At 42.2% G+C, this 281,181-nt stretch overlaps 1 protein-coding gene and 1 long non-coding RNA gene across 4 annotated transcripts; both read left to right on the top strand.

Moving 5' to 3' along the window:
* Positions 1-49,612: 49,612 nt before the first annotated feature.
* Positions 49,613-260,329, top strand: LOC106581675 (collagen alpha-1(XVIII) chain). 3 transcript variants are annotated; one of them, XM_014163884.2, is made up of 42 exons: positions 49,613-49,842; positions 49,934-50,001; positions 169,945-170,486; positions 174,487-174,570; positions 174,824-174,886; positions 176,413-176,481; positions 184,528-184,609; positions 199,677-199,798; positions 201,601-201,627; positions 202,530-202,736; positions 203,437-203,463; positions 206,985-207,047; positions 207,592-207,675; positions 207,927-207,977; positions 208,631-208,759; positions 209,054-209,116; positions 211,258-211,302; positions 214,305-214,436; positions 225,527-225,598; positions 225,715-225,741; positions 225,917-226,015; positions 226,427-226,453; positions 226,745-226,834; positions 238,692-238,727; positions 238,939-238,998; positions 239,139-239,216; positions 239,300-239,335; positions 245,891-245,944; positions 247,517-247,588; positions 247,674-247,739; positions 249,671-249,698; positions 250,211-250,264; positions 250,380-250,414; positions 250,910-251,041; positions 251,207-251,366; positions 252,001-252,065; positions 256,515-256,643; positions 256,801-256,833; positions 256,992-257,387; positions 257,511-257,708; positions 257,939-258,054; positions 258,800-260,329. In XM_014163884.2, exons 1-42 carry the CDS (start codon positions 49,832-49,834, stop codon positions 259,011-259,013), a joined length of 4,146 nt encoding a protein of 1,381 aa, XP_014019359.1. In that variant the 5' UTR covers positions 49,613-49,831; the 3' UTR covers positions 259,014-260,329. The 3 variants fall into 3 exon arrangements, with proteins under 3 accessions (XP_014019359.1, XP_014019358.1, XP_014019357.1); XM_014163883.2 differs by lacking the exons at positions 49,613-49,842; positions 49,934-50,001 and adding an exon at positions 145,233-145,716; XM_014163882.2 differs by lacking the exons at positions 49,613-49,842; positions 49,934-50,001 and adding an exon at positions 146,460-146,787.
* LOC106581676 (uncharacterized) lies at positions 72,675-74,510 on the top strand. Its single transcript, XR_001323160.2, has 3 exons — positions 72,675-73,753; positions 73,843-73,918; positions 74,007-74,510. It is a non-coding gene; the product is annotated as an uncharacterized lncRNA (long non-coding RNA).
* Positions 260,330-281,181: the final 20,852 nt, after the last annotated feature.

Here is a 281,181-nt window from a genome sequence, read left to right as displayed (position 1 = left end):
GTTTCAAGCAGACCACCATAGTCCCTGTGCCCAAGAAAGTGACAGTAACCTGCCTAAAAGACAACCGACCCGTAGCACTCATGTTGGTAGCCATGAAGTGCTTTGAAAGGCTGGTCATGACTCACATCAACACCATCATCCCGGAAACACTATACCCACTCCAATTTGCATCCTGCCTCAACATATCCACAGATGACGCAATCTCAATCACACTCCACACTGCCCTTTCCCACCTGAACAAAAGGAACACCTATGTGAGAATGCTGTTCACTGACTACAGCTCAGCATTCAACACCATAGTGCCCACAAAGCTCATCACTAAGCTAAGGACCCTGGGACTAAACACCTCCCTCCTCAACTGGATCCTGGACTTCCTGGACAACTTGCAGACTTGTTTACGCTGCTGTGCGTTTTTGTTGCCGATCTTACTTTGATACCTGACGGTTTTTTACTTTTTCATTACCGTATATTTTTACTTTTTCCCTCACTCAACTTTTTTCATTCAACTTTTTCACCCCGGAGGTTTTATCTGGACATGGTTCGTCAGGACTTCAAACAGCCGAAGCTAAGTAACATTAACATGATGCCTTCTAATTGCAGTCGTTGTACTTATAATATACAGGAGAACGATCGCCTTACGGCAAGGATAGCTGTGCTGCAAGCCCAGCTTCAGACGCGATCGTTAGGCAAGGGTAATTTCAGTGTAGGAAAGGATGAAACAGCGTCTGTGCCACCAGTAAGTACAGATAGTAACGTTAGTATAAACCCCCTCGCACGGTCCCCGCAGCCGGACATCTTTCTCATGGCTTCTGGAGGGAAACGCTGTAGGAATGCTCAACCGGTGTCGCTTATTCAGCCGACAGAAACTTTCAACCGGTTCTCCCCATTAAGCGAGTCGGAGTCGGAGGCCGAGACTTCTCTGGTCTCTACTCCTCCCGTTGTGGGGTCTGAGACGCCGACGGCTCCCACCATTAGCTCTGACAAATTGAAAACCCTAGTCATTGGCGACTCCATTACCCGCAGTATTAGACTTAAAACTAATCATCCAGCGATCATACACTGTTTACCAGGGGGCAGGGCTACCGACGTTAAGGCTAATCTAAAGACGGTGCTGGCTAAAGCTAAAACTGGCGAGTGTAGAGAGTATAGAGATATTGTTATCCACGTCGGCACCAACGATGTTAGGATGAAACAGTCAGAGGTCACCAAGCGCAACATAGCTTCAGCGTGTAAATCAGCTAGAAAGATGTGTCGGCATCGATTAATTGTCTCTGGCCCCCTCCCAGTTAGGGGGAGTGATGAGCTCTACAGCAGAGTCTCACAACTCAATCGCTGGTTGAAAACTGTTTTCTGCCCCTCCCAAAAGATAGAATTTGTAGATAATTGGCCCTCTTTCTGGGACTCACCCACAAACAGGACCAAGCCTGGCCTGTTGAGGAGTGACGGACTCCATCCTAGCTGGAGGGGTGCTCTCATCTTATCTACGAACATAGACAGGGCTCTAACTCCTCTAGCTCCACAATGAAATAGGGTGCAGGCCAGGCAGCAGGCTGTTAGCCAGCCTGCCAGCTTAGTGGAGTCTGCCACTAGCACAGTCAGCGTAGTCAGCTCAGCTTTCCCCATTGAGACCGTGTCTGTGCCTCGATCTAGGTTGGGCAAAATTAAAAATGGCGGTGTTCGCTTTAGCAATCTCACTAGTATAAAGACCTCCTCCATTCCTGCCATTATTGAAAGAGATTGTGATACCTCACATCTCAAAATTGGGTTACTTAATGTTAGATCCCTCACTTCCAAGGCAGTTATAGTCAATGAACTAATCACTGATAATAATCTTGATGTGATTGGCCTGACTGAAACATGGCTTAAGCCTGATGAATTTACTGTGTTAAATGAGGCCTCACCCCCTGGTTACATTAGTGACCATACCCCCGTGCATCCGGCAAAGGCGGAGGTGTTGCTAACATTTACGATAGCAAATTTCAATTTACAAAAAAAAAACAACAATGACGTTTTCGTCTTTTGAGCTTCTAGTCATGAAATCTATGCAGCCTACTCACTCACTTTTTATAGCTACTGTTTATAGGCCTCCTGGGCCATATGCAGTGTTCCTCACTGAGTTCCCTGAATTCCTATCGGATCTTGTAGTCATAGCAGATAATATTCTAATTTTTGGTGACTTTAACATTCACATGGAAAAGTCCACAGACCCACTCCAAAAGGCTTTCGGAGCCATCATCGACTCAGTGGGTTTTGTCCAACATGTCTCTGGACCTACTCACTGCCACAGTCATACTCTAGACCTAGTTTTGTCCCATGGAATAAATGTTGTGGATCTAAATGTTTTTCCTCATAATCCTGGACTATCGGACCACCATTTTATTACGTTTGCAATTGTAACAAATAATCTGCTCAGACCCCAACCAAGGAGCATTAAAAGTCGTGCTATAAATTCTCAGACAACCCAAAGATTCCTTGATGCCCTTCCAGACTGCCTCTGCCTACCCAAGGACGTCAGAGGACAAAAATCAGTTAACCACCTAACCGAGGAACTCAATTTAACCTTGCGCAATACCCTAGATGCAGTTGCACCCCTAAAAACTAAAAACATCTGTCATAAGAAACTAGCTCCCTGGTATACAGAAAATACACGAGCTCTGAAGCAAGCTTCCAGAAAATTGGAACGGAAATGGCGCCACACCAAACTGGAAGTCTTCCGACTAGCTTGGAAAGACAGTACCGTGCAGTATCGAAGAGCCCTTACTGCTGCTCGATCATCCTATTTTTCCAACTTAATTGAGGAAAATAAGAACAATCCGAAATTTATTTTTGATACTGTCGCAAAGCTAACTAAAAAGCAGCCTTCGCAAATGGAGGATGGCTTTCACTTCAGCAGTAATACATTTATGAACTTCTTTGAGGAAAAGATCATGATCATTAGAAAGCAAATTACAGACTCCTCTTTAAATCTGGGTATTCCTCCAAAGCTCCATTGTCCTGAGTCTGCACAACTCTGCCAGGACCTAGGATCAAGGGAGATACTAAAGTGTTTTAGTACTATATCTCTTGACGCAATGATGAAAATAATCATGGCCTCCAAACCCTCAAGCTGCATACTGGACCCTATTCCAAATAAACTACTGAAAGAGCTGCTTCCTGTGCTTGGCCCTCCTATGTTGAACATAATAAACGGCTCTCTATCCACCGGATGTGTACCAAGCTCACTAAAAGTGGCAGTAATAAAGCCTCTCTTGAAAAAGCCGAATCTTGATCCAGAAATTATAAAAAACTATCGGCCTATATCGAATCTTCCATTCCTCTCCAAAATTTTAGAAAAAGCTGTTGCACAGCAACTGACTGCCTTCCTGAAGACAAACAATGTATACGAAACGCTTCAGTCTGGTTTTAGACCCCATCATAGCACTGAGACTGCACTTGTGAAGGTGGTAAATGACCTTTTAATGACGTCAGACCGAGGCTCTGCATCTGTCCTCGTGCTCCTAGATCTTAGTGCCGCTTTTGATACCATCGATCACCACATTCTTTTGGAGAGATTGGAAACCCAAATTGGTCTACATGGACAAGTTCTGGCCTGGTTTAGATCTTATCTGTCGGAAAGATATCAGTTTGTCTCTGTGAATGGTTTGTCCTCTGACAAATCAATTGTAAATTTCGGTGTTCCTCAAGGTTCCGTTTTAGGACCACTATTGTTTTCACTATATATTTTACCTCTTGGGGATGTCATTCGAAAACATAATGTTAAATTTCACTGCTATGCGGACGACACACAGCTGTACATTTCAATGAAACATGGTGAAGCCCCAAAATTGCCCTCGCTAGAAGCCTGTGTTTCAGACATAAAGAAGTGGATGGCTGCAAACTTTCTACTTTTAAACTCGGACAAAACAGAGATGCTTGTTCTAGGTCCCAAGAAACAAAGAGATCTTCTGTTGAATCTGACAATTAATCTGGATGGTTGTACAGTCGTCTCAAATAAAACTGTGAAGGACCTCGGCGTTACTCTGGACCCTGATCTCTCTTTTGAAGAACATATCAAGACTGTTTCAAGGACAGCTTTTTTCCATCTACGTAACATTGCAAAAATCAGAAATTTTCTGTCCAAAAATTACGCAGAAAAATTAATCCATGCTTTTGTTACTTCTAGGCTGGACTACTGCAATGCTCTACTTTCCGGCTACCCGGATAAAGCACTAAATAAACTTCAGTTAGTGCTAAATACGGCTGCTAGAATCCTGACTAGAACCAAAAAATTTGATCATATTACTCCAGTGTTAGCCTCCCTACACTGGCTTCCTGTTAAGGCAAGGGCTGATTTCAAGGTTTTACTGCTAACCTACAAAGCATTACATGGGCTTGCTCCTACCTATCTTTCCGATTTGGTCCTGCCGTACATACCTACACGTACGCTACGGTCACAAGACGCAGGCCTCCTAATTGTCCCTAGAATTTCTAAGCAAACGGCTGGAGGTAGGGCTTTCTCCTATAGAGCTCCATTTTTATGGAATGGTCTGCCTACCAATGTGAGAGACGCAGACTCAGTCTCAACCTTTAAGTCTTTACTGAAGACTTATCTCTTCAGTAGGTCCTATGATTAAGTATAGTCTGGCCCAGGAGTGTGAAGGTGAACGGAAAGGCTGGAGCAACGAACCGCCCTTGCTGTCTCTGCCTTGCCGGTTCCCCTCTTTCCACTGGGATTCTCTGCCTCTAACCCTTTTACAGAGGCTGAGTCACTGGCCTACTGGTGTTCTTCCATGCCGTCCATGGGAGGGGTGTGTCACTTGAGTGGGTTGAGTCACTGACGTGGTCTTCCTGTCTGGGTTGGCGCCCCCCCCCTCCCTTGGGTTGTGCCATGGCGGAGATCGTTGTGGGCTATACTCGGCCTTGTCTTAGGACGGTAAGTTGGTGGTTGGAGACATCCCTCTAGTGGTGTGGGGGCTGTGCTTTGGCAAAGTGGGTGGGGTTATATCCTGCCTGTTTGGCCCTGTCCGGGGTATCATCGGATGGGGCCACAGTGTCTTCTGATCCCTCCTGTCTCAGCCTCCAGTATTTATGCTGCAGTAGTTTATGTGTCGGGGGCTAGGGTCAGTCTGTTACATCTGGAGTATTTCTCTTGTCTTATCCGGTGTCCTGTGTGTATTTAAATATGCTCTCTCTAATTCTCTCTTTCTCTCTTTCTGTCTTTCTCTCGGAGGACCTGAGCCCTAGGACCATGCCTCAGGACTACCTGGTATGATGACTCCTTGCTGTCCCCAGTCCACCTGGCCGTGCTGCTGCTCCAGTTTCAACTGTTCTGCCTGCGGCTATGGAACCCTGACCTGTTCACCGGACGTGCTTGTTGCACCCTCGACAACTACTATGATTATTATTATTTGACCATGCTGGTCATTTATGAACATTTTAACATTTTAACATTTTGACCATGTTCTGTTATAATATCCACCCTGCACAGCCAGAAGAGGACTGGCCACCCCTCATAGCCTGGTTCCTCTCTAGGTTTCTTCCTAGGTTTTTGGCCTTTCTAGGGAGTTTTTCCTAGGGAGTTTTTCCTAGCCACCGTGCTTCTTTCACATGCTTTGCTTGCTGTTTGGGGTTTTAGGCTGGGTTTCTGTACAGCACTTTGAGAATATCAGCTGATGTACGAAGGGCTATATAAAAATAAATTTGATTTGATTTGATTTGATTCCCGATGGGCTGCCCCCAGGTGGTAAGGGTAGGCAACAACACATCTGCAACACTGATTCTCAACATGGGGTCCCTCAGGGGTGCGTGCTTAGTCCCCTCCTGTACTCATTGTTCACCCATGACTGCGTGGCCAAGCACAACTCCAGCACCCTCATTATGTTTGCTGACTACACATCGGTGGTATGCCTGATCACCGACAATGATGAGACTGCCTATAGGGAGGAGGTCAGATACTTGGCAGTGTGGTGCCAGGACAACAACCTCTCCCTCAACTTGAGCAAGACAAAGGAGATGGTCAGGGACTACAGGAAAAGGAGGGCCGGACAAGCCCCCTTACACATCAACAAGGCTGTCGTGGAGCGGGTCGAGAGTTTCAAGTTCCTTGGTGTCCACATCATCAACAAATTATCATGGTCCAAACACACCAAAAAAGTTGTGAATAGAGCACAGTAACACCTTTTCCCCCCTCAGAAGACTGAAAAGATTAGGTATGGGTCCTCAGATCATCAAAAAGTTCTACAGCTGCACCATCGAGAGCATCCTGACCAGTTGTATCACCGCCTGGTATGGCAACTGCTCAGCATCCGACTGTAAGGCGCTACAGAGGGTAGTGTGTACAGCCCAGTACATCACTGGGGTCAAGCTTCCTGCGAGCCAGAGTTAGGCCCAAAATATTGTCAAAGACTCCAGTCACACAAGTCATAGACGGATCTCTCTGCTACCGCATGGAAAGCGGTACAGGAGTGTCAAGTCTAGGTCCAAAAGGCTCCTTAACAGCTTCTACCCCCAAGCCATAAGACTGCTGAACAATTAATAAAATGGCCAGCCGGACTATTTGCATTGCTGCTATTCACTGTTTATTATCTATGCATAGTCACTTTAAACCCTACCTACATGTACAAATTACCTCAACTAACCTGTATTCCCGCACATTGACTCAGTACTGGTACCCCCTGTATATAGCCTAATTATTGTTATTGTATTGTGTTATTTATTTATTTTTTAATTTACATAAGTTTATTTAGTAAATATTTTCTTAACTCTATTTTCAAAAAACTACATTGTTGGTTAAGGACTTGTAAGTAAGCATTTCACGGTATTGTTGTATTCATGGCGAATGTGACAAATAACATTTGATTTGATTTTATATACATTCTACAGACCCAACAATACTTTTACTGTGGCAACCTGTCACAACGTCGACTGAACGTCTCCTCGTTCGGGCGGCACTCGGCGTTCGTCGTCGCCGGCCTACTAGCTGCCACCGATCCTCTTTTTATTTTATTTTGGTTAGGTCTAGTTTATGTTTTCACCTGTATTGGGTTAGATCGTTAGTGTGGGGGTTATTTAGTCTCTCTGTTTAGGTTTGGGGATTGTGTGGGATTGTTTTTGTCTGGTTTGGTTAGGTTGGGGTTTAGGCATTCCCTCTGCATTTTTGTAGTAAGGCATACGAGTTTTTCTGGGCTGTGCCCCTAATCTGTTTTCGAGTTCTTACTGTTATTGTATTTTCACCCTGCCTTACATGTTGTTGGCAGTTTTGGACTGTTGCCTATTAAAAGGTGTGTTCACGGACCTTGGTCTCTTGCGCCTGACTTCACCCCTCCTGCTGCTTTGAGTTCCCTGACACAACCAGAATAGTTCTTGCTCTAAACCATTATATTCCATTGACAGTGATTCACATTGTGGGCATTTATTTGACCTTGGAACATGTTTTAAAACCCAGACTTAATGCAAATGTCACTTAAATATGAACAAATAGTAATCATTGTTAATGTTTAGACAATTGTTCTTCAAACAATATACAATGAATGGTTATTGACATTTTTGTACAATTACGTGGGGGACTTTAATTTAAACATTTCTGAAATTCACAGCAATTGCTAACTACACAGAATTTAGCTAGCTAGCAGGCTCAGCTTAATACAAATTCTCCAAGATACAGCCATATCTCATAGTCACGTCATGACATTTGTAAATTAAAGAGGAATATAATAATACAAATTGAATGTAGTTTATCAATCTTCCCATTTAGTGTTACTGGCGCAGCACAGAAATGGCCTTATCTAGATGGTGTGACAAAGGCATTTACTATCAGACCTACTACCTTTCTTTGTTGTTACTTTTAAGGTTGGAACCAACATGCAGTAAGTACCTCCAACAGGAAGAGAGGCAAGAACCATTTGTCTGGCAGCTCAGGGACAAGCTACACTATTCACAGCCCTCTACAATGTTGCTGGACTTTTTGAAACTTCAGGTATTTGTCTTGTTTTACACATGTACAAATAAGCATTTCGCTACACTTGCATTAACATCTGCTAACCATGTGTATGTGACCAGTAAAATTTGATTTGATTTGATAAAAGGCAATGTATGGATTAAACATGTCTTTAATGTTTAATTGTTTTAGCTTTTAGTGATAATTCCCTAAGTCTTGATACATTTGTGATTACATCATTAAGCCTTTATGTATGTGTTATGAATGACCAAATGGGTATGACATTATGGTAAGTTCAGCGTCATATGATAGAATGCATTTATGTATGTGTCATGAATGACCAATGGTATCTGACTTTATAGTAAGTACAGCGTCATGAGATATAGAGTCTTTATGGATGTGTTATGAATGACCGAAGGTGTCTCACTTCAAACTAAGTATTACAGGAAACTACATAAAGTGTCAATAAATAGATTATTAACGTTCTGCTGATTAGTAGTCCAACCTGAGACTGTCGCACCAGGTATTCAACTTCTGTTCCCATGCTGGAGACCAGCGCTTGATTACAACCTGTTACAATGGTGCCAACATTTTGTAGCTGATCTTTCAGCAGGGGAGTGGGTGAATGTGTCAAAGACCTAACTGGGCCCAGCACCGCACGGTATGGCTCGTTCATGTTGTGTGGGTGTTTGTGTAATGAGGAACATGTAACTTGGTTCCAGAAGAAAGACACTTTCAATTTCTTTAGCTTGGGGCTTTCGTCAAGGTTAGTGTTTCTTGATGTAACGTCGTCCCCAGGCTATTGCACACACAGCATATATAAGCCTGGGATATCAACATTTCAAAGTTGGCCTTAGTGGGAGTGACCATAGAATTATATAGGAGTGACCTTACTGAGTAAAATATTTGTCATCGTCACTACTTAACACAGTCAAAAAGTCACAATTATTGCTAAACCCTACCACTTTCCACAATTTATCTTCCTAAAATGTGATTTTAAACCTAACCCTAACTAATGAAGTCCATGTTTGATGCGTTGGTCAACCAGACCTTCCGCACATTTTGGTGGATGTGTCTGGGAACAAGATTAGGTGTAATGTGACTAACATGACATCACTTTAGAGTGTATGCCATCCTTCAGCACAATGTCACCCTTCATGAAGCAAATGTTTATATCATATTCTACATAGTGGGTTATGTCGCATTTGACATTGGTGATTATGTCACAGTTATGTCACATTTATAAACCCTATTTGTTAACCTCTATGGGCTAGGCGGGACGAATTCGTCCCACCTACGTAACAGCCACTTGAAGCCTGTGGCGCGATTTTCAAAACCTTAAAAATCCTATTACTTCAATTTCTCAAACATATGACTATTTTACAGCTATTTAAAGACAAGACTCTCGTTAATCTAACCACACTGTCCGATTTCAAAAAGGCTTTACAACGAAAGCAAAACATTAGATTATGTCAGCAGAGTACCAAGCCAGAAATAATCAGACACCCATTTTTCAAGCTAGCATATAATGTCACAAAAACCCAGAAGACAGCTAAATGCAGCACTAACCTTTGATGATCTTCATCAGATGACAACCCTAGGACATTATGTTATACAATACATGCATGTTTTGTTCAATCAAGTTCATATTTATATCAAAAACCAGCTTTTTACATTAGCATGTGACGTTCAGAACTAGCATACCCCCCGCAAACTTCCGGGGAATTCGCTAACATTTTACTAAATTACTCACGATAAACGTTCACAAAAAGCATAACAATTATTTTAAGAATTATAGATACAGAACTCCTCGAGGCACTCGATATGTCCGATTTTAAAATAGCTTTTTGGTGAAAGCACATTTTGCAATATTCTAAGTACATAGCCCAGGCATCACGGGCTAGCTATTTAGACACCCGGCAAGTTTAGCACTCACCATAATCATATTTACTATTATAAAAGTTTGATTACCTTTTGTTGTCTTCGTCAGAATGCACTCCCAGGACTGCTACTTCAATAACAAATGTTGGTTTGGTTCAAAATAATCCATCGTTATATCCGAATAGCGGCGTTTTGTTCGTGCGTTCCAGACACTATCCGAAATGGTAAAGAAGGGTCGTGCGCATGGCGCAATTCGTGACAAAAAAATTCTAAATATTCCATTACCGTACTTTGAAGCATGTCAACCGCTGTTTAAAATCAATTTTTATGCCATTTTCTCGTAGAAAAGCGATAATATTCCGACCGGGAATCTCCTTTTCGGCAAACAGAGGAAAGAAATCACAAAGACGGGGGCGGTCAGGTCACGCGCCTAAGCCCAGAGTCCCTTGATCGGCCACTTGAGAAAGGCGATAATGTGTTTCAGCCTGGGGCTGGGATGACGACATTCAGGTTTTTCCCGGGCTCTGAGCGCCTATGGACGACGTAGGAAGTGTCACGTTAGAGCAGAGATCCTTAGTAAAAGATAGAGATGGCAAAGAAGTTCCAGAAATTGTCAGACAGGCCACTTCCTGTAAAGGAATCTCTCAGGTTTTGACCTGCCATTTGAGTTCTGTTATACTCACAGACACCATTCAAACAGTTTTAGAAACTTTAGGGTGTTTTCTATCCATATGTAATAAGTATATGCATATTCTAGTTACTGGGTAGGAGTGGTAACCAGATTAAATCGGGTACGTTTTTTATCCGGCGGTGTCAATACTGCCCCCTAGCCCTAACAGGCTATGAAGCCCGTAAATAAGATCTGGTGCAACCAATTACCTTTCAGAAGTCACATAATTTGTTAAATAAAGTCCACATGTGTGCAATCTAAGTATCACATGATCTATCACATAATCTCAGTATATATACATCTGTTCTGAAAGGCCACAGAGTCTGCAACACCACTAAGCAAGGGGCACCACCAAGCAAGCGGCACCATGAAAACCAAGGAGCACTCTAAACAGGTCAGGGACAAAGTTGTGGAGAAGTACAGATCAGGGTTGGGTTATAAAAAAATATCCAAAACGTTGAACATCCCACAGAGCACCATCAAATCCATTATTAAACAACAAACCTGCCAAGAGAGGGCCACCCACCAAAACTCACGGAACAGGCAAGGAGGGCATTAATCAGAGAGGCAACAAAGAGACCAAAGTTAACCCTGAAGGAGCTGCAAAGCTCCACAGCGGAGATTGGAGTATCTGTCCATAGGATCACTTTAAGACAAACACTCCACAGAGCTGGGCTTTACGGAAGAGTGGCCAGAAAAAAGCCATTGCTTAAAGAAAAAAATAAGAAAACACATTTGGTGTTCGCCAAAAGGCATGTGGGAGACTCCCCAAACATATGGAAGAAGGTACTCTGGTCAGATGAGAATAAAATTGATATTTTTGGCCATCAAGGAAAACGCTATGTCTGGCGCAAACCCAACACCTTTCATCACCCCGAGCACACCATCCCCACAGTGAACCATGGTGGTGGCAGCATCATGCTGTGGGGGTGTTTTTCATCGGCAGGGACTCGGGAAACTTGTAAAAATTGAAGGAATGATGGATGGTGCTAAATACAGGGAAATTCTTGAGGGAAACATGTTTCAGTCTTCCAGAGATTTGAGACTGGGACGGAGGTTCATCTTCCAGCAGGACAATGACCCTACTGCTAAGCAACACTCGAGTGGTTTAAGGGGAAACATCCAACTTGATGGAGCTGAAGTAGTTTTGCCTTGAAGAATGGGCAAAGATCTGTTACTCTAGTCTCAACCCTGTCACATGACAATATTTGTTAAATAAAATGGCAAAGATGAATAAATAAGAATTTTATGTTTTCTGAGCTCAGTCTGAAATGTTAAAGACAATCCCAGGAAGATTAGATGTATGTTAAAATTCTGAATTGAAACCATTTTTTTTATTTAAATGGTGAACCCGCTGACACGTGTCTATTTCAGGGTTTGATATAGTAAAATTTTGAGATTTGACATACATTTTATATTTATAATAATTTAATTGGTTTGGGGACACATGAGCATTAGGTAAATATTAATTTATAACAAGTATCTTTTCTAATCATATTCAGACAACTTTCATATTGTCTGTGACAGGGTTGAAGATAAATGGTGTCCATGTCTGTAATGAATACGATGGGAGACAGACACTGGTTTCAAGCGCAGAGAGCAGCAGGTGTTGATTAGGAAAGGACCACAGGAGGAGGCAGGTAGCTTGGTCCAGGGACAGGCAGAAGATCATAGACAGGGAGTCCAAACAGGTAACGGTACAGGCAGGGTAAAGGCTAATGACGTAGTCTGGGAGATCAGGCAAGAGGTTGATGACAGGAAATCAGATAGGCAGAAGTACAGGCAGGGAATAGGCAAAAAGGCATCATAGGTGAGGATGGCCAAAAACTATGACACACAGGAGGACTAATATGGAAAAAATGAACAGAGCTCCGAATAGAAGGTGTAACAAAACAAACAATACCTCACAATGATGGGGTGCAAAGAACTAAATTGTGTGTGTAAATGACCTACAGGTGTGTGAACAGGTGATCAGAATTCCGGTGATTGGGATCTGGAGAGTGAGCTGCGTTCAGGCGTTCTATGTCTTTGTGAGCTGGAAAGTGGGCTGGAAAGTGAGCTGGAAAGTGAGCTGCATTCAGGGGATCTATGTGTTTGAGAGTGTGAGTTGGAAGCAGACGTTACAATATCAGACAAAAATTGACAATAACAAAAGATTTGATGGTAGTGAGATTTTAATTTAAAATTCAAACTTAAAATGAGTAACACATTCATGGCCAAATTGAGGATACTGTAGCTATACATTTCTTCTTATGTAAAGTGTGCATGTTCAAGATAACATGCATACGATATCACAAGTCAGGGGAGATCTTCACAATTGTTGCAGAATCTCTTACACCATGTACTTTTAATGTCATCTCAACTGCAATCCAGGTCATTTGGTTCTGCTATCAGATGAAGCACAGTGATAACACATTAATATGTTGAATAAATAAACAAAATATCTGACATTGTATTCCCATTGGGACTTTGCTGTGCTTTGAATGGTGATAGACATTTGGGTGACATCTAAACCAAAAATAAGACATTGTTTTTTCATTGGAATTTGGTTGTACTTCTAAATGGTTGAAAGCATATTGATGACACATTGGAAATTCAACTAACTTTTGGCTGTGAGTATGTTGTAATTGATAAATGTCTCACACAAATATTTCCCCATTATTAATGTTGAAATTACGTGTTGTGTCCAGTGGGCTGTGTCTAGCAGGCTTGAGCTAAATTCAACATTGTTTGGTTAAATTTATTTCAATGAAAGAGTCATGAGTTTGACTTTAATTAGATTAAAATATTTTGCATTCACATTGACAGGGTGCAACTAAAGGGTCATGAATGGCATGGCAAACCATAACTCTAACCCTAACCTTAACCAGAAGCCAACCCCTAACCTTAACCAATGAGGTCCTTCATCGGTTAGTGCTATGGGTTGGCATGGTTTTGCTGGTCAGTTTATGTCCCTTTAGTTTTCCCCACATTAACATGAAAGTGCGACCTCAAGAGGCCCAGATGGCCTTTATAACTTGAGAAATGTGCCTGGAGGTAATGCAATGTATTCAACTTTTGACGTATGATGTAAGTAAGTTGACACCACTCACTAGTATAGGTTAGAGGTAAAACTAGCTTGTAGAAATATGGTGCCCACCATTCATGCCCACCATACTCTGATCGAAGCTTAGGATATTCTGTTGGGTGTACCAATCAGGCCATTAAATAAATCTATTGACCAGGGTTGTGGTCAATTCCCTTGAACTCAGTTAAGTCAGATAATAAAGTGCATTAGCGTGGCAAGATGTGCTGTATGACATACTACAGAGGATGCAGTCATACCTTATAAATACTCTCCTGACATCAGTAGGATTTGATAGGTCATTTGACCGGGAAGGAATTGCCTTATAAATTTTTGTCTGGGGTCAAATACATAGGAGATGCTAACTGGATTTGAGCAGTGTATACTGTAACTGCTCAAGTTACTAACACAGAGTAACCCTAATAACATAACTAGTTGTCCTGCTATTCTGCACATTTTTCCACGATGCTGAAATAAAATGTTGCTGTTTTTAAAGCAAATTTCTTGCAATTCTACACATTTTTCCATGAAGCTGAGAGTAAATTATGCAGTTTTACAGCTAATTTCCTATAATTCTAAACATTTTTGTCATTGCCTATGGTGTGTTCATATGCTATCTGGTGAGGGGGCTGCGGGGGTGTGTGGTATGCCAGTACATTTATTTATATCCTCTATTATATCTGGAAAGTACCCACATAGGTGACAGTAGCATTCATCTCTTGTTTATTTTGTGGTCGAATCGGAGATGTCACAAGGACAGGAAAACATTTAGGGTTGTTGGAATACAAGTTGACTCAAACCCTGCTAACCTTCACAGTACATCCCTCACTCTGCTGGGAGGAAACCCAAAACATCACTGTCTATCATTGAAGGAGATAATAATACTGTGGCTGATATCACTATCAATTTATCACAAAAAATAGGTGCATGATGTCACACAGTCGGTTTAGCGTAGTAATATGGGACATTTCGTAACATTCAATTGTCCAGAAGAAAAAAGCATGATCCCTTGTTGATCCCTTGTTATTTGACCATTAGTTTCCTTGATATTGCTGAATGTGCTTAACCTGTCCAAAGCCTCTAAGACACTTTTGAACAAATCGGACTGCCCACACAGAGTGACGGGCCATCACCTCAAATGAGCGACGTGCTCCCTGGCCAGTCCAGGCATGTCCCAACCATCCCTGCTTGGCTGTAGTCCTGCCCCAGAGCACATCCACATGCCTCTCAAAAGCCATGTGTTTACACAAGATAGCTACCATTATCGCCGCTATTCCAGGAGTAACAACTTTTGTCTCTATATTCTCCAGATTAGATAGGAGAATATTTTGGTCATGGAGATAGATTTCAAACTTGAATGACCCTATCTCCAAGTCAATTTATCAGATAATTTCTAATGGATCCAGACAGACAAATAACTTTGTTTTGCGTGTGTGTGTTTCTATGCTAGAATTTGAAAATGAGGCAGTAAATTGTTCTTCTCAAATAAATGAAGATATGTATCAGTTTAAAGACCATCCCTGGCATATACTTTTATGATCTTTAAAGGTTGACTTTGGCAGTGGCGATTTTAGCATGTAAATCTTGACGGGGCAAACTCCCCAACATTTTTTTTAGATGCATGCCAGATAAGCCACCACACAACACAACACAACACAATACGATTAATTGCACACACACATCAGTTGATTATTGGACTGCTGAATGTATATTTTTCTCTCTTGCTTTGTTTGCTCTTTTCAGTATTAGGTCTATCTCTGATAAGCTACCCAGGAAAGGGTTGAAGATAGCCCATATTAATACTATATGTAGCCTTAGAAATAAGGTTCATGAAATCAATAACTTGATAACATCAGATAACATTCATATATTAGCCATTTCTGAGACTCACTTACAGTGGTTCCTCCTTTAAAAGTTGTGTCATACTGCGGCACACCTTGCGTGCTGCCGCAGCATTCTGTAGCGTGTCATTTAATTGTCAGCCATTTTTTCTGTTGCTGCAAGTTAGTGCTAGTTTGACAACCAGAGGGCATCCTTGAGAAGCATTTGATAGTCTTCCATATTGGCATTACCTGAGATGGGGAGGGCACGCGGGAGACTGGGGTCAATTCCCCAACGGGGGGGAATGATTAGGCTGTCGTTGTAAATAACAATTTGTTCTTAACTGATTCCATGTGTTATTTCATAGTTGTGATGTCTTCACTATTATTCTACATGTAGAAAATAAATATTTGACTGGTACTTACTTAATTAATTTGATTAATATTATGGTGTTTCTATTCCATGAAAAATGAAAAACTCGCTGGGTTTCTGTTATGATGGAACAGAAACTATGACGCTGTACAACGTGACACTCATAAATTCAGAGCGTTGTCAGTTTGTAAATTCAGACTATTTCGCTCTCACGTTGTAGGATTGATTTGAGCGTTCTGGCCTTACAACGGCAGTCAAGCACCCAAGCTAACATTCGCTAGCTTGCTAGCTACTTCCAGACACAAATGAGTCCCCTCTGACCATTTTACTCGCCCTAGCAGAGCTGGTTAGGCAGTTTTCGTGTTAACCAGAGCGTTGGTGACTGTAACTGTGCTACTGGAAACAATTTAATTACGCTTATTTTGCCGACTTTTACTGACCCCGGCCATATTCAACGGGTGTTAAGCACTCGTGTGTAGATAGCCAGAGCATATTTACTAAAGCACCCGAATGTCCATTGAGAACACACAATGACTATACCATTTAGCTAAGCTAAGAATGACAGGAATAATCAAGTCAATAAACCTTGGGTAGTTAGATAGCCTGTAGTTAATATACTGTAAGTTTGATGTATAACTACTAACGTTAGGCAGATAGCTAACATACCGGTACATGCTCCTGAAATGGTATGCTATGTGGTTCGTAAGGACAGCATAGCTAACAAATTGTCAGCCAACATAACATGTAAGGTAACTTATTTGAAAAATCATTACTTTATTACATTGAGTAGCAAGCTACCGCGCTCAATCGACTCTGTAGCTTGAGCATGCTTTTGGTGCACAGTCGATAGCGCACTGGACTTCAGGCAAGAAGGTTGAGGGTTCAAAACCTGCTCCCTGATTGTTTCATTTGAAGTCGTGCACAATTATCAGTTTATTATTTGGTTTATATTGCCCATTCATTGTCAGTTAGAGACACAGTAGTGCGTTGGTACCCAAAAGCATAATCAGTGCTCTCTCCCCCTTGGTCATTAGGGCAAATCTGGTCTGTGATAGGACTTTTTTTTCCACACCTAGCTCGGCTATTGAGACTATTCTTTAGCAACGGTTCAATAGTCTATTGTTCAGCTATTAGCACCCCTCGCTAACTTGCAACGAATGGATGTCTTTTTGTCGAGGGCATATTTTTTTTTTTCAATCAAAAATAATTTTTCTGAAGCAACATTTTTATTTTCAATCAAAAATAATTGTTCTGAAAGCATAAACAAGGCTTCAAAGTAAAAAAAAATGTTGCAATCAAATATTTTGTAATAGAGCGCAAATCTTTATGCATTTTATTCCACAAAAATATTTTGAGAACAAAACATGTATTTGAATACAAAATTCCAATTTAATTTCGCTACCATCACCCTCGATTTTGGTCATTATTTGAGTGTCAGTTTGGCTATAACCAAGACTGTTCAGCCTTTCTTTCTGACACAAAGGAAGTTATAGTGGACACCTACAAAGAAGGACTGTGTGATGATGGCATCTCAGGTAAGCAGAACTGGGCGTTCTTCCGTCCAACTTTTACATAGCTAGTAGTTAGCTCCTAAGATTCAGTGTCAGTTCATAACATTCTACTATATTACATAAATACATACTGTAGAATGATAAATCCTGCAATTATTATTGTTATTATTCTCAAGCTAACCTAAAGCATTTAGCTAACCAAAAGCATTTAGCATTTAACTGTCTTTCATGGCAACTCATAAGCAGGCCATGTCCTCTTTGTTTCATAGTCGATACAGTATATAATCATATTTCATGACAGTGTAACGATTAGATTTTTTTTACAGAAGGATGAAAGAACACAATATGCCTGTCAGGGAATGCTATTCTGATATGTCAGATGAAGAGGTAGACCAGAAAGTCAGCACCATTAAGGCAAGGATGCCCCATGCGGGCTTTAGAATGGTCAAAGGAAGTCTCAGAGCAATGGGCCATCGTGTACAATGGAGAAGAGTTAGGGAGTCTTTGCAGCGTGTAGATGGTGCAGGTATCATTGCCAGAATGATCCAGCTTCGTTGCATTGCTCGGCAAAAATACTCTTTTCCTGCTCCCCTGTCTCTCGTCCACATTGATTCAAATCATAAATTGATAAGGTACGAAGATGTGTAATGTCTCCATCAAATATAAGAAGTTATTTTAACTTTTTAATTCTTACTTACGCGTAGACAAATGTTCTATGATGTATGAAATTGGAGTTGTTCTTCATCAACTGGTAATACATAAATAATGAAGCAGGTTAATAGGTTAAACATTTCACTTTTAATTCCAATTCTTTTTTTCAAGATACAACAGGTAAGTATATTATTTTGTATACATATTGCATATTTCCCATCACCTAATGAACAACCACAATGCCAGTCTGGTGTTAAGCTTTCTGGGCTGTATTGACGTATCCTGAAAATGACATCTGCTGCTTTAGATTGAACGGTCATATCTCAGTTATTGTATCTACAAAAAATAGGCTATTTTATTTACTTTCAGAGTGTGAGCTGATCAAGGGGTCGAAAATGTAGATATTGCCAGATGTTCACTGTCCAAGGAACAGGCCATGGAAGCTTTATTGCTGACAAAAGTGTCCATAACCAGAGGTAATTAAACTGTTCTGTGTTCTTTTTCTCTCTTCCTCTCTGCCTGTCTTGTTGTAAATGGAACCTGTCTCACATGCAGTTTGGAGGAAGAAGGATACCTTGACCTGTCGAATTCTATCAAACTCTTCTGTGTGGAATATGTGTTCCTACCTCGTCTGCGGGCAGATCTGCAGCATTTCACAGAGAGTTGGAATAATCACTCTTTAAGTACAGAGGCGAACCTGACACCTCACCAGCTGTGGCATATCAGAATGCTCCAAACAACTGTGCACATTTTTGTTTTGCCTTAGTACTACACAGCAGATTCAAATGATCAAGTCATCATCAAGCTTCAAGTGGTATTTACAGTTGAAGTCGGCAGTTTACATACACCTTAGCCAAATACATTTAAACTCAGTTTTTCACAATTCCTGACATTTATTCCAAGTAAAAATGAGGTCAGTTAGGATCACCACTTTATTTTAAGAATGTGGAATGTCAGAATAATAGTAGAGAGAACGATTTATTTCAGCTTTTATTTATTTTATCACATTCCCACTGGGTCAGAAGCTTACATACACTGAATTAGTATTTGGTAGCATTGTCGTTAAATTGTTTAACTTGGGTCAAACGTTTCGGGTAGCCTTCCACAAGCTTCCCACAATAAGTTGGGTGAATTTTGGCTCATTCCTCCTGACAGAGCTGGTGTAACTGAGTCAGGCTTGTAGGCCTCCTTGCTCGCACATGCTTTATCAGTTCTGTCCACACATTTTCTATAGGATTGAGGTCAGGACTTTGTGATGGCCACTCCAATACCTTGACTTTGTTGTCCTTAAGCCATTTTGCCACAACTTTGGAAGTATGCTTGGGGTCATTGTCCATTTGGAAGACCCATTTGCGACCAAGCTTTAACTTCCTGACTGATGTTTTGATGTTGCTTCAACATATCCACATAATTTCCCATCCTCATGATGCCGTCAAGTTTGTGAAGTGCACCAGTCCCTCCTGCAGCAAAACACCCCAATAACATGATGCTGCCACCCCCGTGCTTCACGGTTGGGATGGTGACTTTCAGCTTGCAAGCCTACCCCTTTTTCCTCCAAACATAACGATGGTCATTATGGCCAACCAGTTCTATTTTTGTTTCTTCAGACCAGAAGACATTTCTTCAAAAAGTACAATCTTTGTCCCCATGTGCAGTTGCAAACCGTAGTCTGGCTTTTTTATGGTGGTTTTGGAGGAGTGGCATCTTCCTTGATGAGCGGCCTTTCAGGTTATGTTGATATAGGACTCGTTTTACTGTGGATATAGATACTTTTGTACCTGTTTCCTCCAGCCTCTTCACAAGGTCCTTTGCTATTGTTCTGGGATTGATTTGCACTTTTCGCACCCCGGTACGTTCATCTCTAGGAGACAGAACGCGTCTCCTTCCTGAGCGGTATGACGGCTGCGGTGTTTATACTTGTGTACTATTGTTTGTACAGATGAACGTGGTACCTTCAGGCATTTGGAAATTGCTCCCAAGGACGAACCAGACTTGTGGAGGTCTACAATTCTATTTCTGAGGTCTGGCTGATTTCTTTTGATTTTCCTATGATGTCAAGCAAAGAGGCACTGAGTTTGAAGGTAGGCCTTGAAATACTTCCACAGGTACACCTCCAATTGACTGAAATGATGTCAATTAGCCTATCAGAAGCATCTAAAGCCATGACATCATTTTCTGGAATTTTCCAAGCTGTTTAAAGGCACAGTCAACTAAGTGTATGTAAACTTCTGACCCACTGGAATTGTGATACAGTGAATTATAAGTGAAATAATCTGTCTGTAAACAATTGTTGGAAAAATTACTTGTGTCATGCACAATGTAGATGTCCTAACCAATTTGCCAAAACTATAGTTTGTTAAATTCTCTAGGGTAGGGGGCAGTATTTTGATGTCCGGATGAAAGGCGTGCCCAAATTAAACTGCCTGCTACTCAGGCCCAAAAGCTAGAATATGCATATAATTAGTTGATTTGGATTGAAAACACTCTGAAGTTTCTAAAACTGTTTGAATGATGTCTGTGAGTATAACAGAACTCATATGGCTGGCAAAAACCTGAGACAAATCCAACAGGGGAGTGTGGAAATCTGAGGGTTGTAGTTTTTCAAGTGATTCCCTATCCAGTGTACAGTGACTTAGGGTTCATTTTGCACTTTCTAAGGCTTCCACTAGATGTCTTTAGAATGTTGTTTCATGCTTCTACTGTGAATATGGAGCGAACAAGAGGGCCTGGAAGTTGATGACTGAGAAAATGACATGAGCTCAGAGGCAGGGCTCACATGAGAGTTAGCTGTGTTCCTTTTCTTTTCTGAAGACATTGGAATTGTCCGGTTGGAATATTACTGAAGATTTATGTTAAAAACGTCCTAAAGATTGATGCTATACATCGTTTGACATATTTCTACGAACTTAAATATAACTTTTTTTGAGTAGTGGAATGAACGCGTGAACTAAAGGAGGTATTTGGACATAAATGATGGGCTTTATCGAACAACACAAACATTTATTGTGAACCTGGGATTCCTGGGAGGCATTCTGATGAAGATCATCAAAGGAAAGTGAATATTTATAATGTTATTTCTGAGTTTTGTTGACTCCACAAAATGGCGGGTTTGGTTTCGTCTCTGAGCGCTGTACTCAGATTATTGCAAAGTGTGCTTTCGCTGTAAAGTTTTTTTGAAATCTGACACAGCGGTTGCATTAAGGAGAAGTGTATTTATAATTCTTTGAATAACAGTTTAATATTTTATCAATGTTTATGATGAGTATTTCTGTAAATTGATGTGCTCAGATACACCAGAACATTTTTTGTTGCTGGAGCATTCTTCAAACCAAAATGCATGACTGTGAAGGAGTACAAACCAGCAGGAGTGACGAAGGCAGTCTTGTCCTGACTAGCGGGATCCATTGCCACCTGTCAATATCAACTGTTCAGATCTAGATTACTGAAGATGGTTGCCCGATCAGATGTTCAGTAGAGGTTAGGCATCGCTTTCTGTTATGGCATTCGGCTTCCTGTAGCCTAAACAGAATCAATCTCCACCATCTTTCTTTGGAATCAGGACAACCTGAGAAGCCCTTCTGGAAAAGGAAGGTCTCACAACTCCATTAGCCAACATGCTCTCGAGCTGTAAATTTCAGAATTGCCAGTTTGGCAGGGGACAGCCTGTAGGATGCTGCTTAATGGGGACTGCGAGGTAGAGATTTTGTGTTTGAAGACCGTTTTTCAGCTGGGTGTAAGACTATAGACCTCATCATTCATCTCCAACATCTGGGAGAGCTGCCACCTCTCGTCATCTGACTGACATGCCTGTTCCACTGCTTGTTTGATGTGGAAATCAGCATCAGGTTTGCTGATGACCGGGAAGGGTCAAAACCCAGCCGATAGAGATGGTCAGTCCACTGAAGGACATGATGTCCAGGCCAATGACCACAGCAAATGTAAGGCACGGATCTGGAAGAATAGCCACAGGACAGGTGATAATCTCATCATGCAGCTTTATCTCCATATCAGCCCAGCCCAAGGGATTGGTCGGTTCTCCATTGGCCAAGTACAATGGTCCTTCCTCCCAGGTTCGAAGCTCTTCATGTGGTAATGCCATCTTTCTCCACAGGTACTCCTGCATCAAGGTGTAAGTTGCTCTTGTGTCTATTATAGACTTCCCTTTCCAGTTCCTAACAGTCATGGGAACACACAGGAAAAAGGAAAAAGACAGCTAGGTGAGCTGTCTGAAGGCTTCATAGTTGGCATTGAGGCCGACCCAATTGAATGCAAGCCACCAGGCCTATCTAGACTGTCTGTCTTCTGTCATTTCTGACCTTTTTTAAAAAATCCTGACACTGGTCATAGAGAGGGCAGGAACCTGGAGGATGTTGGAACTTACATCTCCATCACATCACTTTACTTTTTTCTTGGTTCTTGGGAAAGAACTGCTGAGATGGTTTTGTTCCCCTGGCAAGGTGGGAAAGAACATTTTAAGAATCAGCTTGACCACCTCCTGCTCAGTAATGTCAGCCTTCCATCTCCTACATAGAACTAGATAGGAGAAGGCAAAGTTCGGTACTGGCTCCACTTCACCCTGGACTGTGTTACAAACCCGTTCCGCCAGTTCAGAGTGCTCTGAGAGGAGGGCTGAGAGGAATGGTTCCTGAAACTCCTCCCAGGTTGACACCTGTTCACGGGCTACCAGTATCTTGCTGTACCAAGGAGAACACTGTCGGAGGGTGGCAAGAACCCCCAAGTCAGTAAGCAGTAAGGTGTCTGTTAGAAAATAAATCCTTTTAAATCGGAAGAGCAGAGGATCAGCATCCTCTTCTGGGCTGCCAAAAGTTGGGGCTTTACACAATCGAGTCCTTCCACAATGACAGAATCCCGGTCATAATTTCCATTAGGCATGTCCACATTGACACAGTATGGGGTTCCAAAAAAATACATGATTCAACAACTGTGTGTGTGGTGTGTTCATGGGTGCTTTTCTCAATAGGTCCCCAGGGTCCCTGTTCGGGTGGCAGTTAGAAAAGAGGTAAAGATAAAGATTTTGGTCCCGCTTTAAATTACGTTTAACCTGTTAGGGCTAGGGGGCAGTATTGACACGGCTGGATAAAAAACGTACCCGATTTAATCTGGTTACCACTCCTACCCAGTAACTAGAATATGCATATACTTATTACATATGGATAGAAAACACCCTAAAGTTTCTAAAACTGTTTGAATGGTGTCTGTGAGTATAACAGAACTCAAATGGCAGGTCAAAACCTGAGAGATTCCTTTACAGGAAGTGGCCTGTCTGACCATTTCTGGAACTTCTTTGCCATCTCTATCTTTTACTAAGGATCTCTGCTCTAACGTGACACTTCCTACGTCGTCCATAGGCGCTCAGAGCCCGGGAATAACCTGAATGTCGTCATCCCAGCCCCAGGCTGAAACACATTATCGCTTTCTCAAGTGGCCGATCAAGGGACTCTGGGCTTAGGCGCGTGACCTGACCGCCCCCGTCTTTGTGATTTTTTCCTCTGTTTGCCGAAAAGGAGATTCCCGGTCGGAATATTATCGCTTTTCTACGAGAAAATGGCATAAAAATTGATTTTAAACAGCGGTTGACATGCTTCGAAGTACAGTAATGGAATATTTAGAATTTTTTTGTCACGAATTGCGCCATGCGCGCGACCCTTCTTTACCATTTCGGATAGTGTCTGGAACGCACGAACAAAACGCCGCTATTCGGATATAACGATGGATTATTTTGGACCAAACCAACATTTGTTATTGAAGTAGCAGTCCTGGGAGTGCATTCTGACGAAGACAACAAAAGGTAATCAAACTTTTATAATAGTAAATATGATTATGGTGAGTGCTAAACTTGCCGGGTGTCTAAATAGCTAGCCCGTGATGCCTGGGCTATGTACTTAGAATATTGCAAAATGTGCTTTCACCAAAAAGCTATTTTAAAATCGGACATATCGAGTGCATAGAGGAGGTCTGTATCTATAATTCTTAACCTCTATGGGCTAGGCGGGACGAATTCGTCCCACCTACGTAACAGCCACTTGAAGCCTGTGGCGCGATTTTCAAATACCTTAAAAATCCTATTACTTCAATTTCTCAAACATATGACTATTTTACAGCTATTTAAAGACAAGACTCTCGTTAATCTAACCACACTGTCCGATTTCAAAAAGGCTTTACAACGAAAGCAAAACATTAGATTATGTCAGCAGAGTACCAAGCCAGAAATAATCAGACACCCATTTTTCAAGCTAGCATATAATGTCACATAAACCCAGAAGACAGCTAAATGCAGTACTAACCTTTGATGATCTTCATCAGATGACAACCCTAGGACATTATGTTATACAATACATGCATGTTTTGTTCAATCAAGTTCATATTTATATCAAAAACCAGCTTTTTACATTAGCATGTGACGTTCAGAACTAGCATACCCCCGCAAACTTCCGGAGGAATTCGCTAACATTTTACTAAATTACTCACGATAAACGTTCACAAAAAGCATAACAATTATTTTAAGAATTATAGATACAGAACTCCTCTATGCACTCGATATGTCCGATTTTAAAATAGCTTTTTGGTGAAAGCACATTTTGCAATATTCTAAGTACATAGCCCAGGCATCACGGGCTAGCTATTTAGACACCCGGCAAGTTTAGCACTCACCATAATCATATTTACTATTATAAAAGTTTGATTACCTTTTGTTGTCTTCGTCAGAATGCACTCCCAGGACTGCTACTTCAATAACAAATGTTGGTTTGGTCCAAAATAATCCATCGTTATATCCGAATAGCGGCGTTTTGTTCGTGCGTCCCAGACACTATCTGAAATGGTAAATCAGGGTCGCGCGCATGGCGCAATTCGTGACAAAAAAATCTAAATATTCCATTACCGTACTTCGAAGCATGTCAACCGCTGTTTAAAATCCATTTTTATGCCATTTTTCTCGTAAAAAAGCGATAATATTCCGACCGGGAATGTCCATTTAGCTAAACTGAGGAAAGTAAACAAAGCTTTCGGTCGACGCGGGCACGCGCCTGAGTCTCACAGTACTGTAACCAGCCACTACCCAAACGCGCTACTTTGTTTCAGCCAGAGCCTGCAAAGCCACGATTCAGCTTTTTGCCGCCTTCTGAGACCCTATGGCAGCCGTAGGAAGTGTCACGGGACAGCTAAGATCCTCACTCTTCAATAAACAGAGACAAGAAGAACGACACCTTTTCAGACAGGCCACTTCCTGCCTGAAACCTTGTCAGGTTTTTGCCTGCCAAATGAGTTCTGTTATACTCACAGACACCATTCAAACAGTTTTAGAAACTTTAGGGTGTTTTCTATCCATATGTAATAAGTATATGCATATTCTTGTTACTGGGTAGGAGTGGTAACCAGATTAAATCGGGTACATTTTTTATCCAGCCGTGTCAATACTGCCCCCTATCCTAAACAGGTTAAAATAATTGTTATGCTTTTTGTGAACGTTTATCGTGAGTAATTTAATAAATTGTTAGTGAATTCGCCGGAAGTTTGCGGGGGGTATGCTAGTTCTGAACGTCACATGCTAATGTAAAAAGCTGGTTTCTGATATAAATATGAACTTGATTGAACAAAACATGCATGTATTGTATAACATAATGTCCTAGGGTTGTCATCTGATGAAGATCATCAAAGGTTAGTGCTGCATTTAGCTGTCTTCTGGGTTTTTGTGACATTATATGCTAGCTTGAAAAATGGGTGTCTGATTATTTCTGGCTTGGTACTCTGCTGACATAATCTAATGTTTTGTTTTCGTTGTAAAGCCTTTTTGAAATCGGACAGTGTGGTTAGATTAACGAGAGTCTTGTCTTTAAATAGCTGTAAAATAGTCATATGTTTGAGAAATTGAAGTAATAGCATTTCAAAGGTTTTGAAAATCGCGCCACAGGATTCAAGTGGCTGTTACGTAGGTGGGATGAATTCGTCCCGCCTAGCCCAGAGAGGATAGCAAAGGGGTGGATAAATATGCACGCACCACTTTTCAGTTTGAATGTTTTTGAAGTTATTTTTTTCATTTCACTTCACCAATTTGGACTATTTTGTGTATGTCCATTACATGAAATCCAAATAAAAATCCATTTAAGTTACAGGTTGTACTTGAGTAAAAGTTAAGAAGTATTTGGTTTTAAATATACTTAAGTATCAAAAGTAAATGTAATTGCTAAAATATACTCAAGTATCAAAAACCAGATGGCACAATTTTCTTGTTTTTTAAATTTACAGATAGCCAGGGGCACACTCCAACACTCAGACATAATTTACAAACAAAGCATTTGTGTTTAGTGAGTTTGCCAGATCAGATGCAGTAGGGATGACCAGGGATTTTCTCTTTAAGTACGTGAATCAAACCATTTCCCTGTCCAGCTAAGCATTCAAAATGTAACGAGTACTTTTGGGTGTCAGGTAAAATGTATGGAGTAGAAAGTACATTATTTTCTTTAGGAATGTAGCAGAGTAAAAGTAAAAGTTGACAAAAATATAAATAGTAAACTAAAGTACAGATACCCAAAAAAATGACTTACGTAGTACTTTAAAGTATTTTTATACCACTGAAAAAGATCATATGCAGATTCCTTTCTTCCCCCCATTACAGGGCAGCTTTAAATTTATAATTTAGACTTTTGCAAGGATAATAAACCATTTTCTGTGTTTCTCGTTTTTCTAGCCACCATTTCCATTGAAACACCAAGTCCAATCTGTTCTACCTGTTGTATTTGTATGTGCTTGAGCAAAAGGCATTATCTCTGCTCTGAGAGGATCTCCTGTCAGACTTTCCCTCTCTCCCTTCTTATCTCACTCTCCAACAACGACTCATAAAACGCTTAATCATCACCATACAAGAAAATTCTGGCTATATTTATCCATATTTTTTGCATTGTATTTTCAAATTTGTTTAAATAATTAGCAGTCTGAATTGATTTGGCATAGGCTACTAGCTAGCAGCTAGCCTATATCTGGGCCTAGTAGGTCTATCTGATTTATTTTTTACAGGCCAGAATCATCTTATTGAAGAAGAACATTGTGTGACCTAGCTGAGCCTTTATAAGTAAATTAAACACAGATGGTAGATATATGTTAGTAGTAGGCTAGTATGTGTCAGTCTCACCAGTTAGGCCTAGACAGCCGACTAATATGCAAACAGAACAGTTTTGAGTGACTGATAATGAGCATTGTGAGTGACAAAAACTTTAGCCTATGCTATTAACAAAGCACGTTAGCTGTCATGCAGTCAGAAATTATGTTTGATCCGTTTTACATTAAATTGACAAAATCAGAAGCGTAGATTGCAGTTAATCATGTTGCAAATGTTTCTCCTTGTCAGTTTCATGTTTCTCATTTCCAGGCACCATTTTCTGTCATTTGAGAAGCTAAGAAATTTGTCAGGCTGGCCCATGTGGAGCTGACAAAAAACTTAAGCAGATTCAAATGTACGCAGTACATCGCACACTATCAATACTTAAAATGTATGTTCTGTTCCAAATCTGTGAGTACTCCCACCTGTTTTCATATTTATACTCTCATTTAAAAATGAGAACGTGCTCTTTTACTGGAGTTGGACAACTGTGTGCAGCATTAGTTAGGACATGTGTAGCTGCAGTTTTGTGTTCAAAGATTTAGAGCAACTACAGTGGTTCTTCCTTTAAAAGTTGCATCATACTGCAGCACAGCTTGTGGATTGCTGCAGAATGGATGGCATGTTGGGGTGCTTGATGTCATAGTATTCTACTGTAAGCCATTAATGCTAGTCCGACCACCAGAGGGCATCTTTGAGAAGCTAAGTTATTGAAATGACATGGAGCTGTAGGGCTAAGAGTCCTGTTTACTGTAGCTGTTTTAGCGTATCTTACTTATTGGCATAAAGGCCTACTTCAAGATACAGTATATCAATCAATCATTCAGCCATTTGTGCATGTCATCAGACAGCGTACAAGGCATCCATGTCTTTAACCTGTTAGGGCTAGGGGGCAGCATTTGCACGTCTGGATGAATTTTTTTTACCCGATTTAATCTGGTTACTAATCCTACCCAGTAACTAGAATATGCATATACTTATTATATATGGATAGAAAACACTCTAAAATTTCTAAAACTGTTTGAATGGTGTCTGTGAGTATAACAGAACTCATTTGGCAGGCAAAACCCTGAGACATTTTCTGACAGGAAGTGGATACCTGATGTGTTGTATTACCTTTAAACCTATCCCATTGAAAAGCACAGGGGCTGAGGAATATTTTGGCACTTCCTATTGCTTCCACTAGATGTCACCAGCCTTTACAAAGTGTTTTGAGTCTTCTGGAGGGAGATCTGACCGAACAAGAGCCATGGAACGATGATGTCCCATTAGACACCTGGCGCGCGAGTTCATGTTGGGTACCCTCGTTCCAATACGTTATAAAATAGTATGCATTCGTCCACCTTGAATATTATTCATGTTCTGGTTAAAAAAGGCCCTAATGATTTATGCTATACAACGTTTGACATGTTTGAACGAACGTAAATATATTTTTTCCCCTCGTTCATGACGAGAAGTCCGGCTGGCTTAGATCATGTGCTAACAAGACGGAGATTTTTGGACATAAATGATGAGCTTTTTTGAACAAAACTACATTCGTTGTGGACCTGTGATACCTGGAAGTGACATCTGATGAAGAGAATCAAAGGTAATGGATTATTTACATAGTATTTTCGATTTTAGATCTCCCCAACATGACGTCTAGTCTGTATCGCAACGCGTATTTTTCTGGGCGCAGTGCTCAGATTATTGCAAAGTGTGATTTCCCAGTAAGGTTATTTTTAAATCTGGCAAGTTGATTGCGTTCAAGAGATGTAAATCTATAATTCTTTAAATGACAATATAATATTTTACCAATGTTTTCTAATTTTAATTATTTAATTTGTGACGCTGACTTGACTGCCGGTTATTGGAGGGAAACGATTTCCTCAACATCAATGCCATAGTAAAACGCTGTTTTTGGATATAAATATGAACTTGATAGAACTAAAAATGCATGCATTGTCTAACATAATGTCCTAGGAGTGTCATCTGATGGAGATTGTAAAAGGTTAGTGCATCATTTTAGCTGGTTTTATGGTTTTGGTGACCCTGTCTTTGAATCGACAAAACATTACACACAACTCTTGTAAATGTACTGTCCTAACATACTCTAAATTTATGCTTTCGCCGTAAAACCTTTTTGAAATCGTAAAACGTGGTTAGATTAAGGAGATGTTTATCCTTCAAAGGGTGTAAAATAGTTGTATGTTTGAAAAATTTGAATTTTGACATTTATTTGGATTCAAATTTGCCGCTCTTGAAATGCACCTGCTGTTGATGGAGTGCACCACGGGTGGCACGCTAGCGTCCCACCTAGCCCATAGAGGTTAAATACAGTCAAGCATTTTAGTTATAAAAGTAAATAACAAAGGGAGCTTTGAGTAATTAAACAATGAATAAACCACAACATGTCAGCTAAAGCGATTGAATTCACAATGCATTTGACAGTTTTTTATATTGGTTGTACTAGAGACTAAAATATTTTTTTGTTGGAACAGACTATATGGGATTGATTATAATTTGTAAATTATTATTGTATTTGTTGTGTTGTTTATACTGTTAGAAATGTAGCTTCATTAAACTGATTAATATTATGGTGTTTCTATTCCAAGAGAAACTAAAATGCATTTTACAATAGCCTATGTAGGCCTCAGGGTTTCCGTTTGGAAAATATGGCGCTGTACAACTTGACCGGTCGGGAGTAGTCCTAGGCTACTAAGCGACTGCCAGTGAAGATCAAAATATTCCTAACATTTCCACACCCTAATTGTAAGCTAACCAATACCCAAATGTAGATTCAGTGAAAATAAAAATCTGATTGATTTATCAAGACCAGTCCCCATGCTGGTTTCCAAGCAGCGCGAAATGGTGCTGAAAAAGTTGACCACACGCGGGTAGGCTATTGCTTCAAATCCTATTATAACAATTGGATGACATCCATTAATGCATTTTAACCTGTTAGGGCTAGGGGGCAGTATTTGCACGGCTGGATAAAAAAAATGTACCCGATTTAATCTGGTTACTAATCCTACCCAGTAACTAGAATATGCATATACTTATTATATATGGATAGAAAACACTCTAAAGTTTCTAAAACTGTTTGAATGGTGTCTGTGAGTATAACAGAACTCATTTGGCAGGCAAAACCCTGAGACATTTTCTGACAGGAAGTGGATACCTGATGTGTTGTATTACCTTTAAACCTATCCCATTGAAAAACACAGGGGCTGAGGAATATTTTGGCACTTCCTATTGCTTCCACTAGATGTCACCAGCCTTTACAAAGTGTTTTGAGTCTTCTGGAGGGAGATCTGACCGAACAAGAGCCATGGAACGATGATGGCCCATTAGACACCTGGCGCGCGAGTTCATGTTGGGTACCCTCGTTCCAATACGTTATAAAAGAGTATGCATTCGTCCACCTTGAATATTTTTCATGTTCTGGTTAAAAAGGCCCTAATGATTTATGCTATACAACGTTTGACATGTTTGAACGAACGGAAATATATTTTTTCCCCTCGTTCATGACGAGAAGTCCGGCTGGCTTAGATCATGTGCTAACAAGACGGAGATTTTTGGACATAAATGATGAGCTTTTTTGAACAAAACTACATTCGTTATGGACCTGTGATACCTGGAAGTGACATCTGATGAAGAGAATCAAAGGTAATGGATTATTTACATAGTATTTTCGATTTTAGATCTCCCCAACATGACGTCTAGTCTGTATCGCAACGCGTATTTTTCTGGGCGCAGTGCTCAGATTATTGCAAAGTGTGATTTCCCAGTAAGGTTATTTTTAAATCTGGCAAGTTGATTGCGTTCAAGAGATGTAAATCTATAATTCTTTAAATGACAATATAATATTTTACCAATGTTTTCTCATTTTAATTATTTAATTTGTGGTGTTGACTTGACTGCCGGTTATTGGAGGGAAACGATTTCCTCAACATCAATGCCATAGTAAAACGCTGTTTTTGGATATAAATATGAACTTGATAGAACTAAAAATGCATGCATTGTCTAACATAATATCCTAGGAGTGTCATCTGATGGAGATTGTAAAAGGTTAGTGCATCATTTTAGCTGGTTTTATGGTTTTGGTGACCCTGTCTTTGAATTGACAAAACATTACACACAACTCTTGTAAATGTACTGTCCTAACATACTCTAAATTTATGCTTTCGCCGTAAAACCTTTTTGAAATCGTAAAACGTGGTTAGATTAAGGAGATGTTTATCTTTCAAAGGGTGTAAAATAGTTGTATGTTTGAAAAATTTGAATTTTGACATTTATTTGGATTCAAATTTGCCGCTCTTGAAATGCACCTGCTGTTGATGGAGTGCACCACGGGTGGGACGCTAGCGTCCCACCTAGCCCATAGAGGTTAACCTTTTCACACATGAATCAAAATTAGTTGGGTAACATAGATAATTAAGATGTTTTATTTGCATAATATGCTTATGTGAGATAATTGTCATTAGAATGCATTCCTTTGGACTCTTGTGTCTTTCAGTTGCACTTTTCCCTTAGCTGGGACTCAGTCACTTGGGGCCCAGAGAGTGGAGAGGTCAGACTTGTCTTTCACATATCCCTGGTGCTATGCAGAATATCAGAAAGGGAAGAGGACAGGATGGAACATTGTCTTCATATGTGAATGTATCTGTTAAACCATGTGAACGGATGGCGTGATTAATGGGGAACCAATTACTTGTCTCCACAATGTCTGTGCGCAAGTCACTCCCTCCTTTGGCATTGGGGGATGGTGTATGACAGTGTCTGGACCATTGTATGTCCCCTCTGATGTTGCACTTATCTTGGGATAGTGTATGACCTAGAGGCTCACTCCCCTCAGTGAGCTTGTCCAGGAGTGGAGTCAAGAGGGGGTTTACTTGAGATGGGAGTATCTAGAGTTGTCAATTGATTTATGCCAGTGGATGAGCTAATGGTTCGGTTCTATACCATACCAGGGAGAGACGGTTCCAGTTTGGAGTAGGAGGACCAGACACTGGTCTATACAATGAAAACTGTTGACACCGCAGTTGCTGTCTGCTATGTTTTATAGATATCTTTCATACAAAACTTAACCTTTGTGACCCATTCTATGTTTCTGTGGTTCATCATGTACGTTGAGAGGGGTGTATCTTGGCTATAAAATATCTTTGTACTTTTGTGTAATCACTTTTCAATGGTTCATTAGAGATAGCGCCTCATTGAAAGTCAAGGGCTTTTGCAAAAGCTCTTAATGATTAAAGATGTAGTTTAAGTATAACTCTGACTGGTGTGTGAAGTTTGTAACTCTCCTCATTTGGTAATGCAGAAATTAGCCACCACACACATACCATCACACGGGTGTGATCATTCCACAGTGGTCCCTGTAGTGTACGATCACACTCGTGTGATAAAGAATGCTTATTTAGAACGCTTATTTAGAACAGCCAGTTTCTAATGACGCAACAATCAGCATTTGAGCTGGCCACAGTGTTTTTTCAGAGACTATTTACACAAACACAATCCTTACAAAGGTATGTCCAGAATGTGAGCAGTCTATTTTTGGATGCAATGTTAAGATATTCACAGAAGTATCTATAGTATAACACAATCATCCAAACTGGAAAAATGTAGGCTACATTTGTCCTAGCGCTAACTGAGGAAAGATTGACGCAACACAAGCAGTCATATTTTATAACTCTCGGCTGACATAAACTACAATATGAATTAGCTAATAGCAATTACTATTTGTAATTAATCGCATCATGGGTGAGCTCACCATTGATCGAAATAATTAAGTAAACACTTTCTAGAAATCGATAGTAACCCGAAGATGGGTAGTTTCAGGGCGCCGCCATGCTTTTTTTCTCTCATAGAAACCAAAGATAATAAGAGAAGACAAGATGAGTTTGATCTGTTTATAGTATGCATGTTGTAGGGGTGTTTCGTCTACCACCGTTCACATCCCACCATTCACTTCCTAAAGTTCTCAAAAAAATTGTGAACCCTTACTCACCTCATTTTGTTATAACATCTTTGGTCGACAGACAATTACGTGAAACTCAGAATGCATTGTATGTCAACAAACATTGCTCCACATATAGCTGGAATTAGCTTAGCTTATCATAATCAGTACAGCCTTCAAAAAAGTATTTAACCTGTTAGGGCTAGGGGGCAGTATTGACACGGCTGGATAAAAAACATACCCGATTTAATCTGGTTACCAATCCTACCCAGTAACTAGAATATGCATATACTTATTACATATGGATAGAAAACACCCTAAAGTTTCTAAAACTGTTTGAATGGTGTCTGTGAGTATAACAGAACTCAAATGGCAGGTCAAAACCTGAGAGATTCCTTTACAGGAAGTGGCCTGTCTGACCATTTCTTGAACTTCTTTTCCATCTCTATCTTTTACTAAGGATCTCTGCTCTAACGTGACACTTCCTACGTCGTCCATAGGCGCTCAGAGCCCGGGAAAAAACAGAATGTCGTCATCCCAGCCCCAGGCTGAAACACATTATCGCCTTTCTCAAGTGGCCGATCAAGGGACTCTGGGCTTAGGCGCGTGACCCGATTGCCCCCGCCTTTGTGATTTTTTCCTCTGTTTGCCGAAAAGGAGATTCCCTGTTGGAATATTATCGCTTTTCTACGAGAAAAATGGCATAAAAATTTATTTTAAACAGCGGTTGACATGCTTCGAAGTACGGTAATGGAATATTTAGAATTTTATTGTCACGAATTGCGCCATGCGCACGACCCTTCTTTACCATTTCGGATAGTGTCTGGAACGCACGAACAAAACGCCGCTATTCGGATATAACGATGGATTATTTCGGACCAAACCAACATTTGTTATTGAAGTAGCAGTCCTGGGAGTGCATTCTGATGAAGACAACAAAAGGTAATCAAACTTTTATAATAGTAAATATGATTATGGTGAGTGCTAAACTTGCCGGGTGTCTAAATAGCGAGCCCGTGATGCCTGGGCTATGTACTTAGAATATTGCAAAATGTGCTTTCACCAAAAAGCTATTTTAAAATCGGACATATCGAGTGCATAGAGGAGGTCTGTATCTATAATTCTTAAAATAATTGTTATGCTTTTTGTGAACGTTTATCGTGAGTAATTTAGTAAAATGTTAGCGAATTCCCCGGAAGTTTGCGGGGGTATGCTAGTTCTGAACGTCACATGCTAATGTAAAAAGCTGGTTTTTGATATAAATATGAACTTGATTGAACAAAACATGCATGTATTGTATAACATAATGTCCTAGGGTTGTCATCTGATGAAGATCATCAAAGGTGAGTGCTGCATTTAGCTGTCTTCTGGGTTTTGGTGACATTATATGCTAGCTTGAAAAATGGGTGTCTGATTATTTCTGGCTTGGTACTCTGCTGACATAATCTAATGTTTTGCTTTCGTTGTAAAGCCTTTTTGAAATCGGACAGTGTGGTTAGATTAACGAGAGTCTTGTCTTTAAATAGCTGTAAAATAGTCATATGTTTGAGAAATTGAAGTAATAGGATTTTTAAGGTTTTGAAAATCGCGCCACAGGCTTCAAGTGGCTGTTACGTAGGTGGGACGAATTCGTCCCGCCTAGCCCATAGAGGTTAACACACATAATGTGCCCATTACAATCTATGCAAGAATCAGAATGCATGATTTATCACCGGTACTTGAAAACATGTGAATAAAACAGTAAATATATAAATAATTACCACACAAAACATTTTCTGATAGTTATTTATTGATACAAGTGGCGCGTGCCGGCAGTCAATCACATAACCTCTCACTCCCACTCTGAGCCATTCAGTGTTGTTGTTTATGTATGTAGCTAGTGAGCTAAGCTGCAGCATTAGCAATGTCTTTCAAAAGGAGACAACACACAAATGCGGATTTTAAAAAAAATTACAAATTCGGACAATGAGTCTGAGTATGAAAGTCAGCAATCAGATTCTGACAGTGACAGTGGGGAGTTGGCCCCCAGCTATTGAGAACCCTGAATCTGAGGACCCCTTGTCCACCGACAAAGTCACAGGTCCCTTTGAAGATGCTGGTGGTGATGGAGGCAGACCAACAGTGGATGAAGTACAGGAGCTCTGTGGTAGTTGGAAGGCTGCCAGCCATTTCACCCCTCCTGGCCCTGCTGTTTGCTTTGATGAGTCCCAGTCTGGAGTGCAACGACTCTTGCCTTTTCCATCTGAGGCAGAGTGCTTCAAGTTGTTTCTGACAAGGAGCTGGTGGGAGACATCGTAGAGACCAATCACCATGCCTTGGAGCTACAGGAGAAGAGAGAGCCAGGAGTGGGGGGGGGGGGTACAACCACAATTAGTGAAATGTATACCTTCCTGGTGACAGTCCTTCTCACAGGGATAGTAAAGAAGAACTCCCTAGGAGAATACTGGAGCACAGATCCTGTTTGCAACTTCCTTCTTTGCCACCCTCTTTTCCCAAGACCGCTTCCTAGTTCTGCTGCGATGCCTGCATTTCGTTAACAATGCTACTGCCATCCTAAATGACCCGTTATACAAAATAAGAAATGTTCTTACCAGCCTGACAATAGCATTTGGAGCTACTCTGTCTCTGATGCTAATATGCGCTAATAAGTTAGCATAACTTCGGTATACTGAAAAGCTCTGTTAAATTAGCGACACAGTGATTAAAGGGGATGCTAAAACATGAGTGAAAAGGCTGAGGAGAATTAGCGGTTAGCGCGCAAACAGAATAGCATTGATGAGTATGAGGGGCTTGGGGTTGTCCGGGTCCGTGGTGATGACCATGTTGGCTCCTCATCTCAGCAAGGGACACACTTTGTTTGTGGACAATTGTTATAGCAGTCCCACACCCTTCCAGCATCTACTCTCCAACAGCACAGGGGCCTGTGGCACAGTCAGGTCAATCAGGAAGGGGATGCCAGCATTCGGATGCAGGAAGATGCAGAGAGGGTAGGTGGAGTTCAAGGAGAATGGTCAACAGCTGGCAGTAAAGTGACATGACAAATGAGACGTCCATGTCCTTTCCACTGTCCATACAGCAACCATGTCGGCCACAGGTAAGGTGGACCACCTGATGGGAGAGAGAAAGATCAAACCAGACTGTGTGCTTGACTATAACCTCAAAATGGGGGCAGTGGATAAGGCGGACATGATAAACAGCTTTGTGGAATCCACTCGGAAAACGATCAAGTGTTATAAGAATAATTTTTTCCATCTGATCGACGCTGCCCTCAATGGCCACATAGTTTACCGCCAACTAACAGGTGAGATGATACTGAACAAGATATCTTTTGTAATTGGTCATAAAGTTCACATACAGAAACTATTAACCTGTTAGGGCTAGGGGGCAGTATTGACACGGCCGGATAAAAAACGTACCCGATTTAATCTGGTTACTACTCCTGCCCAATAACTAGAATATGCATATAATTATTGGCTTTGGATAGAAAACACCCTAACGTTTCTAAAACTGTTTGAATGGTGTCTGTGAGTATAACAGAACTCAAATGGCAGGCCAAAACCTTGAGAAGATTCCATGCAGGAAGTGGCCTGTCTGACAAGTTGTGTTTCATCTTGGCTCTTTTAATTGAAGACTGAGGATCTTTACTCTAACGTGACACTTCCTCCGGCTCCCATAGGCTCTCAGAGCCCGGGAAAAAGCTGAACGATATCGAGGCAGCCTCTGGCTGAAACACATTATCGCTTTTGGCAAGTGGCCGATCAGAGTACTATGGGCTTAGGCGCGTGCCCGAGTCGACCCCATGCTTTATTTTCTTTCGTCTGCTTACCTAAACGCAGATTCCCGGTCGGAATATTATCGCTTTTTTATGAGAAAAATGTCATAAAAATTGATTTTAAACAGCGGTTGACATGCTTCGAAGTACGGTAATGGAATATTTAGAATTTTTTTGTCACGAATTGCGCAATGCTCGTCACCCTTATTTACCCTTTCGGATAGTGTCTTGAACGAACGAACAAAATGCCGCTGTTTGGATATAACTATGGATTATTTTGAACCAAACCAACATTTGTTATTGAAGTAGAAGTCCTGGGAGTGCATTCTGACGAAGACAGCAAAGGTAATAACATTTTTCTTATAGTAAATCTGACTTTGGTGAGTGCTAAACTTGCTGGGTGTCTAAATAGCTAGCCCTGTGATGCCGGGCTATCTACTGAGAATATTGCAAAATGTGCTTTCACCGAAAAGCTATTTTAAAATCGGACATATCGAGTGCATAGAGGAGTTCTGTATCTATAATTCTTAAAATAATTGTTATCCTTTTTGTGAACGTTTATCGTGAGTAATTTAGTAAATTCACCGGCAGTGTTCAGTGGGAATGCTAGTCACATGCTAGTCACATGCTAATGTAAAAAGCTGTTTTTTGATATAAATATGAACTTGATTGAACAAAACATGCATGTATTGTATAACATAATGTCCTAGGGTTGTCATCTGATGAAGATCATCAAAGGTTAAAGCTGCATTTAGCTGTGGTTTGGGTTTATGTGACATTATATGCTAGCTTGAAAAATGGGTGTCTGATTATTTCTGGCTGGGTATTCTGCTGACATAATCTAATGTTTTGCTTTCGTTGTAAAGCCTTTTTGAAATTGGACAGTGTGGTTAGATTAACGAGAGTCTTGTCTTTAAAATGGTGTAAAATAGTCATATGTTTGAAAAATTGAAGTTTTTGCATTTTTGAGGTTTTTGAATAACGCGCCACGGAATTACACTGGCTGTTACGTCGGTGGGACAATTTGGTGCCACCTACCCTAGAGAGCTTAATGTAATACAGCACTTACTTTGACAGAAACACAGCCTGGATTTGAACCAGGGTGTCTGTAGTGATGCCTCTAGCACTGAGATGTCTTTAGGCCAGGGTATCTTGAAAATACAACACAAGCTAATACCTCTCTGACCTAATTAGCATTGTTTTACATAGCTAATAGAATAATGTAGCTAGCTACATAAGCACGATTGAATATAACATCATAAAGGTTATGAAAGGAGTAAAGTTACCTCGCGTGTCCGTGGTTATAAGGAATGAGCACAAATATATTATGCTACAGTAGAAACGACATAACACGGCATACAGAAACTATTATGACGTATTAAGGCACTTACTTTGAAAGAAACGCACACATTTCCAAAGTTATTGTTGGTAAAGAAAACAACAATAACTGTGATGCGGGCGACAGACAGAAAATGTGGAACACGTGTGTGCAGGATGGGAGATGTGCAAATGTCTGCAGACTTGAACTGCACAAACAATTGGGAAGTGCTGCAGGAATTTTGTCAGGGTCAGAAATGTCAACAACAAAAAAATTGGTCCGCAAAAGTAAAAGTGACGACTTTTATGTGAATGAATGAGGAGGCGGAACACACCTCAATTCAAACTGTTCTTAGAAAATAAATAAAAAACTTGTTAGAAAATGCTAAGTTAAAAACAGCCTATAAATAAAAACAGGCTGCGTGCCTTGGTTTGAGGGCAGCGTGGATTCAATTTAATGTTGCATAACAATCACATTCTGGAATGGAGAGAACATTCTAACATCACGTACATAAAAAAACTCACGCTGGGGCGACTGTTAGAGAACTCAGCAAGAGTTTTTTGTCCTGCTGATAGCCCATCAAGGGTGGACGACTTCTTTTGTATTCCAATTTATTGGAAAGGCTGCTAAACCAATTACACCTGGCCCACAGCATTGTTGCGTACTTACAGTACAATGCACTTTCACTCCATTCTCCGCCTGACTCTCTACCAATGCCACCAGATTATTCTTTCTATTTTTGTTATCTATTCGGTAATATTCCACAAGTAAATGTAATAAATAGAACACCTACATTAAATAGCTCAGGTCTTGAAAATATGGGAAACCTTTTGTTTGTGCTTAGGAGGCTTTATGGCTTTACCATCAACTGTTAATTTAGCAGGCATCACTTGCGTATATTCAGTCAACACATATATTTTAAGAATATAATGGAATATAACAGACCATTTGAGTTTCTCTTAGAATAAAAACCTTGCAGTGTAACAACAGTTTTAGTAAGCAATACGCTCTGGTCCAGTTACAGCTTCTTCTGACGAAGTAGAAACCAAAAAAACTTTTTTTTTTGTGTGCGCGCAGGACAAAGGAAGAACAATTCTAACACTATTGTTCTGAATTCAATCACTCTTCTTCTTCATCCTCATCATTCAGTTAATTCAAATTCAATTGTAATACATTTTGTTACTCCCGTTCAACAACTACAAATCTCTTCTGCATGTGCTCTAAAGGGATACCTTGAAATAACATGATATACAGTATATAAAGCAAATTGAGGTGAGAGCATTGGAAATTATTTTAGCGGTTGATCTGCTTCTGTTCTGTGGGTGGCACTGTGTGTTCTTTTCAAAGAATGGGTCCTCGCCTCTCGAGGGGCCTAGGGATCCGGGGGGACGTGGGTGGCCTGCGGTCACAGGGATGAAAACCCAACTTGGGGGCTTTAGTGGGTAGAATAGTGAAGAACAATTGGAGGGTTACTTAGTAGCAATGCAAATATCATGGTACAGCTATATGGACACTCAATCACTATGGTACATTTTAAATTAATGATGAATTTACAAACATATATTATGATAAATAGATTTGAAACTTGTATCTCATTATGGTAATTGGTGAAATAAGTATAGCCAGTTATAATTGTAATGGCTCAGCAGATATTAAGAAAAGACTAACAATATTTACCTGGCTTAAAGAGAAGGAATAGAATATCTATTGTTTACAGGAAATTCATTCACCAATTTTAGATGAAGTGTGGAAAAAGGACTGGGGGGTGAAATATACTTCTCCCATGGGCAAAGAAACTCAAAAGGCATGATGGTATTAATTAATAGTAATTTTGATCACAATGTGCAAATTGTCCAAACAGATCTACAAGGTAGATGGAGGATTTTAACCCTTGTGTTGTCTTAAGGGTCAGAAATGACCCGCCACTATGTTTAACAGCAGAGAAAACTCACTAGATTATGTTTTTTCAACTTGAAAATTGATAACTTTTCCTAGAGTGACCCCAACATTAGAAAAAGTTAAACATTGCCTTTGTTCATATTTCCATGAAAGCTGTACACCACCAGGGTGCAAAGATTGTCTTAGGGACATTTTTGGCCCGGCAGTTATAAAATAATTTACACACACACACACACACACACACACACACACACACACACACACACACACACACACACACACACACACACACACACACACACACACACACACACACACACACACACACACACACACACACAGCTCTGAAGTGACAACAATACTGAAGAGTCTGCTTAGGAGAGAAATACTATCAACTATTTGAATAATAAAAATAGAGTTTAAGTTACCTGTGATGAATGCTGAAAACAAAAACTGTAATTTCTATATGCAGGAAATCCTATTTTAATAATGGGCATGGTAAGAATTGACTACCAAAGTGCGAGTCATAATTCCCATGACACCTTCTAGCAAAATCTGAAAAGCGGTTCCTTCATTTATTCCATAGGATATTTTTAGATTAACTTAAAATAAGGTCTGTGTTTGGTTTAGGCTTACACCACCTTGCCAATTTTATAACTGTGTAGATATCCATAGGATATAACTCTGATCAATATAAGCGAATATACTTTTTTTTGTAGAGTTGATTTATGAAAATATGTTGACAAACGTTACCTAGTGAGATTTACACGGGTATCAAAACGCCAAGGCGGTTCAAGCACAAAACACAGACCTTATTTGAAGTAGATCAAGACATTCTCTATGGAAGACATGAACGGTAAAATAACGAAGGAACCCCTTTCAAGTTCAGTCGCAAGTTATTACAGGAATTATGACGAGTCGACTATTTCTCTCTAAACCATATACCTTTGACTATTACGAGCCTGCTGCTGCCTACCACCGCTCAGTCAGACTGCTTTATCAAATATCAAATCATAGAATTAACTATAATATAATAAACCTTAGGTCATTAATATGGTCAAATCCAGAAACTATCATCTCGAAAACATTATTCTTTCAGTGACATACGGAACCGTTCCGTATTTTATTTAACAGGTGGCATCCATAAGTCTAAATATTCCTGTTACATCGCACAACCTACAATGTTATTTCATAGTTCTGTAAAATTCTGGCAAATTAGTTCGCAACGAGACAGATTCTGTATACCCTGATTCTGCGTGCAACGAACTCAAGAGAACTGACACAATTTCACCTGGTTAATATTGCCTGCTAACCTGGATTTCTTTCAGCTAAATATGCAGGTTTAAAAATATATACTTCTGTGTATTGATTTTAAGAAAGGCATTGATGTTTATGGTTAGGTACAGTTGTGCAACGATTGTGCTTTTTTTCGCAAATGCGCTTTTGTTAAATCATCCCCGTTTGGCGAAGTCTGCTGTCTTTGTTAGGAAGAAATAGTCTTCACAGTTCGCAACAAGCCAGGTGACCCAAACTGCTGCATATATCCTGACTCTGTTTGCAAGAGAACTGACACATTTTCCCTAGTTAAAAGAAATTCATGTTAGCAGGCAATATTAACTAAATATGCAGGTTTAAAAATATATACTTGTGTATTGATTTTAAGAAAGACATTGATGTTTATGGTTAGGTACACGCCGGAGCAAAGACAGTCCTTTTTCGCGAATGCGCACCACATCGATTATATGCAAAGCAGGACAGTCTAGATAAACTATTAATATCATCAACCATGTGTAGTTAACTAGTGTTTATGATTGATTGATTGTTTTTTTTATAAGTTTAATGCTAGCTAGCAACTTACCTTGGCAACGTAAAGGAGGTGGTTAGAGCGTTGGACTAGTTAACGTAAGGTTGCATCCCCAAGCTGACAAGGTAAAAATCTGTCGTTCTGCCCCTGAACAAGGCAGTTAACCCACCATTCCTAGGCCGTCATTGAAAATAAGAATGTGTTCTTTAACTGACTTGCCTAGTTAAATAAAGGTTAAAAATTAAATTTAAAAAAAAAATAATAACATACAAAAAAAAATATTTTAAAAATACATCGGCAAATCGGTGGCCAAAAATACCGATTACCGATTGTTATGAAAGCTTGAAATCGGCCCTAATTAATCGGCCATTCCGATTAATCGGTCGACCTCTAATAATAATAATAATAAACCTCTACTTTAGCAAATAAAACAATTATGACAGCTGTGTTGTAATAAAAACGAGTGGTGTCCAATGATTAAATGCAGTATTTCTGCATTGTGAAGAGGGAAAACCCAGATATTCACAAAGTTTGTGATGAATGACAGGTTGTTTCTTCATGAAAAATAGATTTGGGGTTTAAAATTCAATTAAGCTGCTTAATTGTAGGGGTTTAGTGAAGGCGGGTCATTTTTTACACTTAGGACAAGCGGAGCATACAGAATGTTAAGACTACACAAGGGTTAAATATGTAATTGGACCATAAACAGATATGGCTGATTAACCTTTACAGACCAAATAATGATGATCAACATTTCTTTGAAAATATATATAATAAATTATCAACCCTACAAGCAATACAAGATCATATTATTATGGTGGGAGATTGTAATACTATTTTAAATATCCCTCTAGTGGTGTGGGGGCTGTGCTTTGGCAAAGTGGGTGGGGTTATATCCTGCCTGGTTGGCCCTGTCCGGGGGTATCATCGGACGGGGCCATAGTGACTTCCAACCCCTCCTGTCTCAGCCTCCAGTATTTATGCTGCAATAGTTTATGTGTCGGGGGGCTAGGCTCAGTCTGTTATGTCTGCAGTATTTCTCCTGTCTTATCCGGTGTCCTGTGTGAATTTAATTATGCTCCCTCTAATTCTTTCTCTCCTTCTCCTTCTCCCTTCCCTCCGGGAGGACCTGAGCCCTGGGACCATGCCTCAGGACTACCTGGCTTGATGACTCCTTGCTGTTCCCAGTCCACCTGGTAATGCTGCTGCTCCAGTTTCAACTGTTCTGCGGCTATGGAACCCTGACCTCTTCACCGGATGTGCTACCTTGTCCCGGACATGCTGTTTTCGACTCTCTCTCTCTACTGCACCTGCAGTCTCTAACTCTGAATGCTCAGCTAGAAAAGCCAACTGATATTTACTCCTGAGGTGCTGACCTGTTGCACCCTCTACAACCACTGTGATTATTATTAATATTTGACCCTGCTGGTCATCTATGAACGCTTGAATAACTTGGCCATGTACTGTTATAATCTCAACCCGGCACAGCCAGAAGTGGACTGGCCTCCCCTCAGAGCCTGGTTCCTCTCTAGGTTTCTTTCTAGGTTCCTGCCTTTCTAGGGAGTTTTTCCTAGCCACCGTGCTTCTACATCTGCATTGTTTGAGGTTTTAGGCTGGGTTTCTGTATAGCACTTTGTGACATTGGCTGATGTAACAAGGGTTTTATAAATACATTTGATTGATTGATTAAAGGAAATTACACTTCAAACTATCACCCTCATGCTCTTAAGGAAATCATGAATGTCATGGATATATTGGAACTAGTGGATAAATAGAGGCTTAAATATCCTGACCAAGTTAGATATACATGGTGGAGGCTCAATCAAGCTAGTCGTCTTGACTTCTTTCTTATGTGTCATTCTCATTGGCACCAAAAGTTTAAAAAGTGTTGATAGGGGATATAATGCGGTAGGACCATCAGATAATTGGGATATACATTACTCTTACTGAATTTCCACGTGAGCGAGGATATTGGAAATGTAATCAAAGCCTATTGGATGTTAACTTGTTTTTAACTAGGACAGAGGAATGTATAACTGCATTTTTTCGAGTTAACATAGGTACAGCATATCCCCTTATTGTATGGGACATTTTAAATGTGCCTTTCAGTACTCATCTCTGAAGCAAAAGCAATTTAAGTCAAAATAGTCCATATTAACAAAGGACAGGTGTAACAGAACAGATAGATAGCAATAAAAACTGTACCATAGAGCCTCAGAATAAGTTAGAGGAAAAACAAAAAGAAATTGAGGAACTTATTAAAGAAAGATCAAGTGTAATATATTATAAAAATAAAGCAAACTTGATGGAATATGGGGAAAAATGCACCAAATTATTTTTTAAATCTTCAACATAGAAATGCTACCAAAAAGAATTTACTGAAACTTGTTACAAATGGCGGAGTTACTCATGATTCACCAAATGAAGTTTTGAAATAGGAAGCAAAGTACTTGTTTCCATTTCAGTCTCCTCCATCTCCTCTAACCGAAGGTAATTGTATGGATTTTTTTCAAGCAAAAATGTAAAATGAACAGCTGTAGAGAAAGACTCATGTGAAGGCCACATTACAGAGGAGGAACTTCGTCCGAGAAAACTCCAGGGCTAGATGGCATACTAGTTGAGGTATACCAAACTTTTTTTATATTCTCAGAGGACCGTTATTAGCATGTTTTAACCACTCCTATGTAAATGGTAGATTATCAGACACTAAAAAAGAAGCTCTGACTTCATTATTACTGAAACAGGATACAAGTGGTAAATATAAAGATCCAGTCCATTAAAGAAATTTGAGTTCCCTTACACTTCAGTGTTGTAATGCAAAAATTTGAGCAAAATGTATGGCGCATAGCATTAAAAAATATATTGTTGGATATTACTCATTCTAATCAGATGATACATTGGAGATAATATAAGACAAGTACTGGAAACAATAGAACACTATGAAAAATCTGGGAAACCAGGCCTGCTGTTCATAGTTGACTTTGAAAAGGCTTATGATAAAGTACGACTGGAGTTTATATTTAAATGCCTGAAACATATACATTTTGGAGAATATCTTATGAAATGGGTTAAAGTCATGCTGCCTAGTAGGCCAGGATCCCGGAGTCACCTCTTCACTGTTGATGTTGAGACTGGTGTTTTGCAGGTACTATTTAATGAAGCTGACAGTTGAGGACTTGTGAGGCGTCTGTTTCTCAAACTAGACACTCTAATGTACTTGTCCTCTTGCTCAGTTGTGCACCGGGGTCTCCCACTCCTCTTTCTATTCTGGTTAGAGCCCGTTTGCGCTGTTCTGTGAAGGGAGTAGTACACAGCGTTGTACAAGATTTTCAGTTTCTTGGCAATTTCTGGAATGGAATAACCTTAATTTCTCAGAACAGTAATAGACTGATGAGTTTCAGAAGAAAATTCTTTGTTTCTGGCCATTTTGAGCCTGTAATCCAACCCACAAATGCTGATGCTCCAGATACTCAACTAGTCTAAAGAACGTCAGTTTTATTGCTTCTTTAATCAGAACAACAGTTTTCAGCTGTGCTAACATAATTGCAAAAGGGTTTTCTAATGATCAATTAGCCTTTTAAAATAATAAACTTGGATTAGCTAAGAAAACGGGCCATTGGAACACAAGAGTGATGGTTGCTGATAATGGGCCTCTGTACGCCTATGTAGATATTCCATAAAAATTCTGCCGTTTCCAGCTACAATAGTCATTTACAACATTAACAATTTCTACACTGTATTTCTGATCAATTGTATGTTATTTTAATGGACAAAACATTTGCTTTTCTTTAAAAAACAAGGACATTTCTAAGTGACCCCAAACTTTTGAACGGTAGTGTATATTTTAAGTAATATATATATATATATATATATATATATATATATATTTACAACATTGATATGTCACAATCTATCTGCAATATTAAAGCTGATTTATACCCCCCCCCAAATATATATATATATATGTATATATATATATATATATATATATATATATATATATATATATATATATATATATATATATATATATATATATACTGCTCAAAAAAATAAAGGGAACACTTAAACAACACATCCTAGATCTGAATGAAAAAATAATCTTATTAAATACTTTTTTCTTTACATAGTTGAATGTGCTGACAACAAAATCACACAAAAATAATCAATGGAAATCCAATTTATCAACCCATGGAGGTCTGGATTTGGAGTCACACTCAAAATTAAAGTGGAAAACCACACTACAGGCTGATCCAACTTTGATGTAATGTCCTTAAAACAAGTCAAAATGAGGCTCAGTAGTGTGTGTGGCCGCCACGTGCCTGTATGACCTGCCTACAACGCCTGGGCATGCTCCTGATGAGGTGGCGGATGGCCTCCTGAGGGATCTCCTCCTAGACCTGGACTAAAGCATCCGCCAACTCCTGGACAGTCTGTGGTGCAACGTGGCATTGGTGGATGGAGCGAGACATGATGTCCCAGATGTGCTCAATTGGATTCAGGTCTGGGGAACGGGCGGGCCAGTCCATAGCATCAATGCCTTCCTCTTGCAGGAACTGCTGACACACTCCAGCCACATGAGGTCTAGCATTGTCTTGCATTAGGAGGAACCCAGGGCCAACCGCACCAGCATATGGTCTCACAAGGGGTCTGAGGATCTCATCTCGGTACCTAATGGCAGTCAGGCTACCTCTGGCGAGCACATGGAGGGCTGTGCGGCCCCCCAAATAAATGCCACCCCACATCATGACTGACCCACCGCCAAACTGGTCATGCTGGAGGATGTTGCAGGCAGCAGAACGTTCTCCACGGCGTCTCCAGACTCTGTCACGTCTGTCACATGTGCTCAGTGTGAACCTGCTTTCATCTGTGAAGAGCACAGGGCGCCAGTGGCGAATTTGCCAATCTTGGTGTTATCTGGCAAATGCCAAACGTCCTGCACGGTGTTGGGCTGTAAGCACAACCCCCACCTGTGGACGTCGGGCCCTCATACCACCCTCATGGAGTCTGTTTCTGACCGTGTGAGCAGACACATGCACATTTGTGGCTTGCTGGAGGTCATTTTGCAGGGCTCTGGCAGTGCTCCTTCTGCTCCTCCTTGCACAAAGGCGGAGGTAGCGGTCCTGCTGCTGGGTTGTTGCCCTCCTACGGCCTCCTCCACGTCTCCTGATGTACTGGCCTGTCTCCTGGTAGCGCCTCCATGCTCTTGACACTACGCTGACAGACACAGCAAACCTTCTTGCCACAGCTCGCATTGATGTGCCATCCTGGATGAGCTGCACTACCTGCGCCACTTGTGTGGGTTGTAGACTCCGTCTCATGCTACCACTAGAGTGAAAGCACCGCCAGCATTCAAAAATGACCAAAACATCAGCCAGGAAGCATAGGAACTGAGAAGTGGTCTGTGGTCACCACCTGCAGAACCACTCCTTTATTGGGGGTGTCTTGCTAATTGCCTATAATTTCCACCTGTTGTCTATTCCATTTGCACAACAGCATGTGAAATGTATTGTCAATCAGTGTTGCTTCCTAAGTGGACAGTTTGATTTCACAGAAGTGTGATTGACTTGGAGTTACATTGTGTTGTTTAAGTGTTCCCTTTATTTTTTTGAGCAGTATATATATATAAATATATATATAAATATATATATAAATGGGGGGGGGGGCTTGTCTGTTTTGCATGTTATTTTGGCATTAATATGTGTCACATATCAGTTTGCAAACAATGTAAAAAATTGTCTCTTTTTTGTTTTCTTGAGTAAGGCAGCTCCAAAATGTAGGTGTTTCAGCCTAGCTCAGCGCTTTCTGTGGTGGTGGGGGGAGCCAGCAGAAAACAGGAGCATTGTGCCATGATTGGCTCAGTGTTCTGTCACTCATGGGAGCAGTACGTCATCGTCAAGTTTAAGTCTTTACTAAGGGTAGACATCCAAAATTTCAGCCCTTTGGTTCCTTCCATAGAGATATATTGCAAGTACTCTTCCAAGAAGGCTCAAGGTCATTGGCCACAGATAAAATTACGTCAAATCACTTTATATGCACAGTAGCTTTGATTGGACTGATCATGTCAACATCTTACTTTCAAAGTCTTAGCTAGCAGTCATCATCATGAATCAAGTCGACAATCTACTGGCAAATCCTTTTTAATCCTTGTCATATGAAGAGAAATAATAAAGAGAAATTATAGATAAAATGTATCGGTGCTCATCGACCATTGGACATAAAGACCATGTTGGAAATCGCAAATTCAACAGTGAGTCATTTGAAAGGAATCAGTGGCTAACTGCAAGCATTACAAAGCAACCACTAATGTTAACCTGCTATTCAATGGAGTGGCTGTGTGTGTTTTTTTCCCGAATTCCCACCATAAATCCAGAGAATGTCAGACTTTGATGACAAAATTTGCCCACAAAGGACCTCTGTGTCACCTTCGCAAGGTGAGTCCAAAAATGTGTTGTATGCTGCTGCATAAATGATGTAATATGCAAGGAAGATATGTATACTGTAGCTAGAAAGTAATAAAAACTGCATGATGTGTAGTAAGCTGATAGTAGCCCACATGCCTCACCCTAATAATTTGGTCTATTTTCACCAATGCTGTATTGTAAACACATCGTTCGTGGCCTGGTGTGTGCTTGTTTGCAGACTTTTTTGTACAGCTTTGACAGTGCTACTGATAGTAGCGGTGGGACTTGGCTTGCACATGCAAATTCAGCACACACAACATTATATAATAGAATTGTGTTATTTGACGTGTCAAATTAAATGATTATTTAACACATCATATAGTGTTATATGACGTGTATCTTTTTTGACACGCAAAGACCCAAACTCTTTCAATGTGCCTCACCCTAATAATTTGGTCTATTTTCACCTCTTAATTTTGCCCACTGTTCTGACTTGGTGGTGCACATGTAGCCTATAACCTGTTTTAGAGAAATGTAAATATCGAATATTGTAAGAGTTTTAATTTTTTTATTATATACCCCCTTTATTTATCCTACAGTTCGGACTTGTTGTTCAGGGAGTACACTCTAAGAATGACCCATGTTCTGAATTCTGTTTCTGTAGTTTTCAAAATTGCTGAACAAATAGTTATATTGACTACATCCGTCGTTGCTCACTCATTAATGTCTTCATCGAAATGACGGATTGCCTCTTATCCGCTGGTCATCCTTATGCCATAGTTTGTACATCTCAACTGTCAGTAGAAATCACATTTGTTTAATTAAGCAAGTCAGCAATATCAGCTATGTTTTTTTAAAGGGAAGTCAATGAGGCTGAATGAACTGTTTCGATGCCAGACAAGGCTCCGCTGAAAGCCAGGTGTAGCAGTGGTAAGGACTCTGCTGTTGGGACAGCTTTATGTAGGCCCTAACAGTTTGTGGGCACCGTTTGTCACCGTTATAGTGCAATTAATGTATTGTTTAGTGTTGTGTAGTGGCTTTGCTGGCATGCATCCCACAATTTTTTAAACCCACAAAGATTTACATACTAAAATCGCCGCTGGTCAAGGGGGAGGGATCCTGAGAGGAGTGGTGTGAGTAGTAGATCTGTACCAGTACAGAGGGATAAACCAACAAGTGATATATGTTTCAGTAAAATTGGATTTTTAGCATTTATAGCAATGGTTATCAATTGTACTGCAGGGATGGAACGTAAATTGCAGAAAATGTAGGTATTTGTCACCGCTGCAGAATAGGTATTTGGGTGTGCGAGACTTTTCCTCAGAAGAGTTACAGGGTGTGTTAGGTGGTGTAAGGGAGTTATACTACAGTGTAATAGGTGGCGGTAATGCAACATTTATTGGATGCCAACCGCCACTAAACCTCATTGAAGAAGAAGAAGACGCAGAAGGCCCGTACAGTCGGAAATAAAAAAAACACTCTTTAGGACCCAGAAGGATTCTCCTTTGTCAGATTATGTGGGTCACTTTTCTCTCCCACAATTTCTCTCTGTAACCAGCAGAGCCGACAGCCGAGCATCAGCTGTTCAACCGGCTTGGAATCAATCGTGGTGGACGAGGGAAATTGCGAAAAGTTTTACATTTATTTGCCCTGAAATCACATGTAGCCTTTGAACTTGGTCACTACCAAAACAGAGATGGAAATGAGGTATTTTTCATTCATTTACGCTCATGGGGGATGTAAAGAAATCGAAAGATATGATTATTAATTTAATACACGATGTGCTACCTCGTTGCAGGTGTTGCTCGTGGCCACTACTTTGCTTTGTCCTGGTTCTTCTGACACCCGTAGCATCGCAATGGCCAGGTAAGCCCTAAGAAAAACTATAAACTATTAGGAAATGTAGCTGCTCAGATGTCTTCAACTTGTTGGGTCTTTGTCTCTCGAACCGTCGTAATGTTATCGTTGACAGAAACGTTTGTGAACCTTGTTGGTAATGTAGGGACACAGTTTTAATAAACCAGTAAAATATTGAAATACACTTAGACAATGGTTTTACAACTTTCATTGACCAAAGCTATTGGAAGGTTGACACCTGTAGGCTAATGTAAGGTGGGGGCTGTCTGTCAGTAGGCCTGTCTATGCTAGATTACTTTTTGTCTTGAAAATAATCTACAGTTATTTGGGAAATGCTTTTTGCGATGATGTAACTGTGCTATAATGTAACCAGCGTCAACTATTATAAACATTGCCCGTGTCTGTGACGTTTCTGATTGTGGACGGTAGATTACTTTCTTCGAGTCAATATTTATTGTATGAGTTATTTTAAATTGGCACTGCTGATAAGGAACCATCAGGGGAGAAAAGAGTTGCAGGTGTACTGGTTCATAAACAACCTCAGGCTGTATTTCAATTTGCAAGGCTTTCTGAATTATTTCATTTGATCATCCCTGCACGTTTTTTTTTCTGAAAATAAGTGTAAATGGACTGAGTGATTGATATATTTAATTCCATATGATCTTATAGACCAATAACATAGTTCCAAACCTCTTGGCCAATAAGGGCAAATGTTCAGTTTTCCTGCATTGGACCTTTAAAGCTGTATCCACAAAAAATCTCTCTGCCCAATGACAAAATGTGTAGATTTGCAGGAAAGTTGCTTGAAAACTGCAAAATGTTCTCTTTGATGACAAGAGCCAGTTCTTTAAAATGTTCCTAGCCATTGCTGGAGATTTGGTTAGTCCGGCCATGCACTGCAGAAGTCGTAGTAAAATTCCTTGTATGCTATTTTTATCCCACTAGTTGTTTTCTGATTATGATGGGTCCCTGATGAATTTGCTATCACCAGAGGGGTCCCCAGCCCAAAAAAGTTTCAGAACCCCTGCTCTAAGGCAAACATATTGGTGAAAGTAATGATGCAATTAGTTTTCATTGGTATTTTGTGAATTATGTTGAACTGTGTTTAAGATTTTGGTAGATTCAGTGATAGTTGCTCAGTGAAAGTGTGTTCCATAGCATAGTCCCATGGATAGCATAGTTCCACAAGCAAACACTATGTGCTGGATTGACATTGTATACCCAGTAAAAATTTTAGTTGTGATTGAGACCTAGTCTATTGAATGTCGAGAACGATATCTTTCATCTGAATTTATAATTCCACTTTGATGTGCACAGAATGGCTTTGGTCTGTTGACAGGGGCTTCCTCAAGTCCAAAGTCTGCCCTCAGAACTCACATTCCTTCACTGTTTGTCCAGTGTCTTGCTTCATATCTAACCAGAGGTTGGGATAGGGACCTTTCAGTAGAGCTGGGATGATAAAATGAAAATTACGTTGGTCATTTTCTACACAACTGTTCCTGTAGGTTGTTATAAAACCATTATTTGGTCAACACTAATAGCCTATGCATTATCTTAATTCTTGCTATGAGAGTTTATATCTGCCTGTCCCTGTTTCACTGTGGACTGCTGACTCTCACTCCCTCTCCCAACTGTGCGCACAGAGGGACTGAGAAGCACAAGCATGACCGTAGAAAATACATTTTTCAAAGCAGCTACTATTCTAGTTACAGAGAGGAGTGTCACAGCTTTCTATAAGTATATAATGTATTTCTCACCTATTAATATTGAGTTCATGGCACCACTTCACAACCGGATTAGGATCTAGTTAGTATGGTTTTGATGCGCCCGCAGTGCGTGCCATTTGCAGTGAATATGCCTACATCAAGAGAGCGTAGTTATGGTATTTTTTTTTATTTTTATTTATCAGTATGTATTTTTGTTCATATCGCACAGCTCTTCTCTGGAGTGTACTAAGCTCTGCAGTGCACACTAGTCTTGAGAAAGTGGAGTTTCAGAATGGAACTATTCCATACTAAATTATTTATCTCTGAATCTCACTGCAGCCCATTATTTAATTTATGTCAAAGTTCTGTCCATTGGATTGTGCAGCTGTCAGATTGAATACAGGGAGGAGTTCGACACTTTACTCACTTACCTCATAGAAGCTGTAGTCGAAATTGATAGATTGGGGAGCATTATCTACATAGCCACTGGAATAAATGTTTTGCAATCATTAATGACGCTTTTTATTGTGTTAATAGTAGTAAGAACTCACAAGGGAAAGCTTAGTAGTGTAATACTGTGAGTAGGTGTTATGCCCAAAGAGCTGGGATATTTTACACCTGTATAATTTGGTCCAAATGTAGAAACTGTTGCTATATAAGAACCAAATCAAACTAGAATTGAATCATGTTCACTTTATCTAGCTCATTGGGATGCATTTCTCAATTTTAAACAGTGTATTGTTGAGACCAGTGCCTCTGATATAGCCTTCAGACTTTTACAAAGTGCCATGTTGGCAGCAAATACTTCAGAAACACTCTAATTCCAGTTGAAAATGTTAGTGACAATGCCGTGGAGCTTATGGTGCCATTAGTTTGGTGATTCCTGCACGTCTTTGGCTCTGGTTGGAAATGAGAGTTAAATGGGCATGTCTCATAGGCTGGGACAGGAATGCGGAATCTCCAGACAATCACGGATTATAAAAGCCAGCCACATTGTGGGCACCGACGCCTTGCTTCCGGACAAGCTAAACAACTTCTTCGCCCACTTCAAGGAAAACAACATCGAGCCGCTGATCTGGGCCCCCGCCGCTCACGAGGACAGTGTGTGCCCGATCTTCGTGGCTGACGTGAGTAAGACATTTAAGTCTGTTAACCCTCTCAAGGCTGCCGGCCCAGACTGCATCACAAGCCGCATCCTCAGAGCATGCACAGACCAGCTGGCTGGAGTGTTTACGGATATATTCAATCCATCACTATCACAGTCTGTTGTCCCCACTTGCTTCAAGATGTTAAGGACCATATCTCCTCCATCTTACCTGACTCCCTAAACCCACTACAGGTTGCTACCACCCCAACAGATCCATGGACGACGCAATCGCCATTGCACTGTACACTGCCCTATCCCACCTGGATAAGAGGAATACTTATGTAAGAATGCTGTTCATCGACTACAGCTCAGCCTTCAACATCACAGTGCCCTCCAAGCTTCTCACTCAGCTCAGACAGTGTGGTGAAGAAGGCACAACAGTGCCTCTTCAACCTCAGGAGGCTTAAGAAATTTGGCTTGGCCCCTAAGACCCTCACAAACCTTTACAGATGCACCATTGAGAGCATCCTGTCGGGCTGTATCACCGCCTGGTATGACAATTGCACTCTCTGTCCACAACCGCATGGCTCTCCGGAGGGTGGTGCGGTCAGCCCAACGCATCATCGGGGCACACTCCCTGCCTTCCATGACATCTACAGCACCCTGTGTCACAGGAAGGGCAAGAAGATCATCAAGGACCGCGGCCACCTGATCCACGGCCTGTTCACAAAGCTACCATCTAGAAGGCGGAGACAGTACAGGTGCATCAAAGCTGGTACTGAGAGACCGATAAACATCTATCTCCAGGCCATCAGTCAGCACTACCCGGCATCTGCCCAGTACCCTGCTCTGAACCTCATACACTGTCGCTAGCCGGCTACCACCCGGTACTCTACCATTCACCTTAGAGACCGCTGCCCTATGTACATAGTCATTGCACACTGGTCACTTTAATAATGTTTGCGTACTGTTTTACCCACTTTATATGTATATACTATATTCTAGTCATGGCTCATCCTATATAACTACTGCTATACACCCCTATTATATTCAAATACTGTCTATACGGTCTATACACAACATACATACATGCATGCATACATACATACATACATACGTACGTATGTATGTATGTATATATGTATATGTATATATGTATGTATATATGTATGTATATATTCCGGACACCTGAAGCTAATTTCCTGCAATTCTATCCAATTTTCTATGGGGCTTTGTACTGTGTATTTATATACTGTATTTTCGATATACAGTTGAATTCGTAAGTTTACATACACTTAGGTTGGAGTCAATAATACTCATTTTTCAACCACTCCACAAATTTAACAAACTATAATTTTGGCTAGTCAGTTAGGACATCTACTTTGTGCATGACACAAGTCATTTTTCCAACAATTGTTTACAAACAGATTATTTCACTTATAATTCACTATATCACAATTCCAGTGGGTCAGAAGTTTACATACACTAAGTTGACTGTGCCTTTAAACAGCTTGGAAAATTCCAGAAAATTATGGCATGACTTTAGAAGCTTCTGATAGGCTAATTGACATCATTTGAGTCAATCGGAGGTGTACCTGTGGATGTATTTCAAGGCCTACCTTCAAACTCAGTGCTGCTTTGCTTGACATCATGGGAAAATAAAAATAAATCAGCCAAGACCTCAGAAAAACAATTGTAGACTTCCACAAGCCTGATTCATCCTTGGGAGCAATTTCCAAACGCCTGAAGGTACCACGTTCATCTGTACAAACAATAGTATGCAAGTATAAACATCATGAGACCACGCAGCCATCATACCGCTCAGGAAGGAGACACATTCTGTCTCTTAGAGATGAACGTACTTTGGTGCGAGAAGTGCAAATCAGTCCCAGAACAACAGCAAAGGATCTTCTGGAGGAAATGGGTACACAAGTATCTATATCCACAGTAAAATGAGTCCTATGTCGACATAACCTGAAAGGCTGCTCAGCAAGGAAGATGCCACTGCTCCAAAACGGCCATAAAAAAGCCAGACTACGGTTTGCAACTGCACATGGGGACAAAGGGGGGGATCGTCCAGGGTAGCCATTTGATTAGCTGTTCAGCAGTCTTATGGCTTAGGGGTAAAAGCTGTTAAGAAGCCTTTTGGACCTAGACTTGGCATTCCGGTACCACTTGCCGTGCATTAGCAGAGCGAACATTCAATGACTAGGGTGACTCGATACTTTGGCAATTTTTAGGGCCTTCCTGTGACACCACCTGGTTTAGAGGTCCTGGATGGCAGGAATCTTGGCCCTAGTGATGTACTGGGCTGTACACACTACCCTCTGTAGCGCCTTGCGGCTGATGGCCGAGCAGTTGCCATACTAGGCAATGATGCAACCAGCCAGGATGCTCTCTGGTGCAGCTGTAGAACTTTTTCAGGATCTGAGGACCCATGCCAAATCTTTTCAGTCTCCTCAGGGGGAATAGGTGTTGTTGTGCCCTCTTCACGACTGTCTTGGTGTGTTTGGACCATGATAGTATATTGATGTGGACACCAAGGAACTTGAAGCTCTCGACCTGCTCCATTACAGCCCTGTCGATGAGATTTGGGGCGTGCTCTGCCCTCCTTTACTTGTAGTCCACATCATCTCCTTTATCTTGATCACGTTGAGGGAGGGTTTGTTGTCCTGGCACCACACTTCCAGGTCTCTGACCTCCTCCCTATAGGCTGTCTCAGGCGACCAAGCTTAGGTCCAAAATAAGCCCAGAGAAACGCATTGGCCTTATATTGGACAGATTTTGGCGAGAGTGATACCTCTCGCTTCACCTCTTCCTCTCTGTTTACACACACACGCACGCACACACAAGTAGCTCCCCCTGCCACAACAACAAAGATGAGATCACTTCTTCCTCTGAGAAGGGTTTTCAACTAGCTATGCATTTGAGGTTTGATCCAACCTTTCTAACGATACCCTTTTATGTCTCAACTACTCAAATTGCGCAGAGCAGACACTACTAAAATGGGAGAATTAATTAACATTTATTGTGGAAATTAATGCTTAGTTTGTCGTGCGTGGCATTCCAGTACCACCTACCACTAGCAGCATTTTAGCCAAAGACTATTATACAAAATGTCTAGTCTTCAGTTTATAAATGTGCAATAAGCATAAAACACAATTATATAAGGTAGGGATGGGCAAACTTGATGGAGGTGGGGGCCACAACATCTGAACTCATGAGGGGCTGCAGTTGCTCGCATACCCACATCCAACAATTTTTGTTTTTAGAGTTAATTTTGATAAATTCAATTTTGCCATGGGGTGTAGAGCAAATGTTGCAGTTTTAAAGCAAGTCTGCTGCAATTCTACAAATGTTCCCGGTGGCGGAGCGAAATTGCTTGGGGGTAGAAGCTTGGTAGCTGGTAGCTGACATGGGCAAATTTTATTAAAACAAATATTTAACCTTTTATTTAACTAGGCAAGTCAGTAAAGAACAAATTCTTATTTACAATGATGGCCTACCAGAAAGCAAAAGGCCTCCTGCGGGGACGGGGGCTGGGATAAAAAAATAATAAGAATAATAAATTGACATATAAGAGAAACGGCTGATGCACAACACAATTTCGAAATTGCACCTTGTGTATTCTACTATTCTATCTCGCAATGTCGACTGAGTTCCTAAATTAATCGGATACATTTTTTTTGTGGGGAAATTGATCCGAGGGCCTTTAGTCGGGCCGCCAGTTGCCCATCCCTGATATATGGATTTGGCAACTCGTTCTCATTCTGAGAAGGTAGGCCACTTGATTTCAAAAAGTGGACAGGCTAGCTTGCTGTTCAAACAGCTGGAGACGGACTGAAGAGCATGTTCACAACAGTTAAACTGTTCTGCCTTGTTGGCTAGCAAACAGATCCAAGTTGGCTAAACTTGAAATATAGAGATTAGCTGGCTACTCACTAGCACGTGGGCTTGTGGTTGAGAGATTGTTTGAGAGCTGTGTTCTTTTTCTATAATGCCTGCTACAAAGTTAATAATTGTTAGTGAATGTGAATTATGCATGATTCTGGTTAAATTTGTAACAAATAGATTGTCATAGACTGACTTGAAAGCCAGATCAGTGATTATTGCAAAAAAACTGGTAAAAATATTTTGAACAAGTGATTAGTGTGTCTTATGATTGTGGAAGGTTTATATTTAGCCTAGGTATACATTCACAAGCCTTGAATTCCATTTATATTATTACTGAGTGTTTTCAAATGCAGTGTATTTGACCTTTTATTATACTACAACAGCTTTTTTGCAGAGAAAACATTTAGCTATAGATCGTGAATCATCCATAATTTTAAAATAACTGATATATATTATTTTTAGGCCATGTCTCCCAGCCCAAGGCTATGGTGTCTAATCCATAGATTTTCCGGTCAATAAACTGACTTACCCATGGTTGAAGTCTCTAAGCGTGCCCATTGTCATGGCTGGGAATGTTGTTGCTAGGACATGAGTCATGGTGTAGTAGAGTTTCTTGCCCACTCTATGCAAAGTGCCACAGTTATCACTGTAGCCTGGCCAATAATTTAACCCACTTGACTGTTGTGGGAACTGGGAATGGCTGGGGGTTGAAAGGTTGTGTGTGTGTGTGGCCAATAGTTAAACCCACTTGACTGATATGGGGGTTTACGTGTGTGTGTTGCAGGCAGGGCTCTGCAAGCTAAAGTCTTGCTGTGTTTGGGTTCTACATTTTATTATTAATTGTAAATACTTGCTAGTACTCACATATTCCATTACTCAGAATTAGGGATGCACTATATATCGGTGAACATATCGGAATCGTCCGATATTAGCTAAAAATGCCAACATCGGTATCGGCCCGATGTCTGTCTAGTTTAATGCCGATGTTAAAACTGATCTCAAAGCTACCGTGCATACCTAAACTCAACAAAAAAAGAAACGTCCTCTCACTGTCAACTGCGTTTTATTTTCAGCAAACTTAACATGTGTAAATATTTGAATGAACATAACAAGATTCAACAACTGAGACATAAACTGAACAAGTTCCATAGACATGTGACTAACAGAAATGGAATAATGGGTACCTGAACAAAGGGGGGGTCAAAATCAAAAGTAAGTCAGTATCTGCTGTGGCCACCAGCTGCATTAAGTACTGCAGTGCATCTCCTCCTCATGGACTGCACCAGATTTGTCAGTTCTTGCTGTGAGATGTTACCCCACTCTTCCACCAAGGCACCTGCACGTTCCTGGACATTTCTGGGGAGAATGGCCCTAGCCCTCACCCTCTGATCCAACAGGTCTCAGACGTGCTCAATGGGATTGAGATCCGGGCTCTTTGCTGGCCATGGCAGAACACTGACATTCCTGTCTTGCAGGAAATCACACACAGAACGAGCAATATGCCTGGTGGCATTGTCATGCTGGAGGGTCATGTCAGGATGAGCCTGCAGGAAGGGTACCACGAGGGAGGAGGATGTCTTCCCTGTAACGCACAGCATTGAGATTACCTGCAATGACAACAAGCTCCGTCCGATGATGCTGTGACACACCGCCCCAGACCTTGACGGACCCTCCACCTCCAAATTGATCCCGCTCCAGAGTACAGGCCTCGGTGTAACGCTCATTCCTTTGACGATAAACGCGAATACGACCATCACCCCTGGTGAGACAACTGCGACTTGTCGGTGATGAGCACTTATTGCCAGTCCTGTCTGGTCCAGCGATGGTGGGTTTGAGCCCATAGGCGATGTTGTTGCCTTACAACAGGCCTACAAGCCCTCAGCCCAGCCTCTCTGTCTATTGCGGACAGTCTGAGGACTGATAGAGGGATTGTGCGTTCCTGGTGTAAGTAGGGCTGTTCTTGTTGCCATCCTGTACCTGTCCCGCAGGTGTGATGTTCGGATGTACCGATCCTGTGCAGGTGTTGTTACACGTGGTCTGCCACTGCGAGGACGGACAGCTGATCGTCCTGTCTCCCTGTAGCGCTGTATTAGGCGTCTCACCGTACGGACATTGCAATTTATTGCCCTGGCCACATCTGCAGCCCTCATGCCTCCTTGCAGCATGCCTAAGGCACATTCACGCAGATGAGCAGCAGGGACCCTGGGCATCTTTCTTTTGGTGTTTTTCAGAGTCAGTAGAAAGGCCTCTTTAGTGTCCTACGTTTTCATAACTGTGACCTTAATTGCCTACCGTCTGTAAGCTGTTAGTGTCATAACGACCGTTCCACAGGTGCACGCTCATTAATTGTTTATGGTTCATTGTACAAGCATGGGAAACAGTGTTTAAACCCTTTACAATGAAGATCTGTGAAGTTATTTGGATTTTTACGAATTATCTTTGAAAGACCGGGTCCTGAAAAAGGGACGTTTTCTTTTTTGTTGAGTTTATATAACGTAGGTACATGACGTAATAACACCACGTAAAATGTTGCGCTACACGTGCAACACGGCATTCCTAACCTAGGCCACACGATGTCTGCTGTGTGGATCGAGCAGTCAATTGAAAGAGTAAGACAATTTCAGTGAGACAACTCAAAGGCGAAATCCCTTAATAGCGTCACTGCTATTAGCTTCACAACATGCATACATACTATGGAACGCCGTTTGGGTCTTTGCGTGTCAAAAAAGATACAGTAGCACTATCAAAGCTGTACAAAAAAAGTCCGCAAACAAGCAAATACCGTCAACAAATTATGTGTTTACAATACCACGTTGGTAATAAAGCATCATTTGTTCAACCGCAACTTTAGCTAGCTTTAGCTTAGTACCTAGCTAGCACCAATACAACCAGCCTGAAAACAATGACCAGTAGAAACTGCAGTCATTTTCATTATTCTTAGCAATGATTTAGGAATCCTTGTGAGTAAGTATTAGCTAGGTAGCCACTTGTTGTTCGCCTATTGAAATTGAACTTCAGTTCATGAAAATGAATAGCTAGCCAGCTACTTAACCCTGTTGCCCAAACCTAATGTTATAAGCAGCCAGCTAGCTTCATCTGGCTAGAGATGCTCGACCGGATTATGTGTTGTGAAGCTTGCCACAAAGGATTAGGCACAATAGTGGAATTTGCGGGTTGCCTTCAAAATAAAAGTACCTCTTTGAATGTGAAGCAAAAGGTTACAATTGGTGGAATGATGCCATATTTAGACTAGATAATGTTAAACAAGGTTGGAATGTGAAGCCATGAAATGGGGTATGTCACTGACAGTGATGCAAATGAATACAAATCGTAGAATTATGCCAAACTTTTATTTTGAAGGCTAACTGCAAAGTCCACTATTGTGGCTTATCCTTATTGTGGCTAGCTTCACATATGTGTCTGACCACCATTAATCAAATAAGAACTGTTTTATAAATTAGGGTTATTTTAGATGATGACTCCTAGCAATATAGTTAGCTAGCTAACAAAGCTACTGAAACAGATTATGCTGTTATTCTGACACGTCAAATAGTGTTATTTGACCTATCTTTTTTGACACGCAAAGACCCAAACGGCGTTCTATAGAAATCCTGGTTGAGAATGAAACGGTCTGAACAAATGAACAACGAAATAGCACAAAGTAAGTGAAATAAATAGGTTTAGATTATGTTTTACTGGTAATGGGGACATGCATAAATGCCAAAAAAAATAACGTTTTGGTGTGTGTGTCTGTGTGTGTAACCTTTTTATTTAACTAGGCAAGTCAGTTAAGAACAAATTCTTATTTGCAATGACGACCCAGGGCCAATTGTGCGCTGCCCTATGGGACTCCCAATCATGGCCGGATGTGATACAGCCTGGATTCGAACCAGGGACTGTAGTGACACCTCTTTCACTGAGATGCGGTGCCTTAGGCTGTGTGTGTGTGTGTGTGTGTGTGTGTGTGTGTGTGTTAACTATTTGACTGTACTAGAATGCTTAAAAGGCTGCTAAAATGTAAATTATCGTTATCGGGGTTTTTTGACAAGGAAAATATCTGATATCGGTATCGGCCAAAAATGTCATATCGGTGCATCACTGCTCGGAATGTGCAATATCGTCAAGGATGTGGTCTTTGTCTCTTTTTCTGTTCTCTCCACTAGTTTTCAAAGACTTGGTTACAGAGATTGACTTTGCCCTAGTGCCCCTACTCTTTCTGCTCACATTAGTGTAACACTCTTATTTGTCAGTCACTCAAAGATTTAGTGGGTGGGATAGGATCATTCAAGGCAATGGTTGTCTCCACGCAGTCGGTATAGAAGTAGTAATGGACTAAACTCCCCTTTTTTTAAATCACATATGGTGTTCTGTTGTAAAAACACCAGACGTGCCATTGTAAAATAATCCCTTAGGAATCCTTACAGAATAAAAAGCCACACTGCTGAAACAATGGCAGTTCTTTCCAAATATCTCACAAAGAGAGAGGAGACCACACATAATGTAATGCAACATACCTGTCACCGAATGATTGAATCAAAAATAGTTTTTCTGCTGCTGTGAATAATTACTCCCGGAGAGTGATAAGGGAATGTAGTCCGTGTAGTTTATATGTATTAGGGCTGTCCTTGACAAAAAAAAATCTTGGTCGACCAAGAGTCATCTGTTCATTTGACCAATCGATTGGTAAAGATTTTGAAACGTGTTTTTCCATACTGTATATTGACACATCCTATGTGTTTTAATCAAATAAACTATATGCACTGAGCTTGTCTGATGCTTTAAGCACTCTGTTTAATGAAATAAGACATACATATTACTAGAGGGAGTCCGACCGCAATTGATTTGATTGTGCCGGGCCGGGCTCAGACTTGCTGCACTGTGTAAAAAAAAATTAAATGGAAAAAAAAAAAGTACAGCGAGTGACTGTGACTAGCACCCGTTGTCTCTCTCTCCTCCCTGCTGCAGCGACCACCACAGAACATCAACAGGGTTTATCGCATTGTCCATGTTGGTGAAGGTGCAACATATGGTGCATTTTGGAAAGTATTCAGACCCCTTCCAATTATTCTAAAATTGAATTAAATAATTTAAAAAATCCCCATCAATCTACTCACAATACCCCATAATGACAAAGCGAAAACAGGTTTTTAGAAAAAAGTATTCAGACCCTTTACAAAGTATTTTTTGAAGCACCTTTGGCAGCGATTACTGCCTCGGAATTTCTTGGGTATGACGTTACAAGCTTGGCACACCTGTATTTAGAGAGTTTCTCTCATTCTTTTCTGCAGATCCTCTCAAGCTCTGTCAGGTTGAATGGGGAGAGTCGCTGCACAGCTATTCTCAAGTATCTCCAGAGATATTAAACTCAGGGCTCTGGCTGGGCCACTCCAGGACATTGAGATTTGTCCTGAAGCTACTCCTGTGTTGTCTTTTCTGTGTGCTTTGGGTTGTTGTCCTGTTGGAAGGTGAACCTTCGCCCCAGTCTGAAGTCCTGAGCACTCTGGAGCAGGTTTTCATCAAGGATCTCTCTGTACTTTGCTCCATTCATCTTTCCCTTGATCCTAACTAGTCTCCCAGTCCCTGCTGCTGAAAAACATCCCCACAGCATGATGATGCTGCCAACACCATGCTTCACCGTAGGGATGGTATTGGCCGGGTGTTGAGTGGTGCCAGGTTTCTTTCAGATGTGACTCTTGGCATTCAGGCCAAAGAGTTCAATCTTGGTTTCATCAGACCAAAGAATCTTGTTTCTTATGGTCTGAGAGTCCTTTAGGTGGTTTTGGCAAACTCCAAGTGGACTGTATTGTGCCTTTTTACTGAGGAGTGGCTTCCTTCTGGCCATTCTACCATAAAGGCCTGATTTGTAGAGTGCTGCAAAGGTGGTTGTCCTTCTGGAAGGTTCTCCCATCTCCACAGAGTAACTCTGTAGCTCTGTCAGGGTAATCATCGAGATCTTGGTCACCTCCCTGACCAAGGCCCTTCTCCCCTGATTGCTCAGTTTGGGCAGGCGGACAGCTCTAGGAAGAGTCTTGGTGGTTCCAAACCAATTTTTTTGATACCCTTCCCCAGATCTGTGCTTCGACCTCATGGCTTGGTTTTTGCTCTGACATGCGCTGTTAACTGTGGGACCTTTATATAGACAGCTGTGTGTCTTTCCAAATCATAAAATTATTTAATTGATTTTAGAATAAGGCTGTAACGTAACAATATTTGGAAAAGGGGTAGGGGTCTGAATACTTTCCGAATGCACTGTAAATGTTAATAAACATGGGTAAAAAATGTTATATATTTGGGCAAATGAAATTAGTTTTTGATCAAAACCCTACGTCCCTATGCTTTCCATTAACGTCTATCAGGTTAGCAGCACATTGAAGTTCAAAGACGGATCGTGAATCGTGATGATATGCATTACACAAAGTATCCCATCCAGAAATGTCATGTTTGACCCTGAGAAGGTGAGGTGGAGCAACCTCTGTCGTCACTCAAACCAGCTGCTCTCTTATTGCGTTTACATTTGAATGTCCTTCAGAGAAAAAGTGTTGGTCTTAGATCATAAAGCAGTGACCACTCTGAGGTGAGATGACTATTCCGGCATGGTTCTAGTTGGAGATGTGGGAGGAACTTTGGGAGTGATTTTGGCCTGACTCCTAGCATAATTGTTGGCCGTCGGGAAAGGTTGCGTGTGGCTCAGTTGGTAGAGCATGGCGCTTGCAACGCCAGGGTTGTGGGTTCAATTCCCACAGGGGACCAGTATTAAAAAAAATCGGTGAAAAGTTTGCACTGGAGCAGAAACCCCTCCTCCCGAATTAATTGTGTCATAGCATGGTGACCAGGGCTTGAAGTTTTTTATTCAAATGTGCAATCTGTAGCTTTCATCTCCTGTCAAAAGTGTGGCCCCTACACTTGCTGTAAACTGAGGTAGTGGAGGACTTGGCAAATGCAACTTTGTTTTTTGTTTGGCTGAATGTGTTTTCTAGTTGGCTACCGATTTTTGTTTTGAACTGGTGAAATTAAGTTAATGTTTGTACCTTTTTTAAATCGCATGAGAGATCAATTGCTGGGGTTCACAACGGGTGGGTCACAACGAGTAAATTAAGGTTTGGTTACAATTATGTCAACAAATCATGCCTCCTTTTGCCAAGCTCCACGTTCAAATCACACCTCCGTCCACTTCGCTTCCCTTCATTGAATGGGGCGCCGTTATTTCATCACATCCAATGCGTTCAAAGGATCAGACGTTTAAGACTGCAAAGCCCAATACGGATTGACCGTGCAATGGCTGCTTCAAGCAGGATGCACAGCCATCTGGTTTGCGTGCCCTGCCGAAGGACCCTATCATGCAGAACAGGTGGTTGGAGTTCGCTGGTCCCCAGTGGTGGTGAGTACACCTGTAGCTAGACCATAGACTGCTGGTTATGTATCTGCTTATGTGTATTTTGATAATCATTTTCACTGTCATCGCTAGCATAGCTGACATTTAGCAAGCTAGCTACCCTAACTAGCAAGCTGGCTAACGTTAGCCTACCTCAATACAACCTGGATTTGGCTTGGAAACACTATCATTTCAAAAGAAGGCAAATAATTATTAGGAAAACCTTTTGTCATGATTGTGATGCCAGATTGACTTTAGTTGCTAGCCAGCTAACTAAGATTGAGGGACCACCGTATTTTAGATAGCTAACATTAGCATTGGTAGCTATTTTTGAAGAACTTTGCTAGTAACAGTAATGGCAACATTGGCATCTCTCTAAAGTAAATTTGACGACATCATAATATATATTTCCTACAATTTTTTTTGCCTACTTTAGCAATGTCATCGTATTTCCAAGCCACTCTTAGTGTAATTTAGACAGTCACAATGTCCTCCGAGACTTTTGCCACATTTTGCTACATTACAGCCTTATTCTAAAATTGATTATATTTGTTTCCCCCCCCCCCTCATCAGTCTACACACTTTCCCCTAATGACAAAGCAAAAACAGGTTTTTAGAAATGTTTGCTAACTGAAATATCACATTTACATATGTTTTCAGCCCCTTTACTCAGTACTTTTGTTGAAGCTCCTTTAGCAGTGATTAAAGCCTTATGTCTTATTGGGTATGATGCTACACGCTTGGCACACCTGTATTTGGGGAGTTTCCCCCATTTATTCTCTGCAGATCCCCTCAAGCTCTGTCTGGTTGGATGGGGAGCGTTGCTGCACAGCTATTTTCAAGTCTCTCCAGAGATGTTTGATCGGGTTCAAGTCTGAGCTCTGGCTGGGCCCACTCAAGGACATTCAGAGACTTGTGCCGAAGCCACCACTGCATTGTCTTGGCTGTGTGCTTAGGGTTGTTATCCTGTTAGACTGGCGCAAAGGTTCACCTTCCAAGGTCCTGAGTGCTCCGGAGCAGGTTTTCATCAAGGATCTCTCTGTACTTTTCTCCGTTCATCTTTCCCTCAATTCTGACTAGTGTCCCTGCCACTGAAAAACATCACCACAGCATGATGCTGCCACCACCATGCTTCACCGTAGCGATGGTGCCAGGTTTCCTCCAGACGTCACGCTTGGCATTCAGGCCAAAGAGTTCAATCTTGGTTTCATCAGGCCAGAAAATATTTTCTCATGGTCTGAGAGTCTTCCCTGTGGCTCAGTTGGTAGAGCATGGTGTTTGCAACGCCAGCATGGTGTGTGCAACGCCAGGGTTGTGGGTTCAATTCCCACGGTGGGCCAGTACAAAAAAATGCATGAAATGTATGCATTCACTACTGTAAGTCACTCTGGATAAGAGCGTCTGCTAAATGACTAAAATGTAAATGTAAAAAAGTTAAACCCTCTCTGGGATAGGGGGCAGTATTTTCACGTATGGATGAAAAGTGTGCCCAAAGTAAATTGCCTCCTACTCAGGCCCAGAAGCTAGGATATGCATATAATTGGTAGATTTGGATAGAAACCCAGAGGACAAACCATCCAGGATAAAAATTTTTGAGGTGACTCTGTTTTCAATTGGTTTTTCTATGGGAACCTGGATTTCCGTGGCACTTGGTTGCAGTTCTTATTGCTTCCGCTAGATGTCAACAGTCTTTAGAAATTGGTTGATGTTTTTCTTTAGAGAAATTAAGAAGTACGGCTATTCAGAACGAGGGTACAGCCGAGTGGACACTACTGTTTTGATGCGCGCTCCATGTCACGCACTTCACGTTGTTTTTATCCGGTATTGAACACAGTTTATCCCCTCTTTTAATTTGATCGATTATTTACGTTTTAAAATACCTAAAGTTGGATTAGGAAAGTTGTTTGAAATGTTTGGACAGCGTTTACAGGTAACTTATTAGATATTTTGTAGTCATGCTGGGTGAGTTGGAACTGGTGTTTTTCTGAATCAAACACTCCAAATAAATGGACATTTTAGAGATATAACGATGGAATTAATCAAACAAAATGACCATTTGTGATGTTTATGGGACATATTGGAGTGCCAGCAGAAGAAGCTCTTCAAAGGTAAGGCATGAATTATATAATTATTTCTGAGTTTTGTGTCGCGCCGGGTGGGTTGAAATATGATTGTCATGTGTTTGTTTGATGGGGTGCTGTCTTCAGATAATCACATGGTTTGCTTTCGCCGTAAAGCCTTTTTGAAATCTGACACGGTGGCTAGATTACCAAGAAGTTAAGCTTTAATTTGGTGTATTGCACTGTTGAATGTATGAAAGTTAAATATTTCAAATAATTTAATTTGAATTTGGCGCTCTGCCATTTCACTGGATGTTGTCAACTCGATCCCGTTAACGGGATTTGATCCATAAGTTTTAAGGTGCCTTTTTGTAAAACTCTAAGTGCTCTCATGAGCCTTTTTACTGAGTGGTTTCAGTCGGGCCACTCTACCATAAAGGCTGATTGGTGGAGTGCTGCAGAGATGGTTGTCCTTCTGGAATGTTCTCCCATCTCCACAGGGGAACTCTGGCGCTCTGTCCAAGTTCCCCTGTGGAGATGGGAGAACATTCCAGAAGGACAACCATCTCTACATGACAATCTTGTTCACCTCCCTGACCGAGGCCCTTCTCCCCCGATTGCTCAGTTTGGGTGGGCGGACAGCTCTAGGAAGAGTCTTGGTGGTTCCAAACATCTTCCATTTAAGAATGACGGAGGCCACTGTGCTCCTGGGGACCTTCAATGCTGCAGACATTTTCTGGTACCCTTCCCCAGATCTGTGCCTCGACACAATCCTGTCTCGGAGCTCTACGGACAATTCATTCGACCTCATTGTTTGGTTTTTGCTCTGCCACGCGCTGTCAACTGTGAGACCTTATATAGACAGGTGTGTGCCTAAATAAGGGGATTCTGTTTTTATTGTTAATACATTTGTAAACTTTTCTAAACTTGTTTTCACATTGTCATTATAGGGTATTGTGTGTAGATTGCTGAGGTTTTATTTCATCCAGTTTAGAATAAGGCTGTTACGTAACAAAATGTGGAAAAAGTCGAGGGGTCTGAATACTTTCCGAAGGCACGAAGTATTTGATACAGCTATGGTGGTACTAGCTAACCCATGTCTGACTACAACAGTGTACTAACTAGCAGCAACAAACTCAATCCAACCCAGGGCCATAGCAAAACATGTAAAAGTTGGTTGCATAGTGTAACGGCATCACCGGCCTGAATCTAATCCAATCTGGAGCCATTCAGTCTGCATCTAAATAGCATAGAATGATCTTCCAAACAAAATTGCGCTATTTCCCGAGCTATGTTTATAATTGAGAGATGATGACAATCATTGACCCTGTTTTTCAAAGTGCACAGTTGGGTACCAGACTGATCCCCTGGTCATGAACAGATGCCGGGAACTACGAGAAGGAGCAAAGGTGGGTAACATAACATGTCATACAGCAATGTGATTGCAGTGGTTTAGCGACCTCCAAAAATAATTTAATTAATTGTTCACTTGCTATTTTCACAGCTTGTCAAGCAAGTCCTCAGAATAAAAGTGTGTCATGCGACACAAGTACCCTTGTGACTCCACCTCTGTTGCCAGAGTCTTCCTTGATTCCTATGAAAAGGACACACCATTATGAGCTCTCTGATAGTGACCCGAGTTACTGCCCTGATGACATAGGCGGCTTCATCAATGACAGGCAATGTGTTATGTGAAAAGTTGTATTAAAAAATACTCTGCTTGATAAACTAGTAGGCTCATTCCCCAGTCAAGCAGCTACAACTAGTAGAGTCATTTTGGTTGTGAAGTGCATTAACAAAAAGCTTTGTCCTTTCTTTAGAACAAAATGCAATTCACCACTTGGCTGTCTATTAAATCACCCTGTCACAGGCCCTCCCAGTCATCACCACCTCATAAGATTGCCTGCTGCAGTTTGCAGCCGAACATGCAGCATAGGGAAGACCAGCAATGGGGGCCTCATCAGCATCATGCAGACATGCCCTCGCTGTAAGCATTCCTGTGAATGGAACGGTCAGCCACATGTTGGCAAGTATCCGGCCAGCAACCTTCAACAGCAACAGATTTTACAGGCTCATTATTTGTACACATACACAAGGTAACCCTCTTCATTACTTTAATACATTTGATAACCCAATTGTGAAACATAATTTATATAAACTGACATTTATTTGTTGCTTGTTTTCTACTTGGGTGCATATAATGTCCAGGGCATAACCTAGTTTGGTGGAACCAGCCTGATCGCTGTCTTCATTCTTTTTCACTTTACATTTTATAATGACTGAAGTGAAATAGAAAGGTGAACGCAGCGAACAGGTTGGTTCCACCAAGCTAATCATAACCATCATTAATAATGTAATCAATGCTGTGTCTGTTTGTGTGTGACCGACCAGTATTTTTGGTAAGGCCAGGAGCTGATCTTTGCTACAATGCCCATCAATGGGGCTCTGTCAAAGACCTCACCTCCAGCCTCACCTCTTGCCTGCTCACCAACATTCGTCAATGGGGAGAACAGAATTATGTAGGTTTAGTCGGACCTGTTCAAACTTGAACATAGTATATGTTTTTGTGTTAGATATTACTTTTCCCTAACTGCCATTGGTAATAGAACAGTGACTGTGTGTATGTGTTCACAGATACATGAGGTACAAAGAGACCTGGTACTCAACACATCCACAATGAAGTGATGACTAATAATACAGTACATCAAAAATGTCCAGTAATACAACACCCTTCTCATTCCATGTGTCAGTGATGAACTCTGCCTATTTCTACAGATTGACTGGAGATGCTATTGCCAGCCTCAGTCATTTGATGGGGAGACCATAACTGGCTAGGTTCAATCTGACCTGTTCAAGCTTCAACATAGTACCTGTTTGTGTGTCAGATATTACCGATCCTAACTGCCATTGGTAATAAAACAGTGACTATGTGTGCATGTGTTCACAGAAACATGTATTGAACCAGCACATGGAGACTTCAAAGTCCAGACTGACAGACGGCCTTGATACTGATACTGACCTGGCATTCAAATTTTACTACACAACTTTTATTTGTACTGTCTTTTTTATTATTGAATTGAGTGGTATCAGTCAAATTGTATTGTGCACCAGGATCAGGGACCTCCTGTTCTATACGGGACACCACACATGAAGGTATGTCCACTCTGACATACCTGATATGTCCACACCAGACAAAATGCCACTAGGCATAGGTATCTGTATCGGCTGGGAACGACAATGAAAAGTACACATTGTTATATTAGCGGAACAATGCTTCTGTGGTATTATGTAAAGGGTTATTTATTCTACATGGATTTGTTCCTACATTTGAAAGTTATTATCAAAACACTTACTTTCGAATATCTACATAAATTCAGCAATTGCATTCTCATATTACTCTGTAGGCTACTGACCTATTCAACGCTTCCTCTGGCATCTCACCATACATCTGTAGTTATTGAACTCAACCTGCAGTACGTTTGTTGTGATTGAGTGGGGTGAAACAGCTGTGGTCAAGGTTCTGACAGATGGGTGTATCTTGGTGGTTGCAAGGACATACCCAAGAAACAGCCACATCAAACAACACCCCCAAGCCAACTCGCGTTTGGCTTCTGTCATGGCCGCCAGCATTTCTTGAGGAGGAAGCCAAATAATGTGACATAGTCTGTACTCCTATAAAGATGTTAGACCAGTCCCCTCTCAAATATCTGCTTTGAACCATCAGACATTGGTTTCTGATGTGCGCACAGAATAGGGGGTTAATATCAACAAAAGCGGTGCTGTTTGCTATCATCTATCTTCTTCCCTTTCAGGAGAAGTATTCTACAAAACATCCTTTAGAATCGCACTGACAGCTGTTATTAGTATTTTAATGTGCTGTCTCCGCTTACTGTTTCAGGTGCTCTCGCCCAGACACATACCAGCCCAATGTCAAAAAAATGGTTTGACACTTCCAAAACACAGAGGGAAACAATAATTACTGCTTATGTTTTAAGGATGGTGGATTTGTACCTCCACTTCTTGTGTACCTAGCCATCTCCAGTGCTAATAGCACACTGAGCCACTTTCTTAGCTCACCATAAGTCTTTCTTGTTCAATGTGAAACCCTCACTTGTTTGGTCTTCTTCTTTCACAGCCGTAATGTAAGTGAAAGCTAACTGAACTTGATGCTTCACACAGCAAATGACAGGTCTCCCGATACCATGTTTCCCTGAAATTGCAATTCACTTCAGACCGGGGTGCCAAGTAGAGGTCTGAGTGGGACTGATATTTGTATTTTTTTTTCATCCCACTCCTGACTGCACCTGCAGCATTTCATACCACATACGCCCGCTGGCTTTCTGTCCGACTCACTCCCACAAGAACTGGTCCCGAACCCAACCGCAGTCCCGCAATGTTATTTTAGGTGTATGTGATGCAACTCGCTTGCCAGCCATGGGCCCAGCAATTTTGCGCCCTATAGGTAATATCAAAATCTGCAAAAATAACCAGAGATTCTTAAGTTGCCCATTATATTAGGCAATCGGTATTAATGTCAAATTGTATTGTGAACCTCAGGGTTTCCGTTAAGATGGAATGGAAAATATGGCGCTGTACAACGTGATGGTCAGTAGTAGGCTACAGGATTCAAAAGTGTTTGCCTTCATTAGACAACTTTGTTCCAATATGTCTGTAAATCAGTGATATTTATTCCCATATTAATTCACTATGGTTCCATTAGTAAATCAACATCTGCATTTTGAAGGTATTTTTTTAATCATTATTTTATTAACAAAATGTGTTTTTGTTTATTAGGCTACTGTGCAGTCTACAATACATACTGTAGTAAACATGGGAAAGTGCCTAATTACAGGGCACACGGGAGACCGGGGTTCAAATCCATGTTGTGGAGGAAGGAGTAGGCTGTCCTTGTAAATAAGAATTTGTTCTTAACCTGTTGAGGGTAGGGGGCAGTATTGACACGGCTGGATAAAAAACGTACCCGATTTAATCTGGTTACTACTCCTGCCCAGTAACTAGAATATGCATATTCTATATGCTTTGTATAGAAAACACTCCAAAGTTTCTAAAACTGTTTGAATGGTGTCTGTGAGTATAACAGAACTCAAATGGCAGGTCAAAACCTGAGAGATTCCTTTACAGGAAGTGGCCTGTCTGACCATTTATTGTCTTTCTTTGACATCTCTTTCTAAAACTAAGGATCTCTGCGGTAACGTGACACTTCCCACGGCTACAATAGGCTCTCAGAGCCCGGGAAAAACCTGAATGTCGTCATTTCAGCCCCAGGCTGAAACACATTATCGCCTTTCTCAAGTGGCTGATCAAGGGACTGTGGGCTTAGGCGCGTGCACTGGCCGCCCCTGTCTTTGTGTTTTTTCCTCTGTTTGCCGAAAAGGAGATTCCCGGTCGGAATATTATCGCTTTTTTACGAGATAAATTGCATAAAAATTGATTTTAAACAGCGGTTGACATGCTTCGAAGTACGATAATGGAATATTTAGATTTTTTTTGTCACGAATTGCGCCATGCGCACGACCCTGATTTACCATTTCGGATAGTTTCTGGAACGCACGAACAAAACGCCGCTATTCGGATATAACGATGGATTATTTGGGACCAAACCAACATTTGTTATTGAAGTAGAAGTCCTGGGAGTGTATTCTGACGAAGACAACAAAGGTAATAACATTTTTGTTATAGTAAATCTGATTTTGGTGAAGGCTAAACTTGCCCGGGTGTCTAAATAGCTAGCCCGTGATGGCTGGGCTATGTACTTAGAATATTGCAAAAAGTGCTTTCACCAAAAAGCTATTTTAAAATCGGACATATCGAGTGCATAGAGGAGTTCTGTATCTATAATTTTTAAAATAATTGTTATGCTTTTTGTGAACGTTTATCGTGAGTAATTTAGTAAATTTTTAGTAAATTCCCCGGAAGTTTGCGGGGGGTATGCTAGTTCTGAATGTCACATGCTAATGTAAAAAGCTGTTTTTTTATATAAATATGAACTTGATTGAACAAAACATGCATGTATTGTATAACATAATGTCCTAGGGTTGTCATCTGATGAAGATCATCAAAGGTGAGTGCTGCATTTAGCTGTCTTCTGGGTTTTTGTGACATTATATGCTAGCTTGAAAAATGGGTGTCTGATTATTTCTGGCTTGGTACTCTGCTGACATAATCTAATGTTTTGCTTTCGTTGTAAAGCCTTTTTGAAATCGGACAGTGTGGTTAGATTAACGAGAGTCTTGTCTTTAAATAGCTGTAAAATAGTCATATGTTTGAGAAATTGAAGTAATAGTATTTTTAAGGTATTTGAAAATCGCGCCACAGGATTCAACTGGCTGTTACGTAGGTGGGACGAATTCGTCCCGCCTGCCCTAGAGAGGTTAACTGATTCCATATGTTTTATTTTATAGTTGTGATGTCTTCGCTATTATTCTACAATGTAAAAATATATAAAAATCCTGGAATGAGTAGGTGTGTCCAAACTTTTGACTGGTACTTGCTGGAACGGAAACTATGGCGCTGTACAACGTGACGGTCGGCAGTACAGTACTGGGCTATTTAGCTAAAGAATCCACACAGGGCACGTGGAATGAGTAGGCTGTCCTTGTAAATAATAATTTGTTCTTAACTGACTTGCCTAGTTAAATAAAGGTTACACTAAGAGCATAACATTTCTGCACCCTACTTTTCTAATTCTTGTCTAACCAATACCCAAATGGAGATTAAGTGAAAATAAAAATCTCATTGATTTATCAAGACCAGTCCCCATGCTTCCCTCAGAGCAGCACGAAACGGTGCTAAATTAGTTGTAGGCTTTTGCTTCTAACTTTTATATGCTCATTAAATAAATAAGACCTACACCATTTTTAACAGCACATTACTCAACACCAGTGAGACTCATTTCGCCCATCAATGACTTGACTCTCCGCCAATAATTACATTTAGAGGATTGGAGGACTCAAAATTAATATCTAACGGGCGTTTTTCGTTAGGATCTGTGAGATTATCTGAGAATATCTAAGGGGCTTTTATATAATTCGAAATGAATTAATAATAATAATCGCTTTGTTTAAAAAGTAAAAATAAAAAAGATATTTTCATTTAACCTAGAGTGAGTGAGAAAAAAGGCAACTCTTGAACATTGGGTGAGACATTCTCACTAATTTGTAAATAAAGCCAGTTTGTTATTTAGAAAGGTTTCTCCAGAAATAAATCAAACTAGATTATTTAGCAGACATCACTTGCATATATTTATGAGGATGATGAGCGATCGGCAAAGGCAATCTTTAATCTGCCTGCATCACGGGATGAAATTGCTACACAAAAAAGGAAGAAGATCAAGCAAGCCGAGTCCCAAGCATCCGCTCAAACTCCATATGTGGGGGGCAATTTCTCGCCAGGGACCAGGCCCGTATTTGATTTTTGATGGTAAGTTTGGCTATTTACAAAGCAAAAGGTACATAAAATATTGCAGCCTACACCTCAGGGGCTGTTATGGTTACCACAATAATTCACTCTTGCCTCCTTTTTCAGGTATCATGGCTCGAGATTCCTTTTGAGGAAAAATAATCAAGAGATATGCTGGACCCTATGTCAGACAGGTGTTTCTGGGTACACATCGTTTGTCAAGGTAGGATTATAGCAATATTTTGTTACGTTTTAGGCCTATTTACATGTATATTTCTATTGTACCAAATTTTGGCTGTTCTCCAAATGCAGACAATGATCCAAAACACACTGTCGCCCGGGATTGCAATGCAAATGAGGGCATAGACTGAGTCAAGACGCCAGCAGAGTAAGTAGACCTTTTATGTATTAAAATAAAGGTTAAATAAAAGGCCTACAGTATATCTAAAAATACTTTTTTTCATCTCTACATGTAGGTCTCCTGATTTTAAACCTGATCGAACTTGCTCGGCTCCAACTGAAAACATTAATCTGTAACTCTGCCAAGCCGACATGCAAAGATGAACTGGTCAAGGCCATCGAGATGTTTTGGCTAGAGAAATTGACGATACAACAATGCAACAAATACATTGATCATCTCAGCAAGGCTTTACCTGTGGTTGTGGAGCTGGGTGGATGTGTGACTAAAATGTAGTTAATATAAACATCCGCATGTCTTTTTTTTCTCATTTTATTAACGAAAGCATAAAGATGTTGATGAAGAAATACTGTACTGCTGTTTTTAGTTAGAAATGTAACACTTTAGAGTACTTGCATCGAATACATTGCAAGGTGAGGGATTTTTACAACAGTAGCCGGGTTATTAAACGTCTATTGTCCTGCTAATAGGAAACATTTGAATGATGGGCTACACCTGCTACAGTTGTGATGTCTTCACTATTCTACAATGTAGAAAATAATAAAAATATAGAAAAATCCTGGAATGAGTAGGTGTGTCCAAAATTGACTGGTACTTGCTTAATTGATTTGATTAATATTATGGTGTTTCTATTCAATGAAAACCCTCTGGGCTTCTGTTAGGATGTAACGGACAATATGGTGCTGTACAATGTGAGGGTCGGCAGTACAGTACTGGGCTATTTAGCTAAAGAATCCCTGTGTCGTGTGGACGAAAGACCGGGGTTCAAATCCCCGACGGGGAGGAAGGAGTACGCTTGTCTCAGAGCAGCATGAAACGGTGCTAAAATAGTTGTAGGCTTTTACTTCTAACTTCAATATGCTCTTTAAATGAATAAGACCTACACAATTTTTAACAGTATATCTACAAATAGTTTTTTCAATGATGTGACTCCGCGAATAATTACATTTAGAGATTGAGGACTCTATATTAATATCTAAGGTGCATTTTCCATTAGAGTCTGTGAGAATATCTAAGGGGCTTTTATCTAATTCTAAATTAATTCATAATAATAATCACTTTGTTTAAATAGTTGCAATATTTTGGAGATTTAGTTTTCATTTAACCAAGAGTGAGTGAGAAAAAGCCAGTTCTTGAACATGGGGTGAGACATTCTCACCAATTTGTAAATAAAGCCGGTTTGTTATTTAAGTTTCTCCAGATATAAATAATTCTAACTTGAATATTAGGCAGACATCACTTGCTTATATTCAGTCAACACATACAGTTGAAGTTGGAAGTTTAAATACACCTTAGCCACATACATTTAAACTCAGTTTTTCACAATTCCTGTCATTTAATCCTAGTAAGAATTCCCTGTCAGTTAGGATCACAACTTTATTTTAAGAATGTGAAATGTCAGAATAAAAGTAGAGAGAATGAATTATTTCAGCTTTTATTCCTTTCATCACATTCCCAGTGGGTCAGAAGTTTACATACACTCAATTAGTATTTGGTAGCATTGCCTTTAAATTGTTTAACTTGGGTGAAACGTTTTGGGTAGCCTTCCACAAGCTTCCCACAATAAGTTGGGTGAATTTTGGCCTATTCCTCCTGATAGAGGAATAGGCCAAGACTGATGTCTTGAGATGTTGCTTCAATATATCCACATAATTTTCATGCCTCATGATGCCATCTATTTTGTGAAGTGCACCAGTCCCCCCTGCAGCAAAGCACCCCCACAACATGATGCTGCCACCCCTGTGCTTCATGGTTGGGATGGTGTTCCTCGGCTTGCAAACCTCCCCCTTTTTCTTCCAAACATAATGATGGTCATTATGGCCAAAAGGTTCTATTTTTGTTTCATCAGACCAGAGGACATTTCTTCAAAAAGTACGATCTCTGTCCCCATGTGCAGTGTCAAACCGTCGTCTGGCTTTTTTATGGTGGTTTTGGAGCAGTGGCTTCTTCCTTGTGGAGCGGCCTTTCAGGCTATGTCGATATAGGACTCGTTTTACTGTGGATATAGATACTTTTGTACCATTTCCTCCAGCATCTTCACAAGGTCCTTTGCTCTCGTTCTGGGATTGATTTGCACTTTTCGCACCAAAGTACGTCCATCTCTAGGAGACAGAACGCGTCTCCTTCCTGAGCGGTATGACGGCTGCGTGGTCCCATAGTGTTTATACTTGCGTACTATTGTTTGTACAGATGAACGTGGTACCTTCAGCTCCCAAGGATGAACCAGACATATGGAGGTCTTCACTCCCTTTAAGAGTGTGCTCCTAATCTCAGCTTGTTACCTGTATAAAAGACACCTGGGAGCCAGAAATCTTTCTGATTGAGAGGGGGTCAAATCCTTATTTCCCTCATTAAAATGCAAATCATTTTATAACATTTTTGACATGCGTTTTTCTGGATTTTTGTTGTTGTTATTCTGTCTCTCACTGTTCAAATAAACCTACCATTAAAATTATACACTGATCATTTCTTTGTCATTGGGCAAACATACAAAATCAGCAGGGGATCATATACTTTTTTCCCTCACTGTAGATGACAACAGAGATTGGCAATGGTGTGGGGGGGGGGGGCAATGCAAATAGTCTGGGTAGCCTTTTGACTAGATGTTCAGGAGTGTTATGGCTTGGTGGCAAGAGGTTGTTTAGAAGCCTCTTAGACTTGGTCCTCCGTTACTGCTTGCCGTGTGGTAGCAGAGAGAACAGTCTATGACTAGGGTGGCTGGAGTCTTTGACAATTTTTAGGGCCTTCCTCTGACACCGCCTGGTATAGAGCTCCTGGATGGCAGGAAGCTTGGCCCCAGTGATGTCCAATAGGCCCTCTCAATGGTCAAAGAAGCCCTGAGAACCTCCATAATTAAAGTGCCAGTAATCCAAGAAATCCGCAGCCTAAAGGTTGATGAAATATGTATGCGCATAATGTTCAGGATTAAAGTGTGATTTCTCTCTTGTTCACTTTCTTTCATTATCCGATTTCCTCCAACCCCCTCAACTGGTAAACTCTTGCTCGGCATGAAACATTGATGACCCTCTTCCTACGTGGAGCGCCCCCCTCTACATTGAGAGGTGAGAGCTGGTGCGGTGGCAGCTATAGCCGCTAATGGCTGTGGACAGGCAACTTCCGCTTACCCGCATGTTAAAAAGCCCATTCTGCTAATTATAATTCTGTCGAGGGGCAGTGGGAACCATAAAACCTAGCGGTCAAACAAGGAAATGGTTCCGATCATAAAAGTCATCTTGTCCTAGAGAGATTTCCACGGTTATCAAAACGTAACACCAGGATCAGCCTACACGAAACACAGCACTTATTTTAAGTCTTACATAAATCCCCTATAGGAAACATCTATGCTGGAAAAATTCTTCTAACCATTTCCCTGTTTGACCACCAGGTTTTATGGGTATTATGACTCATACATAAAAATTTGATTTATTTGTCAGGTGCTCCGAATATAACAGGTGTCAACCTTACTGTGAAATGCTTACTTACAAGCCCATTAACCAACAATGCAGTTCAAGAAATAGTTAAAATATTTACGAAATAAACTAAAGTAATCAAAGTAACACAATAAAATAATAATGAGACTATATACAGTACCTGTTGGTAGGGGTGAAGGGACTGTGTAAATAGTCTGGGTGGCCATTTGATGTATTCTTCAGCAGTCTTATGGCTTAGGGGTAGAAGCTGTTAAGGAGCATTTTGGACCTAGACTTGGCCCTCCGGTCTCGCTTGCCGTGCGGTAGCAGAGAGAATACTCTATGACTTGGGTATCTGGAGTCTTTGGGGGAAAAAATGTGGCCTTCCTCTGCCTAGTATATAGGTCTTGGATGGCAGGAAGCTTTGCCCCGGTGATCTACTGGGCCGTACGCACGACCCTCTATAGTGCCTTATGGTTGGATGCTGAGGAGTTGCTATACGAGGCGGTGATGCAACCAGTCAGGATGCTCTCTGGTGCAGCTGTATAACTTTTTGAGGATCTGGGGACCCATGCCAAATCTTTTCAGTCTCTTGAGGGGGAAAAAGTGTTGTCGTGCCCTCTTCACGACTGTCTTGGTGTGTTTGGACCATGATAGTTTGTTGGTGATTTGGCCAACTTGAAACACTTGAGCCTCTCCGCTACAGCCATCACGATGTGAATGTGGGCGTGTTCGGCCCGCTTTTTTCCTGTAGTCCACGATCAGCTCCTTTGTCTTGCTTATGTTGAGGGAGAGTTTGTTGTACTGGCACCACACTGCCAGGTCTCTGACCTCCTCCCTATAGGCTGTCTCATTGTTGTCGGTGATCAGGGCTACCACTATTGTGTCATCAGCAAACTTAATGATGGTGTTGAAGTCGTGCTTGGCCACGCAGTCGTGGGTGAACTGGGAGTACAGGAGGGGACTAAGCACGCACCCCTGAGGGGCCCCAGTGTTGAGGATCAGCGTGGCAGAGGTGATGTTGCCTACTCTTACCACCTGGGATTGGCCCGTCAGGAAGTCCAGTATCCAGTTGCAGAGGGATGTGTTTAGTCCCAGGGTCCTTAGCTTAGTGATGAACTTTGAGGGCACTGTGGTGTTGAACGCTGAGCTGTAGTCTTGCTCACATTGGCTACGGAGAGCGTGATCACACAGTCGTCCGGAACAGCTGGTGCTCTCATGCATGCTTGACTGTTGCGTGCCTCGAAGCAAGCATAAAAGGCATTTAGCTCATCAGGTAGGCTCACGTCACAGGGCAGCTCTTGGCTGGGTTTACCTTTGTAGTCTGTAATAGTTTGCAAGCCCTGCTACACCCGACGAGTGTCAGATCTGGTGTAGTAGGATTTAATCTTAGTCCTGTATTGAAGGCGTTGCCTGTTTGATGGTTCGTCTGAGGGCATAGCGGGATTTCTGATAAGTGTCGAGATTAGTGTCCCGCTCCTTGAAAGTGGCAGCTCTAACCTTTAGCTCGGTGCGGATGTTGCCTGTAATCCAACGCTTCCGGAACATATTCCAGTCTGTGCTAGCAAAAACAGTCCTGTATCCTAGCATCCGCATTATCTGACCACTTCCGGATTGAGCGAGTCCCTGGTACTTCCTGCTTTAGTTTTTGCTTGTAAGCGGGAATCAGGAGGATAGAATTATGGTCAGGTTTGCCTAATGGAGGGCGAGGGAGAGTGTTGTATGCATCTCTGTGTGTGGAGTAAAAGTGGTCTAGAGTTTTTTTTCTTCTTTCTCTGGTTGCACGTGACATGCTAGTAAAAATGAGATAAAACGGATTTAAGTTTGCCAGCATTAAAGTGCTGCTTATGGATTAGCATTTTCTTCTTTTCTTATGGCCTTATACAGCTCGTTGAGTGCGGTCTTAGAGCTAGCATCGGTTTGTGGTAGTATATAGACGGCTACAAAAAATATAGATAAACTCTCTTGGTAAATGGTGTTGTCTACAGCTTATCATGAGGTACTCTACATCAGGCGAGCAATACCTCGAGACTTCCTTTAATATTAGACATCGCGCACCAGCTGTTATTGACAAATAGAGCCCCTACACACCTCTCGCCTTACCAGACGTAGCTGTTCTGTCCTGCTGATGCACGGGAAACCCTACCAACTGTATATTATCTGTGTCATTATTCAGCCACGACTCGGTGAAACACAAGATATTACAGTTTTTAATGTCCCGTTGGTAGGATAGTCTCGAACAGAGATCATCCAATTTATTCTCCAATGATTGCACGTTGGCCAATAGAATGGATGGTAGAGGCGGGTTACCCACTTGCCAATGAATACTCACAAGGCACCCCGATCTCCGCCCCCTGTATTTCCGTCTTTTCTTCAGTATATCCTTCACGTCGGACTCATTAAAGAAAAGCTCTTCGTCCAGTTCGAGGTGAGTAATCACTGTTCTGATATCCAGAAGCTCTTTTTGGTCATAAGAGACGGTAGAAGCAACATTAAGTACAAAATACGTTACAAACAATGCGAAAACACACACAAAATAGCACAGTTGGTCAGAAGCCCTTAAAACGGCAGCCATCCCCTCCGCCGACATTATAATATGTGGTACTCTATTAGCAGGAACATATTGGGAGGAGGGGAGGCTTTTATGGGAACCCAACCCTTTCCACGGCATCCAAATGCAAATCTGGGAAGAGTTTTGCTGTTAGGTGGCTGTTTCATGTCCCAGTTTAATGACGATTCAGGAGATAATAGCAACATTTAGGCTATGTCTCCACAGCTTTCATGAAACTTGTAGCATCATGATCCCTTAAGTAGGACGTAGCCTTGCTAGGCCTAGTATTGTGCAACTAGTTAGTTTTGTGACTCTTTTATTAACTGAATGAAAAGTTCAGAAATATAATAGTAGTTGTTTTAAATGCCACAGTTTTAAGAAAACATTTTAAGGCGTAATTCTCTTAGTGCTAAATCTTCTGCTTTATGATCGTCTAGTTCCATTCATATCAGTCAGTCCGTAAGCCCTCTGTCTGAATGATGGTTGTCATGGCTACTAGGTACAGATTTGTTAGACACAAAGCAGTGTTCGGCCCCAGTGAGAGGGAGAAACTAGATCCTCGAGCCTGGTACTTTGTCCCCTGCTTCAGCTTTAAGGAGTGTTTACAGGGAAGAACAAAACCAGAGAACCCCTTATTGTAAATAGGAATTTCTTCTTAACTGACTTGCCTAGTTAAATAAAGGTAACAAAATTAAGTTTAAAGGTTAAAACTTTTTTTTTTAAATGTTCAGAATATTAATTTATCCGATTTTGAATATCCCTTCAGACTCCACAGTGTGTTATTCTTTAATTAACAGGCTATGCAGTGGGGAGAAGGTTTCTCAAGGCCCTAATTGGAAGGTTTCCATTGCACCTAATTGGACCTCACTCATGGCTATACCCCTCTTCCTCCTCTTATCTCCTGACTGACCATCAAGATGGGCAGCCTTTTCAAGACATCTGAAAATTCCTCCTATTCATCTGTCTTTCAGGAGTGGCAATCTCCATAGACAGTTCTCGTCTCGCTTGCTCACAAATCTCACACCGTGGGGGGTGTGAAAGAAAATTTGCCCCTGGGTAGGGGAGATTAACATCAAGTGCAAAGGGACAAAAAGGGGATTTGAAGAGTCCGTTACCTCGTCCTCTGGTCTCTTGACGGATGCCGGTAATGGGGGTTGTGGGTTGAATATGGCAAAAGTTGAAACGCACATTTTTTTTGTTGCTCGTCTGTAGATTTTTCTTTTTTAATGCAATACAGACATTTTGATTTGACATGTACACATGCATAAAAATACTAAATTCAGGAGGGGGGAATTAAGTAGGTTTGGGCAGTATACTGGGGTATTTGGAAAAAGCCAAATTATATATTTGAAGTTTTTCAATATTTTTGAATATTTGTAGCTACTTTTTGATGTAAATTCCGGGAGTCAACTTGTGTAATGCATTAGGAGATAAAGTAGATTGCATTCTTCATTTCACCTGCCACATTATTTTACATTATGAAGCTTACTGTAGCTCCCCAGGTACATTTGAGCCAGTCATGTGTTTATTTGTAAATAGCACAACGGGAGATAACTGGAGCTGGTGAGTCCATAGTGTTCTATATCTATCGGCGAGTCTATGTTGTGTGGCGCACATGAGGTGATGAAGTTACACTTGTATGTAATTCACTACTAAATGTTTGCCATCAGTTATTTCATAATGGCTTTCTACCAGAAGTCAAAGCACTCTGGATGTGTTATCTGTACAGTTGCCATTTGTTCCCTGTGCTTCCTACTAGCATTTTTTTCCCTTCCTTTCTTCGCCCCTCTGCTCTGTACAGATGCTGCTCTTCCTTCAGAAAAGCATGCATCACAACTTTGTTCATTTGCACAATTTCGCTCATTCACTTTCGCTTGTAAATGTCCACACTCACCGAAAATGACATCCAGTAGCTACTAGCTATGCTTGCATAACTTTGAGCTGGATTTGCTTGTCTTTGCAGTTACTTTGTTTGTTTTTGCTTGTTAGAATTTAGCGAACAGCGTCTATGATTTCGCTATTAGTTTGTGCTAATTTTGTTAGCATTCAGGTACTAGAGGACCAGTGAGCTATTCTTGCATTTTTTGCACCCCCTTGTGCTATGCCGGTAATAACATAAATTCTGGGATAAGACAAGGACGGTATGATGAAATGAAAATCTGGATACCACTAAAGCCTAGAATTAAGTAATTACAATAGTTTGACTTCTCTGTAAAGCATGGACACTGCTCTTGTTTGTTCTCTCAGGGTGGCATTCCCTGCATGGGTCACTGCATCCTCTAATATCTCAACAAATATCTCTGTGTCACCCAACAGCTATAACTCCTCTGCTTGAATTTGGTTCTAGGCCGAAGACTGAATTGTCTGCTTTTGTGTTGGGTTGAGTTTTTGATCATTGTTGAGAAACTGTCATCTTGCCATGACTTATGGTATATAAGAGCATACAAAAATTCTCATAAATGTTCACTAAAACCAAAAAGTGTTGAGGATTCACCTCCCTTTAGAATATATTATCAATGGACAATATTGGCTGCAAGGTGCCTCAGAGTCACAGAGAAGGGACTAGAGGGGCTCCTTTCACAAAAACCCTGTTTCAGCGCTTGATGCCAAAGAGCCAAACTGAATGCCCCAGCTCAGAGGCTGCTAAGGTCTCATTCGTGAATCGAGAGTGGGGTGGACAATGAAGGAAGCCCTATATTCACTTTGGCCGGTGTGGCCAGATGGCACAGTGCCATGCATTGAGATACACAAAGAGGAGAAGGTGACTTATGCCAACCGTAGGGTCGTTAAAGCATTTAGAGAGCCAGTGAAATATTTGCAGGTGATTATTTTGGCCCAAGCCAGTGACATTATCCAAGTTGCTGAGTGGGAGGTCCAGCAGTCTTGACATGTCTGCAGTTACCCTCTCATTATTGGCCCGTTGGCAGAAATATCCAATGAGGCTCCATTTTGCGACCGTCAGAAACAAACTAACAGAGGCGGGCCCTGTGGTTTCACCTTGCCAGTTTGCAGCCATAGTATCTTGTTTGGAAAATGGACTCTTCTTCTGGAGAAATCTGTTTTCTGTCTCATATAGAACCGACACGCTGTCAGGTACATACAGATTTTCATTACCTTGGGTTTCCTGTCTTGAAGCTGTCGGTCTCAACTTAATAGCCCACAGCAAGGTGAAAGTAAAGAGACGACCTTGTCAAGTGGATTCTGTGCCTCTCAGTATGGCGTTAACTGGGCTGGGAGGGTGGTTAGAATCAGTTTGTTCACCCACACCCTACAGCTAATATTACAGTCTTTGTATTACTCTCAAAGGTGTGAGGGATATATTTCTTTATTTAATGTAATACTTCCCTCCCACTCTACTGTATTCTCTTTTCTCCCAATGTCTTTCTTTTTCTGCCTCACTGAGTGAAATAAATACCCGGTAACGTTATACCACACCTCTGACAGAGAATAAATGTCGATGTTATCATGTGCTTATACGAATGAAGTTGTAATGTCTTATCGTGGCAGACAGCAAATATCTCACACTCAATCCAGAAGTAATCTTTGCCTGCCCCAGAATGTCAACACCAAGGAGCAGTCAAGATGTTTCAGTCCAATTGAGTTATGCTATATTATACTCCTTATCATTTATAGCTGGATAATGTCTTCATCACCTATGGCTGCTAAGATAATTCAGTGATTCAAGTCACATTTCCATTCTTTGTACAAACATCAAAGCAAGTGTGTAAATAGTGTAGCCGTCATAAACAAGCTGCAGATGTCAGTTCTACGTCCCCGCCTGTACACCCTTTAATTACAGTGCATTCTGAAAGTAGACCCCTTGACTTTTTCCACATTTTGTTATGTTACAGCCTTATTCTAAAATTGATTAAATCGTTTTTTTCCCCCATCAATCTACACATAATACCCCATAATGACAAGGCAAAAACAGGTTTTTAGAAAATGTTGCACATTTATTAAAACAAAGTAACTGAAATATCAGATTTACATAAGTATTTAAACTATCTACTATGAGACTCAATTGAGCTGTGGTGCATCCTGTTTCGATTAATCATCCTTCAGATGTTTCTACAATTTGATTGGAGTCCACCTGTGGTAAATTAAATTGGTCGGACATGATTTGAAAAGGCACACAGCTGTCTATGTAAGGTCCCACAGTTGAAAGTGCACGTCAGAGCCAAAATCAAGCAATGAGGTCGAAGGAATTGTCCGTAAGAGCTCCGAGACAGGATTGTGTTGAGGCTCAGATCTGGGGAAGGGTACCAAAAAATTCTGCAACATTGAAGGTCCCCAAGACCATAGTGGCCTCCATCATTCTTAAATGAAAGAAGGTTGGAACCACCAAGCCTCTTCCTAGAGCGAGCCACCCGGCCAAACTAAGCAATCATGGGAGAAGGGCCTTGGTCAGGGAGGTGACCAAGAACCCAATGGTCACTCTGACAGAGCTCCAGAGTTCCTCTCTCAAGATGGGAGAACCTTCCAGAAGGACAACTATCTCTGCTGCACTCCACAAGTCAGGAATGAGGCAAAGATGAACAGTGTGAAGTACAGAGAGATCCTTGATGAAAACCTGCTCCAGGGCACTCAGGACGTCAGACTGGGACGAAGGTTCAAATTCCAACAGGACAACGACCCTAAGCGCACAGCCAAGACAAAAAAGTGGATTTGGGACAAGTCTCTGAATGTCCTTGAGTGGCCCAAACAGAGCCCGGACTTGAACCCAATTGAACATCTCTGGTGAGACCTAAAAATAGCTGTGCAGCGACGCTCCCCATCCAACCTGACAGAGCTTGAGAGGATCTGCAGAGAAGAATGAGAGAAACTCTCCAAATACAGGTGTGCCAAGCTTGCAGCATAATACCCAAGAAGACTCAAGGCTGTAATTTGCAAAAATGTCTAAAAACCTATTTTTGCTTTGTCATTATGACGTATTGTGTGTAGATTGATGAGGGGGAAAAAAACAATTGAATCAAATTTTTTGAATGAGGCTGTAATTTATTAAAATGTGGAAAAAGTCAAGGGGTCTGAATACTTTCCGAATGCACTGTACCTACTTTCTAAGGGTTGCCAAAACACTTCCATGTAGCCAGTGACTGCCAGACTTTGAGTTCTCTCTCCCCTGAGATCAAGAGTGGCCACAATTTTCAAAGCCCCTCTCATGGATTAACATACCTTAGTTTGGTTTTAGGGAAAGCAGAGGAAGAGAGCCATGGCCTGCCTTTACTCTTTTTGTGCTAAACTGCCCACTGGGGGACAATGGACGCTGGCACCCTTCTTCAGTCTCGGCCAGACTAATTGAGGGCCTAATCTTGTCATCCCGATGAAAGCTCCTTTTGTCCTGCTCGCTTTTCCTCCTGTGTACCTGGGCCTCTGATGTAGCTACAGGCCGAACGTCATCCCCTCCAAGCTATTTTCCTCTCTTTATTACTGCGAATTAAAATGTAATTTTAAGGTAGGAGTAATCTTCATTTTGGCTCTTATAAAGGGGCGTCTGACGCCATGGGGACTGTCTTCCATCAGCATTCAAGGGAGACCGACAGCGTCTGCTCTTTTTTGTGTTGCTTGAATATCAGAGAAAAAGTTCAGTCTGCTCATTAATCCACAAGTATAAGATGTCCTTGACAGTCAGTACCCAGGCAACAAGGATTAACACAGAGAAATGGGAAATGGAACTCACTGTGCCCTAGAATGTGGTGCTACTTTGAGCCAGCCACAGGTTCACGGACTCTTTGCACTCTCAAATACATTTCCAGTGGACGAGCTGAAATTTCTTTCGTCTGTTTCTCACTTTGGGATCTGTGTTGGGCCTGAGCCCTCTCGTGTCAAGGGCCACAAAAACTAGGGTTTGCTCACACACAAAGTGAAGCTCTATGATAAAATGGGGGATCCTTATTAAATACAAAAAAAAGTACTCATTTTTTCATCGTCAAATCTACTGTCAAAGTCTAGATATGCATTGACATGATCTTGACGTGCAGAGCAAAGCTGAAATGCAATACTCAAGCGTGGGCCTTGCTGTTTCTAAGCACTGCAAAAGGACAAAGAGTTGAGCTGACCATGGAGTGATCTAACGGACTCTGTTTCTGCTCAGACCTGAGCAGCACTCAAAATGAGATCTCCATACACATTATTTTCTGATTAATCTTTCCCCCCTTCAATGAAGAATCTTATTTATTTATGCATTAAAATGCATCAACAAGCATGAAAAATGGATCCCTGAATCCATATATAAAGTTGGAGGATGTGCATATGTATGTGTGATTTTGCTAGCGTTTGTAAGCCAGTTTGTAAATGTTGGACTTGCACAGGCAGGTAGAATATGTGCATACTTTTGATAATTTGTTTTATGGCATAATCAAAGCACAACGTGTCATTTGTAAAGTAGGTAAGAGGTTATAAAGCTTTTGTTTACATCTTTCTACACATATTATTACTTTTTGTGTATACGAAGTATTAAGAACACCTGCTTTTTCCATGACAGACTGACTAGGTGAATCCAGGTGAATGCTATAATCCCTTATTGATGTCACTTGTTAAATCCACTTCAATCAGTGCAGGTTAAAGCCTTGAGACAATCTAGACATGGATTGTGTGTGCCATTCAGAGGGTGAATGGTCAAGACAGAAGTGTTAAGTGCCTTTGAACGGGGTATGATAGTAGGTGCCAGGCGCACCAGTTTGAATGTGTCATGAACTGCAACACTGCTGGGTTTTTCATGCTCAACATTTTCCCGTGTGTATCAAGAATGGTCAACCACCCAAAGGACATCCAGCCAATTTGACACAACTGCGGGAAGCATTGGAGTCAACATGGGCCGGCATCCCTGTGGAACGCTTTCGACACCTTGTAGAGTCCATGCCCCGACGAATTGAGACTGTTCTGAGGGCAAATGGTGCAACTCAATATTAGGAAGCTGTTCCTAATGTTTGGTATACTGTTTTTTTCACATACTGAGAATGCGTCATGAGCGATTGCATTGTTTCCCCACTATTCGTTGATTTCGGTACTGCATCCACATATCTAATTGATCAGCCGTTGTCAAAAGCGAAATGAGTATGACATCTGGGCATGTAAAGTATACAAGTTTTTTTATGTCGTATACTATGAAACTTTCTTTAGCATTCTTAAAGTTAAGCAAACAGGGCTCTAATCTGAGTGTCATAATTAGAGGTGTTGGAAATGACAGACAGACCCTTTAGTGTGTGTGTGTGTGTGTGTGTGTGTGTGTGTTCTTCATTTTACCTATAGTAACAGCATTTCATCTAAACATTCCAGTTCAGCTTTTTGTATCATCTCCCAATTATTACTTTAAAAGGTTATTGTGGAAGAGTGGATGTTTCATTTGTGTACAGTTTTACTTTTGACTGAGCAAGAGATGATGTTAGTTTCCAGTGATGGTATTCCATGGATTCTGTCTGCTCTTAGTACAGTATTCTATAATGAAGTGCATTCAGCATAAACATCCTAGTACTACATGGAATAATAAACCCAAGCACACATTAAAATACACAAAGAAATGCTTAATTGGCCACAAAACAACATTTTGCTATGGCCATCTCAGTCTCCTGACATGAAACCCATTTGACAACCTGTGGTTTGAATTGAAGAGGGTAGTCCATAAGCGCAGACAAAGGATATCAAGGATCTGGAGGGATTCTGTATGGAGAAATGGTGTAAGATTCCTCCCAATGTGTTCTCCAACTCATAAAACATTTCAGTGCCGTTATCCTCGCAAGGTGAGGTATTGAAAACAGGTGTCAATAATTTTGACCCGTAGCTTTTTGAGAGAAAAAAAATATTACTTGCACCATTGTATCAATTTAAGTAACATAATAAAATAATCCCCATCAAAATCCGTCAATTTAAGATGGCGATATTATTATTTTTTTTTTTTTTTGCATGGGCTTCGGCTCAATCTACCACATCCGCCTATGTCGCCCTTCCGCATCTGCGGTGGAAAGTGGCAGAGCTACAGCTCTATTTGTCAGACCAGGATACATCCCAAACTCGTCTAAAGGTAACCCATACAAATTAGTGGAAGTATGGAGGTAGTTTTGTGGCAACAAAAACAAGGGGTAAATATGTCTAAATCTCCTAGATATAGGACAGACACTTAAACCTTATTCTTAAATTTTCTGTATTTTTGACCATTTATGAATGTGTTATTCAATGCATTTCTATGGGCTAATTTAATATATACCTAAAGGGATCCTAAAATTCAAAATAAAATAAGTAAATGATCCATGGTATGACCTTCTTAAACAATTACCCCCCCAAACAGCTTAAACGTTTAAGAAATTTTAGAAAATGAGCAATTGTATTAGTATAAAATAGTATAATTTCCATATTTGAATTATTTATTTTTGTAGTAATTTTTTCTCATCTTTAACAAGGGTGTCAGTAATTTCGGATCCCACTGTTGTGCCGGCCATCGGTTGAGACACAACATACTCTTGAATACAGGGTGAGTGTCATGTTTTGGCTGATTGAATTTTATTACAATTTTATTACAATGTTCACCTTTTAAATGGTACCACAAAGATGGTTGGAGGGCTTCACATCAGAGAATGTTGAGTTGAATGGAAATATCTGTTGTGTTAAATTAGGCTGTCAATCCTCCATAGGAAACTGATTTGAAATCATAGAAATGTATATGAAAAATATACTGCTCAAAAAAATAAAGGGAACACTAAAATAACACATCCTAGATCTGAATGAATGAAATAATCTTATTAAATACTTTTTTCTTTACATAGTTGAATGTGCTGACAACAAAATCACACAAAAATAATCAATGGAAATCCAATTTATCAACCCATGGAGGTCTGGATTTGGAGTCACACTCAAATTTAAAGTGGAAAACCACACTACAGACTGATCCAACTTTGATTTAATGTCCTTAAAACAAGTCAAAATGAGGCTCAGTAGTGTGTGTGGCCTCCACGTGCCTGTATGACTTCCCTACAACGCCTGGGCATGCTCCTGATGAGGTGGCGGATGGTGTCCTGAGGGATCTCCTCCCAGACCTGGACTAAAGCATCCGCCAACTCCTGGACAGTCTGTGGTGCAACGTGGCGTTGGTGGATGGAGCGAGACATGATGTCCCAGATGTGCTCAATTGGATTCAGGTCTGGGGAACGGGCGGGCCAGTCCATAGCATCAATGCCTTTCTCTTGCAGGAACTGCTGACACACTCCAGCCACATGAGGTCTAGCATTGTCTTGCATTAGGAGGAACCCAGGGCCAACTGCACCAGCATATGGTCTCACAAGGGGTCTGAGGATCTCATCTCGGTACCTAATGGCAGTCAGGCTACCTCTGGCGAGCACATGGAGGGCTGTGCGGGCCCCCAAAGAAATGCCACCCCACACCATGACTGACCCACCGCCAAACCGGTCATGCTGGAGGATGTTGCAGGCAGCAGAACGTTCTCCACGGCGTCTCCAGACTCTGTCACGTCTGTCACATGTGCTCAGTGTGAACCTGCTTTCATCTGTGAAGAGCACAGGGTGCCAATGGCGAATTTGCCAATCTTGGTGTTATCTGGCAAATGCCAAAAGTCCTGCACGGTGTTGGGCTGTAAGCACAACCCCCACCTGTGGACGTCGGGCCCTCATACCACCCTCATGGAGTCTGTTTCTGACCGTTTGAGCAGACACATGCACATTTGTGGCCTGCTGGAGGTCATTTTGCAGGGCTCTGGCAGTGCTCCTCCTGCTCCTCCTTGCACAAAGGTGAAGGTAGCGGTCCTGCTGCTGGGTTGTTGCCCTCCTACGGACTCCTCCACGTCTCCTGATGTACTGGCCTGTCTCCTGGAAGCGCCTCCATGCTCTGGACACTACGCTGATGGACACAGCAAACCTTCTTGCCACAGCTCGCATTGATGTGCCATCCTGGATGAGCTGCACTACCTGAGCCACTTGTGTGGGTTGTAGACTCCGTCTCATGCTACCACTAGAGTGAAAGCACCGCCAGCATTCAAAAGTGACCAAAACATCAGCCAGGAAGCATAGGAACTGAGAAGTGGTCTGTGGTCACCACCTGCAGAACCACTCCTTTATTGGGGGTGTCTTGCTAATTGCCTATAATTTCCACCTGTTGTCTATTTCATTTGCACAACAGCATGTGAAATGTATTGTCAATCAGTGTTGCTTCCTAAGTGGACAGTTTGATTTCACAGAAGTGTGATTGACTTGGAGTTACATTGTGTTGTTTAAGTGTTCCCTTTATTTTTTTGAGCAGTGTATATAATATCGATAGTAGAATAGACATTACCATTTAAGTTGACATTCGACGATGGGTGGACCAGCGGTCATCTTTGTGGTAGTAATTAGAAATAACAAACATTTAAATGGCATACCAGCTAAATTTGAGTGGTCTGAAGGGATCGGTCCATTCTATGAATTCTATTTCGATGATTGAAATGACGCCCACCCTGTTCAAGAGCATGTTGCGTTTCAACTGATGGCGGGGACAACACAAAAACCTCAGATGATGTGAAAAAAGGGTATAAACAACAAAAGTATGTGAATATAAAACAAATCTGTGAGTTTACGCGTTTTTAGATGATTGACCTGAAAGGTTTAAAAAGTCATACTTTTTTTTTCAATAAATAATCAAATAGTTTGACAACACTGTTTGTAAGCTTTTTAATGGTATCAAACTCAACTGTTGATCTTATCCAGTGATGAATACATGGATGTCTCATGGTGTAGTGGGGTATGCAAAATGGCTAAACTTTGAGAACCTTTATCTCCTGAATGTTTTGGCATTTAATTCCAATAAGTCACTTTCTGACCACTTCTTCCATGGGCAAACATGTATGGAAAGTTTGTTGAAATCAAAAGGGATGCTGTCCAAAAGTTATTGAATTCAAATAGATTTACCAAATCGAAAACCTTTAATGAAAGGCATCAGGTAGAAGTAAATTAAACCATTAATACGTATATCATTTAGCATATTTTAGATGACCATGTTTTCAGGAATTTGATTGTATAATCTTGAAGCCCATTTGAGAAATAGTATGGTACATGATTCAGGAAGTAGGTGGGACATTCATAGCCTATACATCATGTTAAGCGGTCCAATGTTAAGCTGTTAAGTCAAGAAATGTCTCTCTCTTCTGTTTCTCAGCTAAACTCAGATTTTTGGGAGTGTGACATACAGATTGCAAAATCTAATTCAAACTAGAGCTAAAACATGCTAGCATACTGCTAACATACCTGTAGACTTCCAGTCATTGTGGTAACGCTAGTTAGCATTGACTTGTGAAAATACCTCTAACATCCTTCATACTGCACTTAGAGACATAAAAATGTCATCCATTTGAATCTGTGGCTTGAAAAACAGCTTGAAAGTTTCTGAAAGAGTTTGTGTAACTCAATCTCAATGTTTCAAGTTATTTTGATATGAGTCTTCTAGTTCTTGGGAGCCACTCCATGTGTATGTAATACTTGAGCTGAGTTGAGTTTCTCAACTATCTAATGTCTATCAACTGTCAGACATGAAAATACCTGTGAATTGATTGCAGTTATATATGAGGGCAAATGGGTTATAATTCATCATAGAACAAGAACCGGAAGTAGAGATCTCTTCTACTGTTACTTTTTCTATAAAAAAACACTGTTCGGTACTAGAATGTACTTCTTTCAAATGTGTCTCACGTGATTGAGAAGATCAAGTCTGTCTATCAGTGCAGCCCCTTTATAGCGCAAAGTGCCTGCTCCACTTATTCATTCATTGCTAGAGCTGTTTGGGCTGCATTGTTCGCTCCCCACTCATGCTGCACAGAAGTTAACGTATTTGAATAATGCAACACGGCATGTAGAAATGTTGAAACTGTCCATTACTGTTCGCAAAACAATGTCCATACAGGCTAGAACACTTTTACCATGCAAGAAGATACCGGTAGCTTCCAGCTTTAATTGTGGGCTAACTTTCCTTGATAGCTTACAGCTGAAGCAAACATCAATTCACTACCCTACTACTTTGTTTGTGATAATATGCTTACAATAATGCAAAATATGCTGGTTTCAAAGCTGATTGTCACCAAAAACATTATTCATTCACAGTCTTCCTCGCCACCAAAAACTCATTCACTTCTTCGTCTCCCTCACTTCCCGTCTGGTTTCCATAGCCACAGTCAGATTCCACAGCCACGTTCTGCCTCACAAATTACGTCATTATTGTCTAAAAGAGAGAGTGCACACTTTCATTGGAGGTTTCTTCTATGCAAATTATGTTGATCAGTACAATAACATATGTTCTCCTAGCCGTTGCTAATAAAATATGTCTTAACAAAGTAAAAATGATTGTATGATTGTATAATTGATTCATTAGTACATGGCTGTCTATAAATTAATTGACATAAAAATGTTCAAATGTAATGATATTGAACTCAAAAGATGCCCAATGATTGAACAGAGCAATAGCTGAGGTGTATCTGTCTGGATCAAGTGCCATTCTGTGACTGGCTAAACACGCCTTAGTTTTATTTTTTATTTTGTGGGACTGTTTTGGTATTTAATATCGTCATACTAAACCTGGTATTAGTATCTAAGTAAAAATTCTGGTATCGTGACAACACTACTCGGTGTATAGTCATACCAGGTGGAACATCATACTGATCATTTTGTCTTTAAATATCCTTACATATGGAGCAAAGCTTCATGAGCTGTTTTGTGCCCTACAGTACATGTCAATGAAGCCTCAATTTGGGATGGTCCCTCTCTTATACACTACAGTGTTTTGACTTTGACGGCTAAAATCATTTGGAAGGACATATTTAGGAAGTCAATGGCTCGTTCATGCTCTTTTTCGCTCTCTGAGCTCAGTTCCTCCCCTTCACTTCATTGACATTCATCACATCAGTGAAATAAATGCCTAACCCTCTTTTTCTGCTCACTGACAGTGGAATTCTGTGGCCTGGTTGCACAGCGCCGCCTTACCTTGTCAGGAGGTAGGGATTAGCAGTGTAATTAGTACACTTCTGAAAGTGACAATGGCTGGGTCTGTTCCCACCACTATCTGCTTAGGGGATCAGCTGAACTGCCCCCATCTAAAATTGCCCCCATTTTTCTTCTATCCCGCAAACCACCATGCAGCAGGGACTCATGGTCAACGGAAATGAACTGTGATTATGAAGAGGAGTTTTGCCTCGATGTCCTGGAGTTGAATCAGTTTATGGGAATAATAATAGGTTCTTGTCCCCAGTAAAAAAAATAATATTTACTAATGAGTCAGCAATTTGTGACCAGCATAGAGCCTCACTCTCTTACTTATCTGAAAGGATAAACATGTAAGCTTACCTCTCTGAAAGGCCCCTGAGTCTCTCTGTTTGAATAGCATCAAACTTGAATCAACCTTGTTGCCAAGGCCCTGCTGAGTTTGTATTTGAACAGATGCTAAGTAAAGGACTTGCGCAAAAGTGGGTCAAGTGGTGTATGGAGAGAGCTCAAGTGTGCGAAACTTGTTGATGGTCCTTCTCCTGTTCAGGGTTCCCCTTTTCCAATTGATGGTCCATTTGATGGTTTATTTGTCACAGTATCATCCTACATTGGGATTTTCTGTCCTCTAAAGCCCTATTCGGACGGGATAAGTTTTACTGGGGGAGCTTAGGTAATGTAATTATGTGCACAAGCACAAATCACCATCATTTTAGTCCCGTCCGAATCTGCCATGTCAGTTATTTTTACTTGGTAGGAAGGCTATTATCCCAGTCCTAAAAATCTACTGTTTTTCGGCAAACTCTGATGTCCTCTGATAATACTTATCCTGTGCAAATCGTCATCCCTGTGTTTTGAGGGATATTACAGAGTTTAACATGTGCTGCACCCAGTTTGGGTAAGAACATGGAACAAATTGATGCTTAAAACAAAGTGCTATGCCCGTAGCCTACAGATGAATTATCTGTTTTGTCATATATCAACTTTCCAAGTGCCAAAAGATGAAGTGGATGATATTGTGCCAATGAATTGATAAATTGTCAAATACATCAGGTAATTACATGGATGCATAGGTGCATTAGGCCAATATCAGGCTATCCCTAGACATTTGAAATATCTTCACACCTAGAAGAGCCTCCAGGTTTCCTTCATAATGGTCAATTGTGAATGAGGGAAATAAAATATGTTACAGGGGCAATTTTATAAAACAAAACCCGTGCTGATCGTCTGCTGGAAAAACGGACATGCCGGGGTAATAATTACATAATCGACATTCTATAGTAATTCTAGTTACTAGTACTAATACTAGTTACAGTGTTGCCTAGTTGAATAGAGGTAAAGTATATATGTGTGTATATATATACACACACATATATACACATATATATATATATATATATATACACACACATATATACACACACATATATACATATATATATATATATATATATATATATACACATATATATATATACATATCTATATCTATATACACTGCTCAAAAAAATAAAGGGAACACTTAAACAACACAATGTAACTCCAAGTCAATCACACTTCTGTGAAATCAAACTGTCCACTTAGGAAGCAACACTGATTGACAATAAATTTCACATGCTGTTGTGCAAATGGAATAGACAACAGGTGGAAATTATAGGCAATTAGCAAGACACCCCCAATAAAGGAGTGGTTCAGCAGGTGGGGACCACAGACCACTTCTCAGTTCCTATGCTTCCTGGCTGATGTTTTGGTCACTTTTGAATGCTGGCGGTGCTTTCACTCTAGTGGTAGCATGAGACGGAGTCTACAACCCACACAAGTGGCTCAGGTAGTGCAGCTCATCCAGGATGGCACATCAATGCGAGCTATTGCAAGGTTTGCTGTGTCTGTCAGCGTAGTGTCCAGAGCATGGAGGCGCTACCAGGAGACAGGCCAGTACATCAGGAGACGTGGTGGAGGCCGTAGGAGGGCAACAACCCAGCAGCAGGACCGCTACCTCCGCCTTTGTGCAAGGAGGAGCAGGAGGAGCACTGCCAGAGCCCTGCAAAATGACCTCCAGCAGGCCACAAATGTGCATGTGTCTGCTCAAACGGTCAGAAACAGACTCCATAAGGGTGGTATGAGGGCCCGACGTCCACAGGTGGGGGTTGTGCTTACAGCCCAACACCGTGCAGGACGTTTGGCATTTGCCAGATAACACCAAGATTGGCAAATTCACCATTGGCACCCTGTGCTCTTCACAGATGAAAGCAGGTTCACACTGAGCACATGTGACAGAGTCTGGAGACGCCGTGGAGAACGTTCTGCTGCCTGCAACATCCTCCAGCATGACCGGTTTGGCGGTGGGTCAGTCATGGTGTGGGGTGGCATTTCTTTGGGAGGTAGCCTGACTGCCATTAGGTGCCGAGATGAGATCCTCAGACCCCTTGTGAGACCATATGCTGGTGCGGTTGGCCCTGGGTTCCTCCTAATGCAAGACAATGCGAGACCTCATGTGGCAGAAGTGTGTCAGCAGATCCTGCAAGAGGAAGGCATTAATGCTATGGACTGGCCCGCCCGTTCCCCAGACCTGAATCCAATTGAGCACATCTGGGACATCATGTCTCGCTCCATCCACCAACGCCACGTTGCACCACAGACTGTCCAGGAGTTGGCGGATGCTTTAGTCCAGGTCTGGGAGGAGATCCCTCAGGAGACCATCTGCCACCTCGTCAGGAGCATGCCCAGGCGTTGTAGGGAGGTCATACAGGCACGTGGAGGCCACACACACTACTGAGCCTCATTTTGACTTGTTTTAAGGACATTAAATCAAAGTTGGATCAGTCTGTAGTGTGGTTTTCCACTTTAAATTTGAGTGTGACTCCAAATCCAGACCTCCATGGGTTGATAAATTGGATTTCCATTGATTATTTTTGTGTGATTTTGTTGTCAGCACATTCAACTATGTAAAGAAAAAAGTATTTAATAAGATTATTTCTTTCATTCAGATCTAGGATGTGTTGTTTAAGTGTTCCCTTTATTTTTTTGAGCAGTATATTTTTCATATACATTTCTATGATTTCAAATCAGTTTCCTATGGAGGATTGACAGCCTAATTTAACACAACAGATATTTCCATTCAACTCAACATTCTCTGATGTGAAGCCCTCCAACCATCTTTGTGGTACCATTTAAAAGGTGAACATTGTAATAAAAATAACTTCCGACTTCAACTGTACGTACGTACATACATACATATATACACACACATTATAATGTATATATATATATATATATACACATTTATCGTATGTATGTATATATATATATATATATATATACACATACATACGTGTATACATACATACGATATACATACATACGTGTATACATACATACGATATATGTATATATATATATATATATAAACATTATAATGTGTGTGTATATATGTATGTATGTATGTACGTACGTACAGTTGAAGTCGGAAGTTTACATACACCTTAGCAAAATAAATTTAAACTCAGTTTTTCACAATAACTGACATTTAATCCTAGTGAAAATTCCATGTCTTAGGTCAGTTAGGATCACCACTTTACTTTAAGAATGTGAAAATTGAGAATAATAGTAGACAGAATGATTTATTTATTTCAGCTTTTATTTCTTTCATCACATTCCTAGTGGGTCAGAAGTTTACATACACACTGAATTAGTATTTGGTAGCATTGCCTTTATATTGTTTAACTTGGGTTAAATGTTTCGGGTAGCCTTCCACAAGCTTCCCACAATAAGTTGGGTGAATTTTGGCCCATTCCACCTGACAGAGCTGGTGTAACTGAGTTAGGTTTGTAGGCCTTCTTGCTCGCACAACCTTTTTCAGTTCTGCCCACACATTTTCTATGGGATTAAGGTCAGGGCTTTGTGATGACCACTCCAATACCTTGACTTTGTTGTCCTTAAGCCATTTTTCCACAACTTTGGAAGTATGCTTGGGGTCACTGTCCATTTGTGACCAAGCTTTAACTTCCTGACTGATGTCTTGAGATGTTGCTTCAATATATCCACATAATTTTCCTGCCTCATGATGCCATCTATTTTGTGAAGTGCACCAGTCCTTCCTGCAGTAAAGCACCCCCACAACATGATGCTGCTACCCCCCGTGCTTCACATTTGGGATGGTGTTCTTCGGCTTGCAAGCATTCCCCTTTTTCCTCCAAACATAACGATGGTCATTATGGCCAAACAGTTCTTTTTTTGTTTCATCAGATCAAAGGACATTTCTCCAAATAGTACAATCTTTGTCCCCATGTGCATTTGCAAACCGTAGTCTGGCTTTTTTATGGTTGTTGTGGAGCAGTGGCTTCTTCCTTGCTGAGCGGCCTATCAGGCTATGTCGATATAGAACTCGTTTTACTGTGGATATAGATACTTTTGTACCTGTTTCCTCCAGCATCTTCACAAGGTCCTTTGCTGCTGTTCTGGGATTGATTTGCACTTTTCGCATCAAAGTACGTTCATCTCTAGGAGACAGAACGCGTCTCCTTCCTGAGTGGTTTGACAGCTGCGTGGTCCCATGGTGTTTATACCTGCGTACTATTGTTTGTACAGATGAACGTGGTACCTTCAGGTGTTTGGAAATTGCTCCCAAGGATGAACCAGACTTGTGGAGGACTACAATTTTTCTGAGGTCTTGGTGGATTTCTTTTGATTTTTCAATGGTGTCAAGCAAAGAGGCACTGAGTTTGAAGGTAGGCCTTGAAATACATCCACAGCTACACGTCCAATTGACTCAAATGATGTCAATTAGCCTATCAGAAGCTTCTAAGGCCATGACATCATTTTCTGGAGTTTTCCAAGCTGTTTAAAAGCACAGTCAACTTAGTGTAAGTAAACTTCTGACCCACTGGAATTGTGATACAGTGAGTTATAAGTGAAATAATCTGTAAACAATTGTTGGAAAAATGACTTGTGTCATGCACAAAGTAGATGTCCTAACCGACTTGACAAAACTATAGCTTGTTAACAAGAAATTTGTGGATAGGTTGAAAAACAAGTTTTAATAAATCCAACCTAAGTGTATGTAAACTTCTGACTGTATGTGTATTTTGGGTATGTGTTGTGAAACTGTTAGATATTACTTGTTAGATATTACTGCACTGTCGGAGATAGAAGCACAAGCATTTCATTACACCCGCAATAACGTCTGCTAAACATGTGTATGTGACTAATACATTTGATTTGATTTTGATTGAAATCAGAATTGAAATCAATAACCTATATAATTCCGTATGACTAGATTAATTTCCCCTTATTATTCATCATTCAGACAAATAATCTCTGCTGAAAGCACAACTGACACTTGTAGGATTAGTCAGCATGTAGCCCACAACTACATTAGATTTTTTTCCCCTTACGTTTAATTGTTAACTCAAATATGAATGCTTTGGGGGGTGGCGGGAGAGCCTGATGTTGAACAATCCCGGTCCGTGTCTGAAATCTGGCTTGTCTATTAGTTCCTTAAACTGCATATTGTGCAGTAATCGTACTACATACTATTTAGCACATACTGTTTAATAAAAAGTATGCAGTATGTCAAGGCTGAAACGTATTACTTATGGTTCCTTTCAAGACAACTGGGATCTCTGAAACAAAACAAGAAATAGTGTGACGTTGGTGATCTTCAGGTCAGAGAAGTTGGACCTCAGAGTTTTTGACTTGTAATTCCAAGTTGGATGACCGTTCAAAACAATTTTTCCCAGTCAGAGCACATTTTTTTCCCGAGTTCCCAGATGTCTTGAATGTACCATCAGTTACCGCTCCACATATGAACCGGAAAGGATTGTCTATAGCCCCACCGAGTTTAGCCCCACCTTTCACTACAACTGCGTGCCTGAGTGTTGTTGTTTTGGGCTAATGTTAGCTAAGTAGCTAGTATTTGGAATGATGTATTTGGAGTAAACTTGAGTGTACCACAGGCTTACACATGTATCAACTGAAGAGTCACCTGAAGCTTGAGAGGAATGGGAGATGCAGTAGAGCAATACAGTGCTGAGGCAGAGGGTTCATAATGAGGACGACTGGCGGCTACTATGAAATGTGTGTGTTGGGCTTTCTGGTGTCCAGAGCTGCTGAGGCATCACCCAGGTGTGTTCCATACATTGTGAAGTCCATTGTCTACACTACTCAGGCTAGCTCTACAAGATTGTCACCAGACTCCATCTTCATCAACCATCTCCCTGAACACCTTCCTCTGATCAAGCCATGAAAGTACAGCACCATTTCTTTTATGTTAATGTTTAAAGTAAAACACACCAACAGTAGATGTACAGGTATTATTTAAAAAATATAAACTTTTCAATGATGAAACACTTTGGGTTTAGAAAAAGTACTTCACCAAAAACAGATGAAAATCAATAAATTAATACCTATAAATGCATAAATAAATACAACTATTTCTTAATCATGGCCTCTAAAGTGGCAATAAGGCGTGCCTCCCTGAAGTACAACATTAACCAAAACATGAGTAGAGTTGTGAACTTTCTGTAGCTAGACTGCCACATACTTTACCAAATTGAAGTGCCAAGGTGAAACGGTAACAACTGCAGCTTACCATTACTTTCACCATAATAGGTTATGCGCAATGAAACTAGACCCATTCAGGCGGAAACTAATATTGCATGGCATGAACTAGGCTTGGGCGGTATACCGGGGTATTTGGAAATGGCCACGGGTTGGTTTTTCAATAGCGTCAATACGGTTAACTATTTCTTTAAAGTTTTTCAATAAATGTTTATTTGTAGAGACTTTTTAGTTAAATACCTGCAGTCAACTTGTGCATTATGTTAGATCAAGCAAATTTGCATTTCACCTGTAACATTATTTTACATTATGAATCTTACCGTAGTTCACCAGAACAGTTGAGCCAGTCACGTGTTTGTTTGTAAATTGCACAATGAGCAAAAGAGGGAGCAGGTGAGTCCAGCTTTGTATTGACAGGGGTCGTGTTTTATATTGAAAGTCAAGTTTTTTTTGCTTCAATAAAATGATCAGGGACGTGCAACTATAGATCTACTTAACAGAAAATACATTAGTGCAACATCAGGCAGAAAATTGCTTCATTTCATCAGATGACAACAGAATTGCAACACTATTTGGCTGGTAACCACACGAGTAAATGAGCTTACAATGGAAAAGCTTTTTTGTTGTTGTTGCAAAAACAGATTTGAACACCACCGCTGAAGCTTTCATTATCTTCCAAGTTGTTTTGTTGTTTACTTGAATAGATCTAGCTATCAAAACTCGCAGCCCCCCTCTTCCAATGCATTGTGGCTGCATCCAATGCAGTGTTTAGTGAATTCTGCTAGATGAAAAGCCGAAATGAGTACAACATTCTGACATTAAAAGCATACCCGATTTTTGAAAATTCACATAATTTAAAACGTTCTATTTTTGAATACTGGGAATGCGTCATGCGTGATTGCATTGTTTCCCGCAATTGGTTGATTTCAGTAGCGTGTTCCCATATCTAATTGACAAATAGCAGAAATGAGTATGACATCCAGTATACTTGATATTCAAAATGTCACACACTATTAAACAAAACATTTTTTGCATACTAAAACGGTCTACTATTTAGTAACAGCCCCTTTATCTCTGCTTTTGATTCATCTCTGCTCCCCTCCACTGAATTCCAATGGCCGTTAGCGCGGTATCCTTAGTGAACGGTCTGGCCTGTGAGGAATCCCCCGGCCTGCGAGGAATGTCCCGGTAGACAATAGAGCCTGGGCTCACCTCTCTCACCACCAAGCTGGGCCCAGTCAGAGAAGGGAGGAAGAGACTAGAAAAAGGGGCTAAACCCAGGGCTCAGCGCAGGGATTGAGTGTGTGTGCTCTCGTTTTTAAGTGTATTTCTGGGCCTTTGTTGCAAATACATCTTTGATGTTTGGGATGAAATGACCCCTCCCCTCCCTTGTCTTCCATAAGCATAGCTTTAGCCAGTTAAGGTGCATTTTGTGTCCCCTACACCGCTGGAACCTTCTAGTTACACACAGGCTTTTTGTGTCGGTCTGCCTGGGAGCCTCTTTCACATGTAGCACTTTGGTAATGCCCAGCCTGAACATGATTGGAATGCTTTTTTCAATTGATTTTTTACATATTTTTTTGTATAAAGGCTCTTTTGTTCCAACAGGATAATTAAGTTGGAATGTATTCCCATCAGGGGGGCTTGAGTTTGGGGATGAGAGGAAAGAGAGAGGGGGGAGACAGACAGGCATGGGAGAGAGAAGGTCTTATCTGTCCAACACTTATTCCAACACTGTCGCAGCGGTTATAGCCATTGTCTTCCACTTTACAATTTTTTTACCCCCAGAATTTTTTGTGGTCGTGGAGCAGTCTGCAGCCCCCTCTTTGTTACTCATCAAGACACTAGCATTTCCTAAACCGCCGCCTTTGCATGCTTATTGTCCGGTCTTGTGTAGAGGCTGTTCTTCTACAAACACAATGACTTTCCTTTGTTTACAGAGGATTATGTAAATGAGTTCAATGAACATGAAAAGCTACAGCATGTCCTCTTTTTCCTCTATTAGCCTTTCCGGAACACATTCCATAACCTTAAACAAAGGGAAAATGCCTTGAATGAACTAAGAAAGTGAGTCATGCTGCGAGGTCGCAGACTGCTTGAACCGCAGGATCAGCTGACACATCTTGACTTATCCTTCTCTGGATACTGGAGTCCAACTTAACTCTGATGCACGTACCGCAGTCATGGACTTTTCTGCTGAACTGTCAGTTTAGTTGAATATTCGTCACAATCCATTCGGCACATTCTATGCATGTTTGACTTAGATGTGGACCATGTAAGAACATTTAGTTAAGAATAGAAGCGATGATGTGTGCACAGTCAGCAGAATAAGGGACATATTCAAATTCATCGGTTGTTTATCATTTGGAAGTGCAATAAAGCTCCTGAAAATGACTCTCTTTCAATTTCATGGTTGCAGAAAAATGCACCCCAAATGCCACGGTCCCATGGGCCTTTCGATGTTCAAACCAGTAACCATTTGTTGAGTCTCATTTCAGGATTAAGAGGTCAGAGATGGCATGGATGGTTGATGGATAGACCCTAGTAATGCCTTCACTGCCTTGTGTTCTCAAAACAGGCTGAGTAACAACTTCTTGAAAAATCCTACCACTGAAGGAAACTATCTAGTTAAACAGTTGCCATGTTTTACCTATGTTATAAATAAAAGATACAATCAACTGCTGTGTCCCAGTTATATCCTTAATGCATGTGAGGGATACTTACAGCCACCCGAGGTATCCTACATACCCCGGGAGGCTTTCACCTTCTGTGTCTGAGATTAAAAAAGAGCTTGGTGTGGGTTCACATTGGACGATGGCTTGTTGTTCCACGTAATATTCGCTTTCAGGATAGTCCTACTCCAAGCTTGTTTGTGTCTCTGGTTTCCTCCCTCAAGCTGAAGAAATCAAAGAGAAAACAGAGGTCCCAATGTAAACTGTCCAGACTATAAGGTATAAATGTTTGTAGAGCTGGCTCTCACACGCAAGAAACCCCTGGCGATACAACAGATTTGCATTCATTAAGCACACGATAGCGAAACATTTTGCATTGGAAAATGAAAACGAGGTCCTCTGAAATGTATGCACCACCCAGGCGCCTGGAATTCCCCCCTCTTACTTAGCGGGGGTAGAAGAGTTCTGATTCAGCTGTCTGCTTGTCCTGACTCACTGCTTTGCTTGCAGAGGAACTTTATTTATTTTGTCATGAGTCATGAGTCGGAATTACTTTTGTGAGTCTGTGAACATTTTTGGTGGGATATCAACACATGCCATATGAACCATAATTGTCGTTAATGCGACTTATACCTATATCCAAACACCAGTCATTCTATTTCATGTCATTCTCTCATATCTATACTCCTTTGTCAAATACTGCACTTTGTTACTTGACTGTAAAGTGTAACTTCACCTTGCATTGGATGTTGCCACAAAGTAGGGTTAAAATTTCACTTCACTGGAACTAAGTGGCCTTGCCCGAATCATGAAAAACAGCCCCAGGCCATTATTACTCCTCCACCAGACTTTACAGTTGGCACTATGCATAGGGGCAGGTAGCGTTTTCCTGGAATCCGCCAAACCCAGATTCGTCCATCGGACTACCAGATGGTGAAGTGTGATTCATCACTCAAGAGAACTAATTTCCACTATTCCAGAGCCCAATGGCCGTGAGCTTTACACCACTCAACACTTGGCATTGCGCATGGTGATCTTAGGCTTGTGTGCGGCTGCTCGGCCATGAAAACCCATTTCATGAAGCTCCCGACAAACAGTTATTGTGCTGACGTTGCTTCCAGAGGCAGTTTGGAACTCGGTAGTGAGTGTTGCAATGGAGGACAGACTATTTTTACGTGCTACGCACTTCAGCACTCGGCGGTCCCGTTCTGTGAGCTTATGTGGCCTACCACTTCATGGCTGAGCCATTGTTGATCCTAGAGGTCGACCGATTAATCGGAATGGCCGATTAATTAGGGCCGATTTCAAGTTTTCATAACAATCGGTAATCGGTATTTTTGGACACCGATTTGCTGTTTAAAAAAAATATTTTTTATTTATATATTTTTTTATTTAAAAAATAAATAATTTACGCCTATATTTAACTAGGCAAGTCAGTTAAGAACACATTCTTATTTTCAATGATGGCCTTGGAACAGTGGGTTAACTGCCTTATTCAGGGGCAGAACGACAGATTTTTACTTTGTCAGCTCGGGGATTCAATCTTGCAACCTTACGGTTAACTAGTCCAACACTCTGACCACATGCTTTACATTGCACTCCACGAGGAGCTTGCCTGTTACACGAATGCAGTAAGAAGCCAAGGTAAGTTGCTAGCTAGCATTAAACTTATCTTATAAAAAACAATCAATCATAATCACTAGTTAACTACACATGGTTGATGATATTACTAGTTTATCTAGTCTGTCCTGCATTGCATATAATCGATGCGGTGCGCATTTGCAAAAAAGGACTGTCATTGCTCCAGCGTGTACCTAACCATAAACATCAATGTCTTTCTTAAAATCAATACACAAGTATATATTTTTAAACCTGCATATTTAGTTAATATTGCCTGCTGACTTGAATTTCTTTTAACTAGGGAAAATGTGTCACCTCATGCAACAGAGTCAGGGTATATGCAGCAGTTTGGGCCGCCTGGCTCGTTGCGGACTGTGTGAATACTATTTCTTCCTAACAAAGACAGCCAACTTCGCCAAACGGGGATGATTTAACAAAAGCGCATTTGCGAAAAAAGATCAATCGTTGCACGACTGTACCTAACCATAAACATCAATGCCTTTCTTAAAATCAATACACAGAAGTATATATTTTTAAACCTGCATATTTAGCTAAAAGAAATTCATGTCAGCAGGCAATATTAACTAAATATGCAGGTTTAAAAATATATACTTGTGTATTGATTTTAAGAAAGACATTGATTTTTATGGTTAGGTTCACGTTGGAGCAACGACAGTCCTTTTTCGCGAATGCGCACCGCATCGATTATATGCAACGCAGGAGAGGCTAGATAAACTAGTAATATCATCAACCATGTGTAGTTAACTAGTGATTATGATTGATTGATTGTTTTTTATAAGATAAGTTTAATGCTAGCTAGCAACTTACCTTGGCTTCTTACTGCTTTCACGTAACAGGCAAGCTCCTCGTCGAGTGCAATGTAAAGTAGGTGAAATTGTGTCACTTCTATTGCGTTCATTGCACACAGAGTCAGGGTATATGCAACAGTTTGGGCCGCCTGGCTCGTTGCGAAGTAATTTGCCAGAATTTTACGTAATTATGACATAGCATTGAAGGTTGTGCAATGTAACAGGAATATTTAGACTTAAGCATGCCACCCATTAGATAAAATACGGAACGGTTCCGTATTTCACTGAAAGAAAAAACGTTTTGTTTTTGAGATGATAGTTTCCGGATTCGACCATATTAATGACCTAAGGCTCGTATTTCTGTGTGTTTATTATAATTAAGTCTATGATTTAATAGAGCAGTCTGACTGAGCGGTGGTAGGCACCAGCAGGCTCGTAAGCATTCATTCAAACAGCACTTTTGTGCGTTTTGCCAGCAGCTGTTTATGACTTCAAGCCTATCAACTCCCAAGATTAGGCTGGTGTAACCGATGTGAAATGGCTAGCTAGTTAGCGGGGTGCGCGCTAATAGCGTTTCAAATGTCACTCGCTCTGAGACTTGGAGTAGTTGTTCCCCTTGCTCAGCATGGGTAACCCTGGTTCGAGGGTGGCTGTTGTCGATGTGTTCCTGGTTCAAGCCCAGGTCATAGCGAGGAGAGGGACGGAAGCTATACTGTTACACTGGCAATACTAAAGTGCCTATAAGAACATCCAATAGTCAAAGGTATATGAAATACAAATCGTATAGAGAGAAATAGTCCTATAATTCCTATAATAACTACAACCTAAAACTTCTTAACTGGGAATATTGAAGACTCATATTAAAAGGAACCACCAGCTTGTTCTGGTGGTTGCTCATGTTCTGAGCAAGGCACTTAAACATTAGCTTTCTTACATGGCACATATTGCACTTTTACTTTCTTCTCCAAGACTTTGTTATGGCATTATTTAAACCAAATTGATCATGTTTTATTATTTATTTGAGTCTAAATAGATTTTCTTGATGTATTATATTAAGTTAAAATAAGTGTTCATTTAGTATTGTTGTAATTGTCATTCTTACAAATAAAGGGGGGGGGGGGAGGGGAGAAAAAAAATCGGCCAATTAATCGGTATCGGCATTGTTTGGTTCTCCGATAATCGGTATCGGCGTTGAAAAATCATAATCGGCCAACCTCTAGTTGATCCTAGATGTTTCCACTTCACAATAACAGCACTTACAGTTGACCGAGGCAGCTCTAGCAGGGCAGAAATTTGAGGAACTGAATTGTCGAAAAGTTGGCATCCAATGATGGTGCCACGTTGAAAGTCCATGAGCTCTTCAGTAAGGTCATTCTAATGCCAATTTTTGTCTATGGAGATTGCATGGCTGTGTGCTCGATTGTATACACCTGTTAGTAATGGGTGTGGCTGAAATAGCCGAATCCACTAATTTGAAGGGATGTCCACATAATTTTGTATATATAGTGTGTCAGCTATTTTTTTAATCTATTCCTTGGGGTGAAACGGTCATTTTGTGATGGTAGCCAGGGACCATTAAAAATACTAACAGTCAAGGAAAGGCTTTCTGTGTAAGCGGAAAGAAACGCCACTTGCTATGAGGGCAAGACACACAATGCAACAGTTTAGGTCAAGCCAAGTCGTAATAATATTATAAAAACCAACGTTAAAGCGGCATAAAAGGAGACTTGGCACCAAATCTGGATTTTTTTTAAATGTCTTATCTGTTAACCCAGAGGGTTAACAAAGTGGATACATGTACACACACTATATATATCTGTTCACTTCATGAGGGCATTTTCCTATAACATGCAGGGCCAATCATTGGCTCCTTCATGAGGACCTTACGGTGGGAATGGCTCATTGCACCTGTATTTAGAAGCCTTCTAATTTCCTATCTTCCACTGAAATGTTGACAGAAGACAGTCCACAGACTTGAGGGTGAACAGGGTGAAAATGACGTCTCTTCCCCACTGTTGTTGAATTATGTTTATCTCCAAATGTATAGTAGAATAGAGCTGGGTGATGTGGACAAAAATCCATATTGTGATAAATTGACCCATTTTTGCGATAACGATACATCTCCAAAAAATTATTTTGCTCGATAACAAATACAATAAGAAAAACAAATTTATGGCCAGTTACTTTATATTAGCAACAGGGCTCTATATTTTTGTTTTCCAGTGCCAAGTTAGACAACTGAGATAATAGCCTATGATTAAAAAAGTAAACTATTTAATTTAACCTATCCAAGAAATTCATGATTGATATTTTAATGTGCAACCTGTCAAAATAGAATCCAGAATTATCCGATTTCTTTTTGTTCTTCAGAAAATTTCCCGACATCTTTGTGCATATTGGCCTATAGGCTGTATTATACACCACCTGAGGAAGTGGGAACTCAAAACACTAAGCTAGATTGCTAACTCGAAATATGATATTGTTGCACGATAGCCATATAGGCTAATTGATTCATCCATCAGTAAATGTAGGCTAATGTCCTGCAAAAACTTTCCAGCACTAGGCCTAGGCTACTTGATGTAGGCCTAGTCACTGCGAATGACACGCTCCGTTCCATGGGCGCATAAAAAAACTACAGCCTACTGCGGTTGTAAAGTGGTGCCATGAACTTAATATTAAGAGGTGAGAAATACATTATATACTTACAGAAAACTGTCTCTCTCCTTTCTGTAACTAGAACAACAGTAGTTGCTTTGAAAACTGTATTTTTCCTGCAATAACATTTTGAGCAGCGGTCATATGCTTTTGTGCTGCTTCTCAGAATGCCTCTTTCCCTCCTCCATGCGCACAGTGGTGAAAGGGAGTGAGAGGCAGCAGCTGACAGCGAAAAAGGGACAGGCAGATACTTTCATAACTGGAATTACCATAATGCATATGATGTTACTGTTGTTGACCAAATAATGGTTTTAGAACAATCTACAGAAATGTTGTGTAAAAAAATCAGTAATTTTTGGATGATCGTCCCAGCTCTACAATATAATGTGCTTTATTCTCTTCCATTTGTCAGCACTTCAATTTGGGTGTGCGTTGTGTTCTTTTGTTTTACCAATACCCAGTATATAAGTCTATGAGTAAATTAATGTTTGTTGTCAAAGTAGAGCTAGTTTAACATGCTAGAGGGAGCTTAGCTTGCTAACCTCAACAAGCGTCCCACCTACTCAACAGCCAGTTGAATTCTGTGGCGCGTTATTCAAATCCTTAGATATGCTATTACTTCAATTTTTCAAAAATATGACTATTTTACACCATTTTAAAGATAAGACTCTCGTTAATCTAACCACACTGTCCGATTTCAAAAAGGCTTTACCACGAAAGCAAAACATTAGATTATGTCAGCAGAGTACCCAGCCAGAAATAATCAGACACCCATTTTTCAAGCTAGCATATAATGTCACATAAATCCAAACCACAGCTAAATGTAGCACTAACCTTTGATGATCTTCATCAGATGACAACCCTAGGACATTATGTTATACAATACATGCATGTTTTGTTCAATCAAGTTCATATTTATATCAAAAACCAGCTTTTTACATTAGCATGTGACTAGCATGTGACTAGCATTCCAACCGAACACTGCCGGTGAATTTACTAAATTACTCACGATAAACGTTCACAAAAAGCATAACAATTATTTTAAGAATTATAGATACAGAACTCCTCTATGCACTCGATATGTCCGATTTTAAAATAGCTTTTCGGTGAAAGCACATTTTGCAATATTCTCAGTAGATAGCCCGGCATCACAGGGCTAGCTATTTAGACACCCAGCAGGTTTAGCACTCATCAAAGTCAGATTTACTATAAGAAAAATGTTCTTACCTTTGTTGTCTTCGTCAGAATGCACTCCCAGGACTTCTACTTCAATAACAAATGTTGGTTTGGTCCAAAATAATCCATCGTTATATCCAAACAGCGGCGTTTTGTTCGTGCGTTCTAGACACTATCCTAAAGGCTAAATAAGGGTGACGAGCATGGCGCAATTCGTGACAAAAGAATTCTAAATACTCCATTACCGTACTTCGAAGCATGTCAACCGCTGTTTAAAATCAATTTTTATGCCATTTTTCTCATAAAAAAGCGATAATATTCCGACCGGGAATCTGCGTTTAGATAAACAGACAAAGGAAAAGAAACCATTCGGTCGAAGCGGGCACGCGCCTAAGCACATAGTACTCTGAGTGGCCACTTGCCAAAAGCGATGAAGTGTTTCAGCCAGAGCCTGCCTCGATATCGTTCAACGTTTTCCCGGGCTCTGAGACCATATGGAAGACGTAGGAAGTGTCACGTTATTGCACAGATCCTGAGTCTTCAATAAAAAGAGCCAAGATGAAACACTACTTCTCAGACAGGCCACTTCCTGCTTGAAATCTTCTCAGGTTTTGGCCTGCCATAGGAGTTCTGTTATACTCACAGACACATTCAAACAGTTTTAGAAACTTTAGGGTGTTTTCTATCCAAAGCCAATAATTATATGCATATTCTAGTAACTGGGCAGGAGTAGTAACCAGATTAAATCGGGTACGTTTTTTATCCAGCCGTGCAAATACTGCCCCCTATCCCCAACAGGCTAACTGACATGAAATTCCTTTGGCGTGACCACTCCAATGTTTCTGACAGACTGCATTTTTTCCACCTTTTCATCATTTTGATGGGGGCCCTTTGTTCCTATGTTCTCCTCAAAATTGCACGTCCAACCCCCACCCCCTCACCCCACATTCTCTTTCCTTTTCTGTTAGTCTTTTCTGGGAAAATGCACTGTAATAGCAACAGGCAATTTTTCCAAGATAAATATGTACACTGCAAATCCCGATGGGACAAACAGTCTGTCAGATGCACTTGATGAGTGATAGAAATGGTCATTGTTGCGAATGGAACGTTTGTTAAAAGAACACCAAGGCCAAATTTGAAGGCTGGCAGTCTTGTCTTTCCATACTGGTAATGGGTTCTTTACTCTTTAATTTTTTTTATTTAACCCTTATTTTGTCTTTGGAACTTTATGGATTTTGTTCCAGTTCTTCTCCTTCCAAACCAGATGTTATAATCCCAGAAGTCAACACCTCCACTTCCTGACTTCCGCCTCTGATCTGTCCGCTCTTCACTGAGGTGAGAGTGAGGCAGATGACATGACCTGCGTGCCAGCTCCGTTCATTCACATCCAAATGACAGCTCATCACCTAGCCAACCTCTCCCCTCCCCACCGCACAGCCCCACCCTTTCTCATTAAGCTATCAAACCACAAAGCCCTATTCTCCTGTCCGACTCAGGGCGAGACAGACTACAGTGAGTACAGTCCATATTTCAGCTTTGACAATTTGTTCATTGTCAGAATCCACTGGCTTGTGTCTTGTGAGCCTTCACTGAAACGATAGAATTCTTGGAACAAAATAATTGTGAGGTGAAGCTTTGCCAGAAGGTTAGAGTTTACAGTTCACCGAAAGGAAAATACTTTGGCTGGAATCCAACCCATTTATCTGAGGGGACAGGACAGGGCTCGACATTTGGTCTCTGAATGGGGACTCTCTCCCTCATTTTTGTGTCTGATGTTATCAAAAAGAAGTCTCGACTTCCTCCGAGTGTTTGTATGTAGCACAGGTTGGGCAGCTGCCCTTGCACTGTTCCTCAAAGTACCCAACGCCCCCTTCCCAGCAAACCCGCTGATGTCTGGAATGTCCCTCACCCATCTCCCACCACCACCCCAATCGCTCCCCTTGCTCCTTTTCAATAGAGATTAGAGCAGGGGAAGGCCCTCTTTCAGTTTGCAAGATTGATGGTGGTTTAAAAGACAGACTGGTCACAAACAAAGTGACAGGTGGATTTTGTGGTCAGGGTTCAACGCGGATGTGGTCGTCGACGGCAGGTCACAAAGCCCGGGCCCTCCGTTTGGGTCACACTGGAACGGACGACTTTCACCTCAGCTACTTGGGTGGTTACTCCCATCTAATCAGAATCGAACCAGGCTGACCCCAATTGGGATTGGGTTAGGGTCAAGTGGCTGAGCTTTGCACAGCATCTTGGTGTGTGTGCGTGTGCGTGCATGCGTGCGTGTGTGTGCGTGTGTGTGCGCTGACTGTGCCCCATGCGCCATTGGTCAGTCATTTCATTGAATTGTAAAAGCAGTAGTTGTGGTGTAGTTCTTGGTGTGTGTGTGTGTGCATGCGCGCTGACTGTGCGTGTGTGTGTGTGCGTGCGTGCTGACTGTGCCCCCTTGCGCCATTGGTCAGTCATTTCATTGAATTGTAAAAGCAGTAGTTGTGGTGTAGTTCTTGGTGTGTTTGTGTGTGTACAAGCGCTGACTGTGCGTGCGTGCGTGTGTGTGTGTGTGTGTGTGTGCGCTGACTGTGCCCCCATGCACCATTGGTCAGTCATTTCATTGAATTGTAAAAGCAGTAGTTGTGGTGTAGTTCTTGGTGTGTGTGTGTGTGTGCGTGTGTGTGTGTGCGTGTATGTGTGCGCGCTGACTGTGCCCCCATGCACCATTGGTCAGTCATTTCATTGAATTGTAAAAGCAGTAGTTGTGGTGTAGTTCTTGGTGTGTGTGTGTGTGTGCGTGTGTGTGTGTGCGTGTATGTGTGCGCGCTGACTGTGCCCCCATGCACCATTGGTCAGTCATTTCATTGAATTGTAAAAGCAGTAGTTGTAGTGTAGTTCTTGGTGCGTGTGCGTGTGCGTGTGTGTGTGTGTGTGTGTGTGTGTGTGTGCGCGCGCTGACTGTGCCCCCATGCACCATTGGTCAGTAATTTCATTGAATTGTAAAAGCAGTAGTTGTGGTGTAGTTCTTGGTGTGTGTGTGTGTGTGTGTGTGTGTGTGTGTGTGTGTGTGTGTGTGCTGACTGTGCCCCCATGCGCCATTGGTCAGTCATTTCATTGAATTGTAAAAGCAGTAGTTGTGGTGTAGTTCTTGGTGTGTTTGTGTGTGTACAAGCGCTGACTGTGCGTGCGTGCGTGTGTGTGTGTGTGTGTGTGCGCTGACTGTGCCCCCATGCACCATTGGTCAGTCATTTCATTGAATTGTAAAAGCAGTAGTTGTGGTGTAGTTCTTGGTGTGTGTGTGTGTGTGCGTGTGTGTGTGTGCGTGTATGTGTGCGCGCTGACTGTGCCCCCATGCACCATTGGTCAGTCATTTCATTGAATTGTAAAAGCAGTAGTTGTGGTGTAGTTCTTGGTGTGTGTGTGTGTGTGCGTGTGTGTGTGTGCGTGTATGTGTGCGCGCTGACTGTGCCCCCATGCACCATTGGTCAGTCATTTCATTGAATTGTAAAAGCAGTAGTTGTAGTGTAGTTCTTGGTGCGTGTGCGTGTGCGTGTGTGTGTGTGTGTGTGTGTGTGTGCGCGCGCTGACTGTGCCCCCATGCACCATTGGTCAGTAATTTCATTGAATTGTAAAAGCAGTAGTTGTGGTGTAGTTCTTGGTGTGTGTGTGTGTGTGTGTGTGTGTGTGTGTGTGTGTGTGTGTGTGTGTGTGTGTGTGTGTGCGCGCGCTGACTGTGCCCCCATGCGCCATTGGTCAGTCATTTCAGTGAATTGTAAAAGCAGTAGTTGTGGTGTAGTTCTTGGTGTGTGTGTGTGTGCGCGCTGACTGTGCCCCCATGCACCATTGGTCAGTCATTTCATTGAATTGTAAAAGCAGTAGTTGTGGTGTAGTTCTTTTTGTGTGCGTGTGTGTGTGTGTGTGTGTGTGTGTGTGTGTGTGTGTGTGTGTGTGTGCGCTGACTGTGCCCCCATGCGCCATTGGTCAGTCATTTCATTGAATTGTAAAAGCAGTAGTTGTCGTGTAGTTCTTGGTGACAGTTGCTAGTTATATAAGGTGTGCTCAACCCTTTTACACTAGAGATAGGCATTTGAAATATTTTGACTATATTTAATAATAATATTTAATATATCTAGACTTGTTTTCTTGTTTGCTGCGCGAGTCGGTACCGCTTTGCTTGTGCAGCAGGGCGGAGAATGGGCAGGGGCCTTTGTGTGTGGGGAGGGAGGTAGAGGTCTTCACGGGTCCAAAAAGTTGGACCTGTTCCGAAATGGACCTGGGGCTTTCCCACCTAGACCCAATATGCATAATTTTTTTTTTTTTATATATAGAGACCCGTTTTGAATGGACCGAGGACAACTAGACCTGTTCTGTATAGACCTGGACGGATCCAGTTCCGGTTCAATCAGAGTGAGGGAAGAAAATCATTTTTTTTAAGCTACTTTATTTACTGGAGCTTATTAAGCGCAATAGGAAGGAGAGAGGTGCTGCTCTAGCAGGTGCGGAAGGGGCTGTACTGTGAGCGAGTGACATAGGGAGGGAGAGATGAGAGCGCAACCAACCAACCGACTTGCGCAATAGTAGACTAATAGCTGCCATAGCTAGGTTATTTGTCATCAAATATGATTACGTAGTACCTGTCTTGGACAGCATCAAACCGGGAGACGCTAGTTACTGTAAGCTAGCCAACAATAGCTAGCTCGGCTTTCTCATCCTACACTTACAAATAACAACAACTCCATTCAGATTATAAAGTAGCAGCCTGCATGTTGGCTCTTGGTCATTATAGCCTGTCCTTCTCCTTTAACTTTTAATTCCATCATTTTAATTCCATCTTCCATTGATTAGATATCTCCTAACTTTTGCCACTCACGGAGCAAGGCTCAATGACTTTAGCCAATTGCCTTGATGAGTTTTGATTGGCCAACAACAAGCTACACTCACCACGCTTCACTCTCGTGAAAAGCAAGAGCTGTTGCGTTTGGATCTATACGGGCCCTTCCGGACAAGTCAGTTAAAATTACACATACCCGAGACCCGTGACAATTAGATCCGACCCAGACCCGTGACATTATTTAGAATTCTGGACCCGGACCCTCTCGGGTATTTGGATATAGGTGCATCCGTGAAGACCTCTAAAGGGGGAGAGAGAGAGAAAGTAGCTATACTCACGCTAGTTAGACAAACTTGTTGCTGCTATAGGTTATCTGTCATACCATCTGATAGTGCCTGTCTTGACTGTATCAAATAAATGTAAAGATGCTATCTAGGTTAGAACAACAGCGTCTGGTAAGACAAGGGGCTGCGGTCTATGTATTTTTGTAAACAACAGCTGGTGCAGGAAGTCTCGAGCTCTTGCTCACTTGAGGTAGAGTTTCTCATGATAAACTGCAGACCACACTATCTACCGAGAGAGTTTTCATCTATATTCTTTGTAGCTGTTTACATACCACCACAGTCAGAGGCTGGCACTAAGATAGCATTGAATGAGCTGTATTCCGCCATAAGTAAACAAGAAAACGCTCACCCAGAGGCAGCGCTCCTAGTAAGCGGGGACTTTAATGCAGGGAAACTTACCCCAACCAGAAACCATGGATTGCAGGCAGCATCCGCACTGAGCTAAAGGCTAGAGCTGCTGCTTTCAAGGAGCGAGACTCTAACCCGGAAGCTTATAAGAAATCCCGCTATGCCCTCCAACGAACCATCAAACAGGCAAAGCGTCAATACAGGACTAAGATCGAGTCGTACTACACCGGCTCTGACGCTCGTTGGATGTGGCACGGTCTGCAAACCGGACCGACTATTTTCTATGTATATGTCAATGATGTCGCTCTTGCTGCTGGTGATTCTCTGATCCACCTCTACGCAGAAGACATCATTCTGTATACATCTAGCCCTTCTTTGGACACTGTGCTAACAAACCTCCAAACAAGCTTCAAAGCCATACAACACTCCTGCCGTTGCCTCCAACTGCTTTTAAATGCTAGTAAAACTAAATGCTCTTCAACCGATTGCTGCCCGCACCCTCCCGCCCGACTAGCATCACTACTCTGGACGGTTCTGACCTAGAATATGTGGACAACTATAAAAATGAGGTGCCTGGTTAGACTGTAAACTCTCCTTCCAGACTCACATTAAGCATCTCCAATCCAAAATGAAATCTAGAATTGGCTTCCTATTTCGCAACAAAGCCTCCTTCACTCATGCTGCCAAACATACCCTCGTAAAACTGACTATCCTATCGATCCTTGACTTCGGCGATGTCATTTACAAAATAGCCCCCAACACTCTACTCAGCAAACTGGATGTAGTTTATCACCGTGCCATCCATTTTATCACCAAATCCCAATATACTACCCACCACTGTGACCTGTATGCTCTCGTTGGCTGGCCCTCACTACATATCCGTCGCCAAACCCACTGGCTCCAGGTCATCTATAAGTCTTTCACTCCAGTATTAATGCTAAATTGTAATTATTTTCGCCTCTAGGGCCTATTTATTGCCTACCTCCCTACTCTTCTACATTTGCACACACTGTACATAGATTGTCTATTTTTATTTTCTTTTGTGTTATTGACTGTACATTTGTTTATGTGTAACTCTGTGTTGTTGTTTTTGTCGCACTGCTTTGCTTTATCTTGGCCAGGTCACAGTTGTAAATGAGAACTTGTTCTCAACTGGTCTACCTGGTTAATACATTTTTTTTTAATTTTTTTTATAAAAACCATTACAGACTACAAAGGGATGCACAGCCGAGAGCTGCCCAGTGATACAAGCCTACCGGACGAGCTAAACTACTTCTATGCTCGCTTCGAGGCAAATAACACTGAAACCTGCATGAGAGCACCAGCTGTACCGGAAGACTGTGTGATCACACTCTCCGCAGCTGATGTGAGTAAGACCTTTAGACAGGTCAACATTCACAAGGCCGCAGGGCCAGACGGATTACCAGGACGTGTACTGGGAGCATGCGCTGACCAACTAGCAAGTGTCTTTACTGACATTTTCAACCTCTCCCTGTCCGAGTCTGTAATTCCAACATGTTTTAAGCAGACCACCATAGTGCCTGTGCCCAAGAACACTAAGGTAACCTGCCTAAATGACTACCGACCCGTAGCACTCACGTCTGTAGCCATGAAGTGCTTTGAAAGGCTGGTCATGGCTCACATCAACACCATCATCCCAGAAACCCTAGACCCACTCCAATTTGCATACCGCCCCAACAGATCCACAGATGATGCTGTCTCTATTGCACTCCACACTGCCCTTTCCCACCTGGACAAAAAGAACACCTATGTGAGAATGCTATTCATTGACTACAGCTCAGCGTTCAACACCATAGTGCCCTCAATGCTCATCAATAAGCTAAGGACCCTGGGACTAAACACCTCCCTCTGCAACTGGATTGTGGACTTCCTTATGGGCCGCCCCCAGGTAGTAAAGGTAGGTAACAACTAGAGGTCGATCGATTATGATTTTTCAACGCCGATACCGATTTATTGGAGGACCAAAAAAAGCCGATACCTATTAATCGGCCGATTTTTATATACACTGCTCAAAAAAATAAAGGGAACACTAAAATAACACATCCTAGATCTGAATGAATGAAATAATCTTATTAAATACTTTTTTCTTTACATAGTTGAATGTGCTGACAACAAAATCACACAAAAATAATCAATGGAAATCCAATTTATCAACCCATGGAGGTCTGGATTTGGAGTCACACTCAAAATTAAAGTGGAAAACCACACTACAGGCTGATCCAACTTTGATGTAATGTCCTTAAAACAAGTCAAAATGAGGCTCAGTAGTGTGTGTGGCCTCCATGTGCCTGTATGACCTCCCTACAACGCCTGGGCATGCTCCTGATGAGGGGGCGGATGGCCTCCTGAGGGATCTCCTCCCAGACCTGGACTAAAGCATCCGCCAACTCCTGGACAGTCTGTGGTGCAACGTGGCGTTGGTGGATGGAGCGAGACATGATGTCCCAGATGTGCTCAATTGGATTCAGGTCTGGGGAACGGGCGGGCCAGTCCATAGCATCAATGGCTTCCAGGAACTGCTGACACACTCCAGCCACATGATGTCTTGCATTAGGAGGAACCCAGGGCCAACCGCACCAGCATATGGTCTCACAAGGGGTCTGAGGATCTCATCTCGGTACCTAATGGCAGTCAGGCTACCTCTGGCGAGCACATGGAGGGCTGTGCGGCCCCCCAAAGAAATGCCACCCCACACCATGACTGACCCACCGCCAAACCGGTCATGCTGGAGGATGTTGCAGGCAGCAGAACGTTCTCCACGGCGTCTCCAGACTCTGTCACGTCTGTCACATGTGCTCAGTGTGAACCTGCTTTCATCTGTGAAGAGCACAGGGTGCCAGTGGCGAATTTGCCAATCTTGGTGTTCTCTGGCAAATGCCAAACGTCCTGCACGGTGTTGGGCTGTAAGCACAACCCCCACCTGTGGACATCGGGCCCTCATACCACCCTCATGGAGTCTGTTTCTGACCATTTGAGCAGACACATGCACATTTGTGGCCTGCTGGAGGTCATTTTGCAGGGCTCTAGCAGTGCTCCTCCTGCTCCTCCTTGCACAAAGGTGGAGGTAGCGGTCCTGCTGCTGGGTTGTTGCCCTCCTACGGCCTCCTCCATGTCTCCTGATGTACTGGCCTGTCTCCTGGTAGCGCCTCCATGCTCTGGACACTACGCTGACAGACACAGCAAACCTTCTTGCCACAGCTCGCATTGATGTGCCATCCTGGATGAGCTGCACTACCTGAGCCACTTGTGTGGGTTGTAGACTCCGTCTCATGCTACCACTAGAGTGAAAGCACCGCCAGCATTCAAAAGTGACCAAAACATCAGCCAGGAAGCATAGGAACTGAGAAGTGGTCTGTGGTCACCACCTGCAGAACCACTCCTTTATTGGGGGTGTCTTGCTAATTGCCTATAATTTCCACCTGTTGTCTATTCCATTTGCACAACAGCATGTGAAATGTATTGTCAATCAGTGTTGCTTCCTAAGTGGACAGTTTGATTTCACAGAAGTGTGATTGACTTGGAGTTACATTGTGTTGTTTAAGTGTTCCCTTTATTTTTTTGAGCAGTATATATATTCAATACTTAATGAACACTTATTTTAACTTAATATAATACATCAATAAAATCTATTTAGTCTCAAATAAATAATGAACATTTTTCAATTTGGTTTAAATAATGCAAAAGCAGTGTTGGAGAACAAAGTAAAAGTGCAATATGTGCCATGTAACAAAGCTACATTTAAGTTCCTTGCTCAGAACATATGAAAGCTGGTGGTTCCTTTTAACATGAGTCTTCAATATTCCCAGGTAAAAAGTTTTAGGTTGTAGTTATTATAGGAATTATAGGACTATTTCTCTATACCATTTGTATTTCATATACCTTTGACTATTGGATGTTCTTATAGGCACTATAGTATTGCCAGTGTAACAGTATAGCTTCCATCCCTCTTGCCCCTACCTGGGCTCGAACCAGGGACACATCGACAACAGCCACCCTCGAAGCATTGTTACCCATCGCTCCACAAAAGCCGCGGCCCTTGCAGAGCAAGGGGAACAACTACCTCAAGGTCTCAGAGCGAGTGACGTCACCGATTGAAACGCTATTAGCGCGCACCCCGCTAACTAGCTAGCCATTTCACATCGGTTACACCAGCCTAATCTCGGGAGTTGATAGGCTTGAAGTCATAAACGGCTCAATGCTTGAAGCACAGCGAAGAGCTGCTGGTAAATGCACGAAAGTGCTGTTTGAATGAATGCTTACGAGCCTGCTGCTGCATACCACCATAGACTTAATTATAACATAGTAACACACGAGCCTTAGGTCATTAATATGGTAAAATCCGGAAACTATCATTTCGAAAACAAAACGTTTATTCTTTCAGTGAAATATGAAACCGTTCCGTATTTTATCTAACGGGTGGCATTCCTAAGTCTAAATATTGCTGTTACATTGCACAACCTTCAATGTTATGTCATAATGATGTACAATTCTGGCAAATTAATTACGGTCTTTGTTAGGAAGAAATGGTCTTCACACAGTTCGCAACGAGTCAGGCGGCCCAAACTGCTGCATATACCCTGACTCTGCTTGCACGGAACTCAAGAGAAGTGACACAATTTCCCTAGTTAAAAGAAATTCATATTAGCAGGGAATATTAACTAAATATGCAGGTTTAAAAATATATACTTGTGTATTGATTTTAAAGAAAGGCATTGACGTTTATGGTTAGGTATACATTGGTGCCATGACAGTGCTTTTTACGCGAATGCGCTTGTTAATTCATCACCCGTTTGGCGAAGTAGGCTGTGATTTGATAATAAAGTAACAGGCACCGCATCGATTATATGCAAATCAGGACAAGCTAGATAAAGTAGTAATATCATCAACCATGTGTAGTTAACTAGTGATAATGTTAAGATTGATAGTTTTTTATAAGATAAGTTTAATGATAGCTAGCAACTTACCTTGGCTTCTTGCTGCACTCACGTAACAGGTAGTCAGCCTGCCACGCAGTCTCCTCGAGGAGTGCAATGTAATCGGCCACAATCGGTGTCCAAAAATGAAAACTTGAAATCGGCCCTAATTATTCGGCCATTCCGATCGACCTCTAGTAACAACACATCCGCCACGCTGATCCTCAACACAGGGGACCCTCAGGGGTGCGTGCTCAGCCCCCTCCTGTACTCCCTGTTCCCTCATGACTGCACGGCCAGGCACGACTTCAACACCATCATTAAATTTGCCGATGACACAACAGAGACCTGGCCGCCTGGTGTCAGGACAACAACCTCTCCCTCAACGTGATCAAGACAAAGGAGATGATTGTGGAATCCAGGAATGAGAGGACAGACCATGCTCCCATTCTCATTGACGGGGCTGCAGTGGAGCAGGTTGAGAGCTTCAAGTTCCGTGGTGTCTACATCACCAACAAACTAACATGGTCCAAGCTCACCATGACAGTCATGAAGCGGGCACGACAAAACCTATTCCCCCTCAGGAGACTGAAAGGATTTGGCATGGGTCCTCAGATCCTCAAAAGGTTCTACAGCTGCGCCATCGAGAGCATCCTGACTGGTTGCATCATTGCCTGGTATGGCAAATGCTCGGCCTCCGACCACAAGGCACTACATAGGGTAGTGTGAACGGCCCAGTACATCACTGGGGCCAAGCTTCCTGCCATCCAGGAGCTCTATACCAGGCGGTGTCAGAGGAAGGCCCTAAGAATTGTCAAAGACTCCAGCCACCCTAGTCATAGACTGTTCTCTCTGCTACCACACGGCAAGCAGTACCGGAGGACCAAGTCTAAGAGGATTGTAAACAGCTTCTACCCCCAAGCCATAAGACTCCTGAACATCTAGTCAAATGGCTACAAAGACTATTTGCATTGCCCCCCCCCCCACACCACTGCCAATCTCTGTTGTCATCTACAGTGAGGGAAAAAAGTATATGATCCCCTGCTGATTTTGTATGTTTGCCCACTGACAAAGAACTGATCAGGTTTATTTGAACAGTGAGAGACAGAATAACAACAACAAAAAATCCAGAAAACGCATGTCAAAAATGTTATAATTTTTTTTGCATTTTAATGAGCGAAATAAGTACTTGACCCCTCTGCAGAACATGACTTAGTACTTGGTGGCAAAACCCTTGTTGGCAATCACAGAGGTCAGATGTTTCTTGTAGTTGGCCACCAGGTTTGCACACATCTCAGGAGGGATTTTGTCCCACTCCTCTTTGCAGATCTTCTCCAAGTCATTAAGGTTTCGAGGCTGACGTTTGGCAAGTCGAACCTTCAGCTCCCTCCACAGATTTTTTAATCGATTAAGGTCTGGAGACTGGCTTGGCCACTCCAGGACCTTAATGTGCTTCTTCTTGAGCCACTCCGTTGTTGCCTTGGCCGTGTGTTTTGGGTCATTGTCATGCTGGAATACCATCCACGACCCATTTTCAATGCCCAGGCTGAGGGAAGGATGTTCTCACCCAAGATTTGACGGTACATGGCCCCGTCCATCGTCCCTTTGATGCGGTGAAGTTGTCCTGTCCCCTTAGCAGAAAAACACCCCCAAAGCATAATGTTTCCACCTCCATGTTTGACGGTGGGGAGGGTGTTCTTGGGATCATAGGCAGCATTCCTCCTCCTCCAAACACGGCGAGTTGAGTTGATGCCAAAGAGCTCCATTTTGGTCTCATCTGACCACAACACTTTCACCCAGTTGTCCTCTGAATCATTCAGATGTTCATTGGCAAACTTCAGACGGGCATGTATATGTGCTTTCTTGAGCGGGGGACCTTGCGGGCACTGCAGGATTTCAGTCCTTCACTGTGTAGTGTGTTACCAATTGTTTTCTTGGTGACTATGGTCCCAGCTGCCTTGAGATCATTGACAAGATCCTCCCGTGTAGTTCTGGGCTGATTCCTCACCGTTCTCATGATCATTGCAACTCCACCAGGTGAGATCTTGCATGGAACCCCAGGCCGAGGGAAATTAACAGTTCTTTTGTGTTTCTTCCATTTTGCGAATAATCGCACCAACTGTAGTCACCTTCTCACCAAGCTGCTTGGCGATGGTCTTGTAGCCCATTCCAGCCTTGTGTAGGTCTACAATCTTGTCCCTGACATCCTTGGAGAGCTCTTTGGTCTTGGCCATGGTCGAGAGTTTGGAATCTGATTGATTGATTGCTTCTGTGGACAGGTGTCTTTTATACAGGTAACAAGCTGAGATTAGGTGCACTCCCTTTAAGAGTGTGCTCCTAATCTCAGCTCGTTACCTGTATAAAAGACACCTGGGAGCCAGAAATCTTTCTGATTGACAGGGGGTCAAATACTTATTTCCCACATTAAAATGCAAATCAATTTATAACATTTTTGACATGCGTTTTTCTGGATATTTTTGTTGTTATTCTGTCTCTCACTGTTCAAATAAACCTACCATTAAAATTATAGGCTGATCATTTCTTTGTCAGTGGGCAAACGTACAAAATCAGCAGGGGATCAAATACTTTTTCCCCTCACTGTATGTATAGTCACTTTAATTAACTCTTTCTACATGTACATACTACCTTAACTAACCGGTGCCCCCGCACATTGACTCTGTACCGGCACCCCCCTGTATATATTGTTCTTTTTTACTGCTGCTCTTTATTTACTTGTTACATTCATCTCTTATTCTTATCCGTATTTTCTTAAACTGCACTGTTGGTTAGGGGCTCGTAAGTAAGCATTTCACTGTAAGATCTACACCTGTTGTATTCGGCGCATGTGACTAACACAATTTGATTTGATATCTACGCTAGCCAGATAGGTTAGCCAACTAACTAGCTAGCAAAGCTAATTGGAGGCAATTTTGCTGCTCTTCATATCCTTTTGTACAACTCCATTCCGATTAAAAAAAATTGCCTACCTGTTGGTTACTCGTTTTAGTCTACTCCTTTCATTAAGGTAACTTCATTCCATAATTTGAATTCCATTTTGCGTTGATTAGAAATATCCCACTTCGTCTGCTAGGCTATATATGGAGCCTCTGACTGTAGTGCCTCTGATTGCCCGACAATAACAACAAGCTACAGGCATGGAACATGTGCAGGCTACTGGTGTCTTTATTTAGGCACACCTTTTAAAAAACAACTTAAAAAACAAAGTTAAAGTTGTGGTATAAACAGTACTTGTATGTAGCGATGTCACATGAATAATTGTATTTAATTCCGGCAAAGCCTTTTCATTGTTAAAATATGGCTATAATACTCTTGCAAGTTATCAAATATTAAAGTTTGTTCGTATATTAGATGAATCGATTAACCGTGCCCTTCCCTATTTTTACACTAGCTCCAAATAAGCCCAATTCTTAAACCACCTCACCCTTCACTCTCAGTAAATATTTAGCCAGTCTGTCTGAACCCACAGGGGCCTCTTTACCTCTGTGACCCCACCTGCCCAGCCCTGTCCAGTCGGTCACAGACAAGCAGACATCTGGATTCCTGGTGGGGAGTGCCAGTTTGTTCATTCTGGGTCTGGGAAGCAGGTAAATTATTAGCAGTCGTTGGTTCACTCCTCACCTCTACACTCCACTGGCTTTCTGAAACAAAATGGCTACTGGCGACAGTGACATCACAAAAGTGGGTGTTGCTGCACATTGGTGACATGGATGAGGTGAACTTCCTCCCCCTCAAATCGTAAAGCGCTTTGAGCAGCTGTAAAATAAACTATAAATCACATCCATCAAGAGCTCCTATGCTCAGTTGCCCTCTGTGGATGGAATGGTGGTTTGCGCTCAGTCTTGTCCATGGCCGTGTTTGAATATCCCCTTAATTTATCCGTTGCTCAAAGTGATCACTGATCCAGCCATTCACAGAGGAAGGAAGAATGCATTCTTAAAAGGGATAGTTCAACCACATGACGAAATAGGTATTTGAACATGGCCCATGTCCCGAAGTCCCATGACCCCTGATCTTGGTGGCCTCTGCTCCTCGCCCCTGCCCATGTTCCGTCTGAACTGTGTGAACAGGTCCGTCCTGCGGGCTGCCCCTTAAGCCCTGCTAATAGTCTTGTGATTGAGCCTCTCCACTTCTAATGAGGTTGAAGACTCTGTGGCTGGCTGTGGCACCCCGCAGAGCTCTCCCGGATTTGAGGACTCCCTCTTGTGTTAGAAGGGCTGTATTGCATTGCATTGGTGAATTGGATAGAATTTGTTGTTCACGATTCGTTTTTGTACCTCAGGTGAGTAGGCATGTGCTACTGTTTAAAAATAGGATGAATTATCAAACATCTTCGCACTGTATAAATATGTTTCGTGGCCTCATTTAAGAATATTATGTAGATTTGTCAGCATTTTGAAGCAGAATTCTCACACATACATAATATTGGCGCACACAGCATGTTAGTTTTTGATCCAGTAAGAGGGGGAAAAAAAGGAGGCATTATGATTGTTCAGTCGCGTCATTCAGGATACATTGTAACAAAGAACACGTTCCTGTGGTCTGACTGGTGCTTATGAGATCAATATTGCAGAATTGTTGAAAGGTTTTTGCTCTGGGGTTGGCTGCTGACTTGTTAGACTTTTATTTTGAAAATAAGCAGTTTTATAATTAATTTATCTCAGTAAACATTGTGTATGGGCCTACTGGTGGATTTCTCTGTTCACCCCCTCCCCTGAAGAAAGCCCCCTCTCCACTCCGTTTATTGACATTGGATAAGAGGCGTTGAGCTTCAGGATAGGCAGCAGTTGCATTGTCGTTGTGCACACACCTACCAATCCCTCTGTTCGTTTACCTGCACAATCACATGCTTTATCTGACAGGAGGTGCCAGCGGGTTCACTGTTGACAAGCCTTATTAATACACGTACAGCGCATGTTTATGTTTCCACAGGTGTCTCTTTGTTCGGGGAAAGTCTCTCTCCCTCTATCTTTCTTGCTCTCTCTCTCCTCGCTCTCTCTACCTCTGTCTCTCTCTCTCTCTCTGTCTCTCTCTACCCTCTCTACTCTCTCTTTCTATATTGTAAGCACATGTTCTTTTATCCATTTGGATCAAGGCCCAATTATGTCAGGGTTTTCATCACGACCACTTCAAATCAATTAAACTAATGTTCTATTACATTTATATATCTTCTAAATCGTATGTATTATGGTTACACCTACATTTTCACCAATTGGAGGAACTGTTGGTCCATAAATACAATTCTATGCAGATATCCTTCAATATTTGTAAGCAATCGGATCTCTAGTGGTTTGTGTTGGGTTACAGTCAGCCCCACTTATTAAGTTATAGAAATGATTAATATATCAGCCATAACGCATTTTAACATTGGTCTCATTTGATTAAGTATGGCAAAGTTATCACTTTCTTAAAATGTATTGTAGAGTACAGTTATTTGGTCATACATTAGGCAGCACAGGGAGCCACTTGCATGAAGCTGACTTTTCATCCACTGCTGTGTGAATTAAATCTATACATCAGGGCAGTATTCTAGCAGCGATTCTGTCCTGGGTGCATTTTGGAAGGAATAGTGTAACATTGTACTGCGTGTGTTCTTGTTATTATTTATTTATTTATTTATTTATTATTATAAGCTTCTAACACTTTTATTGGTTTCATAATACCATCATTGTTTTAAGAACGAGTCAGAACAGGGTTGTGTCAATGGCAACTGTAGAGAAAGTGTGAATTCATTAATATGTTATAGCTATCATACTGTATCCATGTTACAACACAATTCAACTAGTTACTAGTGTAAATAAATAGAGTAGTTATAGCAGTTCCTCATTTCACTTTGTTGGATCAACAAGTGATGGTCCTGCCATACATGGATTAGTTCGAACCATAGAGAGTGAGTTTAGCCATTGTGGTTTCAAAATAATAGTGTACAAAACTTCATAATTTCAGGGTTGCTCTATATGAATTTAATCACTTTCTAAAAGCACATCCTTTTGATGGTAGAAGTTGTCAGAAAGTGACATCTGAGGTGTTTGTGTTGTGCCCACCATTGGTTGAGATACCTCCAGGATTAGAAGTAGAATCCAGTTGCTCATCATTTACTGAGCGGAATGCTTGGTGGCAGGAACATAGTGTCCCAGCTCTAAAGTTGGCCAACCTCCCTCTCTTTCTTTATTTCTCCCTATTTCTTTCTCTCTCCCCTCCCTTCCTCTCTTTTCCCCAATCCCTCTCTTTCCCTCTCTTTTTCCTCATCCTTTTCTTTGCTCTCTCTTCCCCTCCATCCTGTCTTTCTCTCTCTCTCCACCCTCTCTCTATCTTTTTCTGTACTGTATCTATTTGACTGGGCTGAGCACTATGGGCTACATTCTCCCCTGTTGTTCAGGAATGTAGCAATGAAGGCGGGGGATGCTGCTTCTGCTTGCCTGAGCAGGACCATGAGACCACGTAGGGCTGAGCTGGCTCTTGGGTTTGTCTGTACAGGTTGGGTTTGTCTACGAAGAACGAGTCCGCCGAGAGCAGACCTCCTTGGTTGGAGCCCCCTCTACCCCTCCTTGTCCTCCTCTATCTCCATAAATGCAGCTGAGCTGCGACACATCTCTAACAGCATCTGCGAAAGGCCTCCTTCCTTATCTGCCAGAAATGGCTTTGTGATGTCTCTCCTTGTTATAGCCTTTTCAAACACTCCTTCAGGTGCTGCGATAGTGCCCTGGGGAACTTGTGCACACACACACACGCACAGAATTTTCCATACAATCTATGCACACCACATATTTACATTCCAGACTCTGACATTGCAAGTTCTGATATTTCTTAATTTTTGTTGTTGATTATTTGTATATTATTATTGTACTGTACTGTTAGATACTTACTGCACTGTTGGAGCTAGAAACATAAGCATTTCACATCTGCTAATCTGTGTACGCAACAACTAAACTTTGATTTGATTTTGAAGATGGAGTACAGCATTTCTCAATCCATTGCTGGAATGCTCCTTGCGGTGTGCACATTTTTGCTCTGGCCCAGCACGAACACAGCCAATTCAACTTTGTTTATTCTTTGTGTTGGTGCTGGGCTAGAAGACAAAAGTGCACCCTCTGTGGGTCCCCTAGTTATGGATTGACAAACACTGCTATGGGCATAGCAGTTCTGGGATGATGACCTCCTTTTAGAAGGCGTTTTGAGATGTTCCTGTTGTTCCTTTGAGTGCTGCCATCTGCTGGAATGGGTTACCACTGATGTTTTCATGACACCATAGCTACGGTAACATCCTTGGCTTTCATGCAGGACATGAGGAGAGTTGAGAGGAAAGCTATACCTGAATTGTCTATTTTTCTCTATGCGGTGTAGCAATCAGAATGTATGTTTTATGGGAGTACTCGCCTACTAGACATTTTTGTCAGCTGAAGGGGTGTAAGTTGTTGGACAGGGACAAGATACTCCTATCTCCTGCAATCTTATTTTATGTTGTGGATATTTGTCATGGACAGTAGTGGGAGATGTTTGGCTTGTCTTAGACTTCCTGAACTGGTTTTAATTATTATTATTATTATAGGACTTATATTAATTCATTTCCACAGTTTCCTGGTGTAGGAAAATAATACTATACATTTCTCTCAAATGTACCACCTTTAATGAATTAATCTAAGTCCTATAATGTCACCCTTTATCTCTTGAGACAATCAGGTGTCTCTTGCAAAATCGATTTTATTTGAATGAAACTGTGTAAAGCTTAAGTACGTGTGTGTGTGTGTGTGTGTTTAAGGCGTTCTATTATTTTTATGTATACTTTATTATCTCAAATTGCTTCGTAAACAACACGTGTAGACTAACAATGAAATGGGGTTACTTACAGGCCCTTCCCAACAATTCAGAAAGAAAAGTATAACAATTATGGAAAAAAAATAACAAAAGTAATAAATACACATTGAGTAACAATAATTTGTCTATATACACACGGGGTTCCAGTACTCAATCGATGTGCATGGGTACGAGGTAATTGAGGTACAGTAGATACAGCTGCGTTACAGCCTAAATTCAACATTTATTACATTAATTTTGTTCTCACGCATCTACCCACAATACCCCATAATGACAAATTGAACATTTTTGCACATTTATAGAAAAAGTACATAAGTATTCACACCCCTGAGTCAATACTTTGTAGAAGCATCTTTGGCGGTGATTACAGCTTTGAGTCATCTTGGGTATGTCTGTGTCAGCTTTGCACATCTGGATTTGGGGATGTTCTCCCATTCTTCCTTGCAGATTTTCTCAAGATGGGGAGTGGCGGTGAACAGCAATCTTCAAGTCTTTCCACAGATTTCAAATGGCATTCAAGTCTAGGCTTTGGCTGGGCCACTCGAGGACTTTCACATGATTGTTCTGAAGCCATTCCAGCGTTGATTTGGCTGTATGCTTGGTGTCATTGTCCTTTTGGAACGTAAATCTTCGCACCATTCTGTCATTTGCACTCTGAAGCAGGTTCTCATCAAGGATTTTCTTGTATTTAGCTCCATTCATTGTTCCCTCTATCCTTACTAGTCTCTCAGTCCCTGTCGCTGAAAAGCATCCCCATAGCATGATATTGCCACCACCATGCTTCACGGTAGGGATGTTGTTAGACAGATGATGAGCTATGCCTGGTTTTCTCCAGACATAGCACTTTGCATTCAGGCCAAAGAGTTAAAAAAATGTCTTATCAGACAACATAATCTTTTTCCTGATGATTTCAGAGTCATTCACCTGCCTTTTTGCAAACTACAGGTGTGCTGTCATGTGCCTTTTTTTCAGGAGGATCTGGCCACTCTCCCATAAAGCCCAGGTTGGTGAAGTGCTGGGTTGAGGTCAGGCTATGTGTATGCCAGTCAAGTTCTTCGACACCGATCTCAACAAACCATTTCTGTATGAACCTCGCTTTGTGCACGGGGGCATTGTCATGCTGAAACAGGAAAGGGCATTCCCCAAACTGTTGCCACAAAGTTGGAAGCACAGAATCTTCTCAAATTTCATTGTATGCTGTAGTGTTAAGATTTCCCTTCACTGGAACTAAGGGGCCCGAACCATTAAAAACAGCCCCAGACCATTATTCCTCCTCAACCAAAGTTCACAGTTGGCACTATGCATTGGGGCAGATTCTCGTTCTCCTGGCATCCACCAAACCCAGATGTGTCAGTCGGACAGCCAGATGGTGAAGCGTGATTCATCAATCCAGAAATCACATTTCCACTGCTCCAGAGTCCAATGGCGGTGAGCTTTACACCACTCCGTGCGGTTCTTGGCATTGCGCATGGAGATCTTGGGCTTGTGTGCCGCTGCTAGGCCGTGGATTCCCATTTCTGGAAGCTCCCGACGAACAGTTATTGTGCTGACGTTGCTTCCAGAGGCAGTTTGGAACTCGGAGGTGAGTGTTGCAACTGTGGACAGACGATTTTTATGCGCTATGCACTTCAGCACTCAGCCCTCGTGTGGCCTACCACTTCGCGGCTGAGCCATTGTTGCTCAAAGACGTTTCTACTTCACAATAATAGCACTTACAGTTGACAGGGGCAGCTCTAGCAGGGCAAACGACTTGTTGTAAAGGTGGCATTCTATGACGGTGCCATGTTGAATGTCACTGAGCTCTTTAGTAAGGCCATTCTACTGCCAATGTTTGTCAATGGAGATTGCATGGCTGTGTGTTTGATTTTATACACCTGTCAGCAACGTGTGTGGCTGAAATAGCAGAATCCTCTCATTTTAAGGGGTGTCCAGATACTTTTGTATTTCGGAGATCTACGGAAATTCATTGGACTGCATGGTATAGTTTTTGCTCTGACAACTGTCAACTGTGGGACCTTATATAGGTGTGTTTCTTTTTAAATCATGTCCAACTTATTGAATTGGCCACAGGTGGACTCCAATCAAGTTGTAGTGACATCTCAAGGATGATCAAAGGAAATTGGATGCACCTGAGCTCAATTTGTAGTGTTATAGCAAAGCAGTGTGAAAAGTTATTTAAATGAGATATTTCTGTATTTCATTTCCAATAGATTTGCAAAACAATTCATCACTTCGTCATTAAGGGGTGTTGTGTGTAGATGGGTGAGAAAAAAAATCGAATTCATTTTGAATTCAGGCAAACAAAATGTGGAATAATTGAAGGATTATGAATTCTTTCTGGAGCCACTGTATGTACATAGAGGTAGGGGTAACGTCACTATTCAACAGGATCGATAAGAAACAGTAGCAGCAGCGTATGTTATGAGTCAAGAGTTAGTGCAAAAAGGGTCAAAGCAGATAGTCCAGGTAGTGATTTGGTTAACTATTTAGCCATTTTATGGCTTGGGGGTAGAAGCTGTTCAGGCTCCCTTTGGTTTCAGACTTGGTGCATCGGTATCACTTGCCCTGCAGTAGCAGATAGAACAGTCTATGACTTAGGTGGCTGGAGGCTTTGACAATTTTTAGGGCCTTCCTCTGACACCGCCTGGTATAGAAGTCCTGGGTGGCAGGGAGCTCGGCCGTACAGACTACCCTTTGTAGAGCCTTGAAGTTGGATGCCAAGCAGTTGCCATATCAAGTACTGATGCAGCCAGTAAGGTGGTCTCAAAGGTGCAACTGATTCACTTTTTGAGGGCCCATGCCAAATCTTTTTAACTTCCTGTGGGAGAAGAGGCGTTGTCGTGCCGACTGTGTTGGTGTGTGTGGACCATTTTTATTTCTTAGTGATGTGGACACCAAGGAATGTGAAGCTCTCAACCCTCTCGGACCTCCGTTTCCTGTAGTTCACGATCAACTTCTTTGTCTTCAGACATTGAGGGAGAGGTTGTTGTCCTGGCACCACACTGCCAGGTCAATGACCTCCTCCCTATAGGCTGTCTAATCGTCGTTGATCAAGCCTACCACTATCGTGTTGTCAGCAAACTTAATGATGGTGTTGGTGTCTTGCGCAGCCACGCAGTTGTGGGTGAACAGGGAGTACAGGAGGGGACTAAGCACGCACCCCTGAGTGGCACCCGTGTTGAGGATCAGCTTGGCGGATGTGTTGTTGCCTACCCTCACCACCTGGGGGCAGCCCATCAGGAAATCCAGAATCCAGTTGCGTAGGGATTTGTTGAGTCCCAGAGTCAGGAGCTTAGTGATGAGCTTGGAGGGCACTTTGGTGTTGAACGCTGAGCTGTAGTCGATGAACAACATTCTCACATAAGTGTTTCTCTTGTCAAGGTGGGGAGAGGACAGTGTGGAGTGTAATAGAGATTGTGGATCTGTTGGGGCAGCATGCGAAATGGAGTGGGTCCAGTGTGTCTGGGAGGATGGTGGTGATGTGAGCCATGACTTTCAAAGCATTTCATGGCTGCAGATGTGAGTGCTACGGGGAGTTAGTCATTTAAACAGGTTACCTTTGCGTTGTTGGTCACAGTAACATGGGACTATGGTTGCCTGCTTGAAACATGTAGGGATTACAGACTGGGTCAGGAAGAGGTTGAAAATGTCAGTGAAGACACTTGCCAGCTGGTCAGCACATGCTCTGAGTATGCGTCCTGGTAATCTGTCTGGCCCCGTAGTCTTGTGAATGTAAACCTGTGTAAAGGTCTTACTCACATTGGCTACAGAGAGCGAGATCACGCAGTCGTCTGTAACAGCTGGTGCTCTCATGCATGGTTCACCTTTGCTTGCCTTAGCTCGTCTGGTAGGTTTAGGCAGCTCGTGGCTGGGTTTCCCTTTGTAATTCGTGATACTTTGCAAGCCCTGTCACATCCGACGAGTGTCAGATCCGGCAATGTAGGATTCAATCTTAGTCCTGTATTGCTGCTTTGACTGTTTGATAGCTCGTTTGAGGTCGTACCGGGATTTCATATAAGCGTCCGGATTAGTGTCCCGCTCCTTGAAAGCGGCAGCTCTAGTTTTTAGCTCAGTCGGATGTTGCCTGTAATCCATGGCTTCTGCTTGGGATATGTACATCATCGATGCATTTATTAATGAAACCGGTCTCTTGTATGGTAAACTCCTCAATGTTATTGGATGAATCCCAGACAAACAGTACCAGTCAAAAGTTTGGACACACCTACTCATTCAAGGGATTTTCTTTATTTTTACAATTTCTACATCGTAGAATAATAGTGAAGACATCAAAACTATGAAATAGTACATATGAAATCATGTAGTAATCAAAGTGTTAAACAAATCAAAATATATTTTATATTTGAGATTCTTCAAACTAGCCATCCTTTGCCTTGATGACAGCTTTGCACACTCTTTTCATTCTCTCAACTAGCTTCACCTGGAATACTTTTCCAACAGTCTCGAAAGAGTTCCTGCATATGCTGGGCAGTTGTTGGCTGCTTTTTCTTGACTCTGCAGTCCAACTAATCCTTAACCATCTCAATTGGGTTGAGGTCGGGTGATTGTGGAGGCCAGGTCATCTGATGCTGCACTCCATCACTCTCCTTCTTGGTCAAATAGCCCTTACACAGCCTGGAGGTGTGTTGGGTCATTGTCCTGTTGAAAAACAAATTATAGTCCACTAAGTGCAAACCAGATGGGATGGCGTATCGCTGCAGAATGCTGTGTTAGCCATGCTGGTTAAGTGTGCCTTGAATTCTAAATAAATCACAGCAAAGCACCCCCACACCTCCTCCTCCTAGCTTCACGGTGGGAAACACACATGCGGACGTCATCTGTTCACCTACTCTGCATCTCACAAAGACACAGCCGTTGGAACCAAAAATCTCAAATTTCTAATTTGGACGTCGTAAGTACAGATTTTCACCGGTCTAATGTCCATTGCTCGTGTTTCGTAGCCCAAGCAAGTCTCTTATTCTTTTTCATGTCCTTTAGTAATGGTTTCTTTGCAGCAATTCGACCATAAAGGCCTGATTCTCCTCTGAACAGTTGGTGTTGAGATGTCTATTAATTGAACTCTGTGAAGCATTTATTTGGGCTGCAATTTCTCTAAAGAACTTATCCTCTGCAGCAAAGTAACTCTGGGTCTTCCTTTCCTGTGGCGGTCCTCATGAGAGCCAGTTTCATCATAGCTCTTGATGTTTTTTGCAACTGCACTTGAAGAAACTTTCAAAGTTCTTGAAATGTTCCAGATTGACTGATATATCTTAAAGTAATGATGGATTGTCGTTTCTCTTTGCTTATTTGAACTGTTCTTGCCATAATATGGACTTGGTCTTTTACCAAATAGGGCTATCTTCTGCAAACCACCCCTACCTTGTCACAACACAACTGATTGGCTCAAACGCATTAAGAAGGAAAGAAATTCCACAAATTAACCTTTAACAAGGCACACCTGTTAAATCAAATGCATTCCAGTTGACTGCATGAAGTTGGTTGAGAGAATGCCAAGAGTGTGCAATGCTGTCATCAAGGCAAAGGGTTGCTACTTTGAAGAATCTCAAATCTAATTTGATTTGTTTAACATTTTTTGGGTTACTACATTATTCTATATGTGTTATTTCATAGTTTTGATGTCTTTGCTATTATTCTACAAGAAAATAGTAAAAAGAAATAAAAACCCTTGAATGAACTGGTGTGTCCAAACTTTAGATTGGTACTGTATTCCAGTCTGCTACCAAAACAGTCCTGTTGCTTAGCTTTTGCTTCATCGAACCACTTCTGTATTGAATGCGTCACTGGTACTTCGTATTTGAGTTTTTGCTTATAAGCTGGAATCTGGAGGATAGAGTTATGGTCAGATTTTCCAAAAGGAGGGCGAGGGAGAGCATTGTATGCAGTTCTGTGTTTGGAGTAAAGGTGATCTAGAATTTTGTCGCCTCTAGTTGCACAGGTGACATGCTGGTAATGAGATGAAAACGGATTTCAGTTTCACTGGATTAAAATCACAAACCAGGAAAAGTGCTTCCTCTGGGTGTGCATTTTCTTGTTTGCTTATGGCCATATACACCTCGTTGAGTGCAGTATTAGTGCCCGCATCCGCATGTGGTGGTAAATAGACAGCTATGAAAAATATATATGGAAACACTCTTGGTAAGTAGTAGGGTCTACAGTTTATCATGAGTTATTCTAACTCAGGCGAGCTAAAACTCAAGACTTCCTTAACATTACAGATTGTTCACCAGCTGTTGTTAACAAAGAGTCACCCCCCCCCCATCTTACCCAAGTCTGCCGACCGGTCTTGACAATGCATGGAAAAGCCAGCGGGATGTATATTATACATGTCCTTGTTCAGCCACGAAAATTACAGTTCTTCAGGTGCCGTTGATAGGATAGTCTTGAATGGATCTCGTCCAGTTTGTTCTCCAGTGACTGTACATTTGCCAACAGAACGGAGGGCAGAGGTTGTTTATTTGAAGGCCAACGTAGTCTAGTCAGGATGTCAGCTCGTTTGCCACTTTTGCGATGTCGCTTCCTCTTTTGAGTCACTGGGATTATAGCTGGGTCCAGAGTAAGCAGAATGTCCAGAGTTGCCGACTAGTTGAATTAGAAATTGTCATCCAAAACGATGTTAGTGATCGCTGTTCTGATCTCTAGAAGCTGTTTTCGGTCAAAGGAGATTATGGCGGAGACATTATGTACAAAAAAAACAAAATGGCTGCTTTCTACTGCAGCGCTATCATATTAATCAGCTCACCTGATTAGTGTATGACCACAAAAATATAAGGATGTATGTTTCAACAAAGTTTTCTAAGAGCTATGTTTGCCCACAATCAAGTCTCCTTCTCAGAAGGACGTAAGATATCTCATCAGCAAACAGTCACATCAAGATTAGGAGGAGACATTAGTCATTACAGTTATGAATCACCTGGACCACCCTCCCTATTTGTACCCTTGGCTCATACTCCACCCTTGGCTCATACTTTAATTCGACCGGAGTCCTCCAAGCCATCTATTGTTTGACTATACGCATCAGGAGAAATCCATAGCCATCGATCCCAAATTAATGGAAACAATGGGACCCCAGATGGAATTAGATGGTGCAAATCATTCACATTCATTTGGGATTGAAGCCTGCTGACATTCCAGATATATATACACAACAATGTTGTGGAAAATGGACTCATGTCTGCATGGGGGCATTGAGATGTAAACTGTTCCTCACTGGTGGTCTGACTGGCTAACTACTTTTTAAGTTTGAAAACCTTTGACAAACGTTTGTTTTGGGGTGACCCATCCCATGTGGACACAGCAAGAGAAACAGGTTGACCAGTCAGACCTCCAGTGAGGAACATCCAATGCCCCCATGCTTACTCCAATTCATCTTCTCAAGGGTCATGCTGACTTGTTTGCTTTTCTGTGGTAAACTGGTTTGATGATTGTATCACACTGGTTCTCTGTGTTTAGTTCTGGTCTGTGGTTGATATGACCAAGATGTGTACAGACAGTCATATAGTTGTGGGGTTGTGCAGAGGCCTGTGTGTAATGTATGTGTGCATGCGTATGTACAATATGTCTGTGTGTACTTGAGGGAGTATATATGAGTCAATGACAGAAAAGTGAAGTGTGTTTTGTGTGTAAATTTCAATAGGAATGTGAGTTGGTAAAGTGAGGAGTATGTGTCATTTGATACACCCATGTCTGGAGTCCACGCACCAGTGCTTGTTTATTCACCACTGCCCTGTCTTTATGGTGACTTCCAGTAAGAGGCCAATGACCCTCGCTAGCTGGAACAACAAGGGCCAGGGGAGCTGCAAAAAGGCCCCTGGGTGTGTGGAGTGTCACTAAAGATCCCCTCATTGCATGTTGGTTTATTGTCGCCGTCTAACCTGCCTGAGTTATTTCCATGTTCTGTTTGTTTGGCCTGCAGTCAAAAAGGCACCAACGCTAAGGGTCACCCTCTTGAAATCGATCCAGATATGTTGCACACTTTGAACTAGCTGCAGTCTTATGGTCCCCAGTCTACTTCAATGTCATTTTTTCACCACTCTGCTTTATCAAATATATGAATGGCAGCTAGGTCTGAGGTTGTAAATAGAGTTGCAAATACCCATAAATGATTCACACAAGCTATATTTAGGCCTAGTCATTGTATACAGTAAGGGGAAAAAAGTATTTGATCCCCTGCTGATTTTGTACGTTTGCCCACTGACAAAGAAATTATCGGTCTATAATTTTAATGGTAGGTTTATTTGAACAGTGAGAGACAGAATAACAACAAAAAAATCCAGAAAAACGCATGTCAAAAATGTTATAAATTGATTTTGTTGCCGTTTTTAATTAGGCAAGTCCATTCATTAACCCATTGACAACGGCAGCCTTACGAGTCATTCCTCGGGTTGTGTTACATAGGTATTGTCTGAAGAAGGGGAAGCAGGTCAGGAGACAGTGCTTTGGTATCACTCCTGCTTCATATGAACAGTTATACCATTTTGTCATAATTTCCTGTCACAAATTTGAGTGACAAACTCCAGGAGAGGTTTATTGAGACTACTGCTTTACAGCCTATTGATGTCTCTTTCTTTGCACATGCTATGTCATTTTTTTATGGGTCAAATTCATCTTCAATGAACTCTATGTATTCCTATAAACGAGTGCCTTTAAAAATGTTTCAGGTTTCTTTTGACTTTTGACATTTTTAGGTCCCATGTGTGATCGTCTAGTACTTTTCTCTCCACATAAGAGTTAGTGGAAAGATGTCCTCCCACCTTCCTGTTTGATGGAAGAGTGTTCTGCTCACAATAGGTAGCAGCTGTGGAGGAGAGGTGGGTTGGATGTAAACTGGACAAGAGGAAGCGGATGTTTCAAACCCACGCAGAGATTTTCTGTGATTTCAGTGCACAGGGCTTTACAAGTGATACCAGAAAGACGATAAGCATGCAATTCAACCATTTTCTGCTTCTTGTCCCAGTTTTTCCATTCGAGTTATCACGTCGATGGGCATCCAACTGCCCTTGTCCATTATACACATTTCCAGTGCCAGTCATTCAACAGCCACCTCCTCATTGCTCAGAATAGGTTCAATGCCAAGTTCATATCTGCCACACCATTCCTCCACGAACCCCTCAGACTTGGTATACAATCACGACTTCCCAAAATGTTTTGGACTCTGGCCAAAGAAGATATTACATCCAATAATAGTTACTGCATGATGTAACAAGCATTCTCAAGACAGGTCCTTGTTGGGTGCTTTTCACATAGGGTTTCTTTGTAGTTAATTTGGCATCTGTGCAAATGTCTGTTGCTTGATGGTGTTAAGGGTTGATCCCTTGTGACTCAGCTCAACTGTGATTCCTTCCGACAGTAACCTCTGAGCCTATTTCAGTATGCTCCAAACTGAAGAAAACAGACATAGGATTTCACACTTGGTTCCTTTCAGCCAATTTTGGTGAACTCAGTGCGTTTCGCTTAATTTTATGTGAAGTGTGAACACTCCAAAGGAACTCAGAACCCTCAAAAGAGCCCCTGTAGCAAACCGAACTGAGACCATCTCGAGAGGTGGTCTGAGTTCGGTTCGCTTGAATTCTGTGGTCCGGTTCCATTTTTTAGAGCAAATTGAACATAATTATTGAACATGTTATTCCTGCACCACACACTAGACTACTACAATACCGTTTCACCTGCCAGTGCCATAAGTTCTCACATTGGTGACACAAAAGAGGGAAGATGATGATGTGAAGGTTCGCAGAAAAAATGTGTGCCGTTTATGGATATTGATTAGCGGCTGTCAAGGATGCACATAAATTCCAAAATGTGTGTAATTTTTTGTTCAGATTATTTCTTTGTAATATGTTCTCTATAGGATAAGAGTGCTTCATAAAGGGTTTGTTTGATTGGGGGTTTGAATAGTGTGAGAAGACAACATATTTGGGGAGAATCACACTATAGGGTACAAAATCAATTCTAGCTCTTAAAGGGGCAATGTCCTACATTGGGTGTACAATGTTCAATTGTAGCATTATTTAATCTGCAGTTATTCTTCTGCTATGTATTATGTTACCAATAATATTGACATGTTCATAGTGTCTTGTTAATAGTAATTGATTACAATTACTCATCTTTTAACTAAATGCAATCTATTAGCTTCCAAAATCTAAGTAGGTATATCTAGCTGTCTGATAACAAATTCTGATAGAATGGATTGTCCTCCACATGGTAAAAACCCAGAGTGCATTGAGTGAATGTTGGAAAAAAAATGTTGGTTCCTTTCTAAACATAACAATGTGAATTGTGAACAATTTACCTTATCTTTCTCTCCACTGTGGTGGGAGACGGTTCTTCTGAAATGCTGTAATTTGTGTATTACACTTCATCAAGAGTTATTCAAAATATCTTCATTTGATTTGCCTTTACCTACAGTGTGATTCTTTTATTTTATACTGGAACAGGAATTTATGGTCTATGTCACCCAGATATCATTAGTTAAAGGAGTAAAGTTTCAAGTATGGTTCCATCCAATTTAATAAGAATTTGTTTGCATGGAAGTCTAAAACAACAATACTAAAGTCGTTAAAAGGAAAATGATCCAGAAATTAGAATTTGTCTTAGTTTTATTATTCCATTGTGCATAAATACAAGTTACAAAATGCAGTTTAAAACCTTTATTACGGTACTACTAACCTTTTCCCAACATCCCAAGGGCCCTCAGTAAAAAAAAAAAAGAATGGTGTCCAACTTTCTTATAACTGAACTTTGTTGTCTTTGTTAGACATAACAGTGCATACCTCACACATCCTCACAAATAATTACCAGTTGCAAATGAACATGCCTCACATAAGAAGACGACATGATGTTTTCCGATCTGCGTTATCTTTACAGCGGACATTAAATAGATGGTGAAAAGCTGGGGCATTTGCCTTTAATTTTCTACTGCACTCAAGGTACTTTTGTTTCGTGTAGATTTCCCGTGTTGAAAACTCTCTGGCGCTGTCACAGCGACTTACACAGCATCAGTTCAATGGAATTTTGTCTCTACATTGTCGGGGACTTCCAGAAATAATCGTATTTCCTGATGCGGAGGAGACTCCAGCAGAGAACACGCCAAGCGAAGGAAATTCTTGGGCACCCACTCTTTTGGCAACCTCCGCCCCTCCCAGACCTATGAAACATTACAAACCCTGTGAACTCTTTTTATCACACATTACATTTCACATTAAGACACCTTTAGGCCCCGCCTATTCATTTCATAGCTGCAATAACAACACTCTAGTTTGATTTCTCCAGATGATTGCATCCATGCAACATCTTTGTTCTTCTCTACGGTATGATTCTCTCTTTGGGGACTTTGGGAGACAGAAGGCTTTGGCATCTGATGCAGTGACGGAAGGGAGTGAGGGACACACCCACAGGAGATGGAGCAGAAGAGGGTCAGGTTGTGTCTGGTTGTCAGGGATGGAAGTAACTAATTACAAATACTCTTGTTACTGTAATTGAGAAGCTTTTCCATGTAATTTGAGCATTTGTCAAAGACAATCATTTAACTTTTACTTAAGTATGTTTTGAATGAAGTATTGTACTTCTCTACCTTATTAAAACCATCCGTTACAGAGTACAATGTTTTGTAGGCTATCCATAATAGTAGATCATGAGGGCAAGGAAAGTTTACGACTGAGCCCCTCCAAAAAAAGGTAATTCGTTGTTTAGTCAGTGACCAATCAAATAAAATGTCACGCATCACACCAATAAAAGCTAATCATATCAAGCTGTGCGCACAAAGTGAATAGAGATTTTATCAAATGCAAAAATAACTTAGTTTAGTTCGAGACGAGTCATGAAAGAGAGGAACGTTTTTATATCAAAGCGGTGTGTGCGAAAACAATGGAGACGGAGGAGACTGTGACCAGTTCTCCTTCAAGCACAAGAGGTGATGCAATGCAATCTTTGCTTACCCAGGATGGCAGAGGTGGCAGCCTACACAAATTCTGCCTCGAACTTCAGGAAATATTGTAGAGGTAAGATAACTAGCTACCTATGAATGATCAAAAATGTTGCTATGGATGGCTTTAGCAGCTAGTATAGATAGCTATCTAGTAGTCTTATGTATGTTAGCATTAGCCTATTGTCTAGCATGCTAATGTTAGCGAGCTATCCTTGCAGCTAAGTTAGCTAGCTAGGTACATGGCTAACCACCACCCAATGAGCATAGCTTTTATGGCTAGCACGCCAGTGTCACTATGTGTGATGTTGGTTAACTACCTAGCCATGCAATTTATCTGGGCTAGCTACTGTTGACTAACCCCATTCTGTACAAATTTGCGCAACCGCTGCATTCAAACGAGGCTGCAATGAAAACTAATTGAACTATAGTGACTGTATTGGCATCAAAATCTGGGGTGTGAACTACGTTTCTATTCAAGCATTGATTGACATGGTAATGGTCCGATGGTATTGGAGAAAAGTTGAAAAAATGGACCCCTCTAACGCTGTAGGTTAAATTGTGACGTGTCATGACGTAACGTACAGCATGCATAATGCAACTCATTCTGTGTCGTACAGCCTCCCTCCACCAGGTGTAGTGCTTCAATTGTAGATTAAAAACAATAAAGGGACAGGGTAAGGGGGTCAATTGTACAACTGAATGCATTCATTTTTTGCGTCGTCATTGCAAGCCATCATGACTCTCAAAAGCCGCGACAGCCGCTGTTTACTTCTGAAGATAACTTTAGTGCCTCCCTAAAAACCTGATTCAAATTCAACACAAACCTTCACATATGTATGTAATGACACATTATATAAACTCATTATAGTGTTTTATTTACATTTTAGAGTTGATAAGTTGGACAGATTGGGTGAAAAAAGGTGTTTGCCCACACGGTTTATCTTTCCCCATCACAAAGTAAGTTTCGCTTCCCCACCCACCATTTTTAAAGGACCTGACGGAGCTCATTGCCTTCTTCAATCATGCAGAGATGGGCAGCATGAAGGTCTCGTCATTGATTTAACATTAGGCTAACCTCAGCAAGTGAACAGCGAATGTTAGGTTGCTTGGTCATGACACAGTATTTAGAGAGACCTAGGATTTTTTGCTATGTACTGTAAATTAGGATAACGTTAGTCTAAAAGCCTGAGACTCAGTTAGTTTAACTGTGCATATAATTGTGTGTCTACACAATAGGTACAGCTAGACATGGACTCATCGCAACATTAGACAACTTGTTAGGTCTGAGAACGTGATGAACTCACTACAGTCCCGGTATCTGAGAATAATAAGTATGGAAAGTCTGTCTGGGCTATTGTAATGTCCGTGATATGATGAACTAAGTTGCCACATAAATTAGAATTTGCTGAAATATTCCATATTTGTATGTTGTGTATTTACAACTATACAGATTTGGTCGACAATAAACATCATCTTGGCACAATGACAGAGGACGAGACAGAGCAGCATTCATCATATGAAGATGATTTCTTCTCATCACTGATGCCAAAAAGGTCACAAGGTACAGGGGAGCTGGATGGGTACCATGCCTGTGTGTCAGACAATATGGACTTGCTTCATTCCTTTCCATACATAAAGAAGCTGTCCCTCAAACTGAACAAGGGCCTGCCTGCCTCTGTGAGACTCTTAGCCGTGTCGCACTGCAAAGCGAGCTAGGATAGACTTGATTCACTTTGACAATCAGTGCCTGCTGAAACTGAACAGCATGTTCAGAGAGATGTTCAGAGAGAAGTGTAGGCCTTAGATCAGAACTCCTTTTGTTTTTGCTCAAGGAACACTAAATAACCTAATGTACTCTGTACATGGAGCCTATATATAGTTTGTCAATCTAATACTGTCACGTTCACTATCTTCAAACTCCCTGTCGTAAATAAGCCAAGGCGCAACGTGCATGGAATTCCACATCCTTTAATCGAAGTGAAACCAAAAACAATACAGAAAGGAAATGGAATGTGACGTTCTGGACTGCTCGCAGGCAGCTACACAAAAACAAGATCCCACAATCACAGGTGGGAAAAGGCTGCCTAAGTATGATTCCCAATCAGAGACAATGATAGACAGCTGTCTCTGATTATGAACCATACTCGGCCAAAAACAAAGAAACAGACAACATAGAATTCCCACCCCACATCACACCCTGACCTAACCAAATAGAGAAATAAAATGGCTCTCTAAGGTCAGGGTGTGACAAATACAGCCCATTTTCTATTTTGAGGGGTTTGCTCATTCATTTAGCATAGGAAGCTAGCTCTGTGATCACGCTGGTGGGAATGCACATTGCTTGTGTGACTGCATAGGACAACACATCAACTCCTTTATCCTAAACCAGGGATCATCAACTAGATTCAGCCGCAGGCCGATTAAAGAAAAAAAAATATATATATATCAATTTTTTCTTCAGCGGATGGTCTGGGGGCCGGAAACAGCAGGGTCGGCAGGTAGCCTAGCAGTTAAGAGTTTTGGGCCAGTAACCAAAAGGACACTGGTTTGAATCCCAGAGCTGGCTAGTGAAAAATCTGTAGATGTGCTCTTGCGCAAGCCACTTGACCCTCATTTCTCATGTAAGTCACTCTTGTAAAAAGCGTCTGCTAAATGACTAAAATGTAAACATAATTACAAATAATTTTTAGACTGCAAATTGACCTCAAGAAGCCCACACAAATGTAATGTTTGACTGAGACATAATCATTTCAAACCTTTATTTGTATACGATCACGTGTCACTCTATTATGCGTGGGAATACTAGGGACAGATTTCTTAAATTAAAATAACTTGGATCTGATTTCCTGGTATTTGTACAGACTATTATGTCCAACAATAGAACATGTATTTATTTTGTATTTATTTATAGAAGACCCGGGGGGGAACCCTGTCTTAAACTATGATAATCAAAGAGCGCTCTAAGGGAGATTGGTGTTGTGGATTTTTATGAAGTTGTGACCACAATGAAAGAGTTATCACTTGGACTGCAAATGGAAATAAATCAATAAACTGCTTTATTCTAAAGTTGTCAGCACCCCCTCTATCTCTTGTGCTTGTGGTTGTGGTCAACTTAGTTTGGAGTGACTTGTTCATTTCCTTAGAAACTGGAAAACAATCAGCAATAATGGACATTCATTTTTGACAGTGTTGTGCCAATATCCTCTCCAGTGAGGGAAAATTATATTATGAGTCCATTAACCTTTGTTTCCACTTACAAGTGATCATTATACAGTCCCAAATCATCCTTCCTGCTCTTAATTGTGAACCTCATGTGGCCATTCAACTGTACTAGCATTCTAGTACAGTTGAATAATTACACACACACACACACACACACGGACGCAGCGGTCTAAGGCACTGGATCTCAGTGCAAGAGGCTTCACTACAGTCCCTGGTTCGAATCCAGGCTGTATCACATCCGGCCGTGATTGGGAGTCCCATAGGGCATCGCACAATTGGCCCAGCGTCGTCCGGGTTTGGCCGAGGTAGGCCGTCATTGTAAATAAGAAGTTGTTCTTCATTGACTTGACTAGTTAAAGGTTACAGACACCACACCACACTGACCAAAAAGTTATTTTGTTGGCATTTACGTGTGTCCCCATTGCGATTACATTTACATTACATTTAAGTCATTTAGCAGACGCTCTTATCCAGAGCGACTTACAATTAGATTAGATCGTAATCATAACCTATTTCTTTCACTTACTTTTTTTTTTTTTTTAAGGGGTGGATCAGCTTAATATTGCGGAAAGAATATTGCTTCCATCAATGTAATTGTCTGCATCATTTCCAATCCCCCATATATTTTTTGGGGTAAATATATATATCCATACACGCATGCATACATATACACATATAAACATACACATACCTATATAGACATACATACTTTCTTTCACTTACTTGTTATGCTGTTTCGTTGTTCATTTGTTCAGTCGTTTCATTCTCAACCAGGATTTCATCATACATGTCAAGCAGTAAAGTTTCAGCTGTCTGTCCGTGGCCTCTCTTCCTTAGTGCACACTGTCAATCAATCAATCAAATGTATTTATAAAGCCCTTTTAACATCCGCCGATGTCACAAAGTGCTGTACAGAAATCCAGCCTAAAACCCCAAACAGCAAGCAATGCAGATGAAGAAGCTAGGAAAAACTCTCTAGAAAGGCCAGAACCTAGGAAGAAACCTAGAGAGGAACCAGGCTCTGAGGGGTGGCCAGTCCTCTTCTGGCTGTGCCAGGTGGAGATTATAACAGAACATGGCCAAGATGTTCAAACGTTCATAGATGACCAGCAGGGTCAGATAATAATAATCACAGTGGTTGTAGAGGGTGCAACAGGTCAGCACCTAAGGAGTAAATGTCAGTTGACTTTTCATAGCCGATCATTCAGAGTTAAAGACAGCAGGTGCGGTAAAGAGAGAGTCCAAAACAGCAGGTCCGGGACAAGGTAGCACGTCCAGGTCCGGGACAAGGTACCACGTCCAGTGAAGGTAGCACGTCCGGTAGCACGTCCAGTCAGGGTTCAATAGCCGCAGGCAGAACAGTTGAAACTGGAGCAGCAGCATGACCAGGTGGACTGGGGACAGCAAGAATTCAGGCCAGGTAGTCCTGAGGCATGATCCTAGGGCGCAAGTCCTCCGAGAGAAGAGAGAGAGAAAAAGAGAGAGAGAGAATTAGAGGGAGCATACTTAAATTCACATAGGACACTGGATAAGACAGGAAAAATATTCCAGATATAACAGACTGACCCTAGCCCCCCGACACAAACTATTGCGGCATAGATACTGGAGGGATATCTAGGGGGATATCTTCAACCACCAACCTACTACCCTGAGACAAGGCTGAGTATAGCCCACGAAGACCTCCCCCACGGTACGAACCCGAGGGGGGCGCCAAACCGGATAGGAAAATCACATCAGTGACTCAGCTCTCTCAGGTGATGCACCCCTCCTAGGGACGGCGTGGAAGAGCACCAGTAAGCCAGTGACTCAGCCCCTGTAATAGGGTAAGAGGCAGAGAATCCCAGTGGAGAGAGGGGAACGTTCGTCGCTCCAGTGCCTTTCCGTTCAACTTCACACACCTGGGCCAGACTACACTCAATCATAGGACCTACTGAAGAGATGAGTCTTCAATAAAGACTTAAAGGTCGAGACCGAGTCTGCGTCTCTCACATGGATAGGCAGACCATTACGTAAAAATGAAGCTCTATAGGAGAAAGCCCTGCCTCCAGCTGTTTACTTAGAAATTCTAGGGACAGTAAGGAGGCCTGCGTCTTGTGACCGTAGCGTATGTGTAGGTATGTACGGCAGGACCAAATCGGAAAGATGGGTAGGAGCAAGCCCATGTAATGCTTTGTAGGTTAGCAGTTAAACCTTGAAGTCAGCCCTAGCCTTAACAGGAAGAGAGGCTAGCACTGGAGTAATATGATAATTATATTTTTTGTTCTAGTCAAGAATCAAGCAAATTGATATCTTTCTGACAGATAAGATCTAAACCAGGCCAGAACTTGTCCGTGTAGACCGATTTGGGTTTTCAATCTCTCCAAAAGAATGTGGTTATCGATGGTATCACTGTCACTGTGTCCGTTTCTATCTTGTCCAGCTGTGTATGTAACATTTCACGTAATCCCTGTTTCTTGTCAGCATCGAAGTAGTGGTCCTTGTGCCTAGCATCGAGCATGGTGGTGACACAGTAAAGAGGCTCAGAGAGAATGCCACCGAATCGGTTTTCAGCTGTGCTAACATAATTGCAAAAGGATTTTCTAATGATCAATTAACCTTTTAAATTGATAAACTTTGATCAGTAACACAACGTGCTATTGGAACACAGGAGTGATGGTTGCTGTTAATGGGCCTCTGTACGCCCATGTAGATATTCCTTTAAAAAAAACAGCCGTTTCCAGCTACAATAGTCATTTACAACATTAACAATGGCACATAGCCCTTTTTCAAAGGAATTAGTTGTTTTTTAGGGGCTCTTTAAGAAATGATATTATTAGACTATTCGTGGATCATAATATACAAGTTTGACAGTGTTTCTTCCCAGCCAAAACTGATCTTTGCATTACCGCTGTCAGATGACAGATAGCTAATAGGCTATTTTATAATGTTGTCTGGTGAAATGAATAAGTGAATGTTCACCACATATGTTTATCTTTCACAGAAATGGTGGAGTATGTAATGCATGTAATGTTTATGTTTTATAACCCTCTAGACTTCAGATGAAATTACATAGGTAAACAAGCAAGACCATAAAACCCTGCACACACTCTATGCCATTCCATCATCTGCCTACGATTTTCACATACTTTAGTTTAGTTTTTTAAGATAGGCTGGTGGACTTTCTATCATGACTTTCTATCATGTTTGTACAAAGAGATTAACTCAGGGGGAACAAATTGCCCTTTTCTGTAAAACAATGAAAAGCACCAACATTTACATTGAAAGTCAACCATCTGTTTTCTCTAAAGGTATCCTTTCTAAAGAGACCCTTTTCACTGCTGGGACAAAAGGAGGGTAGGAGGAGGAGGAGGGGCTGTGGGAGGGAAAAGTTACAAGGACAACCAATAAGGATGAGACCTCCTTGTCCCCGCCTTCGAATTAAGGCACTCCTCTTCACTTTTCCCCCTCTGGCTGTTGGTCTGCAGTGTACTGGAGGAGAATGGAGCATGTGGAGTGAATCAGTGGCAGTGGGCATGTCACAATTCACTCTGGGAACCTGATCAACACTGCTGGTGGAGTACGTTTGTGCAGCAGCAGGATGGATTGCAAAATTGGATTCCACCTGAGTGTCTCCCTTTTAGTGGTAGTCTTGGTGGGCCGTTGTGAGGCGTTCTGGTTTTCCTGGGGCGGTACAGATGGCACCACTGAGGCCCCATCGCTGGACAATGAGGGATCTCTGAACCCAGTGACTAGCAATGAATCACCAATGCCGGAGAACATTGAAGAAGTGGGGGCAGATCTCATTGACATAGCAAGCGGGATACATACGTTTGTGCAAACTTGGAACCAGAATGCGAAGGCCACGGATGCCCCCAAGCTGACCACTGTGAGGTCAAAAGCCAGGAATGAGCGCCCAATGGAAAAGGTTGCCGGTCGGCCCACGTCAAGGGGAAGCAAACCTGGTAATGACATGTCCGCAGTACAGGGTATGGGATCTGACCTCAGGGAGTGGTCATGGGTTGGGAGTGGGTCTGGATTTGGATCCTGGTCGGGATTTGGGTCTGGTTCTGAATTCGGATCTCGGTCTGGATTTGGTACTTGGTCTAAAATTGAATCTGAATCTAGTTCTGAATTTGACTCAGAGTTTGAAATCAGATCTGGGTCAGAAATCAGATCTGGGTCTGAAATCAGACATGGGTCTCAAATTAGACCTGTGTCTGGAATTGGTTTTGGGTCTCAATCTGGATCTGGGTCTAGCATTGAATCTGGATCTGAACCAGGAACCTCTATGTGGGATGGCCAGGAGGGAACAGTTTTACCCACAGACCTCATCGGTTTAGCAAAAAATGTCAATGTGCTTGCAGGGAAAGAGAATGAGATGCTGGGTATTATCCAGGTGGACCTAGCAGAAAGTGTCTTGGACGAGCACAACAGAACAGCTGAGTGGAATGCTATGGTTTTCCCCATAGACAGTCAGCCCGTCCCAAGTGTTAATGTCTCTCTTGAGACAACTCCCAGTAGCAATAGAGTAATTAACAGTAGCTCTAGTTGGTATGCCAATAATTTTAACTCGACAAAGTATTCTGATGAATACACTGTCTCAGGTGACTTTCTAAACCCTTTTGACAGCAACCACTCTCTCTTAGCTACTAGTGAGACTCCAGCCCCGGAATCCCCACGTTGCTGGCCCATAGATTTCCATTTGCCTTTCTGCAAATCCATGGGTGGCGACAGCTTTGTGTTGCCCAACTATTTCAATCACAGCAGCGTGAAGGAGGTCCGGGCTGTTTTGGGCTCTTGGGCGTGGCTCTTGAGGTCGCGCTGCCACCATAGCCTGGAGTGGTTTTTCTGCCTTCTGCTGGTGCCCAGGTGCCCCCGGGGACTGCCACCGCCTTGGCCTTGCCGCAGCTTCTGCGAGGTCCTGCAGGACAGCTGCTGGACAGTCCTCGATGAGGGCAGCCTCCCTATGGAGTGCCACTCTTTGCCCGACGAGGATGATGGGTATCAGTGCTTGTCAGTTAGTAACCAGAAAGGTAATCACTGGTTAAAATGTATCCCCTTTTTGGGAATCCATTTTCAACCATCCCCAATCCCACCCCCTGTTTCTTTTTTTGTCACCCAGTAGTCCTTGGACATTTGTCTCGTGTTTCTTGGGCTCATCCTGACACAGTGTGTTTTAAGTGCATTATATGAAGGTTCAGGGGACTAACCAGTGTATTTCCGTTTGCAACTCAACCCTTCGGCAACAACAATGGTGTGAGCAAAGACTAAACAAGCATGGCACTAGTGTTTTCCTCATAACCCAAACCGGTTGCATGTCAATGTATGTCCAAGTCTGCCGGTTGGCAAGTGACTAACTAAAATGTAGAAGAATGTGTCACACACACACATGAACGCACACACATTCCCCCAGAGGTAAAACATTTTTTTTTTTCTGGAGAGCTATAGATGGGCTATAAAGAGACTTTAGCATAATGTAAGTTAGGTGCAGGATAAAGAGTCTACTTTTGAGGGAGAGGGACTTGATGAAGCTGAAGTTGGAAGTTTATATATATATATAGTTTGAGATGATGTAATAAAACCAGAGTAAAGGGCTAAAGGTCACAGTTGGATTCCGTGTTATATGATTTGTCCCTCCCAGACTTAAATGGAGTATTTATAGTCATTTTATTTCTTTCATGTGCACATAAAGGAGTGAAGGACACCCCGGCATGTAGTGTACATTCTATACATAATCTTTTGGCATGCCATCTTTATATCAACTAGCTGTCACATGTATTCAAAGAATAAACCATTGCAACACACATTACAAGCAGTACATATACACGGTAACTTTGAAATGAAAATGATTACATTTTGGTTGTATGAATTGCTTGTCATAGTTCGTGCATTCTGCTCTCTACATGGTCAAATGAGCTGTCGTGTTACATTGAGCACATGGGAAGTGATTATTTAATTTTTTGTGGTTTGGTGTGATACATTCAACCAGCCCACCTTTGTGTTTGAATATACTTGCATGACAGTTGATCTTATTTTAGCTTGGTGACTGTTTCAACTTTGAGACATATAGACACCAGTTGCAGGTATTTCAATGGCCTTGAGCATGATGGGGGAAAGATAAATGGTACTGGTAGAAACAAATTTTTCCTTTCCCTGTCCAACATAAACTCTGTTCAGCAACAAACCTGTTTTGGATGCCACTGGGTGCACATGCAACATTTTTACTCTGCTAGTTGGGGAGAAGTTGGGTTGAGCAATAATTTGCCTATGCCATCAGTGTACCAGGATGGTAGCTCATTATATTCAGTTAAGTCAGCTCTCAGCCGAACACTGACCTTTCTAGCCTCCGATCTCATGATTAGATCCCACCCTGCTGTTATGGTACAGTGAGTGGGGGCTCTCAGGATTCACTTTTGGCCTAAGCATGCCGTGGCAAAATCTCTAAACCACATGTTGAGCTCCAATTTACTTTCTTCTCTTTGCCAGGTAGTAATGTGGAAACAGATATGCTCATGGTTTCTATGTCAAATGAGTGCATTTTCTTTTCTAGGCGTTTTTCTGAATCTGCACATAACTTTTTAAAATACTTCAGCAGGCACATTTCCTAAAATGGAAAAACATGAAACATAAAACGCTTCTTACAATGTTGGAGAGGAGGTGGTGTAGGTACACTACATGACCAAAAGTATGTGGACACATTCTTGTCGAAAATCTCATTCCAAAATCATGGGCATTAATATGGAGTTGGTCCCCCTTTTGCTGCTATAACAGCCTCCACTCTTCTGGGAAGGCTTTCCACAAGATGTTGGAACATTGCTGCGGGGACTTGCTTCCATTCAGCCACAAGCACATTAGTGAGGTCGGGCACTGATGTTGGGCGTTTAGGCCTGGCTCACAGTCGGCGTTCCAATTCATCCCAAAGATGTTTGATGGGATTGAGGTCAGGGCTCTGTGCAGGCCAGTCAAGTTCTTCCACTCTGATCTCAACAAACCGTTTCTGTATGGACCTCGCTTTGTGCACAGGGGCATTGTCATGCTGAATAAGTTAAGGGCCTTCCCCAAACTGTTGCCACAAAGTTGGAAGTACAGAATAGTCTAGAATGTCATTGTATGCTGTAGCGTTAAGATTTCCCTTCACTGGAACTAAGGGGCCTAGTCTGAACCATGAAAAACAGCCCCATACCATTATTCCTCTTCCACCAGACTTTACAGTTGGCACTATGCATTCGGGAAGGTAGCGTCCACCAAACCCCTCATGTCCACCAAACCCAGATTTGTTCATCGGACTGCCAGATGGTGAAGCGTGATTAATCAATCCAGAGAACTCGTTTTCGCTGCTCCAGAGTCAATGGCGCCGAGCTTTACACCACTCCAGCCGACGTTTGGCATTGCACATGGTTATCTCAGGCTTGTGAGTGGCTGCTATTCCATGGAAACCCATTTCATGAAGCTCCCAACGAACAGTTCTTCCAGAGGTAGTTTGGAACGCGGTAGTGAATGTTTCAACTGAGGACAGACGATTTTTATGCGCTTCAGCAGTCGGTGGTTCCGTTCTGTGAGTTTGTGTGGCTTACCACTTCACGGCTGAGCCGTTGTTGCTCATAGACTTTTCCACTTCGCAGCACTTTCAGTTGACCGGGGAAGCTCTAGCATTTCAGAAATTTTGACGAACTGACTTGTTGGAAAGGTGGCAGCCTATGACAGTGCCACGTTGAAAGTCATTGAGCAGCCATTCTACTGCCAATGTTTGTCTATGGAGATTGCATGGCTGTTTGCTCGATTCTATACACCTCTCAGCAACGGGTGTGGCAGAAATTGCCCAATCCACTAATTTGAAGGGGTGTCCACATACTTTTGTGTATATATAGTGTACATTTCTATGAATAAGTAATTCAAAAAGAAGAGACACATTGTTTGCCATATTAAGACCCCATAAATATTTACAATAAGTAGTTGTTTAAAGGTACTGAAAATGGCTCCAGATTACGAAGTTGTCAAATAAGTATAGTGGTGGAGTGTGATGCCATTTCACCCTGATCAGGGTGGTGTATTTGGAGTTTCAGTGCTCACATTCATATCATCCGGCTTTACACTATCTCTTTTTACGGCACTGCTATCTCTAGACAGCTTGCTCCACTGACAGGCTTTAGTGGACAAGATGTCTCTGGTCCGACACTAAGTGAATCTGTAGAGTGAATCTGAAAAGTCTCAGAAATGTAGGAAACACCATGTGATTCTCTGAAACATTCAGAGTATGTGCCAGCTAAATTAAATAAGTCACATTGTAAATGACCTTAGGGCAAGTCATGCTCTGCACTCATGTTATAAAATTAGTCCTCAAGGACAGGAATTTTATTGCCGATATCTAAGAGCAGCAATTCAGCAGTGAGGCTGAGGCATCTGTGCTTGGTATTGCCTATTAGAGCTGCCTTGAGGTACAGCTCTATCTATCCATTACAGCCTATCAGCTTAGTCAAGACCAACAAAAAAATCCCACTAAAAGACCATCTGGTAGCATTCACCCACATATTGGTCCCTTGGTTGAAGTCCATCAGCTGGTGTGTAACAAATGGCTCTCATATTACTTTGTTTTTGGGTGATCACTGAGATGCTGAGTATGCCACATAAACATAATTGCCCTAAAACATGCACAAATGTGTGATTTACTTTTGTAAAAGATTTTTGGTCATACTGTATATTACACTACTCATGTGGTACCTGTTATGATAGCAAAATTGCTTGATTTTATGAAGTGAACTGCAGTGGTGCAGCTCAGTGTTGAAACGTTAACAGGTTGATGGCTTCAGCTTTCATTAGAGTGCAGGTCACAGTTGAATAGCCGAGCTAATGTTTCACAACCTGTAAAGACCAACCCTAAAGCCAAAATCGGTCTGTTTCGTTGTTAATTAGCCCAGGGTAACTTAATATGGGTATTTTTCCAACCCCCAACACTCTTCCACCACATCCTTCCCTCACTGGTAAATACTTTCATAGTGTTGGGTGTGTGCTTCGTCATGGCTACTATTTCAGACACTTCCTACTATCTACAGTTCCTGTGGCCATCGTGTGTAGGAGAGGGCACTTTCTTTATCCCTATCTGTACCCCCTCATGCCCCCACTTGTTATTTCAATGTTGATGGGCTGCTTATGGAAGAGTCTCTCATCGCTTCCCTTCATAATTCTGAGCCGGAATTTGGGCGGGTGCTCGGTGGGTTCACAGTTGCATGTTGACTTCATCAGGGCCCTGCACAGCAGAGTATAATGAGGCAGTTTACACACTTTCTATATGGAGAGATGTGTGGGAGGGTCACTGCCCATGGGAACATTGCACTGATGTTGCCCTTGTGCATGAGTGGATCAAATAGTGGGTAGTTCTACCACTTTAATAACTGGGAGCACCCCAGTGGCATGAAATCAAATGGTTTAACTCATTAGCCATTTTAGTAATGTCTAGGGTTTTGTCATGGTCACTTGCTTTCCTTTGAAAGATAAGCGGTTACAGATTTCAGGGTTGTTGGGGTCAATTGCATTTACATTTGATTTGTTTTAATGTGACAAATTGGAGAAATGTCCAAGAAAGTCCTCTTTGAAAAGAAGGAGACATTGGGTAAGGGCATTGACTGACCTAGTATGGGGTCCATTCCTGCAGTGGTCAGCAGGTGGAGCTAGTAACTAGTTATCCATGCTCTTAGATACCCCCACATTTCTATATCATGAATGATATTCTCCCTTCAATGTGTAACCATACCAGATTATGACCTGATGATGAATGAAATTGTCTCCCTGAATTGTGTTTACATTGGCCAATGTATAGGATGATGTTCCGTATGAATCTTATGACCATGTAAAAATGGAAAAGAAGAATGACCTGTAATATTTGTTGGCACATCTCCAATGCATTGTTTTCTTTTTGTCTTGTGTTGTTTTGTATGCACTTACATCATTCAGTAGGCCTATTGGCCATTTCACAGGCTACAGGACTGCCTACCTCTTGATGGGATAGGGTGGGTGGGAATAGAGATGTTAGGCTGTATATGTTTGTGCATGTGTATGTATCTTGTTTGTTTATTTTGGTCTCGTTTGAATAAATAAACTATATACAAAAGGAGACATTGCTTCATAAAAGGGCAGTCTGCAGTTCAAACTATAACAAAGTAGTCACCCCTCTGCGGGATGGAGAAATGTATCACTCTTAAATTCATTGACTATGGATGCAAGGACTAACCAGCTATTATATCAAAATTATAGTTTGAACAATGTTTTGATGCTCTACAGTGTTTGTTTACAATTGCATTGATTACAAACAATGGAGTAAAACAAGCTTATATGTTGGGTTATAGTGGGGTACGACAGTTGAACTAGGCTCATAAGGCATTTATATAGTTATATTCATAAAGAATCAATTGGTGTAATAGTCCAAAAATCACAATTACCCATGTAGTTCAACTTTAATTTAACATTTCCGGAATTGACTGAATTTAAATAGTTAATCCCAACATCGCTAACTGCTACAGTGGTCCGTATGTCTTCCCCACTGCCAGACAAACTCTGGCAGTGGGATCATGTATATATTAGGGTTTGTGTTTTTGTGGCTTTGCGGTTTCTATTCCCAGGGGTTCATACTATACTGGGTCTGACACTGATTATCCACAATGCAGTGGTTCCATGCAGGGAGTCTAATATTGTATCCCATGACAGGAAGGCTTAAAGCTGGCACAGATCTCACGCAGGTGTTAGCTATTGGAAAAACATTTCTAAGCTGCACTCTGAGGGTTCCAATTATGGGCACAATGTTCTCAATTGTTCACTGACAGAAGCTCCAAGCTCCCTGGTTTCTGTTACAATGGGAAGGCCAATGAAATGGTCCTTAGTATAGTAGAGATACAGAAGTAATTTTCAGCTGGACTATGACCATGCAGAGTACCTCTTGATTAAACAGTTTTCAATGACTTTTGGTCATTTTGGTTGCCATTTTGTTTTCCCCAGAGCTATTTATTGAAGCATTGAAGGAACACCCTGCCAAATTGCTCAAGGCATAGCATTCCCATCTCGTCATTTTCTGAGGGGATATGATTAAGGCCCGGTACCGAGTCTGCAGAGCTTAAGTGGTACCCACTCCGTCAGCACTTGTCTTTTTGGAAATCGAGCTCAAGTCTTACTGCTGGCGATGTCGTTAGAATGCCTCCCCCCCACAGGCCATAAGTTATGCGCTATGGTCATATTGAAAGAGAATGCAATTTAGGCCTCGTCACCAAACGTGCAAAAATTTTGGATGCATGAAAAGGGTACAACCTGGTGGTCATCAGAGTGCAATGCATTTCTTTTCCATCCACATTTTAATATGACTTTTACCTTGAATGCATCTTCCATATGCACCATTGAACTCTCTCACTTGTTTCCAATGGGGAAAATGAATGGGAAAATAAGTTGGAAGTTTCCTTGCCTGTCTTCTGTGTTATTTAAATAAACAACTTGATAACACAGAAGTCCCAAACGCTAGTGTCATTTTAAGATATCAGACTTCAAAATCCTTCCAGCCATTTTCGCACAGTGAGGTACTAGCCAAACCAGATCAAACCAGACACATCTGATATTCTGAATTGCTTAAAAGAAGCAGTCACACCTCTCTAGCCAATGAGGTTCTGTTAAACTCCAATAATATAATAGACAAAACTCAAATTACCAACGAGTTGAACCAACATTTTATAGCAGCGGGCGATTTATTTGAAAGGGGCAATAAGGACAACTCTGAAAAGACTGTTCATGACACATGTTCATGACACATGCATCTCTGATGCATCTCTGTTCAGTCACAGACATGCCTGCTCCTGTAAATGTTGACCAACTGTTCTCTCTTCAGCAAGTCACTACTAAGAAAGTTCTGGACACTCATTTAGTTATTGATGTTAAAGAAGTCCATTGGGGCAGACATGCTTGACCCGTGTCTTCTATGGCTTGCTGCACCTCTGATTGTGGAGCCCTTGACACATATTTTTTATCTATCCATTCTTCTGGGTATTATTCCTTTGTTCTCTCACTCCACAAAGGTAGTGATCCCTGTGATCATAATAATTAGCGGCCAATCTCAAAACATTCATGTTTAGCAAAAAAATGTAGATCTCTTGGTAAATTCTCAGGTGTGGTCCTTTTTAGATAGAAATTGTATTCTGAATTCTCACCAGGACACAGCACCATCTCGGCTGCTTCTCAAGTCATAAATTACATAGTTAACAAACTACACAGGAAACCGCACTGCGCTGCCCTTTTATATTGATCTGTCGAAAGCATTCAATATGGTTGATCATGCAGTCCTGCTACAGAGGCTACCCGAAATTGGTCTAGGCCGAGTGGCCTACGGCTGGTTAAAAAATTACCTGCATGATAGATGTCCTGTATATCTGCTGATGGAGTTCAGTCTAATTTTCTTAACATAACCAAAGGAGGGCCACAAGGCTCAGAATTAAGCCCTTTACTGTTGATTACATGAATAATGTTGGCTTGTCCCTGAATAATAACTGGGGCCAACATCTCTATCCGGATGCCCCCTCAGTGCAGCAGGCCATTAACGACCTTCAGCTTTGATTCAATTCAAGAATTGCTTACAGATCTTAAATTAGTGTTAAATGTTAATTAAACCAAGTTTGTTGTTCTCCAGGTCTTGTCAAATTGAACCTAAAGATCTGTGTAGCTGCACCTTCAAGGGAGCCTAAATTAAGCCAATCCCTCATTAGTATGTAGGTATTTGGATTGATGAAAACTGTCTTTTAAAACACACATTGAAAAACTGAGAAAGATTGGTAATTAAGATCGGTTTCCTTTATACAAATAAATCCTGCCTTACTTTTGAAAACAGGAGGAAGATTGGTAAAGCATCGCTCCTCCCAGTACTTGACTATGGTGATATAATCTACATGCACGCAGCAGCCTCTGTTTTAAAACCTTTAGATTAAGTCTATTACTCAGCCCTGCATTTTTTATCACAGGAGACAATTTTCGTTCATATACAGTAGTTCTGTTGGCTGGGAGTCTCTGACTACCAGAAGGGCCCAACATTGGCTGATATTTGTATATAAAGCCGTTCTCCAGAAACTCCCATACTACCTCATCACTTCTTAAAACTTCACTAGGGTAGGGGGCACTATTTTCACCTCCGGATGAAAAGCGTGCCCAAAGTAAACTGCCTGCTACTCAAGCCCAGAAGCAAGGATATGCATATAATAGAAAACACTCTAAAGTTTCCAAAACTGTTAAAATAATGTCTGTGGGGACAGCAGAACTGATATGGCAGGCGAAAACCTGAGAAAAATCCATCCAGGAAGTGGGATTATTTTATGTTTGTAGTTTTCTATTGAATGCCATTACAGTATCCATTGACTTAGGACTCAAATTGCACTTCCTATGGCTTCCACTAGACGTCAACAGTCTTTAGAAATTGTTTCAGGCTTGTATTCTGAAAAATCAGGGAGTAAGACCACTTTGAATGAGTGGACACTGCAGTATCCCAGAGGTTTTTCATGCGCACGACCGAGAGCACGCCTTTCTTGTTTTCCTATTATTTTAACGAAGCTATTGTCCGGTTGAAATGTTATTGATTATTATGACTAAAAACAACCTGAGGATTGATTATAAACATCGTTTGACCTGTTTCTACGAACTTTACTGATACTTTTTGGATTTTTCGTCTGTCTGTTGTGACTGCCTTTGAGCCTGTGGATTACTGAACAAAACGTGCGAACAAAAGGAGGTTTTTGGATATAAAGAGGAACTTTATCGAACAAAACAAACATTTATTGAGTAAATGGGAGTGCAACCCTATGAAGTTCATCAAAGGTAAGTGATTCATTTCTGACTTGTGTAACTCCTCTACTTGGCTGGTAACTGTTTGTAATGATTTGTCTGCTGGGCGCTGTTCTCAGATAATCGCATGGTATGCTTTCGCCGTAAAGCCTTTTTGAAATCTGACACCGTGGTTGGATTAACAAGAAGTTAATCTTTAAACCGATGTTTAACACTTGTATGTTTTATGAATTTTTATAATGACTATTTCTGTTTTTGAATTTGGCGCTCTGTAATTTCACTGGATGTTGACCAGGTGGGGCGGTAGCGTCCCACACCCCCTAGAGAGGTTAATTGGAAATCCAGCTACCATCAGACTTGCTCTCAAGACTGGCTGGTTCTAGAGGTTCCACGTGTCTCCACAGAGTCCGGGAAGGTTGCTTTTAGTTATTGTGCCCCTAGATCATTGAATGACCTGCAGGCCACTTTGAGGCTTGACTCTCTGGTCTCGAAGGGTCAGTTCGGGACTTTAATTAGGAATGCGGTGAAGGAGAACTGCACTTGTTTTGATTGATTTGTAATTTTATCTGTCGCTTTTGAATGTGATTTGTTTTAATTGTAAATGTTGATTATTCTTTTCCAGAGCACCCTTGTAAATGAGACCCTGGTCTCGATGTGTTTCCCCTGGTTAAATAAAGGTTACATTCTTATAATTTTTTTTAAATTGTCATTTGTGCCACTATTAGGCTAAAGATATGAGAAAAATATCTGTACAAAAAACAAATCCCTTTGGAATGGTAATTGTTTACGTATTTTATTTCAACCCTAGATTTTCAAATCTTTTATTCCCCAACATGGGACAATTTGGGAACCAACCCCAGCAGGACCCTTTCAGAAGCTGCACTTTTTTCTGACTGATTGGCCTAGATCAAGTCTTCTTAAACTGTCAATGAATGACAAAAGCTTTTCTGGGGGTTGAATGGAGATCCTAGTTAAAATGATAATATTATAGGGCTGGGCAGTATACCGGTATTGATGCATGGACCAGTTTTGTTTTTTTCTTTACCTCCTAGAATGGTATTTCAATGTTTTGGTTTGTTAAATGTGATACGGCACTCCATTTTTATACTTTACTCCACTACTTGAGTCTTCTCTCTCACCAAACTCCTCCCCCTGTCACTCAAGGAGTGCAGTTGTTGTTGCTCGGCCACAAGATTGTTTGCCGACTGTTCACTCTTCAGTTTGCATGGTCATTGCAGCAGACGCAACAATATGTTGATGACAACTATGCTGCTTTCCACTTTGCTTCTGAATATACATTTGCAAGTGTTATATAATTACACTTAGTTTGTGTACAGTATGTTACCATCTGCAAACAGCTAGTTGTCTTTTCATAGCAAGTTGTGGCTAAAATAAATCATTAGCCACTAATCGCTAGTTAGCTCGCTGGCTAGCTAACTAGCTAGCTAATAAATTTACTGAGTCAGAGCAAACGTAGCTAGCTAATACAGCCTAATATCTGTGCTGGTGTAAGCTTAAATCAGCATGTTGTTTGTGCAACAGCATCTTCTAAATCAGAGAGGAATAGATGCTGCTTAGCGACATGAAGTAAGATACAACATTTAATGTAGCCAAAGATGATAGGATCCGACTCCCCTGGGAAACACTGACCAACACTTTGGTTCCTACCCTGTGACAATAACGCCTCCATAGAGATCCTATTAGAAATCTAATTTCTAATTCTATGAATGCCTCCCTGGCTTTTTAATTTGGTGTCATGTCAAACAACACTGTATTCAAAGTGCCTACTATTCCATTCTGAATAATCATTATATTTCCATGATTCCAACAGTTCAGCTAAGTGTTTTGACCTAGCCTAGGCAGCCGATAGTGGCTATCATCTAGGATTGATGTGCATTCCCGGTAATACACTCGTGTCGCCCGTGGACCGGCTCATACATAAAGCATCCTCCATCAGGGGATAATTTTCCTCATTAACTATCTTTATTGGCGAGCCAGCAGATTTTCCACCACCATTTTTGGATTTTCAGACAACTTAGGATGTTGCACACCGCATTCAGCCAAGGGTGTGCAACATCCTAAGTGGTGTGAAAATCCCAAAATGGACGTGGAAAATTGTGTTAAAGCTAGTTTAAGAGGAAAATTATGCCCTTTAAGCCTGAATGGAGGATACTTAATATACGAGCCAGTCCACAAGGGACACGACTGTATTACCGGGAATGCACATCAACCTTAGTGGCCTCTAGATCTGCACTATCGTCTATCGGCTGCCTAGGCTAGTTTTGATCTAAATCGCAATTGCAATATTTTGTTAAAAATAAGGCCTAGATTTTTTTACCCATATCGTGCAGCCCTATGTGGCAGTGTGTAAATTAGCTAAAATCATATCAACTTTTGTTTTGAAGTTTCTTTGAACAGAATAAAACAACCTGAGTTGAGAAATCCCTATTTAAAGTGACTTAGAATGTATGTGTTGCCACTCTAGGGTCATGCACAACTCATAGAGCAAATGTAAAACTTTTATTATTAAAAAACATAAAAGACCACCAAAGACCGTCAAAAATGTGAAACATATCGTGATATATTTGGGCCGTATCGCCCAACCCCTGCACACAGACCAATTTGTTTTCATCATTTCAAATGACTCACTGCCTTTTAGACAACACAATACGGGTGCATTCACCGACATCAGCAAAGGCATTCCTTTGGCTTTACATTTGAGGGGGAAAACCTTACAGTCATAAATGATAAAGCGGGTAATTCAATTGGCTTCCGTTTCTCGTTGTGTTGCAAGACGCTTTGCCGTTGTTGTTGACGAGTGATTTATTCTACATTGTTTAATAGGCACGTCAACATCTCCCAGTTTATATCAGTATGCTGAGAAACATAGGTCATTTTAGGGACACATTGCCATGAACTGCCAGATATGTGCCTAAGATATCAACTGAGGCTCCCTTGATATTGTTTATGGCCATGCCTGTGGGTGAAACTAGATCTGGTCGGCATAATAGGTGAACTGTTCCATAATGAGGGGGCTTGTGTTCAGAAAACTCAGAATGCTGTAGAAGCACACAGTTCCAGGAAAAGGAGGACTCATCGAAAAGATCAGATGACCGTATCATAGGAGAATGAGGTAAGGGCATTAAGAAGGTGGAGAGGAGGCAAACTTTCCCTCCAGATGGAACGTTATGATCTCAGACTGAGGGACAAGGCTCTGTTTGTCTATTGTCACAAGACACAGATCTTTGTCCTTTTGTTTTATCCCAAAAACCCTGAGACACCCCCACATGTCAGCCAAAGTGCATCACCCCTGCAGACGTTTAGGGGTTAAGTGGTGCCTTGCACAGGAAATTATGACTAGGAACTTGATGCCAGCAACCCTCCAGTTGCCGGCCCACTCCCCACCAGACTTTTTACCATTGAGAACTGGCCGAGAGAGTGAGGGGGGTTCCTGTGCCGACCTGCAAGCGCAGGCCTGCCCGTCCATCTGTGGCCCCTCGAGCAGTCATTCTCACTTTATCCTGACAAGCATCTTGTAGGGCAGTGTGAATGACGATTTATTGTTTTCTGTTCAACAGTCATGAACTCACAACTCTCTCTGGTGATTTGAGTGGGGCCCTCACTTGCAGCAACAAATGCCTAGTCCTGTTTAGTGTCTTATGTCTGCTTAGTTAGGTCATATGTGACAGACCGGCTCGATTTGGTCTTCTGTAGCAAAATTTAAAATGGTGTATTTTACATTGGATAAAAGTAGAGACTCAGAGCTAGAAAATGGTACGTCCTACACTTCAGTTGAGGAACAATGGGAAATTAATTCCGCTTTGAAAGTTGATAAACGTGTAACCTCACTTTTGAGAAAATGGCCTTTGAATGTTTTGGTATACCTACTGAGAGCTCTTCTTTGTCTACAACCATTCAGCATTGTTTACACCCTCTTAAGGGTGTTCTGTCCTAACAACAGCAGTCAAGCACCCAATCTAACTGGCTAACGTTGGCTAGCTACTTCTAGACACAACTCACTCTGACTATTTTCCTCTGCCCTTGCAGAGCTGGTTAGGTTGTTTTTATGTTATACAGAACATTGGTGACTGCAACTGTGCTGCTGGCAACAATTTACGGTTTTTTTTGCCAACATTTACTGGCACCGGCCATATTCAATGGGTGTTGAGCATTCGTAGGTTTGTCCGTTATTCTGTGCTCTGGCTATCTAATCCGATTTCAGAGCTCTCTCGTTTGAGTGTGCAGAATAATTAATTTACCAGCTACATCTATCAACAGTGACATCATTAACATTCTATTGAAATGGTTACTTGCATAGTGGAGTATTTTGTTAACCTGTTAGGGCTAGGGGGCAGTATTGACACGGCTGGATAAAAAACGTACCCAATTTAATCTGGTTACTACTCCTGCCCAGTAACTAGAATATGCATATAATTATTGGCTTTGGATAGAAAACACTCCAAAGTTTCTAAAACTGTTTGAATGGTGTCTGTGAGTATAACAGAACTCAAATGGCAGGTCAAAACCTGAGAAGATTCTGTACAGGAAGTACCCTGTCTGACCATTTCTTGGCCTTCTTTGCCATCTCTACCCATTACAAAGGATCTCTGCTGTTACACGACACTTCCTACGGCTCACATGGTCTCTCAGAAGGCGGCAAAAAGCTGAATCGTGGCTTTGCAGGCTCTGGCTGAAAAAAAGTAGCGCGTTTGGGTAGTGGCTGGTTACAGTACTGTGAGACTCAGGCGCGTGCCCGCGTCGACCGAATGCTTTGTTTTCTTTCCTCTGTTTACCTAAACGGAGATTCCCGGTCGGAATATTATCGCTTTTTTACGAGGAAAATGGCATAAAAATGGATTTTAAACAGCGGTTGACATGCTTCGAAGTACGGTAATGGAATATTTAGAAATGTTTTGGCACGAATTGCGCCATGCTCGTGACCCTGATTTACCATTTCGGATAGTGTCTGGAACGCACGAACAAAACGCCGCTATTTGGATATAACTATGGATTATTTTGGACCAAACCAACATTTGTTATTGAAGTAGCAGTCCTGGGAGTGCATTCTGACGAAGACAATCAAACTTTTGTAATAGTAAATCTGACTTTGGTCAGGGCTAAACTTGGTGGGTGTCTAAATGGCTAGCCGTGATGGCTGGGCTATCTACTGAGAATATTGCAAAATGTGCTTTCACCGAAAAGCTATTTTAAAATCGGACACCTCGATTGCACAAAGGAGTTCTGTATCTATAATTCTTAAAATAATTGTTATGTTTTTTTGTGAACGTTTATCGTGAGTAATTTAGTAAATTGTTAGTAAATTCCCCGGAAGTTTGCGGGGGTTATGCTAGTTCTGAACGTCACATGCTAATGTAAAAAGCTGGTTTTTGATATAAATATGAACTTGATTGAACAAAACATGCATGTATTGTATAACATAATGTCCTAGGTGTGTCATCTGATGAAGATCATCAAAGGTTAGTGCTGCATTTAGCTGTCTTCTGGGTTTTTGTGACATTATATGCTAGCTTGAAAAATGGGTGTCTGATTATTTCTGGCTGGGTACTCTGCTGACAATCTAATGTTTTGCTTTCGTTGTAAAGCCTTTTTCAAATCGGACAGTGTGGTTAGATTAACGAGAGTCTTGTCTTTAAAATGCTGTAAAATAGTCATATGTTTGAGAAATTGAAGTAATAGCATTTCTAAGGTATTTGAAAATCGCGCCACGTGATTCAACTGGCTGTTGCGTAGGTGGGACGAATTCGTCCCGCCTAGCCCAGAGAGGTTAAGACATGTAGGTAGCTAAACAATGAACCATAATCCCAACTCATGACGTTACTACCCTGCATGAATCTGCAGGTAGCTAACATTTATATTTTTCTACATTTACGTCATTTAGCAGACGCTCTTATCCAGAGCGACTTACAGTAGTGAATGCATACATTTCATGAATTTTTTTTTGTGCTGGCCCCCGTGGGAATCGAACCCACAACCCTGGCGTTGCACACACCATGCTGGCGTTGCAAACACCATGCTCTACCAACTTGAGCCAACCAGGTTCAATGTTAGCTAGCTAACATTAGGCTATAACTAGCAAAGCAAATGGCTCTGAGATACGGATAATATACACCTAGCGAGCCAGCCAGCTAATGTTAGCTAGCTAGCTAACAGTACACTTTAATATGAAATGAAAACGACTTTCTAACAAAATTAGAAACGTGTAATATCTGAAAATGTTGCTAGCTAGACTATCTTACCCATTATACATGGATGGCTGCTTCTCCCTTTGTCATAGATGCCGTGGTTGCCCTTAGTTTGAAGATGTAATCCGGAGACAGGTGTTTTCTCCATCACCTTAGCTATCATACTCAAATTCCACTGATTACAAAATTTGATCCAACAGAAAGTGGAGAGCAACACTTATGTAGTTCTACTACGCTATATATATATATATTTAAATGTGTTAGACAGGATTACCTACACATACTGACCAACTCAAATAGACAGAAGCGTGCTACATGGCAGACCATTCTGAACTCATCTCTCGGCATGTCCTGCCCATTCTTTATTTTAGCCAATCATGGGTAGCGGGAAGGATGCTTTTTTTCTGTTACTAAACCAACTAGGCTCATGATTTAACAATTGTATTCCTATTTACAGATGGCATACAAGATTTGTATTAAGGCAAATGACAGTTCACATGTTCTAGAAGGCATTTCTGCCAAAAAAGTTTACGTTCAAATGGCTCTCCTGTAAAGTAGTGATGCGTGACATACGCCTTGTTTCCTAAAACGAGTCACATATACAGTATTATGCATGTTGAACTTTTAAATCCAACAATATAGTGTAGATATGCGGTAGCTGTGTTGCAGAACAGAACATGACCCACTTGAGAGTTGTTTGGCTTTTTCTTCAGTTCTGTCAAATGATGTTATAATCTCTCTCGCACTGATAGATTGGCAATGCAATAAATGAGACACAGGAAGGGGCCTCTGTTATTTCAGACCATGTACTCGACACCTTTTTTTATTATGTTTATAGGAGTGCTCTTCCGTAGCTTTGTAGATTACCTCATATATTTTACCTTTCAACCTAACCACCTGCAGACCCTAATGGCCTACGCTTCTCATAGATCCCCAGGAGGACTTTGAACCTTGTATAATGACTCATAGAACTTGTTTATCTGCCATCTGATGGTTCTCAAATAATGTTTTGTAAAGGAGAAAAAAACATATCAGCTGATGCTCAAAGATGATCAAACAAACTTGTAGAGGTTTTGTAGAAAAAAAAACATTTGTTTTGCATTACTTCCCATTTGAAGTGTCTTCTTTATCCTTGACTGATAAGATTTTTATCTTCCATAATGTTCAATATTTATAAAGATGTATTGATTTATATTTTGAATTACAATTATGATGAAATAGGACAATTTGTGCATGGTTATTTGCTTATCACCGTGCAATAGAGGTGCATTTTCTCACTACAAATCACAAGATGCGGATTTGAGGTCGAGAGGACACACGTCTTTGTGTTCTCTGTTTATTTCCAAAACTTCCCCCATTATTATGCACTGATTCCATACCATTCACCCGGGGTGACAGAAGAGGGAGCACAGATATTTGGGGAACACAGCTGTAGGTTTCCTGTTGCTGTCACGTTCTGACCATAGAGAGCTCTTATTTTCTATGGTAGAGTAGGTCAGGGCGTGACTGGGGGGGTTTATCTAGTTCTATGTTGTTTGGTTCTAGTTTCTTTTTTCTATGTTGGGGTTTTTGTATGATCTCCAATTAGAGGCAGCTGGTCATCGTTGTCTCTAATTGGGGATCATATTTAAGTAGTTGTTTTTCTCACCTGTGTTTGTGGGAGATTATTTTGAGTTAGTGCATGTTGCACCTCTTTCGTCACGGTTTGTGTTTTGTTTGTAGTTTGTTTGTTTTGCAAAGTTTCACATTAAAATAAAAGATGTGGAACGATACCCACGCTGCGCTTTGGTCTCCTTCCTACGACGAACGTGTCAGTTGCACTGACATGATGGCATTTAACCTCTCTAGGCTAGGCGGGACGAATTCGTCCCACCTACGTAACAGCCACTGCTATCCTGTGGCGCGATTTTCAAAACCTTAAAAATCCCATTACTTCAATTTCTCAAACATATGACTATTTTACACCATTTTAAAGACAAGACTCTCGTTAATCTAACCACACTGTCCGATTTCAAAAAGGCTTTACAACGAAAGCAAAATATTAGATTATGTCAGCAGAGTACCAAGCCAGAAATAATCAGACACCCATTTTTCAAGCCAGCATATAATGTCACCAAAACCCAGAAGACAGCTAAATGCAGCACTCACCTTTGATGATCTTCATCAGATGACAACCCTAGGACATTATGTTATACAATACATGCATGTTTTGTTCAATCAAGTTCATATCAAAAACCAGCTTTTTACATTAGCATGTGACGTTCAGAACTAGCATACCCCCCGCAAACTTCCGGGGAATTCGCTAACATTTTACTAAATTACTCACGATAAACGTTCACAAAAAGCATAACAATTATTTTAAGAATTATAGATACAGACCTCCTCTATGCACTCGATATGTCCGATTTTAAAATAGCTTTTTGGTGAAAGCACATTTTGCAATATTCTAAGTACATAGCCCAGGCATCACGGGCTCGCTATTTAGACACCCGGCAAGTTTTGCACTCACCATAATCATATTTACTGTTATAAAAGTTTGATTACCTTTTGTTGTCTTCGTCAGAATACACACCCAGGACTGCTACTTCAATAACAAATGTTGGTTTGGTCCAAAATAATCCATCGTTATATCCGAATAGCGGCGTTTTGTTCGTGCGTTCCAGACACTATCCGAAATAGTAAAGAAGTGTCACGCGCTTGGCGCAATTCGTGACAATAAAATTCTAAGTATTCCATTACCGTACGTCGAAGCATGTCAACCGCTGTTTAAAATCAATTTTTACGACATTTTTCTCGTAGAAAAGCGATAATATTCCGACAGGGAATCTCCTTTTCGGCAAACAGAGGAAAAAATCCCAAAGGCGGGGGCGGTCGGGGTCACGCGCATAAGCTAGTGTCTCTTGATGGGCCACTTGAGAAAGGCGATAATGTGTTTCAGCCTGGGGCTGGAATGACGACATTCTGTTTTTTCCCGGGCTCTGAGCGCCTATGGACGACGTGGGAAGTGTCACGTTAGAGCAGAGATCCTTAGTAAAAGATAGAGATGGAAAAGAAGTTCAACAAATGGTCAGACAGGCCACTTCCTGTAAAGGAATCTCAGGTTTTGACCTGCCATTTGAGTTCTGTTATACACAGACACCATTCAAACAGTTTTAGAAAATTTAGGGTGTTTTCTATCCATATGTAATAAGTATATGCATATTCTAGTTACTGAGTAGGAGTGGTAACCAGATTAAATCGGGTATGTTTTTTATCCAGCCGTGTCAATGCTGCCCCCTAGCCCTAACAGGTTAACGTGAAACATCAGTAATATTTCAACCCGACCTCTCCTGTGTCTTGAAACAAGTTTTGAAAAATGTCTAGCCTCACATGAACGCGCATGTGCGCACAATAATGAAGTGACAACCTCCCAGGGACGTCAACTTCCCTTAATTCTCATTCGGTCTCTGTTCATCATAGACGCTTCAAACAACTTTATGAAGATCGTTGACATCTAGTGGAAGCTATAGGAAGTGCAAAATGAATCCTTTGTCACTGTGTGATTTATTCCCAATGACTTGAAAATAGTACAGCCACAAAAATGTTCATTTCCTGCTTGTATTTTTTCTCAGGTTTTTGCCTGCCATGAGTTCTGTTATACTTAGACACCATTCAAACAGTTTTAGAAACTTCAGTGTTTTCTATCCAAATAATATGCATATTCTATTTTCTGGGCCGGAGTAGTAACCTGTTTAAATTGGGTACGTTTTTCATCCGGCCGTGAAAATACTGCCCCCTAGAGGTTAATGCGTTTGAGCCAATCAGTTGTGTTGTGACAAGGTAGGGGTGGTATACAGAAGATAGCCCTATTTGGTAAAAGACCAAGTCCATATTATGGCAAGAACAGCTCAAATAAGCAAAGAAAAATGACAGTCCATCATTACTTTAAGAGTTTTGATGTCTTCACTATTATTCTACAATGTAGAAAATAGTAAAAATAAAGAAAAACCCTTGAATGAGTAGGTGTGTCCAAACGTTTGACTGGTATGGTTTGTTTCTTTGTGATAATCTTGTCATCCTAATTATGTGTTGTGATGAGTGTCATAAGCATTTGGTTTACATGTACATCAACAGTATACCCCTGTGTTACGAATCCCTTTGGCCCAGCGGTCTAGGGGGGGGATGGATATGAGACCCGTAACATAAATCATGCAAATTAAAATCGTGACATGTAACAGTGAGAACCAAAAACCACAGACAACTGAAATCTACCGTCAAACTCAAAAGGTTTATTTTAAACACACGGTAAAGGGGTGTGAGAAAAGGGGCTGAGCTGGACCCAAGCAAAGAAACAATAATCAAAAACACCCCTAAGCTAGACTAGCCTATTTCCACAACAGCTAACTAACCAAAAATACAGAGGGTGGTCCGCCCAGTTCTAACTAGGGTACTTACACAGTATTCCTACGGGTAATGTATGCCCATGGGCGACTTGTCTTGGTACCCCCTTTTCCCACCAAATAAACAAACAACCAAACAATACTCACAGGATTACCGGACAAATGTGACATGTAGTTGCAAAAACAAAAGAGATCAATACAGAGATATAGAGCGAGACACAGGGAGCTAGAGCTTGGACACGAGCGATTGAGAGAATGAACACAAAGATTGATCTGGGGAGAAAACAACTGACTGGGTTTTTAAACCAAGGGAAAGGGGCTGTGATAGGTTGAGGGAAAAGGAACAGGTGTCTTCTGATTGGGGACTGATTGATGACTGATTGGGGAGTGATGATTGTCACCTGTGAGGAGGAGGAGGAGAGAAAATAAATACAAATACAGGATACACACTACCTGTATCCGTAACACCCTGGAACAAGAATCTGGGTGATAATATCTCAATGGTCTTAGGAAGTGTTTTAAGTGCATCTGATCTAACTGAAGCATACTGTGTTAATGAACTCTGATTTCAATTGCAGTACAATCAAGGATGACCATCCTCCCTTTTCTAGATTAACTTTTTTTCCAAAACATGATTGCGTGAGAAGTGATTCAAATTTCGACACACATTGGAAAAAGCAGTCGGAGGCACTTGTTAGAAAAAGCTTACAAAGTCTATTCAATCAGACTTACCGTTTTCTGTTTAGCTGTGTCAAACTTTGTTAACGATCTTGTAAGATCCTAGAGTCACTTCAAATTTATACAGACAACGAAAAAAGGTTCAGACACTGGTTGTACACTTCATGCCTTGCAATATTGCATACAGTCGGTCATATCCCCCTTGGACCTATTTGAAATCCTGTCGTTTGAAATCAAAAGAAGTATGGGGTCACTTAAAGTAATGATTCACCCATTTTGAATGCTATGTTGTTTTTGCGCATCTCTCGGCGATGTTCTGTCGATTACCTGGGTCATTTCATGTTTTCATCTGTATCTGAGCTATTCCCGTTCAAGCATACATACATACATTTGGCCGGTATGACATAGCATTTAAGACTCCCGAGTGGTGCAGCGGTCTAAGGCACTGCTTCTTGGTGCTAGAGGCATCACTACAGACCCTGGTTCGATCTCGGGCTGTATCACAACCGGCCGTGATTGGGTGTCCCATAGGGCGGCGCACAATTGGCCCAGCGTCTTCCGGGTTATTAGGAGAGGGTTTGGCCGGGGTAGGCTGTCTTTGTAAAATAAGAATTTGTTCTTAACTGACTTGCCTAGTTAAATAATTTAAAGCCTCTCTCACTACACTGGAAGTTAACAGGAATATGACTTTTAGATCGCGAAAACGTCTATCATACATGTCAGATTTCAATACTGGCTGATGTCATAACGTGGGAGGTTGTCTTCTCTCGAATGAGCCATTGATCATGCCTTTGAGATATTCCAACCTCAAGGAATTTGTAATTTAACAGAGGGACTAACACATTTCTCCTATTTTTCTGCCTCTTCAGTGCATTGCATAGTGCCATTCGAATGGCAGACTCGACTCACATGGATATGCTGGTTGAACATGGTGAGATTGTAGACTGCTATATTGAAAGTGCAGTTTGTTTAGGTGATTTCACAGCTAAATAGCTATTTCACATGCTGATATTGACTTTATTATTATTGTAGCTACGTCCAGCCAGCCCATAGAGAGAGCATTGCATTGTGGGCGTGGTAGTCGACTTGAGCTGCAACAGATTACCGCAACAATTTTCACATGTTGCTACCAACCTATAACGACAAAATGAAACATTTGTTCACAAAGATATTTTTCTCACATATTAGTGTTATGTAACAATGGAAATTATAGGAATGAGCGGCACCATACCCTAATAGCATAATAAAAAAAAAAAGGAATTCATTAAATATGCACATACTGTGTTTGCATGTAACACACAAAAAAAATCGGGACATTGTATGAAGTCAGCCTACATTTTTTGGTTAAGACACTCTGGACTTACACACAGCAGATTGCGGATAAATACTTATTTCATCTTATCTGTAAATACTTTTGAAGAAAATGTCATCTAGGATTTTTTTGGACAACATATCAACAATTCCCTATGTATAAGTCTGAATAATATGTTTAAAGATAACCACACAAATTGTGATGAATGCAGATGCTTCTGAGAGGCTGAGAAAAATGTGTTGGCGTGCAGGAAGAGTCTGACTTTCGGGGAAAGTACACTGCAATTAGACTACCAAATGCCAAACACCTATTAAACCCAATCACCATCTCTTCAAGGTCAGTTACTACATATATTCCGGTTTGTAACATTATCTATGAAAAGGATTCAATGTAGTGATGGGATTCAATGAAGTGAGCTGTCACAACTTCCGCCGAAGTCGGTTCCTCTCCTTGTTCGTTCGGCGGTCGACGTCGCTGGTCTTCTAGCCATCGCCGATCCACCTTTCATTTTCCATTTGTTTTGTCTTGTTTTCCCACACACCTGGTTTACATTTCCCTCATTACTTGTCATGTATTTAACCCTCTGTTCCCCCTATGTCTGTGTGTGAAATTGTTTGTTGTAAGTGCTTGTGCACATTTTGACTGGTGAGCGACGGGTTTTGTACCCATATTTTGTAGTTCTGGATGCCGTTGGTTTTGATAATTAAACTGCTCCGGATATTACCCAGTTCTGCTCTCCTGAGTCTGACTTCCCTGCCACCAGTTACGCACCCCTTACATGAGCTTTGAAATTATGGATGTATGTCTATTTAAAAGTGGTTACAATTCATGACATTTTGATAATGCTAGTATGATAAACTAACAAAAATATACATTTTCATCTACTTTTTGAAAATTTTATTTTAAATGGACCAAAATTTCCCCAAAATGTCAAAATTGATAAGGAGCTGCAAAAATTACATTTTTGCGTGTGGTGCCTGTCCTTCATTGACCCCATGTTAAAACATTCTGAGACTGGCTAGCATGGAGTTCCCCTTATCCAATGTCAGTGAGGGAAGAATGTCATGTTGGCATGCATTCACAAGGGGCTTTGGGCTAAAATAACTCCGTCTGTTGAAGGGATCTAGATTCTTGTAGGTCCCAGGAGAAGTGTTCTCCCCATGCTTTTTGGGGGATGTCATAGTTGCTATTAGTTTTTGTAACCCACTCCATTATTTGAAGGCAGGCAGTAGGAGTTGGCTTATTTGAATTAGGCCCTTTGAGAAATCCTCACATATAGGGTTGATTCAAAAGTTAAGAGCAAAAGGTCATTGTTTACTGTAGCTTTGCAAAGTATTCTAGCACAGTGGTTTGTTTGGCTATGTGTCAGTTGCAATTAACTACAGCCATATAATGTATTTGTTTGTAATGTTTCCCTGATATCTAATTACCATTATCGTGTGGAGCTGATTGACATGTTGATATGCAATGCACAATTTATCTTGAAGTTGTGATAGATGTTTTACAAGTCCAATGATGTTTCCCATGTCAGGTCATATTTCTCTTAAATATTAGACCAGGAATCATTGAAATATCATTACATTAATGCAGATCTTCAAGTGACTCTGGACACTGGGTTTATTAACATTGCTGCCCCCTTCCCTCCCAAAAAAACACTACTAAGAAAGTGTTGGCGGTCTGCTTTTACCTCGCAGACCAAAACTCACAGTGTCAAAACCCAACACACTAATAGAGCACGCTAACCCAATCTCGCCATGCAGCCCACCCCGTCATCGGCGTTTCCTGTGTGATGTGTACTAACTTCCTGTTTCTCTTCTGTAGATGAGATCGGTGTCTCCCTCCTGCACCTGATCGGGGACCCTCCCCCAGAGGAGATCACCAAGATCTATGGTCCCGACAACAGCCCCGGCTACGTCTTCGGTCCCGACGCCAACACGGGCCAGTTGGCACGTGCCCATCTTCCCAGCCCCTTCTACCGGGACTTCTCCCTCCTCTTCAACCTGAAGCCCCAGTCCACCAAGGGCGGAGTCATCTTTTCGGTCACAGACGCCTCGCAGAAGATCATGTATGTGGGCGTCAAGCTGTCGCCGGTCAAGGCGAGCAAGCAGAATGTCATCTTCTACTACACGGAGCCCGACTCGCAGGTGTCGTACGTGGCGGCCACCTTCCCCGTGCACAATCTGGCTGACCAGTGGAACCGCTTCTCCATCTCCGTGCTGGACGACAAGGTCACCTTCTACATCAACTGCGACGACCAACCCCAGGTGGTACGCTTTGAGAGGTCCCCGGATGAGATGGAGCTGGAGCCAGGAGCCGGCGTGTTCGTGGGTCAAGCCGGAGGGGCCGATCCCGATAAGTTCCTGGTATGTATCATGCAATGACTGGACTTTTTTAATATCAGAGTCGGGGTCCGTTGTGTTTCAACTTGGTCAATGCAAAAATGTGTCATTTGTAATTTCCTGGATTGAAGGACTTGAAAGGCAATTCAAACCCTGTCTTATATTTTACTTAGGGCCCAATCCTGAATAGCCTATGGCGTAATAATAGCATAAGAGTAGGATCTGTAGTCCACAATTCTGGCTCAAACTCATAAATCAGAACATCCGATGCAGTCCAAGATGAATTCATAGTTTTGACTTATGTGCGCTTATCTCAAGCACTACTATCCTTATAACATTTCCTACTTGAGAAATATATCGGTGTCAGGGGCAAGTGGAATTGGAAATCAGACCAGACAGTGTTGCCCTCCTAGTCAGGCTGATTCAGACACGTGAAACAGAAACCGTCGTGTTTGGCAACCCCTTTATGATTTGATTGCCTTTAATTGGCCTGCTTTAAATCAAAACGTAAAAGTGGTCTGACCCCGACCATCCCCTGTCTCCTCCTGGGAAACACAGAAGTATAATTGGTGGACTTCATGGTGGGGGATCAATTAGCTCCAGTTGGCCCTCCACTCCACCCCCCTGTGACCACTGCAGCTGACCCTTATACAGTCGCTCTGCAGCACCCAGCACACATAGACAGGTATCCCTGTAAGCAGAGGGCACAAGTAGACAGGTGCTTCTGTGACCAGGACAATTGGCCTTATGTTCCGAGCACAAGCAAGATGGTGCCTATTGACGGTGCCCTTTGTTTAGTTTTTGCTGACATCATTATCTGAATGTGTTGTATCTCCTCATTCAGTAGATTGTAGGGTAATATTTAAGCATATGAATCACGTAGTGGTCACTAATATGCAGTTTAAAAGTGTATAAATAAGTAGCTAGTTAGGTCTTTGTGTGCTATAAGCTATTCATCAAGCCTTTATTCAGTGTTTTATTTTCTACTTGCGTGAATAAGGAAACAATGAATATGCTACTTATATTGCAAATCAGTGACTTAATGTCATCCCTATACTGAAGTGTTACCAGTTGTACATTCAAATCTGTAAAGACTAAGACCTAACATTCTGAGAATGAACCTTGTTTGAAATTAATGAATGAAATTGAGTGCAGTTTATTTCAGACTATTTGGCTTGCGCTGGGACAATGTTGCTAGGATAAAGCAAAAGTTGAGATTGAACTTAAATTGATCCCGCTCCAAAAATAAGATTCAAGTCAGTATCTTAAGCCAGTGTTTCCTAACTCCAGTCCTTAAGTACCCCCAACATTACTAATTTTTATTGTAGCCCTGGACAAGCACATCTTATTTGCAAAAATATGTGCTGTTGGGAGTACTCAACATGGTAAGCCATGCAATCATATGATGTAAGAATGAGAACAGGTATAAACACATACTGCAAGAGAAAGACATTTGACCTGCCTTTTGACCAATAGCTCAATATTGAATGTATTTTTTATTGCTTGACTAACTTACATATTTCTGTAAGTTAGACAGCGTTGTAATTATTGTTTTACTTGCTGTCTATACATTTACAGATGGTAAACCCTGTCTGACTAAACCAAGATAATTGGATGATTTAAAACATGGTCAGAGGAAGCAATGATATCAAATCAAATCAAATCAAATTTATTTTTATATAGCCCTTCGTACATCAGCTGATATTCTCAAAGTGCTGTACAGAAACCCAGCCTAAAACCCCAAACAGCAAGCAAAGCATGTGAAAGAAGCACGGTGGCTAGGAAAAACTCCCTAGGAAAAACTCCCTAGAAAGGCCAAAAACCTAGGAAGAAACCTAGAGAGGAACCAGGCTATGAGGGGTGGCCAGTCCTCTTCTGGCTGTGCAGGGTGGATATTAAAACAGAACATGGTCAAAATGTTAAAATGTTAAAATGTTCATAAATGACCAGCATGGTCAAATAATAATAATCATAGTAGTTGTCGAGGGTGCAACAAGCACGTCCGGTGAACAGGTCAGGGTTCCATAGCCGCAGGCAGAACAGTTGAAACTGGAGCAGCAGCACGGCCAGGTGGACTGGGGACAGCAAGGAGTCATCATACCAGGTAGTCCTGAGGCATGGTCCTAGGGCTCAGGTCCTCCGAGAGAAAGACAGAAAGAGAGAAAGAGAGAATTAGAGAGAGCATATTTAAATACACACAGGACACCGGATAAGACAAGAGAAATACTCCAGATGTAACAGACTGACCCTAGCCCCCCGACACATAAACTACTGCAGCATAAATACTGGAGGCTGAGACAGGAGGGATCAGAAGACACTGTGGCCCCATCCGATGATACCCCCGGACAGGGCCAAACAGGCAGGATATAACCCCACCCACTTTGCCAAAGCACAGCCCCCACACCACTAGAGGGATGTCTCCAACCACCAACTTACCGTCCTAAGACAAGGCCGAGTATAGCCCACAACGATCTCCGCCATGGCACAACCCAAGGGGGGGGCGCCAACCCAGACAGGAAGACCACGTCAGTGACTCAACCCACTCAAGTGACGCACCCCTCCCATGGACGGCATGGAAGAACACCAGTAGGCCAGTGACTCAGCCTCTATCTTTATTCCAATAAAGTATGAACGGACAATACAAAAACCTCAACTCAAGGGAGTTGTCTTTTTGTGCGTATTAACCCAGAGATAGACATAGAAAAAGACTGACGGACATGGGTTCATTTTATGTCCATGGCATGGCCTTTAAAATATGGGAATGTGTGTAGTTCTACCCACTGTTGACTGTTTTTGCTGGGCATTTTCTGGGCATGTCTTCAAGCAAAGTACACCTCAGGGCCTCGGAATGCTCAGAGCAGAATCCCAAATAGCTCTCATTTGGGTTCAAGACAGCTCAGTTGGTCTGTCCTATCTTGACAAGACCAAATGAGGGGATTTAGACAAAGGGGTTTGGCCAAATGTCAGGGCATTGCCTCTTTTCTTTTCTCCAAGCTGTGTGGAAGGGAGGTTTTCATCTTTTTAAAGACAGTTCTTAGAGACAGCTGAGGCAAACAATGGTTGTTTACATAGACCCCAGGCATTGCCCGAGTTCAGACACTTATCATTGCATTATCTGTTGACTCAACGCATGGTGTTGAACCCTTATGCCTGCACTGAGGAGGTACAGGCCAGAGACATGTAACCACTTAAGTCAAATGTGTCGATAGTCCATGAGATTGACATGATAGTTTTAACATATTTTAAAGCTATACATTGTTCATTTACACATACTCAAATGACAACAGAAACATAAATAACAGAGTAATATAACCTGTTATTTTTGGTTATGATAGGGTAAGATAGTACCTGCTCCCAGGCCTGGAAGTAACAGTGGAAAACGAAAAGGCACATAGGGTGTACAGACTCAGCTCCTCATAAAATCAATGAAATAAATATATTTGACAGCTATTTAGGGACTTTGAAGGCTCGTGAACACATTTGTGGGCATTCATCGAAAGAGAAGCTCTTCAGAACTAGAGCTTTTATCCGTTTAAAACATGTTAAAAGCAAATTCCCCTGAATCACATGATTGGCTTTTTGATTGACTTGATAAGATGCTATTAATGCGAGACATTGAAAGAAGCTCCTGTGGTGGCGAGTTTGATGGACTGGGGCCGTGGAAGAGGAGAGTGTCATATCACATGCGTCCATTTCATTGCTCACCACTGGGACAACTGTAATAAACCCCTCAGCTTCTTCAACGAGGGGGGAGTTCCACAACAAATCCACCACACAGATCAGGTACACATGTTTGAAGACACAGGACTTCAGAGGGAAGATATATTTTTTGATTTATGTTTGTTTATGTTTAGAGCAAACGTGTACAGGTGTAGGACCAGCTGTGCAGCAGCACCGCAACATGCCTTGTTTTATATCACCCCACACACATACAGACACCAGACATCAAAGGCCATGTATTGACAACTGTGTGTCTGTGTCTGCCTGCGTATATGCGCTTGCCTGTGTGTGTTTTCCTTCATAGGGGGTGATTGGGGAGCTGAGGGTTGTTGGAAACCCCCGGGCTGCTGAAAGACAGTGTGAGGAGGAAGGGGACGACTCGGATGTGGTAAGTGACCCTTGACCCGCCCACCCATACATTAACATAGGTGGCGCAGCGTAGCGCTTATACAGTTGTTGCCTTAGCAGGATATGGGGAGGCTTAAACTTAGAGGGAACTTAGAGGGAACAATAGGAACCAAACAGAAGCAAAGGGGCTGAAATCGGAAGGGACCTACCTGAAGAAACACTAGTTTTTCATTGCAAAACATTTTGCTACGGGTTTGCACTAATGAATACACCTCTGGTCTCTCCCCGCCCAGGCTTCAGGAGATGGCGGAAGTGGCGATGTGGAAGGGAAACTGGACGGGAAGAAGAAAGGCCCGGTATGATCGTTTGACATTTTTGTGTTAAAATTAAGGTTAAAACCAGGTTATCTGTGACATTTCAAAGGTCACAGAGTTTGAGCAGCAAGGCTTGGCTATGTACTGGTTGTAGGTTTGGTAATGTCGCCACATGATGGGTTTTTACTACACTGAACAAAAATATAAACGCAACATGTAAAGTGTTGATTTCATGAGCGGAAATAAAAGATCCCAGAAATGTGCCACACGTCCAAAAAGCATATTTCTCTCAAATTTTGTGCACAAGTTTGTTTACATCCCTGTTAGTGAGCATTTCTCCTTTGCCTATGTAATCCATCCACCTGACAGGTGTGGCATATCAAGACGCTGATTAAACAGCATGATCATTACACAGGTGCACCTTTTGCTGTGGACAATAAAAGGCCACTCTAAAATGTGCAGTTTTGTCACACAACACAATGCCACAGATGTCTCAAGTTTTGAGGGAGCGTGCAATTGGCATGCTGACTGCAGGAATGTCCACCAGAGCTGCTGCCAGAAAATGTAATGTTAATTTCTCTACCGTAAGCCGCCTCCAACATCCTTTTAGAGAATTTGGCAGTACATTCAACTGGCCTCACAACCGCAGAACACGTGTATGGCGTCATGTGGGCAAGCGGTTTGCTGATGTCAACGTTGTAAACAGCCCCCTGGTGGGGTTATGGTATGGGCAGGCATTTGCAAGGGACAACAAAAACAATTGCATTTTATTGATGGCAATTTGACTGTACAGAGATACCTTGACGAGATCCTGAGGCCCATTGTCGTGCCATTTATCCATTCATCGTGCCATTCATAATTTTTTATTTTATTTTGTGTTATTGACTGTACGTTTGTTTATGTGTAACTCTGTGTTGTTGTTTTTGTCGCACTGCTTTGCTTTATCTTGGCCAGGTCGCAGTTGTAAATGAGAACTTGTTCTCAACTGGCCTACCTGGTTAAATAAAAGTGAAATACATAAAAAAATCCGCTGCCATCACCTCATGTTTCAGAAAGATAATGCCCGGCCCCATTCCTCAAGGATCTGTACACAATTCCTGCAAGCTGAAAATGGCTCAGTTCTGCCATGGCCTGCATTCTCACCATACATGTCACCCATTGAGCATGTTTTGGATGCTCTGGATTGATGTATACGACAGCATGTTCCAGTTCCCGTCAATATCCAGCAATGTCACACAGCCATTGAAGAGGAGTGGGACAACATTCCACAGGCCACAATCAACAGCCTGATCAACTCTATGCGAAGGAGATATGTCCTGCTGCATGAGGCAAATTGTGGTAACACCAGATACTGACTGGTTTTCTGATCAATAACCCTACCTTTTTTTTAAGGTATCTATGACCAACAGATGCATATCTGTATTCCCAGTCATGTGAAATCCATACATTACGGCCTAATGAATTACAATTGACTGATTTCCTTATAACGCAGTAAAATCTTTGAAATTGTTGTATGTTGCGTTTATATTTTTACGCACAATTGTAGTGCCTCCTTTGTCTCCCCATAGGGTACTTTCAAATGGGACGCGGAGGTACAAAAATATGTGTGGGTTGAGGACGACAGACCAACAGTTACGGTACGTGCCCTGAAATCCATTTTATCTGTATATGTTGGCGTTCACCCACAAGCATGTGAATTTTTCACCTTTTGATGTGTCAGGACTTCACTCCCTTCTCGTGAGTGGCGGACACAAATAAAATTAAATTGTATTTGTCACATGCACTGAAAACAACAGTGAAATGCTTACATACAAGCCCTTAATCAATAATGCAGTTTTAAGAAAATACCTAAAAAAAGTAAGAAATAAAAGTACCAAATAATTAATGAGCAGCAGTAAAATAACAATTTCGAGGCTATATACAGGGGGTACCGGTACAGTGCCCCCAATGTGCGGGGGCACTGGTTAGTCGAGGTAATTGAGGTAATATGTACATGTAGGTAGAGTTATTAAAGTGACTATGCATAATTTAGTAGGGATGTAGGGAACTCTGTAAAACTATGTAGGTCACGCTATTCAAATGGCACCCTATTCACTACTATAGTGCACTACTGTATGTTGAGAATAGGGTGCCATTTGAGATGCAACCATCCACAGTCATGTACTTTAAACATATGGTCAACATGGAAACCGAGTTATCTGGCTATTTCAAACTGTAGGGAGCTGTATGGGGAGGGGGTGGATAGTGGGGAATGTATATGGCCGGTTTACATTTACATTTACATTTACGTCATTTAGCAGACGCTCTTATCCAGAGCGACTTACAAATTGGTGCATTCACCTTATAATATCCAGTGGAACAACCACTTTACAATAGTGCATCTAAATCTTTTAAGGGGGGGGGGGTAGAAGGATTACTTTATCCTGTCCCAGGTATTCCTTAAAGAGGTGGGGTTTCAGGTGTCTCCGGAAGGTGGTGATTGACTCCGCTGTCCTGGCGTCGTGAGGGAGCTTGTTCCACCATTGGGGTGCCAGAGCAGCGAACAGTTTTGACTGGGCTGAGCGGGAACTGTGCTTCCTCAGAGGTAGGGAGGTGAGCAGGCCAGAGGTGGATGAACGCAGTGCCCTTGTTTGGGTGTAGGGCCTGATCAGAGCCTGAAGGTCCGGAGGTGCCGTTCCCCTCACAGCTCCGTAGGCAAGCACCATGGTCTTGTAGCGGATGCGAGCTTCGACTGGAAGCCAGTGGAGAGAGCGGAGGAGTGGGGTGACGTGAGAGAACTTGGGAAGGTTGAACACCAGACGGGCTGCGGCGTTCTGGATGAGTTGTAGGGGTTTAATGGCACAGGCAGGGAGCCCAGCCAACAACGAGTTGCAGTAATCCAGACGGGAGATGACAAGTGCCTGGATTAGGACCTGCGCCGCTTCCTGTGTGAGGCAGGGTCGTACTCTGCGAATGTTGTAGAGCATGAACCTACAGGATCGGGTCACCGCCTTGATGTTAGTGGAGAACGACAGGGTGTTGTCCAGGGTCACGCCGAGGCTCTTAGCACTCTGGGAGGAGGACACAAGGGAGTTGTCAACCGTGATGGCGAGATCATGGAACGGGCAGTCCTTCCCCGGGAGGAAGAGCAGCACCGTCTTGCCGAGGTTCATCTTGAGGTGGTGATCCGTCATCCACACTGATATGTCTGCCAGACATGCAGAGATGCGATTCGCCACCTGGTTGTCAGAAGGGGGAAAGGAGAAGATTAATTGTGTGTCATCAGCATAGCAATTGATATGAGAGACCATGTGAGGATATGACAGAGCCAAGTGACTTGGTGTATAGCGAGAATAGGAGAGGGCCTAGAACAGAGCCCTGGGGGACACCAGTGGTGAGAGCACGTGGTGCGGAGACAGATTCTCGCCACGCCACCTGGTAGGAGCGACCTGTCAGGTAGGACGCAATCCAAGCGTGGGCCGCGCCGGAGATGCCCAGCTCGGAGAGGGTGGAGAGGAGGATCTGATGGTTCACAGTATCAAAGGCAGCAGATAGGTCTAGAAGGATGAGAGCAGAGGAGAGAGAGTTAGCTTTAGCAGTGCGGAGAGCCTCCGTGACACAGAGAAGAGCAGTCTCAGTTGAATGCCCAGTCTTGAAACCTGACTGATTAGGATCAAGAAGGTCATTCTGAGAGAGATAGCAAGAGAGCTGGCCAAGGACGGCACGTTCAAGAGTTTTGGAGAGAAAGGAAAGAAGGGATACTGGTCTGTAGTTGTTGACATCGGAGGGATCGAGTGTAGGTTTTTTCAGAAGGGGTGCAACTCTCGCTCTCTTGAAGACGGAAGGGACGTAGCCAGCGGTCAAGGATGAGTTGATGAGCGAAGTGAGGTAGGGGAGAAGGTCTCCGGAAATGGTCTGGAGAAGAGAGGAGGGGATAGGGTCAAGTGGGCAGGTTGTTGGGCGGCCGGCCATCACAAGACGCGAGATTTCATCTGGAGAGAGAGGGGAGAAAGAGGTCAAAGCACAGGGTAGGGCAGTGTGAGCAGGACCAGCGGTGTCGTTTGACTTAGCAAACGAGGATCGGATGTCGTCAACCTTCTTTTCAAAATGGTTGACGAAGTCATCCGCAGAAAGGGAGGAGGGGGGAGGGGGAGGAGGATTCAGGAGGGAGGAGAAGGTAGCAAAGAGCTTCCTAGGGTTAGAGGCAGATGCTTAGAGTTTAGAGTGGTAGAAAGTGGCTTTAGCAGCAGAGACAGAAGAGGAAAATGTAGAGAGGAGGGAGTGAAAGGATGCCAGGTCCGCAGGGGAGGCGAGTTTTCCTCCATTTCCGCTCGGCTGCCCGGAGCCCTGTTCTGTGAGCTCGCAGTGAGTCGTCGAGCCACGGAGCAGGAGGGGAGGACCGAGCCGGCCTGGAGGATAGGGGACAGAGGAAATCAAAGGATGCAGAGAGGGAGGAGAGGAGGGTTGAGGAGGCAGAATCAGGAGATAGGTTGGAGAAGGTTTGAGCAGAGGGAAGAGATGATAGGATGGAAGAGGAGAGAGTAGCGGGAGAGAGAGAGCGAAGGTTGGGACGGCGCAATACCATCCGAGTAGGGGCAGAGTGAGAAGTGTTGGATGAGAGCGAGAGGGAAAAGGATACAAGGTAGTGGTCGGAGACTTGGAGGGGAGTTGCAATGAGATTAGTGGAAGAACAGCATCTAGTAAAGATGAGGTCAAGCGTATTGCCTGCCTTGTGAGTAGGGGGGGAAGGTGAGAGGGTGAGGTCAAAAGAGGAGAGGAGTGGAAAGAAGGAGACAGAGAGGAATGAGTCAAAGGTAGACGTGGGGAGGTTAAAGTCACCCAGAACTGTGAGAGGTGAGCCATCCTCAGGAAAGGAACTTATCAAGGCGTCAAGCTCATTGATGAACTCTCCAAGGGAACCTGGAGGGCGATAAATGATAAGGATGTTAAGCTTGAAAGGGCTGGTAACTGGGACAGCATGGAATTCAAATGAGGAGATAGACAGATGGGTCAGGGGAGAAAGAGAGAATGTCCACTTGGGAGAGATGAGGATTCCAGTGCCACCACCCCGCTGGCTCGATGCTCTAGGGGTATGCGAGAACACGTGGGCAGACGAGGAGAGAGCAGTAGGAGTAGCAGTGTTATCTGTGGTAATCCATGTTTCCGTCAGCGCCAGGAAGTCTAGGGACTGGAGGGTAGCATAGGCTGAGATGAACTCAGCCTTGTTGGCCGCAGACCGGCAGTTCCAGAGGCTGCCGGAGACCTGGAACTCCACGTGGGTCGTGCGCGCTGGGACCACCAGGTTAGAGTGGCAGCGGCCACGCGGTGTGGAGCGTTTGTATGGCCTGTGCAGAGGGGAGAGAACAGGGATAGACAGACACATAGTAGACAAGCTACAGAAGAGGCTACGCTAATGCAAAGGAGATTGGAATGACAAGTGGACTACACGTCTCGAATGTTCAGAAAGTTAAGCTTACGTTGCAAAAATCTTATTGACTAAAATGACGAAAATGATACAGTACTGCTGGCTGGTGGAGTAGGCTAGCTAGCAGTGGCTGCGTTGTTGACTTTGAACGTGTAGCTGGCTAGGTAACCTCGATAGTTTCAGTACTACACCTTGTCATGATACAAAGCAACTTTGTAGCTAGCTAGCTAACATAACACTAATCAAGACGTTCCTTGTAATGTATTTAGTTTCTACAATGCTGCTCGTCGGTAATAGTTGGCTGGGTTAGGAAAAATGGCGTCGCGGGGGACGGAAATAGCTGGCTAGCTAACCTCGATGGCTGGCTAGCTAACCTCGATAATTACTAAACTACACAATTATCAAGCTATGACAAAGACAACTAAGTAGCTAGCTAGCTAACACTGCACTAGTCAAATCGTTCCGTTGTAAAGTATTAGTATCTACAGCGCTGCTAGTCGGTAACGGTTGGCTAGCTAGCTAGCAGTGGGTTAATGATGACCAGGTGGGTTGACTAAGTCTGGCGTCGCGTCGCGGCTGGCTAGTTCACCTCGTTAATTACTCAAACTACACAATTATCTTAGATACAGAGACAGCAAAGACAACTATGTAGCTGGCTAACTAACACTAACACCACACTAATCAAGTCGTTACGTTGTAATGTAATAGTTTCTACAGTGCTGCTAGTCGGTAGAAGTTGGCTAGCTAGCAGTGATGACTAGCTAGCTAGCAGCTAGCGGTGTTGACTACGTTAGGAGGACGAAGATAGCTAGCCTCGATAATTACTCTATTTACTCTAAACTACACAATTATCTTTGATACAAAGACGGCTATGTAGCTAGCTAAGAAGGTTGCTCAGATCAAACAAATCAAGCCGTTGTAATGTAGTGAAGTGTAATATTACCTGTGGAGCGAAGCGTAGTGCGACTGCTCGCTCCAAACCGGATGTGGGTTATCACCTGGACAATGTCCTAAACTAACACGAGCATCACCCCCCCACACAAACACACAGACGTGGACCATGCATTTTATGATATTACAATACCCTCTACAACAAGCAAATGTTGCAGCACAACCTCGAGCCTCCATACAACAGCACTGTCGGGGTACGCCGGTCCAATTACAGTAGAAGACTAGGTAGACAGCCAGATGTGTCTGATCCAGCTCAGGGCGATAATATCGCCAAGGTTCCTGTTTTGTTATTTTGACTGGTTTCTCAATCAGACTTAAAAGTTGAGAGAACAGGAATAGGAAGGTAACGGAAAGAGAAAGTTGGCCTGTCTTTGGCCTGCCAGTCCTTGTCACAGGGCTCCAGGTGCACAGGCCGGCTTTGAAGCCTTGTGCCACTTCACACGGGCTTTCCATCCACCCGACGTGTTTATTAGCATCGTATGGAACAGCTGTTACCCAACATACCGTTGACTTTGACTTTAGCCTGTCTGACTCCCACTCATGCTTGGGAAAGCAAAGAAGGAAACGCAGACAGTTATCTGAGGAAACTTTCTGTTGTGAGACTGATGGCGGATTTGTGTGTGATTGAAGGACTTGTGAGTTGTCATCGTTACACAGTGGACTAAGGGCAGGATTTCACTCAAATCCGCACTGCAGAAAAAAGCGACAACATCGTTTCTACTCCATTAAAGGGCTTGTAACTGTGCTGGATGTGATGTTGACATACAGGTTTACTACAGTGCAGATTTTATTAAAGCTGCCACTCAAACACTTGAGAGTTAAATCATTTTTGGTAGGATGAGTTACCTACCGTCAAGCTTAAGAAAACTTGCAAACTCCCATTACGCAGTTGTCTGGGTGAAAGTGCGTATAATTTAATATTGTGTGAGATTTGTTTTCTTTTAAGACTCAGCCCGTGACAGTGAAGTAAACAGACTTCTTATTTCATTACATTTCTCACACAATTGTGTCTCGAATCTCATGTGGAGTACGGGATTAGGCATGGGTGTATTCGGTGTGTGAATCTGGTCCTTGTGCCAGCTTTACCTTGTTGCATCAGCTTTGTGGCCTAAATAGTTTTGTTCAGAGAATGTATAGCAGACAAGTTTCAATCTGCATCGGGCAAAATTGGATGGTTAAATTAAGTTGTGTTTTTCAAATCTATCACCACCCAGTGCCTCGTCTGTCCCCACCCTCTTCACTCCCACCTCTCAGAAAGGATGAATGCATGGGAGTATATGTGCAGGTCTGTTTTATTATATATATCCCCTTGGATCTGTCATATAACAGTCACGAGTCAAATTCTTCACACAGTCAACTTCAGGCCCTACAAAAGTGAGAATGTTTGCCCATAGAGGAAACTGCTTAATTTTGTGAAGAATTCCATACTTTTTATTTCAAATTGCCCCCCTCCATCCATCTATCCATTCATCTGTCCCACCCAGTGCTCCCCTCTCAGATTCCACAGGTGACAATATGAGGCGTGTCACCTGGTGAAGAATGAGCTTAGAAAACAGGGGTGTTAGGTGTTATCTTCCTCTCACTGAGGGGGGTGAGTCTGGAATGGCCTCCCCTCTTCCCCCCTGCAGATTGTCCCATCTGTAGAGCGCTAGCAGTGATGACAGATCTTTGACAGTCCTTCCTTGTCTCTACTCCCCAACACACACACACACAGATACGCGGACACCCAGACACACACTCACACACACACTGAAACATGTGCACACACACACACCAGCTCCTCCACTCTATTCTCTGACCACTATCTTAAGAGCTGGAGCCCAAAACGGGTCACATTCCTGTTGCCAGACATGTTCCTCCCAACCGAAATACCTGATGCTTGTCGCAATCCCATCCGCTCCCAGTGGGAGAACGTACACCCACCATCTCGCTCACTGGACAAACTCACTTTTGTATATTCATAATGGGCGCCCATAAACTTGGCGCCACCATCACAGCTCTTTGCAACACCACTGTAGAGACTACCTCACAGAGGGGAAGAGAGAGTGTGTTTGTTTGGTCATCGGTATTAATTTGTTTAGGGTAAGCTAGCCCGAGAGGAAATTATATAATGGTCTAGTCTGTGCTAGTCTGCCAACCATTAGCACTGTGCTAGTCTGCCAACAATTAGCACGTATGATTACTCCATAACAAAAATAAAACACAAAACATATAGTACATACAGTGGAGTCTGAAATGATTGACATCATACCCCCAAGGCTAATCTCCCCTGTTATTGGTAATGGTGAGAGGTTAGCATGTCTTGGTGTTATGATCTTTGACCCTCTGTAACTTTCTCACTCATCGTTATTTACGATTTGTTCAGGATTATCCGTAATCTTGGTAGCATCCACATTAATGCAGAAGTGTTTAAAACATATTATATTATTATTTACAATAAAAGTGACTCCAAAATGACACAATACATTATTTACCATTAATTTCTATTGGGAACAAAATAATCTGAAACACAACCGAAACAAACTGCAAATGCATCACACGCTTGATGTAGTTAATTGTGTGCTAGGAATATGGGATGAAATACTAAACTTTTGACTACTTTATAAGAATCTTTCGAGGTGTCAATAATTTTGACCACTACCTTTAAAAAAATTTAAAAAACATTACAAAATCTTTCTCTGAGCAATTGTATTACTATAAAATAATATACGTTTCCCATTTTTTAAGCTCAGAATTTGAATTGTTTATTTTATACAGTCATTATTGCCCATCTTTACCAAGGGTGTCAATAATTTTGGACCCCACTATATAGTTTCAAGTTTTAATGTCGAAAGTGAAATGCCTTTCTTGCAAACTCAAAACTCCTTAAATGTCATTGTTTTCTTTGTTTGAGAACTACAAATAAGCTAGCTATTTGGCAATATCATGGAAGTTAGGAAGCCAACTTTGAGTATTTGAGTGACAACTTTGTACCACAACTTCTGAAAATTAGAATGTATGATTACCACAAACATGTCCTAAAACATCAACATAATCTCTTTACAAGTCATTGTTTTTTGTTAGGGAAGTACTGTACAAATACCCATTTAATGATATGCCAGTTGGGAAGCCAACTTTTAGTTGTCCTTGGAGCTGGATGTATTTTTATGGTCATATTAGGTCATATTATTACCCCATAACAACAAAAACATGAACATAACATGGTTTTCTTTGTTAAAGATCTACAAATACTCATGTGGGATCAATATGCACGTTTTTTTCTCTTTGGAGCTCAGCTGGATATATTTTTATGTTTGTTTTTCAATGCTGTTTTAACGTCTTTCTCCAGACTACCCCTCCGTCGTCACGCCCGATTCAGCAGCCCCCGGTGACCCGACAACAACCAGAGGTGTCTCCCAAAAAAGAGACTGGTGAGTTCAATAAGGTCATAGTCTAGATCAGGACTCCCCAGCCCTGTGTCTGGAAAGCTACCCTACTGTAGGTTTTTGCTCCAAACCCAGTTGTAAATAACTTGATTCAGCTTATCAACAAGCTAATTATTGGAATCAGGTGCACTAGATTAGTGTTGGAGCGAAAACCTACAGGACGGTAGCTCTCCAGGAACAGAGTTGGAGAGCCCTGGTCTAGACAAGACAGAATGTTGTATGGGTTTGCAAGACCACTAGTCACATTGGTTGACTATTTTAGATGTGTTTGTAGCACTGTATAATAATATTAATATAATCTAAGATGTACTTTATTGTCCATTAAGTTATGAAACAGAAATGTGTCTTAATGCACAACCCAACCCCCCCGAGCATCATTTATATGACGTGTTAATGATTTGTGTAACATGTGTAAGTCATTAACACATGCCTTATAAATGATCTATTATTGGCTTGTAAAAAGTTATTATAAAGTGTTACCAATGTGTTACATGCATCTGTATTATATTTTCATGTAGTAACAGTGGACAATTGATAAATATTGACATGGACCAAATTTGACACGATGGTTATGATATTATGAGAAAGTTCATGGTTACCATACCATATGCATGCTATGTGTGATGACACATTATTTTCATGATTTAGGTAGACTACTGGTTATTTTCAGTGGTGTAAAGTAATTAAGTAAAAATACTTTAAAGTACTACTTATGTAGTTTTTTGGGGTATCGGTACTTTACCTTGTAATTTCAATTTTTGACAACTTTTACTTTTACTTCACTATAAGGGCACAAGGTGATACCCAGATGCAGATACAGGAGGCAGATGGTTGGAGCCTTAGATGTTTATTAATCCAAAAAAGGGTAGGCAAGAGAATGGTTGTGTACAGTCAAAAGGTCAAAACCAGTTCAGAGTACCTAAGGGCAGGCAGGCTCGAGGTCAGGGCAAGCAGAATGGTCAGGCAGGCGTGAATGGAGTCCAGAAAACAGGCAAGGGTCAAAACCTGGAGGACTAGCGAAGAGTAGAGAAAAAAGGAGTACGGGAAAAAACACACTGGTTGACTTGACAAACATACAAGACGAACTGGCACAGAGAGACAGGAAACACAGGGATAAATACACTGGGGAAAATAAGCGACACCTGGAGGGGGTGGAGACAATCACAAGGACAGGTGAAACAGATTAGGGTGTGACACTTCACTACATTCCTAAAGAAAATTATGTAATTTTTACTCCATACATTTTCCCTGACACCAAAGGTACATTTTCAATGCTTAGCAGGACAGACAATGATCCAGTTCACACACTTATCAAGAGAACAACCCTGGTCATCCTTACTACCTCTGATCTGGTGGACTCACTAAACACATATGCTTAATTTGTAAATTATGTCTGAGTGTGGGCCTGGCTCTCAGTAAATATAAAAACAAGAAATTGCATTACCCATTTAAATTCAGTGCAAATATACTGCTAAAAAAAATAAAGGGAACACTAAAATAACACATCCTAGATCTGAATGAATGAAATAATCTTATTAAATACTTTTTTCTTTACATAGTTGAATGTGCTGACAACAAAATCACACAAAAATAATCAATGGAAATCCAATTTATCAACCCATGGAGGTCTGGATTTGGAGTCACACTCAAAATTAAAGTGGAAAACCACACTACAGGCTGATCCAACTTTGTATTTCTTTGTTTTGGGCCGTGTGTGGCTCCCAATCAGGCACAGCTGAAGCTCGTTGTTGCTGATTGGGAGTCACACATAAGGAGCATGTTTTTCCTTTGGGTTTTGTGGGTAATTGTTTCTGTTAGTGTTTGCACCTGACAGCACTGTTTGGCTGTCAGTTTTCTTGTTTTGTTTGTATAGTGTTCTTTCTTTATTAAATATTCAATGATGAACACTAACTCCGCTGCACCTTGGTCTACTCTCTCTCACGACAGCCCTTACAACCACACACCCTCTCCACTGAATAGCAGGCTAGTGATTGCTTTGCAACACTTGCAGTTTGCCACTGATTCCTTACAAACCAATCATTGTTGAATTTGTGATTTCCAACTTGTTGTGTAATGTTTATGTCCAATGGCCGATGAGCACCGATACATTTTATCTATAATTCCTCTTCATATGACAAGGATTGAAAAGGATTTGCCAGTAGATTGTCGACTTGATTCATGATTATGACTGCTTGTCTAGCTTGCTAGCTAAGATTTAAAAGTATGATGTTGACATGATCAGTTCAAGCAAAGCTACAGTAAATGTAACATGATCTGTGGCCAATGACTTTGAGCCTTCTTGGATGGGCACTCTAATGTAAATCTATGGCAGCACCCAAGGGGCTTGATTTTTCGAGCCCTCCCTGTAGATTTTAGTGGTGTTCCCATGAGTGACAGAACACTGAGCCAAGCACGGCGCAACTAGAGAATATTGCCAACCCATATGCTCTGTATTTTCTGCTGGCTGCCCCATCACCACAGAAAGCACTGAGCTAGAAACTAGTGATGCACCGATATGACATTTTTGACCGATACCGATATCCGATATTTTCCTTGCCCCAAAAACCAATACCGATAACCAATATTAAATGATTTTACAGGCTTTAAGGCATTCTAGTACAGTTAAATAGTTAACACACACACATGGACACAGCAGTCTAAGGCACTACATCTCAGTGCAAGAGGTGGCACTACAGTCCCTGGTTCGAATCCAGGCTGTATCACATCCGGCCGTGATTGGAAGTCCCATAGGGTGGCACACAATTTGCCCACAACGACGGTTCGATTACAGGATCAAAATGGCCAGAAACAAAGCACTTTCTTCTGAAACTTGTCATTGGTCAGAGAAATGAAGACTATTCCATGCGAGAAATTGCCAAGAAACTGAAGATCTCGAGCAACGCCGTGTTCTACTCCCTTCACAGAACAGCACAAACTGGCTCTAAACAGAATATAAAGATTAGTGGGAGGCCCTGGTGCATAACTGAGCAAGAGGACAAGTACATTAGAGTGTCTAGTTTGAGGAACAGATGCCTCACAAGTCCTCAACTGGCAGCTTCATTAAATAGTACCCGCAAAACACCATTCTCACCGTCAACAGTGAAGATGCGACTCCGGGATGCTGGCCTTCTAGGCAGGGTTTTAAAGAAAAATACATATCTCAGACTAGCCAATAAAAAGAAAAGATTAAGATGGGTAAAAGAACAGACACTGGACAGAGGATCTCTGCCTAGAAGACCAGTGTTCCGGAGTTGCCTCTTCACTTCATTTACGACATTAACAATGTCTACACTGTATTTCTGATCAATTTGATGTTATTTTAATGGACAAAATGTGTTTATTTTCTTTCAAAAACAAGGACATTTCTAAGGGACCCCAAACTTTTGAACGGTAGTGTGTATACAGTTGAAGTTGGAAGTTAACATACACCTTAGCCAAATACATTTAAACTCAGTTTTTCACAATTCCTGACATTTAATCCTAGTAAAGATTCCCTGTCTTAGGTCAGTTAGAATCACCACTTTATTTTAAGAATGTGAAATGTCAGAATAATAGTAGAGACAGTCATTTATTTCAGCTTTTATTTCTTTCATCACATTCCCAGTGGGTCAGAAGTTTACATACACTCAATTAGTATTTGGTAGCATTACCTTTCAATTGTTTAACTTGGGTCAAACGTTTCAGGTAGCCTTCCACAAGCTTCCCACAATAAGTTGGGTGAATTTTGTCCCATTGCTCCTGACAGAGCTGATGTAACTGAGTCAGGTTTACATTTTACATTTACATTTTAGTCATTTAGCAGATGCTCTTATCCGGAGCGACTTACAGTAGTGAATGCATACATTTCATTCAATTTCATACATTTCATACATTTTTTTTTCTGTGCCTCCTTGCTTGCATGTGCTTTTTCAGTTCTGCCCACAAATGATCTATAAGATTGAGGTCAGGTCAGGGATTTGTGATGGCCCCTCCAATACCTTGACTTTTGTCACGATTCCGTAAGGCAGGAGGAAAAGGCAGAGTCAAACGCAGGAGAGGTAGTCCAGTTGTGCCGTAGAACGGTATATTTATTTCACCGATAAAACCACTCGGCGTAACAAAAGGGCATAGGGTGTGCCCAGAGACCACACGGGAACACAGTTAACCCAGAGAAAACAAAGATACGCACGGGGCGCAGCCCGGCAAATATAACATTCCTCTAGCGAGAATCCGCTGGGGAAAAATGTGCAAAAAACACAAAACGTTCACAGACCTGCCCGCTGACGAATAAACAATCCCGCGCAAAACACAAACCACAAGGAACAAACTAAATACCCCCCCTACTAATTACAGAAACGGAAACAGGTGCGGACTTAAACAGACAAAACACAACGAACACAGAACATAGATCGGTGGCAGCTAGTAGACCGGCGACGACGACCGCCGAGCGCCGCCCGGCCGAGGAGGGACACCATTTTCTGTGGATACTGTGACAGTACCCCTCCCCTGACGCGCGGCTCCCGCAGCGCGCCATCGCCGGCCTCGGGGACGGCCCGGAGGGCGAGGCGCCGGCCGGTCCGGACGGAGACGATGGAACTCCTGGAGCATAGTGGGATCCAAAATGTCCCTCACCGGAACCCAGCACCTCTCCTCCGGACCGTACCCCTCCCAGTCCACGATGTACTGCAGGCCCCCTACCCGACGCCGGGAGTCCAGGATGGCCCGGACTGTGTACGCCGGGGCCCCCCCGATGTCCAGGGGGGGCGGAGGGACCTCCCGCACCTCAGCGTCCTGTAGTGGACCAGCTACCACCGGCCTGAGGAGAGACACATGAAACGAGGGGTTAACCTGTTGAGGGTAGGGGGCAGTATTGACACGGCTGGATAAAAAACGTACCCGATTTAATCTGGTTACTACTCCTGCCCAGTAACTAGAATATGCATATAATTATTGGCTTTGGATAGAAAACACTCCAAAGTTTCTAAAACTGTTTGAATGGTGTCTGTGAGTATAACAGAACTCATATGGCAGGCCAAAACCTGAGAAGATTCCTTTACAGGAAGTGGCCTGTCTGACCATTTATTGTCTTTCTTTGACATCTCATTCCATTACAAAGGATCTCTGCGGTAACGTGACACTTCCCACGGCTCCAATAGGCTCTCAGAGCCCGGGAAAAAGCTGAATGTCGTCATTCCAGCCCCAGGCTGAAACACATTATCGCCTTTCTCAAGTGGCCGATCAAGGGACTGTGGGCTTAGGCGCGTGCACTGGCCGCCCCCGTCTTTGTGATTTTTCCTCTGTTTACCGAAAAGGAGATTCCCGGTCGGAATATTATCACTTTTTTACGAGATAAATTGCATAAAAATAGATTTTAAACAGCGGTTGACATGCTTCGAAGTACGGTAATGGAATATTTAGACATTTTTTGTCACGAATTGCGCCATGCGCACGACCCTGATTTACCATTTCGGATAGTTTCTGGAACGCACAAACAAAACGCCGCTATTCGGATATAACAATGGATTATTTGGGACCAAACCAACATTTGTTATTGAAGTAGAAGTACTGGGAGTGCATTCTGACGAAGACAACAAAGGTAATAACATTTTTGTTATAGTAAATCTGATTTTGGTGAAGGCTAAACTTGCCGGGTGTCTAAATAGCTAGCCCGTGATGGCTGGGCTATGTACTTAGAATATTGCAAAATGTGCTTTCACCAAAAAGCTATTTTAAAATCGGACATATCGAGTGCATAGAGGAGTTCTGTATCTATAATTCTTAAAATAATTGTTCTGCTTTTTGTGAACGTTTATCGTGAGTAATTTAGTAAATTGTTAGTAAATTCCCCGGAAGTTTGCGGGGGATATGCTAGTTCTGAACGTCACATGCTAATGTAAAAAGCTGTTTTTTGATATAAATATGAACTTGATTGAACAAAACATGCATGTATTGTATAACATAATGTCCTAGGGTTGTCATCTGATGAAGATCATCAAAGGTTAGTGCTGCATTTAGCTGTCTTCTGGGTTTTTGTGACATTATATGCTAGCTTGAAAAATGGGTGTCTGATTATTTCTGGCTGGGTACTCTGCTGACATAATCTAATGTTTTGCTTTCGTTGTAAAGCCTTTTTGAAATCGGACAGTGTGGTTAGATTAACGAGAGTCTTGTCTTTAAATTGCTGTAAAATAGTCATATGTTTGAGAAATTGAAGTAATAGGATTTTTAAGGTATTTGAAAATCACGCCACTGGATTACACTGGCTGTGCGTAGGTGGGACGAATTCGTCCCGCCTAGCCCAGAGTGGTTAATACGGTAGTATGATGGGAGTTGCAACCTATAACACACCTCGTTTATTCTCCTAAGGACTTTGAACGGCCCCACAAACCGCGGACCCAGCTTCCGGCAGGGCAGGCAGAGGGGCAGGTTCTGGGTCGAGAGCCAGACTCTGTCCCCCGGATTATAAACGGGAGCCTCACTGCGGTGGCGGTCAGCGCTCTCTTTCTGTCGACCTATCGCTCGCCTCAGGCATTCCTGGACAGCCCTCCAGGTCTCTTGAGAGCGCTGTATCCATTCCTCCACCGCAGGAGCCTCCGTCTGGCTCTACTGCCAGGGCACCAGGACCGGCTGATAACCTAACACTACCTGGAAAGGTGACAGGTTAGTAGAGGAGTGGCGCTGAGAGTTCTGGGCCATCTCGGCCCATGGCACGAACCTCGCCCACTCGCCTGGCCGGTCCTGGCAATACGACCGCAGGAACCTGCCCACATCCTGGTTAATGCGCTCAACCTGCCCATTACTCTCGGGGTGAAAACCCGAGGTCAGGCTGACCGAGACCCCCAGCCTCTCCATAAACGACCTCCACACCCTGGAAGTAAACTGGAGACCTCGGTCAGATACGATGTCCTCGGGCACCCCGTAGTGCCGGAAGACATGGGTGAATAGGGCCTCCGCGGTCTGTAGGGCCGTAGGAAGACCGGGTAATGGGAGCAGACGGCAGGACTTCGAGAACCGATCCACAACAACCAGGATGGTAGTGTTCCTCTGAGATGGCGGGAGATCCGTAAGGAAATCCACCGAGAGGTGAGACCAAGGTCGTTGTGGAACGGGGAGGGGCTGTAATTTCCCCCGAGACAGGTGCCTAGGAGCCTTGCACTGGGCGCACACCGAACAGGAAGAGACATAGTGTCTTACATCCTCAGCCAAGGTGGGCCACCAGTACTTTCCTTTCAGGCTTCGCACTGTCCGTTCCACTCCAGGATGACCCGAGGAGGGTAGAGTGTGAGCCCATCGGATCAGGCGATCGCGAACACCAAGCGGAACGAACTTCAGACCCGCGGGACATTGAGGGGGAGTGGGTTCTGCCTGAACCGCCCGCTCGATGTCCGCATCCACCTCCCATACCACCGGTGCCACTAGACAGGACGCCGGGAGTATGGGAGTCGGATCGATGGTCCGCTCCTCGGAGTCGTAGAGACGCGACAGTGCGTCGGCCTTCCGGTTCCGAGACCCCGGAATGTAGGAAAGGGTGAATTGGAACCTCGTAAAGAACATGGCCCACCTGGCCTGACGAGGATTAAGTCTCCTCGCTGCTCGGATGTACTCCAGGTTATGGTGGTCGGTCCAGATGAGAAAAGGGTGACGTGCCCCCTCAAGCCAATGTCTCCACACTGTCAAAGCTTTGACCACGGCCAACAACTCCCTGTCCCCCACGTCATAGTTGCGCTCCGCCGGACTCAGCTTCTTAGAAAATAATACACAGGGGCGGAGCTTCGGAGGAGCGCCCGAGCGCTGCGACAGCACTGCTCCGACCCCAGCCTCGGACGCGTCCACCTCTACTATGAATGGCAAAGAGGGATCCGGATGCGCCAGCACCGGAGCGTCGGTAAACAGAACCTTCAGACGACGGAAGGCTCTGTCCGCCTCTGCCGACCAACGCAGTCGCACCGGACCCCCCTTCATCAGTGAGGTAATGGGAGCTGCCACCTGACCAAAACCCCGGATAAACCTCCGGTAATAATTGGCGAACCCCAAGAACCGCTGCACCTCCTTCACCGTGGTAGGGGTCAGCCAATTACGCACGGCCGTAACGTGATCACATTCCATCACCACCCCTGTGGTGGAAATGCGATATCCCAGGAAAGAGACTGCTCGTTTGGAGAACTCACATTTCTCAGCCTTGACGTATAGGTTATGCTCCAGCAGCCGCCCAAGCACTTTGCGCACCAGAGCCACATGTGCGGCGCGTGTGGCGGAGTAGATCAGAATGTCATCGATGTACACCACCACACCCTGTCCGAGCATGTCTCTGAGAACCTCGTCCACAAAGGATTGGAAGACAGCGGGAGCATTTTTCAACCCATACGGCATGACGAGGTACTCATTATGGCCAGATGTGGTACTAAATGCGGTTTTCCACTCTTCTCCCTCTCGGATACGCACCAGGTTATACGCGCTCCTGAGATCTAGTTTGGTGAAGAAGCACGTCCCGTGAAATGACTCCACCGCCGTAGCAATGAGAGGTAGCGGGTAACTGAACCCCACTGTGATCGAATTTAGACCTCTATAGTCAATGCACGGGCGCAGACCCCCCTCCTTCTTCTTCACAAAAAAGAAGCTCGAGGAGACAGGGGATTTAGATGGCCGAATGTATCCCTGTCTCAAGGACTCAGCGACATATGTTTCCATAGCCACTGTCTCCTCCTGAGACAGAGGATACACGTGGCTTTTAGGAAGGACGCGTCAGCCTGGAGGTTTATCGCACAATCCCCCTGTCGATGGGGTGATAATTGGGTCGCCTTCGTCTTACTGAAGGCGATAGCCAAATCGGCATATTCAGAGGGAATGTGCACAGTAGAGACTTGGTCTGGACTCTCCACCGTAGTTGCACCGATGGAAACTCCTATACATCTACCTGAGCACTCCCTCGACCACCCCTTAAGAGCCCTCTGTCCCCACGAAATCTGAGGGTTGTGAGTGGCTAGCCAGGGGATACCCAGTACCACTGGAAACGCCGGGGAGTCAATGAGGAAGAGGCTGATACGTTCCACACACATGACCCCCCCACGTCGCCATAACCAGTGGTACAGTAGCCTCCCCCACTTGGCCGGACCCTAGTGGTCGACTGTCTAAGGCGTGCACAGGGAAGGGGTGGTCCAGCTGAACCAGGGGAATCCCTAACCTTTTAGCGACCCCACGGTCCATAAAACTCCCAGCTGCACCTGAATCGACTAGTGCCTTATACTGGAAGTGAGGGGAAAAATCAGGAAAACAAACTGAAATGTACAGATGGTCGACAGGGGGCTCTGGGTGTGGCTGGTGCTGACTCACCTGGGGGGTCGATGAAGTGCTCTGCCTGCCATCCGAACTCCCGGGGGATCCCTCCAGCACCGGTCCGCAGTGTGTCCTCTGCGCCCGCAGTGGGTGCAGGAGAGGCCCCTCCCCCCGGTCCTCCTTGATGCAGCTCCTCCTATCTCCATGGGCTGTGGAGCAGGAGGGCTGGGAGGTGGAACGAACAGGCCCCGACTGGAACGTCCCCGGGCAGCCAGCAGGTTGTCCAGTCTGATGGATAAATCCACCAGCTGGTCCAGTGTGATGGCGTGGTCCCTGCAGGCCAGCTCCCGGCGGACATCCTCTCGGAGACTGCAGCGATAAGAATCCATCAGGGCCCGCTCATTCCACCCCGACCCCGCGGCGAAAGTCCTGTACTCCAGGGCGAAGTCCTGAGCGCTCCTCGTCCCCTGTCTTAAGTGAAACAATCGCTCACCCGCCGCCCTGCCCTCTGGGGGATGATCGAATACCGCCCGGAAGCGGCGGGTGAACTCCGGGTAGTCACCCCGAGCCGAGTCTGGGCCATCCCAAACCGCGTTGGCCCATTCCAGGGCTCTACCCGTAAGACAAGAGACGAGGGTGCTCACCTTTTCTTTGTCGGAGGGAGAGGAGCGAACGGTCGCCAGGTAGAGTTCAATCTGTAGTAAAAACCCCTTACATCCCGTAGCTGTCCCGTCAAACTCCCTCGGTGGCGTAATCCGGATGCCGCTCGCGCCCGCTTCAGGTGGGGTTTGTAGAGGCGCCGGCTGAGGAACCGGAGCTGGTCTGGTGATTGAAGCCCCTCTCTCCCAGTTCTCCAATCTGGCCAGCACTTGGTCCATCGCTGAGCCCAGGCGGTGGAGGAGGTTGGAGTGCTGTGACACCTGTTCGGCCACTGACGGTGCTTCCGCTCCTGCTGACTCCATATTTTATTTGGTGCGGGATTCTGTCACGATTCCGTAAAGCAGGAGGAAAAGGCAGAGTCAAACGCAGGAGACGTAGTCCAGTTGTGCCGTAGAACGGTATATTTATTTCACCGATAAAACCACTCGGCGTAACAAAAGGGCATAGGGTGTGCCCAGAGACCACATGGGAACACAGTTAACCCCGAGAAAACAAAGATACGCACGGGGCGCAGCCTGGCAAATATAACATTCCTCTAGCGAGAATCCGCTCGGGAAAAATGTGCAAAAAACACAAAACGTTCACAGACCTGCCCGCTGACGAATAAACAATCCCGCACAAAACACAAACCACAAGGAACAAACTAAATACCCCCCCTACTAATTACAGAAACGGAAACAGGTGCGGACTTAAACAGACAAAACACAACGAACACAGAACATAGATCGGTGGCAGCTAGTAGACCGGCGACGGCGACCGGCGAGCGCCGCCCGGCCGAGGAGGGGCACCATTTTCTGTGGATACTGTGACAACTTTGTTGTTCTTAAGCCATTTTTCCACAACTTTGGAAGTATGCTTGGGGTCATTGTCCAATTGGAAGACCCATTTGTGACCAAGCTTTAATATATCCACATAATTTCCCTTCCTCATGATTGCACCTATTTTGTGAAGTGCACCAGTCCCTCCTGCAGCAAAGCACCCCCACAACATGATGCTGCCACCCCCGTGCTTCACGGTTGGGATGGTGTTCTTCGGCTTGCAAGCCTCTCCCTTTTTCCTCCAAACATAACAATGGTCATTATGGCCAAACAGTTCTATTTTTGTTTCATCAGACCAGAGGACATTTCTCCAAAAAGTACAATCTTTGTCCCCATGTGCAGTTGCAAACCTGGCTTTTAGTCAGGCTTTTTTATGGCTGTTTTGGAGCAGTGGCTTCTTCCTTGCTGAGCGGCCTTTCAGGTTATGTTGAGCTAGGACTCATTTTACTGTGGATATAGATACATTTGTACCTGTTTCCTCCAGCATCTGCACAAGGTCCTTTGCTGTTGTTCTGGGATTGATTTGCACTTTTCGCACCAAAGTACGTTCATCTCTAGGAGACAGAACGCGTCTCCTTCCTGAGCGGTATGACGGCTGCGTGGTCCCATGGTGTTTATACTTACATACTATTGTTTGTACAGATGAACGTGGTACCTTCAGGCGTTTGGAAATTGCTTCCAAGGATGAACCAGGCTTGTGGAGGCCTACAATTTCTTTTCTGAGGTCTTGGCTGATTTCTTTAGATTTTCCCATAATGTCAAGCAAAAAGGCACTGAGTTTGAAGGTAGAACTTGAAATACATCCACAGGTACACCTCCGATTGACTCAAATGATGTCAATTAGCCTATCAGAAGCTTCTAAAGCCAAGACATCAATTTCTGGAATTTTCCAAGCTGTTTAAAGGCACAGTCAACTTAGTGTATGTAAACCTCTGACCCACTGGAATTGTGATATAGTGAATTATAAGTGAAATAATCTGTTTGCAAACAATTGCTGGAAAAATTACTTGTGTCATGCACAAAGTAGATGTCCTAACCGACTTGCCAAAATTATAGTTTGTTAACAAGAAATCTTTGGAGTGGTTGAAAAACAAGTTTTAATGACTCCAACCTAAGTGTATTTAAACTTCCGACTTCAATTGTATATATTTATATTTAACTAAACAGGTAAGGCTCAAAGCAGGTGGGTTTCTGCCCGGAATTACAGGTCGCCATCGGAAATAGCTGCCTCTCCTTGTCTCATAATTTTTTTTAAAGTGATTGGGTGAGTGACTGACTTTTTTCCCTCATATCGATTTTCAGTGACTATACACAGCTAGAGATGCAGGTGTCATTTGGTTAGCTAGCAACAACTTGAATGAATGTTATACACTTAGCATATCTCTTGCATCCACAAATTCACTCTGGCTATCTACTCCAATTTCCAAGCACGCTCGTCTCTAACATGTAAATAGCCTAACCAGCTCTGCTACGGCGAGTAAAATGGGGGGGACACTACTTCACCGCAAAATCTACCGGGAGAGCTTGAAAAATCAAGCCCCTTGGTTTCTGCCATAGATTTACAGAGAGGTGTTCTCTCATTTGTGTCTGGAAGTATCTAGCTAGCCAACTTTAGCCAGTTAGCTTGAGTGCTTGGTTGGGGCAAGCATGCGTTGGCAGGCAAGCTACAGAAGGACGAGTAGGCTTCAATAGCCCATCGTTTATCAGTGCAATTTTGACGGCCAACTAGATGAAAAAGTTTGATGGTGTTTATCGAATGTTTCTTAGCTAGATTTGAGCTCGTCTTGCTCTTGCTAGCATTAGTTGTTGATCTTGTTGTTGTTGATGTGTATAACTGAGGGAGAGCCTACCTTTTCATGGTTGTTTGATCAATATGACTGTAAAGTTCCCAAATGTAAGAGGACTCCCGTGGTGTTTACATATTTGCAGAAATGTATTTTATTAGCAAAAATCGATTGTAGCTTTTGGCTAATGCGTATTAATGATCTAAAGTCGCACTGTTGTAACTGCCTGTAAACACACAGTCCAGTTCAAAGTGAATGTTGGCAGCCCCGTGTGGCAAATGGCTTGTTTGTATAAAGGTCTACTGTAGCTCTGATTGGCTGATTGGTCCTGGACAAGACGGATGTTTTTATTTGGTTTTATTTACTGCAGTGTCTATTAATTGTCCAAACACACTGCCGCATTCGCACTCTATATTGCTATTGAATTTTCACAAATGCCTTAGTATACGTAATTCCCTAACATTGTAAGAATTCATGAAAACGACCATATCTAAGTGGTCGCTTGTCAGATTTTTTTTTTAAGTGTCATATTCTTTCCAGGGGTGTATATGAACAGATTTTAATAAGATTTCATGTTGCTAAAATGCTGTCAGTTCCACTTTAAATGCAACAATGTTTCACACGTAAGTTATTTTCAAAGAGATGGCTAACAACAACTACAAAATTTTGCCCTAATACTGTTGAATGGCAGATACCTTTATCTAGCTTTTGATGGCCTAACCAATGGCTGCCTCAGCTGGCTAGATTTATCCAGTGGTGCAAAAAGTACCCAATTGTCATACTTGAGTAAAAGTAAAGATACCTTAAAAGAAAATGACTCGAGTAAAAGTGGAAGTCACCCAGTAAAATACTTATTGAGTAAGTCTAAAAGTATTTGGTTTTAAATGTACTATAGTATCAAAATAAATGTAATCACTAAAATGTACTTAAGTATCAAAAGTTAAAGTATAAATAATTTCAAATTCCTTATATTAAGCAAACCAGACGGCAAACATTTCTCGATTAAAAAATAAATAAAAAATTACGGATAGGCAGGGGCACACTTCTACACTCAGACATAATTTATAAACGAAGCATTTGTGTTTAGTGAGTCTACCAGATCAGAGGCAGTAGGGATGACCGGGTATTCTCTTGATAAGTGTGTGAATTAGACCATTTTCCTGTCCTGCTAAGCATTCAAAATGTAACTAATACTTTTGAGTGTCAGGGAAAATGTAAGGAGTAAAAAGTACATTATTTTGTTTAGGAATGTAGTGGAGTAAAGAATGTAAAAACAAAGCAAAGTACAGATACCACAACAAACTACTTAAGTAGTACTTGAAAGTATTTTTGCTGGTCTTCAGTGTTAACCCTTTCCAACTAAAACTGAAGAGATTAAATCAGAACATATTTGAAAATAATATAATATAATCATTATTATTATTATAATTATTTTATAAATCTTTAACCCTTCTCTGAAGGCCCATTGTTCCCCACTGTGTTTGGATTAGTAATAATTTGTAGAGTGGCTCTATTTTCCCTCAGCATGCATTTATTCTATCTGAATGTCTAAAGAATCCATATGTTGTTCTGAAATATGAACACAGAAATACTGGACATTTTGAACTCTTATTATGGTGGTGATTTGGTAAAATTACAATCATTTTCTTGAATTGGACTCGCATTTTTCTGGTCTCAATCTTGACTCGGTCTCGAACCCCTTTCCCCCCTCCCAGTCTCGATCTTGACTCGGTCTCGGACCCCTTTTTCCCCCTCCGGTCTTGGTCTTGACTCGGGCTCGATTTGCTCCGGTCTTGGTCTTGAATCAGTCTCGCTTTAGGTGGTCTCGAACACAACATTTACCAGGAATTTGCTTTTATCTCCACATAAGTGGAGATGGAAGAAAAGGCACACGGAGAGGAAGTCACTTGAGATGCACCCACAAAGTGTCGGAGTTGGATGCTCTCACTCTGGACTGTAGGATATGCAAGACTCTGCATGTTGCATTGGCATGCAATGGATTGCATATGTATCTGGACTTGTAAGTGATCGGCACTGTGGGTTGAACTTATTTTTAGAGATGCTTCATTACCTGTCCCCCAAACTATAAGGTGTCATCTTCAACTGTTTTACTACGTTGCAAATCAATTGATGTCTCTTTGCTTTGTGTTGAAAAAGTCATAGTTGACACTTGATACACATCATTTGTAGGTTTTGGGATATCTATAGTTGCTTGATGGGATGAGGACTAGGCCAAACATGGATTTACCAGGAAAGATGATGGGAAACGATGTGCATGCAGTTGTGGAATTTTAACTCTGTCCAGAAGCTTATGACCATATCCTCCAAGGCTTCTCGACAACCTATAAATTACAGCCGGTAGTCAGGACACAAGGATGCTCTGGCCAACAAACGAGAAAGCCATTTCCTGCCGGTAAAGTGGGGAAGGAAATGTTGGTTTAGGATAAGGATGCAACCGTTCATCATTTTTTAAACATTTATTTTCAGGAGGTAATAACTTTTGCCTTTCTATTTCTCTATCTTTCTTTTGTTTTCAAGGCCCAGGTGGATCTAGAGGAGAGAAGGGCGACAGAGGAGAGAAAGGAGACAGGGGTCCTTTTGGTCCAAAGGGAGATTCTGGGTCTGAGTCGGGCACACGAGGAGGGGCACATGGAGAGAAGGTGCAGATGTATTGAATAATTTTAAACAATCAAAATAGATGACACATTCATACAGTGTACCAATTAAAATTCCATGAAACAACATTGTTGGTCTTAAACTTCAATGAAAAAACATTATGGTGTGTTCAAAATGTCTATTTTGGTCTGTCATCTTGAACACACCATAATGTTTTTATGGTCTGTTTTTATCTGAGGACAGCGCCCAGCATACCAACACATGAAAATCAGATTTTAACCCGCCAGGCACAACACAAAAGTCAGAAATAACGATATAATTCATGCCTTACCTTTGAAGATCTTCTTCTATTGGCACTCCAATATGTCCATTAAACATCACAAATGGTCCTTTTGTTCGATAAATTCTGTCGTTATATCCCTAAAATGTCAATTTATTTGGCGTGTTTGATTCAGAAAATACACCAGTTCCAACTCGCCCAGCATGACTACAATGTATCTAATAAGTTACCTGTAAACTTGATCCAAACATTTCAAACAACTTTACTAATCCAACTTTAGGTATTTTAAAATGTAAATAATCAATCAAATTTAAGACGGAATAAACTGTGTTCAATAGTTGATAAAATGAAAGTGAAGCGAGCTCCAGGTCAAGCGCCCCAAACAAAACAGTCCACTTGGCTCTACACTCAGAAAGGAAAGGGCTACTTCTTCATTTCTAAAAGAAAAAACATCAAACAATTTCTAAAGACTGTTAACATCTAGTGGAAGCCATAAGAACTGCCACCAGGTACCTCATAAATCTAGTTCCCCATAGAAATCCAATTGAAAAGACAGTGACCTCAAAAAACAAAATTCCTGGATGGTTTGTCCTCGGGGTTTCGCCTGCCAAATAAGTTCTGTTATACTCACAGACATAATTGTAATAGTTTTAGAAACTTTAGAGTGTTTTCTATCCGTATCTACCAATTATATGCATATCCTAGCTTTTGGGCCTGAGTAGCAGGCAGTTTACTTTGGGCACACATTTCATCCAGACGTGAAAATAGTGGCCCCTAGCCTTAAGAAGTTTTAACAAGAATTTAAGCTTTCTGCCCATTTAGTTTAACAAGAATTTAAGCTTTCTGCCCATTTAGTTTAACAAGAATTTAAGCTTTCTGCCCATATCATATATGTTTATGTCCTGCGAAAATGTTTTGTTACTTACAACCTCATGCTAATCACGTTAGCCTATGTTAGCTCAACCATACAGTGGGGAGGACACTGATCCTGTAGAGGTTAAAGAAGGATTTTTAAGCCTTGAGACAATTGAGACATGGTTTGTGTATGTGTTTGTGCATGTGGGCAGGACAAAATATTTTAGTGCCTTTGAATGGGATATGGTAGTAGGTGCCAGGCGCACTGGTTTGTGTCAAGAACTGCAACGCTCCTGTTTTTTTACATGAGTATCAAAAATGGTTCACCACCCAATGGACATCCAGGCAACTTGACACAACTGTGGGAAGCATTGGAGTCAACATGGGACAGCATCCTTGTGGAACACTTTCGACACCTTGTAGAGTCCATTCCCCAATGAATTGAGGCTTTTCTAAGGGCAAAAAAAAACAATACTAGGATGGTGTTCTTAATGTTTGGTATACTCAGTGTATGTGTTATTTCTTAACCACTTAATCTCAATGCTCAATGTCACAACACTTGCTAGTGTGGAAGGATGCTTTTTGAAAGAACTCATATAGGGACCAGGTGAAGCCTACACCCATACATGCTATTGCTTTCAAACACACCAAAATTGTTTGGTCATATACATATGTAGATACTAAAATGTTCTTTTGTGTTTTTTCCTGCAGGGAGTGCCTGGAGAAAAGGGAATTAAGGTATGTTCAAATGATCTATTATTGCCACCTTGTTGTGGTCCCAAATACTGTTGAATGCTCCCTCAGGTTTATTATTTATTGTCTGGACGAAGACCTTAAGGTCGAAACGTTGCATAATAAAACTGCACGGGCATTCAACAGAAAGCAGGTGTCGGGCTTTTTTTATTTATCTATCTTTGGGCTCCCGAGTGGCGCAGCGGTCTAAGGCACTGCATCTCAGTGCTAGAGGCGTCACTACAGACACCCTGGTTCTAATCCAGGCTGTATCACAACCGGCCGTGATTGGGAGTTCCATAGGGCGGTGCACAATTGGTTTGGCCGGTGTAGGCCGTCATTGTAAATAAGAATGTGTTCTTAACTGACTTGCCTAGTTAAATAAAGGTTAAATAAAATACAAGTATTTCTGACTTTACTTTTTGTACCCTGCACCTGCAAGTTACTGGATGTGTGTGTACACTACTTCTTAACCTGTGGTCCAAATAACCACATAATAATGAATGGCACTCCAATTGTCTTGTTCATGTGCTGGTCTTTTGTATTTTATTATCGGTATCTTCCATACCTTTTGATATAGCCTCATTATGATCAGTCAATGCATTTTGATCAAGATGAAGTGACTGAATGTTGAAATTAGTTCACCTCCTGAACGGCGACAAATTATGACAACTCCCACCATTATCATCTTCTTTATTCTCTTTATTTAAAGTCACATTTACATCTGGTATGTGTAGCATGATGTACTAATTACTGTACCCATATTGTTATGAACAACACAACCAGTTTTATTTTTTAAATGGTTGTTCCTGAAGCTAACATAATGCTTTCCCATCTCCATACCAAGACGGTATTCTTTGGAAACAATAAAGATGTATAACTTTTTGAATGTCCTATTGTCTCCGTAGGGAAAAGCAGGCTTCGGATACCCTGGGTCGAAGGGCGACCCCGGCCCTGCTGGTCCCCCTGGACCACCAGGCTCCCCGGGGCCCGTGGCTGAGGTGGTATCACGTGGTGACAGCTCCGTGATTCAGACGGTTGCAGGTCCCAGAGGACCAGCTGGAACTCCGGGACCCGCAGGCCCTGAGGGACCCGCAGGAGCCGACGGAGAGCCTGTGAGTTGCCTGCCCTGCCCTTCCACCTCCATACCAGCAGAGGGCAATCAATAAAAAGTTATTCAGTCAGCCGTGATCTGATTCTCCATATTTATCCCACTGCACTTGCACACTCCCCGTCATGGATTTAAAAGCATTGGATTGGGGTAAACATTGGCTCGATGGAGTTTCAACCATTGTTAAATCCATTAGAGGGAGTGTGCAAGTGGACACTTTGGGAGAAGTATTGAGAATCGGAACGTAGCCACAGTAGGATGATTTAAGCCTTATGGGTAATCCTATATCTGTGCCTATGGACAACTTCTACCTAGAATAGTGCTTAGCGTTTATAACCAATTGCAACTAACAGGCAGAACTTAATTATTTAGTGACACATCTTAGACCAGGATATTTTATTTTCCCTTCTTGATAATAAATAGCCATACTTTATTAGACAAGTTGTAATTAATTGATTGCATAAATTGGAAAATATAAAGTAATGCGTGTACTACCATGAGTTTTCCATTCATATAACCTGTACGACCTGAGCGGGTGATCTTAGTGCGTATTGATGGTTTAACGAGAGATCACCTGGAGATAAAACGGTGGTCAACAGTGGTTGCAATTAACCTGTCGTGTCTTCAAGTTTTAAATCCTTTCCTTTTTGATCAGTGTCGTAGACCATACTTTTAATTTTGTTTAATTTTCCTCCTCTTCACAGGGTGATCCTGGTGAAGATGGATCTCAAGTAAGTTGACAAATTAATCAATGTAATTTGAACATTAACATGTAATGGATAACTAGTTGTGCAGTGATAATGGTTTGCCTTAAAGGTGCTACACATAGGATTTATTTTGAATTTTTGCATTGTAATTTCATAAAATGTCAATAATATATCTGCAGTAATAGTGGAATGATAGTGTTTCACAGTGTTACTTACCTGCCAGTGTTGTGATTAGCTGTGATATTCACTTATTGATTTCTACCACCAGAGCGGCTTCTGTTGTCAAAATGGGAAAGCTGTTTTGACTTTGTGGCTTGTGTTATCTAGTGGATAAGTGACCAATGTAGAAATCGCTCTCATTTCCTGGTCGCTAAAATCCTACACTGTTCGCTCAATTTCTATTTTGTTAGAAAACAAGCACTGAATAGTGTAGGGAATCATTGTCCCATCTAAATCGCTATGAAATGTATTTTCAATAACAGAAAATACTGTTTTTACTGCTGGTTGAAGCTATCAAAACCGAAAGTAAAAGGCTCAAGCACGAGTCTCCGCCATATTACAGGAAAATGTGATGCAGTGGAGGGGGAGATTGGTTTTGAATGAAGCCTAGTGCTATTACAATTCACCTAGCTTACACTTAGGGGAGAAATTCTAGAGCTGTGTTCGAATACTCATACTAACCACACTAACCGTACTATTGTAATGTAAATTGAGTATGTAGTATGCTTATTAGTCATAGTATGGATATAAACTCAGCAAAAAAATAAAAAATTTCAGGACCCTGTCTTTCAAAGATAATTCGTAAAAATCCAAATAGCTTCACAGATCTTCATTGTAAAGGGTTTAAACACTGTTTCCCATGCTTGTTCAATGAACCATAAACAATTAATGAACATGCACCTGTGGAACGGTCGTTAAGACACTAACAGCTTACAGACGGTAGGCAATTAAGGTCACAGTTATGAAAACGTAGGACACTAAAGAGGCCTTTCTACTGACTCTGAAAAACACCAAAAGATAAATGCCCAGGGTCCCTGCTCATCTGCGTGAACGTGCCTTAGGCATGCTGCAAGGACACATGAGGACTGCAGATGTGGCCAGGGCAATAAATTGCAATGTCCGTACTGTGAGACGCCTAAGACAGCGCTACAGGGAGACAGGACGGACAGCTGATTGTCCTCGCAGTGGCAGACCACGTGTAACAACACCTGCACAGGATCGGTACATCCGAACATCACACCTGCGGGACAGGTACAGGATGGCAACAACAACTGCCCGAGATACACCAGGAACGCACAATCCCTCCATCAGACTTCCTCATCCCTCATGTGGTACCCTTCCTGCAGGCTCATCCTGACATGAAACTCCAGCATGACAATGCCACCAGCCATACTGCTAGTGCGGTGCGTGAATCCCTGCAAGTCAGGAATGTCAGTGTTCTGCCATGTCCTGCGAATGCCCGGATCTCAATCCCATTGAGCACGTCTGGGACCTGTTGGTTCGGAGGGTGAGGGCTAGGGCCATTCCCCCAGAAATGTCCGGGAACAGGTGCCGTGGTGGAAGACTGGGGTAACATCTCACAGCAAGAACTGGCCAATCTGGTGCAGTCCATGAGAAGGAGATGCGCTGCAGTACTTAATGTAGCTGGTGGCCACACCAGATACTTACTGTTACTTTTGATTTTGACCCCCCCTTTGTTCAGGGACACATTATTACATTTCTGTTAGTCACATGTCTGTGGAACTTGTTCAGTTTATTTCTCAGTTGTTGAATATTGTTATGTTCATACAAATATTTACACATATTACGTTTGCTGAAAATAAACGCAGTTGACAGTGAGAGGACTTTTCTTTTTTTGCTGGGTTTAGTTAGTAAGCCAAAAGTCCCCGGATATCATACTAAATTCGCCAAAATGCAAAGTATACAAGCAGTGGACACTATTTCTGTGCTTTTAGAGCCCGTAATGCAATTATTCAGAAAATGGGCGTGGCTTCACAAGGTTTTCAGATTTGAAGAAAATGGAGGAAAATATGCATCCGATGTCCAACGAGAGCGTATACAAATTCATTGCTTTAACTAATTATGACAAATGTTAAGAAAATGTTAAGCAATGTAATAAATTAACGACTTTTAAAATAAGTTACATGACAATTTGTTAGCTACGCTATCCTTACGAACCACAGAGCATATCATTACAGCAGTATGTGTATGTTAGTTGGCTACTAATACATTGTCGAACTTGCCAGTATATTAACTATATGCTAACTAACTAGCATATATATATATATATATATATATTGACTTGATTATTCACGTCATTTTTAGGTTAGCTAAGTGGTATAGTCGTGCGTTCTCAATGGAAATTGTTAATTCTGGCTATTAACTCCGATTTCAGAGCACTCTCGTCTGAGTGTGCCAGAGCGCAGAATAACTGATGAATTTACGAACGCTCCACTCCCATTGAATATGGCCGGTATCAATAAACATCTGCAAAAAAGCGGAATTACATTTTTGCCAGCAGCACAGTTAGTCACTAACGCTCTGGATAACATGAAAACAGCTTAACCAGCTCTGCTAGGGTGAGTAAAATAGTCAGAGTGAGGTGTTCTCTCATTTGTATCTGGAAGTACAGTAGCTAGCCAGTTAGCTTGGGTGCTTGTCTGATGTTGTGAGGTCAGAACGCTCTGTTCAACCCTACGCCTGTCAGGGAACTCAAAGCAGCAGGAGGGGTGAAGTCAGGCGCAGGAGATTGAGGTCCGTGAACACAGGTTTAATAGGCAATAATCCAACACTGCCAAAAACAGGTAAGGCAGGGCAAAATACAAAGTACAGAACAAGCCCAAAAACTCGCAGCCTTAAATACACAAAAAGGCAGAGGAAAAATGCCTAAACCCCAACCTAACAAACCAGACAAAGAACAATCACGCACAATACCCAAACCTAAACAGAAAGACTAAATAACCTCCCCACTAATGAACTAACACAATACAGGTGCACACCTAAACGAGACCTAACCAAAAGAAAATGAAAAGAGGATCGGTGGCAGCTAGTAGGCCGGCGACGACCGCCGAGCGCTACCCGCACGGGGAGAGGCGCCACCTTCCGTTGACGTTGTGACAACGCCAGAGCGTCCAGTGTGCGGTATGAATGCTCCGAAAGCGAAACGTTCTGAATTTACGAACTGACAAACAGACAATGCTCTGAATTTACGAGCGCACTCTGGCACTCCAGATTTGAATTTAGGAACGAAATCCTAAGATGTCTAGCTAGTTATTTGTTATGCTAACAAGCTAGCAAGAGGTTGCATAGCAACAGCATCAACTTCCGGTAGACAGTCGAAGCGCTAGTACGCTCAACTGAAGGGATACCGCTCGTTTACAGTATACTAAAATTGAACTAATAGTATGTAGTATATACTCGTTAAGTATGTAGTATACAGTATGTTATTATGGGTATTCAAACACAGCTTAGGTGTAGCATCTTTAAGTGCCAGTACTTGTATTTCTCAAGATACTAGTCAGCTCTCTGCTCTGTCTCTTACCCAGGGCCTTGTTGGACCGCCAGGCTTCCCTGGAACTCCAGGAGACTCCGGGCTCAAAGGAGAGAAGGTACTAAATGCTGTCATGTCATGACATTGTTGAATTGAGGAGCTGGCATAATGTAGCCTGGTCCCAGATCTTTTTGTGCTGTATAACCAACTCTTATGGTCGTTTGGCAACACACTGCACAATGGAGTTAGCAAGAAAACACAAGCAGATCTGGGACCAGGCTAGGCATTATCCAGCAGTCGTCAGTTTCAGTCTGTTATCTGTGGACTGCCCTCCCCAATGAGTCAAAGACCAGTGTCAGCGTGAGTGGGGGATCAATCCAGTTCAGAAAAAGTCAAAGAAGACTTATTGATTGAAACATTTCGAACGCTGCTTTAGATCTTGTGTAAATAAACACATGACCATATTGAGATTGTACCCCTTGTTTGTGTCTCAAATTGCACCCTATTCCCTTGGGCTCTAGTCAAAAGTAGTGCACTATGAAGGGAATAGGCTGCCATTCGGTGTGCAGCCCATGGCTAGGTTATTCAATACAAGTTTATTTGTCCCCAATTACTAGCTAATTACTAATGCAGTCAATCATTCATGTGTGTATGCTCCACAGGGTGACCGTGGTGAGGGCCAGCCGGGCCCCAGTGGACCTCCCGGACCCCCAGGACTCCCAGCGCCATCCAGTCACAACCGGCCGGTGAGTCCACATTTACCTCAGTCATTTCAGCCAAAGTTCTAGTTATGTATTTTCTACAACCACTTGCAGCTAGCAAAGGACACTGAAACCAACACAACAGGGTTGTTGATACCAAAAATTGTCAGTTGAGATCAACAAATCATATTTTAGCTAAATTATTTCAGATGGGAAGAAGGGGTCAGGAGAGCTACTGTAGTTGTGGAGCACATGACTTCTATGACGTGTGAGATATTTCACCTTCTTTGTTTCAGACCTTTGTGGACATGGAAGGCTCTGGGTTCCCTGACTTGGAGACTCTTCGGGTAGGTCCACTTTTCTTATTTGGGCTCCACTCGATAAGCAAAAGGGCCATAGATTGCCTTGTCATCCTACACTGGTTCAGGTGCAGTTGTTAGGGGTGTAGGGTCAATTTGCCCCTAGATGCTGGTCTTGAGTAATTTTTTTGCATTTTCCCAACTAATGGTTAAGATTAGGATTGGGGGAAGGGAAGCTGATCCTAGATCTGCACCTAGGGGAAACTTCATCCCGGAGCTTTGTTAGGGCTCCACAACACCAGTATAAACAACCCAAACTCAGTACAGATTGTTTTATGTATTCGCCTGACAAAACATCCAACTCAAGGAGCGCACAGCATCCTACCTCAAATTGGAACCCGACTTGAGCTGTGAAATGCATTTGAAGGAATTTGGAAAGGCCTTGATTTACTTAGCTGATGTCAAGCTGGAACTATTACAAACTAGTTTTCATGGATGTCCGTCAGCAGTTTACTCTGACAAAAATGTATTCATTTATTTATTTTTATTTGACTAAATTGACTGAGAATTGTACATTATTTTTTGCACCAACAAACTGGGAGAACAGTTGCAGGGGGAGGAGAGGAGTTGAATTTACTAAAATGAAGTATGCAATAGTCATGATTCGTGATGTATTCTCTGTGAATTCTCTGGGGTGGTAGGGACTGCCTGGTTTGCCTGGCCCTCCTGGACTCCCCGGGGCCCCAGGTCCTGCCGTTGTTGGTACAGGACTCTCTAGCTCGTTTGGCCCCCAAGGTCCCCCAGGACAAGATGGTGCCCCTGGTCAACCGGTAGGTCCTCAGGAGATGGACCCTTCTCTCCATTTGTTTGCCTTTTATGTAACATACCACAGTGGAACCATAATAGTCATAAGCGTTTGATTGTGTTTTTATCCATGATTATTTGGAATGGATGTACTGTGCTTTATCATAATGTAAGAGGGAAGGTGACCCATTCGCAGTGAAAGGACTGTATGAGTAATCAATTGACCCAACATACTGCTGATACAGTGTGCAAAGTGTAATGATTATGATGATGATTAAGTTAATAAACATAATATTAAGTCCTAAACTTGTGCTTTGTAGGGGTTACCCGGCCCACCTGGTACTGATGGTCGCCCAGCAGTTGCAGGGGCCAGGGGCGAGAAGGTGACTGAAAAAACACAAATGATTCTAATGATCAAGTTCTTTCCATCTCTTCATCATGGCTTCTTGTGTCATAACCAAATGGCATCATTGATTGTTTTCTGAAGATAAGTACCTATGGGACTTGAATGGGATCAATTCAAGTTGATCACCTCTACATTCGGAGTTGCAATCTACTGTGGAGATAGCCTGCAGAGTTCTGTCATACTATCCAGGTCTATGCCCAAACAGTTCGAGCTTCTACTTTTAAAAATCCATCTCTCCAGAAAAAGTCCCTCACTGTTAATGCTTGTTATAGACCCCCCTCAGCTCCCAGCTGTGCCCTGGACACCATATGTGAATTGATTGCCCCCCATCTATCGTCAGAGTTCGTACTGTTAGGTGACCTAAACTGGGATATGCTTAACACCCCGGCCATCCTACAATCTAAACTATATGCCCTCAATCTCACACAAATGATCAATGAACCTACCAGGTACAACCCCAAATCCGTAAACATGGGCACCCTCATAGATATCATCCTGACCAACTTGCCCTCGAAATACACCTCTGCTGTTTTCAACCAGGATCTCAGCGATCACTGCCTCATTGCCTGCGTCCATTATGGGTCCGCGGTCAAACGACCACCACTCATCACTGTCAAATGCTCCCTAAAACACTTCTGCACGCAGGCCTTTCTAATCGACCTGGCTCGGGTATCCTGGAAGGATATTGACCTCATCCCGTCAGTAGAGGATGCCTGGTTGTTCTTTAAAAGTGCTTTCCTCATCATCTTAAATAAGCATGCCCTTTCAAAAAATGTAGAACTAAGAACAGATATAGCCCTTGGTTCACTCCAGACTTGACTCCCCCTGACCAGCACAAAACATCATGTGGTGTACTGCAGTAGCATCGAATGCTGCAGGTGATTCCTTGATCTACCTCTACGCAGACAACACCATTCTGTATACATCTGGCCCTTCTTTGGACACTGTGTTAACAAACCTCCAAACGAGATTCAATGCCATACAGCACTCATTCCGTGGCCTCCAACTGCTCTTAAATACAAGTAGAACTAAATGCATGCTCTTTAACCAATCGCTGCCCGCACCCGCCTGCCCGAGTAGCATTACTACTCTGGACGGTTCTGACTTAGAATATGTGGACAACTATAAATACCTAGATGTCTGGCTAGACTGTAAACTCTCCTTCCAGACTCATATTAAGCATCTCCAATCCAAAATTAAATCTAGAATCGGCTTCCTATTTCGCAACAAAGCCTCCTTCACTCATGCTGCCAAACATACCCTCGTAAAACTGACTATCCTACCGATCCTTGACTTCGGCGATGTCATTTACAAAATAGCCTCCAACACTCTACTCAGCAAATTGGATGCAGTTTATCACAGTGCCATCCGTTTTGTCACCAAAGCCCCATATACTACCCACCACTGCGACCTGTATGCTTTCGTTGGCTGGTCCTTGCTACATATTCGTCGGTCAACCTCTGGCTCCAGGTCATCTATAAGTCTCTGCTAGGTATCGCTCCGCCTTATCTCAGCTCACTCATCACCATAGCAATACCCACCCATGGCACACACTCCAGGCAGGTATATTTCACTGGTCATCCCCAAAGCCAATACCTTCTTTGGCCGCCTTTCCTTCCAGTTCTCTGCTGCCAATGACTGGAACGAATTGCAAAAATCACTGAAGTTGGAGACTCATATCTCCCTCACTAACTTTAAGCATCAGAGCAGCTTACCGATCACTGCAGCTGTACACAACCCATCTGTAAATAGCCCATCCAATCAACTACCTACCTCATCCCATATTTGTTTTTCTGCTCTTTTGCACACCAGTATTTCTACTTGCACATCCTCATCTGCACATCTCTCACTCCAATGTTAACTGCTAAATTGTAATTACTTCGCCACTATGGCCTATTTATTGCCTTACCTCCTTACTTCATTTGCACACACTGGATACAGACTTTTCTATTGTGTTATTGACTGTACGTTTGTTTTTCCCATGTATAACGCTGTGTTGTTGTTTTTGTTGCACTGCTTTTGCTTTATCTTGCAGTTGTAAATGATAACTTGTTCTCAACTGGGCTACCTGGTTAAATAAATGTGAAATGAAAACATTAAAAAATTCCCCCTCTACAGGGTGATCCAGGTGAACTCGGTCTTCTGGGAGCAGTCGGCGCAAAGGTGGGTACCGAGCCTTTTACTTTACTTTGTCAAAGACTCCATTGAAAACACAGAAGTCAGATTTGAAAACATACAGTATTCTGCAAGGGCTCAAGCTTTTGCTCTATTCCTCTTTTTCATCCAGCAAAGCTCCCCCTCCTACCTTCCTAGCTATCTCTCCAACCTGTTATTGTCTTACTGTTCGTCATCTTCCTCCCCTAGACCTGCCAATATGCAGCAGGTACCAGGTACCAGGTCCCCAGGATTGGGAATGTGGACTTTCTGTGTCTCTAAGGCATGGTTGTGTTCATTAGGCACCAAACAGACTGAAACAGGGAGGGGCTTCCTGAACTTCACTTGTAAAAGGTTAAAAAAATATATATGTTGGGTGCCCTAATGAACACGACCCAGGTTTATCTTACTCACACTTCACCTGAATTTTATTCCAAATGCCTGCACACCCAGTAGCTCTCCAAGACCAGAGTTGGTGACCCTTGATTTTGTGCTGTACTAAATGTAGTTTTAAAACCATGTTAAGTTTGTGGAATACCTAAAATGAATCAATTTAGCATGTGTGTATGAACTGTAGTGCTGACCCAATTTCGTTGACTGGTCGATTATTTGGTCGAAATGCTGTTGGTTGACTGAGATTTCTTTAGTCGAGCAGTAGCCAAATTTTTTTTTAAATAATTGTGTACAAGACACCTGTCTGATTCGTGCCTGTCTGAGTGGACTAATCTATTGTGGAGGCTGTGAGGATGGCACAGTCCATTACTCTGACACATGCTACTGAAATTGAATATAGTTATATCACATAAGAACAATGGTGCAACACTAATGAAACATTTTATAACAAATGGGCTTTCTTCCGCTTTGGATAGCGGTCGCTGTCTGCGGTTCTGAAATATCAGTGCTCTGTTGAATAGGCACCTTTTCCTAGACCATGTTGCTATGTGCATAATATCAAAGTTACCCAGTATATTGGTGTTGAGAACAACGCAGCGGCCTTAGGAGACGAGAAAACAGCCTTTGCCTTAATTGTCTAAGAAAATTAAAGGAGAGAGGAAACCCCAACTTATTTATGTCTATAATCAACAGCCTAACTGTTAAATGTGCCTGGCTTTATAAATCATCCATACAGTGCGTTCGGAAAGTATTCAGACCACTTCCCATTTTCCACATTTTGTTACGTTACAGCCTTATTCTAAAATGAATAAAAACATTATTTACCCTCATCAATCTACCCCACAATACCTCATAATGACAAAGCGAAAACAGGTTTTAATTTTTTTGCACATTTATAAAAATAAGAAAAACATACCTTTTTTACATAAGTATACAGACCCTTTGCTATGAGACTCGAAATTGAGCTCAGCTGCATCCTGTTTCCATTGATCATCCTTGAGATGTTTCTACAACTTGATTGGAGTCCACCTGTGGTAAATCCAATTGAATGGACTTGATTTGGAAAGGCACACACCTGTCTATATAAGGTTCCAGAGTTGACAGTGCATGTCAGAGTAAAACCCAACCCATGAGGACGAAGGAATTGTCCGCAGAGCTCCGAGACAGGGTTGTGTTGAGGCACAGATCTGGGGAAGGGTGCCAAAACATTTCTGCAGCATGGAAGGTCCACAAGAACACAGTTGCCTCCATCATTCTTAAATGGGAGGTCAGGGAGGTGAATAAGAACCTGATGGTCACACTGACAGACCTCCAGATTTCCTCTGTTGAGACAGGAGAAACTTCCAGAAGCCCAACCATCTCTGTAGCACTCGACCAATCAGGTCTTTATGGTAGAGTGGCCAGACGGAAGCCACTCCTCAGTACAGAACATTTACTCAGTACTTTGTTAAATCACCTTTGACAGTGATTACAGCCTAGAGTCTTCTTGGATATGACGCTACAAGCTTGGCACACCTGTATTTGGGGAGTTTCTCCCATTCTTCTCTGCAGATCCTGTCGAGCTCTGTCAGGTTGGATGGGGCTCGTCGCTGCACAGCCATTTTCAGGTCTCTCAAGAGATGTTCGATCAGGTTCAATTACGGGTTCTGGCTGGGCCACTCAAGGACATTCAGAGACTTGTTCCGAAGCCACTCCTGCGTTGTCTTGGCTGTGTGATTATGGTCGTTGTCCTGTTGGAAGGTGAACCTTCGCCCCAGTCTGAGGTCCTGAGCGCTCTGGAGCAGGTTTTCATCAAGGATATCTGTACTTTTCTCCATTCATCTTTCCCACAATCTGACTACTCTCCCAGTCCCTGCCCTCCCACAGCATGATGCTGCCAACACCACGCTTCACCATAGGGATGGTACCAGGTTTTCTCCAGACGTGACGCTTGTCATTCAGGCCAAAGAGTTCAATCTTGGTTTCATCAAACCAGATAATCTTGTTTCTCATGGTCTTTAAGTGCCTTTTGGCAAACTCCAAGTGGGCTGTCACGTGCCTTTTTTACTGAGGAGTGGCTTCCGTCTGGCCACTCTGCCATAAAGGCCTGATTGGTGGAGTGCTGCAGTGAAGGTTGTTCTTCTGGAAGGTTCTCCCATCTCCACAGAGGAACTCTGGAGCTCTGTCAGAGTGACCATCGGGTTCTAATGTTGCTTTGATTGCCCTACAATGTGATTAATACCTGTGTGAAGTGTGTCCTACTAGTACACTCTTAGAAAATAAGGTGCAATCTAGAACCTAAAAGGGTTGTTTGGCTGTCCCCATAAGAGAACCCTTTGAATACATATTTATTTCCACAGAGGGTTCTACATGGAACCCAAAAGGTTTCTACCGTGAACCAAAATGGGTTCTAACTGGAACCAAAAATAGTTATCCTATGGAGACAGCCGAAGAACCATTTTTTTAACCCTTTTTTCAGAGTGTAGTGTGTGGATTGGATCTTATTCTTTGCATATTACTGATAATGGATGACAATGGATACCTACTCAGATTCTGTAAAATAGCCAACAAATGGAACAATGGCTCATCAATATGATAATGACTGTTTTTTAAATCTTGACCTTCATCCCATTCCACAGGGTGCACAGGGATTGACTGGCATCCCTGGTCAGCCAGGACAGGGCGGATTGGCTGGCCTTCCTGGACCAATGGGACCAGTGGGACAACCCGGGCCACCAGGACCCCCCGGACCAAGCTATCACGCTGGCTTTGTGAGTCCAATAAGAGATGGGTTTCCCTATCTCAATGGTCTTACCGATGCATGATTACCAATGCCCAATGTTAATACTGAGTGTTTCGTAGTATCACAAGAATCTCACTAGCTTGTCAAACAATCTGTAAACATTACCCAGTGTTAAAAGAATGCTGCGTCAACATTCAGATTTACATTTTATTGATCAGTTTTAGTTCAACAATAGTTTTTGGTAGTGATGCACCTATATGACATTTTGGCCGATACCGATATCCAATATTTTCCTTGACAAAAAAAACAATGCAGATAACCGATATTTAAAATTTCAGCTGCCTTTTAAGCATTCTAGTACAGTTAAATAGTTAACACACACACATGGACGCAGCGGTCTAAGGCACTGTATCTCAGTGTAAGAGGCATCACTACAATCCCTGGGTCGAATCCAGGCTGTATAACATCCGGCTGTGATTGGTAGTCTCATAGGGCGGCGCACAATTGGCCCGGTGTCGTCCGGGTTTTCCCGGGGTAGGCCATCATTGTAATTCAGAATTTGTTCTTAACAGACTTGCCTAGTTAAATAAAGGTTACACACACAAACACTGACCAAAAAGTTATTTTGTTGGCATTTATGTATGTCCCCATTACCAGTAAAACATAATCTAAACCTATTTCTTTAATTTACTTGCTGTGCTGTTTCGTTGTTCATTTGTTCCGTTGTTCCGTTGTTTCATTCTCAACCAGGATTTCTATGGAACACCGTTTGGGTCTTTGCTGTGTACTACTCCCTTCACAGAACAGTGCAAACGGGCTCTAACCAGAATAGAAAGAGGACTGGGAGACCCCGATGCACAACTGAGCAGGAGGACAAGTACATTAGAATGTCTAGTTTGAGAAACAGATGCCTTCAAGTCCTCAACTGGTAGCTTCATTAAATAGTACCCGCAAAACACCAGTCTCAACGTCAACAGTGAAGATACGACCCCGGGATGCTGGCCTTCTAGGCAGAGTTGCAAAGAAAAATACTTATCTCAGACTGGGCAATAAAAAGTAAAGATTAAGATGGGCAAAAAAACTGACACTGGACAGAGGAATTCTGCCTAGAATCCCAGCATCCCGGAGTCAATATGAGGCATGTGGTTCTAATGTCAGGATTCGGTTCTTAGCCTCGCTCTCTTTCTCTTGCACTCTCGCTCTCTTGCGAGCGCTCTACATTTTTTTATTAAATTCAAACGGGCTTATTTGGCATGGGAAACAAATGTTTACATTGCCAAGCAAGTGAAATAAACAGAAGTGAGAAGAAACTAATTTAACAACATCAACAAAAACTATTAGAAAGTAACAGTAAACTCAAAAAGATAAAGACATTTCAAGTGTTATATTTTCAGCTATGTACAGTGTTTTAGCAATATGCAAGTAGTTGTAGTACAAATAGTGGGGGAAGATCAATAAACATAGATATTGGTGGTATTTACAATGTTGTTTGTGCTCCACTCGTTGCTCTTTTCTCATGGCAACGGGCAACAAATCTTGCTACTGTGATTGCACATTGTGGTATTTCGCCTAACAGATATAGAAGTTTATCAATGTTGGATTTGTTTTCAAATTCTTTGTGGGTCTGTGTGATCTGTGGGAAATATGTGGCTCTAATGTGGTTATACATTTGGCAGGAGGTTAAGAAGTGCAGCTCACTTTCCACCTAATTTTGTGGACAGTAGGCACATATCCTGTCTTCTCTTCAGAGCCAGGTCTGCATATGGCGACCTCACTCAGTAGCAAGGCTATGATCAATGAGTCTGTACATAGTCAAATATTTTCTCATTTTGGGTCAGTCACAGTGGTCAGGTATTATGCCACTGTGAACTTTCTGTTTAGGATCAGATAGCATTCCAATTTGCTCTGTGTTTTGGTTGCTTTCTCATAATTTGGTTGGTCTAATTGTGTTGCTGGCATGGGGGTCTGTTTGTGTTTAAACAGAGCCCCAGAACCAGCTGGCTGAGGGGACTTTTCTCTAGGTTAATCTCTTTGTAGGTGAGGGCTTTGTGGTGGAATGTGTGGGCATCGCAACCTTTTAGGTGGTTATAGAATTTGACAGCTATTTTCTGGATGTTGATAACTAGCGGGTATAGTCCTAATTCTGCTCTACATGCATTGTTTTGTGTTGTATATTTTTGCAGAATTCCAATTCGGGGTTTGTCCCATTTTGTGAATAATTATTGGTTGGTGAGTAGACCCCAGACCTCACAACCATATAGAAATGGGTTCTTTAACTGGTTGAAGTATTTTTAGCCAGATCGTAATTGGAATGTTGAGTTTTATTTTCCTTTTGATGGCATAGAAGGCTCTACTTGCCTTGTCAATTAGTTCTTTCACAGCCTTGTGCAAGTTACATGTGGTGTTGATGTTTAGACTGGGGTAGATATAATTATTTGTGTGCTCTAGGGCAACAGTGTCTAGATAGAATTAGTATTTGTTGTCCTGGCAAATGTACTTGTTTTGGAGCATTGTTTCTTTGGGCTTCACTATCAGAGCCTAAGTCTGACAGAATCTGTGCAGAAAACCTAGGTGCTGCTGTAGACCCACCATGGTTGGGACAGAAGCACCAGATCATCAACAAACTGTAGGCAATTGATTTCCGAGTCCAGTAGGGTGAGGCCGGGTGCTGCAGACTAATCTAGTGCCCTCGCCAATTCATTGATATACATGTTGAAGAGGGTGTGGCTCAAGGTGCATCCCTGTCTCACCCCACAGCCCTAAGGAAATAAATCAGTATTTTTTGCCGACTGCACACTTGCTGTTTGTGGACATTTATTTTATAATGTCATATGTTTTTCTTCCAACACAGATTTCCATCAATTTGTATAGCAGACCTTCATGCCAAATTGAGTAAAAAGCTTCTTTAAAATCAACAAAGCATGAGATGATTTTGTTTTGGTTTGTTTGTCAATTGGTGTGCAGGCTGTATACGTGGTCTGTTGTACAGTATTTTGGTAAGAAGGACATTGTTTTCACTGAGGACATTTTGGAGTCTGCTGTTGATACTGCAGACAATTTTTTGTAGATTACTGTTGACACAGATTCCACAATAATTATTGGGGTCATATTTGTCTCCACTTTTGTGGATTGGGGTGACCAGATCTTGGTTCCAAATATTGGGGAAGATCCTAGAATTGAGGATAATGTTGTGAAGGTTTGTAAATTATCATGTTTTTGTTCTTGGTTCTTTGTTATATGGCCAAAAAAGGTTGGAGAAGTATATTTATCCATACATCTACATTTTTGTTTAGTGTGTTCCCAGAATGGATTTGATTCTATGGATTCTTCAATCACATTGAGCTGTTTTCTGACATGCTGACATTTTGACATGCTGATCCTTCTTTTTTCTTAGTGTATTTTTGGAATGTTTTAGTTTTTCCTCATAGTGAAGGCGTAAACTAAGATTTTCTGGGTCTGTGTTTTTGGTTGGATAGGTTTCTACATTTCTTTCTAAGGTTTTTGCATTCTTCATCAAACCATTTCTCATGTTAAGGTTTTATGCTTGAATAAAATGTTTATATGTTAGCTGATACTCAAATGTACTGTTCATGTTTCCTATTGCTAAGTTTACACCTTCACCTCCACAAATTTCTTGTTAACAAACTAGAGTTTTGGCAAGTCGGTTGGGACATATACTTTGTGCATGATCAAGTCATTTTTCCAATAATTGTTTACAGACAGATTATTTCACTTATAATTCACTGTATCACAATTCCAGTGGGTCAGATGTTTGCATACACTAAGTTGACTGTGCCTTTAAACAGCTTGGAAAATTCCAGAAAATGCTGTCATGGCTTTAGAAGCTTTTGATAGGTTAATTGACATCATTTGAGTCAATTGGAGGTGTACCTATGGATGTATTTCAAGGCTTACCTTCAAACTCAGTGCCTCTTTGCTTGACGTCATAGGAAAATCAAAATAAACCAGCCAAGACCTCAGAAAACAAATTGTAGACCTCCACAAGTCTGGTTCATCCTTGGGAGCAATTCCCGAATGCCTTAAGTTACCACGTTCATCTGTACAAACAATAGTACACAAGTATAAACACCATGGGACCACGCAGCCATCATACCGCTCAGGAAGGAGACGCGTTCTGTCTCCTAGAGATGAACGTACTTTGATATGAAAGGTGCAAATCAATCCCAGAACAACAGCAAAGGACATTGTGAAGATGCTGGAGGAAACAGGTACAAAAGTATCTATATCCACAGTAAAACGAGCCCTATATCGACATAACTTGAAAGGCCGCTCAGCAAGGAAGAAGCCACTGCTCCAAAACCGCCATAAAAAAGACAGACTATGGTTTGCAACTGCACATGGGGACAAAGATTGTACTTTTTGAAGAAATGTCCTCTGGTCTGATGAAACAAAAATAGAACTGTTTGGCCATAATGACCATCGTTATGTTTGGAGGAAAAAGGGGGAGGCTTGCAAGTCGAAGAACACCATCCCAACCGTGAAGCACGGGGGTGGCAGCATCATGTTTTGGGGGTGCTTTGCTGCAGGAGGCACTGGTGCACTTCCCAAAATAGATGGCATCATGAGGATGGTAAATTATGTGGATATGTTGAAGCCACATCTCAAGACATCAGTTAGAAAGTTAAAGCTTGGTCGCAAATGAGTCTTCCAAATGGACAATGACCCCAAGCATACTTCCAAAGTTGTGGCAAAATGGCTTAATTACAACAAAGTCAAGGTATTGGAATGGCCATCACAAAGCCCTGACCTCAATCCCATAGAACATTTGTGGCCAGAACTGAAAAAGCGTGTACGAGCAAGGAAGCCTACAAACCTGACTCAGTTACATCAGCTCTGTCAGGAGGAATGGGACAAAATTCACCCAACTTATTGTGGGAAGCTTGTGGAAGGCTACCCAAAAAGTTAAACAATTTAAAGACAATGCTACCAAATACTAATTGTAGTGTATGTAAACTTCTGACCCATTGGGAATGTGATAAAAGAAATACAATCTGAAATAAATCATTCTCTATACTATTATTCTGACATTTCACATTCTCAAAATAAAGTGGTGATCCTAACTGACCTAAGACAGGGAATTTTTACTCTGATTAAATGTCAGGAATTTGGCAAAGGTGTATGTAACTTCCGACTTCAACGTATGAGATGAGTAATATAGGATATGTAGACATTTTTAAAGTGGCTTTATTTAAAGTGGCTAGTGATACCTTTATTAAATCCAGTTTGTCAATGATGTGTACGCCAAGGAACTTGAAGCTTTCCACCTTCTCCACTGCGGTCCTGTCGATGTAGATAGGGGGGTGCACCCTCTGCTGTTTCCTGAAGTCCACGATCATCTCCTTTGTTTTGTTGACGTTGAGTGAGAGGTTGTTTTCCTGACACCACACTCCGAGGGCCCTCACATCCTCCCGAGTAGGCCGTCTCGTCGTTGTTGGTAATCAAGCCTACCACTGTAGTGTCATCTGCAAACTTGATGATTGAGTTGGAGGTGTGCATGGCCATTCAGTCGTGGGTGTGCAGGGAGTACAGGAGAAGGCTGAGAACCCTTGTGGGGCCCCAGTGTTGAGGATCAGCGGGGTGGAGATGTTGTTTCCTACCCTCACCACTTGGGGGGGCGGCCCGTCAGGAAATCCAGGACCCAGTTGCACAGGGCTGGGTCGAGACCCACGGTCACGAGCTTAATTATGAGTTTAGAGGGTACTATGGTGTTGAATGCTGAGCTGTTGTCAATGAACAGCATTCTTACATAGATATTCCTCTTGTCCAGATGGAATAGGGCAGTGTGATGGTGATTGCATCGTCTGTGGACCTATTGGGGCAGTAAGCAAATTGGAGTGGGTCTAGGGTATCAGGTAGGGTGGAGGTGATATAATCCTTGACTAGTCTCTCAAAGCACTTCATGATGACAGAAGTGAGTGCTATGCGGCGATAGTCATTTAGTTCAGTTGCCTTAGCTTTCTTGGGAACAGGAACAATGGTGGCCATCATGAAGCATGTGGGCACAGCCGACTGGGATAGGGATTGATTGATTATGTCCGTCAACACACCAGCCAGCTGGTCTGCACATGCTCTGAGGATGCGGCTAGGGATGCAGTCTGGGACAGCAGCCTTGCAAGGGTTAGCACATTTAAATGTTTTACTCACATTGGCCACGGTGAAGGAGAGCCCACAGGCTTTGGTAATGGGCCTTGTCAGTGGCACTGTATTGTCCTCAAAGTGAGCAAAGAAGTTGTTTAATTTGTCTGGGAGCAAGACGTTGATGTCCGCGACGGGGCTGGTTTTCTTTTTGTAATCCGTTTTTGACTGTAGACCCTGCCACGTACATCTCGTGTTTGAACCGTTGAATTGCGTCTCTATACTGACGCTTTGCTTGTTTGATTGCTTTGCGGAGGGAATAGCTACACTGTTTGTATTCGGTCAAGTTTCCAGTCGCCTTGCCAAAATTAAAAGTGGTGGTTCGCGCTTTCAGTTTTGTGCAAATGCTGCCATCAATCCACAGTTTCTGGTTAGGGAAGGTTTTAATAGTCACTATGGGTACAACATCACCGATGCTCTTGCTAATAAACTCGCTCACCTATTCACCGTATACATCAATGTTGTTGTCTGAGGCTACCTGGAACATATCCCATTCCACGTGATCGAAGCAATCTTGAAGCGTGGAATTTCGATTGGTCAGACCAGCATTGGATAGACCTGAGCACGGGCGATTCCTGTTTTAGTTTCTGTCTATAGGCTGGGAGCAACAAAATTGAGTCATGATCAGATTTTCTGAAGGGAGGGTGGGGGAGGGCTTTGTATGCATCGCGGAAGTTAGAGTAGCAATTGTCCAGAAGGCTACCAGCTCGTGTCGCTCATTCGAAATGCTGATAGAATTTAGGAAGCCTTGTTCTCAGATTAGCTTTGTTAAGATTCCCAGCTACAATAAATGCAGCCGCAGGATTTATGGTTTCCAGTTTACATAGAGTCCAGTGAAGTTATTTCAGGGCCGTCAAGGTATCTGCTTTGGGGGTGAGATACATGGCTGTGACTATAATAGAAGAGAATTATCTTGGTAGATAATGCGGTCGTCCTTTGATTGTAAGGAATTCTAGGTCAGGTGAACAAAAGGACTTTAGTTCCTCTATGTTGTTATGATTACACCATGAGTCATTAATCATAAGGCATACACCCCCGCCCTTCTTCGTCGGCGCGATGCGTGAAGGAACCGGGTGTCTGTACCGACTCTGTCAACATATCCCGAGTGAGCCATGTTTCCGTGAAACAGAGAATGTTTCAATCTCTGATGTCTCTGGAAGGCAAGTCGTGCACTAATTTCGTCCACCTTGTTGTCTAGAGATTGGACATTGGCGAGTAATATGTTCGGAAGCGGTGGATGGTGTGTTCGCCTTCTAAGTCTGACCAGTAGGCCGCTCCGTCTGCCTCTCCTGCGGCAAACGTGTTGATTTGGGTCGGCCTCTTCTAACAGCTGCTAGAACTGGCCCACTCACAGGAGCAATGCTTGGCTGTCTGCCTCTGTTACAGGTCCCTATAGGCTGGCCAGGTTCTATTGACAGGGATGATTGCCTTATCATCCACACACAACATTTTACAGTCCTTGTGCCACAAGCAGGCAAAATCTTTAATTTACTTCCACTGTACTGCAACAAACTTTGAGTCTTGATGTTCTTTATCACCCGAGACTTGACCATGAACTTGATATCAAGCCTTTCTGTGTACTGGAGAGCAGACAGGAGCATGGATTCTTAGGTGTAAATTGCAGTCTTAGCCACTGTATTGATGGGATTTTAGTTTCTGGTGGAAGCCCCTTTTCCACTGTGTCACGCAAGTTCTCAACTGATATAGAAAAAGGTAAGTACAAGTACTCTCCATGTCTGCGATCTGAGACCTGAGCTGTGTATTCATTAAAATACTTCTGTACTTCATCCCAAAAGGGCTGGAATGAGGATTGTGGTTTACCATTCAGCTTCCTTAAATACATGATCAGGTCTGGGTCATTCGATTGTCTCGTCTGGCTGCCACGAAAAACCCCCACCTTGGAGACAGTCGATCACATCATTGTGGAGCTGCTGATCTGCACGAAGTGTGTGCGTGCCACTGTCAATGTACTTTGCTGTACATACTAGCTGTTATCGGCAGCACATCATCACTTCAAACTCATTCCGTCTTGATGTTATCGGTTGGCCTACTACTACTTGTAGTACCGGTAAAGTTATGAATCGCAAATCACCATCCAGCTGACACACTTCAATTTCATCAATCATTTTGACTTCAATTTGGTTGTCCAAAATACTATCAGCTTGCACTGTGTCTTTGCTGATGAATGCCCTAATCTCTGGCCAGTGAATTGGTTCAATGACATTTGTTGTTTTGTCTATTAATCACTTAGATCTGAAAATGATGCATTAACCTCTTGGGGCTAGGTGGGACGCTAGCGTGCCACCCGTGGTGCACTCCATCAACAGCAGGTGCATTTCAAGAGCGGCAAATTTGAATCCAAATAAATGTCAAAATTCAAATTTTTCAAAAATACAACTATGTTACACCATTTGAAAGATAAACATCTCCTTAATCTAACCACGTTTTACGATTTCAAAAAGGTTTTACGGCGAAAGCATAAATTTAAAGTATGTTAGGACAGTACATTTACAAGAGTTGTGTGTAATGTTTTGTCAAGTCAAAGACAGGGTCACCAAAACCATAAAACCAGCTAAAATGATACACTAACCTTTTACAATCTCCATCAGATGACACTCCTAGGACATTATGTTAGACAATGCATGCATTTTTAGTTCTATCAAGTTGATATTTATATCCAAAAACAGCGTTTTACTATGGCATTGATGTTGAGGAAATCGTTTCCCTCCAATAACCGGCAGTCAAGTCAGCGTCACAAATTAAATAATTAAAATTAGAAAACATTGGTAAAATATTATATTGTCATTTAAAGAATTATAGATTTACATCTTTTGAACGCAATCAACTTGCCAGATTTAAAAATAACCTTACTGGGAAATCACACTTTGCAATAATCTGAGCACTGTGCCCAGAAAAATACGCGTTGCGATACAGACTAGACGTCATGTTGGGGAGATCTAAAATCGAAAATACTATGTAAATAATCCATTACCTTTGATTCTCTTCATCAGATGTCACTTCCAGGTATCACAGGTCCATAACGAATGTAGTTTTGTTCAAAAAAGCTCATCATTTATGTCCAAAAATCTCCGTCTCGTTAGCACATGATGTAAGCCAGCCGGACTTCTCGTCATGAACGAGGGGAAAAAATATATTTCCGTTCGTTCAAACATGTCAAACGTTGTATAGCATAAATCATTAGGGCCTTTTTTAACCAGAACATGAATAATATTCAAGGTGGACGAATGCATAGTCTTTTATAACGTATTGGAACGAGGGTACCCAACATGAAGTAGCGCGCCAGGTGTCTAATGGGACATCACCGTTCCATGGCTCTTGTTCGGTCAGATCTCCCTCCAGAAGACTCAAAACACTTTGTAAAGGCTGGTGACATCTAGTGGAAGCAATAGGAAGTGCCAAAATATTCCTAAACCCCTGTGTTTTTCAATGGGATAGGTTTAAAGTCAATACAACACATCAGGTATCCACTTCCTGTCAGAAAATGTCTCAGGGTTTTGCCTGCCAAATGAGTTCTGTTATACTCACAGACACCATTCAAACAGTTTTGGAAACTTTAGAGTGTTTTCTATCCATATATAATAAGTATATGCATATTCTAGTTACTGGGTAGGATTAGTAACCAGATTAAATCGGGTACATTTTTTTTATCCAGACGTGCAAATGCTGCCCCCTAGACCCAACAGGTTAACCATGAATTTAACCAACTGTTTGTTTATAATGACACATAACCTGGACACATAAATAGTAGGAATTTGCGCTGGCTTCAGCCATGACTGCATGAGAGAGAAATGAAACGCGAGCGTGTGTGTTTCACTGTCCAATCCGAGGCTCGAATAATATTCTGAGCGTGTGATCTGAGGCTTTTTGGGTCTCTTGCGCATCAATTTTGGAAAGCCTCAAGGGAGAGCGGACAGTGCATTTTTTTTCGGGATGTGGATAAAAGTAAGGCATGGCATCCGTTAAACAGTAATTCAACTTTGTTCGTCCTAAATGTGGTAAAAAAATATATGTTTAAATATGAGAATACTTTTGTGAAGTTAGCAATGTCATTTTAGCCTTCTAAATGAGAATTGTTTTTCATATATTTTCATATGCTCTCTCTTTGATCCTGTAAAAGTCCTGCTAAAAAGGTTTGAGGTTTCCATTCACCATTACCGTTCCAGACTTGTACAGGTTGACACAGGCTGTCTCGATGTCCTCAATGTGCAGTATTCTGAGTTTCCACCCTTGGTTAATACCCTTTCTATTGACAGAGGAGTAGTGTGCTCTTATTGTCCTGTGCCATGCCAGGGGCTCGTCTGTGTGGAAGATGAGGTTGCTTACGTTCCCATTCTTGTATCAGTCAGCAAATAGTGTCTCTGGAGGGGCTTATCTCTGTACATTTTACGTGCATGATAAAACATTTTATGTGGGGAACTGCACTTTGATGGCCTCTGCATAGGGGTGTGAGGCCTCTTCATTTGGGTTGGGATTGTGTTCTGCTGGCATTGTTGTATTCAAGGTCATTCACACCTCTCACTTCGCACCTCACTGAAAATGGAAGTTGCTGCCAGGATGTCTGTCCTGTCCTAACTAAGCATTTAGGTATCTTATAGTAATATATCTAGAGATTATTGTAACATCTTTCTCTTACTTCTTGGCCTTGGAAGTAGCTACAGATTGAACATCTACTCTCTCAGTTGTAGGTTTGGTGGTATTTTTGGGGTTTTGCTGTGCTTTTTCTGCTGGTTGTTGTTTTGCTGGGTGGTCCTTGGCAGTTTTTGGTAATAATATTTTTGTCCAAATTCAAGGTTGTTCGCTTGAACTTTCTTTTTGGATTGAAGGTTCTGTTGAAATGGGCAGTTTCCTGAGTAAGTCCATGTGAAACAATCCATGACCTCTGAGCTCATGACCTCTGTCTCGGTCTCTTTCTCTCCTTCCTTCCTATCCCTATGTGTGAAGGATGACATGGAAGGCTCTGGTGTGGGAGTGGCCAATGGGGTTCCTGGAGCCCGAGGGCCAGACGGGCGACAGGTGGGTGTCCTCTGCAGCTGGCGTTGAATTTTAGATACAGTATATACTGTATGTTTTGATTCTGCCATTTTAATAGATTCTCTCACTGATTCCACTTTTATTCTGTTCACTTTCAGGGTACTACTGGCATCCCTGGCCTACCGGTATGAGCTTTACTTTGGTTTAATTTTATATAATTTCATTTAAGAAAAAATACAAATCATTAAATAAAAAGTTTAGACACAAATACAATGCAATCCATCTCAATATTCTAACATTAATTCCTCCTCTTGTGTGATCAGTTTCAATTTAGCTTGTGGTTTGTATTTCACTCGTTAGGGAAAGCCTGGTTTCCCTGGTGCTCCTGGCGAGAAGGGAAGTGAAGGACTACAAGGAAGAGATGGCCGACCAGGGTTGGACGGTTTCCCTGGACCTAATGTATGTCAGAACCAGCTTCCCTCCACCCACCTCACAATATCTACATAAGGGTTCTGAGTCATGTAGTTAGCGTTAGCTAGCTATCTAGGAACACCAATTCAGGTCGGTCCTGGAGACCTGCTGGTTGTGCAGGGTTTTCTGATCCAGACTGAAGGTCATGATTAGCTGATTACATGTGACTGGTTTGTAGTGCAGCTGGGCTGAAAATGAAAGCCTGTCTAGATTTGATCTGTTTTTGCACACAAAGACAACGATTAAAAATCAAAGTGGGGGACAAGGTTGGGGTTCAATCTTCAGCAAGTCAGCTCAGAGAAGGAACTGAAATTTAATTTATGGACATCCTTTTTCTAAATAATGGACTTTTTCTCACAAATGTATGTTTTTCTGTTTGGTTCCCCTTTCATTTTGCAGGGACAAAAGGGGGACAGAGGAGAAAGAGTGAGTTTTTTCACATTTTCCAGGAATTAAAATGTAATTCAAGGGACATAATAAAAGTTCAATTACATGCCTAAAGCAAGACAATTTAACACAGATATTGTGTACCAAAAATGGAACTAGCTACCAGGAAAATCAATGTGTTTAGCAATTAACCATCAGGCGGATGAGAAAATCTATGACCCTGTGTCAGTTATTAGGGGCAACTTCCACCCAGTACCATGAAGCGTAGGGATTCTGTGCCAGCATTTCTTTGTCACTAAAGGCTGAGGTTCTCTTCGGTCTGGTTTTTAGGGTGAAACTGGTCGCGATGGAAACGGACAGCCTGGACCACCAGGCCCACCCGGCCCACCAGGACAAATAATCTACCAGACCTCCAGCAGCGTAAGGCCTCCTCCCGAAACAATCCCTATAGCCCCTACCCACCTAAACACTAGCCCCTCTAGTCCCTACACCTCCAGACCCTACCCCCGCCCCTCTAGACCCTACCCCTCTTGCCCCAATCCTTCTAGAAACTTGTTATGATCTGAAAGGCTTGGATATTATCTGAAAGGCTTGGGCTCCCGAGTGGTGCAGCAGCCTAAGGCACTGCATCTCAGTGCAAGAGGCGTCACTATAGTACCTGGTTCGAATCCAGGCTGTATCACATCTGGCCGTGATTGGGAGTCTCATAGGACAGCGCACTATTGGCCCAGCGTTGTTGGGGTTTGGCCGGAGTAAGCCGTCATTGTAAATAAGCATTTGTTCTTAACTGACTTGCCTAATTAAATAAAGGTTAAATAAAAATGTAAAATAAAAAAAAGTATCGGCAATATGTCAACAACAACAAAATCCCTGGCATATCAATTGGTAAGGTTTAGCTTCTAACATATTGCTTATACCTATCTGACTTTTTTGAATCTACATGAAGTGCCTAGGGGTGTGGGTTAGGGGTCTGGAAATAAACATACCCATCCTTCTGCATCATCATCTTTTAGCTCTACTCTAGCTCCACCTCCAACATGGATGGTTGAGTGTGCATTGATATTAAGCTGTTTAGTTTCTCTCTTTGCTGTATGAGGGTGTCGTGTTGATGGTGTTTTGTCCTGTTTGAAAACTCGGTTACCATTTATGTGGTTCCAAGTTACTCCGATAGTCTTTAAAGCTTATTTTATAAGACCTACAGGACACTGCCTTTTGATACGACTAAGTGTTTAATTGATGAACTAGGCCATTTATTTTCCAAACTTGATTGCTCAGTTGCAGTAATTATAAGAGCTGTCTAACGATTTAAATATGTAAATCGATTAATCGCATGATTTTCTGTAGTACATTTGAGAATTTGCTCAAATTTGGCCCTAAAGAAAGATTTTTCCATTGGAAAAAGCAGAGCATTGAGTTACAGGCATACTATCCTTTGATTGTAAGAGACGGAAACATAAAATAATCTGTATTAGAAACAAAATACTCCCAATGTTTAAGTAGGCCAATCAATGTTCACAAACACATACTGTTAAAGCTTCAGGCATTCTAAACGAGTGTTCTCCCAATTTCTGATTGAAGGGTTGACTACAGGAAAACAATTATTTGCTCTAAGGATCCAAAGAGCATTCGAACCTGTCCAACAATGTTATGAATTCCACTGAAAACAATAACAACAGGTCCGCCAGGTCTGAGTTCCTGTAATACAGCTATTAGATCTAGCCTAGGCTACTTCAACATGAACTAGTCACAAGCTGCTACTACTAGAATTGGAATCATTTGCTTAAAACCTTTGACATGAGAACTTTAAAAAAAACAGTAGCTAAATGGAATGGATGTCCTGTTCTGATTTACAATCATTGTGAGAAGTTAGTTATATCAATAGGCATTCAGCCATGGCAGTATAAACATTCGTTTGGTTAGATTGCGTTAGCAGAAATATCTAGCTACTTCTGTACAAATACGTTTTTGCTGTTATCTAAACAAACGCCTGGGAATGTGTTTATGGTTTAACTTTCTGTACGTTTTTCTTGAAAATTGTTGCTCAAAGCTGCGAGCATATTCTATGTTTAAGAGACAGTAAGCACTACATAACAGCAGCTTCCACCGACTGCAGTGTCCATGCGGAATAGGGTATGTGCTGTGAAGAAATTGAGATGTGATAATCAGTATCAATTGTTTTTTACAGCAGAACATTTTATATGCATTATTAATGTGTAAAGAACGTTGTCCTTGGTAATGTTATTAACACGTTAACTTTGACAGCCCTAGTCATTATGCTTGATGCAATTTCATCAATGTTTGAAATCCAACCAGCGACTCAATCAAAAGCCACAATTAAAAGAAGCCAATGACTATAAACTTGAAACTAGTGGTGGGCACCAATATTGATAATTCGATGTGATATCGATATGAGCGAGGCATATCTTGATATCGATTTATTATTATGTAAAAGTATTATGTAAAAGAGTATACATGTGCCAGACACAAAATCCTCTCAACTTAGCATACTTAACTGCCTGATGATTGGCCATTGTATTCAAACTGGTTGGGTAAGTTCACAGATCATTCACACTTTCCCTAATGGGCAATCAGCTGGAAGTTGTCTGGACACTAAAGCTGTGAAAGTGAAGTGTACACAGTTTCAATGTTATTTATTCAAGCCAATATATCGGTTTCTGAAAAAAGCAGCTGATATTGATATAGATTTTACATATCGGTGCACATCGCTACTTAAAACCTTGGGTCATAGTCATTCACACCAAATGGAAGAAAACAGACCGAAATATGAAGGGGCTACCTGAACTTGTCCAATAAGATAGTAATTTTGTTTTCCGTTGCAAAATGGACCGTAATGAATACAACCACTGTATATGGTCCTCATTACACTTTGGAAGTGTAGCTTGTATAACAAAGGTTAGGCTACACATCTACGGAGATGGCAGTAACCTTCTGTTTCTATTTGTTGTATGTAATTAATATATAACGCTATCGCTGGCGTAGTGCAGTTTCTCTGAACACCCCACAGAGTCTGAGTTTGCCCCCCTCCCATGCTTCGTACCGTTAGGGTATCAGATCACACTCCTTCCGTGGCCTCCAACTGCTCTTAAATGATAGTAAAACTAAATGCATGCTCTTCAACCGATCAATGCCCGCACCCGCCTGCCCAACTAGCATCACTACTCTGGATGGTTCTGACTTAGAATAAGTGGACAACTATAAATACCTAGGTGTCTGGTTAGACTGTAAACTCTCCTTCCAGACTCACATTAAGCATCTCCAATCCAAAGTTAAATCTAGAATTGTCTTCCTATTTCGCAACAAAGCCTCCTTCACTCATGCTGCCAAGCTTACCCTCGTAAAACTGACTATCCTACTGACCCTTGACTTCGGCAATGTCATTTACAAAATAGCCTCCAACACTCTACTCAGCAAATTGGATGCTGTCTATCACAGTCCCATCCATTTTGTCACCAAAGCCCCATATACTACCCACCACTGCGACCTGTATGTTCTCGTTGGCTGGTCCTCACCACATATTTGTCGTCAAACCCACTGGCTCCAGGTCATCTATAAGTCTTTGCTAGGTATAGCTCCGCCTTATCTCAGCTCACTGGTCACCAATGCAATACCCACCCGTAGCACGCGCTCCAGCAGGTTTATTTCACTGGTCATCCCCAATGCCAACACCTCTTTTGGCCGCCTTTCCTTCCAGTTCTCTGCTGCCAAGGACTGGAACGAATGACAAAAATCACTGAAGTTGGAGACTTATATCTCCCTCACTAACTTTAAGCGTCAGCTGTCAGAGCAGCTTACCAATCACTGCAGCTGTACACAGTCCATCTGTAAATAGCCCATCCAACCAACCAACCAACCAACTACCTACCTCATCCCCATATTTGTTTTTGTTTTTCTGTTTTTCTTTTGCACACCAGTATTTCTACATGCACATCCTCATCTGCACATATATCACATATATCACTATATCATTAATTGCTAAATTGTAATTACTTCGCCACTATTTGCCTATTTATTGCCTTACCTCCTTACTTCATTTGCACACACTGGATACAGATTTTTCTATTGTGTTATTGACTGTACGTTTGTTTATCCCATGTGTAACTCTGTGTTGTTTTTGTCGCACTGCTTTGCTTTATCTTGGCCAGGTCGCAGTTGTAAATTAGAACTTGTTCTCAACTGGCTACCTGGTTAAATAAAGGTGAAATAAAAACATTTTTAAAAAGTATGTGGTGCTAGTGCTTGTAGTAGCCTATAGCTTTGCTTTAATGGATACATGTTTATTTTTATTTGGTCATCATTTTCTCATGTTAAGCCTAACGTTTATGTTTCACGAAGCTATAGGCCTCTGCTATTTAGAATGCTGGCTGGTGGCAATGATGTATTTACTTGTTCAGTAATTAAAGTGGCATATTCAAACGTTGCAGATTCTAAATAGAATTTTCGATGCAACAGTATACTAATTAGTAACCAGTAGATTTGTTGTATTTTATGTACAACTGTCCTGTAGGCCTATAGCCTACTTTAGCCTTTCTCACGTTCTCTCCGAGCTTGGATAGAAAGATTGTGCTGTGTAAAACCAGTCTATTAATGTCAAATACTACAATCAGTCAACCATCAAAATAATATCTTACTATGGATTGTTTACATTACATTTACATTTAAGTCATTTAGCAGACGCTCTTATCCAGAGCGACTTACAAAATGGTGCATTCACCTTATGATATCCAGTGGAACAACCACTTTACAATAGTGCATCTAAATCTTTTAAGGGGGGGGTTAGAAGGATTACTTTATCCTATCCTAGGTATTCCTTAAAGAGGTGGGGTTTCAGGTGTCTCCGGAAGGTGGTGATTGACTCCGCTGTCCTGGCGTCGTGAGGGAGCTTGTTCCACCATTGGGGTGCCAGAGCAGCGAACAGTTTTGACTGGGCTGAGCGGGAACTGTGCTTCCTCAGAGGTAGGGGGCCAGCAGGCCAGTGGTGGATGAACGCAGTGCCCTTGTTTGGGTGTAGGGCCTGATCAGAGCCTGAAGGTATGGAGGTGCCGTTCCCTTCACAGCTCCGTAGGCAATCACCATGGTCTTGTAGCGGATGCGAGCTTCAACTGGAAGCCAGTGGAGAGAGCGGAGGAGCGGAGGAGCGGGGGAAGGTTGAGTGAGAGAACTTGGGAAGGTTGAACACCAGACGGGCTGCGGCGTTCTGGATGAGTTGTAGGGGTTTAATGGCACAGGCAGGGAGCCCAGCCAACAGCGAGTTGCAGTAATCCAGACGGGAGATGACAAGTGCCTGGATTAGGACCTGCGCCGCTTCCTGTGTGAGGCAGGGTCGTACTCTGCGAATGTTGTAGAGCATGAACCTACAGGATCGGGTCACCGCCTTGATGTTAGTGGAGAACGACAGGGTGTTGTCCAGGATCACGCCAAGGTTCTTAGCACTCTGGGAGGAGGACACAAGGGAGTTGTCAACCGTGATGGCGAGATCATGGAACGGGCAGTCCTTCCCCGGGAGGAAGAGCAGCTCCGTCTTGCCGAGGTTCAGCTTGAGCTGGTGATCCGTCATCCACACTGATATGTCTGACAGACATGCAGAGATGCGATTCGCCGCCTGGTTATCAGAACGGGGAAAGGAGAAGATTAATTGTGTGTCGTCTGCATAGCAATGATAGGAGAGACCATGTGAGGATATGACAGAGCCAAGTGACTTGGTGTATAGCGAGAATAGGAGAGGGCCTAGAACAGAGCCCTGGGGGACACCAGTGGTGAGAGCGCATGGTGCGGAGACAGATTCTCGCCACGCCACCTGGTAGGAGCGACCTGTCAGGTAGGACGCAATCCAAGCGTGGGCCGCGCCGGAGATGCCCAACTCGGAGAGGGTGGAGAGGAGGATCTGATGGTTCACAGTATCAAAGGCAGCAGATAGGTCTAGAAGGATGAGAGCAGAGGAGAGAGAGTTAGCTTTAGCAGTGCGGAGAGCCTCCGTGACACAGAGAAGAGCAGTCTCAGTTGAATGCCCAGTCTTGAAACCTGACTGATTAGGATCAAGAAGGTCATTCTGAGAGAGATAGCAGGAGAGCTGGCCAAGGACGGCACGTTCAAGAGTTTTGGAGAGAAAAGAAAGAAGGGATACTGGTCTGTAGTTGTTGACATCGGAGGGATCGAGTGTAGGTTTTTTCAGAAGGGGTGCAACTCTCACTCTCTTGAAGACGGAAGGGACGTAGCCAGCGGTCAAGGATGAGTTGATGAGCGAGGTGAGGAAGGGGAGAAGGTCTCCGGAAATGGTCTGGAGAAGAGAGGAGGGGATAGGGTCAAGTGGGCAGGTTGTTACAAGACGCGAGATTTCATCTGGAGAGAGAGGGGAGAAAGAGGTCAAAGCACAGGGTAGGGCAGTGTGAGCAGGACCAGCGGTGTCGTTTGACTTAGCAAACGAGGATCGGATATCGTCAACCTTCTTTTCAAAATGGTTGACGAAGTCATCCGCAGAGAGGGAGGAGGGGGGGGGGGGGAGGAGGATTCAGGAGGGAGGAGAAGGTAGCAAAGAGCTTCCTAGGGTTAGAGGCAGATGCTTGGAATTTAGAGTGGTAGAAAGTGGCTTTAGCAGCAGAGACAGAAGAGGAGAATGTAGAGAGGAGTGAGTGAAAGGATGCCAGGTCCGCAGGGGAGGCGAGTTTTCCTCCATTTCCGCTCGGCTGCCCGGAGCCTTGTTCTGTGAGCTCGTAGTGAGTCGTCGAGCCACGGAGCAGGAGGGGAGGACCGAGCCGGCCTGGAGGATAGGGGACAGAGAAAATCAAAGGATGCAGAAAGGGAGGAGAGGAGGGTTGAGGAGGCAGAATCAGGAGATAGGTTGGAGAAGGTTTGAGCAGAGGGAAGAGATGATAGGATGGAAGAGGAGAGAGTAGCGGGAGAGAGAGAGCGAAGGTTGGGACGGCGCAATACCATCCGAGTAGGGGCAGAGTGAGAAGTGTTGGATGAGAGCAAGAGGGAAAAGGATACAAGGTAGTGGTCGGAGATTTGGAAGGGAGTTGCAATGAGATTAGTGGAAGAACAGCATCTAGTAAAGATGAGGTCAAGCGTATTGCCTGCCTTGTGAGTAGGGGGGGGAAGGTGAGAGGGTGAGGTCAAAAGAGGAGAGGAGTGGAAAGAAGGAGGCAGAGAGGAATGAGTCAAAGGTAGACGTGGGGAGGTTAAAGTCACCCAGAACTGTGAGAGGTGAGCCATCCTCAGGAAAGGAACTTATCAAGGCGTCAAGCTCATTGATGAACTCTCCAAGGGAACCTGGAGGGCGATAAATGATAAGGATGTTAAGCTTGAAAGGGCTGGTAACTGTGACAGCATGGAATTCAAATGAGGAGATAGACAGATGGGTCAGGGGAGAAAGAGAGAATGTCCACTTGGGAGAGATGAGGATTCCAGTGCCACCACCCCGCTGGCTCGATGCTCTAGGGGTATGCGAGAACACGTGGGCAGACGAAGAGAGAGCAGTAGGAGTAGCAGTGTTATCTGTGGTAATCCATGTTTCCGTCAGCGCCAGGAAGTCTAGGGACTGGAGGGTAGCATAGGCTGAGATGAACTCAGCCTTGTTGGCTGCAGACCGGCAGTTCCAGAGGCTGCCGGAGACCTGGAACTCCACGTGGGTCGTGCGCGCTGGGACCACCAGGTTAGAGTGGCAGCGGCCACGCGGTGTGAAGCGTTTGTATGGCCTGTGCAGAGAGGAGAGAACAGGGATAGACAGACACATAGTTGACAAGCTACAGAAGTGTTGTTTCTTGTATTATTGTCTCCTGTGTCTTTAGAGAACTGTTTCACTTTGATATCCTTTTTCTTCTGTCCTGATTTTCTCTTTCTTTTCTTCTGTTAACTAGATATTCTTTGTTGTTCTTCGTTAGCTAGCTAGCTTCTTCCAAAAGAGTCCCTAGCAACTGCTTAGCAACTGGTAAACAATTCAGCTTGCTAAGATAACTACAATTTTATGAAAAATAGTTATTTTTCAAAACGCCTATCTTCTTTGTTTGTTGCTTGTTTTTTCTCCTATTCAGTCTTGCAGTTTTCTTTTGCTTTTTTCCGATGTACTTCACTCTAAAAACCATGTAAATTTCAATATTTGTAGGAGCTCATTTTTCAGCTGCTGCTGCTCAAATTGGAGTTCCGGAACCAATTTAATTATGTTTAATTATGCAGACAATGTAGTCTAGCCTCTTTGCCTATCTATAGCTATACAGTGCATTCGGAAAGTATTCAGACCCCTTTCCTTTTTCCACATTTTGTTACAGCCTTATTCTAAAATGTATTAAATGCATGTTTTTCCTCATAAATCTACACACAATACCCCATAAGGACAAATAGAAAACACGTTTTTAGAAATGTTTGCAAATTTATAAAAAATAAAAAACAGAAAGACCTTAAATGGAATAAGTTTGGAACCACCAATACACTTCCTAGAGCTGGCCGCCTGGCCAAACTGAGAAATCGGGGACAACGGCCTTGGTCAGAGAGGTGACCAAGAACCCGATGGTTACTCTGATTGAGAGTTCTTCTGTGGAGATGGGAGAACCTTCCAGAACGACAACCATCTCTGCAGCACTCCACCAATCAGGCCAGACGGAAGCCACTCCTCAGTAAAAGGCACAAGACAGCCCGCTTGGCGTTTGCAAAAAGACACCTGAAGGACTCTGACCATGAGAAACAAGATTCTCTGGTCTGATAAAACCAATATTGAACTCTTTGGCCTGAATGCCAAGCGTCACATCGGGAAGATATCTGGCACCATCCCTACGGTGAGGCATGCTGTGGGGATGTTTTTCAGTTGCAGGGACTGGGAGGCTTGTCAGGATCGAGGGAAAGATGAACGGAGCAAAGTACAGAGAGAGATCCTTGATGAAAACCTGCTCCAGAGCACTCAGAACCTCAGACTGGGGCGAAGGTTCACCTTCCAACAGGACAACAACCCTAAGCACACAGCCAAGACAACGCAGAACTTCCTTCCATCTCATATTGCTCAAATAAACAGCAAACCTGGATTCAAAAAACAGATAAAGCAACACCTCACGGCACAACGCCTCTCCCTTACTTGACCTAGGTAGTTTGTGTGTGTATGTAGGCTACGTGTGCCTTTTTAAAAATGTATGTTGTTCTGTCCTTGAGCTGTTCATGTCTAATGATGTTCGGTATTATGCCATTCTGTATTATGTTTTGTGTGGACCCCAGGAAGAGTAGCTGCTGCTTTTGCAACAGCTAATGTGGATCCTAATAAAATACCAAATACCCCAAAAAGTACTGAGTAAAGGGTCTGAATACTTGTGTAAATGTGGAAGTTCAGTTTTTATTTTCAATACATTTGCAAAAAAATCTAAAAATCTGTTTTTGCTTCGTCATTATGGGGTATTGTGTGTACCGTAATTTCCGGACTATAAGCCGCAACTTTTTTCCCAGGCTTTGAACCTCGCGGCTTAAACAATGACGCGGCTAATATATGGATTTTTCCCGCTTTCAATGATTTTTTTATTTTTTAAAAAGCATTCTGTGACGTGCTCAGTTTTTTGGCAGCATGAAGCTTTCATTAGACCAAATTTTTTGTTTACTGTTTAGATTAAATCGAGCACGCTCAAACTTCCCATCATTCTGATTACGGTAGTCATTTTGTCACCCTGATTCCTGGGGGCAAAACAAAGTATTTGCAGCCACTCGACATCAGTGTAAATCGTGCATTTAAGGTGGCGCTCCGTGTTCAGTGGGAGGCTTGGATGACAAGTGGGGAGAAATCCTTCACTAAAATGGGCCGCATGTGAAGAGCAACTTATGGTCAAGTCTGCCAGTGGGTCCTGACAGCGTGGAGCATTGTCAAAAAATCCACTATCATCAACGGGTTTCGAAACGCTGGACTGCTGCGTGTTGAAGAGGGCTCAGCGGGGGATTTGCCTCCGGATGAAAGTGACGAGAGCGACAATGAAAACGATCCAATATCGGATGAAGCAATTCTGAGGCTATTCAACTCCGACACCGAAGGAGATGGTTTCAGTGCACAGGAGGAGGAAGATAGTGACCAATGACTTTCTTGGTAGGCTACTGTTTACTGCAAAAAAAATGTTTTGTTACAAGCCGTGCTTCGTTAAAGCCTATTTATTTTTGTTACAAGCCGTGCTTCGTTAAAGCCCATTTATTTTTGTTACAAGCCGTGTTTCGTTAAAGCCTATTTATTTTTGTTACAAGCCGTGTTTCGTTAAAGCCTATTTATTTTTGTTACAAGCCGTGTTTCGTTAAAGCCTATTTATTTTTTGTTACAAGCCGTGTTTCGTTAAAGCCTGTGTAAAGTTAATTTGTTCCAATGTACCGGTAGGCATCTGCGGCTTATAGACATGTGCGGCTTATTTATGTTCAAAATAAAATAAAAAAAATATTCAGTGGGTGCGGCTTATATTCAGGTGCGCTTAATAGTCCGGAAATTACGGTAGATGTAATCTATCCGTCTCATCACTCGTAGGCTTACCAGTGTACAGTACACAGAAGTGGGGCCGCTCTTATGAGCGCCGTTCTGTCTCTGACAGTCGTCAGCTTGGTTTTCTGGTAGAGGAGAAGGAGGGTCGGCCCTTTCAATAGAGCAGGACTCTCCAACCCTGTTACTGGAGAGCTACCTTCCTGTAGGTTTTTGCTCCAGCCCTAGTTGGAACTAACCTGATTCAGCTTATCCTACAGGATGTTAGCTCTCCAGGAACAGGGTTGGAGAGCCCTGCACTAGAGGAACTGTCACTCTTCTCGATGGGATCAAGAAGAGGAGGAGCAAGGCCACTGTCATTGTCTGGCCCAGGCAATGACAGTCTCTGTCAGGACTGGGAGGCTGCTAGTGCTATCTGCTGCATAAGTAGGCCTACTAGCTTCCACCTGCCATGGTGTTTCGTCAGTCGAGGTGGTAGCTTTGCTGATGTGATTATCTTCTGTAATTTAGCACAAGCTTGATCAGATAAAGCGTCTTTGTAGCCATGCTGGTTAAGTGTGCCTTGAATTCTAAATAAATCACTGACAGTGTCACCAGCAAAGCACCATCACACCTCCTCCTCCATGCTTCACGGTGGGAACCACACATGCGGAGATAATTCGTTCACCTACTCTGCGACTCACAAAGACATGGCGGTTGGAACCAAAAATCTCAAATTTGGACTCATCAGACCAAAGGACAGATTTCCACAGATCTAATGTCCATTGCTTGATTTTGAGATGTGTCTGTTACTTGAACTTTGTGAAGCATTTATTTGGGCTGCAATTTCTGAGGCTGGTATCTATAATGAACTTATCCTCTGCAGCATAGGTAACTCTGGGTCTTCCTTTCCTGTGGTGGTCCTCATGAGAGCCAGTTTCATCATAGCGCTTGATGGTTTTTGCAACTGCACTTTTCCGCATTGACTGACCTTCATGTCTTAAAGTAATGATGCTCTGTCGTTTCTCTTTGCTTATTTGAGCTTTTCTTTCCATAATATGGACTTGGTCTTTTACCAAATAGGGCTATCTTCTGTATACCACCCCTACCTTGTCACAGCACAACTGATTGGCTCAAATGCATTAATAAGGAAAGAAATTCCACAAATTAACTTTGAAATGCATTCCAGGTGACTACCTCATGAAGCTGGATGAGAGAATGCCAAGAGTGTGCAAAGCTGTCATCAAGGCAAAGGATGGCTACTTTGAAGAATATAAAATATATTTTGATTTGTTTAACACTTTTTTTGCTTACTACATGACTCCATATGTGTTATTTCATAGTTTTGATGTCTTCACTATTATTCTACAATGTAGAAAAACGAAAAACTAAGGAAAAACTCTGGAATGAGTAGGTGTGTCCAAACTTTTGACTGGTACTGTTTATTAGGCGAAAGCTACATTTACACAACCCACTTTTTAAAGAAATACCATTTGCAGTAGTTTTCCCAATGGCCTGTGTCATTTTCATAACTAACATTATTCATTCATCGAGATATTTTATTAATGATCTCATAGGAAACAAATGTTATTTTCTTGCAAAACCTATTGAGAGCATATAATGCAATGAAATCATGGTAATGAATCATGTCCTTAGACATTTGAGTTGATTGAAAAAATATTATGTAGGGGGAGATAGTGGAAATCCGTTACGATACCACAAAATATTGATTTGACTTAATGGGTATACGTCCCTACCAAATATTTGGAACGATGTGTGGCCTTACTTAACCAGTCATGAAAAAGGGATAAATCATTTTAACAGTTTTTATGTTGTCTTTCCTTTTCTTTTCTGTAGGGTGGAACTGGTCTACCTGGCCAAGCTGGATTCCCTGTAAGCATTGATTTTCCTAATGTTAACCTACAGGTCACTTAATGTTGTCTTGCTACAGTTATCCTACAGTTCTTCTAACGTTGTGTTCTAACACATGTGGATGTCACAGTGTGGTGGATATTTGCCCTGAAGGACTAAAGAAATAAAAAATGAGTGCTAGTTTGATGTGTGATAAACAGCTAATTTTCAACTTTGTTGTATTTTCTAAAAGGGTCCTATTGGACCAAAGGGTGACATGGGAGACCCAGGCCAGCCCGGTTATGGAGTCAAGGTCAGTGATGTGACTGCACAGCAACATAGCCCTATCATTAGTGCTACAGTGTACCACTATGTAAGGCCTATTCCCAGCAAGTGTTTCTTCTGTGGGGGTTAACAAATTAACAGATTTTCTTTATATGTGTCTCTTCTCAGGGCGAGAAGGGCGAGCCTGGCTTAATCATTGGGCCCGATGGGAGTCCTTTGTACCTGGGAGAATTGTCTGGTGAGAAGGTGAGTGTCTCACTATTGACTTCTGTTTGCCTCTGTCTTATCTGCTTGTTGGCCTCATTAAACACCAACTCCATCTTCTGTAGGGAGACAGAGGACCTGCCGGACCCGTCGGGCCTCCTGTAAGTACTTTTAGTCTTATTACTTTACATTACGTTCTTACTATTTGAAGCTGCCTTAAATTAAACTGACTCAGCGATATGACCTGGTCACGAGTTTCAAGTTTTATTAGTCGTATGACCAGGATACACATAAGAATAAAAAGTAAATGGCTTGGTAGAATAGAAAAGTCTAGTAGCAGCAGTTGTGATTTGTGTGTAGTATGAGTGTGGATGTGTGTGTTTGGGTGGGTGTGTTCATGTGTGCTAAGGTGCAGAGAGTCAGTGCGTGTGGTCAGTCCAGTTCAAGTGTTCAGCAAGTCTGATGGCTTGTGGATAGAAACTGTCACCAGATGCTCCTATACTGTCTGCCAGACTCTAAGGGAGTGAACCATTAGTGACTGGGATGTGTGGGGTCCTTGATGATGCTGCGGGACTTCTTCAGACACCGTTTTGTGTAGATGTCCTGAATGGATGGGACCACGGACGCATTGAGCGACAGTAGGGCCAGAGATATTGTCAAGAGAGAGTGTGAGGCAAGAGTCTGCACTTGTCAGCACCAGCACAGATACTGTTAAGCATCTTCGCATGTGCACGACAGTTCACGTCTCTCTTCTGCAAGGGGATAGCTGCATGACAGCAAATGCTTCATGCGGTCTTAGTTTGTGTCGGAAGTAGACCTGTTCCTCGTGGTAAACGCATATTGCTGAGTCTACCTTAAATAAATTGCGCTGCCATGTATATCAATAGCTATGTTTCCATTAACTTGTCTAGTGATTTTATTGTCAACATTTAAAGAGTTTGCATAGAAAATGGATTCAGCAATTTCCTGCTAGGGTGCATTTCAATTAAACTATCTTGTGTCGATAAAAACAGCTGGACGTAATGACGTCACACCTAAAGCGGCAAATTGCACATTAATAAATTGCCGATAGGCTGTATGCCCTCCCACATTATTTTCATGTCTCAGGTATAGCCTGCGAAAGCCAGCATGTATAAAATGCAATAATTTCATTTTATAAACCGGGTAGTTCGGCTACTGGATGCTGATTGGTTGAAGTCTGCGCTATATCAGACATTGTAAACTTGGTGGTTCGAGCCCTGAATGCTGATTGGCTGACAGCCGTGGTATATCAGACCGTATACCACGGGTATGACAAAACATTTATTTTTACTGCTCTAATTACGTTGATAACCAGTTTATAATAGCAATAAGGCACCTCGGGGGTTTGTTCTATATGGTTAATATACCACGCTAAGGGCTGTATCCAGGCACTCCACGCTGCGTCGGGTATAATAACTTCCCTTAGCTGTGGGATATTGGCCATATACCACACCTCCTTGGGCATTTTTGCTTAATTTTAAACTGGGTGGTTCGAGCCCTGAATGCTGATTGGCTGACAACCGCGGTATATCAGACCGTATACCATGGGAATGACCAAACATAGATTTTTACTGCTCAGGTTTGTGGGATATGGCCAGTACACCACAGCTAAGGGCTGTATCCAGGCACTCCGCGTTGTGTCATGCTTAAAAACAGCCCTTAGCCGTTGTATATTGGCGGTGCCTTATTGCTTAATTATACTATGGCATTGTTGAATAGTCATTTCTGATTGGCTTGAAGGGCATTCTAGAGCGTGCATTATTTCTCTATAATGCACAGTATCAGCATGGTAGAATTTAGTGGCTATAGTTCATTCTTATAGCCATATTTTTATTCCTTATAACTGGATCTTCCATCAGGAGCTAGCCAGGTAACTAGATACTAGTCTTTGTTAGGCACAGCTAGCGGTCCTCGCCTTTTTTTCCCCCGGAATCAGCCAACCTTAGCTCGGACAATCACCTGCCAGTCTGCACAGCGCAATATCAACCCAGAACATATCGGACTGCTTCTCTCTACCATATCACCGGATTTCTGCCGCTCTGGTTCATTACACCGGATCATTACTAGCTAGCTGCAAATGAGCGGCTACTGGTAGCTAATGCCTCTGTCCCGAAGCTAGCACCAGCTAGCCTTGAACTAGCCTTGAGCCAAGCCCACATACCAGCTAATTCTAGGGCTACAATACCTCCTTTGCCAATTGGCCTGGACCTTTTTTTGTCGACATGGAGCCCCACCAATCCATCACGACTGGACTGCCGACGTGATCGCCCAATGTGGTCTCAACAGGCTATTCTGTTACGATATCGCCGCGGAACCATCTTCTAGCCCCGGCACGCTAGCTTTTCTGAACGCTGTGTCCCCTGCTCGCCCATCGTAGTAGTGACTACCGAACAGCGCCCTGACTCACCTATTGCTGCTCTTTTCACCCTATGATCACTCGGCTACAGAGCTAATGCCCGCTGGACTGTTTCAATAACACGGTACCTCATTTGGTTTACCTGTCAGCCCCAGCCTTGAACTCAGGTCCTGTATGTACCTAACTGACCTGCTCTGCCCATTCATCGCCATTTACCGTTGTTGTCTTAGGTTTCCTGATCAACACCTGTGATTGCTTTATGCCTCTCTCTAATGTCAATATGCCTTGTCTACCGCTGTCTTGGCTAGTTTTTGTTTTATTTCACTGTAGAGCCCTCAGTCCCGCTCAAAATGCCTTAGATAGCTCTTTCATCCCACCCCACACACATGCGGAGTCTTCACCTAGGTTAATTAATGCCTCCAGAGACGAAACCTCTCTCATTGTCACGCAATGCATAGGTTTACTTCCACTGTACTCACATCCTACCATACCCTTGTCTGTACATTATTCCTTGAATCTATTCTATCACGCCCATAAATCTGCTCCTTTTATTCTCTGTCCCCAACGCACTAGACGACCAGTTCTTATAGCCTTTAGCCGTATCCTTATCCTCCTCCTCCTCTATTCCTCTGGTAATGTAGAGATTAACTCAGGCCCTATAGCCTCCAGTTCCACTCCTATTCCCCAGGCGCTCTCATTTGTTGACTTCTGTAACTGTAAAAGCCTTGGTTTCATGCATGTTAACATCAGAAGCCTTCTCCCTAAGTTTTTTTTCTCTCACTGCTTTAGCACACTCCGCCAACCCTGATGTCCTAGCCGTGTCTGAATCCTGGCTTAGGAAGGCCACCAACAATTCAGAAATTTCCATCCCCAACTACAACATTTTCCATCAAGATAGAACTGCCAAAGGGGGGGGGGGTTAGTTGCAATCTACTGCAGAGACAGCCTGCAGAGTTCTGTCATGCTATCCAGGTCTGTGCCCAAACAGTTTGAGCTTCTACTTTTAAAAATCCACCTTTCCAGAAATAAGTCTCTCACTGTTGCTGCTTGTTACAGACCCCCCTCAGCCCCCAGCTGTGCCCTGGACACCCTATGTGAATTAATTGCCCCCCATTTATCTTCAGAGTTTGTACTGTTACGTCACCTAAACTTGGATATACTTAACACCCCGGCCGTCCGATAATCTAAGCTAGATGTCCTCAATCTTACCCAAATTATCATGGATCCTTTCAGGTACAACCCCAAATCTGTAAACACGGGCACCCTCATAGATATCACCCTGACCAACCTGCCCTCTAAATACACCTCTGCTGTCTTCAACCAGGATCTCAGCGGTCAATGCCTCATTGCCTGGGTCCACGGTCAAACTTTCTAATCGACCTGGCCCGGGTATCCTGGAAGGATATTCACTTCATTCCGTCAGTAGAGTATGCCTGGTTGTTCTTTAAAAGTGCTTTCCTCACCATCTGAAATAAGCATGCCCCATTTAAAAACTGTTGAACCAGGAACAGATATAGCCCTTGGTTCACTCCAGACCTGACTGCCCTTGACCAGCACAAAAACATACTGTGGTGTTCTGCATTAGCATCGAATAGCCCCCGCGATATGCAACTTTTCAGGGAAGTTAGGAACCAATATACACAGGCAGTTTGGAAGGCAAAGGCTAGTTTTTCAAACAGAAATTTGCATCCCGTAGCACAAACTCCAAAAAGTACTGGGACACTGTAAAGTCCATGGAGAATAAGAGCACCTCCTCCCAGCTGCCCACTGCACTGAGGCTAGGAAACACTGTCACCATCGATAAATCCACGATAATTGAGAATTTCAATAAGCATTTTTCTACGGCTGGCCATGCTTTCCACCTGGCTACCCGTACCCTGGTAAACAGCTCTGCACCCCCCACAGCAACTTGCCCAAGCCTCCCCCATTTCTCCTTCACCCAAATCCAGATAGCTGATGTTCTGAAAGAGCTGCAAAATCTGGACCCCTACAAATCAGCTGGACTAGACAATCTGGACCCTCTCTTTCTAAAATTAGCCGCAGCAATTGTTGCAACCCCTATTACTAGCCTGTTCAACCTCTCTCTCTTATCGTCTGAGATCCCCAAAGATTGGAAAGCTGCCGCGGTCAACCCCCTCTTCAAAGGGGGAGATACCCTTGACCCAAACTGTTACAGACCTATATCTATCCTACCCTGCCTTTCTAAGGTCTTCGAAAGCCAAGTTAACAAACAGATCACCGACCATTTCGAATCCCACCGTACCTTCTCCGCAATGCAATCTGGTTTCCGAGCTGGTCATGGGTGCACCTCAGCCATGCTCAAGGTCCTAAACGACATCATAACCGCCATCGATAAAAGACAATACTATGCAGCCGTATTCATCGACCTGGCCAAGGCTGTCGACTCTGTCAATCATTCTTATCGGCAGACGCAACAGCCTTGGTTTCACAAATGATTGCCTCGCCTGGTTTACCAACTACTTCTCTGATAGAGTTCAGTGTGTCAAATCGGGGGTGCCTGTTGTCCGGACCTCTGGCAGTTTCTATGGTGGTGCCACAGGGTTCAATTCTCAGGCCGACTCTTTTCTCTGTATACGTCAATGTCACTCTTGCTGCTGGTGATTCTCTGATCTACCTCTACGCAGACGACACCATTCTGTATACTTTTGACCCTTCTTTGGACTCTGTGTTAACTAACCTCCAGATGAGCTTCAATTCCATACAACACTCCTTCCTTGGCCTCCAACTGCTCTTAAATGCAAGTAAAACTAAATGCATGCTCTTCAACCGATTGCTGCCCGCACCTGCCCTCCCGTCTAGCTTCACTACTCTGGACGGTTCTGACTTAGAATATGTGGACAACTACAAATACCTAGGTGTCTGGTTAGACTGTAAACTCTCCTTTCAGACTCACATTAAGCATCTCCAATCCGAAATTAAATCTAGAATCGGCTTCCTATTTCGCAACAAAGCATCCTTCACTCATGCTGCCAAACATACCCTCGTAAAACTGACTATCCTATTGATCCTTGACTTTGGCGATGTCATTTACAAAATAGCCTCCAACACTCTACTCAGCAAATTGTATGCAGTCTATCACAGTGCCATCCATTTTATCACCAAAGCCCCATATACTACCCACCACTGTGACCTGTATGCTCTCGTTGGCTGGCCCTCGCTTCATACTCGTCGCCAAACCCACTGGCTCCAGGTCATCTATAAGTGTTTGCTAGGTAAAGCCCCATCTTATCTCAGCTCACTGGTCACCATAGCAGCACCCACCCATAGCATGCGCTCCAGCAGGTATATTTCACTGGTCATCCCCAAAGCCAATTCCTCATCTGGCCGCCTTTCCTTCCAGTTCTCTGCTGCCTATTACTGAAACGAACTGCAAAAATCACTGAAGCTGGAGACTCGTATCTCCCTCACTAACTTTAATCATCAGCTGTCAAAGCAGCTTACAGATCATTGCACCTGTACATAGCCCATCTGTAAATAGCCCAACCAACTACCTCATCCCCATATTGTTATATATTTTTTTGGTTCCTTTGCACCCCAGTATCTCTACTTGCACATTCATCTGTGCATGTTTGAGCTGCTTTTGAAAGCAAAAGTAAAATATAAAAACATTATTGGCATTGTTGAATTCGATTTCCATAATAGCAAGCTAGGACTGATGGTGATGATTGGTTAGCTAAATTAGCAAGTCTGTCTGTTTGGTTACCAAGGAAACTACTGTAGCTATCTAGTAAACTTGCTAGCTACTTCAGTGGATGTTGAACACTGTTGAACAAATGTGTTAAATATAGCCATGGTAGAAAAGGGGCTCTATGCATTCTCTGGAAAATAATGCAGTTCCATGGAAGGTTAGTTCCACACACCGTCCACGTCATTTATTATTTTCCATAGAGCGCATAACCCCTCGTTGATTATCCCTTACATATTTGCCATATTCTAATAATTGTCATGCGGCAACGTATTGCCATGGTCCGTGCCATGGTGAAACTCCTGCACTCTGAAATAATTGGATGGTGAAACTTGCCAGCCAACCAGAAAAGCAAGGTGAAGCAATTCAGGCATTGAAAGTCAGGACAATCCTTGTCCTGTAAAGAAGCATTATTTTTATAGTTGAGAAAAAAAAAAGATTTTGCATGCAATTCAGGAATTTAGAATGATATGTGGAGCTTAATTATTACTCGGTGACATCACGTACCTAGAAAATGATTTGGCAATCATCATTTAAAAAAACAAAAACACAAAACTAAACAAAAATCCACCCCTGTCGAACGGATAAAAATGTTTTTGTTTTTGTCACATTATTGATGTGTTGTTTGTGCAGGGGCAGTATGGACCTTCTGGGATAAAGGGTGAATTTGGAATGCCCGGAAGACCTGTAAGTACTGGAGCTAAATTTCTAACTTTACAATTACAGTAGGGTCTCAGTAGCGTGACGGTAGTAGTGTCACACAAAGCAATATGGATGTAATTTCTGTTGCAGATGCAAATTGCTTGTGACATCACCTCAAGCAAGTAAGCTAACCACGCTAGCGACGAGCTAGCTAATGCAGTTCATGTTAGACATTTTCAGTTAAAACTGGACAGAGAAACGTCTGGTTTCACTTATAAAATTACCTTTATTGACTGCCAGACCATATACTGTACATAAACCATGACTAGCCAGGGTGTCTAGATTTGTTTATATCAGGGGTGTCAAACTCATTTTGCCCCCGCGGCCGCATTTGGTCTCTCGGATTTCCTCGCCCCCAAGACGATGGATAAAAAACCTTTATCCAATTTTCTATGCTCCCTGACTGTCTAGCTTTCATTTCAGTGATTATTACACAGCTGGACACAGTCAAAAAACGGTATTAATGTTTGTCCATTATCATTTCAACACAGTTTCGATTTGGTTTTAGTCATTTAGAAGTATATTAAGTCCACCCCACATTTCTTTTTTTTATATAATATATATATATATACAGTACCACTCAAAAAGGGCTATCTTCTGTATACAACCCCTACCTTGTCACAACTGATTGGCTCAAATGCATTAAGAAGGAAATAAATTCCACAAATTAACTTTTAACAAGGCACACCTGTTAATTGAAATGCATTCCAGGTGACTACCTCATGAAGCTGGTTGAGAGAATGCCAAGGGTGTGCAAAGCTGTCATAAAGGCAAAGGGTGGCAACTTTGAAGAATGTAAAATCTAAAATATATTTTGATTTGTTTAACACTTTTTTGGTTACTACATGATTCCATATGTGTTATTTCATAGTTGTGATGTCTTCCTATTATTCTACAATGTAAAAAATAGTAAAATTCAAGAAAAACCCTTGAATGAGTAGGTGTGTCCAAACTCTTGACTGGTACTGTATATTCAAACCACCCCTGGTTCATACATTTCCCATTTGTCATGTATTTTTTGTCGCTATTGGCTGCAGCACTGACAGCTGTGTTGACATGGCAACTGGGACGGATTTCCGATTGGAACGATATCAACGAATCATATAAACTTTTTTCTGCTCACTGATTGGATACTGAATACCGTCAGTTGCATGAATTAGGATTGATTTCTGTCTCTTGCAATGCAACTAAATTGCAGGCAATTTTGGAAGGGAGACATGGAGCGAGACATAGAGCTACCTGGATGCAACTTTGTTGCAAGCAACATAAATTGCATCCAGATTGCTTCGTGTGACATCAATTTAAGAGATACAGATGTTTCCTTTCCTTGAGCAGGTGTGGAATAAGTCTAAATGTACATAACATCTATTGCCAGTTTGAGTGTAATTATGGAAAGTAAGTACGGAATGCTACAACAACTACTACTACTTATACTAATACTACTACTACTACTAGTATTATCTCTTGTAATTATTATTACTGCTATTATTATCTCTAGTGAATGCTCCTTGTGTAAGGCCTGTGTAGTATCTAACTGTCCATGTCTGTTTCCTACAGGGTCGTCCTGGTGTAAACGGATACAAGGGTGAAAAAGGAGAGCCATCCACAGGTGCCGGATTTGGCTACCCAGTAAGTGTGACATGTGCATATAACAATGCACTGGGCCGATTTACAATCCAATGGAAGTGCACTGACTGATGTCATCTCTTTTCAGGGTGTCCCAGGCCCACCCGGGCCCCCAGGACCACCTGGACCAGCTGTGCCTGTGGACCGCTTCAACGTGAGTTTATCAGAATCCTTATTCCCAAAACCAGGGTTTTGTTCATTCAGCACCAAATGGAAGACTGACACAGGGAGAGACAACTTTGACTTGTCTAATAAGCAACAATAATTTAAATTTTCCAGCGTATGCCCTAATGAGCACAACCCTGAAGATCATATACAGTTGAAGTCGGAAGTTTACATACACTTAGGTTAGTCATTAAAACTCGTTTTTCAACCACTCCACAAATTTCTTGTTAACAAACTATAGTTTTGGCAAGTCGGTTAGGACATCTACTTGGTGCATGACACAAGTCATTTTTCCGACAATTGTTTACAGACAGATTATTTTAATTATAATTCACTGTATCACAATTCCAGTGGGTCAGAAGTTTACATACACTAAGTTGACTGTGCCTTTAAACAGCTTGGAAAATTCCAGAAAATGATGTATTGGCTTTAGAAGCTTCTGATAGGCTAATTGACATCATTTGAGTCAATTGGAGGTGTACCTGTGGATGTATTTCAAGGCCTACCTTCAAACTCAGTGCCTCTTTGCTTGACATCATGGGAAAATCTAAATAAATCAGCCAAGACCTCAGAAAAGAAATTGTAGACCTCCACAAGTCTGGTTCATCCTTGGGAGCAATTTCCAAATGCCTGAAGGTACCACGTTCATCTGTACAAACAATAGTACGCAAGTATAAACACCATGGGACAATGCAGCCGTCATACAGCTCAGGAAGGAGATGCGTTCTGTCTCCTAGAGATGAACGTACTTTGGTGCAAAAAGTGCACAACAGAGAACAGAGAACAACAGCAAAGGACCTTGTGAAGATGCTGTAGGAAACAGGTACAAAAGTATTTATATCCACAGCAAAATGAGTCCGATATCGACATAACCTGAAAGGCCGCTCAGCAAGGAAGAAGCCACTGCTCCAAAACCGCCAATAAAAAGCCAGACTACGGTTTGCAACTGCACATGGGGACAAAGATCCTACCTTTTGGAGAAATGTTCTCTTGTCTGATGAAACAAAAATAGAACTGTTTGGCCATAATGACCATTGTTATGTTTGGAGGAAAAAGGTGGAGGTTTGCAAGCCGAAGAACACCATCCCAACCGTGAAGCACGGGGGTGGCAGCATCATGTTGTGGGGGTGCTTTGCTGCAGGAGGGACTGGTGCACTTCCCAAAATAGATGGCATCATGAGGGAGGAAAATTATGTGGATATATTGAAGCAACATCTCAAGACATCAGTCAGGAAGTTAAAGCTTGGTCGCAAATGGGTCTTCCAATGGACAATGACCTCAAGCATACTTCCAAAGTTGTGGCTAAATGTCTTAAGGACAACAAAGTCAAGGTATTGGAGTGGCCATCACAAAGCCCTGACCTCAATCCTATAGAACATTTGTGGCCAGAACTGAAAAAGCGTGTTCGAGCAAGGAGGCCTACAAACCTGACTCAGTTACACCAGCTCTGTCAGGAGGAATGGGACAAAATTCACCCAACTTATTGTGAGAAGCTTGTGGAAGGCTACCTGAAATGTTTGACCCAAGTTAAACAATTTAAAGGCAATGCTACCAAATACTAATTGAGTGTATGTAAACTTCTGACCCACTGGGGATGTGATGAAAGAAATAAAATCTGAAATAAATAATTCTCTCTCCTATTATTCTGCCATTTCACGTTCTTAAAATAAAGTGGTGATCCTAACTGACCTAAAACAGGGAATTCTTACTAGGATTACATGTCAGGAATTGTGAAAAACTGAGTTTAAATGTATTTGGCTAACGTGTATGCAAACTTCTGACTTCAACTGTTCCATCGATGCCATTGGCCACAAAAAAAGTCTATAATGCCATCTTCATCTAGGAATAAGAAACAAGATATCATGTTTGTGTGCAAGATACTGGAGAATACTTTAATGTGTAATTTCCCATTTGTTGCAGGGATATGACGCCTCAAGGATTTATCCAGGTATGCTGACAATGATTTGTTGTTTTTACTTCAAACACTATACATCTTGAAGACAGAGGATTACATTTGTCACATGAGCATACCCAGCAGTCAATGAAAATGAAGAGACAGTTTTTATTCTTTAAAGAGACATAAACAGTTCCCCATCAACCTTCAATTGTATTCAGCTATTGAAGAAAGAGGGATTCGAGATCAATCTACTGTCAAGAGATTAGGCCAATGCTTTCATAAAAAGCACCTAGATTTGTGGAATTTACTGATAAAAAAAAACTGGAACATCAAAATAGTGCTGTCAAGGTTTCATTTAGACTTTGAAATCCATTCTGTTTTAATGTAAGGCTAACCATTCCATTAGCCCCATAAAAAAGTTACATTTGACTGCCATTGGGCATGGGTAGTGCATACAACCATTACAATACAGTGATACAAATTATATTTATTTCTAATAGAAATGTTTCCATGTTTATTTTCTAAACTGTGTATATTCTTCACATGTTCTCTGTTTTTTGTAGCGACAAAGGGGGAGAAAGGTGATCACGGAGCTCAAGGTCTCCCAGGAACGCCAGGTAAGACTTTTATGTCTCAATACAGCACAGGGATAATAACAACCACTTGGTTTTATCTTAAGGCTACAATTCAACCTGTATGCTTTTTGTGATTTACATTTTTTTTTTTTTTCAGGTGTGGCCTCTAACTTAGACATATTCACATTCAAGGTACAGTATTACCATTAATAGTACTACAGTATGCATTACATACAGGGATTTAGTAGCTAAAATAGTAGGTTTGTACATTTTGGAACACTGGTTGAGATGGCGTAAACGTTCATGCAAAAAGCACTAATTTGGCTGAACATGTGTTTAAAAGATATTCACAGAATAAAGAGGTGCATAAACAACGTTTACAAACATTTATCCTCCACTACATCGCTGTTGAATTTCTAATCTAGCCTTAGAGAGTTCTTCTCCAATAAAAATGTATCTGGTTTTCAGTCATCTCTTTGTATTTTGTCTTTCTATTTCTCTCACCACTCTGATTTGGTGTAAAGAGCCCTCTACTGCCAGTCCAGATTCCGCACTCTCATCTTCAATTAACCTAAAAACCTAACAAGAAGTGAAATTCTATTATCCTATTCCTACATAATCCTATCATCCTTAAGAAGATGGGTAAGTTTGACAGGACAGAGCATTAATAGATGTTTGTCTTTGCAGAATGACCTGAAAGGAGAGCGTGGGGATTCAGGCGTGAAGGGGGAGAAGGGAGAGCCAAGTGGTGGCTATTATGACCCCCGTTTTAGAGGACAACAAGGCCCACCAGGACCCCCTGGAAACCCAGGACTTATGGTACGAAATTGAGAGGACATAAAAGGAACTTGTCACAACCTTATATCAGTCATTAAGACACCTTACAATATCGGTCTTGTTTCGCTAACAAAAATGGAAAGAGAGCCTTATAATGAATGTGGCACAAGTAAAGTTAGATGTTATTTTCCTTTTTTTTTATCACAGGGTCCAAAGGGAGATTCAATCATGGGCCTCCCTGGTCCCCAGGGCCCACCAGGCTCCCCCGGGATCGGCTACGACGGTCGTCCAGGAATCCCAGGCCCACCAGGTCCTCCCGGGCCCCCAGGGTCCCCCTCACTACCAGGGGCCTATAGACCTAACCACTGTGAGTTTCCTAACCAGTGACAAACACAATGTCACAATAGTCTTCATTAGGGTATAGTCCCAAGGTAAATTTTACATTGGTAGTGGTTTGGAGTGAGGTACAAGCAACTACACAGAGTGTACAAAACATTACGATCACCTGCTCTTTCCATGACATAGACTGACCAGGTGAACGCTATGATCCCTTATGTATGTCACCTGTTAAATCCACTTCAGTCAGTGTAGATGAAGAGGGGAGGAGACAGGTTAAAGAAGGATTTTTAAGCCTTGAGGCAATTGAGCCATGGATTGTGTATGTTTGCCGTTCAGAGGGTGAATGGACAAGACAACATATTTAAGTGCCTTTGAACAGAGTATGGTAGTAGGTGCCAGGTGCACCGGTTTACGTCAAGAACTGCGACGCTGCTGGGTTTTTCACACTCAACAGTTTCCTGTGTGTATCAAGAATGGTCCACCACCCAAAGGACATCCAGCCAACTTGACACAACTGTGGGAAGCATTGGAATCAACATGGGCCAGCATCCCTGTGAAACGCTTTCGACACCTTGTCAATATTAGGAAGTTGTTCCTAATGTTCTGTACACTCAGTGTATATCATATCATATCGTCATCATTTATTTTTTTCTTCATCACAGCCATCAATATTCCTGGCCCCCCCGGACCTGCTGGACCACCTGGAACTCCTGGTCACACTTCAGGGGTAAGTGGTCATCCCACGGTCTGTCATACAGTATTTGTTTTTCTTTATATTTGTTTATTTTTTACACTGAACGTTATCAGATCGTCAACCAAAACCTAATATTAGATAAAGGGAACACGAGTGAACAAATAACACATTTCTATTAGTGTTGCATGGTATACCAGTACCATGGTAATATCACGGTACCAAAACGTCATGATACTTATGATACCAATACCGTAGTACTGTTCCATATGATACTACCACATTTTTTAGCACTACCGATCTAAAGAACCCGCTGGCATTTAAAAAGACAGTTTTGTTTATAAATTCAGTTGAATTTAAGCAACAGCCACTAGTCTCTTGTGTGCGCAGGTCCAATAATATCCACTTCATTTTCATGCGCATATCATGTGTGGCAGCTGTAATCAGCCAGCGGGAAATGTAGACCCTGATGCATCTTCTGTGGTTAGATTTGTACATTTGTTACATTGGATTACCGCGCACAGCGAGTAATGTTGGTACATTGTATAATTTCATCACCTTTTATAACCAAGAGTACAGGCCAATCTGAGTAGACTGTGCAAGTTCATTGTCATGCAGAGAGGGAAAATGGAGCAACGTTTCGTGACAGGCATGCTGCAAGACCCTTTTCCTATATTCCTGTGGCAATCAAATTTGCCTAGACCTACTGTCAAGTTACCAGGTTAGCTAGCTTGGTAACATGACTGAACAAAGTTGTTTATCAAACCAATAAGTAGCAACCCGGGATTAGTTTAAAACGGCCCGCGACACTTCCCGCCACATGATTTGTCAAATTATATAAAATGCTTGAGAATCCCTATTGAACAACTTGTCTCAAGCCTAAACGGTTAAAAAAAAAATGACCCATATTTCCAGAGATGCCTTTTTTTCTTTCTATTGGGATTCACACGAATTTTATTTAATTTCACAAAACTTTTAAAACTAATCCCGAGTCGCTAATTATTGGTTTGTTTTTCAGTCATGTTACATAGCTAGCTAATATGGTAACTTGACAGTAAGTTCTATAGGTTGCAATCATTTTTTATAATTACACATTTGAATCCGGCATCGTTTTGTGTATCAGCTCATTAACCATGAGCCATTGAATCGGTATGGGAATCTCTTCCCAACTATTTAGCAATCTACAGTGCCTTCGGAAAGTATTCAGACCCCTTCACTTTTTCAAAATTTTGTTAGGTTACAACCTTATTCTATAATTGATTAAATCATTTTTTCCCCTATTCAATCTACACACAATACCACATAATGACAAAGCAAAAGCAGGTTTTTATCATTTTTGCTAATTTATATAAAAAATATATATTACATTTACATAAGTATTGAGACCCTTTACGCCGTACTTTGTTGAAGCACCTTTGGCAGCGATTACAGCCTTGAGTCTTCTTGGGTATGACGTTACAAGCTTCGCACATCTGTATATGGGGAGTTTCGCTCATTCTTCTCTGCAGATCCTCTCAAACTCTATCAGGTTGGATGGGGAGCGTTGCTGCACAGCTATTTTCAGGTCTCTCCAGAGATGATCGATCAGGTTTAAATCCAGGATCTGGCTGGGCCACTCAAGGACATTCAGAGACTTGTCCCCAAGCCACTCCTGCGTTGTCTTGGCTGTGTGCTTAAGGTCATTGTCCTGTTGGAAGGTGAAACTTCGCCCCAGTCTGAGGTACTGAGAGCTCTGGAGCAGGTTTTCATCAAGGATCTCTCTGTACTTTGCTCCGTTCATCTTTGCCTAGATCCTGACTAGTCTCCCAGTCCCTGCCGCTGAAAAACATCCCCACAGCATGATTCTGCCACCATCATGCTTCACCGTAGGGATGGTGCCAGATTTCCTCCATATGTGACGCTTGGAATTCAGGCCAAAGAGTTCAATCTTGGTTTCATCGGTCTGAGAGTCCTTTAGGTGCCTTTTGGCAAACTCCAAGATGGCTGTCATTTGCATTTTACTGAGGGGCTTCTGTCTGGCCACTCTACCATAAAGGCCTGATTAATGGAGTGCTGCAGAGATGGTTGTCCTTCTGGAAGGTTCTCCCATCTCCCCAGAGGAACTCTGAAGCTCCCTAAGAGTGACCATCGGGTTCTTGGTCACCACCCTGACCAAGGCCCTTCTCACCCAATTGCTCAGTTTGGCCAGGCGGCCAACTCAAGGAAGAGTCTTGGTGGTTACACACCTCTTCCATTTAGGAACGATGGAGGCCACTGTGTTCTTGGGGACCTTCAATGCTGCAGTCATTTTCTGGTACCCTTCAGATCTGTGCCTCGACACAATCCTGTCTCGGAGCTCTACGGACAATTCCTTCGACCTCATGGCTTGGTTTTTGCTCTGACATGCACTGTCAACTGTGGGACCTTATATATACACGTGTGTGCCTTTCCAAATCATGTCCAATCAATTGACTTTACCACAGGTGGACTCCAATCAAGTTGTAGAAACATCTCAAGGATGATCAATGGAAACCTGAGCTCAATTTCGATTCTCGTAGCAAAGGGTCTGAATACTTATGTAAATATGGTATTTCTAAAAACCTGTTTTCACTTTGTCATTATGGGGTACTGTCACGAATGCTAGGAGTGGTGGTAGGAGTCAGGCGCAGAGAGCAGAGGTAAGAAAAAATGAGATTTATTTTTCTCTGGTACGACAACGGTCGACGCCAACACAACAGGCGTGTGAACTAAGTGACCTACCCATACACAACGGGCACACAGTCCGGAAAGAAAATAAATCAGGCAGATCGCCAGCACATCCAAAAGCACACTGACGTAAAATAATCCCGCACAAACCTGGGCGGGCTAAACAGGCTTAAATAACCACAAATCAAGATACACAAATAAGGAACAGGTGCAAACAATAAGACATACCAACAGAAAAGGAAAAAGGCGACGACGACCGCCGAGCGCCGCCCGAGCAGGCAGGGGAGCCACCTTCGGTGGGATTCGTGACAGGTACTGGGTGTAGATTGAGGAAAACAAATAATTTAATCAATTTTAGATAAGGCTGTAACATTACAAAATATGGAAAAAGTCAAGGGGTCTGAGTACTTTCTGAATGCACTGTATCTGTAAGATCCTTCAGTCGAACAGTGAATTTCAAACAAAGATTCAACCATAAAGATCAAGGAGGTTTTACATTGCCTCGCAAAGAAGGGCACCTATTGGTGGATAGGTAAAAAAAAAGCAGACATTGAATATCCCTTTCAGCATGGTGAAGTTATTAATTACACTTTGGATAGTGTATCAATACACCCAGTCACTACAAAGATACAGGTGTCCTTCCTAACAAAGTTGCCAGAGAGGTAGGAAACCGCTCAGGGATTTCACCATGAGTGACTTTAAAACAGTTAGAGTTTAATGGTTGTGATAGGAGAAAACTGAAGTTGGATCAACAACATTATAGCTACTCAACAATACTATCCTAATTGACAGAGTGAAAAGAAGAAAGCCTGTACAGAATACAAATATTTCAAAACATGCGTCCTGTTTGCAAAAAAAAATGTGACAAAGCAATTAACTTTATTATAGTGTTATGTCACAAAGTGTTATGTTTGGGGCAAATCCAATACAACCCATTACTGAGCATAGTGGTGACTGCATCATGATATGGGTATGCTTGTAATCGTTAAGGACTGGCGAGTTTTTCATGATAAAATATCAACGGAATGGAGCTAAGCACAGGCAAAATCCTAGAAGAAAACCTGGTTCAGCCTGCTTTACAGCAGACAATGGGAGATGAATTCACCTTTCAGCTGGACAATAACCACACAAGGTCAAACCTACACTGGACTTGCTTACCAAGGAACAGTTTTGACGAGTTACAGTTTGACGTAAAAAATGGTTGTCTAGCAATAATCAACAACCAATTTGACAGAGCTTGAAATGTTTTGTTAAATAATAATGGGCCCTATGTTGCACAATCCAGGTGTGGAAAGCTCTTAGAGACATACCCAGAAAGACTCACAGGTGTAATCGCTGCCAAAGGTGCTTCTACAAACTATTGACTCAGGGGTGTGAATACTTAGTTAAATTCGATATTTCTGTATTTCATTTTCAAAAAATTTGCTAAAATAAAAAAAACGTGTTTTCAGTTTGTCATTATGGGCTATTGTGTGTAAATGGGTGAAGGAAAAAAAAGAAAATATAACCCATTTTCACTTCAGGCTGTAACACAACAACATGTGGAATAAATCCAGGGGTAGGAATACTTTCTGAAGGCGCTGTATATGTACCATAAACCAGAGATTGATCTATTTAGTTAAGTGGATTCAGTGGAGGAACCTCAGAAAAAAAGCAGATTCAAAGATCGTAAAGGTGTACTGTATTTTGCATTGGTCAAAAGTGAATGTATTCATCATAACTAATAGGATTCACTGGTTGTTTGTTGATTTGATGTATGTAGTCTTGTATATGTACTATAATATGTACTGGTCTCCCCAGGTGACAGTTTTGAGGTCATACGACACCATGATTGCTACTGCAAGACGCCAGTCGGAGGGCACCCTCATCTACATTGTCGACAAAACAGATCTCTACATCCGAGTCCGCGATGGATTCAAACAAGTCCTGGTACAGTCATACATTTTTCTTTCATATGAGAAATGTGTTCATAAGGTAGGAAGAAGTTAGAGATGCACATTCAAAAAGTTGAAGTGCAGACTAAAAGAAACTTAGAAAAACACAACTCAAATGTATGTACTTTTTTCATAAGCTTATTGTTTTTCAGCTCGGTGACTACAGTCCCTTCTACAGAGATCTGGTAAGTTGTTCTATCAATAGAAAAATTTGTAAATGAAAGAGAGAAAATGTATCAACTTATTTAATGAATAGCTATTGATATATTTGAGGAAACAAAGTCATAGTCATAAAATCAAGTACGACTTTTCATGTCAAATAAATAAAGCTCTTAATCTTTAGGACAACGAAGTAGCGGCAGTCCAGCCTCCCCCTGTCGTCAACTACCCCCAGTCCCAGGATCACTCGGCCAACAATGGAGCTGAACACTTCTCCCAAGGCGGTTCCGCCATCCACCACATCAAGCCTCCTCCTCGCAAGCCTGTGGAGATCCCCAGGCCTGCCAAACCCGAAAACCGCAACCCCGACCCCAGATATCCCCCTCAGTATGACCCCAGATACCCCCCTCAGACTGACGCTAAGTACCCCCCTCAGACAGATGGCCGCTACAGCCATGTGCAGCCTGAGAACAGGTATCCCACCCAGCCTGAAAGCCGATTCCCGGTCACCCCCCAGCGAAGACCCATTCCCCTTCCTGTTCCCCAGCCTGCCGGTCACTTGCACACATCAGGGCCAGGAGTGAGTACCTTAATCATAATTTAATGTGCCTTCGGAGAAAGTATGTATTGTTAAAATGGTCTCATCTAAATAGTGTGTGTAGACCTGAGCTGTTTTTATAACTCATCTCTCTTTTCTGTTCAGCTCCACCTGATTGCCCTGAACATGCCCCAAGTGGGCAACATGCGGGGTATTCGTGGGTCAGACTTCCTGTGTTTCCAGCAGGCTCGTGCTGTGGGCCTGAAGGGCACCTTCAGGGCTTTCTTGTCCTCCAAGCTCCAGGACCTCTACAGCATTGTTCGCAAGTCCGACAGAGACAGCCTCCCCATCATAAACCTGAGGGTGTGTAAACATACTACTGAAAGCACAAGTCTAGACTGTGGGATCCCACTTCTGACACCAAATTGACATTGCGTTTTGTGAAGTAACCTATTCATTAGCATTTCATGAAATTCTAGAGAATGTTTCAATCCAACACTGTTCAGCAACAAATAAGTAATGAAATGCTGCCATGGGTTTTTATTTTAACCTTGTTTCTCTTGCTGACGAACATATATGCTCTCTCCCTTTAGGACCAAGTGCTGTTTAATAGCTGGGAGTCTATGTTCAGTAAGACTGGGGGCAGGATGAAGGAAAATGCACCAATCTACTCCTTTGATGGCAGAGATATCCTTAGGGACAGTGCATGGTGAGTGGTTGCCTTTCAGACACAGCTACACAGTAACACCTCCAGTGTTAAATCAACTCTAATAGTGATAAATCTACAAAGTCCCTGAAGCTAGCTAGCAAAGCAAATGATCTATATTATTATACTACACAGAGTAAATGTTACACTTTCTAAAGTGTTTGCCAACACCTGTTATTGTTGCATTCATTCGCAATGGTGTAGTGTTAACAATCTATTCTACCAGAGTCATTCATTTTATTCTAATAGTTGACCACCTTTTAACACTGTAGAGTGTTACCTTTTGTTTTACAATATCAACTCTCTCTGTGAAATGTTTGACTCTAATATAGAGTTGAATACCTTTTAACACTGTATGGTCTAACCTTAAATTATGCACATGTAAAGCTGCTTAATTTATCAATGTAAACAGCACCTTAATCAATGGGACATTCTCTATTTGGCTGTTATAGAGAATTTGCATTTTCTTTTATCTAACCGTGCAGTATCGTTCTTATTATGGCAAATAGTTACTTTCTCATTAGTCATAATGAGTGTCGCCATAAGCAAAACAATTTTTTGATAAAGTGTGGTAGCTTAAGTGGTAGTCTATGTATGTATGATATGCCAGGGCTTATGCCATACTGCTTATAACAGTGTCATGAAGGCACTGTATTATCACTGTTAACTGGATAGATTTTTTTATAAAATAATAAGGTGATGTACTTAAGGTGATTAACATAATTTCCTTCGATTTGTTTCCCTTCAGGCCTGAAAAAATGGTCTGGCACGGCTCTAGCAACGAGGGTCACCGCCAGACTGACAACTACTGCGAGACATGGAGGGCAGGAGACCGCGCAGTGACAGGCCTAGCGTCCTCACTGCAGTCCGGCCAGCTCCTACAACAGTTGCCCAGCAGTTGCTCTAGCTCCTACATAGTGCTGTGTATCGAGAACAGCTATCTCTCACACTCCAAAAAATAATTTAAAAAACCATCCCTGTCACTTTGGTCCAAGTAAAGGCATTACAAAGTGTACAAACAGGCCCATTCCTCCTCCCTCTGCCCCTAAATATATGACATCTTTCGAACTGGGTCTGCAGCGCTTGCCTGGCAGAGAAGTTTCCCATTGTCTTCTCCATCCCTTCCATAATGCCAAAGAGACGGGTCGAACAGAGAGGTGTTTGCCTTTTTCTCGGGGCTTTGGCACATATTTTCCAAGGGGTTGAACAAGAGAAGAGAAGCTAACTGCGGCAGCATTTTTTTAATTGTATGCGTAAAAATATAAGTTTGTATATGATATGTCTGTTTGAGTTTTATTTTATTCCTGATTTTATGTTACTTTTGAAGCTGTCTTTAAATTTGGTTTATTTAACCATTTTAATGTACCATTTTCCAAATGTTCGTTTTATTTTCATTCCATTTAAGGCTTGTAGTGTACTAAAGGGTACAGCAACCTTTTAAATGATATTTTAAGAATTAAAGAAGATAATAGATATTTATTTTTAAATGAAGTTATGTTAGAACACACAATTTGATTTGGAATAGTAACAACACATGAAAAATGCCTTAATCCATATTGTAGTCAGCACTTTTTCACAGACTATTTCATACATTTACACAGGTGAGGGTGTTTCTAACCTAATATGGAAAACTGTACGTTGCGTGTGTGGTTTTTGAAATGCATGTCAAAAGAGATTATGCTTTGATGTCAAGATACTTTTAAAAATAAGTAAATAAAACTAAGGTAAGATATGATCACTCTTAGAATAAATATGACTAATTCCAAATCTGTAGAGGTTTACTGTACATGTCTACTTACCATTTTACATTTGGTGAACATTATGTTTTATATGTCCTCATTGGGCATAGCCTACACTAAATTCACCATACTCATATCCAAGACACAAGTTACAAGGTCTTTCGTAACCGTAAAGCAGATGCTGAGACAAATTTGATGTAAGGGTAAATTTAGCTTTTAATCCAAAAATATAATCCTGTTGATAATAACCTATCATTGGGGTTTGAAAATGTTTTGAGCTCAATTTGGTGCTAATCTCTATTGGAGTGACTGCTGACTGTGATGGTTGAGGAAACCCAGATGTATTTTATTAAGACACTTTGTAGTGTCTTAATAAGTAGCCTTGTGTTGATTCATTTCTGAGACTATCTTGGCTATAGTGCTACTGTTGTGTCTTGACTGAACCAGTATGAACCTGTGGATATTCATTATTTTTGTAACCAGTATGTGCTGTATCATTTCTCAGAGGCACTAAATAAATGTTTGTTTTTTTAAATTCATGACACTGTGGATACAACGTTTTTTGCAATGTTTTGTGTGGCCAATATTTCAATGTAGTGTTACATTATGACTGGTTTTGTTGTGGAAAATGTATGTGCTGAGCGAGTAGGTTTAAAATATGTAAACCCATTTCCACCGACACTTGGACATTAAATACACTGCTCAAAAAAATAAAGGGAAGACTTAACACAATGTAACTTCAAGTCAATCACACTTCTGTGAAATCAAACTGTCCACTTAGGAAGCAACACTGATTGACAATACATTTCACATGCTGTTCTGCAAATGGAATAGACAACAGGTGGAAATTATAGGCAATTAGCAAGACACCCCCAATAAAGGAGTGGTTCTACAGGTGGGGACCACAGACCACTTCTCAGTTCCTATGCTTCCTGGCTGATGTTTTGGTCACTTTTGAATGCTGGCGGTGCTTTCACACTAGTGGTAGCATGAGACGGAGTCTACAACCCACACAAGTGGCTCAGGTAGTGCAGCTCATCCAGGATGGCACATCAATGCGAGCTGTGGCAAGAAGGTTTGCTGTGTCTGTCAGCGTAGTGTCCAGAGCATGGAGGCGCTACCAGGAGACAGGCCAGTACATCAGGAGATGTGGAGGAGGCCGTAGGAGGGCAACAACCCAGCAGCAGAACCGCTACCTCCGTCTTTGTGCAAGGAGGAGCAGGAGGAGCACTGCCAGAGCCCTGCAAAATGACCTCCAGCAGGCCACAAATGTGCATGTGTCTGCTCAAACGGTCAGAAACAGACTCCATGAGGGTGGTATGAGGGCCTGACGTCCACAGGTGGGGGTTGTGCTTACAGCCCAACACCGTGCAGGACGTTTGGCATTTGCCAGAGAACACCAAGATTGGCAAATTCGCCACTGGCGCCCTGTGCTCTTCACAGATGAAAGCAGGTTCACACTGAGCACGTGACAGACGTGACAGAGTCTGGAGATGCCGTGGAGAACGTTCTGCTGCCTGCAACATCCTCCAGCATGACCGGTTTGGCGGTGGGTCAGTCATGGTGTGGGGTGGCATTTCTTTGGGGGCCGCACAGCCCTCCATGTGCTCGCCAGAGGTAGCCTGACTGCCATTAGGTACCGAGATGAGATCCTCAGACCCCTTGTGAGACCATATGCTGGTGCGGTTGGCCCTGGGTTCCTTCTAATGCAAGACAATGCTAGACCTCATGTGGCTGGAGTGTGTCAGCAGTTCCTGCAAGAGGAAGGCATTGATGCTATGGACTGGCCCGCCCGTTCCCCAGACCTGAATCCAATTGAGCACATCTGGGACATCATGTCTCGCTCCATCCACCAACGCCACGTTGCACCACAGACTGTCCAGGAGTTGGCGGATGCTTTAGTCCAGGTCTGGGAGGAGATCCCTCAGGAGACCATCCGCCACCTCATCAGGAGCATGCCCAAGCATTGTAGGGAGGTCATACAGGCACGTGGAGGCCACACACACTACTGAGCCTCATTTTGACTTGTTTTAAGGACATTACATCAAAGTTGGATCAGCCTGTAGTGTGGTTTTCCACGTTAATTTTGAGTGTGACTCCAAATCCAGACCTCCATGGGTTGATAAATTGGATTTCCATTGATTATTTTTGTGTGATTTTGTCAACTATGTAAAGAAAAAAGTATTTCATAAGATTATTTCATTCATTCAGATCTAGGATGTGTTATTTTAGTGTTCCCTTTATTATTTTGAGCAGTATATATTCTGCTACTGTTATGTGGATAGAAATACAGAAGTTTCTATTCATATCCAATTGCGTGGTTATCATAATTTGTCTGCTTACCAGCCAAATTAACAAATGTTTGGTCTACCAGGCAAAATCTTAAAGGTCAACAAGGAATAGAACTAATAATCCCATGAATTGAGATTGGATTTTTTTTCAATGTAATGACTGGAATATTAATCTGTTTGGAATTTCTCTTCTCTGTTTTCTCCAAAGTAGATTTTTAACTCGTGCCCCAGGAAACTAGTTCCCTATCCAGATTCATGGTTGTCACAGACAACCACCTTTTGATGAGATTGCAATCCCACCTCAGCACCTTTTACTCCAACAGCACTGTTTTATGGCCTACTCAATGGGATTTAGCTGTGTGGCCTTGCAAGCATCCTCTTAACACAAATCAGTGTCCTTGGTGACAGAGAAGGGTGCTCAAGGTTCCTTGTAGGTGGTCCCTTAAATAAGGCCGTTGGAGTAGGGCTCAAGCATACTGCATTTATGTGCCCTCAGTGCATATACAGGATGATGGTCCATGCCAAAGCTATTAGCACATAGGTCCAGATTGTAAAGTGAACAATCATACAATACAGATTGGTGGTCCACGTCCTCCAAATTTTTGTTGGTCATTGTGATGTGTGCATTCTGTTCAATTATATAGAACGACACATCGTTTTGAAAGATGGATGAGTATCTGTCCTGTGTATCTGTATGATTTTGTTCATTAACTTCATTGTAGTGATATGGTGTGGTACCTGCTGCTCCAGTGACCTTTGATTGACATTCATACAAGGTGGGACTCTTGCAGGGCTCTTGATCCTTCCCAGACAAGACTGGATTTGTTAAAAATTGCACCAAAAGGACCATTCGGAGGCAATGGAGAAGGATGGGATTGGAAAAGAGGAGGGCTCCTGATGCTGAAAGTGGTGCACCTGGTTGTCAGGTGATACTGCTAAAATATAGGAAAAGGCTTAATTTGTAACATTGAGTTACCACGATGACATAATTTTTTGGTAATGACTATGAAAGCCAATTTACTAGCGGCTAAGTGTCCTGTATGCTCAAAACAAAAAGGTACCTGAGTATGCAGCTCATATATAAAAACCAATGTGTAAATACAGTAGCGGGAGAAAAAAAACATAGCACCCTACTAAATTTTATCTCATCCACAGCTTTCTCTTAAGCGTCTCAACCCATGGCGCTTCAGTAGTGTGACTGGTATGGTGCTAATATTAATTGACTGGGGGGCTCAATGTCGTCGAGGCTGTCTTTGGTTGCAAGAAAAATAACCAGCATTACACGCTGTTCGCTATTCTTCAAGGTCTTCGATTGAGTAAATCTTTCAGGGAAAAAAACATAATTTGCTGAGTGATGTAGTATCCACGTAAGTCTCCCTGACAGAGTGGTGTGTTAGAACAACGTACAGCTGGCTGCTGTGAAGTGCCTGTTGACCATCTCAACAGCCTAGCTGCCATGGGAGAGCTATATTTAGGAGCTGGTAAGTAATAACTAAGCACATCCAAATGATCCACACGGACGGTAATAATACAAGAGCGAGATGACTAGATATCGGGCTTAATTACATTTGGGGCGGAAGTGAAAGCCATGTCTGTCAGAGGATCTGCCTCTGTTTATACTACCCGATTGACTCACCCGCGACTGAATTCAACAATATCTCGGCTAACAAGCAGGGTTTTCTTTCAGCTTGACCACAGCTGTTCATAAGGAGAGGCATTAAACTATAGATTCAGGTTTTGTAATCATATATCTTATTGACATATTGTGTAATCCATGCTGCTTTATTGCAAAATGTAGCATGCTGGCAGTGTTGATGAAATTGGAGTGTCTAAAGGTAAAAGTCTAATCTGAAACTTATGCCATACAAACTTTATTAAATGTTTAATGGATTTGATTATTTGAAAAGCAAATTAATAAAATACATTTTAAAATGTGTAAAAATACTAAATCAACCCGATTTCAAAACAGCGACCTCGTCAAGACCCCATTGGTATCAAAAGTGGGATAGCATCATTGTAAAGCATGTTCTGGCCGGGTCTGAGGCACAGTTTATTTTCCATAAGTTCGTGTATCTACTGGATGGTTGAGGACATTATTTTTGCTACTCTTATTTAAATGTATTTTATATTTTTAAGAAATCTGAAGAGGGGCATCCCTTAAACAGTAAATATATATTTGACTATTAACTTTTCCTTTCATTTAGTTAGATAATGAGCAACAATTTCCTACTCCTTACAGTAAATCCCACAGTGATCCATCTGACATTTAAGTACTCCTTTATTCTTTAAATATTTCATGAGGATGAGGTTATCTTGAGTGGCTCCTCCTGGCATCACACAGCTATTGCTTGATCACTCCAACTCTCTCTCTCCCACTCTGACTTAGAACGGACGCTCCACTGATTTCTGATGGACAACTGTCAAAACCAAGTATAAAATGGGACAAAGGCAAAAGTGGCACTCTCAAAATGCAATAAGAGTTTAAACATATAGGACAGACCATCCAAAACTTACCATAGTTGTGGTTAAAAAGCCTTGAATTGGCAAGTTAAAAAAGGTGCTAGATGCTAAGGTTAGCAGTTGGTGAAAGTGGCTAGGTAAAAACAACCTAAGCATGGATTGCACACTGTCATTGTCCGTAGACTGATTCCAATGTAAAGAAACCCATTTTATTTTGAGTGAACTATCCCTTTAAGAACTTCACATCGTGGTTGAGCTACCCCTTAAAGTACTGTCAATCCATAATTTACCCAGGCCCGGTTCACGGTTACCTTGCACACATAGCTCACAGCTCACTACCCTCTCCTGTCTCTGCAGAGCCAGCTGGCTGGAAATCCAATGTGACATCTCCTTCCATCTCCCATGAATTTTTTATGGGCCTCTCATCCCACCCCTCTCACGTGGAGAGGGTCATGTACAGCATATCAGACCCATTCTATAAAAGCATGCTGTTGAAACTGCCAGTTTTGCTTTGGAATGGGTGACTCCTCCTCTTATCCCTATGGTATCATCAGAGATGGAAGAGAAAGCGAGACATCCCACTCTCCTTTGTTCTGTTTCAGTGGAAGTCAATAAACTACAGTGCCTTCAGAAAGTATTCACACCCCTTGACTTTTTCCACATTTTGTTACAAGGTTGGATTACAATTGAATGAATTGTCATTTGTTTGTCAAAGGATCTTCACAAAATACTGTGTAATGTCAAAGTGGAACAAAATAGAAAAATAAAACACTAATATATCTTGGTAAGATAAGTATTCAACCACTTGTGGTCAATACATGTTAGAACCAGCTGTGAGTCTTCCGGGGTCAGTGTCTAAGAGCTTTGCACACCTGGATTGTACAATATTTGCCCAATACTCTTCTCAAAATTCTTAAAGATCTGTTAAGTTGGTTGTTGATCATTGCTAGACAGCCATTTTCAAGTCTTGCCATAGATTTTCAAGCCGATTTAAGTCAAAACTGTAACTACGCCACTCAGGAACATTCAATGTAATCTTGGTAAGCAAACATAACGCTTTCTATTCAGGACATAAAGTTTATTTATTTTCCGCATTTTTTGCAGTTTTACTTTAGCGCCTCATTGCAAACGGGATGTATGTTTTGGAATATTGTTATTCTGTACAGGCTTCCTTCTTTTTACTGTCAATTAGGTTAGTATTGTGGAGTAACTACAATGTTGTTGATCCATCCTCAGTTTTTTATTGCAGCTATTAAACTCTGTAACTGTTTTAAAGTCACCATTGGACTCAAGGTGAAATCCCTGAACGGTTTCCTTTCTCTCCGGCAACTGAGTTAGGAAGGATACCTGTGTCTTTGTAGTGACTGGGTGTATTGATACTCCATCCAAAGTGTAATTAATTACTTCACCATGCTCAAAGGGATATTCAGCTTTTTTATCTTTACCCATCTACCAATAAGTGCCCTTCTCTGTGAGGCATTGGAGAACCTCCCTGGTCTTTGTGGTTGCGAAACGTTTTTTGAAACATGGCCCTTACATTTTCGCTGATATGAAAAATATATTTCAAATTAAAAAAAATACACTTACTGTAGCAGATTTGCACAGATCCAAAAATGTATGCACTCACTACTGTAAGTCACTCTGGATAAAAGCGCTGTTAAATTACAAAAATGTAAAAATGTAATCCATATGCTGTGTGTGCCTCCAGCCGAAAAACTACTCTTCCGCTACACTTCCTCCCCAGTTAAGCTCCTGTTACGCTTACCCACAGATGTAAGCATTGAGATATGGCCATGTGGGAACACTAACCCTTTAAAGGTGTAAGTAATTTAACCTTTTTTATTATTATTATTTCTTGCTGATATGAAAGATAAGTTCCTTATGTTTCCAAAACTGTACCTCAACTCATGTGTGTTAACGATCAGACCGAGCATCGGGACTCTTAACAAAAGTCTCCCAGGAAGAAGATACTACTGCCAATAGGTGCTAAAGGTAGTTAGCGTCTTGGAATGGGCTAGGGTTGAACATACTCATCAGGAAACTTTGGAAACAGCTTGATTGGACTACTAAACACTTCTAATGATACACTGTAAATCCGAACAGTGCTATTCATTAATTGGATTATGTTCTGAAAACATAATATATGTTAAAAAGATGTAGTAACATAACTGTTTTAGGTTTCCTTAACTGGAACAACAAAGATGTTACTTCAAACAACCAACACAGTTTTTTCCCCCTCGGACATCATTGCACTCGCGATAGAACAGCAGAGTACAATTATATTTTTTTTGCCACAATACTGGATGCTCATTTCCTCAAAACAAAAACAAATGTGCCTATCAAGGATTTCAGTTTTAACATGCACCTCAGTTTTGATTTTGTGAGACTAGTATGTTTTATTTTATTAATTTTACCCCACCCCCCTTTTTCTTCCCAATTTCATGATTCGATCTTGTCTCATTGCTGCAATTCCCAAACGGGCTCAGGAGACGCGAAGGTCAAGTCATGCGTCCTCTGAAACATGACCCACCAAGCTGCGCTTCTTAGCACCCGCCCACATGTTGTAGGGAACAACGTTTGAACTGACAACAGAGTCAGCCTGCAGGCACCTGGCCCGCCACAAGGAGTCACTATAGCACAATGAACCAAGTAAAGCCACCCTGGCCAAACTCTCCCCTAACCCGGACAACGCTGGGCCAATTGTGCACCGCCTTATGATTGAACCCCAGGCTGTAGTGACACTGCAACAGTGCAGTGCCTTAGACCGCTGTGCCACTCAGGAGGCCGAGACTATAATTTTTTATTCCACTAAAAATGTATCTTCGTTTTTATGTGAAAAGGCCTTCTGATGATAGATTTACAGACACTCATATCTCTCAGGTTTGAACTTAATTATGTTTGACGTCAGACACGTGCAAAGATAGGGCTCTACCTGTGCAGAGCACATGCACCTTTGCCCTTCCAATCTCCGAAGTGCCCTTTTGGGTGGTGGTATAATTTCCCCCCCAAAATGTTATTATTTTAAATAATTGTTTTGTCACTGTTGTTCGAAACCCACTGCCCACAAGTCGTCGCCCAGTATTTTGGCTGGCAGCATACCACCCTGCATCTCACTGCTGGCTTGCTGCTGAAACTGAGCAGGGTCGGTCCTGGTTAGTTCCTGGATGGGAGATTAGATGCTGCTGGAAGTGGTGTAGGAGGGCCAGTAGGAGGCACTCTTTCCCCTGGTCTGAAAAAAGATCCCAGGGCAGTGATTGGGGAACATTGCTGTAAGAACACAGAATAAAACAATTAATAAAAGTCCCATGATGGTAGTGACTGCCCATTACTCCTATCACTTATTAACCATCAGTTATTTTACATTACTTTAATAAAATATTTAAATTGTTGTGTATATTTCATTTGTTTTATTTGATGACTTTATAATTTCATTTCAAGTCTTCCTCTCTATAGAGCTGCTGTCTATGCTGTCTGACAAAATCACTATTTTAGTAGTTCGACGTAAATAAGGCATACTTTTATGACTTATGAATACCAACTATCTATCACTTAGATCATGTATTTTCAGGCAGAGATACCTCACAAAGAAACTGCTCTCTACGTATCCCCTCTTGATCATGCTTTTTTCTTTCCCCTTATGTAGCAGGCATAAAAGAAACACATACCCGACAAGTAGCCGCGCAATGGATTATGGTCATTGTAATTAATTATCACTTTTTATGCGCTAAACTATGCAGAACATTGGCCCGTTGGAAACTACAAATCCCTACTACATCACACAGTTCAGGCATGATCTGATTTATCTCTAGAGAAACTGCAGTGCAATGTACGCATTGAGCTCAGAAAAACAAAACAAAATGTAATTCAAATAATTTAACCAACGTTGGTCAATTAGTTGTTTAAAAATGTAAAAATAACCGACATTTCGGATAATCACTCATCACTACCTCAATTGCAGAGGGGTTCCAGAATGCTATCTGTCAGACACCCCAAGGCATTGCAGGTGTGAAAAACCTGAATGACGACATCATTGTGTATCGAGCAACACAAGCTGACCACGATAACAGCCTGAGAGCAGTGTTCCAGACGCTCAAGGAGAGTGGACTGACTCTCAACTGCAAGAAATGTGAGTACAATAAATACAGACTGGAGTTCTTTGGTTTCATCTTCTCTGCTGGCAGTATCTTAGCTGCCCAGAAAAAAAGGTCACAGCCATTCACCAGGCCAGCAATCCCCAAAATGCAAGTGAAATCAAGAGTCTTCTCGGCATGGCCCACCGCTGCTCACATTTCAACCAGGATTATGCCACCATCACTGCACCACCACAACAGAAGCTCACAAAGAAGGACGTTCTGTGGCAGTGGGGTGAGGAACAGGAAACAGCGCTGAAGAAGCTAAAAGACAGATTAACCAGTGACACCACCATGTCATACTTCGATCCACAAAAGGAATCCAAACTCATCGTGGATGCCAGCCCTTTGAGACTGGGTGCCATTCTCCAGCTGCATGCTCGGTGATGTGGAGACACGCTACTCGCAAACAGAACGTGAACCACTATCCATCATATGTACTTGTGAACAATTCCATTTGTACATACAGTATATGGAAACCCATTCACTCTGGTGACAGATCACAAACCACTGGAGAGGATCTGGAATAATCCAAGGTCAAAGCTTGGATCGAATGGTGTGGAGCCGACAACCCAGCAGACTAAATGTTCCATCACCCACTCCCAGCAAAGAGCTGAAAGCACACAAGCAGCGAAAGTGGCAGAGGAATATGTCAACTTCGTGGCATAGCACACGCCACACCCAAAGCAATGACACTGGAGGAAATCAAAACAGAGACTCAGAAAGACCCTACCCTACAAACAGTCAAATCAAAATCAAATCAAATGTATTTATAAAACCCTTTTTACATCAGCAGATGTCACAAAGTCCTTATACAGAAACTCAGCCTAAACCCCCAAAGAGCAAGCAATGCAGATGTAGAAGCACAGTGGCTAGGAAAAACTATAAGAGTAGATGGCCGTTAAGGCCATATCGTTCTTCAAGATGTTCAAACATTCATAGATGACATGCAGGGTCAAATAATAATAATCACAGTGGTTGTAGAGGGTGAAATAGGTCAGCACCTCAGGAGTAAATGTCTTGGCTTTTCATAGCCGAGCATTCAGCGGTCGAGACAGCAGGAGCATAGAGAGAGAGAGAGAGAGAGAGAGAGAGAGAGAGAGAGAGAGAGAGAGAGAGAAACAGAGAAACAGAGAAACAGCAGGTCCAGGACAAAGTAGCACGTCCGGTGAACAGGTCAGGGTTCCATAGCCGCAGGCAGAACAGCATAAACTGGAGCAGCAGCACGACCAGGTGGACTGGGGATGGGGACAGCCAGGAGACATCAGGCCAGGTATTCCTGAGGCATGGTCCTAGGGTTCAGGTATTCCTAAAGAGGAGAGAGAGAGATGGGAGAATTAGAGGGAGCATACTTAATATCACACAGGATACCAGATAAGACAGTAGAAATACACCAGATAGGACAGACTGACCCTAGCCCCCACGCACATACAGTAGACTATTACAGCATAAATACTGGAGACTGTAGCCCAGTCCGACAATATCCCAGGACAGGGCCAACCAGGCAGGATATAACCCCACCCACTTTTCCAAGCACAGCCCCCACACCACCAGAGGGATCTCAACAGGCCATCGACTTACTACCCTGAGACAAGGTGGACTATAGCCCACAAAGATCTACCCCTCCACACGAGACCGAGGTGGCACAAAGCCGGACAGGAAGATCACGTCAGTGACTCAACACACTCAAGTCGAGTATAGCGAAAAAGCCTGGCCCGACAATATGCACTCCTCCTAGGGATGGCATGAGAGAGCACTAGCAAGCCAGTACCTCAGCCCAGTTAATAGGGTCAGAGGCAGAGAATCCCAGTGGAGAGATGGGAACCCACCAGGCAGAGACAGCAAGAGTGGTTTGTCACTCCAGTGCCATAGGACCTATTGAAAAGATGAGTCTTCAATAAAGACAAAGGTGAAGACCGAGTTTGTCTCTCACATGGATCGGCAGACCATTCCATAAAAATTGAGCTCTATAGGAGAAAGCACTGCCAACAGCTGTTTGCTTAGAAATTCTAGGAACAATAAGGAGGCCTGTGTCTTGTGACCGTAGAGTATGTGTAGGTATGTATGGAAGGGCCAAATCTGAGAGATAGGTAGGAGCAAGTACATGTAATGCTTTGTAGGTTAGCAGTGAAACCTTGAAATCAGCCCTAGCCTTAAAATGAACCCAGTGTAGAGAGGCTTGCACTGGATTAATATGATCACATCAAGATTGTAGCAGGCGTATTTAGCAGTAGCTAAGTTGATTTAGTGCTTTATCTGTGTAGTCGGAGAGTAGAGCATTGCAGTAGTCTAATCTTGAAGGGACAAAAGCAAGGATTCGCTTTTCTGCATACTTTTTTGACAAAAAGTTTCAGATTTTTTCAATGTTACGAAGATGGAAAAGATATGCTCTTGAAAAAAATTTGATATATTCGTCAAATGAGAAATCAGGGTCCAGAGTAACATTGAGGTCCTTCACAGTTTTATTTGAGACGACTGTACAACGATCAAGATGAATTCTCAGATTCAACAGAAGATCTCTTTGTTTCTTGGGACCTAGAACAAGCATCTCTGTTTTGTCCGAGTTTAAAAGTAGAAAATTTGCAGCCATCCACTTCCTTATGCCGGAAACACAGGCTTCTAGCACAGGGCAATTTTGGGGCTTCACCATGTTTCATTGAAATGTACAGCTGTGTGTCATCCGCATAGCAGTGAAATTTAACATAATGTTTTCGAATGACATCCCCAAGAGGTAAAATATATAGTGAAAACAATAGTGGTCCTAAAACGGAACCTTGAGGAACACCGAAATTTACAGTTGATTTGTCAGAGGACAAACCATTCACAGAGACAAACTGATATCTTTCCGACAGATAAGATCTAAACCAGGCCAGAACTTGTCCGTGTAGACCAATTTGGGTTTCCAATCTCTCCAAAAGAATGTGGTGATCGATGGTATCAAAAGCAGCACTAAGATCTAGGAGCACGAGGACAGATGCAGAGCCTCGGTCTGACACCAATAAAAGGTAATTTACCACCTTCACAAGTGCAGTCTCTTGATCCTAGTTCCTGGCAGAGTTGTGCAGATTCAGGACAACGGAGCTTTGGAGGAATACGCAGATTTAAAGAGGAGTCCGTAATTTGCTTTCTAATGATCATGATCTTTTCCTCAAAGAACTTCATGAATTTATTACTGCTGAAGTGAAAGCCATCCTCTCTTGGGGAATGCTGCTTTTCAGTTAGCTTTGCGACAGTATCAAAAATAAATGTATGATTGTTCTTATTTTCCTCAATTAAGTTGGAAAAATATGATGATCGAGCAGCAGTGAGGGCTCTTCAATACTGCACGGTACTGTCTTTCCAAGCTAGTCAGAAGACTTCCAGTTTGTGTGGCGCCATTTCCGTTCCAATTTTCTGGAAGCTTGTTTCAGAGCACGTGTATTTTCTGTATACCAGGGAGCTAGTTTCTTATGACAAATGTTTTTAGTTTTTAGGGGTGCAACTACATCTAGGGTATTGCGCAAAGTTAACCTGTTATGGCTAGGGGGCAGTATTTTCACGGACGGATAAAAAACGTACCCGATTTAATCTGATTAGTACTCCTGCCCAGAAACTAGAATATGCATATAATTATTAGCTTTGGATAGAAAACACTCCAAAGTTTCTAAAACTGTTTGAATGGTGTCTGTGACTATAACAGAACTCATTTGGCAGGCCAAAAATCTGAGAAGATTCTGTACAGGAAGTACCCTGTCTGTCCATTTCTTGGCCTTGTTGATTATCTCTATCTATTACAGGGGATCTCTGCTCTTACGTGACACTTTCTACGGCTCACATGGACTCTGAGAAGGCGGCGAAATGCTGAATCGTGGCTTTGCAGGCTCTGGCTGAAACAAAGTAGCGCGTTTGGATAGTGGCTGGTTACAGTACTGTGAGACTCAGGTTCGTGCCCGCGTCGACCGAAAGCTTTGTTTTCTTTCTTCTGTTTAGCTAAACGGAGATTCCCGGTCTGAATATTATCGCTTTTTTACGAGAAAAATGGCATAAAAATGGATTTTAAACAGCGGTTGACATGCTTCGAAGTACGGTAATGGAATATTTAGAAATATTTTGTCACGAATTGCGCCATGCTCGCGACCCTGATTTACCATTTCGGATAGTGTCTTGGAACGCACGAACAAAACGCCGCAATTTGGATATAACGATGGATTATTTTGGACCAAACCAACATTTGTTATTGAAGTAGCAGTCCTGGGAGTGCATTCTGACGAAGACAACAAAGGTAATGAAACTTTTGTAATAGTAAATCGGAGTTTGATCAGGGCTAAACTTGGTCGGTGTCTAAATGGCTAGCCGTGATGGCTGGGCTATCTACTGAGAATATTGCAAAATGTGCTTTCACCGAAAAGCTATTTTAAAATCGGACATATCGAGTGCATAGAGGAGTTCTGTATCTATAATTCTTAAAATAATTGTTATGTTTTTTGTGAACGTTTATCATGAGTAATTTAGTAAATTCACCGGATGTTTGCGGGGGGTATGCTAGTTCTGAACGTCACATGCTAATGTAAAAAAGCTGGTTTTTGATATAAATATGAACTTGATTGAACAAAACATGCATGCATTGTATAACATAATGTCCTAGGGTTGTCATCTGATGAAGATCATCAAAGGTTAGTGCTGCATTTAGCTGTGGTTTTGTTTTTTGTGACATTATATGCTAGCTTGAAAAATTGGTGTCTGATTATTTCTGGCTGGGTACTCTGCTGACATAATCTAATGTTCTGCTTTCGTTGTAAAGCCTTTTTGAAATTGGACAGTGTGGTTAGATTAACGAGAGTCTTGTCTTTAAAATGCTGTAAAATAGTCATATGTTTGAAAAATTTAAGTTTCGGATTTTAGAGGAATTTGTATTTCGCGCCACGCCCATCATTGGATATTGGAGCAGGTGTTCCGCTAGCGGAACGTCTAGATGTAAGAGGTTAAATTGAGTTCCTCAGTTAGGTGGTTAACCTCTCTAGGCTAGGCGGGACGAATTCGTCCCACCTACGTAACAGCCACTTGCAGCCTGTGGCGCGATTTTCAAAATCTTAAAAATCCTATTACTTCAATTTCTCAAACATATGACTATTTTACAGCCATTTAAAGATAAGACTCTCGTTAATCTAACCACACTGTCCGATTTCAAAAAGGCTTTACAACGAAAGCAAAACATTAGATTATGTCAGCAGAGTACCAAGCCAGAAATAATCAGACACCCATTTTTCAAGCCAGCATATAATGTCACCAAAACCCAGAAGACAGCTAAATGCAGCACTCACCTTTGATGATCTTCATCAGATGACAACCCTAGGACATTATGTTATACAATACATGCATGTTTTGTTCAATCAAGTTCATATTTATATCAAAAACCAGCTTTTTACATTAGCATGTGACGTTCAGAACTAGCATACCCCGCAAACTTCCGGGAATTCGCTAACATTTTACTAAATTACTCACGATAAACGTTCACAAAAAGCATAACAATTATTTTAAGAATTATAGATACAGACCTCCTCTATGCACTCGATATGTCCGATTTTAAAATAGCTTTTGGTGAAAGCACATTTTGCAATATTCTAAGTACATAGCCCAGGCATCACGGGCTCGCTATTTAGACACCCGGCAAGTTTAGCACTCACCATAATCATATTTACTATTATAAAAATGTCATTACCTTTTGTTGTCTTCGTCAGAATGCACACCCAGGACAGCTACTTCAATAACAAATGTTGGTTTGGTCCAAAATAATCCATCGTTATATCCGAATAGCGGCGTTTTGTTCGTATGCTCCAGACACTATCCGAAATAGTAAAGAAGTGTCACGCGCTTGGCGCAATTCCTGACAATAAAATTCAAAGTATTCCATTGCCGTACGTCGAAGCATGTCAACCGCTGTTTAAAATCAATTTTTACGTCATTTTTCTCGTAGAAAAGCGATAATATTCCGACAGGGAATCTCCTTTTCGGCAAACAGAGGAAAAAATCCCAAAGGCGGGGGCGGTCGGGGTCACGCGCATAAGCTAGTGTCTCTTGATGGGCCACTTGAGAAAGGCGATAATGTGTTTCAGCCTGGGGCTGGAATGACGACATTCAGTTTTTTCCCGGGCTCTGAGAGCCTATGGAAGACGTGGGAAGTGTCACGTTAGAGCAGAGATCCTTAGTAAATGATAGAGATGGCAAAGAAGTTCCAGAAATGGTCAGACAGGCCACTTCCTGTAAAGGAATCTCTCAGGTTTTGACCTGCCATTTGAGTTCTGTTATACTCACAGACACCATTCAAACAGTTTTAGAAAATTTAGGGTGTTTTCCATATGTAATAAGTATATGCATATTCTAGTTACTGAGTAGGAGTGGTAACCAGATTAAATCGGGTATGTTTTTTATCCAGCCGTGTCAATGCTGCCCCCTAGCCCTAACAGGTTAACTGATTTTTGCCCTCTGATGTCCTTGGGTAGGCAGAGGGAGTCTGGAAGGGCATCAAGGAATCTTTGGGTTGTCTGAGAGTTTATAGCATGACTTTTGATGCTCCTTGGTTGGGGTCTGAGCAGATTATTTGTTGCGATTGCAAACATAATAAAATGGTGGTCCGATAGTCCAGGATTATGAGGAAAAACAGTAAGATCCACAACATTTATTCCATGGGACAAAACTAGGTCCAAAGTATGACTGTGGCAGTGAGTAGGTCCAGAGACATGTTGGACAAAACCCACTGAGTTGATGATGGCTCCGAAAGCCTTTTGGAGTGGGTCTGTGGACTTTTCCATGTGAATATTAAAGTCACCAAAAATTTGAATTTTATCTGCTGTGACTACAATGTCCGATAGGAATTCAGGGAACTCAGTGAGGAACACTGTTGTCATGACTGTCCTGATCAGGTCAGGGTACAGGAGACCACCACCCTACAGATTATCTCCCAAACCCCCAACAGAGGAGGAGAGATCTAGGAGTCTGAAGATGTGGGGGGTTTTATGACACCTCACGCCCATAATAAACCTTAGGCCACTGAGAAATTCCTTTGTCCTCTCACTATGGAGAACTGGCCTCAGAACATTAAACATGCAATAAAGGGACTTAGGAACAATGGTTTCCGTCAGCCACAATGGTGGTCATGACGAGAGGTGGAATATGAAAATGTATGTAACTTTTGAATTGTTATTAAAGGTTAAGAGATGACGTTATTATGAAAACATTGTACCTTTAAGAGTTTTCCCAGTATATGCCTGATGTTTATACATTGTACGTTGTGTGGAAAATATCCAAATCAAAGAGAATGTTTTGGTAAAGATGAGATGTGAAGGTAGTGTCTAAAATAGGATTTTAGTCAAATCTAGGCCTTGCCCCTTAACTTGGTCCGCCCAGAGAATTGCCCTAAAGGCGGTTACGCCCACTTCTGACCCTAGGGTATAAGACAGGAGAGTGAAGAATTAACATATCAGACTAATTGACCCCAAGCTGCAGCGAAGGTCTAACAAAGTCAACGAACCCCAAAACGAAACACAAGGTTGAAGACAAAGAAATCTTTTTCTACACGAGCTACGGACGAGTAGCTGTGTCTAAGCGGGTGAATTCAAGCCGAACCACCCAGCCTCCACTCTTCATTGAATCGTGGTATCTACACCGTTCGAGTCCGAAGCTGTGAGCTCTGAGCTACAGAGCTGTCTGTCCTCAGAAGACCGCGAGGGATCAGACCACTAAGCCAAGAAGGACACTGACATCGTGAGGACAACCAGAGAGTTGCACCGGAGAAGTGCGTCATTGAGAAGCCTAAACGACCCACGCGGAGCTTCCCACCTGAGACCTGCAACACGTAATTACATCATTATATTCTGACCCATAAGAGCGGCAGTTCGGGGCAAGGCTAGGTTTAAATAAGCATGGCTGACAAATGAACCCAAATGTATATTTCTCTCGTGTACTTTCTTGGTTTCTCTCTCTTCTAAATCCCCATCTTGGGTAACACGTGCCATAGTGTGTTGGCCCGTTATACTAAGTCCTAATCAATAGCTATACTGTGTTTTGTGTATGTGTATTTTTATCATCATTTTAGCTTGCTAGTAAATAAATAATCAACTAAGATTGGTGTGGTAAACTCATTGGTGAAGCCTGGGTCCGTGCAGATTCCCGGATTATGCGACGTTCAGAATGAGACTGTAGAGGAAATTGATTAATTTAGCGACTGTTGTAAAATCGATATTCATTTAACACAGTAAATTCATCAGGCTTAAGCCATGTTTCAGTCAGGCCAATCACATCAAGATTATGATTACCGTAATTTCCGGACTATAAGCCGCAACTTTTTTCCCACACTTTGAACCTCGCTGCTTAAACAATGACGTGGCTAATATATGGATTTTTCCCGCTTTCAATTTTTTTTTAAAGGAGATTACTTCAGTGGTTTCAGTGCACAGGAGGAGGAAGATAGTGACCAATGACTTTCTTGGTAGGCTACTGTTTACTGCTAATTTTTAAATTTTTTGTTACAAGCCGTGTTTCATTAAAGCCTATTTATTTTTGTTACAAGCCGTGTTTTGTTAAAACCTATTTATTTTTGTTACAAGCCGTGTTTCGTTAAAGCCTATTAATTTTTGTTACAAGCCGTGTTTCGTTAAAGCCTGTGTAAAGTTCATTTGTTTCAATGTACCGGTAGGCACCTGCGGCTTATAGACATGTGCGGCTTATTTATGTTCAAAATAATAATTGTTTTTAAATTCAGTAGGTGCGGCTTATATTCAGGTGCGCTCAATAGTCCGGAAATTACGGTAGTGATTAGTTCATTGACTGCCTTTGCCTTTGAAGTGAGGGATCTAACATTAAGTAGCCCTATTTTCAGATGTGAGGTATTACCACAATCTCTTTCAATAATAGCAGGAATGGAGGAGGTCTTTATTCCAGTGAGATTGCTAAGGCGAACACCGCCATGTTTAGTTTTGCCCAACCTAGGTCGAGGCACAGACACGGTCTCAATGGGGATAGCTGAGCTGACTACACTGACTGTGCTAGTGGCAGACTCCACTAAGCTGGCAGGCTGGCTAACAGCCTGCTGCCTGGCCTGCACCCTATTTCATTGTGGAGCTAGGGGAGTTAGAGCCCTGTGTATGTTCGTAGATAAGATGAGGGAACCCCTCCAGCTAGGATGGAATCCGTCACTCCTCAACAGGCCAGGCTTGGTCCTGTTTGTAGGTGAGTCCCAGAAAGAGGGTCAATTATCTACAAATTCTATCTTTTGGGAGGGGCAGAAAACAGTTTTCAACCAGCGATTGAGTTGTGACACTCTGCTGTAGAGCTCATCACTCCCCCTAACTGGGAGGGGGCCAGAGACAATTACTCGATGCCGACACATCTTTCTAGCTGATTTACACACTGAAGCTATGTTGCGCTTGGTGACCTCTGACTTTTTCATCCTAACATCGTTGGTGCCGACGTGGATAACAATATCTCTATACTCTCTACACTCTCTACACTCGCCAGTTTTAGCTTTAGCCAGCACCATCTTCAGATTAGCCTTAACGACGGTAGCCCTGCCCCCTGGTAAACAGTGTATGATCGCTGGATGATTCGTTTTAAGTCTAATACTGTGGGTAACGGTGTCGCCAATGACTAGGGTTTTCAATTTGTCAGAGCTAACGGTGGGAAGCTTCGACGTCTCAGACCCCGTAACAGGAGGAGTAGAGACCAGAGAAGGCTCGGCATCTAACTCCGACTCGCTGCTTAAGGGGAGAACCGGTTGAAAGTTTCTGTCGGCTGAATGAGCAACACCGGTTGAGCATTCCTACAGCATTTCCCTCCAGACGCCATGAGAAAGTTGTCCGGCTGCGGGGACCGTGTGAGGGGATTTATACTAACATTACTATCTGTACTTACTGGTGGCACAGATGCTGTTTCATCCTTTCCTACACCGAAATTACCCTTGCCTGACAATTGCGTCTGAATCTGGGCTTGCAGCACAGCTATCCTCGCCGTAAAGCAATCGTTCTCCTGTATATTATGAGTACAGCGACTGCAATTAGAAGGCATCATGTTAATGTTACTACTTAGCTTCGGCTGTTGGAAGTCCTGACAAATTATGTCCAGATAAAACGTCCGGAGTGAAAAAGTTGAATGAAAAAAGCTGAGTGAGAGAAAAACAAAAAATATAAACGGTAATTAAAAAGTAAAAACCGTAAAGTTGTCATGTAGCAAAGTAAGATTGGCAACAAAACGCACAGCAGCACGTAAACAAGTCTGCAAGTTGTGACCGGAAATGATGAAGGAGCTGCAAAGCTCCACAGCAGAGATTGGAGTATCTGTCCATAGGACCACTTTAAGCCGTACACTCCACAGAGCTGGGCTTTACGGAAGAGTGGCCAGAAAAAAGCCATTGCTTAAAGAAAAAAATAAGCAAACATATTTGGTGTTCGTAAAAAGGCATGTGGGAGACTCCCCAAACATATGGAAGAAGGTAATCTGGTTAGATGAGTCTAAAATTGAGCTTTATGGCCAACTGCAGTGTCTGGCACAAACCCAACACCTCTCATCACCCCAAGAACACCATCTCAGCATCATCCCGTGAGGATGTTTTTCATCGGAAACTGGTCAGAATTGAAGGAATGATGGATGGAGCTAAATACAGGGAAATTCTAGAGGGAAACCTGTTTCTGTCTTGCAGAAATGTAAGACTGGGACGGAGGTTCACCTTCCAGCAGGACAATGACATTAAGCATTCTGCTCAAGCAACACTCGAGTGGTTTAAGGGGAAACATTTAACCTCTATGGGCTAGGTGGGACGCTTGCGTCCCACCTACGTAACAGCCACTGGCAGCCTGTGGCACGATTTTCAAGACAAGACTCTCGTTAATCTAACCACACTGTCCGATTTCAAAAAGGCTTTACAACAAAAGCAAAACATTAGATTATGTCAGCAGAGTACCAAGCCAGAAATAATCAGACACCCATTTTTCAAGCCAGCATATAATGTCACCAAAACCCAGAAGACAGCTAAATGCAGCACTCACCTTTGATGATCTTCATCAGATGACAACCCTAGGACATTATGTTATACAATACATGCATGTTTTGTTCAATCAAGTTCATATTTATATCAAAAAACAGCTTTTTACATTAGCATGTGACGTTCAGAACTAGCATACCCCCCGCAAACTTCCGGGGAATTCGCTAACATTTTACTAAATTACTCACGATAAACGTTCACAAAAAGCATAACAATTATTTTAAGAATTATAGATACAGACCTCCTCTATGCACTCGATATGTCCGATTTTAAAATAGCTTTTTGGTGAAAGCACATTTTGCAATATTCTAAGTACATAGCCCAGGCATCACGGGCTCGCTTTTTAGACACCCGGCAAGTTTAGCACTCACCATAATCATATTTACTATTATAAAAGTTTGATTACCTTTTGTTGTCTTCGTCAGAATGCACTCCCAGGACTGCTACTTCAATAACAAATGTTGGTTTGGTCCAAAATAATCCATCGTTATATCCGAATAGCGCCATTTTGTTAGTGCGTTCCAGACACTATCCGAAATAGTAAAGAAGTGTCGCGCGCATGGCGCAATTCGTGACAATAAAATTCTAAATATTCCATTGCCGTACTTCGAAGCATGTCAACCGCTGTTTAAAATCAATTTTTACGCCATTTTTCTCGTAGAAAAGCGATAATATTCCGACAGGGAATCTCCTTTTCGGCAAACAGAGGAAAAAATCCCAAAGGCGGGGGCGGTCGGGTCACGCGCATAAGCCCAGTGTCCCTTGATCGGCCACTTGAGAAAGGCGATAATGTGTTTCAGCCTGGGGCTGGAATGACGACATTCTGTTTTTTCCCGGGCTCTGAGCGCCTATGGACGACGTGGGAAGTGTCACGTTAGAGCAGAGATCCTTAGTAAATGATAGAGATGGAAAAGAAGTTCAAGAAATGGTCAGACAGGCCACTTCCTGTAAAGGAATCTCTCAGGTTTTGACCTGCCATTTGAGTTCTGTTATACTCACAGACACCATTCAAACAGTTTTAGAAAATGTAGGGTGTTTTCTATCCATATGTAATAAGTACATGCATATTCTAGTTACTGGGTAGGAGTGGTAACCAGATTAAATCGGGTATGTTTTTTATCCAGCCGTGTCAATACTGCCCCCTAGCCCTAACAGGTTCAATGTCTTGGAATGGCCTAGTCAAAGCCCAGACCTCAATCCAATTGAGAATCTGTGGTATGACTTAAATATTGCTGTACACCAGCGGAACCCATCCAACTTGAAGGAGCTGGAGCAATTTTGCCTTGAAGAATGGGCAAAAATCCCAGTGACTTGATGTGCCAAGCTTATAGAGACATACCCAAAAAGACTTGCAGCTGTAATTGCTGCAAAAGGTGGCTCTACAAAGTATTGACTTTGGGGGGGGTGAATAGTTATGCATGCTCAAGTTTTCTGTTGTTTTGTCTTATTTCTTGTTTGTTTCACAATAAATTATATTTTGCAACTTCAAAGTGGTAGGC

The sequence above is a fragment of the Salmo salar genome, chromosome ssa21, assembly GCF_905237065.1.
Source record: "Salmo salar chromosome ssa21, Ssal_v3.1, whole genome shotgun sequence".
Classification (NCBI taxonomy): Eukaryota; Metazoa; Chordata; class Actinopteri; order Salmoniformes; family Salmonidae; genus Salmo; species Salmo salar.
Note: the sequence above shows the minus strand (reverse complement) of the source record. Positions and strands in the feature narration are given on the sequence as shown.

Bases quoted from the DNA above. Each gene is read 5' to 3' on its own strand.
- LOC106581675 (XM_014163883.2), top strand. From the start codon at position 145,353: ATGGATTGCAAAATTGGATTCCACCTGAGTGTCTCCCTTTTAGTGGTA. The intron at 238,728-238,938 runs GTAAGCATTGAT...ATTTTCTAAAAG, and splicing joins CTGGCCAAGCTGGATTCCCT to GGTCCTATTGGACCAAAGGG. The intron at 239,336-245,890 runs GTAAGTACTTTT...TTGTTTGTGCAG, and splicing joins CCGGACCCGTCGGGCCTCCT to GGGCAGTATGGACCTTCTGG.